This window comes from Pelodiscus sinensis, chromosome 13, assembly GCF_049634645.1.
Source record: "Pelodiscus sinensis isolate JC-2024 chromosome 13, ASM4963464v1, whole genome shotgun sequence".
Classification (NCBI taxonomy): Eukaryota; Metazoa; Chordata; order Testudines; family Trionychidae; genus Pelodiscus; species Pelodiscus sinensis.
The window spans coordinates 18488242-18751005 of record NC_134723.1 but is presented as its reverse complement, the minus strand read 5'-3'; the positions used below and the strand labels follow the sequence as shown (position 1 = coordinate 18751005).

Here is a 262764-nt window from a genome sequence, read left to right as displayed (position 1 = left end):
GACTCAGGTTTCTCCTAATTTTCTGGACACTTCCTACATTTAAATGAGAAATGATTCAGAACAAAGGGAGAAAAACTGCTTCCTGTGTCATTTCAATTAAAATTGCACTCTAAGGGTATGTCTACACTACAAAGTTAGTTTAACTAACGGACGTTAGTTCGAACTAACTTTCATAGGCGCTACACTAGCGCCCCGTTAGTTCGAATTTAATTCGAACTACGGGAGCGCTTAGTTCGAGCTAGGTAATCCTCATTCCACGAGGATTAAGCCTAGTTCGAACTAGCTAGTTCGAATTAAGGGGTGTGTAGCCCCTTAATTCGAACTAGTGGGAGGCTAGCCCTCCCCAGCTTTCCCTGGTGGCCACTCTGGCAAACACCAGGGAAACTCGTCTGCCCCCCTCCCGGCCCCAGACCCCTTAAAGGGGCACGGGCTGGCTACGGTGCCCGTGCCAGATGCAAGCCTGCCAGCACCCAGCCAGCAGACCCTGCACCTGGCACGGCTCGAGCCACCCACCCGATGCCCCCCAGCCCTCCCCCTCTTCCCGGGACCAGGCTGGCGGCTCCCGGGAGCTTGCCTGGGACCGCAAGAGATGGGCACCCGCCTTGGCTAGTGCGGACATCGTGGACCTCATCCACGATTTCCGCACTAGGCACAGGAAAGTGGCCGGCTACGGCAGGAGAGCTGCCAGCCTGGTCACCCAGGAGTAGGTGCGCAAGAGAATTAAGGGGGTCCACTGAGACCCCCAACCCTGAGCCCTGACCTTACAATGGCCATCCTGGGTCAGACCAAAGGTCCATCTAGCCCAGTAGCCTGTCTGCTGACAGCGGCCAACCCTAGAGACCCTGGAGAGGATGGACCGAAGACAGTGACCAAGCCATTTGTCTCATGCCATCCCTCTCCAGCCTTCCACAAACCTTGGGCAGGGACACCACTCCTACCCCCTGGCTAATAGCACTCCATGGACCCAACCTCCATGACTTGATCTCACTTCCCTTTAAACTCTGTTCTAGTTGTAGCCTTCACAGCCTCCTGCAGCAAGGAGTTCCACAGGTTGACTCTTTGCTTTGTGAAGAACAACTTTCTGTTACTAGTTTGAAGCCTGCTACCCATTCCTTTCCTTTGGTGTCCTCTAGTCCTTCTTTATGGGAACTAATGAAGAACTTTTATGTATGCACCTTCTCCACCCAACTCCTGCTTTTAGAGACCTCTATCCTGTCCCCCCTCAGTCTCCTCTTTTCTAAGCTGAAAAGTCCCAGTCTCGTTAGTCTCTCTTCATATGGGACCTGTTCCCAACCCCTGATCATTTTAGTTGCCCTCCCCTCTCCCACCCTCTCTCTTCCCCTCTCCCACCTCCTTTTCCCAGTCTCCCCCAGTTTTGTTCAATAAAGACAGATTCCATTTTGGAAGACACGTTATCTTGATTTTGTACATCAAGAAGAGGGGCTAGGGAAGGGTAAGTGGAAGGAGGTGAGGGAGGAATGGGGCACAAGCCCCCAATGGGGAGGACTGGGCTGGCTCTGCGGGCTTCTGGGGGTGGAAGCTCTCCTGCAGCCCCCCAATTGCCCCCTCTCCCCGGATGGCAGCCTGTGGCAAGTGCAGCTGGGCTGATAGCCGAGTGGTGTGATGTGCCCAGTGTGGGTAGTCTGGGCACTCCAAGCCAGGACTGCTTTGCAAGCGGGGCACCCCTGAGAACTGTCTGTCCGGGGTGGGGGTCGGGACCCTTTAAACGCAGCCCTCGGCTAGCCTGAGACAGCAGCTCCACACACTAAGTCCTCCTCTGATGCCCTGCCGGCACTGCTTCCGGCCATCCTTAACCGCGGTTCAGGGTCCACTTAATGTGGACATGCTAGTTTGAATTAGCAAAACGCTAATTCGAACTAGTTTTTAGTCTGGATGCGTTAGTTCGAATTAGCTTAGTTCGAATTAAGTAATTCGAACTAAGTTAGTTCGAATTAACGTTGTAGTGTAGACATACCCTAACTGCCTTAGTAACTTAAACACCTACCCAACAGGAAGAGAAGGGGACATTTTTTTTTTATGCCCCTACAACTCCACTCCTCAGAACTCTAAGCAGGACACATTAGTGAAGTGGTCTCCAACCTTTTTAACCACAAGATCACTTTTCCAATTTAAGTGCAATGTAAGATCTACCTCAAACCCAAATACCTTTGCCCTGCTTCCTTCCCGCCTTTTCTCTGAGGCCCTGCTCCTGCTCCAACCCTTCTCTGAGGCCCCACCCTGCTCACTCCATCCCCCTTCCTCACCCATCCTCACTCACTTGCACCAGCCTGGGGTGGTGGGTTGCAGGTACAGGCTCTGGTCTTGAGACAAGGGGTTCAGAGTGTGGGAGGAGCTCTGGGCTTAGCCCAGGGTGGGAGATTGGGGTCCAGGAGGGGTTTCAAGGTGCAAGCTCTGGGAAGGAGTTTCGGTGCAGCAGGATGGCTGTCTAGGGCAGGAGGTTCAGGGCTGGTTCAGAGATTCAGGAAATGGCTCTGGCTAGTGTCAGCCGACGGTCAGGGCAGTGAGTCCCTTATGACCGGCTGAAGTTCTTTTAAATTGTGCTTGGTTCTGTTACAGCAACTGAAGGAGTCAGGTTAAAGCTTAAACAGTTACTATGTATTGTTACAGGGTAAACTTAGTTGTTAAATGCTACTACTGTGTTACAGATAACACAGCCACTACAAAGGACAGGACAGAAATTACACTAATAAGTCACTTACAGGTACCATGAAACCCTTTGGTTCTCTGAACTCTTATTAAATGCATGCAAAATAGACACATAGCAGGTATATATTCTCACCCCTGCGTTCCAGACTTGGCGTGGCCAGCGTCTTTCTCTCAATCCCTCGGGAAGAAGTAGGGCGAGGTTGGGTGTCCCACAGACCTCGGGAGACAATCAATACCTGCCAGCAGGTATAGATGATTGGAGCTCAAATGGGGTGGGCTGCTGAACCTCTTTTATACCCCTTGGGTCATGAAGACTTCTTCCTGGTTTCAAGTGGCCAATTAGGAAAAAATGGCTTTGAACACCAAGTTTCCCACGAAGGGTGCAAAGCATAATTTACACCTGGGAAAATGCAGACAATGGGCACCTCTGGTATGTGATGGGCAAAGATTCCTCTCTGGGACAGTGCAGGCGTGTCAATTACTGGTACTAGCCATCAGGGCGATGGGAGGCCCCGGGTCGTCAGCTAGCCCATTTACTGTTTGGTTTCTGTTTATGGTAGAGTCAGGGACAGGCAGCACACCTGTGTTCCCAGGGCATCAAAGGCTGACTGCCTTTCTCTTGCTCTCTGGGGGGGGGGGAGGGGGAGAGGAAACAAGATGGGGTTTGTGGAAAAACAAGATGGGGTTTGTGTCTGGCTACATTCCACCCCCTTGACACGCCTCACTATGTCCCAGAACGCAAGATGGCGGTGATGCCAGCACCCTTTACCCTCCTTGGAGGAAGCTAAAATCGCCCTATTTGCAGGGTCTGATCAGATAATTTTGGATCAAGGGATTGATTAGGATCACTTCCCAATGCCATATACTGGATTTGTGCAGAGGAGGTATCAGTGTACACAAAACGCCTAACAATACATAGAAGCATGCAGTAAGCAATTACAACAAGAAAAATGGTCAATATAGTATTTACAATAGAGTGAAGGAAGGGAGTTAACGAAAGTCCTAGGTGTTGGGCTAGACAATCTAGCCATGAGGCTTTACATTTTTAGTTACAGCATGTCTTATCCCATACCGTTTGTTGCCACTTCCCTTGCCTCCCCCCTTGACCTCCCCCCAGAGTTATTTAGAGGATTGCGGTAGTCGCTGTCATCGAACCATACCGGTCCCCATCAGAAGATGTCACTTTGTTTCACCAGTCATTTGGGCTGAGGGGGAAAAACTTGATTCCCACTCCAGTAGAGGAGTCAAGTAAGGTGTTCTGGTACAGCAGTAGCAGTTGGGATGAGGAAGAAGACCATGGCGAGTTGGAGTACCATGTCTTATTTCAATAGTCTGTAACTAACAACAGTGGTTGCAAGCGCTACAACAGCAAGCAGTATATATATACAAAAAGTTCATGGTGGTGTCCCGGATCCACACCAGCATTGAGAGGGATTCATCCCACTAGAGCACTGTTTAGGGCTATTGCCTCAGTTTCCTGTAAGAAAACATAAGGTTTGCCGGTCTTGGATACAATCCAAGCCTCAGTAATGGTTATTGGTGTTAGCCCAGCATCTGCAGTTGTCCAGACTCCTTTTCCCTTATAGGAGTGCAGTACATGGGTTTGTGTCCCCAAACTGGGGTGTTGGGACAAGGGCTATTAAGCGGTTTAGTCTCATGATCGTAGACAACCCTGTTGTCCATCGGGTTAGGTAAGCAAATCCAATTCTTGAAACAATTTCTACTCCAGTTAAAACATACTTCCACCCTTCCTTACTGGTGGGCGGTGGACCAATATAATCTACTTGCCAGGTTGCCCATAGTATTTTTCCATCTCTTAGCCTGGCAAATCATTGCCTTTCTGTTATATGTTTCCTGAGTTCAGCACATAGGGTGCAAGCTTGTACCAGAGCTCTGGCTTGTTTGTGGGTGATAGGCCACCCCCTGGCATGTGCCTGCCGCACCAGCTCTCTGTGTGTCCCAAGGTTTTATGTAGCCAAATGTACAGGCGTTCCCAATCCACCTGGGCAGCAAAAAATTTGTACTGCTGCATTTGCTAGGTTATTTAGCTGTGCAGCTAGAGTATTATTCTTTTGGACACATGACTTATGCTTAAGGCATGTGGGGTTGCATGCTGGTATATCCATTTCCAATATTCCAATCTCCAAACAGGCTTTCCTATTTCCCAGTTATTTATCCACTGGGTGGCTCCAGCCCATATAGCACAGGAGTTAGTATAAGTCTGCTGAGACAGCAGCAGCCTTTTCTGTCCACTTTCCTTTGAAGCCAAAAGTGTTATCAAGTCAGCCTTGAAAAAAAAAAACAGTTAAGTTTCAAAGCTTGAATTTCTAAACTAATAATTTGGTTTCTAGAAAGTTAAATGTCCTTAAGAGTTGAAAGCCCAACACAAGCACTAACTAATTTGTGCCTTGTCTGTTTGCAATTTTAAGCAAGAGGACATTATCCAAAACAAAATAAACTAGTTAATTTGAAATCCACAAAATAGTTACAATATATAGAGCTCATTCCTTTATGCAGTTAACCAATTAAGTTTTAGTAGAATCCTTAATTTTCCTTTGCAGATTTAACAAAGGTGTCCATAGACAAAATGTTTACATTTGATTGTTTCTTTGCATAGATGGTTTGCACAGTGCTTAAGGAAGAGGCTGCAAAGAAACAAGGTGTCATTTTTAAAACAAGTTTTCCCTTCACATATTACTACCATTGCTTAATTTTTTCCACACTCCCACGGAGTCCACCTTTTATCTTCACATTCCCTCAAATCACTTGCTTTGTCCTTTCAAAGAAAATGTCTCATTCCTAGTAACTTTCCAATGTCTGCCTTATTCCTTCAACTATGCCTATAGGGCTCCAAACTTTTTGCCTTCCCCTTCTTATGGTCCATCCTAATAACTGCTAAATGACTTTTTACAATGACACATGTTTGTCTGCTATTAATTTGGTAAGGAGGGTGAGCTTGTTTACTAAGCCTCATACCTCCTGGTTCTTTTCTTAAACATATTCCTGAGGGAAGAAAAACAAAAAAAATAAATAAATCTGAGAGTTGCTTTAACTCTCAGCACCCATCCTTAAGGGAATCTAGCTCTGTCTGGGTACTGAGGGACATGCATTTCTACCTCTCCACTTTTGCAGCAGAGGCTTTTACATTTTTCCAGTTTCATGTTTGCATTCTTATTCAGTCAGTTTTGAAGAACACCTCATTACAGGTTTTCCATAGAAGACAAAAGCTGCAGCTGTTTCCCTCTCCTTTGAAGTTGAGGGTTTACATATCCACAAAGTTAGTCAATTTGTCTTCTAGGTCTGAAATTGTATGGACAGCAATTAACACTTGATCAGACCAAGGGCTATGCCCGAACCTTTGCAAGATTTTGTTCAAAAGGGGTAACATCTTTTACAAATGCCAATTGTTTCAGTCTTTTCTTTGCCTTCTTAAAAGACTGCTTACATTTAAACCTTTTCTAGTATACCCAACCTCCTATTGGGACTAAAACAGCAATACCAATACCTCCTTTTTCTTTCTTTCTGGAGGGTTACAATTTGAACTTTCTGATCTCAACTAGTTTGCTAATCAAACTTAGCTATTACCTGCAAAGCTTCTTTGTGCTGCCAGCTAGGGCATTTGCACCACAAAGGAAATCACAACCTGGTGTGGCTCCTGGAGCTTTCACAGCATTTTAGTCTGTTTGCAGTTTTTACTCATTCTATAGTTTACAGGAAAATGTGCAATCTTTGTTTACAACACTACTTAGCCACATTAAACTTTGCATATAGTGTAACTCTTATGCTCACAGTTATCCTGTACTTTCATTAAACAACTTGGACTAAAATGGTCTTACTGAAAGTAAACCAAACCAATCTGTTTTAAACCTACAAACAAACAAGATTACTGGACCTTAAAACTTTATTTATTTACTATATATATATATATATATATATATATACACAGATACACATACACTATTTCTACATAGCTGTACAACAATTACATTCCCATTTTATTCATTGGGGGTAGTTCAGTTCCAATAGAACCCCCTCCCTTTAGAGTTCTTTTAGCAGTCTCTCTAATCAAATGTACAGATTTGAGTCAAATTTGCCTGGATTATTTACAGACATTCCTTTGGAAAAAAGGGCCCATTTTTCCTTCAGAATGACTGTAAAGAAACTACCGTTTTCTGTCTACACCATTTTAGCATTTGCACAACTGCTCAATTCTCTCCATTCTCTGCAGAGTTTAAATTCTCTGTGTTTTTTTTCTTAAAACACTTTCTTATCTCTAAAATAAAACTGGCCTTGTTTTAGATATTACTCTTGTAAGTATGTTTAAGGGTTTAGATTTCCAGTACTTACTGCCTTTTTTCTCAGTTCTACCACAAGGCTTTCAATCTTATCTGTTACCTGCCTGCTTGTCTGGGCCTGATCCTGTTTTCCATTTCTGCCTGCTTGTCTGGGCCTGATCCTGTCTTCCTTGCTAAATGGAAAGTGGCTCCTTTCCACAGACTCAGGCTTTGTCCCATTCTTTAGCTTGCAGGCAGTTCTATACTTACAGAACTGTACCCACAACTCCTCAGGATTTCCCCAATCCTCTTCTAACATTCCTCTATCCAATTTTTTTTTGGGTTGCCCCAACCTTCCTGGGCAAACCCTTTCTCTATACCACTAAAATTAATGTCTATCATGACAGGCTTCATGTTGCTGTATGTGAACCAGTAGCACAATCCTGCCGACTACGCCAATTCTGTCAGCCGACGGTCAGGGCAGTGAGTCCCTTATGACCGGCTGAAGTTCTTTTAAATTGTGCTTGGTTCTGTTACAGCAACTGAAGGAGTCAGGTTAAAGCTTAAACAGTTACTATGTATTGTTACAGGGTAAACTTAGTTGTTAAATGCTACTACTGTGTTACAGATAACACAGCCACTACAAAGGACAGGACAGAAATTACACTAATAAGTCACTTACAGGTACCATGAAACCCTTTGGTTCTCTGAACTCTTATTAAATGCATGCAAAATAGACACATAGCAGGTATATATTCTCACCCCTGCGTTCCAGACTTGGCGTGGCCAGCGTCTTTCTCTCAATCCCTCGGGAAGAAGTAGGGCGAGGTTGGGTGTCCCACAGACCTCGGGAGACAATCAATACCTGCCAGCAGGTATAGATGATTGGAGCTCAAATGGGGTGGGCTGCTGAACCTCTTTTATACCCCTTGGGTCATGAAGACTTCTTCCTGGTTTCAAGTGGCCAATTAGGAAAAAATGGCTTTGAACACCAAGTTTCCCACGAAGGGTGCAAAGCATAATTTACACCTGGGAAAATGCAGACAATGGGCACCTCTGGTATGTGATGGGCGAAGATTCCTCTCTGGGACAGTGCAAGCATGTCAATTACTGGTACTAGCCATCAGGGCGACAGGAGGCCCCGGGTCGTCAGCTAGCCCATTTACTGTTTGGTTTCTGTTTATGGTAGAGTCAGGGACAGGCAGCACACCTGTGTTCCCAGGGCATCAAAGGCTGACTGCCTTTCTCTTGCTCTCTGGGGGGGGGGGAGGGAGGAAACAAGATGGGGTTTCTGGAAAAACAAGATGGGGTTTGTGTCTGGCTACAGCTAGGCTCCATTTAACTGAGACGGCTTCTGAGTAGTAGAGCAGTGGATTTAAGGCAGGCTTACTCCTGCTCTGGCCCTGCACCACTCCTGAAAGCAGCTATGGCTCCATGTGCTGCCCTTCATCTACAGGCACTGGGCCCACAGCTTCTACTCATCATGGTTCCCCGTTATTGATCAATGGGAGCTGCAGGAGTGGACAGCATGTGGAGAGCCGCTGCTCTGCCTTTCTCAGGGGCTGCAGGGCCAAGCCAGCCACCTTCAGGAGCAGCAATTATCACAGGGATAATGACTCCAGCCACGAGGTGTTGTAGAACTCACTACTCTAAGAACTAAATTTAAGCGTAAGGGAGAAATGAAAATCATGAAATGTACAGACCAGTCAAAAACCAAAAAATATCAGTTTGCGAGCAGTAAAAGAAGTAACAACAACACCCCTGCATGTATGTGTTGGGTTGGGAGATGAGAGAGAAGGACCATGTGTGTTTGTGAGAATGACAGAGCCCTCAAGCCCTCTGGGTGAAAAAAGCACAATACAGCATAGAGTCTGGGAGCACTTCAGGCTAAAAGGTAGAACTGAATAACACAAATAAGGAAACCCACACTAGGAGGAAGGCTGTATGGGAATGGGATCACCTTTACCGCAGTGGTATGGGGGAAATGTACAAGAATGCTGCTGTGTTTAGCCCAGTTATGTTCTGTGTTCCCATTATAGCCATCCTACTCATTTCTTTAGACCTCACCAGTATGAGAATCATGAATCTGGCTTACATTGCTCAAATGCAGCTGAAAAAGTCCAGTGATATGCCGCATGAGGAATCTGCACAGTCTGCCTCCACTGTCTGGCTGATAGAGTTGATTGCTATGTGAGAGAACCTGTTATTAACATGAATAAGGACCCTTTTGTGTGTGGGAAAGAAAAGGAGGGGGGAATCTGGCGTTCCCTATCTTCGTTTGCTATGAAAACATTCGAACTGCCTTCCTACTAGTCTCTCTAGTGAGCATATTGCAACTGCTGCTGCAGGAAACAAATCTGATACATACTGTATAAAGTTTCTCTAGACAATGCACAATTTTTTCACTTTTCTTATGCTCACTGGACTTTAGTGCTCATGAAGTGATTGTCCTGTAGATTGAGGGCTAGCACCTCAGCTGGTGTAAACTGATATAATTCCATTTAAGTCAAGGGATTCACACCAGTTTGTGCTAATTCAGGCTCTGACATAGTAAAAGTTAAAATAAAGCAAAGCATGAGAAACACAACTGAAACCTTTCCCCACAGAGCCTGTCCAGTGTGCCTCAACTCTGACCAGAGGGCTTCCCTAAAGGGCTGAGGAGGTACTTATTCTCCAGAGCCTCTGCTAAGACTGCCAAAAATGGTACCCGTTTGGAAGATGGTGCTGAGAAGTATGTTTCAAAGGTTTCATGGACCAACTTAGAACTAGGGAGACCCAGGGTCAATAATCTGCTCTGCCTTCAACACAGACTTTCAGTGTTGGGCTAGTCACTATGGCCATGTCTTCACTTGCTGCGCCAGAGATCAATCTTCTGGCGTTCAGTTTAGTGGATCTACTTAAGACCTGCCTGCTAAATCAAGTGCTGAGAGTGGCCCTGGTCGGTGCCAGTGCTCATGGAAGTTGCTAGGATTAAGGGAAGATGATGGGAGATGGCGCCAAGCTCATTTTAAAGTAAGCCAACTCAAGTTACATATTTAGCGTAGCTGGATTTGCGTACCTTAACTGGACTTTCCAGGTCTGGTGTAGACCTGGCCTTAGGCTCAAATTTTTTTAAAGGTACTTAGGTATTGCTGAGCTCAGTGTTGTACCAGATTAGTGCCTAAATCCCTTTTGAAATTTAGTTTTAGGATCCTAACTCAGAAGTTGCAACATTAAGCACTTTGCCTCTGTGCCTCACTTTCCATCTATAAAATTGATGCTCTTCCGTGCCTCACATAGGGTTGTGAGGACAACTGTATTCAAGGCTGAGATGCTCAGATGCCACAGGAATGGGATCCATATAAGTACCTGAGCTTAGGTGGTTAGATTTGTGCTATAGATGCTACTTACAATGCGATTGAGATGCTAGATATTGGCAGTCACCAAAGTGTGGGGGAATCATTTAGCCCTGCACCCACCATCCACAGTTAGCAGTGACACAGCCAGCAGATAGACCAAAGAGGTTTATTAGTTGACAGGGATATGGGGTAGAACAGACTTGTCAATACAAAAAAATGGAATATTCAGTAAAATCCATCTTTGGGAAAGGGGAGTCCAGAGCCAGGGCCTGGCTCTCCCCTTGGTGTCCAAGTCCTCTGAGATTGACCCCCTTCCAACTGCCTGGTCCCAGTCCCACAGCCAGATTCCTCCTCTGGTCTTTGTCTCACTTCCTGGGCAAAAGGTGTCACCTAGTTGCATCCCCGCGTGGGATCAGGTTACAAAGGGCAGCTTCCCTCAGTGGAAGTCACACCTGAAATTCCCATCACTCTCTAAGCATTGGTGCAGTGGTCAGGGAAACTGAGACACTCCCACAGGGTTACTATAGGACAGAAGACCTCACATGCAACTTAACAAGGTGAATAGCCCCCCGTCACATTGGCACGCTAGAACTTCAGCATTGGGCATAGCTTTAATGAAATACACCACATTCAATAGCTATCAGAAGGTGACAAATTTTGGTCAGGAACAATAAGGGCCAAATTTAAACTGACACCGTAGTGATTAGAAGCTTGATTGCATATCGTACTCCCAATCCCTGAACCTTCTATTCCCTGCATTGTTTAAAGTGCAGATGGACAAATCAATGATTCGTTTCATGAGCTGAGTAAGGAAGAGAAACAGAAAGCAGACAGGCAAGGTATGTCTACACTGCAATTAAAAACCTGCAGTTGGCCCATACTAGCTGCTTGGGTTCATTGGGTTTATTGCTGTATTAGTCAGGCTCTGGCTGTAGCCTGAGTCCCGAGACCCTCCCACCTTGCAAGGCACTAGAGCCCAAGCTCCCCTGAACCCCTGCAGTGCAATTAGCCCCTCAGCCTGAGTCCTGCAAACTCAAGTCTGTGAGCATTGGCCAGCCAAGGGTTTTTATTTACAGAGTAGACACACCCTCGATAGCACCACTCATGGGCTAACCTGAGCCTTAGCAATGTCTGAAGAGAGAAGAGAGATAACTCCCTTTCCCTGCTGCTGTCCTGTTTTCAAGGAGAGAAAGCTTAAGAGAATTAGGCTACATCTAGACTGCAAAAACTTCTTGTGCAAGAGTGTGTCCACACTGCAAAAGCGCATCAAAATAGAGATGCGCTTTTGCAAAAGATAGTGTCCAGACTGCATGGATGCTCTCCAAAGGAAACTCTGATTGCTATTTACAGAATGGCCAGCGAGGCACCTGTGCTTTTTTTCAATTGCCTCTTTTTGTGCAAAAAAACCCCTGCTCCCCATCCACACACACCATTTTGCACAAGAACTCTTGTGCAAAAAGGAGTTATTCCTCATAGAAAGAGAAATACCTACACCGGAAACCCCCCTCTGGTCATTCGTTTTACTTGTGCAAAAACATGCTTGTGGTGTGGCTACTCCGTGAGTTTTTGCAGAAAAACTCTGTAGTGTAGATCTAGCCTTACAGGGTTGCCCACTCATGATTTTGTTCTGGGCCTCTTTATAATTGTTTTTCTTAAAGCCCCAGCTCTTGGAGCTAAGTGGATATGTAAGAATAAATGCTGAAATGAAAGAAAAATGGCGACTGTGGAAAGAGCTTCAAAATGTGGACCTCCAGTGTACCCTAAATGCTCAAAGAACAGAAGGCAAAGAAAGAGAACACCAAGCCGATTATTATTGCATAATCTCATGGCTTTAAAGTCACACATTATTTTTTGGTGGAGCCTGGCTCATGAGTTTTAAACCACTGGGATTGGAAATACTGAATTAAACTGCTTCAGAGACAGAAGATGTTTGGTATATTTTGTGGGACCATTAGGATACCTGTCTTATGTGGCAACAAAATTTGAATAACAATTTTAATGGTGGACCTGATCCTGCAAATATTTACACACATCAATGGGTTCAATGCAGTTATTCATATGCATAAAGTTACTCATGTGATACAGTGAGTCCTGCAGGGGTGGGAACTTTTTTTGGGTTGGTGGCCATTGACCCACAGAAAAATCAGCCTTGGGCCACACACAAAAAACCCTCCCTGATGTGGTACCTGACTAAGAAGGAGAAAAACACTCCCCACATTCCACTTGCACATCAGAGCCTAGGGGGGCCCAGCCTAGTAGATTTTTGTGTGCTCCATCCCTAGGGTGGGGCATCAGGTGGGCTGGAGCATCAGCACAGGCTCCCCAATACAGGGGGGGTGGGACTCTGAGCCTTGGGGGCCACATCCAAGCAAGTCAGGGGCCGCATCTGGCCCCCAGGCCTGAGGTTGACTTTCACTCCAACAAAAGCCAGTGACAAAAGTGATCAGTGGAAGCAGGAACAGCCCCTTAATGTTTATTCCAGACACTCTGCAGAAGCAAAACAAAACTAAACAAACTCATGGAATGTATTTTGCAAAAGATATGCAGAATTTTGTTTAATTAAACTAACTTAAACTAATTAAACTACTCTGTTTGTTGTTACTTGGGTTACTCCACCAGAATTTGACTTGTCTTTGTGGCATCTCACTGCAGCATCATTCATCAGGCTAAGATGATATGTTATCTAGCAAAGAATTGGATCAGTGGGGAGGGGTAAAAATGTGAGAGTCTGGCCTTTTTTTACAATGTCATTCAACAGGAAATGTTAATCCCTGGCTTTATTGAAAGGTTACACTGGAGATATTTTTAAAGTCTCCTTCTGATAGAGAAAATGCCCGTAATTCCTAAGTAGGAGAATCCGTTGCGAAATGAACACTGACCTTTTGTGTATATGGAAAGGATGAAAAAGAAAACATAACTTGCCAACATTGTATCTGAACAATAGAAGCCAATGTAGCTGCCTTCGCCCTACTGTCCTTGGATAAATAGGTCTGTATTTATATATAAAATTTTGTAGCAAAACAGCTTAATGCCTTGATTATTTAAATATAGAATCCTTCTTTTAGAAGGCCTTTAAACTGTGTGTTTATATTAACTAGGATATTAAAGGCAACACTACACCACAGTATTTAAGAGGAAAAAACCCACAAAGGTGTAACATGCAAAACCAAATGCCAGTAGCATACCAAGTTTAAAACAACTCTGAGATACGGACTGAAAGTGCTTCAGGAACTACGCCTTGTAGGCACTAGTCTTGGTGGGTCCTAATAACCACTCATGGTATGTCTACACTGCAATAAAAACGCTCAGCTGAGTTAGGCATGCAGGGCACGGCTTGCAAGGGGGCTAAAAACTGGGCTAGGGCTGGAGGCCCAGAACTCCTGCAAGGGAAATGGGTCTTAAGAGTCCAAACCTGAATGCCTACAAGGTTCCACCCTGCAAACCCAAGTCATCTGACCCAGGATCTGAGATTCAGTGTCACACTTCTATTGCAGCGTAGACTTACTTTCAGACACGTGTCTAAGTGATCAGCCTCACCTCAGCCCCCAGAAAAATCATGGGAGGGATCCTTAAGGAATCCATTTTGAAGCACTTGGAAGAGAGGAAAGTGATCAGGAATAGTCAACATGGATTCACCAAGGGCAAGTCATTCCTGACCAACCTGTGTGCCTTCTACAATGAGGTAACTGGCTCTGTGGACATGGGGAAGTCAATGGATGTGATATACCTTGACTTTAGCAAAGATTTTGATACGGTATCCCTCATAGTTCTTGCCAGCAAGTTAAGGAAGTATGGATTGGTAAATGGACTGTAAGCTGGATAGCAAGGTGGCTAGATTGTTGGGCTCAACGGGTGGTGATCAACAGCTTGATGGTGGTTGGTTTCAAGTGGGGTGCCCCGAATATCAGTAATAGGGCCGGTTTTGTTCAAGATCTTTATTAATGACCTGAATGAGGGGATAGATTGCACCCTTGGCAAGTCTGCAGATGACACTAAGCTAGGGGAGAGGTAGATATGATGGAAGGTAGGGAAAGGGTACAGAGTGACCTAGAGAAATTGGAGGATTGGGTCAAAGAAATCTAATGAGGTTCAACAAGGACAAGTGTAGAATCCTGCACTTGGGACGGAAGAATCCCAAGCATTGTTACAGGCTGGGGACTGACTGACTAAGCAACAGTTCAGCAGAAAAGGACCTGGGGATTACAGTGGAAGAGAAGCTGGATATGAGTCAACAGTGTGCTCTTGTAGCCAAGAAGGCTAATGGCATATTAGGTTGCATTAGGATGAGCATTTCCAGCAGATCTAGGGAAGTGATTATTCTACTTTATTTGGCACTAGTTAGGCCACATCTAGAGTATTATGTCAAGTTCTGTGCCCCCAGACTACAGAAAGGATGTGGACGCATTGGAGAGGGATCCAGCGGAGGGCAATCAAAATGATTAGGGGGCTGTAACACATGACCTACAAGGAGAGGCTGAGGGATTTGGGCTTATTTAGTCTACAGAAGAGAAGAGTGAGAGGGGATATGATAGCAGCCTTCAACTACCTGAAGGAGGATGGAGAGAGGCTATTCACATTAGTGACAGATGGCAGAACAAGAAGCAATGGTCTCAAGTTGCAATGGGAGAAATCTAGGTTGGATATTAGGAAAAGCCATTTCAGTAGGAGGGTGGTGAAGCACTGGATTGGGTTATCTAGGGAGCTGGTGGAATCTCCACTTATAGAGGTTTCTAAATCCTGGCTGGACAAAGCTCTGGCTGAGATGATGTAGTTGGGGTTGGTTCTGCCTTGGGCAGGGGGCTGGACTTGAACTCTTGAGGTTTCTTCTAGCCCTATGATTCTAGGATTTTATGAAACGGTGTTTTACTAGTGCTACCAGAAAGGAAAAGGTTGTATATACGGTAGGCACAGAAGCTTAAATAGTTACAGTTCAAAGTGAGCAATGATGGAAAATATTGAGGTTTGGAGTATTTAGTGCCTGAGGTTCCCTCTCCAATCCAGCCTCTATTTGAGCCATGATGAGTCTGCAAGTGTCCTAGCCAGGCTCACTGCAGCTCTATGTACTTGTTTCCTGTCAGCCATTATTGCTCCCCTGTAAATTCTGCACAGACCTGCACTCAGCTGTGATGTCCAACTGTCATAGGCTGCTCCATTTATGGTTAGTAGAGCTTTTCTCCTGGTCCCTGTTTCCCCTATGGCTGCTGCTTCAGTTTTCCTGCAGCTTCTGGCTTGCCATGCAGCCACAGTCTCAAACAGAGCCCAGCTACTTCCTGGTTCAGGACTTTTTCCTGACCAAGGAAAGTGAAGTGCACTGGGAGGAGACTGATCAGAGCTGTAGCCCCCTTCTTGGTAGATCCACCATAAAATAATTGGAAAGGCTTAAAAAACCAGGAAATTTCCAAATGCTAGTGTGACAGGGTGTGGGTTTGTGTGTGTGCGTGGGTCACCATCCAGTGCAGGGTCAGTTCACCCCATCCCTCAAGCAATCATTTACTTGGAGGCAGTGAGAACTAAGGACTAAGGGGTCAGTGTATTCTGGTGTGCTAGTCAGCAGGGCTGAGTGGCCAGAGTCAGTGGAATTATCATGATTCAAGGGCAATGGGTCACCATGAGGGAGATAGGTGGCAGCCAGGGTTGGGGACCCAGGTCTTCCCTGCTACCTTGGGTCCCAGCCTGGGGCTTTGGCAGCAGCAAGTGAGGTTGCCACTGATTCAGCAGGTATTGAGCTGCATGCTGACTGCTTGGAACTATGGCTGCTTCCTAGCATGACTCCTGTGTCCATGGTCTGGACAGCTTCAGAGCTCCTCTGCCTGGGCTGTCTCCAGTAGCTCCAAAATCCCTGAGGCATCAACAGATATCAGGGTATCTGCCTGGATGTCAGCTCCTCTGGCTTCTCAGTCAGTAATGCCACAGCTCTGAGGCTGGAATCTTCAACAGACGTCCTTCTTCTTCAACAGTCAATCCCATCTGAGCTGCTCACTTTTATACTGTTACTGCACTTGGGGCATGCTCAGCAGGAACATGGGGGCAGGGCTTCCTCAGCACACAAGGACGAGTTAATCCTTTCGTATCCAGTGTGGCTTGAGTTCACCGTGTCACCATAAGATTCATATTGACACAGCATTTCTCGCTGTGGTCACTGTGGGTACATGCAGCTACCAGGGACTTTTCTTGTGGCCACAGCCTCCTGGGCAGTGATTGGGGTGGGGGCAAAGCAGCAGCCCTCTTCTTCACATCTGCAAACAGTGGTTGGGCCCTGCCCACTTCCAGAGACATAAAAACTGAAGGAACTTGTAGTCAGTGAGTTCCCTACCTTCCCATTGCTGGCAGGAAGGGTGCAGGGGGGCTGTCAGGCTTCAGCCCTTGAGTGAAGAGTGGCAGGTCCCAGCCATATAGTGGTACACTCTGACCCCAGGTTCACTCCTGGCCCTCACTGCATCCCTCAGTGTCTGTGGCCCATGCTGCCTCCCCATCCAGAACTTAATTTGTCCCCAGATTTGCTGTGGCTCTATAAGTCTGCTGTGAACAGAGATATTTGTATGTTTGTTAATACAGTAGAACCTCAGAGAGAGAAACCACACGGGAATGGAGATTGTTTGTAACTCTGAAATGTTCTTAACTGTGTGTGAACAAAACCATTATGGTTGTGCTTTCAGAAGTTTACAGTGGAACATTGACTAAATAAAGCGTTGAAACTTTGCAGAAGAAAAACAGAAAAATGCTGCTCTCTCTCTTTTTAAGTAGTTTACATTTAATACAGTATTTGTTCATCTTTTCTTTTTGTTTTGGTCTCTGCTGCTGTACTTCCATTCTAAATGAGGTTTGTGTTTGACTGGTCAGTTCATAATTCTGGTGTTTGTAACTCTAAGTTCTACTGTATCATTTTTCACAGCATACTTAGTAACTAGGAAGCCTTAAAAATAAAAAGCATAAGACAAAGAATGTGCAAATACTGTTTAGATCCAGTAAAAAAGAGATAATTGCACATTATTTTTATTATTCAGTCTGTGAAAAAATCCTACATAAATACATTATAATGAGTTGGACAGGTATATATGCATATTTATTTCTTTTTCCTAAAGTTAATTACATATTTTAAGAAAAATTATCAGCTCGACCACCAATGAGAGTTGGTGGCGACAATCTGAGGCCACCAAAAAATTGCTGTGGGAACCACCTCTAGATTAAGGAACAAATAATGTGTAAAGTTTTAAATGTAACAAGTAAACTAGTGATAGAAGAAAATATTATATATGTTACATACAATTGCATTACTTCTGTAATTGAAACCTTAATTCTAGGGTTTTCCTGATTTGTCTTGTTCTCATACTCAATTTTCCATTAACATTAGTTATATTTCCCTATATTTGGTAGTAAGGTAATATTTTAAGACATCAAGAGATAAATGAGCACAAATCAAGACATATTTTTTGTATATGGGACTTACAAAGCAAAGCTGGAATATTTGTTCCATTGTGGTCATCCTGATATAAAGTATTACAGAGCAGGGATTTCAATTTCTTCTACAAGCAGTTCCTCACACTTCTTTACATCTTCCATCGCAGAATCTCAAAGCACTTTACAAATATTAACTAATTAAGCCTTCATTTTAGGAAGGAAAGACATGAAAAAGGATTACTTTACTCATGAACTAAATGCAGCTTTCTCTGGAGAAGAATACCATCAATGTCTCCTTAGTAGTGTAGAATATAGCAGCTCTACACAACAATTTAAGATGAAGTGTTCAAGTGAAACAGTAATGGGAGAAGGTAATTCAGGTAGACAAAATAGCCACTACATGAATAGATCTACCAATGCAACTCCTGTAGGATCAGATCTATTAATCAGAATTTGCCCATGACACACCATTTGTCAACATCTCTATTTTCTACAAAAGTTTGATATGCTCTTGAATGACTCCAAGGACATTCCGAATCTCTCCCAAAAGCACAGCATGCCCTATCACTTTGGTGGGATGTGCTTCTCGATAGATTCAAGATAGAAATATGCCACCTACTGAATTATCAGTCCTACTTTCTGGAGCACTAAGGATTTTCTTAATCTTTCATCCAATCTGACCTGGCCCAGTCTTGCTTTCCCAGTGGGAAAACTGACAGTATAGAGTCTGCAGATTCATACCAAAAAGCCCAGTGACCATCTCTGGTATCAGGAACACCCTTATCTATCTGAACAGAAACAAGCAGAATGTAACATTTTCTTTTATTCTAATTGCAGTGCACTCCAGAATAGCTGTTTCTTTTATTATTTAAAGCTATGTCGAATTGTCATAAAAAGATTCTGTCCCAGGCATAAAATCTGTTTGTCCTTCTTTACCATAATCATTGGTAATAAAGAAAATTAATCATTTTTCATCTATCAGTCAAAATTACAACTCACAGTAGGTGAAATTTTGTGAGCTTGTTATTAATATTAAAAATCATACAATATAAATGGGGGCAAGAAACAGAATGAGAAACAGGCTCCCTGAATGACATAAGATAAAAGCATCCTAAACCCCAGGAAATGCAGAACTGTGTACACAGAAATGGTTTCAGTTCATATTGGTTTTGGCATCTGTCCATTTATTATTGGTTTCAATTTGCGTGTAGATTCACCCCCTCTGGCCCTGTTCTTCCACAGCAGGATATGAATAATGTCCTTTCAAATCAATGGGTTTTACTCACATCCTGAGGCAGGAGAATGACTTCCATTTAAGTCTCATATTCCTTCTGACTCAACATTGTGTAGATGAAACTTTGAGCAGAATATGTACATTTTGTTAAACTCGTGCATTGATTGTGGGCTTATTGGCTTCTCTGAAAGCAGAACTACAGGACAGCCACAATTTGGGGCTGCATTAGGTCAGATAGGCCTGACACACAATACTTGATTCTACTATCATGTACACCATATTTACTTTAACTCCACGGCTACGTCTACACTGGCCCCTTTTCCGGAAGGGGCATGTAAATTTCATGAGTCGTCGTAGGGAAATCCGCGGGGGATTTAAATATCCCCCGTGGCATTTAAATAAAAATGTCCGCCGCTTTTTTCCGGCTTTTAAAAAAGCCGGAAAAGAGCGTCTAGACTGGCCCCGATCCTCCGGAAAAAGCGCCCTTTTCCGGAGGCTCTTATTCCTACTTCGAAGTAGGAATAAGAGCCTCCGGAAAAGGGCGCTTTTTCCGGAGGATCGGGGCCAGTCTAGACGCTCTTTTCCGGCTTTTTTAAAAGCCGGAAAAAAGCGGCGGACATTTTTATTTAAATGCCGCGGGGGATATTTAAATCCCCCGCGGATTTCCCTACGACGACTCATGAAATTTACATGCCCCTTCCGGAAAAGGGGCCAGTGTAGACGTAGCCCACCAGTTTACCTGGGAGAAGAATGAGGCCCAGAGTTTTATACTCTGCATTTGTCTGGGTGTTCTGAGCTGGGGTGAGCAGGTTACTAATATTGAGCATCAATTTTCGGCTGTTACATACTGGCATTGCTTTCCTTCTCTTTGTTGAAAGGAATATACTGGAGATGCGAGGTGTGTTGGGTGTAGTGCTTGCCCCTATGGCTCCTTCTACAAAATAGGACAGATAAAAATCTCAGGAGTGATTCTGCATCAATGCTGGGAGCCAATACAACACTTGTAGTCAGTACAACAGGAAGGTCAGGCTGGTCTGGTGGGGATGAAATTTATACAGAGGCTGTGTGTAATCAGCTCCAGATCACATGTACTCCTGCTGATGAAGAGTAGTTTTATCTCCAGAGGAGAACAGACCACTTTTAAAGGATGCTACATCGCTGGTGTACCTGCTGGAGGAGACAAACGTCATAGATGTATATGGGAGAAGGCTCTGGCCAAGACTAGATGGAAGCTCGAGGCCAATAAAGTGGAGCTCGAGGTGCAATATTCTTTTGAAAAATGATCACAAAGGGATAAAGTGAGATTTTCCAACCTATGCTGTTGCTGAGTATCATACACTGTAACTCATAAGAACATAAGACTCCTGGCATGAGTGCTGCTAAACATGAATAAGGGTGGATAGTTTAGGCCTTCGGTCATTTAAGAAGCTTAGGCCACGTCTATACTATGGGCAATACAGAGATAAACCCACAGTGCTATATCAATACTGCAGTAATACCCAGTCCAGATGCATCCTACAGCTCCATTAGCTAGGTTGGCAGAAGCATTCTTCCATCAGCTTAGGTGCATCTATACTGGAGGTTTGGTCTGCATAGCTACAGCACTCAGAGGTGTGGATTATATACACCTCAATGCATTGTTGCTATGCCAATCTAAGTTTTACAAGTAGACCAGAGCTTAGTTGTTCAATAACTTAGTTGAAATAGGAAAGAAACAAGGTCAGAAGTCTCTGGAAAATAATAGATTCTACAGGCCTATTTGAGCTTGTGTAAAATAAAAAAGCTTAGGGGTGTGAATTAATTTAGGAAGAGTCAGGACCCAAGAAAGGAATTTAGGTGGAATCACTATAGAAAAATAATAGTTAATACATGCACTCGACCATCCAAGGCAGTAATAGAAACAATTGAGCAAATATGTTTTTGGTTTTCTGTTTAAATGATTCATACAGTACTGCATTTGGAAGGCAATATCTTGAGAGGTACAATGGCTACCTCAGCTGGGAAAACAGACTAACAGAGCCAAGATTTGCTATTTATTTGCTCTGTTTACATCTTGATAACTTTCTGTGGTTCCTGTCTGAGTTAACTGCCATTCTTTCCATATACAATGTACATTGACATTTGAAACCTCACTGTATCAGCTGGACTTTTGTTAGACATTTTGAATTTATTTTAAAAAATCCCCTCATATCTTTCTGATTTAGAAATTTTTCCAGGATATTTCTAAGTGCCAGATCCTAAGTGGGCATATGCAGGTACAGCCCTACTGAAGTCACCTGAGCTTTAATAGTTTACACTAGCTGAGAACTGGACTCCAAATTCTATCCTGTGTGACACTACATGCAATTTCTTTTATGTCAATGGATTTTCAGCACATAACTGGAAGCAAACTTTGTCTTTTATTATTTGTCTGTGTATTATTACTTGACAGTGTATCCAGCACTGAAGGGATATGTCTACACAGCAGGGCTAAAGTCGAATTAAGCTATGCAACTTCAGCTACTGCAATTGCGTAGCTGAAGTCAAAATAGCTTAATTTGGCTTTTGGCACTGCCTACACAGCAGGAAGTCAAAGGAAGAACACTCTTCCTTCAACTTCCCTTACTCCTTGTGAAATGAATCAGAGTAAGAAGTCCTCCAGCTTTACATTATTTTAAAATAAAAGGCTTGTAGTTATTCCCAAATAATGCTGCTGTGTAGATGTACCCAAGATTACACATGAGTAGGGGCCTGATTTTACTGTCTAGCACTTAGTGTGGAGAAAATATGAAACACCACCATTCTGACCAGCTAGAGTTTTACACTTTCTTTGCTCAGTGCCAGCAACTATAGCTGTGTCTACACAACAAAATTGTCAGCCTATGTTAGGTCAACATGCAAACACTGCAGTAACAAATTAATTTTTTCATGTCCACACTGCCCTCCTTCTGTTGTTGGTGCACATTTTCACTGGAGCCATTGCATCAACTTATGTGGAGCAGTGTGTGGGGCAGGCAGCCTGAGCACTCAGTCCTGTGAGTCTTGCTGCTGACAGTCTGAGCTAGGAGAGTTGCTGTCAGCTGTGAGCCCCATTGCCGGATTCTGACAGCCTGGGCTTCCTTACATCAACCTAAGTCTGTAGTGTGGTCTTAGCCTTTTCATAGGTACAAGGCAGTGGAGAATCAGGTATTACAAACATGTTTTTCAATGTATGTCCCTAAAAGATAAATCCTAGCATTAACAAATTATAATGCAAACAGCACAGGCTTAATATAATATTCTCATGTGATGACCAATGTATAATTTCCCTTTCTCGCTCCCATGGTATATACCAGGGATGGCCAACCAAAAGTGCGGCATGCAAAGTGTGCCCCCCCCCATGGCTCCCACCCCTTCCCTGCCCCTGGCTCCCTTGTGCTCACCGAGGTGACGATTCAAAATGGCACCCAAGATGGTGGCTGTTGACGGGAGACTGATATGGCCAAAAAGCCTACGCTTGTTTCTTAAAGGGGCAGCATCCTTTTTTTTTTTTTTTTGGACAATTCTGGCGTGGCTCTTTGCATTTTTTCTGCCACTATTTTGGCTCTCTTTGCTAAATGGGTTGGCCACCCCTGGTATATGCAGGTCAACAGTCTATAGATGCAACTGTAGGTCCCTAAGCCATAAGCGACAATATGCATATCATCCATTTCACCTATGAATCCATATCCATATGCTGGGCACCTTATTATGAAGTACTTGAGGATTTGGATGTTCTCACCATAGTTTCATGAAGGGGAATCTTTTTCCAGATGTGCATCAAGGAACTGCATCTTCCATAGATTTTTTGCACGCTGCTCATCATGGTTTAAAGTCTGCATGGCAAATACAAAAGTGGGAGATTATTAGTTTAGTGATAATGTGCTTATTTAGAACTGTTGATGCCTTCCAGACATTTTACCATTCCCTGGCCAGATCCAGAGACATGAGGCCAGCCAGGTGCATTTTTGCAATTTCAGGCATTGGTAGGGTACATCATCTAAACCTGCTGGATGGGAAGTTCTGGGTAGTCTTTGGCATGTTTAAGTTCTTGTGCTGTGGCTATATCTCAATAAGTAGCTGAAGGTTGAGGTTTACTAATACAGAAAGCCATGACAGAGGTGTTGATTTTAAAATTAACATCAGAACAGCTATACCCAGGTCAGATCAAAGGTCTGACTAGCCTAGTGATCAATGTTAGGTGCTTCAAGGGAAGGAACAGAACTGGTAATCATCAAGTGATCCATCCTCGTCACCCCTTCCCAGCTTCAGACAACTAGAGGCTAGGGTCACGTCCTTCTGCTCTGCTGGGCATGTTCCGGTTGGTACCAGGGTATAAAAGGCCTTAGAGGAGCTCAGTCTAGGCTGACTGCTGGAGGAGAAGGAGATGCACTGCGAGTTCCAGCAAGTGGACCACTACCACGCCAAGACTCGGGGGCCAGCTGACCAAAACCAAATATGCCCTTACTCATAGGGGACGTCACAGTGAATGTAGAAACTACTGAACTGTGGATTCCACAGACACCATAGGATTGAGGAGGAAGAGACCCAGGAGACCACAGAGGAAATGGCATCAGAACCGGCTAAAGGGTTCGGAGTGTTGTGGGTTGTCATGGTCATGAGGAATGGCCAGCAGCCTGGGGACTAAGGGGTTAACTGTACCTTGCCAGGTAGCAGTCAGACAATAGAAATGCAGGTAGGGATTTCAAACTGAGACAAAGTAATTTTGGGGTTTTCCCTCCTTTGTCTCTGAGCCAGTTTGCTCTAGATGCTCAGGGAGACAGAAAGCATGTCTCTCTCCAAGAAAAAGACTCTTCAGAATGTCTAAGTAGGGTAGAATTTAGATAAATCCATTAGGTTTTATTGTTTTCTGTTGTGGGACTTTGGATCTGATGTCTGTGCTGTTAGAAATGGATTTTCCTCTCTTTTGTAACTAAGTTTTGGCCCATAGGAGTCCCCATGAGTATATTAATTGGTGACTTTTTCCATCTAGTCATTATGCTTGCAACAGGAGTATCGCTTTGACAATAAAAGTTCTTTCTTTTTTATTAACCTGGTATTGGTTCAGTTCTGTGTCCTGGAAAATCTGTCTGTGGGGTCTGCATGCCTCTGACTAGGGGATAGCAGCCACAGACTGCAATTTGTATTTTCTCTTTTCTTTTTCAGCTCTTTGGGGGAAAGAGTTTGGGGTACCCTGGGGTTGGTTTCAAGTGTCCATCCCTGTTTGTGGGTTCAAAAGCACTTGATGGTGGCAGCAGATTTTTATCCCAAAAATCTAGGTTTTTAGGAGTTTGGAGGGAAGTTTTATACCAAAGCCTGAGAGATAAGGTTTTGGGGTACTTTTATGGGCCCCCACTTCTGCATTCATCGTGTCAGAGTGGGGAATCAGCCATGACATGGGTGGATCCCTGCAAAGCTGATGGCAAGGGAGTCTGCCCCTGACAGGGCCCTGGATTGAAACCTGGTGGAGAGCGAGGGCTTGGCTTCCCCTGCCCTGTCCACCACCCACAGGGGACTGTGGCTCAGCCTACCATACACTGACTCTGGTCATTAGACCATGCTACCCCAATTGCAGGGGATTATTTTACTGACTCGGGCCATTAGAATGTATTAACCATCCATGGAGGATTGCCCTATTGACTCTGGCCACTGGGCTGTACTATCCCAAATGAGGGGGATTGTTACGGGTATACTAATCCGCATCCTGAGATGCAGGACACCGATACATTTCCCTCTCCCCCCGACATGTGACAGGGTGTATCAGTCCTGTGACAATTCCCAACATTAGCTTTTTTGACCGACATGGCATATTGAATAGAAAAGTTTCCATGATAATTTAGCTACAAGTTGGGTATGGCAGTTGCCTGTCCTCACAGGTGCACAGTACTCTGCAACGGAGTGCCCCTGGGCCAAGGCTGATATTTGTTGCAGCGTGGTAGTTGATCCTCAGCTTGTTCCATGATCTGTGAATAATGCTGATGCAAATCTTTGTTTTAGAGGCTACTTTCCGGAGGTGGTCACGAAAGGTCAGTGGGTGGACAAGAATGACAAAAATGGCAGCTGAGACTAAGCCAAGACAAATCAGTGGTCTGTACTTTCCACCATGACAATAGAGTTGCACAAAACATTCTGTTCAGTTTTGTGGTGAAGCTGTATTATATGACCCAAAGCCAACAATATACAGCATGTTTACATTGAAACCAGTTCCTTGGCAAAAAAGGGTTTAGACAGCTTCTTATTTGCCTACATCTTGAGGCTGCAATGAACTGTGCATGGGCAGTCAAGAGCGCCTGCAGGGCTGGCCTTACCATGAGGTGAACTGAGGCGGCTGCCTCAGGTGCCAGACTGGGAGGGGGAGAGGGGAGAAGGAGAGGGGTGCCAGTAAGACCCAGAATAGAAAATTGTGTCTGCTGTTGGTGCCTATGTATTCTCTACGCAGTACCATGAGAGGAGTAGAACAGGAAGAAGGCAGAATTGAGACCTTTCAAAGTTTTGGCCCAAGTGAGGGGTGATGGGGGCATCATTTGAGCTCCCCGCCTCAGGTGCCAAAATGTTGTGGGCCGGCCCTGAGCTGCTGTGTGAAGCTACATTGAAGAAAAAGGGGCTTCTGGTCTCTCACAGCTCCTGGAAGGATCAGATTATTAATGCAGCTCGTCATATGCTGACAAACAGAAATTTCAAAATGAAGACTTGTGCTGAGTAGAGCTGCGTAAAGCTATTTTCACCACCAATGAAAAACGTTCAGTGAAAATGCAAGCAATAGTTTAAGCAGTTTTAGAAAAGATACAAGGTAATGCTTTTGGCAGCTGGGTTTCTATTCAGAACAGAAAGTTGCATTCATTGCAAAAAATGGTGTATTTGGCACAAATTCATTAAACAAACAAAAATCAGTTTGCTCAGAATACAGCTTCCTTCATTTCAGTGTAAGATGGTGTGTTTCTTAAAAGTGGGAAAATTTCACCTTCAGTAAAATTTGTAAATACTTAAAATATTATTTGTACATTAAGACACTGGCAAAGCTGAAAGCAATAGCTTTTACAGAGCTATTTTTCAGTTCCAAAACTTGCAAATGTGTGTGCCAAGAGATGGATTTATGACTTTGGAACTCCAAGCAGCAGCTGCCCATCTGCTATGTCTAGTTTCAACATCTAATACTATTTTTAAAGAAACATATTAAGAAAAACACCAACACAAATCTTTTCTAAACATGCTCAGAGCATCTTAGATTACTAACATGGAAGATCTGATTTACTTGTCATTATTTTGGTTGTTCATTCTTTTTTTACTTTTCATTCAGCTTGGATAATGAAGAAAGACAAACATATTGGCAGTTTCAAATCATTTATTGCCAATGACTGCAAGATAAGAGCATCTAGTGTTTTCTCTTCTGCTGTCTGGAGGCTCCTTGCAGAATTCAGGACACTGCCTCCAATGTTAGTGGGCATGTCAGAACTGTACCCCATTCGGGCACTCAGAAGGCAGAAGGTGAGGGCCTGCAAGAGAGCTTAAGAACCTTTGGGGAGGGGAGGCATAGATGCACACAGGGCAGTTCGAACCAAACCACAAAATACAGAAAAATACCCTGACTGCAACTAGATTCACTGTTCCTTTACTTCCAATCTTTTCTTTATTTAGTCCACTTCCATGCCCCAAATTCCTTGGAGGCATGGTAGTCCTGTCTGAGTTTAAATCATTCTGTGTTTTTCAACTCCTGGTTTTTCTCTCCCACACAAAGAAAGCAGGCAAAGAATCTATATCCAATTCAAATTTCAACCCTCTATCTCAATTGGTTCTCCTGACCCCCTGGCCAACACCTTTGCTAGCTACCTGAGTTTAACCCCTTAGTCACCAGATTCTGGTCAGCACTCCTTCTGTCCATTACAGGGCATGTTAATGGAGAGCAGGATTTGGAATGAAATTTTACTCTGAAGTGTTTGCAACTCATATTGGAATGTGCTAGCTCATGAAAACCAGAAAATTAAATCCACAAGGTTCAGAACAGAAGTTGAAGGGCTGGGCCATACAGTCTTCTTGAATAAGGGACAGGAGGTTCTTGATATATAAATATCAAGAGACTATATAAATTATTTTAAGAACCATATTGTTAATGAAACAGCCTAATATCCGGGAGACAGCTACAAGACTTCTACAGGAAAAAAGGCATTTGTGAATGAAATATTTAAACTTGTTTACATTTTATAACACAGTTAAATGCACCCACTCATTTTAATAGACTAGTGGCTTGCAGAATTTAATTTAAAATATGACCTAATGGGAAAACAAAACAAAGAAAAAAAGGTGTTTTATCAGCATCTGAATGCCAACTTTAATCTCAAAGAACATAGCTGTGAATTAAAAATGAGTGTTTGCTGTTCTGATGGGCCCTTAATGATAGCACCTCCAGCAGCTGTTGCTATGTTAAAGAGTTCCCAAGTAACACAATGTTTAGGCTTTGGGACTTCATTTCTGCATGATTCATATATAAGACACATCATCATACTATGTCCGCTCAAAGAATATTCACACAGGAATGGCTTGGCTAGATTTAGGTACAGGCTGCAGATTAGAATGAGAACAATACTAGTGGAAAGGGTAACAGAGCAGAAAAGTGCATCCAAAACTCTCTCCTGCTTCAGACTATAGTGGAAATTGGACTAATGCTAAATTAAGATTTAGTTAGATGGTGCATGAATGTAATTCTTGCTAATGCTAATGAACCTGATGCCACACCCTCTCTGAATGCACAACTGCTGAAATGAGGGCTGGATTTACATCTTATGCACACCTAGGCACAGCACCTTCAGCGCCCTTCCTGCTCACAGTTGACCTTTATGTTTTCCTTAAAAAATGAAACATTGGACTCACTTTTATCTTTTAGGTGCACCCAGCACACCAGCGTCCTCGTCACATGTCTTTTGTGTCTAATTGGAAATCTGGCCTTGACAGGGAGAACAAGGCTGGGCTACAAGACCATGAAAATTACATGTACACAGTGGGGTCAGTCCTGCATAGTGCTGATCCCTTCACTTTCACCTATTTTCATTGTAGGATATGCTGAGCACATTGACTCTGCACTGCTGGCAATCTGCTATTCACTTCTGTGAGTGCAGTATCAGGCCAATTAATCATCATACAATTGCTTGGGATATCTTGCTTGGTAGGCCAAATAAAAAGTTATTTACTTCTCAAGCCCTGCAGATATAATAAAAGGCTTTTACTATAGAGACATTAAATAAACATCCTGAAATAAGGGTGGTGAAATCCTGTGAGTCCCTTCTGGACTGAGGCATTTGGCTTAGTATCAGTAAGACTAGATGTATGAGAGGCTCACATTACACAGTGTGTCACAATATCACATATGTCAAAAAGGAAAGGTTTTCAGGAACTGAAGCAAGCCAACCAAGGGCTTGTAAACATGGACATATCAGACTGAAGTGCTAGAAGCTAGACTAGGCTTTAGATAATGCTATAATCTGATGTGTATGCTTGGGTTACACTTGCACACATAAGCACAAATACTAAAACTAATATTTTCAACAGCAGCTAGCAATTTTGGGTGCCTTGATTTTTGGATATGTAACCTGAGGCCAATTAAAGTGATGGGTGTTGAGTCCTTTCTGAAAATGAGCAAGTGTAAGGTGTTCCATGTTGGGTGCTCTACCTGAAAGACACATTAAAGTTAACTGATTTCCAGAAAAATCAGGGCATGTGGCTTTTGGCAATCACACAACCTTAACAGGTCTCAAGCTGAGCATCAAAAAACAGAGACATCTCAAAATCACCAGTCACTTTTTAAAATCTTGGCCTAAATAATTGCTCTGTCTTCTGACTTGTCTGAGGGACAAGTCTAAATCAAAGAGATGTTAAAAAATGTTCTATTTAAAATCTAGGACTGATAAATATGATGGGCTCAAATTGTTCTGTTTCCCCCATGCAAACCCACTAAGGTTGCCTGATTGTAACTGAAAGCAGAAATTGTCCTAATAATTTGATGCATTTCTAGGAGGAAACTCAAATGTTCAGCAGATGTTGAAGAGGAAGGCCAAGAAAACAGAGCGTGGTTTTATTTGAAACAGAGATTTGTGCTTCTCCTAGAAACAGAATGATTGTTTTATTTTTGTAACCAGAAATCTAGCTGTGGTCAGCCTGCTGGCCCAGAGGCCCCTGCACAAGCTCTGGCCTGTGACAGGTGTCTGTTTCAGATCATCTCTGAGAACAAGCACAAACATGACTGAGAAATCATGATAACTTAAACAGAGCCAATTCTCCACCTAAATAGAAGCAGATCCAGAAAACACTTACTCACATGAGTAATGCCATTCATATGTAAGGCCAGGTCCACACTACAGCCGAAGGTTGGCTTAACATAAGCAATTCCAGCTATGTAAAAAACATAGCTGGAGTTGATGAACCTTAAGTCGAGCTTTGGTGCCACCCTCACAGCAGGAGGTTGACCGGAGAAACACTCCCATCAACTTCCCTTACTCCTCATGAGGAGTAGGAGTTCCGGCATCGACAGGGACACTCTGAGTATTCAATTTAGCAGGTCTTTACTAGACTTGCTAAATCAAACACTGGAAGACTGATTACTGCAGCGTGGCCTCTGAGGATAAGACAAGAAGCAATGGGCTTAAATTACAGCAAGGGAGGTATAGGTTGGACATCAGGACAAACTTCCTGCCTGTCAGGGTGGTTAAACACTGAAATAAGTTGCCTACGGGGGTTGTGGAATTTCCATCACTGGGATATTTAAGATCAAGGTAGACAAACACCTGTCAGGGATAATCTAGGCAGTGCTTGGTCCTCCCATGAGGGCAGGGGACTGAACTCAATGACCTCTCGAGGTCCCTTCCAGTTCTAGTGCTCTATGATTTTATTCTATGATTCTGGGAAGTGAAGATGTGGCCCAAGACTTTAGGGGTCGGGGTCAGAGTGTCCCTGCTTTGTTAAAGTAAGAAATGTACCAATATTTCCATATTAGTAATTGACACATTACTTGCCATTTCAGTCACTTAGGGAGCAAGTGTAAACGTACCCTATCTTGAGATAGGGATGCAAATGTAGTGGACTGAAATTGCTAATGAAGTGGGGATTTAAATATCCCATGCTTCATTAGCATAATCTCGCCCGTGTGCTATTCCGATCGCCAGCTGATTCAAAACAAGAAGTGTGCTCTGGGCCGCGTTAGTTCGAATCAAACCCCTTGGTTCGAACTAACATTACTTCTCATTTTTTTGATATTTAAATCCTCATTTCAGTAGCAATTTCGGTCAGCTACATTTGCATCCCTATCTCGAGATAGGGAGCAAGCGTAGGCGTACCTTTAGCCCAAAAGAACTGCTTCACTGGTCACTATGTTTGCTTGAATATTTTTATCCATGCAATTTTTGTTCAGGTTGTAGACTTGCATTCTACTTTGTATAATGATGCAGAAAGAAACAAACCAACTCTGCAATTGTAAGCTGAGCAAGCAGGTAAGCATGCACGTATGTAACTTTCGTGAGGTGAACTGCTCACCCTTAATGCTGCATTAACAAGATGTTTTTGCTGGTCACCACTTTAGTGAAATGGCAACTCCTATTAACATCAATGGGAACAGAATCAATTCCTAAGATTACACACTGGAGGTTTTAATTTCTCTGAAATAAATTGTATTTCAGGAAGATAGCTCCCCAGAACAAGACCTATGTAGAGCAGAGTGGGGATAAAAGGGCCCCTCACTGCTCACCCCCACCTAGCTACAGGCTATATAGGACACTTGTGCACCCTCTATCACAGTTTTTGGGGTATTTTAATAGTTACTAGACTAGACAGTACCCAATGAAACTAGGATGCAAACATTTCTCTGGAATTAGCAGGGAGAGTTTGCCTTTTTTATTGCCCTATCATACACTCCTCCAATCCACAGATGCACGAAATTGTAACTGGACCCAGAGAAATAGCGATGCTATGTGGAAAGAGTAAGGCTCAGCGCTCAGTCTGGTTGAAAGCATCTTACCCATTGTGCATTGTTATAATGCAATATTGAGTTATTTGTTCTTACATTCTCTGAGCAGTCATGTAATTTACTAACAAAACAAACTGCACAGCCCCAAATAGACTGTCTCGGTCGACTGATTTATGTTGTCTCCAATAAGCCTGAGATGTGGAGCAAATGTATTTGCAAAGGCAGAATGACCTCCCTTAGCTCTTTCCATGCAAGGACCTGTTGCATGTTCACAACTTTTGCTGCTGGTCACTCCGGGAATTAGCTCAGTCCAGCCTCAGAGCACCCTCTCCTGGCACTAGTACCTTTTTGTCCATTCTCCACCAGTCACTGGACCCTGGTCCCTCCCAGTCCATGGTATCCTTCTCTCAGGGTACTGCCCTGTGGCAGTGTCCCCACACTCTGGAGTCCTTCTCTTTCAGGGAATCCCAACCTCTTATACCCACTGCCAGTTGTCATCTCGTCTGAAATGGCCACTCACCACTGGCAAAGGGGCGTGGATCTGCTGCATTCTCCCGACTGCTCCTCTGTAGCCCTAGGCGTCAGCTAGGCGTCAGCCTGGAGTTTATTGAGGCCTGAGTTCCCCCTGGCACTGACTGCTCTGTCCACAGTACCCCTGCTAGCAGGCAGATAGGTCCCTCTCCCTCTAGAGCTGAAGCAAGAGTGAGCTCATCGTGGACGGCCATCCTTTTTTATACAGCCTTGCTGGACTCTGATTGGCTGCCACAAGTCCTCTCCCAATTAGCTCTTAGCCCTTTATACTCCAGTCTGGGCAACTGCTCCATCACAGATCTCAAAGTACATTACAAGCATTGACTATAAAAACCCTACAATACCCCTGTGAGCAGAGAAGTAGCATTATCCTATCTAGTCAGCCAAGATATGAATGGTCTTTGAATAATCCCTTGAAGATCAAAGGCAATAACTACTTATGCTAAACTATCTATTCTACCTTGTATGTAGCTGTGACATTCAAGATTCCTGAACCGGAAGAAGAGTTTTGTTAAAGCTTGACTCTCTTGCCAACAGAAATTCGTCCATTGATAGATATTATTTCACATTCCTTGTCTCTCCAAGCCACTAAACTCTTCTTCAAATGCTTCCTCATGACCTACTTCACTCATTGGTATTTCTAGTCTGTTTATCTCTTAAAACAAACCAAAGTGATATTGTGTTGTAAAGATTACTGCCAGTGTCTAATTTTTTCATGTAACTTCTCTTTGTGTTAACTCACATAATAATCTTACTATTAATTATAACTATATTGGTCCCAGGACATTAGAGGAACAATGTGAGTGAGGTAATGTCTTTTATCTTCTGTTGGTGAGAAGAACTTTCCTGAAGAAGAGCTCGATAGTAAGTCTCTCACCAACAGAAATTGGTCCGATAAAAGATATTAGTTCACCAACTTTGGCTTTATCTACAGAGGTAATTGAATGACAGAACTTTTGTTCAGAAGCTTCAGGGGGTAGTCAAGTTAGCCAATACAGGATAAACTTAAAAAACCCCTAAATAGTCTGGTAGCACTATAAAGACTAACAAAATATGTAGATGGTATCATGAGCCTTTGTGGGCACAGCCCACTTCAGATGACAAACTGAAGAAGTGGGCGGTGCCCACGAAAGCTCATGATACCATCTACATGTTTTATTCGTTTTTAAAGTGCTACCAGACTATATGCTGTTTTAGAACTTTTGTTGTTCACCGGTTCTTAGCCCCTCAAATACCCCGTGACAAAAGCTCAAGTGTAAATATAAATGCCAGGTGCAAAAGTGCCAGCAGGCAGCATTTACATGCACCAACTTTTAGTAATAGGAACGTCTCCTTTTTCTTTGTAGGCCACATGTTTGCCCATTGAATTACTGAATGTTAAGGAAACTGTGTGAGAAGATCTTGTGGCTACCGTGTAAGTCTAGCTAGTAGCTACCTAGTTTCAATTTGCAGCCCAGTAACAGACATCTCGGATCTCTTAGGTTAATTTTCTTCACCTCAAGTTTGATGCTAAAGGGCCCAATTTTAAAGTTGAAGAATTACTGCCTCTGAAAATTAGAACACGGGATATTGGTTTCTAGGGATATGTCTACACTGCCCACATTACAGCACTGCCAGACAGCACTATGATTTGAGTGGTGTAGTTATTCTTTATCACTGGGGGAGAGCTCTCTCAGGGAATTTCTACACTACAGAGTTTTGTCGGAAAAATGGCCGTTTTTCTGACAAAACTTGTGGAACGTCAACACTGCAATCACGTTCTTCTGAAGGTAAATTGAAAGAACAGAGGGGTTTTTCTGACATTGGTACTCCTCTTTCTATGAGGAAGAAACCTTTTTCTGAAAGAGCTCTTTTGGAAATGTGTGTGTGGACAGGGACAACCGTTTTCTTTCGGAAGAAGAGGCCTCCGAGAAATAGCACAAGTGTTCTGGTGGCCACTCCATTCAGAGTAATCAGGACTCTATAGTTCCCGGCTCCTGGCTCCTCTGAAAGCTGCAGGCACCCTGGACAAGCTTTGTGGCAGGAAGCCAGCCTGAGAGCAGCACCTCACCACACGCAGCTCTCCCTGCCTCAGGCCTTGCCACTCATGGCCGAGTTTCAAGTCCCTCACAATCCCCCTGGTTCTCGTAGGAAGCACCCCAAGGGTTCCAGAACCCACCCAGAGGGACCAAGAGGTGTGCACCCTCCTGGTCTGGACTGGAGATCCTGTCTCTCCTCGAGCTGTGGGGCGAGGAAGAGACATTGCAGGATCTCCGGGCCAAGAGCCACAACGTGGACATCTTTGAGTGCATGGCCGAGTCTCTGACAGAATGTGGCTCCACCACAGACCTTGGAACAGGTCCGGAGTAAGGTCAAAGAGTTCCATCAGGGATACATCCAAGTCAAAGAGCTCCGTCTGGGATACATCCAGGTCAGAGAGCGCAGCTCACCCTCAGGGGCAAGACCCCACACCTGCCCCTATTGCCTTGAGCTCCACCAGTTCCTGGGGGTGGGGAAATATCTTTCCCACCCATCCTTGTGGACTCCAGCCTGGAGACCCCCGTCATCACCTGACCAGAGGTCTCAGCGCAGGAGGAACAGGAGGACCAGGGCCAGCTGGAGGCAGAGGAGGAGGAGATGGAGACTGTGACCCTATCCCTGGAGCTTGTGCCTCTGAGACAGGACATTTCCCAGGCCTCCTTGGATTCCTGGGAGGGATCTTCAGGTGAGTGGTCTCACTTTGTCACACACACAGGGCGGGGGAGGCAGGCGCACGGGGGTGGTGTGAGTGTCGCTCAGGCTGCTTGGGCTGGACATCGTGCTGTGGTCCATGCATGTGGAAGCACATGCCACATTAGTGTGCGGCACGTGGATGCAGCAGGCAGCCCCTGAACATGGGTGGTATCCTGCCACCAGGCTCAAGGGAGGCCATACACATCCTGCCATGGGGGGGGGGGGGAGGGCCGGGGGCCCTGCCATGGCTGGAAGCAGGCGCCACAAGGGTGCAGACATGACCCCACACAGACTGAGGAGTGCTGCACACAGCACACAGGCATGGCTGCACGTGTGAGGCAGCACCTGCTCCCGCAGACAGCGCTGCGAGCCACAGGTGTGTGTGCAGACCCCAAGGAGAGCCAGGCTGCTCCCAGCTCCACTGCTGCCCATGAGGGGATCCCACTGTGGCCAGACACTCCCCTTGTCTGCTTGTCCGTGGGCAGGAAGTGGGTAGGAAGTGGGCAGAGGTTCTCCTGGGCACATTGGCCTTGCTCTCAGGGCATCCCCCTCCTCTGCCCAGAGGAGGTCATGGCCTCAGGAACAGCGTCTGCAGGGATGACTGACCGCCTCTCCCTCTTGTGTGTTCTCCACAGCCAGACTACCTCCAGCTCCATGGCTCAAAGGAAAAAGCTGTAGAGTAAAAAAAAAAAAAAAACCCAAACCCCAGGGCAATCACAGCAGGCACTGTGAGAGCTTTGCTGTCCCTCGAAGAGGTAGTAAGCATGCAGCAGAAGCAGAGAAATGGTTTTCCAGTGGGGTCCCTTTAAGCGCATGTCTCTGCAAGGCTCCGGCACCAGCACACGGAAGCAACTGGTGACCTAAAGCCCTGCCTGAACTGTTTCCGGTGGCCTTTTTTGTGAAAGAGCATCCAGCCAGGACACTCTCTTTCAAAAAAAGCACATCGCTTTTTCCATGTGCTTTTGTGTGTGGAAACTCTCTTTTGGAAGAAGATTTTTCGGAAGATCTCTTCTGAAAAAAGTTTCTTCCGAAAGAAGCCTGCACTCTAGACATAGCCTAGGAAATTAGGCTCCCAAAATAACTATTTCAAAATAGCGTGTTCACACTACAGGAAAGCCTCGAAATTAATCCAAAGCAGGCGCCTTTAGAGCATGTCTACACTAGGGTGTTATTTTGAAATAGTAACTCCTGAAATAACAATTTCAAAGTAGCATTATTCCTCTTCCCAAGCAGGAATACATATACATATATATAGTAGCCCAATGTCTGTGACTCTGTAATGCTGAAATGCTGGCTGTTCCCTCTGGGCCTTGCTGTTGCCTCTCTGGCTGTTCCCTCTGGGCGGTGCTGTTGCCTGAGTCACGTCCTTCATTTCCCACCATGGCGCTCGGCTGACTTTTGCGCTGCTCAGCCAGGCTGCCACAGGGAAGCAAGTGGCACAAGCGGCCGTTTGGGCGCGACAGTCCCCATGCAGCATGGGGGTGCTTCATGGGGAGCGTGGGGCCCAAACAGCCGCTTGTGCTGCTTGCTCTTCCGCAGTGACCCGGCTGAGCGGTGCAGAAGTCAACTGAGCGCCATGATGGGAGGGAAAGGGGGGGCGGGGCAGTGACGTGCAGCGTGACATCAGCTCCAGGTCCTGCCCCCTGGCCATGAATGTCACCGCCCCGCCCCGCCCCCCTTTGCCTCCCGCCATGACGCTCGGCTGACTTCTGCGCTGATCAGCCGGGCTACCGCGGGGGAGCAAGTGGCGCAAGCGACCGTTTGGGCTCTGCACCCCCCATGCAGCACGGGGAGCGTGGAGCCCAAACGACCATTTGGACTCCGTGGTCCCCCAAGTGAGAGGCAGGAGGGGGAGGAGAAGAGAGAGAGAGAGGCAGGAGGTGGAGGAGAGCTGAGAGAGAGAGAGAGGAGGCAGGGGGAGGAGGGGGGAGAGAGAGAGAGACCAGAGGCTCAGGAGAGAAGACCGACGTGAAGGAGAGACCTGAAAATCCCGTCTTATGATGGGCTAATTGGCTAGTTTTGAAATAATGGGCTTGATTGCGTGGGCACTCACCTTGTTATTTCAAAACAAGGCAAGTTATTTCAAAACAACTCCTTAGTGTAGAAATGCCCTTAGCAATTTTTAAAAAGCCCACCCCAAGCCAGGGGAGGTAGCTTTATTGCTGGGGGTTCGCCTGCTGGTGATAAAGAGCTGTCTATACTGGCACTTTTTAGCATGAACACTTGTATTGCTTGGGCGTTTTTTTATACCCAACTAAAGTTTTAGAGCTGAAAGTGGCAGTGTAGACATGGCCTAAGTATAAACATTCAGGTCTAATTTGCACAGGTGCTGAGTTATAGATCTGTCAAGTAATGGGGAGCTCACTTACCTCATCTCAACTGCCATTCAGCTTCAATTACTCAGCTGGGGTATTTTTTCTTCCTTTTCCCAGCAGGCTAACCAGGATAGGTGGGCCTCACCATGGCCATGGAAAAGGTTACAGTGGCTTTTTGTGTTTGACATAGCCCAGAAGGCCTTGGATATGTAGGCTGCATCAAGCCCTGAGCATACACCTACGTCTGTTTGTAATTATGTTTATTTTACATGTGCATAGATCTTTTAATCCATCACACAGCTCCACTTTCCCTAGCAGATGCTATGATTTTGTTTTTTCCCCTGAAATTCATCCATCTCTAGGGAGATGTGGAAACTGTTTAAAAACAGCAACAGTTGACAATTGTTTAGTGAAAAATAGTGTATGATTCTGCAATGGCAGGGGCTTTTGGGTAGAATTAATGTAATTATCCACCCTACAATTTGTATAGGTGGCCAGGACCAGTGCCCCTCCATTTGTAAAATACGCAGTAGGACCATGAAATGCCACATGCAATTGGCACTTCAGTTTTATATCCCACTAATCCATTCAAGGGAACACTGCCACGTAGTAAATCACCATCAGCACTACTTGCCGCACAGTGCCACCTAGCTTCATGCAGGGGCAGTAGCGTACTGTTAATAAGAAAGAGACAAGTCACTTAAGCAGGTCTCCTACAACACATTGCACAATAGGAGCACTCTGGGATGTGGGTTCCAGACTCATCCAAAGAGAATAGTGACATTTGCTTGACTCCCTCGCCCACTTCCAATTTTCCCCTTTGAACCTAACTTAGAAGCTAGAGATTTCTTTCTCCATGTTACTCACATAGGGGTTTTCCTTCGTAGAGGAAATATTGCATAACGATGAGTCCAAATTTGTGTGTCCATGCTGGGATGGAGATAGCCATTAGTGGGAATGCTGAAGCAGCCTAATGCTGATGTGGCTTGTGCTACCATTTGCTTTCTCTTATCCTGGGAGAAGTTAGAACCTGTTGAATAGGCAGCTGACTTGAGGTAACTGACAATCCCACCCTATATCAAAGTTCTTACCCACCCAAAATTCCAAATGAGAGAGGGTGAGTGGATGAACAGGAAAGCAGGATAGAGAGGGGCTGAAGGAAAGTTACATCTGCAAGATATAAATAGGTGGGATAGGGCCCTGGGGAAGAAGAAATGAGGAGAGACTGAGAGAATAAGGAAGGGTAGCAAGCGACAGGAGATTGTAGAAGGGTTAGTGCAAGGGAAGATTGGAAAATCAGAGTGAGAAGAAACAGGGAGAAGGATGAAAAAAGGAAGGAGACAACATGGGCCAGCTTGTGAAGCTGGACCCAGTAAGATTTTTCTGGGTGCTCAAATTGAAGGATTTGCATTCCTAATCTTGGTTTTTGTGACCTGTTTTAGAAAAACACACAGTGTTAAATATTTTACAGTCTGCCAGTGTGACCACTCAGTTACTGCTCTACAGTGATTTTTGTTATGAATACATATGGTAATATTACAAAGGTCCATAGTATAGAATGAGAGGATACTGAACAAGATACAAAAAAGCACGTGACATTAAGACTCACTTATCCCCTGCCCCCTGTGCCAGACTATTTGGGTATGTCTACACTACATGGCTCCGTCGACGGAGCCATGTAAATTAGTTTACCTGACATAGTCAATGAAGTGGGGATTTAAATAAACCCTGCTTCATTAAAATAAAAATGGCCGCTGCGCCATGCAGACAATCAGCTGATCTGGCACAGCATGGCAGTCTAGACGTGGATCGGTCAACAAGGGAAGTCTTTGTCGACTGCTCCCTTATGCCTCGTGAAATGAGGTTTACAGGAGTGGTTGACAAAGGCTTCCCCTGTTGACCGATTCATATCTTGACTGCCGCGCTGTGCTGGATCACCTGATTGTCGGCACAAAGCGGTGGCCATTTTTATTTTAACGAAGCTGGGATTATTTAAATCCCTGCTTCATTGACTATGTTGGGTAAACTAGTTTACATGGCTCCGTCGACAGAGCCATGTAGTCTAGACATACCCAAATAGTCTGGCACAGGGGGCAGGGGATAAGTGAGTCTTAATGTCACATGTGCTTTTTTTATCTTTTTTATGCTATTAGTTTACGTTACTCCAAAAGAATCTATGTCTCTTTGTTTGCAGTGCTGTTGTTCTTAGCAGAAGATAATACAGCACTGACCAACTGAGAAATAAAGGATAGCTCTGGGTTTTTGTTACGCTACCACTAACATTTTGAACTTAATTTATAAATTAAGCGTAGAAACATAGGCTTCTTCCACAAGGAAAACTGTTGGATCATTAAAAGGGAAAGGATGAAATTTTGCACAATTCAATTACTCTACTTCTCAAGCACTAAGCACTAGGTGACACTATTGTACCATGAACTACAGCATATTCAGCAGAAAAATTAGGTTTTTTATACCTAGGCAGGCAGATATTGATTGTTCTGTTTCCTTTTATAGGCTGTTCCATCAAACTCATCATTATCATATCAGCATGACACTTCTCTCCCCCTAGTTTCTATTATTCTATTATTGACATGACAATCTGTGAGCGAGGCAGGTTTCACAATAGTTGGAGAGGCTGGGGCAACAGAGTGGTAGGTCTCTCTCTGCTCCAGCATTTCTTTTCAGTATAAGATTAAAAAATGTACAGGGGTCTGAAGTGAAAACCCACTCACAGTGGACATCAACAGGAAAGGGGCAAATGGAAGTTACAGTCTAGCTTGTTTTACCAGCATTTCAGAAATTTCTGAGAGTGAAATCTTGGTCTCATTGAATTCAGTGGAAAAACTCCCCTGAGCTTCAGTAGTATTAGGATTCCACTCTAAAAGACACAACATTATTGCTTTACACTAATCTATTTGTCCCAATAATCATATTTCTATATATTGCAAAATTCAACTTAAATCATCACGAATGAGTGCAATAGCTACTGGAACTTTTATAGTTTAACAATGAACAATTCCACAGCATTTTACTTGGAGATTATTAATTTTGCAGTGTTAAAATCAGAACAGAAAGCTTCTAGCTCAGAGCTCTGAGCAGATTCCTTTCACAGGAACCACTGTGTGGGACCCTGGGGCTCTGCAAATCATGATAGTGGTCTCTGGATCATCTTTGCTAACCAGTTTTAATTTTTTTCAGGTGTTACTTAAATAATTTCTGTTTGTTTTGTTGTCTTTATGTTCAGCAATTTGGCTGTTTCTACGGGTCACAGCTGTCTGCTTATCCAGATGTTTCTCTTCACTGGTACTGCAGATGTGGACAATACGTTTGCCTTTAATTCCCTTCAGCACTGAATGATACAAGCATAGCACAAGTGGTGTCCAGAGTCTGTAGACACAGGGAACCCAGTCTTGGGGTTTGACCAAGCTGCAATTAGTACTGGACCTAAGATGTGAGGCCAAAGGCAGCTTCATAGAATCATAGAATACGAGAACTGGAAGGGACCTTGAGAGGTCATCGAGTCTAGTCCCCTGCCCTCATGGCAGGACCCAGTCCCATCTAGACCAGAAATGTCAAACTCGAAGCTTATTGAGGGACACACAAACAAAACCTGATAGCTCACAGGGCCACAGGGCCGCCACAGGGCCACCTCGGGTTCCCAGAAGGTTTGACCAAAAAATTTGTCAAGCAAAAGAAAGGTACTTTGTCAGAAAGTCAGCTATTTATTATAGATTATGTTTTAGCTATTTTATAATCTTGCAATAATTTTATGTGTAAAATTGTTATTTGTTCATATTAAATAATTAATTTTACATAATTTCAAATGTAAATATAAATGTGAGGTACTTTTAAATTTTGCATATGATACATAACTTGTTTTGTTGAAATAAAAACAAGTATAGTCGGTGGTTAATCAAATAAATTAGGCTTCTGGGAAAATTTGAGATACTTTGTAAGTTTGAGATTTTGCATAAACATAATTATTCATGCGATTGCAAAAATTGATATATTTATTGATATAAATGAATATAATACATTTTGTGATTTTATTTGCAAATAAATATAAAATTACATTTTTTTTATTATTAAGCATTGGGAAGCAAATACAACCGTCGCATAAGAAAATATAATGGCATGAATAATTCAAAATAAAAACTTGTAGCATTTCAGTCCCGAGTATTCTTTCCAGAGAGCTGACACTGTTTTTGTGATACCAGATTTTCAATATTTGGTTTACTATTTTGAGCTGATACTACTCTAATTACTGCTGATAAATGTTCATCACTTAACCGTTCAGGTGTTTTGTTGGCTTTTAGAAACAAAAACAGCTGTTCACATAGGTATGTGCTACCAAGCATTGCCAATATTTTTGATGCAAATTTACTTAATTCAACAAATTGCCTGGGCACATATCTATAAAAATCAGGAATGACAACTTCATTATATTTGTTTTTTAAGAAAGCATCAAACTGAATTTCGATAAGTTCCATTTGCATATTTCCTTCAGTCTTTTGAAAATCATAAGAAAACGGTGCTATAAACAAGGAGAACTTATCGTCACATGATTTGAAATCCTGGAATCTCTCCTCGAATTACGTCGTAGCAGTACAATATTTGATGCATAATTTGCAAAATGCGAACTGTGATGTTTGCTTTCATGGTCTCAGCATATAATGAAATGAGTTAAATCTTCTTCTTCGTATTTCCCAAAGACAAAGTTTGGTCATAAAAGCTTTTATACTGGCATACATAATAGTCACTATCTGGCACTTCCCTTGAAGTTAAATTCAGGTCACTCAGATGTTTGGTAATGTCAACTAAAAATTATAAATCTTGTACCCAGTTACTGTTATTGATTAAGTCTGTGTCCTGTCCTTTCATTTCAAGTAAAATAATGATTTCTTCTCGTAGTTTCCAAAACCTCTCCAAAACTCTTGAACAAGAAAGCCAACGGACCTCAGTATAGTATGGCAACCCTTCACAGTCAATTCCAAACTCACTTGATGCTGAAAATTGACATTGGTTCAAACTATGTGCGTGGATAAAGTTTATAATTTTTTTCACAACTTTAAGCACATGCTCCATGTTTATAACCTTTGAGCACAGTACTTCCTGATCGATTATGCAGTGGATATGATTAAATTTGATGTTTCTTGATGCTAGGTATCCTTGTAATCTGGTCACAAAACCATTTCTTTTCCCAGTCATCGAAGGAGTGTCATTGGTTGTTATGGAAACCAAATTTGACATACTTAAATTATATTCCTCCAGAAGTGCAATCACACAATTGAAAATGTCTGTGCCAGTTGTAGTATCATACATAGATATGAGTTCAAGAAGCTCTTCAGTTAAATTGAAGTCACAGTCACAAGCATGCAAGAAGACAGCCAGCTGTGCAACACCACCAATATCTGTACTTTCGTCGAGAGGAATTGAAAACGCTTCAAAAGTTGATGATTTTTCTTTCAATTGCTCACTAAAACACTTGCCATTTCATTTATCCTCTCTGAAACTGTGTTCAGTGACAAAGATATCTCTTTGAATGCTTTCACATTTTGGCAGTTTTAACCATGCACTCTTTTATAAATTCACCTTCAGTGAATTGTTTTGAACTTCACGCTATTAATTCTGACAAAACATAACTAGCTTTAACTGCAGCTTCACAGACACTGTTAATTTTTGTAAACAGACTCTGCTGTCTATTCAATGCTGTCTTCAATTCAAGTAACTTATCTTGCAATAATTTCCCTTTTAATTTATCGTGCTTTTCTCGGTGGGTTTCATAATGCCGCTTGATGTTATATTCCTTTGGAACACTGATAATTTGATTGCTTATTAAGCAGATAATCTTGCCTTTCAGTTGACAACAAAAATAACACAGTTCCCATTTGTCCTGGAAAACATGGTGCTCATCTTCAATCTTCCTTTTTATAGATTTACTACTTTGCGGTTTTGATAGTGACATTGTGAAGGACTGTTTATAGCACAAAAAGCTAGCAATGAAAAAAAAAAAACTTTACAAATACCGGAACATTCACACACTAAAAAAACCCACCCCACTATGGGTGTGTCTAGACTCCATGCCTCCTTCGACGGAGGCATGTAGATTAGCCAGATCGGAAGAGGGAAATGAAGCCGCGATTAAAATAATCGCGGCTTCATTTAAATTTAAATGGCTGCCCCGATCTGCCGATCAGCTGTTTGTCGGCAGATCGGGGGAGTCTGGACGCGATGCCCCGACAAAGAAGCCTTTCTTCATCGACACAGGTAAGCCTCGTGAAACCAGGTTTACCTGTGTCGATGAAGAAAGGCTTCTTTGTCGGGGCATCGCGTCCAGACTCCCCCGATCTGCCGACAAACAGCTGATCGGCAGATCGGGGCAGCCATTTAAATTTAAATGAAGCCGCGATTATTTTAATCGCGGCTTCATTTCCCTCTTCCGAACTGGCTAATCTACATGCCTCCGTCGAAGGAGGCATGTAGTCTAGACACACCCTATGTATTTTTAAATTTAATACTACCGCCCTATTATGTCTTGTGAGTTTTTTAAACTTAAACTGAACTAAGAGAAGTAAATTAGCACAATTGTTTCACTCTACCTTATTGATCTCTGGTATGATTTCCTCATTTTTTTTACTTGAGAAGATTATGGCTTTTTTATAGTTCTAAAAATTCAGCTCTGTCCCAAACAGTCACAAACAATAAGGGAGAGACTCATATCTCAGAATAATTGCTTCATCCTGACAAACAATAGCCTTTGAATTTTCTTTAAAGAAACAGTGTAAACCAGGTACATGCTGATTCTTTTTTTCCCCTCTGGAATTTAAATATGACATCTGTGTTGGCTGCCTTATTCTGCATCCATATCCTCCCCCCAACCTCGCTCTACTTGACCCCAGGATTACCAAAACAAATCGAGAGGCTTGCAAAGCTGGCCTTTATGCTATCCTTAGGATTTCTTAACTGCATACTTTCAAAGGTACATGTAATATTCTTACACAGATAATCCATGCAAAACTGACATGTTAATTGCCCTTTGGCTGACTGATATTTATTAGCAATAAGTGCATATTTATTAGCAATATTGATATACCTTGGTTACCCTTGACTGGTTGGTACTTCTTAGACATAAAACTGGATAAATTCATTTTTCTTTTTTATCTTTAAAGCAGATGTTATTTGAGCCAAATGGGTATCCTTCAGAAATTGGAAACCCATCCCAAGTTAAGTCTATAGATCAGAAAATGAAATAAGGATAGGTAAAATGTAAGATAGGTATTAGGTTTGCAAAGTGGGAATTGATGAGTAAACAGCCAAAATATTACAAAAATATTTGTTTCTAAGAAACAGGAAGTCTATGAGAGACACTGTTGAGTCTTCTAGATTAGCAGAGAGTAAACAGAAAGTTAAAGGGAATAAAGACACTGCAAAGAAGCTAAGTAATTTCCTTTCCACAGAAACTGTTTCTCAACTTCTGTGGATGTATTTAAGATGAGGCAGCTAGAACAAAGTGATACATCTAAGAGCAACAGGTACAGATGAAATAATTCATGGGTTTGGAAGAAATTTCAGAATGAATGAGGTGAGCTACTAATGAAGTTAAGCAACCTCATAAAAATAAGTTCTTTCCTAGAGGACTGGAGAGTGGCAAATATTGTTTCTATCTTAAAAGCACTAGGAATGGATCCTGGAATTACAAAAAAAAGTATGGTCTTGAATACCAGAAATAATGGTTAAAACCGTATTAAAAAAAAACCAGAATAATTAACACTTTGAAAAATGTGAAAAGGCAGTAATTAGCACAGCTGATGCAAAGACAGACCCAATTTTCCTGTCCTTTTGACCAGCTTCACACAAAAAAGAGAACATTTGTTCAATGTGTAATTGTAGTGGGGCCTATTTAAAAATATGGGAAGGTGGGTGGGCAAAGCCCGCCCACATTCTAAAAGTCCCTCCCCCAGCCTTGCGGGAGGGACAACTGGACCCATGTCCAACTGGTTACGGGGGACAAATAATGACTAAAGGGTCAAGGGATGCAGGTCACAGGTGTAAAACAAGGGAACCAGATGGGGACACCGAGCAGAAAACCCCTGACAACGCCCACTGCTCCTTGAAGCTGTCGATGGAGCCAGTGGATGCCGTCCAGAGGAACTCTGCCCGGACACGTGACACAAGGGAGGAACAGAAATAGGCCCCACATTCGCAGGGAACCCCCTTATCCAACATCCTCCTCCTGGTATTGTATATGATGGTTTTAGCTAGGGCCAGGAGGAGGTTGACGAGGAGGTCCCGCGACTTTGTGGGGCAATGGATAGGGTGTAAATGAAGAGGTGGGGGGAAAAGTGCAGCCAGAACCTCAGTAAGAGGTTCTGGAGGAGCCAGAATAGGGGCTGCAACCTGGCGCATTCCAAATATGCGTGCGCCAGGTTCTCCCTCACGCCGCAAAAGGGGCAGGTATCCGGAATGGGGGTGAACTGCGCCAAGTACACACCCATGCTCATGGCTCTGTGAAAGAGCCACCAACTAATGTCCCCGATGGGCTGCAGAACTAGGGTGGAATACACACTGGCCCATCGGGGTTCCCCACCCTCTACGAGTCTTAGATAGTCCCGCCACTTAGTATCCGGACAGGACACAAGGGTGGGAAAATGAAGAATACGTAGCACGAGTTTGTACAGATGTTCTCTAGGAGCGGTTTGAAAGCAGACTGGCTGCAGATTTTGCAGCTGGCTGGGGGTCCAAGGATGGGGAGGCTGGGGGCGGCCCGGGGATCAGGGGCCCGATAACAAAGGACGGAGGGTTTGCAGGAAGGGAGGGGCATGGTGTACCCTCTCGCAGGGCTCCCTGCAGAAAATTGAGAGCGGGCCGTGGCAAAGTCACCTTTACCTCCTGGAGTAGGCGCAGGGAGGTTCAGAGGGTGGAGAGCCCCATACACTGAGCAAGCGCTCGGGGGTCCACCCAGTCCCCCCGTCGTAATCCAGGACCGTGGTGGTTTCTGCCAGGATCAGCCTCCGGCGCACCAAGGGATACTCAACCAGCTGCATGCACAAGGCTGGATTGTGGAGCAGAGGCTCCGCAAGGAGGTCTGCTCCCTCGGTGGCCAAAATGGACCTGGTCGCCGAAAACAGCTTCCAGGTCTGGAGGAGTTCCTGGTAGAATTCTGGCAGCTCTGAGAGGTCTCGTGGAAGGCCTCTTGGGTGGATAAAAAAGAGCTGCCGGTCTTATCATAGCCCTTGGAGGTGGCGGAGGAAGGCACACCCCAAAGTGCTCCATGCCGGACTATCTGCACTAAAGAGAAGTCTCTGCAGGGCCTGGAGGCGGAAGGTCGGGACCTGGCTGTGCATGCAGATCAGGCCCTAGCCTCCCTCCTCCAGGGGGAGAGACAGAACCCATGCAGACCCAGTGCAGTCCTGGCCAAAAGAAATACAAAGCTGTCCTCTGGAGCTTGGCCAGGACCTCCGGGGCCAGGTTCAGGGTGTTGAGCTGGTGCCAGAGCATGGACAGGACCAGCTGATTTAGCACCAGCGCTCTCCTGCAGAGGGAGAGACACTGGAGCAGTCCTATCCATCTCCGCAGCCACTCACCCACCTTGGCCTCCAACGCTTGCCAGTTCTCCGGTGGAGAAAGATGCATGGTGGATAAACACCCAGATAGAGCAGCAGTCCCGCGCTCCACCTGATGGCCTGAAGTGCAGGCAGGAGGGAACCGGCCCGCCACCCGTCCCCAACCACCAGGCCAGAGCTCTTGACCCAGTTGACCTGGGCGGAGGAGGCCGCTGAGTAGACAGCTTGGCAGGCCTCCACCCGTGCCAGGTAACCCGGGCAGGGCCGTCCTTAGGCATACACAGAGTACGCTGTTGCGTAGGGCACCACTCTGTCTGGGGCCCCACTCTGCCAGGATGGACGGGAAGCATAGGCGTGCACTCTGCAGCAGCGCTGGGGCTGTGGGACAGGTGGAGCTGGGGAAGAACTGGGGGCAGGGTCACGTGTGGCATGCCAGAGGGGGCGATGCTACATCGGCATGATGTTGTGGCGCCATTTTTAAAAACAGCCAGCCACGGATCTGGAAAGGAGGAGGAAGGAGATGTGCCGAGCGGAGCGTGGGGGAGCAGAGCCTGGCTAGAGGCGGGATGGTGGCTGGGCCGGGGCTGTGAACGCTGCCAGGCACAGCGAGCAGCTGGGCCTCTCTCTCCGTCTTCCTGAGGCCTGTCCCGCCTCTGCCTGGGGCGCAACCCCCCGGTGCCTCCCCTTCAGCACTGCGCTCCAGGCAGCAGGGCAGCATGCCCGTGCACTCTGGCCAGAGGCAGGGCCCTGGGCATGGCTCCCACTGCGCAGGCCAAGGAGGCGGACCCAGGCAGTGGCTGGCGCATGCTCCAGCCGTGGCTGCGCCGGGGGAGATGCTGAGGAAGAGGAGGAGGTGGAGGGACCCTTCAAGCTCCCACAATGCCCAGCCATGAGGAGGGGGAGCAGGCACCCCCCGCCCGCCTCCCGCTGTACCCGGACACCTTCTGGCTGAGCAGGATTGTGCTCCTGTGCTGTAAACAGAGCTGTAAACAGGGGAGTTTGAGTGGGAATTCTGTTGGAGAAGAAGTTGGCATTTGTATTTGTATTGTCTGTATGTGTAGAGGCTTGTAGGGGCAGTGTGCTGGGAGAGAAGCTGATCCCTGATTAGGGGGTGGGGCTTCACTGATTAGAGGTCCTATAAAGGTAGCCTTCTAGTCAGGCAACAGCATAGATAGCTGCAGCGGCACAGGAGCCAGCAAACAGAGCTGTAAACAAGGGAGTTTGAGTGGGAGTTTGTAAAGGGAGTTTGGATAGTGGGACTTGTTTAGGGTTTGTTTTTGCTGTGGAGGGGGTGTTTTGGTTTGTTTTTGTGTTCACTAGACTAATAGGATTTTGATGAGAAAGTAGATATAACACAGAGGCAGTAGTGGCCATGGTCCAAGTAGTAGAGAACACAAGGAGGATGATTGGATGTGGTAGCTGTGGTATATACATGATTCTGGAGGGGGTTCCTGAAAGGAGCTGTGTTTGCATGAAGTGCCGCCTGATAGAGCTGATGGAAGAAAAGATCCGAAGACTGGAGATGCAGGTGGAAACGCTGGTCAAGTTTCGAAGGGGGTTTGAGCAGATGATGGAGAAAAGGCACGACGTAGCTGAAGGGGAAAGTTTAGATATGCAGATGGAAGCAGGATCAAGGGCCTCAGAGGGGGGACTGATGGGCGAAGAAAATGGACAGTGGAAGCATGTGACTAAGAGAACCAGGCAGAGGAAAAGATGGGTCAGTGAAGGAAAAATAGAGCTCAAGAACAGGTATGTGGAGTTGGAGAATGAAGAAGGGGTACAGCAGGTAGATAATGAAGATGGAAGGGTAAGGAAGAAGAGAAGAGTGGCTAGTCCCATAGATAAAAGGGAAGAGTTAATGGAGACAACACCAATAATGAGCATTAGGAGGATACAGGATGGGCTAAAGAGGATTACAAGGGAAAACAGGAATGGCAAGGACTTGCAGCCAGCGAAGCAAGAGATAGACCAGAGAATCGCACTGTCACTAGGAAAAGGCAGGTCTACGTGATTAGGGACGCCTTGTTGAGAAGAATAGATAGGCCTGTAATCAGAGCTGATCCAGAGAATAGAAGGGTGTGCTGGCTGCCAGGTGCTAAGATACAGGATGTGGAACTGAGGTTGAAGAGGATTATTAAAGGAGCAGGAAGGAATCCATTGATCATCCTTCATGTAGGAACAAATGATATGGCTAGATTCTCGTTGGAACGAATTAAGGGAGACTATGCTAGGCTGGGGAGGACGCTCAAGGAAATTGAGGCTCAGGTGATCTTTAGTAAAAGCGACGAGGAGTTCTGTGGCACCTTATAGACTAACTGAAGTGTAGGAGCATAAGCTTTCGTGGGCAAAGACCCACTTCGTCAGATGCAGGTAGTGGAAATTTCCAGAGGCAGGAATAAATATGCAGGCCAGGATCAGGCTGGAGATGACGAGGTGGATCCAATCAAGGAGGATGAGACCCATTTCTAGCAGCTGATCTGGAGGTGTGAATTCCAAGAGAGCAGAAGCTGCTTTTGTAATTAGCAAGCCATTCACAGTCTTTGTTTAATCCAGAGTTGATTGTGTCAAACTTAAAGATGAACTGTAGCTCAGCAGTTTCTCTTTGAAGTCTGGTCCTGAAGTTTTTTTGCTGCAGGATGGCTACTTTTAGATCTGCAATTGTGTGTCCAGGAAGATTGAAGTGTTCCCCTACAGGTTTTTGTATGTTGCCATTCCTAATATCAGATTTGTGTCCCCCGACCAGGGTTGTTCTATCTATTACCCAAGATCCACAAGCCTGGAAATCCCGGACACCCCATCATCTCAGGCATTGGCACTCTCACTGAAGGACTGTCTGGCTATGTGGACTCTCTGCTCAGACCCTACGCCACCAGCACTCCCAGTTACCTTTGTGACACTACGGATGGACACAAATCTGATATTAGGAATGGATATGAGGGTATGTCTACACTACAAAGTTAATTCGAACTAAGGGTATGTCGTTAGTTTGAATTAACTTTGATAGGCGCAACACAGGCAAACCGCTAGTTCGAACTAGCGGAGCGCTTAATTCGAATTAGGTAAACCTCATTCTACGAGGACTAACACCTAGTTCGAATTAAGTAGTTCGAATTAAGGGCTGTGTAGCCACTTAATTCGAACTAGTGGGAGGCTTGCCCTCCCCAGCTTGCCCTGGTGGCCACTCTGGGCCAAGCCAGGGAAACTCATCTGCCCCCCTCCCAGCCCCGGAGCCCTTAAAGGGGCACAGTCTGGCTATGGTGCCCGTGCCAGGTGCAAGCCTGCCAGCACCCAGCCAGCAGACCCAGCACCTGGCACGGCACGAACCAGCCACCCACTGCCACCCAGCCCTCAACCTCTTCCCAGGACCAAGCTGGCGGCTCCCGGGAGCCTGCACAGGTCCGCAAGAGGTGGGTGCCCACCTGGTGCAGAGATTGTGGACCTCATCCACGACCACCGCACTAGGCACAGGAAAGTGGCCGTTTAGGGCAGGATAGCTACCAGCCTGGCCACCCAGGAGCAGGTTTGCATGGAAATCAGGGTGGTCCAGTGAGACCCCCGGCCCTGAGCCCTGAGCTTAGAATGGCCGTACTGGGTCAGACCAAAGGGCCATCTAGCCCAGTAGCCTGTCTGCCGACAGCGGCCAACACCAGGGACCCTTGAGGGGATGGACCGAAGACAATAACCAAGCCATTTGTCTCATGCCATCCATCTCCAGCCTTCCACAAACAGAGGCCAGGGACACCATTTCTACCCCCTGGCTAATAGCACTCCATGGACCCAACTTCCATGACTTTATCTAACTTCTCTTTAAACTCTGTTATAGTTCTAGCCTTCACAGCCTCCTGCAGCAAGGAGTTCCAAAGGTTGACTATTTGCTTTGTGAAGAAGAACTTTCTGTTATTAGTTTGAAGCCTGCTACCCATTCATTTCATTTGGTGTCCTCTAGTCCTTCTATTATGGGAACTAATGAAGAACTTTTCTTTATGCACCCTCTCCACACCACTCGTGATTTTATAGACCTCTATCATATCCCCCCTCAGTCTCCTTTTTTCTAAGGTGAAAAGTCCCAGTCTCTTTAGCCTCTCTTCATATAGGACCTGTTCCAAACCCCTGATCGTTTTAGTTGCCCTCCCCTCTCCCACCCTCTCTCTTCTCCTCTCCCACCTCCTTTTCCCAGTCTCCCCGAGTTTTGTTCAATAAAGAGAGTTTCTATTTTTGAACACACGTGTCCTTTATTTTGTACATCAGGAAGTGGGGCTAGGGAGGGGTAAGTGGAAGGAGGTGAGGGAGGAATGGGGTACGAGCCCCCTATGCGGAGGACTGAGGTGGCTCTGCAGGCTCCTCGGGGTGGAAGCTCTACTGCAGCCCACCGATTAAGCCCCCCCCCCCGGATGGCACCCTGCGGCATGTGCAGCCGGGCTGATGGCCAAGTGCTGTTATGCACCGAGTGTGGGCACTCAGGGCACTCCAAGCCAGGACTGCTTTGCAAGCGGGGAACCCCTGAGAACTGTCTGTCCGGGGTGGGGGTCGGGTCCCTTTAAGCACAGCCCTTGGCTAGCCTGAGACAGCAGCTCCACGCTCTAAGTCCTAATCTGATGCCCTGCCAGCACTGCTTCCGGCCATCCTTAACCTCGGTTCAGGGTCCACTCAGTGTGGACATGCTAGTTCGAATTAGCAAAATGCTAATTCGAACTAGTTTTTATGTCTAGATGCACTAGTTCGAATTAGCTTAGTTCGAATTAACTAATTCGAATTAAGTAAGTTCAAATTAGTGTAGACATACCCTGAGATATAGGCGAGAGGATTATTCTAGGAGGGTGTGGTTGAGATTCTGTGGCCTGCATTGTGCAGGGGTCAGACTAGATGATCATAATGGTCCCTTCTGACCTTAAAAGTCTATTAGTCTATGAGTCTATTGCACTGCTCTACTGTGAGTCTCTGCGCCCACCCCAAGTGCAGGCAGCGTGGAATGCTCCCCCACCCCCAAGCGTGCAGGGGGTGGGAGGGTGCCCCGCAGGCCTGCTGGCAATGCAGGGGCTGCCCCCCCTCAAGCACGTGGAGGGAACTTTGCTCACCTGCGCTTGGAGGTTTCTGCACCCTGCTCTGTAGGTGCCCACCCATGTCTAGCCAGAAGTGCGGGGAGTTCTGGGGCCGGATCCAGCCCTGCAAACTTGGAAGGTGGAGGGGAGGGGTGCGGGAAAAATATGGAGAAGGGGTGGGAGAGAAAGGGGCTTGTGCTGATGGGAGGGGGGCAGATCAGGAGACAAAAGGGGGAGGGGGCAAGTGGAGACAATGAGGAAAAGGGCAGGAGGGGAGGTGTCAGTGGGAGGGGGACAGGGTGATGCTGGGTGGGGAGAGGGTAAGGGCATTGGGGGCTGGAGGAGGAGGTGCTGGAAGAAGGCTTGAAAGAAGGGGTGGGCATGAGGAAGGTGGGGAGCAAGTCTTGTGTGAGATCTTGGGGAAGGAATGTGATTTTAATGTATTAGTAGGTTCTTTTTTTTTTTTTTTTTTTTTTTTTGCTTGACAAACCTAGACATAGGGGCACCAGTTTAATAATCCATGTAGGGCACCATAAATGCAAAGGACGGCCCTGCACCCGGGTCCTGGACCACAGGGTGCATGTCATCGATGTACGCCGACAGGATCAGCCGCAGCTCCGCCTCCCAGAGCACCAACCCCGTTAACCTCCTACAGAGGAGACAGAGGAAGGGCTCGATCTCCAGAGTATACAGCTGGCCCGACAGCAAACACCCCTGACGTATTCCCCGCCCGAAGTTGATCAGCTCGGTCAGGGTCAAGTTGAGCCTGACCAAACACTCCATTAGAGCGTACAGAACCCGGAGAAAACCCACAAAATGGGGCCCGAAGACGAAGGCCCGCAGAGTGCACAGGAGATACCCGTGGTCCATCCTGTCGAACGCCTTCTCCTGGTCCAGGGACAGGAAGACGAATGACAAACCGTCCCTCCACCCAAGTTCCAAGAGATCCCAGACCAAGTACAAATTATCAAAGATGCTAAGGCCCAGGATGGTGTAGGTCTGGTTGGGATGGATCACGTCCGCCAGCACAGACCGCAGTTGCAGTGAGATGGCTTTTGCTATGACCTTGTAGTCCGTGCTGAGGAGCGAGACGGGACGCCAGTTCCGAAGGTCGCCAAGGTCCCCTTTCTTTGGCAATAAGGCGAGCACAGCTCGCCAGCACAACAGAGGGAGGACCCCGCTCTCCACGGATTCGGCCCAGATGGTGACAAGGTCTGGGCCGAGGACATCCCAGAACACGCGGTAGAACTCCACGGTCAGCCCGTCCATGCCCGGGGTTTTATTGTTGGGCATGAGACAGAACTCGGCCAGAGTGAGAGGATTCTCCAGCCGGTCACGGTCGCCCACTGGCGTAGAAGGCCCTGGCCCTTCCACGCATCTCCACTGGTGCCGTCCTTCGCCAAGAGGCAGGTGATGTACTTTTTGGCCCCCCTCCTTTTCTCCAGGGCATAGAAGAAGCAGGAGCCACGATCCATCTCCCGAAGGAGGTGGATGTGAGATTGAACGAAGGCACCCTGGGCCCTGTGATCTTCCGGAGTTCCTCCCACTTCTCCCAGTATGCCTCACAGAGGGGTGGATTCTTGGGGTAGGATAACAGGCACCTCTCCAGCTTCAAGACCTCCCATTCCAACTGCTCTATTGCCACATCCCTCCACCAGCTGGCACCCCGGGAGTATTCGCGGCAGAAAAGTTGGGCATGCACCTTCCCCAAGTCACACCATTGCTGCGCCGAGGAAAAGGCGGGCCGCTGCCCCTGTCAAGCCAGCCAGAAGTCCTGGAAGGAACCATGAAGCCCACGTCCTCCAGCAAGCTATTATTAAAATGCCAATAGGCCGGCCCCAGCCTCTCCGAACTCAGAGAGGCTTTCACGGCCACCAAATGGTAGTTCGCGAATGGGGCCAGCTGGATACTAGAGAAATGGGCTCCTGCCAGATGGAAACGGGATAAATAGATGTGATCCAACCAGGAGTGGCTCAACCGATCATCCTCCACCCAGACGTAGGTGAAGGAGGTGTTGTCATTCGGGTGGTGGTTCCATGAGGCGGAATAGCTAGCTAGTCTGCACTATCTAGCCCATGCTGCGTGTAGCTGTGCTGCACGGGGTTCGAACGAGCCGGCATTTAAAAATGGCGCCGGCCGGCTTATGCAAATGAAGCCCGGGAAATTCAAATCCCGGGCTTCATTTGCAAGTGCGGTATGCCTACATTACCACCCTAGTTCGAACTAGGCTGGTAGTGTAGACATACCCTCTGGCTGTAGGGCAGGGGAGAACAGGGTGACCACCCTGGCCAAGCGAGCGCCGAGGTGGCTAAAATGCACCCCGTCTCCCCACTCCAGCCTCCAGCCAGCCTCGACGGCTGAAGTCGTGTGGGTCTCCTGCAGGAATATAACCGAGTACCCTCCTCCCCCCCAAAGGAAGGAGAGCACCCGGCTCCTGCGGAGACCCACCCTTCAGCCCCGGGCATTTAATGTTGCGATGGTGGTATAATAATGAGGCCTGGGGTGGATCCTCGTGGGCAGGGGGGTCGTCAGTCCCCTGCAGGCCCCGCAGCAGACTGCATTCCGCTCTGAAGGTCAGAAGCGCGTCTCGGAATCTGCGGGTCTGGCGGTAGGCCACGCCGTCCTGCCTATTGGTTCCTCTCCCCTCCTGCAAAAGGGCTCTTTTAACCTGGAGGATAGAATGAAAGTCCCCCCAGCGCTGGAGGGCGAGCTGGATCTTGCCCTTAGCCCTGCAGTTATCTACGAGGAACTGGCACAGCTCGACCCTCAGCACTGAGGGGGACCGGGGTTCTCCTCTGTCTGGGGCCCCAGGTGAAGCTCACAGGCCACAGAGACGGGTAAGCAAGGATCCGACCCCCGGTGCAGAGAGGGGGTTGTGGAGGAAACATGGCAGCCCCTAATGGATTAGTGACCGGGGACACGAAAACCACCTCCTGGGGGCCGCCCACAGTGAACGGGAAGGAGACGGCCCCCGCGGGGGTGGCAATAACAGTGGTTTGGGAGGATGGTGAAGGCAGGACAGGCTGCACGATAGAGGTGGTAAGGGGGGTGGGCTCACAGCTGGACGGTGGTTAAGGGGTGGGGAGAGGGGGAACAGTAACAGTAGAAGAGGGATCAGGGACGGGGGAGGACTCGAGGATGGAAACGGGTTCATAAAGGGTGGGATCAGGGCCAAGGGCACAAACGGGAGTGAAGGGAGAATCGGGACAGGGGAGGGGACCAGAAATTGGGGCGGGGTCTGAGGGAAGATCCCCTGGGTTTGTGCCACCAGGCTGTGGCTCTTCCTGAATGGGGAACAGGGGGGCAGGAGTGGGGAGGGGGCCATGCTGACACCGGGCTCAGGTGGTGGAGCAGCAACTATGACCCCAGTGTCAGCCTGGGAGATGTTCTCTTCTGGGCCCCCACCAGGAAGGGGAGATGACTGCCCCGCCCCATTTGCGGGAGGGGGGCGCCCCCAAGCTCTGTACCCAGCTGCTCAGCACCAGCTGTCGTCCCAGAGGGCCCAGTGGCTTCAGCTCCGGTGCCCGAGTCAGCTGGGCCAATGGGTAACATAAGAGGCGACCCGAAAGTGAGGACGGCCTTGGCCATCTGTGGCATTCGGGTGGGGAGAGAAGGGGGCGGTGCAACAGAGTCACCACTGAGGGGGAAATCTCGCTCCCCTGGGGTACAGAGCCCCCAGAAGGGTCCGAGGCCGGAGGTCAAATCAGTGAGGCAGGAGAGAAACCTAGAAGGAAAAACTTTATGATGCATGCATGCAGGCTGTCACTTCCAAGAGTGAAAGCAGCAGCCATGAGAGACAGATTCAGGTATCCTATATACAGAATGCTTAGACAGTTCAGTTGTTGATTGTTCTTCTTTAACATATCATAGTCTCAGCAGAAGTACTCTGAGACTTCTGTTCACCCCAGGAGTGCTAGAAGTAAGTTTTTACAGTACACAAAGCCACATGAGAACTTGAGTGGAAGAGTCTACAAGGCAAACTGTGACAAAGATAAGGGTTTACATGACAAATTGTGACAGACTAGGAGTATCCATGAACTTGAGATAGGAGGCATTGTAAGGGTCTTGATTAGAGTTAATTTGATTTCTCTCTGTTACAGGGAGAGAGGTCTGGAAAACTTTTTAACCCTTACAGTAGTTTTCTTTTAGAGAGTTTTGATTTCCTGCACAGTCCCCCCTTTAGACACAATTGGAGTTATTTGATTTTTCTCCCATACCACCCAGACTGAGACCTGCGGGCAAGGGGTTGTCCTCCCCCTGGGTGAGGGGGGTCAGACCCAGGGCCTCGATCTCCTCGAAGATGGAGCCGAGTTCCATCCCCTTGGCCCCAGAGCCTTTCCCACCTGCTGCAGAAGCAACAATTACCTTGGCGGTGACAGCAGGGAGTACAATTGATTCCGGGGCCGGGGGAGCTCCACCCAAGGCCTCCCTTGCTGCCACGGCTTCCTCGGCCGGCGCCTCCTGCTGACACTCGCCGGGGGCATTCTCGGCAGCGCTGGCCGCCCTCGGGATCTTTCGGAGGGGGGGTCTTCCAACCCTCCTCATTGGAGGGGGGAGATTGAGTCCGCGAACGGCGAGATCTACGCTTCCCACGGATGAGCGTCCAGCCCTCCGAGGTGGAGGTGGAGGACTGGTCAGGCGGGGGAAAGCCAGGGGTCGCAGTTGGTCTTGGGGGTGGGAGGGCATTGAGACACAGGAGGGAGAGAGAGGGGTAGGGAAACCTCTACCTGGGGGGAGCCCTCTCCCGGCAACGACTGCACCACTCTCTCCTCCTCGGGCTCTGCAGACGGATGGAATAGAAGCGGGGCCCACCTGCTCGCCTGGGCATGCCGGAGGGAGCACCTCCAGCCCCTGGGAAGAGCCGGAAGTCAAAGGAGGGACTGCCACGGAGGCCGGACTACCAGGGGGGCCGGTGATGTTGGGGCCGGCACCCTCCCGGGCCCCGGGGGGTCCGGATACCTCCCCTGACCAGGCCAAGGGACAGTCCCTCCGGACGTGCCCCATCACCCGGTAGAGGAAGCACCGGGCCTCTCCCGTTGAGTAGTGGATCCAGTAGAGGGCCCCCTGGTAGGTCACCATAAAGGACCCCTCTAGCGCCACCCCGCCATGTGCCACTGGCAACAGCTGCAACTGTACCTGTATGAATTGGGCTAGCAGGGAAGGGCAGAGAAGGACAGGGCAGGCAGTGGGGAAGGAAACAAGCTGCTGGGGTAGGGTAGGTGACCAGGGGTGAGGGAGGCCCCCCAGCAAAATGTAGCTGAGGGAGGGGGGCAAAGTCTGAGGGGGTGGGGAGGAAGCACGCCCACGAGTGCTGTGAGGGCTCAACCTTGCCCACTGCTGCAGCAAACAGTCCCAGGTGGAAGACGGGGCAGCAAACCCCGCCAACGGGAGAAGAGACGGTCCAGGTGGTAAGGGAAGGTGGAATGAGTGTTGGGGGTGGTGGCAGCAGGGAAGGCGAGGCAGCTGGACTTGGGTGGAGGGCTCTGGGCCCCTCCCTCAGCCCCCCTTTTAACACACTCAGTTCACCACCACCCTGAGAGCAGGTGAAAAGACTCAGTCTGATAAACAAACCCCCTCCACAGTTCTGGGTGACAATCTTTTCTTCTCCTCCTCGACGGGATGCAGCAGCAGCAGCAGCAGCAGCAGCAGGCGGCGAGTAGCAGCCAACGGGGGAGGCCTCTGGGTAGTGGGTGCTGGTTGGGTCCTCTTCCTCCGGAGTGGAGAGGGGGGTGGCAGCTGGCAGGCCCTCCCTCTCCCCTCAGGCAGAAGGAGCAGCTCTTGGCAGTAGGCAGCAGCTGCAGCGGTGTTGTCGTCTGATGGGAATAGCCCAGCAGCGTTGGGGTCTCAGCAGGCAGGTCGGTAGCAGCTGGGTGGGCAGGGAGAGGTCCGGCCGGTGCAGGGAGCAGGAGCAGCGGGGAGAGGAGGAAGAGCAGCAGCACCTGCACCCTGCTGCCTCTCCTCCTTCTCTGGAGTGTAGTGGGGCGGAGTGGCCACCCACTGACCCGGAAGAGGAGGAACCCCTCCGGGCAGGCAAGCCGACTACACTAATAGACACATTAAAAGGAGAAGAAGGCTGCAAAAAACTTCGATGGGCCACATGTGGCCCTCCAGATGCCAGTCTGACATGCTTGATCTAGATCCCTGATAGATACCTATCTAACTTGCCCTTAAATATCTCCAGAGATGAAGATTCCACAATCTCCCTAGGCAACTTATTCCAGTGTTTAACCACCCTGACAGTTAGGAACTTTTTCCTAACGTCCAACCTAAACCTCATTTACTGCAATTTAAGTCCATTGCTTCTTGTCCTATCCTCAGAGGCCAAGTAAAACAATTTTTCTCCCTCCTCCTTGTGACGCCTTTTTAGATACCTGAAAACCGCTATCATGTCTCCTCTCAGTCGTCTCCTTTCCATACTAAACAAGCCCAATTATTTCAGTCTTTCTTCATGGATCATGTTCTCTAGACCATGTTGCTCTTCTCTGGACCTTCTCCAATTTCTCCCCATCTTTTTTGAAATGTGGCCCAGAACTGGATACAATACTCCAATTGAGGCCTCATCAGAGCAGAGTAGAACAGAAGAATGACTTCTTGTGTCTTGCTCACAACACTCATATTAATGCATCCCAAAATCACATTTCTTTTTTTTGCAACAGTGTCACACTGTTGACTCATATTTAGCTTGTGGTCCACTATGACCCCTAGATACCTTTCTGCAGTATTCCTTCCTAGACAGTCGCTTCCCATTCTGTATGTGTGAAATTGATTGTTCCTTCCTAAATGGAGCACTTTGCATTTGTCCTTATTAAAATTCATCCTATTTACCTCAGACCGTTTCTCCAGTTTGTCCAGATCATTTTGAATTATGACCCTGTTCTCCAAAGCAGTTGCAACCCCTCCCAGCTTTATATGATCTGCAAACTTAATAAACATACTCTCTATGCCAATATCTAAATCATTGATGAAGATATTGAACAGAACTGGTCCCAAAACAGACCCCTGTGGAATCCCACTTGTTATACCTTTCCAACAGGATTGTGAACTGTTAATATCTACTCTCTGACAACAGTTATCCAGCCAGTTATGCATCCACATTATAGTAGCCCCATCTAAGTTGTATTTGCCTAATTTATTGATATGAGTATCATGTAAGACAGTATCAAATGCCTCATCCATAGTACGTCTTCTTGACTCTGTGCTAGTTCAGCCTTGGGGCTGCTCTAAACTGTGCCCAGCTACAGCAGCCTGCAAAGGCACAGTTCACCATATTATCTTTTAGTATCACATCTTAATTAAGAACAAGTCTCAAATTATAACTTGCAACATTTTCTTTTATGTCCTGCCTTGTGTTATAAGAACAAAACCTTCCTCTTATACAAAAAAGACCTATCTGCCCCTTCTTACTATTCTCATTGTGTTATCAAAAATAGAAACAAATAAGAAATCTTATACATAAATCTTTACTGTAGAATACATTGCATAGAACATTTTATCAGATATATTTATAATACGTAGTACGTGTTTTAAAATACACTCTTGAAATAAGTCTTATTCAATGACATCATTGAAAACACTATAAATAGCTTGAACCACAGTATTTTCACTTTCCATCACACTTAAAGAACATGTTCTGCAGAACAATTTAGCTCACTCTTGATTTACAATATTAAAGCAATTTCCTTTATACAGAATGATTCCAGACTACATTAAGACCATAAAACTAAACAGTTTTTGTATTAACTACTTGTTTTCCAGATAAGATGCTCACTCTTTGGGCATATCTGCACTTGCCATTTAAGTGCCAATAGTCCCTTTTTTTACACAAAAGCCACAAGGATATCTGCATTTGCCAATGACCTTTTAAGGTGAAACTTGGAAGTTTTACCACAAACAAAAAATAACTTCCACAAGAGAATACCCAGTGCTTACTGATTTTACTTATGCAGTGATGTGCATGTGAAGACATGGGGAAAGTGGGAGCCTGTGCAGGAAAGATGGACTCCACCTAAATCAAAATGGAACCAGATGGCTGGTACTCTACATTAAAAAAGGTCGTAGAGCAGATTTTAAACTAAGGGCCCTAAGTCCAGAGCCTGCAGCATTCCATGAAAAGGGAGACTGCTGTTGTGTTTCTCCCTGTTCAGAGCACTTCTTCCGTCTTGGTTAAAAAGCACAAACTGCTTTCTTACATTCAGGATAAATGACAAAAATCTAGCCCCAATATATCTTTTAAAGGCAACAGTTGGCCTAGCCTTCATTTGTACTGTTCCCTAAACATACAGATTGTAAACAAATTGAGTCTCTCTCTCGCCCTTTCAGAATACCTTGCATTCATGCAGAGCTCATGGTGGGATCAGGACCACAGGGCCTCATGCTACAGCAATTATTTACAGGACTAGTCCCATTGAAATAAAGCCAATAGAGAGAGGGTATGTCTACACTACCACCCTAGTTCGAACTAGGGTGGTAATGTAGGCAACCGGAGTTGCAAATGAAGCCCGGGATTTGAATTTCCCGGGCTTCATTTGCATAAAGCCAGGCGCCACCATTTTTAAATGTCCGCTAGTGCAGACTCCGTGCCGCGCAGCTACACGCGGCACGGACTAGGTAGTTCAGACTAGGCTTCCTAGTCCGAACTACCGTTACTCCTCGTGAAATGGCTTTATGTGAAACGAGGAGTAACGGTAGTATGGACTAGGAAGCCTAGTCTGAACTACCTAGTCCGTGCCGCGTGTAGCCGTGCGGCACGGAGTCCGCACTAGCGGACATTTAAAAATGGCGGCGCCCGGCTTTATGCAAATGACGCCCGGGAAATTCAAATCCCGGGCTTCATTTGCAACTCCGGTTGTCTACATTACCACCCTAGTTCGAACTAGGGTGGTAGTGTAGACATACCCTGAGTCACATTTCAAAGGTTTACATTATATGAGCATTATATGACTGGTAGCTTTACTTTAGCTTCTATTTGTGCTGGCACGATTTTAAATTATACCAGAAACATATTTAAAAATCATACCAGTACAAACAGAAAATTGTAAATGTACATTTCTATTTACAATAGCAGCACAAACAGAAGTTACCAACAGCTGAAACAAAAAAGTTTCCTTTGTGAATTACAAGCAAACAGATTTCTGCTTGAGGGAGGCGGGGATATCTGTGTGAGCATATCCCACCTATAAATCAGAATATTTGCTTGGTGTTCTTCAGATTGGTTTCTTTAGGACTTGGTTTTTCTGGTCCTGGAGTGCTCAGCATCTCTTTTTGACACAGCAAAAAAGGAAGTTGCTCAGAAAGGAGGACAGTGACAGGAGGTTCGTCATCTCTGAAGCAAAGCACAACTGGTGAGCAATAACTGCAGCTTCGCTCAGCCTGCTTATAAAAACTTGATTACTGGGAGCATAAAGAAGAACAGTATTAATAGTGGTCGTGTCTGGAGATGCAGTCTCTCTTCCAGAATCTTTTTATTCTGTCTAGTAGAGGAACTTCCTTGTAGAATGTTTTTCAAAGGATTTCAGTTGCTTAATTCTCATTCAGTTTGCTGAATCTGGGATCCATTTGTTAGCCTGGAATAAACATTCCAGCACAGAATGCTTCTAGCCTTGGGACTGCCTAATTTACCAACCTGCAGGCCTGCAATGTGCTGCCAACATTTTAATAAGCAGCCTTCTCGGGGGCTGTGGTAAATGATAAGTACTAGAACTGTGTGCTTGCAAGGAAGGGCAGGAAGGATTGCAGAATCTGTTCATTAGTTTTCCCTTTTAACCATTTTCTTATCACTCTGATCTAGGAACATAGCGGTATCGTTTGGTAAAACATTTTCTCTTCTTAATTACAGGTGAAATCCTATCTAATCACAGGGCATGTCTACACTACAGAGTTAATTCGAGTTATCTTAATTCAAAATAGTTAATTCGAATTAAGCTAATTTGAATTAAAGCGTCTACACACAAAATGCAGCTCAAATTAGCATTTTGCTAATTCGAAATACTTCATCCACACTGACTGGACACAGAATCGGATTTAAGGCCAGCCAGAAACAGGTCAGGCAGGGCATCAGTCAGGAGTGTCTGATGCCTGTGCTTAAAGGGACACCTCCCCCCATCCCCTGGGCAGTCGGTTCTCAGGTTTCCCTGCTTGCTTGCCTACCTCAATGAGGGACAGCAAAGCATTTGTGTCTCTGCGTGCTCTGGTTGCCCTCACACGGGACACCACAACACTCTGCAACACGGAGCCGGAGCTGCCCCTGGGCACTCTGGTGCCTCTTGTGGACGTGTTGCTGTGAGCCTGGCTGCACTTTCTGCAGGCTGCCATCCCAGAGGTCCATCAGTGGGCTGCAGGAGAGTTTCCACCCTGAGGACCACTAAGAGCTTCCATGGTGTGCCCCACTGGGGGCTTGTGTCTCATTCCTCCCTCACCTCCTTCCACTTACCCCTCCCTAATCCCCCTTCCTGATGTCAAATAAAAACACACTTCTTGCCAAAAACAAACTCTCTTTATTGACTGAAACTGGGGTGGGAATGAGGGTGGGAGAGGGGAGGGGGAAACCTGGGAGGAGGTAGCTGGAAGGAGGAGGAAGGGGGAAGAGAAGCTCAGGGTTGGGGGTCTTGCCAGACCAACTTGATTTTCATGTAAACCTGCTCCTGGGTTCGCATGTGGCCTTTGGTTGTCAGGCTGGCAGCTTTCCTGCCATAGACGGCTGCGTTCCTCTGTCTAGTGTGGAGATCATGGACGTTGGGGGCATCCCCCCAAACCTGAGTACGGTCCACCCTGATCTCCGCCCTAGACCAGGAAGGCGCCCGCCTTCTCCGGGGCCTGGCAGGCTCCTGGGAGCTGGCAGACTGCTCCTAGGGTACAGTGGAGGGCTGGCTGCCAGTAGCTTGCTGGCTCATGTTTTGGGGCCACTGGGTCGGGGCAGTGACTGCTGGCTCCGGGCCGGCAGGCTTGGAGCTGGCACAGGTACTGTGGCCAGAGTCTGCTCCTTTAAGGGCTCCAGTGCTGGGGCCCTGGTTTGGCCCACAGTGGCCACCAGGGGAAACTGGGAAGGCTGGAGGCCAGCTAATTTGGACTAAGCGTCTACACAGCGCTTATTCCGAATTAGCTAATTCGAGTTTGGCGTTACTCCTCATAGAATGAGGTTTACCAAACTCGAATTAAGCGCCCCGCTATTTCGAATTTAATTCGAAGTAGCCGTTTGCTTGTGTACATGCTATGGAAGTTAATTCAGAAGAATGGCTGTTAGTCTGAATTAACTTTGCAGCGTAGACATACCCACACACAGTAGCAAACCTCCCACTGACTGCAAATTAGGGGTGTAAGTGACTAATCAACTAATCGGCTATCTGATAAGCAAAAGCTTATGGACTAGTTGCCCCCCCCCCTTGTTGCCTCTATCAGAAAGGCAGTGGGGGAGGAGGGGAGAAGACAAGAGGATGCTGGGGGGAGCGGGCTTAAAAGCTGATTTCCTCCCAACTACAGCGCCGAGGGAGGGGCAGGGGCAGGGGCAGGGGCAGGCGCAGGGGCAGAGCAGTGGTTTTCCACCTTTGAAATGTACAAGAATCCCTGCTTGAGATGAAGCGGGGGAGGTGGGGGGAAGGCTGGAATAGTTCAGCACCTCCCTAAGAATGGTGTTGCCCTCAGTGGTGGGGCTTCCTTAATTCCAGACATCAGAATCAGTTCTCTGGGACTGCTAGTATCTCACCCAATTAGAACATTCCTCAGGCTACTCTAATTTATACCAGAGGATGGGTCTATCTTAACTGGGGGAGTGTAAACCTGTCTTAAAATAGGTAGTGACAAAATCCAGGCCACTGAATGTTAAAAGTCAGGGCAATAAATAACTGGGAGTAGGGAAGAATTCAGTGCATATTTTCCTCCTCTCTTCCATCTCCTCCTTTGAAGAAGATCCATCAACTCGTGGCAAATATTTACATTTCCCACTGGCTCAGTGACAGTGACTTGCTTCATGTCCTTATGTGGGTTTTGAAGAGCTTGTTTGCATGAATTTACCAGAAGGCCATGTTTTCCTGCTGCTCTGCTGTGACTTCTGTATTGTGCAGGGACCTTAGGAGGAGGCACGTGAAAATGTACCTTCTGAGCACGTTTTCAGAATATACAGTCACATTTCAGTCTTTTAATTTTGAGTCTCTTGGAATTTAAAATTACTCACTCTACAGCATGAACAATAAACCCATCAATGGCAGCCAGAAGAATATCTGATCAGAAAGGAAGGTGAAACAGGTGTATTTGGATTTTTGTCTCTATTTAACTTTGAGGAAGATGCATTTTGATTTTTTCATTTTTCCTGAAGGAGTTCTTTAATCACTGATGTTCCATTGTGAATTTATTGCTACTCCAGAGCCATACCAAAAGAACCTTAGAGAGGAAGCACAGCTACAATGCAAATTCAGCTTATTTATGGCTTTCTTGTAATGGCTCTTCATCTTTTTCCTTTAATGATAGCTTTTTCCTGGGTCCCTGTATCACGCTGGAGGAGGAAGCCTTTCTAAAAGTGGAAAGTCTCCTCCGAAAGTTGCCCCCTGAAAAGAAATACAAAAGTGGGTCAAAGCAACAGTTTGAAGCTGCCAAGGATAGAGTTATCACTACTGATTTCTGCATGAAAAGGATGGCTTCGCAGCTCGAGTCTGTCTTCTTCAGAAAGTAAAGGTGGATTGTGCGCTGAATATGGTAAGGGGTGAAGCTGACCAGGAAGGCAGAAGTTACAATGATTATCATCCAGATGGCCTTCTTACGAGTTGTCTGATTCTTCTTCAGTGAATTTTTCAGTAAGGTCCTTATGATCATGGCATAACAGATAGTTATGACACTAAAGGGAATAATAAAACCTACAAACAGCGCAATATAATGTAGGACCAGCAGATCGTTCATCTGATTGCTCTTTGGTGGTTCAAAACACTTTGTCTTGTTACCCTCTTGGTAAGATCCACTCAGTAAAAATGGAGAACTTGTCAGGGTGACAAAAATCCAGATGCCCAGACATGCGAGTTTGGCCTTTTTTTCGGTTACCAAATTGAGATTCTGGACAGGGAAAACTATGGCCATGCAGCGAGAGAAACTCATGGCCGTCATGAATAAAATGCTACAATACAGGTTGACGTAGAATGCATAGGAGCTAATTCTGCATAAGAAATCACCAAAGAACCAGTTGCCTCTGTGAACATAATACACAACTCGAAGAGGCAGTGTGCATACACAGAGGAGGTCTGACACTGCAAGATTCAGCATGTAGATCTGAAAGGCTGTCTTCTGCTGAAACGTTTTTATGAGGACACACAGTACAAAGCCATTTCCAACAAAGCCCAGAATTGTGATCATGCAGTACAACGTGGAATACACTTTATTTCGGAAGTCATCAATGGTCACATGGCACAGGGTGTTGTTGCCGCTCAATGATGTTGCATTTCCTGTATACTCCATGGGCTCTGCCTCAGAGGTGTCACCTTGAAACTGGAGTCTGAAGATGCAAAATAAAACTGAGTTTTATAAAGTTTTAAAATATAACAATTATTAAGTGGAAAAGACCAAAAGGTGGGGTTTTTGTTCATTTTTGGGGGTGAGCTTAGGAGGGCTCAGACAGAGGTCATATTTCAAATATAAGAACACTAGAAGATTTACTCAGAGATGCTCAGGTTCTTAACTGAATTTTTTTTCTTCATTTAACTCATTGTTCTGGGGGTGGGGGGAGAAGAGCTGGAGATGAGGGGTTCAGTATGCAGGCTGCCCCATGGACAGAGAACAACCCCAGCCCTCTCTCACTGCAGCAACTTGGGGCCAGGTGAGAAGCACGTATCCATGGCTGCTGTAGCTGCAACAGGCACAGCCAGGGAAGGGGTGCATGACCCTGACTGGGGGACAGACAGACATACACACAGACAGACAAACTCTCTGAAATATATAGTAGATAGCTATCCCTTTCTTTACTCCTCCCCCATGCTGGCCCAATATGGTTATAGCTATCCCAGTCCCCATTTCTGACCCCTTGCTGCCCTCAGTGGTCATTCTGCAGTATAACTACCCTCTTGCCTGACCTCTCCATTTCAACTGTATGAGAAACAATCAAATTCCAGGCACATTACATTGTCCTGGCATAACCAAACCCTTACTTTGCTTTAGGCTATGGTAAGAGGAAGCTGCATACCAAAGTTGGTGGTCCTAGCTCTTAGGGTGAGTCTAGACTGGCAAGATTGTGCGCAAAAGCAACAGCTTTTGCACAAAATCTTGCTGCCTGTCAACACTGGCCATGAGTATTTGCGCAAGAACACTGACTTTGTACTGTACAAAATCAGTGGTTCTTGCGCAAATACTTTGACGCTTCCGCTCAGGGATAAGCTCTCTTGTGCAAGTATTCTTGCGCAAGAGGGCCAGCGTAGACAGGCAAGTTAATTTCTTGCGCAAGAAAGCCCGATGGCTAAAATGGCCATCGGAGCTTTCTTGCGCAAGAGAGCGTCTACACTGGCACGGATGCTTTTGCGCAAAAGATGTCTTTTGCACAAAAGCATCCGTGCCAGTGTAGATGCTCTCCTGCACAAATACTTTTAACGGAAAAACTTTTCTGTTAAAAGTATTTGCGCGAAATCATGCCAGTCTAGATACAGCCTTATAGTTTAGAAGGAGTTCCTGAACAAATGGATTCACAGACAGACGGAGAGACAGACATACATTTCTAAAATAGATGGTAAAATAAGAACATAAGAAAGGCCATACTAGGACAGACCAAATGTCCATTCTTCTAGCCCAACATCCTGACTTCTGACAGTGGCTAATGCCAGGTGCCTTGGAGGGAATGGACAGAACAGGAAATCATCAAGTGATCCATCCCGTCACCCATTCCCAACTTCTGACACTCAGAGGTTAGAGACACCATTTCTACCCCTCCTGGCTAACTGCCACTGAAAGACCTAACCTCTATGAATTTATCTGGTTATTTTTTAACCCTGTCAAAGGCATGGTCTTCACAGCATTCTCTGGCAAAACGTTTCACAGGCTGACTGTATGTTGTGTGAAGAAATACTTCCTTTTGTTTGTTTTAAACCTGCCGCCTATTCATTTCATTTGGTGACCTCTAGTTCTTATATTGTGGGAATAAGTAAATAACTTTTCCTTATTTACTTTCTCCACGCCAGTCATGATTTTATAGACCTCATCATATTCCCCCTTGGTCTCTTTTCCAAGCTGAAAAGTCCCAGTCGTATTAGTCTCCCTTCAGATGGCAGCCGTTCCAAACCCCTAATAATTTTTATTGCCCTTTTCTGAATTTTTTTTATGCCAAAATATCTTTTTTTTTTAGATAAGGTGAACACCTCTGTACGCAGTATTCAAGATATGGGCATACCATGGTTTTATATAGAGGCAATAGGATATTCTCTGTCTTATTCTCTATTCATTTTTCATGATTCCTAACATTCTGTTTGCTTTTCTGACTGCAGCTGCATGTTGAGTGGGGCCGTGTCTACACTGGCATGAATTTCCGGAAATGCTTAAAACATAACAGTTTTCCGTTATAAGTATTTCCAGAAAAAGAGCGTCTACATTGGCAGGCTGCTTTTCCGGAAAAGCGTGTCTACATTGGCCACAGACGCTTTTCCGGAAAAAGGCCCCGATTGTCATTTTCACGATCGGGGCATTTTTCCGGAAAAGACTACTGGGCTGTCTACACTGGCCCTTTTCCAGTACATTTTTCCGGAAAAAGGACTTATGCCCGAGCGGGAGCAGCATAGTTTTTCCGGAAAAGCAGCTGATTTCTTACAGTAAATCGTCACTGCTTTTTTGGAAATTCAAGGGGCCAGTGTAGACAGCTCTCAGCTTATTCCGGAAAAGCGGCTGCTTTTCCGGAATAAGTGGCCCAGTGTAGACACAGCCTGGATGTTTTCAGAGGACTATCCAGAATGACTCCAAGATCTCTCTCTTGAATGATAATATCTAATTTAGTCCTAATCATTATTTTACGTATAGTTGGCATTCTGTTTTCCAATTTGCATTACTTTGCATTAATATTAATTTGCCATTTCGTTGCTGTGTCACCTAGTTTTGTGGGATTCCAGAACTATCCCCACAAAAGGAAGGATCAGTATTCTTATATCCAGATAATTTGTATTATAAATAAAGAGCAAGTTTTTAAAAATTCTTCAGCATGATCTGGACTCTTGTCTCATTGAAGTCAGCTGGAAGTTTGCGATTAACCCCCAGAGAGAAGAGTTAGCCTCTCCCAGGCTATGTCTATACAGCAGAGTTTTTCCGGGATACCGGCGGTATCCCCAAAAAAACCATGCCACATCCAGGGAAAGCGTCTGCTGTTCCGATTTTTTTTGGAAGAGCAGATGTGCTTTTTTGGCATCCCTGTAAACCTTGTTTTACGAGGAAGAAGGGATGTTCTGAAAAAGGAATTTTTTCCGACATTTGGCCCAGTGTAGATGGGCAAAACGTTGGAAAAGCCTCTTCCGAAAAAGGAAGCAGAAAAAGCTACGCAAGACTGAGGTAGCCACTGAGACCTTCTGAAAGTCCCATGCTAATTTTTCATCACACATTTATTCTGAAAGAAAAGAAAAGAAAAGAAAAGAAAAGAAAAGAAAAGAAAAGAAAAGAAAAGGAGACTGAAATAAAACAAAAATCCTCATTGATGCTACCACTGGTTCCAAACTGGCAGTAGCATTGATTGGAACTGTAATGGAGAAATGACTTTATTGGCTCCCAAATTCTAACTTTCATGTTAGTTAAATGGGGCAGAAGGGAATATTGGACAGCGGAATCATCACTAGTCAGCAAATATATAACTTTAAAACGTGTTCACAAGAGACACTTTTAGCAACTCATTCCTGTTTTTTATGTTCTCACTCTTTAAATGCCTGGCAAATTCTTGCTCCTTTCAGACAATTCCAGAGGACAGACCTCTGCAGGAGAAAGTCCATATGGCAATTTTTGAAGCTTTAACCAGTGTACAAAGAAACTTTTTCTAGTAAACAAAATATTAAAAAAAAACCTTTAAAAATAATCTTGAATATGACACTATGCCCCATATTCTTCATAGATATTGTTAGGATATGAATATGGTATAACTAAGATGTTTTAGGCAAGATGGGTCATGTGAAGTATCATTGAAAGTTTATGATTTACTGAATATGCTTATCCCATTTGTATGCATTTATATCTGTAAACTGGGAATACTGTCTATGAATCTATTACAACTGTTTATGCCTGGAGAATGCCCACAGGACTGAACGCAATCAGCCTAGATGGGCCATTAGGGAGAACTGCAGAACTCTTTATTTCCCACCTAGCTGAGAAATTTCCTGGGATGCTGCTAACAACCTTGACTCATGACTGCTTTGACACTGCAGGGTCATGTGGTACTGGACTTCAACTTGGTCTACTAGTATATTTCCACTAATGGGGGTGGAGATTAAACTGGGAAACAAAGGGATTCTTGCCATCTGTAAATCCTATTTAAGGCAGAGAAGTGAGTCAATGAGGTTTATTAGATCTTCATTGAATCCCTAACCAAGATGACTTCTAAAAACACCAAGGACTGATCTGAGGAAGAAAGGACTGAACCCAGGCTAAGAGGTGTCTGGCCTATGAATGGAATAAGCTGGAGTTTCAAGTTACAAGCAAGAGCAAGAAATTTTGCAATCTGCTTAAAACAACATTTAAGTGAGAAATTACTAATTGCAACCAGTTTCATTAGTATGTTAATCTTAGTTTGCATGTTTGTTTTATTTGCTCAGAAATCTGCTTTGATATTTTGTAGTTAATACATTTGTTTTCTCTAAACCCAATTTGTGGAATTCATAACTGGGTGTGTATGGGGGAGGGAAAACTGTGCACATCTCCCTCCAGATTGAGGGAGGAGGCAAATTTCACAAGACAATCCAATTTTAAGTTTGCATCCCAGAGAGAGTATGCATTTCAATGTTGGGCGTTCCTTAGCTGAAAGCTTTCCCAAGCAATACTGAATTCAGCATCTGCATCTTTCTGCAGCTGGGTATAGCTGCCAAAATCCTTCTGCACAGGCCTCACTACACTTAGGGGTAATAACAATCTTAACTTGCCTTATTAATATACAGTTATAATTAAAAAAATCGTACTACATTAAAAGAACATGAAGGAGCACTTTACGTCAAGATTATACAAACAACTTGGTCTCTGAGGACATCACAAATCACTCGATCTCATAAAAGGATTGTATTTATCAACATAGTCATGCAGCTAATGATACTTTTGGAGTAGCAGGATATTTTTCATTTGCATAAAGAGAATAGTAACAATTTAAACAATGATTAACAACATGGAGATCTTATTTTAAGTGCCATCATCTTTTCTTGCCTATGTGACTTGCTGTATGGGCAATACCAAGTCTCCAGTAGACAAAGGGTTAATTCTGGCTTCCATTGTCTCCCTGTGCACGTCCTAGGGAGAAATGGCTGCTGGGGAAGTGACTATCTCTGGGAAGGCAGGGTGACATGTTCAAGTTCTGAGGGTTGTTTTGAAGTTTTTTGTTCCGTTTGGTTTAACTTATACTTAATTTTTTATTTATGCTTATTGGGACAGATATTCCAAAACCCCTATAATCAAGACCAGATTTTCAGGATTATTCACTTTCCACTTCACACATATTACTGCTATGCTCAAAAACTTAGTTATGGTGGCAAATGCTTCAATTAACAAAAATACCCTATTAGAAGTATGGTGCTCAGGTTTTCCAAATTACCTTATGGGATCCATTTCTTTAAGATCAATCTTACTTATAATCTCCCTTTGGTAACTCAGCATTTCTGCTGTTGGAAGACAGTTGCCTTATTCACCAGGCGGGGGAAACACCCTATGCCCAAATCAGATTTTAGCCCTTCAGGCTCCATTCATTGCACAAACCTACAACAAATGCACAAAAGAAAAACAGAATTTCCATTTGGGGCTTTTCTACCCAGCCACAACTCCTAGGGCTTTCCTCCTGGAGTCTTCCTTTCCTAGAAACTACGGTAGGAGACTGCCCCTTCTGCAGCATCTCTCTACTGTCCTTCACATTTCCTGTACGGTCCTGCAGCTCTTTATAAGGAACAACTATCCCCTTCTCAGTGCATTTAATCAATGCAGAGGGTTGGCTGGTACCAGATCCCTGGCCTTTAAAGAGATGGACTACCTTGTTGCATATGTAAATAGTTCAGATCCTAAAAAGATTACTAGTTTCTGATGGGGACCATTGAAAGAAGCACCAAGAAGATAAAGATTTACTTCTCCAAACAAAGAAAAAATAAGTGTCCTGTGCAGTACTATTTAGGAAGTACACATTAATGTGGTGCAAGGGGGCATATAAGGTCATTTAAGGTCATTCTTCTGAAATCATTAAGGGAAGTACTGAGCTCAGGCATTTAATCACTTTTGGTTTCTTTAATACTCAACTTTTCTATCTATTAAGTATTTCTTGGGGGAAATAGCATTAGCAGTATTCAGCAGCAGCCGCTGAAAGATAGGATAGCTATCACAATGGGGGTGATTTGTAAAGAACCCACTTGTATGTCTGTAGCAGGGCCAATGAGATTTGGATATAGATAAGCAAATCTTATAATGATTTGTTCAGAGCCACTTCCCAACAGCGGGTAAGATCACACCCTCTCTTGCTCCAAGCAGAGTAGGCAAACGCACCATCTTTGCCTGAGTTTAGTTTCCGTACAGAGATCCTGTTCCCTTTTGTGGGTTTCGTTCAGTTCCATTCCTTTATGTAGAACATCAGACTGCCTGATTTGATCTCTCTTAAATCGGTTAACATTTTATAGTGTTTTTGTAGACAAATGAAAACAAAGAGATACGTCAATCACTTTAAAAAGTTTAGTGTCTTCACCCTCAAGCAAGATGTTTGAGAGGACATATGTGTGAGAGAATGAATACATGATGGTGTGGTAAGGGTTTATCTGCACGAACTCTTTGGGGGCAATTACTGTTTCTGTTCTGTGTTTGTGCAATACCTAGTTCAATGGGGCCCTAGGCACTACAGAAATACACATCTAATTATATATTTGAGAGAGTGTGTGCATCTGTATGTCCGTCCACCTGTCTGTCATTTTAGTCAAGAATTCCTTCTACACAGTAAGAGTTAGGACTACTAAATTTGGAATGCAGCTTCCTCTTATCATAACTTATAGTAAGGAAGGGTTTGGTTGTGCCAGGACAGTGTGCTGTGCCTGGAATATGAATAGTTCTCATAAAATAGAAAGGGAGAGGTGTGCTAGCAGGGGCAATTATAGCATATAATGACCACAGAAGGACAGCAGAGGCCTTCTGGTATCTACTATATATTTCAGAGAGTTTATCTGCTTGTGTGTTTGTCTGTCTGTCCTCCAGCTCGGAGACATGCACCCCTCCCACGGCTCTACCCACTGCAGCAGCCATGACAGATACTTGTCGCCTAGCCCAAAGCTGCAGCAGTGGCAGATGGCTGGGGTTTATGGCCAGTGGGTATAATAGGCGAGGAAAGGCAATGCCTTCCCAAATGGCCAGGCATGGCCCTTCCCACATTCTGCCCCTAGAATGCCTACTGCTTCTGTAGGGCTCCTGCCAGGAGCTGTGCTGAAGCAGTAGGCCTTCTGGGGGTGGAGTGCTGCTGCCCCCGCTGAGGCTGCACATGCTCGGGCCATGTGCCACCTGCCCTCCCTGTGGTGCTCTGGGGCTGGGGAGGTTCCTATGTGTGTGTATGCGGGGGGGGGGGGGGTGGAATTGAAGGCTTGCCCCTGTGGTGGTGGTGGGGTGGCTCCCATGGAGGGCAGGGCCTTGGGAAGAAGTTCCCAGCCCTATGTCATTCACCACCCATGCTGGGGTTGTCCAGCCTGCCTATGGAACCCCTCATCCTCAGTCCCACCCCAGAGCAATGACTTAAATGAAGAAAAACAAAATCTGAGTAAACCCTCTAGTACTAAATAATAATAGTAAGTTGGGATGGGTCAGGTTACTCAGGAGTAGGAAAGGCATCGGAGGTTATCTAAATATATAGCATCCTACCCTAATAAGCACTCTGTGGGTACAGTGGACTTATTTCGGGATACTGGAGGCCTTTTGACTAGATTTAGAAATAACAAGTGCGCTATTCTGGCATAGAATCATAGAATACTAGGACTGGAAGGGACCTCGAGAGGTCATCGAGTCCAGTCCTCTGCCCTCATGGCAGGACCAAATACTGTCTAGACCATCCCTGTAACCCTCGTACCATGAGAGTTAAGGAATGTCTCGAAATAGTGCGTTATTTTGAAATACATTTGAAATAAGCTGTGCAATTTGCATAGCACAAATTACATAGCTTATTCCGAGATAAGGGTACTGAGTAGACGCACCCTATATGCCAAATATTTTACAGTAAATCTATTTTTAAAAATATACTGGGGATGGGATGTTTAAAATGTCATTAGGACTGCTTTTTGTTTTCCTCCATTTCTGATACTAGATGCTCTAGCCACCATGGCTGTGTCTACACTGGGCCACTTATTCCGGAAAATCAGCCGCTTTTCCGGAATAAGCTGCGAGCTGTCTACACTGGCCCTTGAATTTCTGGAAAAGCAACGATGCTCTATTGTACAAAATCAGCCGCTATTCCGGAAAAACTATTCTGCTCCCGCTCGGGCATAAGTCCTTATTCCAGAACACTGTTCCGGAAAAGGGCCAGTGTAGACAGCCCAGTAGTCTTTTCCAGAAAAAAGCCCCGATCGCAAAAATGACACTCGGGGCTCTTTTCCGGAAAAGCGCGTCTAAATTGGCCATGGACGCTTTTCCAGAAAAAGGGCTTTTCTGGAAAAGCAGCCTGCCAATGTAGCCGCTCCTTTTCCGGAAATACTTATAACGAAAACTATTCTGTTTTAAGCATTTTCGGAAATTCATGCCAGTGTAGACACAGCCCAAGAGAAAACTCTGAAAGTGCCCTAAAATAGTTTTCCATACATAAAAGTATCATGAGTGTGAAGTCAGATAGCTCAGGATAATCCAGGGTCTCCTGTAGGCTAAAGGAGATGGTCTTTGGGGAAGAGGCTTCAGGGGGTAGCTGAGTTAGTCTGTATAGGATAAACTTAAAAAACAACAAATTGCCTGGAAGCACTTTAGAGACTAACAAAACATGTAGATGGTATCATGAGCTTTCATGGGCACAGCCCACTTCTTGGGGAAGCGGTGAGGCTGCAGCGGTGGGAGAGGCTGTGTTTGGAAGGAAGTTACAACATGCAAACTTAAATAAGCTAGGGGCATGAACCTTTCACAGACCCAAGAGGATGTTCACAGTTGCCTTTGGATGCCAAACTCATCCTGGTTTTGGTTGAGTTCAGGATCATACATGAACACTTTGCAAAGCCCTCACCTGGGACTAATTCAACTACCTCCTGTGGGAAGGATTTCCCTGAGGATCCAATCTCCCCCAGGTGTTGGCTATTATACATTAATTACTATTTCAGTTATTATGCTTAAGAACACAGTCAATTGATAAACAGCTGCTTCAGATCATGCTTTTCTTCAGGGCTGTGCCAGCCACATAGGGCACCATAAATTTGGGGCACTGCCCTATGCTGCGTATGCCTAGGGATACAATGTTAAGTAGTTGTGGGCAATGTCATTCCCCTACTGCCCCTGCCACCCAGCTCCAGCAATTCCCAGCCCCATCCCCCAGCTGTCCCTGCCCCCACTTGCTGCGGCCAGCCCCCACGCAGCGGTGGGCAGCGTAAATGTGGGTCAGGTGACTTAGGAGGAGCAGAGGGTAGCCACGTAGCCAGTGCCTGGAGAGAAGTGGTAGTTTCCTTTTCAAAGCACCACTTCTCTCTGGCTGGAAGTGCGGCTGTCTGCTGCTCCTCTTGAGTCTCCAGCCTGCACTGACGCCACTGCCTGCTGCCTTGAAGCTGCAGGGGTGCCTCCTTTCCCGCACTGCTCTAGGATTGCCAACTTTCCTGGACCGCACTCCATTTGTTGCAATGGTGTCTGGTCCAGGAAGCTGGCAGCCCTCTGTCCCCCTTACTCCCAGCCCCACCCATGGAGCAAAAGCAGCTGCTCCTTCTGCAGCATGGGTGGATGCCAGTGCTGGGTTGAGTAGGACACCAGCACTGGTAGAGACAGCCCTGCTCTTCCTTTAAAACAGCTGAGCACTGACATTTGTCAGGTTTCTAAATATGATTAATGATTTCCTTTTAAAATCACAAGTGATTTGTAAGCAGAACTAAAAGCCACTGACAAAAACATGCATTCAAACAAGTAGGCTGTTTATAACAACCAAAATATGTGACAATTCTTGTGTTTATCTGTTCAAAGAATGTATCTGATAGCTGATGATTTAGATTAGTTTTGCGTCATATGAAAATAGGTATATGGAAAATCTAATTTGCAAACATGATCAAATACCTCTATAGTTGTAGGCATAATCTACAGGCCTTTTTAACTAAATCAGTTTCTGTCTATGCTTGATGGATCCTGAATCAAAACCTTAGATCTGAACAAATCTCAGTTGTGGAAGTGTTCCAAATCTGAGTCCAGATCCAGACATATTTACAAATAGTCTCTCTTTTTTTTTTTTTTTTTTAAATAGTGGCCTAACCAAAACCCTCAATCCAAACATCCAATCCTGGATAGAAATTGGACTGAACATTGAGACTTGGACCTACTGCTTGTATAACAGAGATCCATAGGCGTGCACAGGGGATGTGCCCGGTGTGCCCAGGCACACCCTACTGTCTCAAAAAAAAAAAAGCGGCTTCGCGTTTTAATTTAATCGCATGATACGCTCTTTTAGTTTTAAAGTATGGCTTGTTGTATTATGCAATAAGCGCCAAATGTAGAAATGTATAGAAAGCCTGCATTCACTTGCAGCATGTTCTTTATGACTTAGTATTCAATAAATGTTTGCCAATAAAAAATAAAATTCCCTGGGTGCACACCCTAGTGAAATGTGCTGCGCACACCTATGCAAAGATCCCTTTGTTTTGATGTTCTTTGCATAACTGCAGGGCTTTGAGCCATTTATCTAAGTACAGTTGCCACTAACGTGGTAGAAATATAGGTAACCAGAAGGTGGCAGCCATGATTAATCAAAATCTAATATAACCCAAATTAAAATAACTACCAAGCAGTTCAGAGATTATTTAGAACCTAGGTGTCAACTATAGTATTCTTAATGATGTGAGCCTGATTCAGTTTTCTCTGAGGAAGGTACATGAACTACCTCCTGCATTTACTGAATTCAGACAACTATTTTGAAAGTATTTAAAAAATCCTTATGGTTATATTTTAAGTTCAAGGAGTGAGTGAGGAGTAGCCAGAACCTTCAGGACAAACAGACACTCCTGATGAGTTCTATTGCACAGGTTTGAGTCACATTGCAAAATCAGTGTGATGATTTGTATAGTTTTTCTTTCAGTCGGAGCACACATCATAACAATCGTATACAGACAGGCCCGCCAACGTGGCAATTCAAAAGAGCCTGCGACTCCCTGCCACCACTGCTGCAAGGCTCCGCTCCAGGTCCTTTAAATCCCCACTGGAGCCTCAGGCAGTGTTTCAGGCAGCACTGGGAGGTGGAGTGGGGGAGTGCTGAAGTTCAGGCAGCGCTGAGGGCTGGTTGCCCAGGCCCTACCCCTTCTGGAAATATGGAGCTGTCCCTCCCTCCCCACCTTGCCCAAGTGCCTGGTGAGACTGTCAGGGTTGTGGACAGCAGTGGACAGGGTTGTGAACCTGTGTGCAGTGGGCACCATTTTGCTCTACCGTGCTGCCTGGCGTTGCAGGAAGCAATGCAATCTGAAAATGGGGAGATGGAGGCAAAAAGTTTGTGCACCACCAGTCTAGAACCTGACAGCTGCCTCTCTGAGGTATAAGGGAGCTTTGCTATTGACAGGGTCCACTCTCATGGTCTTGTTTCAAGTCTCACCTTATTTGGTGTAATTCTTGAAGCCTCAGCTGGTGGAGATTGTGTGAGAAACTCACCTTGCATGAAAAAAGCTGGGAGTTTCTAGCTCTAACGAATTGCAGAGAAAAGGTTTAAGTGTGAAACTAGAGTACCCTAAAGTCTCAGAAATCAGAAGGCAAAAAATCCAAAGGTGGTTTTTTTTTTAAATCTCCTGATTTTTAAGGCAATCATGATTTTTGGGAGCCTCAGCTCATGATTTCTGAGGTTGGCAATAATGCACTGACTTCACTTTGCAAAGGATCAAGCCCCTAGTTCCTCTAGTCTTCAGCTCTGAACCTGCAACCACTTAAGCACATGCAAAACCTTTCTCAGGGGAGTTCAATGGGATTATTTGTGTGCAAGTGATTGCAGCGTGGCAGCAATAGAGAAGAATTTCCATTTTGGTTACATGGGAATTTTGGCTATTCAATTTTTAAATAGGTATCTTTCTTTTGCCCACAGGCTGGGTCAAAGCTGAAAGACTCAAATATAAGACTTTTTGGGTTTTGTGGATTGTGTGTTCTCCCTTTGTAATTTCCTCTCCTGATCATTTTGTTGCAGGGATGGCCAACCTGCAGCTCTTGAGCCTCAGGCAGCTCCTTTGCTTAAAGAAATGCGGCTCTTGTTAGGTCTGAGCCACGCACCTGGACTGTTCACGCCGGATGTTCTGCGTGCACGCACCCCAGCACCAACAGGGAGAAGCTCATGACAGCAGCAGCTCCAGGACCTAGGCATTGGGTTAGAGTGGGGGAGAGGGGCCTGGGAGTGCCTGGCTCTGGGGGAGTGGAGGGAGATAGGGTTAGAGCAGGGGAGGAAGGAAGGGGGCACAAAGCACCTTAAACTCAAAGTCTTCATGGATGCAGAATAAGGCAGCCAACACGGATGTCATATTTAAATTCCAGGGCAAAAAAAGAATCAGCATGTACCTAATTTACACTGTGTTTCTTTAAAGAAAATTCAAAGACTATTGTTTGCCAGGCTGAAGCAATTATTCTGAGATATGAGTCTCTCCCTTATTGTTTTTGAACCTCTCATATTTGCAGTCTGGGACAGACCTGAACTTTGAGAACTATAAAAAAAGCCATAATCTTCAAAAGTAAGAAAAATGAGAAAATCATATCAGAGATCAACCACCTGGAGTGAAATAGGCACTTCAAATTGTGCTAATTTACTTCTCAGTTCAGTTTAATTTTAAAAAACTCACAGGACATAATAGGGCAGTAGTGTTAAATTTAAAATACATGGTGGGATGCTTTTTTTTTAGTGTGAGAATATTACTGAATTTTTAAAGTTTTTTTTAAATTTGATGTTTGTTCCCTGTCAAGTTCTGTGAAGATCTATGGACTGGAGAGTCACCTTGATTCCAGCTCCTGGTGGAGCTACACCAGTGCAAGCCTCCAAAAGTAGACAGGGAAAGACTCTATAAGCCATAAATTGCACCTGTGTGTTTTGCAACCATTTCAGCTGGGGAAAGTTCTCCTAGTGCAAATAAACGTTTTGTGGTCTACACCAGAGGCTTGTACTGCTGCAGCTATATCGGGGCTGCCCATCAATGGCTGAAATTAGGGCAAATTCCCCTAGTGGACAAGGCATGTGCCCTCAAAACTTTCAAATGATGGTGGCAGCATTCTAAGGAGGAAACCTGTTTACCAAAAAACTGTTAAATGACGCCTCTTAGTCACAACTATTCTGGGTCTAAATTCAAGCCAAAGTAGACGTGAAATGCTTCATCATCTGTATTACCAATCCCATGGATCATCTAGTCTGCCTGCATCTGTTCTTTCCGTTAAAGTCCAAATTACATGTTATAGGATTTTCTTTATTGATTAGGAACATTATATCAGCTAAGAGTTATTTTTAAAAGGTAGGGAAAATTTTATGTTGAAGTATACTTCTGTTATGATTCTGTACTATTTTTAGGTAAATCTGTATGCTATGTTTTTTGTGGAGATGTTAACTTTTAAGGAAATATTTGAAAAGGTCACTGATGTTCTTTATCTTATGTGTTTTGTAATTTCTGTGCAAATAAAGTTATGTGAAACTGCAGAATCATAGAAGTGTAGGATTGAAAGGCACCTCAATAGCCAGGTTATCTAGACGTGTCTCCCGCATTCTAGGCAGGATTACATGATAACTAGACCATGATTGACAGGTGTTTTTCTAACCTGTTAATTGAAACCTCCATTGACAGACATTTCACCACCTCCTTAGGCAATTTATTCCAGTACTTCCCTACTCTGACAGGAAGATTTTCTTAATGGCCAACCTAAACCTTTCTTGCTGCAATTTAAACCCTTTGTTTTTTGTCCTATCCTCAGAAGTTATCAAGAACAATTTTTCATCCTCTTTCTTATAATAACTATTTATGCACTTATAGAGAATTGTTATCAGTTTCCCCCACCAATTTTCTCTTCTTCAGAGTAAGCAAATCCTATTTTTTAAATCTGTCCGCCTAGCTCTTGTTTTCTTTAAGTCATTTTTGTTGCTCTCTTTTGGACTTTCTCCAATTTAGCCACCTTTCCTGACATGTGGTGCAATATTCCAGCTGAAGTCTTATCAACATGTAATACATCCCCAAATGATATTTACTATTTTTGCAATAGCGTTACATTGTTGACTTAGGGTTCCTTTGAGCAACCTATTAGACAAAAAGTAATTTTCAGATTCTGAGAGAAATATTTGCTTCTCAAATAATATTAATTATTACTAAGAACAATAAAACTTCATTATCAGTCTGATCCTGATATATCAATATTGTACTAGTAGGTAATCAATTGCTTTTCTGTTTGATTAATACCAGCTTGCAATCTGATAGCATGGTATTTTTATTCAAGAGAACACTAAAGAAACTCAAAGAATTAACGAGATACCATTCAAGTTCTCTCAAAGGTCCTATCTACACTAGGGCTACGTCTACACTGGCCCCTTTTCCGGAAGGGGCATGTAAATTTCACCAGTCGTCGTAGGGAAATCCGCGGGGGATTTAAATATCCCCCGCGGCATTTAAATAAAAATGTCCGCCGCTTTTTTCTGGCTTTTAAAAAAGCCGGAAAAGAGCGTCTAGACTGGCCCCGATCCTCCGGAAAAAGTGCCCTTTTCCGGAGGGTCTTATTCCTACTCAAAGTGCACTTTTTCCGGAGGATCGGGGCCAGTCTAGACGCTCTTTTCCGGCTTTTTTAAAAGCCGGAAAAAAGCGGCGGACATTTTTATTTAAATACCGCGGGGGATATTTAAATCCCCCGCGGATTTCCCTACGACGACTGGTGAAATTTACATGCCCCTTCCGGAAAAGGGGCCAGTGTAGACGTAGCCTAGCTGTTTTCTTTTTCATTTCCTGCTCTTGTTACCCCCCAGTTCAGCATCTCTACTAATAACAAAGCTGAGAGCACTAGTTTAGACTACTAGTGCTTCAATTCCATGCTCTGAACTGGTGTACATGACTCAGTGGTTAAAACACAGATGGCTGGTGTTCACGCACTGTCTATATATTATACAAGAGTTTAAATGACATCAGACATAGGTTTTGGTTTCTTTAAAATTCGTTTTCAAATTATCCTTATTCAAGATTTTTGTTATGACTTGACCATCATGCAGCAGGTTGTTTGGGGTATTGCCGGTCATTGTGAAACATTTTCAGTCAACATATGGAAGTTCTTGCCAGATCAAAAGATACGAGCTATGTTAATCCACCCTAATAGTAATATTTCTATTTTTGAAGGCATTTTCTGGAATTACAATGAACATTAAACGAGAATAGGTAAGGCTTTGGCTGTGGATAAGTTTAATATTATGTATGTGGAGGGCTTAATGTCCTCACCTACTTCTGAGCATTTTGGAAAAACATTATGCAGTGTTTACTTCCAGGGTGGGGTAATGTGTAGCCTGTCTCTCAGGCCAGAGACTAACATTTCCTAATGTAAATTTCTCAAGTGATGTTCCTAAATCCATAGTTAGGCATCTGAATAAAAGTGACTTACTATTCAGACACAGCACCTAACTGGATTTAAGGAACCCCTCTTGCAGACACCAAGGCTTGAAAGTTTTCTTCCACATTTCCAAAATTCTACAAATCATCACAAAAGTCTGTCTTTACATCTGAGGAAATGGAAAAGAAACCCTTCAATTGCTGTAGAGGAGGAAATCAGCAATTGCTGCAGTTTGGAAATAATATCATGTTTTCTCCTAACTGAATCTGCAGAAATATCCTTCCCCCAGCTTAGGAACCCCCCCAAAAAAACTTCCCCTTCCACACTATTGAGGAATCCACAGAAATCTCTACAATGGTCCTTATTTAAGCCTTGCAAGAAGTGTGCTTCATGCATACTTCTCCCATTATGTCACTATAGTTGTATTTTACAGCAAAAACATGCAATTTTCTAAACTATTTATGAAAAAAGCCTAACTACAGCTTGCAAAATCAGGCAAAGGAAAGGAGATAAGATGCCGCTTCTGTAGCTCTCACAATGCCTAGCATTTTGCACTATTACAACAATGGAAAGAATCTTTGCAACCAGCATTTAAACAGCAGATTAACTTACCTTTCAAATCGCCAACTTGAGACACTGGCTCTTCTCACCGTTTACACCCTTAGAAGTAAGTGAAAGATTTTGAGAATGTCTGAGCTAAAGAGTTAAATATTTTCTTTCCAGATCTTTTGGGGTCAGCCTTGGTACCAAGCTGGTTACACCAGAGTGTATTCTATATGAGCATACAGGCTATTTGTATTTTCTTTGGTCGTTAAAAAAAAAAAAAAAAAAAGCCTCAGTAGAGATCCTCTCTTAAGGCAGCCTGCTCAAACTTAATCAAAACAGCTCCTGGCTGTAAAAGGAGGCAGCATGTGGCTAGGCTAATGCTCAGAGGGGAAGAAGAGAACAGCCCACAAATAACTAAATATCTGTTGTTAAGAGAAAGTCAGTTCATGACACTTTTCTGGTGCAGGAGGAGGAACCAAAAACAAAGAGAGAGAAGAAGCAAACAAGTGCATCTGGTTCTTGTAGGCTCCAGCCTCCCAGCTGCAGGGACTATGTGCAGTCCAGATTTCTCCTGCTTTAAAAGAACAGCTTGTGTCCCTCCCCAATTCCTGTGGCTAGGGAGTGGCTTAGCCCTACCACCAGTGTAAAAAAAAAAATAGATAACTTTCCCACAACTTATTAATTTGAAAACAAGATGGTTTAGACAAAATGATGCACTTATTTGGAATATGTGGCAATAAGCCCAAATCAGACCAAAGAGGATGCCTTTTCTGAGTCTGTCTTTCCCAGATACCAGTCTTCCCCCTTTCCACATCTTTTGTCTCAAGGCTTCCCATTTTTGTTAACTGCTTTAAAAAATTAAAAGCCCAAAGAACTATTGGGCAATCTTGTATGACTCCATCAAAGTTCCCTATCTGGAAAGTGGAGGTTCGGTATACTGCATACTCTGCACCAGTCCTGGGCTCCAGACAGTACTTAACTTACACCCGGTGGCTGGAATTGTCAAAGGAGTCTAAAGAGTCTGTTGGCCAAACCTCATATTTCTAAGGCCTCGTCTGCATGGGACACCACTGTGTGGCAAATCTAGTGTGAGTCTACAGTGCGCTAACTTGCCATGCAGTTGCATCCTGGGTGAATGCTGCTACAGGGCTCTACAAGTCCCAGAGCGTGCTTTGACTTACCATGCTTTCGCAGCAGCCAAAGAACACTTTGGAACTTTCAGGGCTCTGTAGCTGTTTCCAGTGCTCAATTTGTAATGAAATGGGTGCTGGGGCTATGCACTGCCAAGCAGGGCCATACCTAGAGAGGCATGGGGCCAGGAATACTTCCCCAGTACCCTGCACTCGGGGTTCAGGGCAAGCCTGCCAGCAGACCCCGCTCCACCTCTGCTACGCCTCACCCTGCCCCTACTCTGCTCCTTTACCCAAGCTCCACCTGTGCTATGCCCCTTCCTGTCCTTGTTCTCCCCCTTGTCCCCTCTCCCACATGACTCAAGCCAGGGGGATTACCAGGGCCTGAGTGCACAGTGGCAACAAGGGTCACCCCTTGCACTCACCATGGCAACAGTGAGTTGGAGCAGCCCTGGGGCTGGGGCTCTCTGCTTCCTGCTGCCAAGGAGAAGCCAAGCGCAGCAGGCTGAGAGGGCAGCGGGGCAGGATGGAGAAGGCTGCTGGGCTGGGCTGCCTTGCCTCCCTGTTGCCGCAGTGAGTGTGGCGTGACCGCTGCTGCCTAATGCCAGCCTGTGACAGGACGAGGCAGCCCCGCACAGAATCCACAGGGCCCTGCCAGGGTTACTTGGCTGCAGAGGCCCCTCCCCCACAGCCCTACCGAGCGTGCCCGGGCTGTAGCTGCACTATAAAAGCCTGGGGAAGATCTCAGTCTGGGCTGGCAGCTGGAGGAGAAGGATCTGTGAAAGTGGTGCCTGAACAGCAGCAACCATAGACTCCAGAAGAGGCTGATGGGGATATGGAGGTGAGTTGGTGCGCTGCAGGGGCTGTGTGCTGAGGAGATGCAACCCCAGAGGGTGCAGTAAATTGGATGGGGGTGTGGGAAGGAACCCCAGTGGACCAGGTAGGAAGTGGCCCAGGGCAGGAGCGGGAGCATCCTCTTCTGCTGCAAGAACCTCAGCATGTTTTGGCTGGATTTCCCTGCTGGGGGAGTGGTATGCTGTCTGGTCACTCATAGGGCCCTGGGCCAGGTCCTGGTGGAGTAGGGTGGGCCCTGGTCCTCCTACCTGGGGAATGTCCCTGCTACAGCCCTGAACTGTCAGTGCAGGCCCTGCCTTAAAGGGCCAGACTTAAACTGTGTTAATGGACTCAGGCTGGAGGGCCTAGCCTTAATGGGCCCTGTGGGGTTGTGTGTATTGACTTGGGCCTGGCCTCATGGGACTGTGTTGAACTGTGCATGTTGGGGCTGTGCTAGCCAGCACGGGGTCTCCTGCTGCCCTTGAGGGGCCAGGTGGCAGCTCCCATATGATTGTTGAGGCAGTTGCTGTGGCCTCTTGAAGCCCAGGGCCTGGGGTGGCTGCCCCAAACCATCCTATATATGAGATGGTTCTGCTCCTGAGCCTAGAGGGGCAGCGCTCAGCCTTGATTATTCCTGGCACAAATTAAGCACTGGCTCTGCCCACATAGGATGTTACAGCAAAGCAAGCTCCCACAATGCAGATTCACACAGTAATGGCAGACAAGCCTTAACACACTCTGGTGCCTCTAAAAATACACATAATAATATCCATGCCTCATGATTTGGACCCCTATGTATAATAGGTCTTGACACACAGGAGGAAATGCAAAATTAAGGCTCAGATGCTATCCTGCAAGTCAGAATAGCAGCATTTTGCTGCTTCATGCTAGACCAAGACCCAACAGGACGTGTGTGCATGTGTCACTTGAAACCTAGTTAGTGTTCCTCATTTTTGTGCATCCAGGGGCAGGTCAGGAGCTCTCTCAGCCTTTAATTGAACAGAGCTATAGAATCACTAGTAAAGAGACTTTTTTTTCACCTGTGCAAAGGGTGTTTGAGATACATAGGTGTTAACAAAAATACGCAGGGTTAAACTGTCTGAGGAAAAATGCATGCTCCCTCTCGATTGTAGTGTCTACTCCTTGATGCCTGTATGGCTCTAATCCTATCTGTTTTCCAACCATCCCTAGCACTTACCTGGAAAAACAGTAGATGAGACTGCAGTTTCTGATATCAAAATCTGTGTGTGTGTGTGTGTGTGTAATTTAAAGTCTGAGACTTTCATTATTTAGCTTGTGAAACAAAGCAGTCCCAACCCAAGCTCAGCTGGTTTCTTTGTGTGTGACTTTAACACTTGCTAGAAAGCAAGGAGAGCTGGAAGCACAATGGAGTTGTTCCCTTTCCTTTTCATTGCAACAGAGCAGCCATCCCCTTTGGACAAAGCAACTGTGGGAAGTCTGCCCATGCTAATCCTGGGTTAAGCAGTTGCAGGTTAGCCTATCACACTACAGTGTAATCACACTTCTTGTTGGCCTGCTGCTCTCACTCTCTGTATCTGCATTGGTGCTGTAGCTCAATGATAAGCAATACTGCTCTCTAAGCAGGTGTTACCCAAAATTGTGTCACAGCTCACTGCATCTCTCTGCCCTTGCACTCACAAGATGTTGTGCAGCAACTTGTCAGCCCACTAAGGGGATAGTGAAAGGAAATCATCAAGACCTGGGAACTTTAATTCCTGGCAGGCCTGTGCTGCTGTGGTGGTGGTCTGTGACATGCAAGAATATGAACCTTGCTCATGTTAAGAACTCGTGCGTCTATGGAGGCATGGTTTCTTTTTTGTTCATCTGCAGAAGCTGTTGCTGGGACGTGTTGGGAGGTGTTTCAAAGGCTGCTCTTGATCTGGAGAAGGTTAAGGTGGAGGCTTACAAGCAGAAGGGGACCAGGTGATGAGCTAAAGATGGAGGCGTGGAGCATGCTGATGCTGTTTTTCACAGCAGATTCCTCCTTCTGCAGATCATCATTGCTGGACCAAGATGGCAAGCATACACTGGTAGGACCTCACTGTAGTGAAAAGAGAGGATGACCCACAAAAACCCCAGAATTTTTCCACAAGTAAAGCCACATTCGCAGAGCTGTATAAGGAGTTTCTTAGATATGGAGTAGAAGAACATCCATATGAGGGAACAATGGTTCATCCTCTTGTACAAGTTGGCAGCTATTACAGATCTGCAGGCAATCTGCAAGTTTAGGTAGCAAAGTGGTCAAGGAGGATTTGCCAAGCAAGGTGAGAGGTCTGGGCAGGACATTCGGTGCCAGACAGGGTTGAGAGTGAGTGAGGATGCAGGGTCTTGGTGGATGTAGCATGTGGGAGCAGACTGGGAGGTGGAGGGTTTGGGCTGGAGGGAGGGTTCAGGAGAGGGGTGGGAGGGAGGGTGCAGGAGCAGGCTGGGAGGGGGGGTGTGTGATCTGGAAGGGAGTTCAGGAGTAGGGTGGGGGGCCTGAAAGGGAAATGCAAGAGCGGGAGGGGCATGAACATCTACCTCGTGCAACTGGGGAGAGGAGGGTGCATGTGGCTCTGCTCAAGTCTGTGCACTGCAGGGCACTGCCTCCGCTGCTGCCATTCAGCCAGTTGGAGCAATGGAGGCCAGTGCTAGCACAGAGTGCTTCTGTAATCAATTCCTCCCTGAGGCAGAGCCCATGGCCTGGATTTGGCTCTGGTTTTCCTGGATCGGGCCCATGAGGCTCGGGGAACCCCTCTTCCCTTGCAGGGGGGACAGCTTTGAGGTTCGCAGTGGGCTGTAGATTCCCTACCTGGCTGCCCCTGAAGTACGAGCTGAGCAAATGCAGGATCTGGTGGAATGTGCTGTAGGCTGACTGAAAGCAGGATTGAGCTGTTCAATGATTAACGCTAGTGGCAGGTTTCATCACAGCTTCTGCTGAAAGGCTGACCTTTGAAAGACTTGTTAAATTGATGCAGTTAGTCAGAGCATTCCTTTGAAATTTGGTGTGCCCTTGGGTTAACTACAAGCTTCTGGGGCGGGGGGGGGGGGGGGGGGAGGAGGAGGGTGGGAGGGGAGAATGTGAGGGTTTTGCAGTTTCATCCCATGCTGAGCTAGAGATCAAATGACTAATGTGATGGGTGTCAAAATGGTCTCTTACTATTGAATTTTACCCAGAAAAGTGTCTGGCACCTCTTAAATATTTGGACCTACATTGAGACTGGTATTTGTACAAAATTACAGCTTTTACAGTGCTCATAAGCAGGTGGGCATAGGGGGTAATTGTCCCAGCACCTTGCAATTCAAGAAGGCCTGAGGCTCCTGTCTGCCACTAATGCAGGAGCCACAGTGGCTGGAGCCCTGGGCTCTTTAAATCCCCACCAGTGTGTCAAGGGCACTCCGGGCAGTGCTAAGGGCTCTAACATCTGAACAGTTACCTGGATTGCTTTGAAATTTGGTACGCCCCATGGGGGTGTCAGATACAAGAAGACTTAAATTTGGGTTTTTGTCCTTGGGGGTTCCTGGGTCACAATCCTGCCCCCAATAAACAATTTCCATCTGCTGTCTAGAATCCTCAGTCCTGGGCAGGGGAGCCAATTTGTGGCTGCAGCCAATAGCCTCCTCTGGCCCCTGGGCAAGGTGTGTGTGTGTGTGGGGGAGGGGAGCTGTCTCTGTGCTCCTGGAAGGGGCAGAGCCTTGAATGGAAGTGGTGGGGTGGGGCAGCCAGCCCTTGGTGCTGCCCAGAGTGCAGTGTGTACCACTGCCTAGCCCTCAGAGCTGCATGGAGCGGTTTAAAGGGGCCCAGAGCTCTGTCTGCCACAGTACCAGCGGCAGCTGGGAGCCCCAGGCCCTTCTGAATTTCTGCAGCTGCCTGCTGTGCCCCCCTCCTCTGACCCATTCCCCTTCATCAACAGGCCTGGTCCTTGGGGAATTCTGCAATTTTACTATGGTTCCAAATGCAACAATTGCAGAATTTGCCAAGGACTAAACTGAGATCCTAACGACTGCATGAATCACAGACCTTGTTGAGATTGGTAGCTGTGAACTCATCTTTCAGTAAACATGACTAAGGATACTTTAATTCCAAGTCCCCACCTAAATCAGAAGTTTTGGACTAACTGGCTAGAGGATGCCAAAATGTGAGTCAAGGGTGGCAGTTTTATTTAGGGGGGGAACATAATCAAAGAATTTGGAGGAAAAAGTAGATAGGTTTCTGGGAAGGGCATGGGGGTGGAGCAGAGGAGTGAGGTAATAGGAGGAGAGGGTTTGTGGCTGCAGCAAGTGTTGTGCCTAAGGTAGAACATGGCACCCACTAACTCTTTTGGGGACCTTAACTGAACAGTATTTAAGAACACACTCACTTTTGCACTTGTCCTAATGCACAGTTAGAATGATTACAGCACACGTGCCGGCAGAGAGAAGGTTTCCATGCAGCGCGTGTGTGTGTGTGTGTGTGTGTGTGCAAACACTGATGCTTCTAGTCCAAACTTCTGTACGCCTGTTGCAATGAAGATTAATAGCTCATGTTGCCTGCTACAAGTTGTCTAGTGTGTGTGTGTGTGTGTGTGTGTGTGTGTGTGAGAGATTTTTGGGGAGGCTTCCTGTGAGCACAACAAAAGTCAGCAGCCAGCTTAACCACTATCTTTTTTTTTATATACAAATGGGGAGGAGCTAGAGCCAGAGAACTCTGTGGGAGGGCAGGGCAAGGAGAAGACTCTCAGCTATACAGAGAGCAGGACATGAAAGGGGTTGGGGCAGAGAGCAAGTGGTTATTTCCAGATCTCAGGGCTGCTGAATGGGGTGTTTCCAAAAACACACAATGTGGAGATTTGGAACGGACAGCTGTTAGTGGCATCTGGCCTGTCAGGTGGGAATGTTGACAGGCCTACCAGAAAATGTCATTACAAGCTCTGACACCTCACTATGGCTTGGAGATGAACTTCTATTGAAGAGAGGACTGAGGATCTTTACTGACATACAACTGTCAGTATTTGGAAATAGAGACCCTGTCTGTGGTTTTTGTCACTCGCCCTGCCAAAACTTTCCCCTCCAATCATTCTGAAACATGACCCGGAGTACCATTCCACTGTAAAATGCTTACCCGCACTCTAGGCACTGCATGGCGTTTGGGTTATGGAGAGCATGGGGCAGTTACATCAGGAGAAATGTTTCGATACTGGAAGTGAAGATTTCAGAGACATACGTTCCTTTCTTGTTGTGGGATGACTTGAGTGCATAGTGGAGGAGGGTGGTCAGGTTGGAAAGGTGAATGCTGGGAATAGGTCAAAGGCATGTGTGTTGAAGCAGGGTTTGTGAGGTCCAGATGGGGGGGGGGGTGGGCGGAAGCAGAGTGTGTGGAAATGTGCTGGTTGGCTTGATATGCAGGTTGGCTTGATATGCAAATAGCAGGACATGATAGTCTCAATGACTACTATCTCCTATCAACAACATACCTTATTCCTGCTAAAGAAATAGGGAATTCAGTGGTAAAAAAATTACACTAATGCAGCGTTAAAGCTGCTTTGTGGTTTATTGGCCCCACACCGGGCATTTAGCTGAGCACAACTCAAACTTATGAAAACCAGAAAGTGGACAGCTAAGGTTGCCCATGGTTAAGTAATTGCCATTGCTGTGTTTGACATTAAATTCTGAAGCCTTGATAGCACTTTTTTTTTTTTTTTTTAAGGGATCACAAACATGTTAAGCGAGGAATTACTGTATATCATCTATCCATTCTCTGTGGGGTCTGCCTCTCCTATTTGGACCATCCATTATGCCAAATACCAGGGTCTTAACTTTTTGCCTATCCTTCATTCTGTAGATATGCCCGAATAGCTGTAACTTCCATTGTATAACCTTCCGCAGTAGGTTCTCTTTTGGTTGTATCTTCCTATAATTCCTCGTTGGTTTAAAGACTAACAAGATGGTTTAATAGGTGATGAGCTTTCGTGGCCAGACCCACTTCCTCAGATCATATTCTGGACGAGAACTGGCATGACCATATATACCAAAGGAATACAATGATATATAGGGTCATGCCAATTCTTGTCCAGAACATGATCTGAGGAAGTGGGTCTGGCCCACGAAAGCTCATCACCTATTAAATCATGTTGTTAGTCTGATCTTGCTGAAACAAAAGGGGGGGGGGGGGGGAACTATGTAGCACTTTAAAGACTAACATGGCTACCTCTCTATTACTACTCAACACGTTTTCAAGGCGCTCAGCTTTGTTCCTAAGCTAATCACTTTACTTTTCCAGATCTTATCCATCGCCTTCAAACTCACTCTTGCTTTTGCTATTCTAGTCACTATTTCCTCCTTACAGTCTAGATCATACGTCATGTTGCTCCCCAAATACATGAACTTCTCTAGTTGGATCCCATCTACACTGATCTTCTTTCCTATTTCCTTATCTCCAAATACCATTGTCGTCTTTTTATCGATAATTCATAATCAGTTCATAATCTAGTACAAAGCATCTAGACTGGCGCAATCCTCCGGAATAAAGCCCTTTTCCGGAGGATCTCTTATTTCTACCTGAAAGTAGGAATAAGAGATCCTCCGGAAAAGGGCTTTATTCCGGAGGATTGTGCCAGTCTAGATGCTTTTTTCCGGCTTTTCCCCAAGCCGGGGAAAACGGCAGACATGTTTGTTTAAATCCCGCAGGGGATATTTAAATTCCCCGTGCATTTCCCTATTCCAAAGTTGGAAATTAGCATGGCTATTTTGTAATAGGGGCCAGTCTAGACATAGCTGTCCTGTTTGGGAAAGGAGAGCTGAAGATAAGAGTAGGGTTCAGGCCCTGGGAAATAGAGTAGAAATGGTGATTGGGATTAATATATTTTGGATTGCTGTAGCTTTGCAAGTCATGCAGCTTCATGTTCCACAATAGAACCACTTATTTCAGACCTTGGAAGGAGACCTTTTGTGTGTGCAAGGGAAATCTTTCTCCTTGTGGCAGATGAATTGATAAGTGACTGGAGAAGGATTTCAAGTTACAAGGCTGCCAAGCAATCTCAGAGGCCACCTGGAAATGAAAAATGGACCTACATAAGATCCACAATAACTCATCTACCGCCTAGGCCCTTAGGGAAGATATTTTGGAAATAAGCCTTTAAGGACTGAATTCCAGGAAGTCTCATTTTTCTGGGCTTTTGACTTTTTAAGTGCTGTTCCAGCAAGGGTGAGGTTGTGGAGAAGAGCACCATTTCAGGAGCTTGGGTGGAGGGGAGGCTGCAGCTGCACTTACTGGTCTCTGTTGCACTTCTCACTCCCAGGGTAGTCAGAGGAATGAGCGGAAATCTACAGCTTGCTACATTCCTCCCTTGGGCAATTGGGAAGGAGAGGAATGCAGCAAGCTGTGCACTTCCCTCTCCTTCCCAGACAGTCAGAGGAAGGAGAATAGCAACAAGGAACCAGTATGTACAGTGGCAGCCCCACTCCCTGCCCTCCCAAAATGGCACTCTTGTCCCCTACACACATCCAGGCCCCTGACCTGAGCCCCTGGTCATATCTCCCAATCCTGACTCTTGCACCCCTCACATATTCCCCCCTGCTCTGAGCCCCTGATACTCCCTGCCCTGACTTCTGTACCACTCCCTGCCCTGACTCAGGCACCTCCTCATATCCCCACCATCCTGCCCATAGCCCCTCATACCTCTTCCTCCCCCCCCTTGACTCCTACCCTCCCCATTCCCAGCCCCTGCTCTGAGCTCCCCAGACTTGAATTTCCTACAGGAATTGTTACATCACACCCCTTCCCCTGACTTCCCCCTTCTCATCTCCCCCCCCCCCCCCCCGGTGTGACGCAACAGTACCTGTAACAAGCTTAAGTTACTTTTACCTCTGGGTGCTCTTTCATCCTTCTCACAAGGTTTCTGGGGAGGCCTGTCCTATTCAGGCCTCTATGGTAAGACACCTTTCCACACCATGCCAGTAATAAGTGATTTGGTATCATTGCAGTGCTTTGTGCTGCAACAAAAGGTCCAGGTTTCTGGGCAAATCCAGTCAGCATCTGCTCTCTATCACTCTGCATGATTCAAGGGGCTGCTGCACACCTGGTGACTATAAGCCTTTGCTCTGCCCTTCTGCCATGTGTGGGCCTCCCCCTTTTCCTCAGGCTCTGCCACTCTTTGCATGTGCAGGTGCTTGTCTAGCTGCTATTTGTAGCCACCATATAGCACATAGTTTCAGAGCAGAAGCAAAAGAGTGAGCCCTTGTTCCTTACCAGGCCCAAACCAAGTCCAGCTGTTCCCTTATGATGTCTGCACTGTATCTGCTGCACAGTGGGTGCTTAAAAGCGTAACTTTGTCCTTGTATATAACACTTCCCTCTTGTGCTAGACATTCTTTTATGCTAAGAGATTAGCTTCTGTATTCTACAGTGTCTCCTCTGAGGCACCCAGAGCTGCTGACACACTTGGTAGAGTCACTGGAGAGGCAGTTGGAGCACAGAACCCCCCTCCAACCCATGCTGAACCACATTTCCTCACCAAGTCCCATAGCATCCTCTGCCAGGTGCCTGGGAAGGGGGAGTCAAGGGCAGCCCTCCACTCAACCCCCAGGAATGTTTCCCAGAACAGAAGGCTGCTGTGCCCACATCTGATTGCTGAACAGGCGTACTGTAACACTGCTTTTCCTTGCTTTCCCTCCTTGCCTGCCTTTTCTGCCTCTGCTTTCTTCTGTTCCCTAAATAAAAACACACAATTTCTCAACAGTATCTTGATTACTTTGACTTTACAAATTCAGCTGCTGAAAAATAACCTTAATAAATTCAACCTAATCTCTTGGTGTAGACAGGGCCTAAAACTGCAGAGCAATACCGTCCCAGAAGCCAGTGCACATGCTCCCCTACCAAAAGGGGATCAGCACACTGTGGCTATGTTTAGACTACATCCCTTTTTTTGTAAAAGGGATGTAAATTAGATGTATTGCAATTGCTAATGAAGCAGGGGGAATTAAATTCCCCCACTTCATTAGCATAAAAATGGCTGCTGCTTTTTTTGGCACGGAGCTTTGTCAGAAAAAAGCGCCAGTCTAGATGCTGATCTTGCAGAAAATAAAGCCTTTTCCGAAAGTTCAGCATCTAGACTGGTGCTTTTTTCCGGCAAAGCTCTGTGCCGGAAAAAAAAGCAGTAGCCATTTTTACGCTAATGAAGCGGGGGAGATTTAAATCCCTGCTTCATTAGCAATTGCGATATGTCTAATTTACATCCCTTTTATGGAAAAGGGATGTAGTCTAGACGTAGCCTTTGGTTTCTCAGAAGCATTAAACCTTCATCCCTCTATAGAGACAGCAACAAACTCTGGAAAGCCCAAACTAGATGCTAAGAGCAGTGACATCAGGCAGAATTTAATGTGCTTCAGAAAGTACCTACCGCAGGCTTTGTAACTACAGTACAGAAGTTACAGTGCATAACAGCTAATACTACTGTCTACTTAGTGATCATTTCCTTTCAATATAATTATCTACATTACTGAAGTACATGGAGGTCCCAATGGGACCCCTCTGGATGCTTGTACAAAGAGAAAAAGATGGTACCTTTTTGGAACAGCTTAATGTCTAATTAAACAAAATGCAAGAAAAGGTTTTAGCAAGCACTTGGAAGCATGAGAGGAGGAAAATGAGGAGAACAGGAATATGAACATGAGTTTACAGAGGCTGATATGCACACAACTAGATGGAGAGGCACAGATCCAGAAAGATGCACATAGGACAGGGGAGAAAGACATATTAAACGACTGGCTGAAAGAATGAGTAGAGTTAGGAGGAGAATCAGACAAGGACAGGATGGTGAAGTTCATACTTTCCTTGCACAATGATGTAGCCGAAAAGGGGGAAAGAGTACAGATTTAGCCATGAAGAGGCTGTTAGAAGCAATTGCAGAGTTATGGAGAGGATGGAAGCCCATTTTGAGAAGGTTAGGATGAAGTCTGATTTGGGGAAGTCAAACCAACAGTGATAGGCAGTGTATTCCATGTGTTTGGAGGTGAAAGCATTTGAGGTATTAAGCTGAGGGATGCTAGTGGGGGGGGAAAGGCTAGTTTTAATTAGAATAGGGCCTACCAGACAATGCTTCTATTGCGAAAGGAGGGAAACCAATGAGATGAGAGTTAAAATAGCGAAGTGAAGGAATGGACAGTGTGGGCAAGCAGAGAAATGAGTTGCAAAAGTCTGGGGTTAGGAAGTGAGAAACCATCAGTGTGAGCATAAAGAAAGGAGAAGAATGTGACAGAGGAAGGATAGTCATCTTAATTCTTGCAGTTCCTCCCTTTGAAACAGTCTAAAATTCTGCTCTGAGAGGGAGGAGCGTGTTGAGGTGGGGGAGGAATGAGCAGATCCACTGATGGGGTTGCAAAGAGGGCAACTGTCCTGGGGCCCAGCAATTCAAAAGGCCCAAGAGTTCCAACTGCTATTGCAGCAGGTGTGGTAGCTGGAACCTCAGGCCCTTTAAATTGCCGCTAGTCTTGGGAGGTGCACTCCAGGTGGTGCTCAAGGTTGGGGGGCAGTGCACAGGGCTGGCTATTCCCAGCTCTCTTCTTGCCACCAGAGGGCCTGCCCTTTCCAGGAGCATAGAGCCACCACTCCACCTTACTTAAGAGCGCCACAATTCTCTTGGTACCCTTGGGAAGGTGGGAGGTGCAAGAGGGAGCACCAGCTAGTTGCCGAGTTGGGTGGGAATTTAATGACGATGGAGAAGCAGTGCTGGTCACTTAGGAAGACTGAAGTCTTTTTGCCAAACATCTGAAAAGATGTAAACAGATTCTTTAGTTTTCATAAACTGGCAATAAGAATTTAGTGTAATGAAGTGAGTGCTTGAACATGAGAGACATCGGTGTTTCTCAATTAGTGGTACCAGTACCCTCAGGGGTACTCGAGAGAAGTCTGGGGGGCACGTCAACACAACTGAAATTTGGAGAAAACTGAATATTGTTTTAAAAGCGCTATAAACCTTATTTTTGTACTTTTTACACTCAAATTTCAATGCCTGCCCGGCTATGATTAAGTTGTTTAAACAAATGTGTTGCAGTCTTAGGGGGGGAAAATATATCTGAAAACTGTAGGTACTGGGGGTACTTATAATTTTTTAAAAAAAGGGTACTTTATAAAAAATAGTTGAGAAACATTGGGATACATAGTATCATCCATATCTTAGCAATACATCAGCAGCGCTGACAAGAACAAAGGGGAACCCAGCAATGTTTTGGAAATAAGTCAGCTGGATAAATGAAAAATGTCTTTTTCCAAAACACAAACCATCCAAAGCACTGTTGTTTTGGAACACAGAATGTGACTTGAGAGATGAAAGCGAGATCTTCAGGCTGTCTCAAACATGCTGAGGATAGGCAAAGCTCATACCACACCAAACAATGCAGACAGTGAGACAGGCTCCCTGATTCACACATGTGCGCCTCTGCATTATCGCTCTTCTTGAGGGTTTTGTTTGTGGTGCAGTCTAACATTATGATCAGAAATTATGTAACATTTTAAATAGATCCTATCACAACTGATATAACATGCATAGGAATCTGCTCCTCTAAGCTACATATGTAACGCTAATGGCTGCTGCAATTCTTTGTGAAGGGATGCATTCCATGTGTTTCAGTTTAACATCTTGATTGTCAGAAATTGTGCATACATTAATACCAATCATTTTAAAGATACTGTTGAAAAGAGAACTACACAGCTAATAAGAATCACAGTGCCACCCTCAAATACACTGGTATAATTCCTGTTAAACTCAGGGAGCGTTCTATACACATCTGAAGGACCCAAGAACTGAGAGTGTCAGTGTGACAAGCAGGCACGAGTGAACCATTCACATGTGGGTGTTGGTAATCTTGCCATAGGAGGACTTTTTGCCGTCAGAAAAGGAAATGCTTTCCAGCAAATGCTCAGCATCAGCTTGATGTTGCTGACTGCCCATTTTTGCTTTTTGTGATAGCAAATCTCTTTGCAAGAAGCATACTTTTGCCAGCTATGCATCTCCACGTCTGAGACGGTGGCTGGGCTGCAGTTCTCACTGTAGCTAGGAGGCTTTCCTCACACCCCGGCACAGATACCAGAGACATGCTTCAAGGTGCTTGGTGGGTGAAGCCAAGAGATCCCTCCCTACCCACTGGAAGTGGAGGGGTGGGACAAGAAGAGGAAACATAAAAGGCTACCCTTGTTGCTCAGTGGGAGACAGCAGCTGGAGGAAAGACACTTCTGCCCCATGGCTGGAAGTAAACAGTAGGGAGAGCCACTGTTGCCTCAGGGATCAACGTGAACCTCCAGTTATACTGGGGAGCTGCTGCTGCTACCCTTGCTACATCACACAGCGCTGTACCTGGGCTGGTAGACTGCAGTGACCATGGAGCCTAAATTGCTATGGAACTGGCTCTGTCTGACTGAGACCAGAGCCTCTGACTGCTAATTGCCCTGTTGTGGTTGGAGACCAGGGTGCCTAAATAGCTGTGGAACCTGTTTGGTCTGATTGAAACACCAGAACCCTGGGTACAAATCACCTCATCCTGCTTGGGGCTAGACCAGCTGACCATTGTCTTGTCTCTTGCCTTCAGCCGCTTCTCTCCATATGAACAGTGAGGACAGCTTCTTACAAATCATTGTTCTGTCCAATCCCTTTGCTTCCAGTGAACCGAGTGTGGCCCTTCTGGCTCCATCTGCCAGCCAGGGTGGGGAGTAATATTTCTTTGCTACACCGCAGCAGCCCAACACTATGGCATTTATTTTCAGAATGGGGAACTAGACAAAAATGAGGAAGTTAGTTAAACAGAAATTAAAAGGTATAGTGACAAATGTAAAATCTCTGAAAGCTGCATGGAAACTTTTTAAATACACCATAATTGAGGCCCAACTTAAATGTATGCCCCAAATTAAAAAACACAGTAAGAGAACCAAAAAAGTGCCACTGTGGCTTATCAACTAAGGATATGTCTAGATTGCAGGCTTCTTTCAAAAAAAGCTTTTTTGGAAGAGAGCATGCACACAGCACAAGCACAACAAAAAAGCGATCTAGTTTTCCAAAAGAGAGCTTCCACACTGATTGGATGCTCTTTCACATAAATGGCCACTCGGAACCACTTCAGCTGGGGCATTAGGTTAACCGGTTGCTTCTGGGTACTGTTGCCTAAGGCTATTTGAAACGCATGCTTAAAGGAACCTCCTGGACAGCCATTTCTCAGGTTCTAGTGCGTGCTTGCCTACCTCTATGGGGACAGCAAAGCTTTAGCAGTGCATCCTCTGGTTGCCCAGCTTTGTTGGATGCCACAGCATGCATAATATATATATTGCTATGGAGCCAGAGCTACCCCTGGGCATGTGATGATCCCACACAACTATGGCTGCAGGTTCTGCAGCAGTTTCAGCAGACCGTCTTGATGATCTTGCCCCACCCAGCTCGACTCCCAGCTTTTCTGAGAGTCCCTCTGCTTGGGTGTGGGAGCAATGTCCTTGCACCTGCACCCCACATTCGAGAGACGATTCTGGAGGCTGGACACGAGTTCTGACTGGTGGGACCGGCAGGTGATGGAGCTATGGGATGACCAGCAGTGGCTCAACAACTTCCGCATGCGGAAGGCCACCTTCTTGGAACCTTGTGCCTGGCTTGCCCCTGCCCTCTGGAGACGTGACACCCACCTGTCTCCCGTCATCCCCCTGGAGAAGAAGGTTGCTATAGCCATCTGGAAGCTTGCCATCCTCGACAGCTACCAGTTGGTGGGCCACCAGTTTGGCATGGGGAAGTCCACCATTGGGGTCCTCCTCATGAAGGTAAGGCACTCTCAGGCTGCAGTCCCTGTGTGGGAGGGGAAAGCCTGGAAAAGGGGGACCTAGCGAAAGGGATTTGGGGGGGCTGGAGTAGGGAGGGTTGTACTGTCCCACCCTCATGCAGCCCTGCTGCTGGGTGGGCTGCCTCATAGGGGGTGGCTCCTGCGGGGGTTTTTGGGGGAGGGAAAGGGGATGGGCACTTTCCAAGGGCTCAGGCACTCCCTCTCATTCTATGTTTTGTGTGTTTCTTTGTCTCCTTCTGCAGGTTGAGAGCCATCATCTCCGTCCTGCTGCGCAGGGTCATCTGCCTCTGAGACCTGCACCCCATTGTGGCTGGATTTGCTGCCCTGGTCTTCCTGAACTGTGGAGGAGCGATCGATGGAACCCGCATTCTGATCCACACACCACAGCATCAAGCCACCCAGTACATTAAGAGGAAGGGCTATTTCCCTATGGTACTGCAGGCCCTAGTTGACCACCATGGACGGTTTCTGGACATTTTTGTTGGGTAGTTGGTCCGGGCACACGATTCCCGCATATTCAGGAACTCTAGCCTCTACCACGAGCTGGAGGCTGGCGCATTCTTCCCCCAGCAGGACTTTCACGTGGGGGACATATAGATGCCACTGTGCATTGTTGGGGACATGGCCTACCCGCTAATGCTGTGGCTCATGAAGCCTTACACTGCCCACCTGGCCCAAACAGGCAACAATTAAATGTGCACCTCAACCAGGCCCGCATCCAGGTTAAATGTACCTTCAGGTACCTCAAGGGCAGGTTCAGGTGCTTCCTGAACCTGCATCGACGTGGGGGAGTGCAACATCCCCGTGGTGGTCATGGCATGTTGTGTTCTGGACAGCAAAGGGGAGGCATTCCTCTGGTGTCAGGGGAAAGAGGCTGGTCAGGAGGGAAGGGTCTTTGAACAGCCATGGACAACTGCCATCCGCCAGGCTTATCAGTTGATGGTGCGCATCCAGGAGGCCCTGAGGGAGAGTTTCTCTGAGACCCCCAGTATCTCTCCCTAAGGCTTCCCCAATGGGGGCCTGTGCCTTGCCCCCCTATATTTCTCCCACCACAGCCCCTCCCTGCTCAACTTTCTTGTACAATCAATAAAAACAACAAGTGTGAGTTGAACAACAACAACAAAGTAAATGGAGAGGAGGGGGGCTGAGAACTTGGATCAGGCAGTATGGAGGGAGGTTGAGAACCTGGATGGATGGAAGAGTGAAAAGGGGGGCTAAGGGAAGTGAGTGGGGCGTGGTGCAGCTGCAAGTGCTGCCTCAGGTCTGGGGACCTCAACAAACTTGGGATTGGGTGGGGCCTGGGACAACAGGTGGGGCCAGAGCGAGGTCAGGTCCAGCAGAGAGGGCAGGGGGAGCTGGAGTGGGGGGAGCAGGAAGGGAGAGGGCTAGTGGGGACAGGAGCGGGCTGGGCTATCACTTCCTGGATGGTGGCACACACTTTCATCCTGCCGAATTAGCTGGTCCACATGTGGTTGCACCACTCGGCATCATCGTGGACTTTTTGGGTCAGGGTTTGCTGCATGTCATGCAGGACTGCCACATGCTCCCTCATGAGGTCCTCGTGGACCCTCCAGAGCTTGTGGTTCCCCCAGGTTTGGGCGGCTGCCTGTGATGGCATGGCGACGGTTGGTCCGGCTGTGAGGACAAGAGGGAGAGTCGGTCAATCATTGTCCCTGAGGCTGTGCCCTCCTCTGTGAGCAGTGAGTAACTGTCCTTGGAGCAGAGGACAGTGATGTCCCAAGAGCTAGGCCATGTGTGGTCTGCATAGCAGCTCCTGCCTCACAGTGACTCCGAGGTGCCCAGGGGACAATGCTGCCCGCTTCCCTCCCTCCCATGGACAAGCATGCCAGGGAAGTGTCCAGCTACAGTGGGATCCCATGTGCGGAAGAGGGGCCTGGAGTGGCCTGGCCCTCCCTGAGACCCTTCCCCCTCCTCACGGCTGAACATGGCAGCACTGTCCATGGGAGCGAGTGCGGCACACCTAGGTCTGTTTGGGGTCATGCATGCGCCCATGTGCCCAGCCTGCTTCTGACAGTGGCTGGCGGGGGGGAGTTTGTCTCTCCCAGGGGTCAGACATGTGTGGGGCCTCTCCCCAACCTGTGAGCAGCTGCCCATGTGTGCTCCGGGGCTGGCTCCTGAGACCACGTGGTGCACACTGCCGTTGCACATGCTTGCACGTGCATGGACAGCATCACGCTGTCCAGGCCAAGCATGCTGAGCAATGATCGCACCCTAGCCTCTCTGGGTATGTCTACACTAGCCCCCTAGTTTGAACTAGAGAGGCTAATGTAGGCATTCGAAGTTGCAAATGAAGCCCGGGATTTAAATATCCCGGGCTTTATTTGCATCTTCCCGTCCGGGCACCATTTTAAAATCCCTTTAGTCCGAACTAACTGCCCACGGCTACACGCAGCAGTGAAACGGCAATTCGAACTAACTCCTTAGTTCGAATTAACTGTTACTCCTCCTGGAGTGAGGTAAAACAGTTAACTCGAATGAAGGACTTAGTTCGAATTTCCGTTTCACTGCTGCATGTAGCTGTGGGCAGTTAGTCCGGACTAGTGGCATTTAAAAATGGCGCCCGGATGGGAACATGCAAATAAAGCCTGAGATATTTAAATCCCGGGCTTCATTTGCAACTTCGAATGCCTACACTAGCTTCCTTAGTTGGAACTAGGGGGCTAGTGTAGACATGCCCTCTGAGCCTGCCTCCCACACTGTGTGTGTGAGACAAAATGAGAGCATTCACCTGATGATCCCTCCGCAGCATCAGATGATGCCTGGGAGATCTCTAGGGTCTGGGGTACCAGCTCCAGTCTGAGAGTGACAATGCTGCCAGTGTCCTTTTCTTCAGCTGTTGCTTGTAGTCATCCTCCTCCTCTTCCTCAAGGAGCTCTGGGGGTATGTCTACACTACCCCGCTAGTTTGAACTAGCGGGGTAATGTAGGCATACCGCACTTGCAAATGAACCCCGGATTTTGAATTTCCTGGGCTTCATTTGCATAAGCGGGACTCCGCCATTTTTAAATCCCTGCTCGTTCGAACCCTGTGCCGCGCGGCTACACGCGGCACGAACTAGGTAGTTCGAACTAGGCTTCCTAGTTCGAACTACTGTTACTCCTCATTCCACGAGGTGTACCGGTAGTTCGGAATAGGAAGCCTAGTTCGAACTACCTAGTTCATGCCGCGTGTAGCCGCGTGGCACAGGGTTCGAACGAGCGGGGATTTAAAAATGGCGGTGCCCCGCTTATGCAAATGAAGCCCAGGAAATTCAAATCCCGGGCTTCATTTGCAAGTGCGGTATGCCTACATTACCCTCCTAGTTTGAACTAGCGGGGTAGTGTAGACATACCCAGGGTGGGTGAGCACAGATATCTCCAGGCCTGAGTCCACCAATACAAGTAGGGAAAAGGCTCCCCCCCTCCCCCCCTGCTCCAGGATCTGGTGCAGCTCTTTGTAGTAGGGGCAAGAATGGGGTCCTGCTCCAGAGCGAGAGCTGCACTCCCTGGCCCAGGCATACCCTTGTCAAAGCTCCTTCACATTGCTGTGTACTTGGTCCAAGGTGTGGGGGTGGTGTCCCCTCTGGGACAGAGCTTGGCCGTGCGCCCATAAATGTCCGCATTACGCTTCCGGGAGTGGAGATCCTGCATTGTTTCCTCCTCGCCCCACAGCTCGAGGAGGCACAGGATCTCTGTCCTGGACAAGGAGGGTACCCGGCATTTGGTACACCTGGGTGGGTCCTCGGAGCCCTGGTGCTGCTCCCTGTGTGTGCTATGGAGGCTTTGGGGGGCTTATGGCTGTGCCACGGGTCAGCAGGCCTTCAGGAGTCAGAGCTCCATGGTCAGGGTGTTGCTGCAAGGCCAGCTTCTTGCCACAAGGCTAGTCCAAGGTGCCTGCAGCTTTAAGACAGGAACTATAGAGCTGTGATTAGTTTCTATGGACTGTCCATCAGGGCACCTGTGCTTTTTCCTGGAGGCCTCTTCTTTCAAAAAAACCTCCCTCTTCCACGTCCACACATGCTTTTTTCCAACAGAGCTCTTTCAGAAAGGCGTTCTTCTTCATAGAATGAGGTTTATCAATGTCGGAAAAGCCCTTGTGTTCTTTTGGTTTTATTTAGAAAGAATGCAATAACAGTGTGGATGTAAGTGAAATTTATAACCCACACACCTTCTGAGTGTGGTTCACTGTTCCATGTAGTGGCACTTAGACCATTACACAGAGAGAGAATGAGTTTCCTGTTCAGCCTTAGCTGAGAGCCAGCTGGTAGTTGCACTAAGCTCCAGAGGTCCCATGTTTGGTTCCAACTGTTAGAGTTACATATGCATGAGGTGTGCACTTTGGAAATCCCTTTGTGATGCGTGGAAATATCTGGAGAAGCCACCCTGCTGCTTTAATGTTACCACATCTGTCAATTAGCGCTAATTCCCTTCTATGGATATTATGGGAGGCATTGACTTTCAGGGCCTGATTCTTTCAGGTGTAAGTGCCTTTGGCTCCATTCATTCCTCAGGGTACGTCTAGACTACAGGGTTTTGTCGACTGAAGTTTTGTCGACAGATACCATTGACAAAACTTCTGTCGCCATAGAGCGTCTAGACATATTCAGTTCTGTCGACAAAGCAAGCTGCTTTGTCGAAAAAACCCTGTAGTCTAGACGCAACCCTACAGGCAATAACACCTTCTGTCGACAGAACTCTGTTGACAGAAGGTGTTATGCCTCGTAAAATGAGGTTTACCAGCGTCGACAAAACTGCTGAGTTCTGTCGACGTTATGTCGACAGAACTCAGCGGTAGTGTAGACGCAGGTATAGTTTTGTCGACAAAAGTCCACTTTTGTCGACAAAACTCAGTAGTCTAGACACACCCTCAGTCTTTTTCCCAGCACATCAATCCTTTGATCAAGCATCTGGTTAATCTAGTGTTCTAGATGCGTGTTGGTTTCCTGATGGAGTTTCAGGCAATAGTTATGGCTTGGGGCCTGATTGAGAAGACGGCCCTTCAGCACCGGAATTCCCTTCCCTCCCCTTTTGAGGCATTTCAAGGTGAATGGTCTGAGGAATGTAGAGTCTGAAATGATAATAATGAGTGGCTTTGGTCATCATTGGTGGGAAATTATTAGTTGTATTTTTATGGACAACCTATTATATATGATGATTTTTTTTAATGCGAGGTGTTTCCAACTACAGTGAAAGGTAATAGATAAGTAACAAAAGAAAAAAAAAGTAAATCAATATAGGGTTACCAATCCTCCAGGATTTTCCTGGAGTCTGCAGTGATTAAGGATTAATCTTTAATTAAAGATTGTCATATAATGCAACTTCCAGAAATATATCCAAACAAAATTGGCAACCCTAAATTAATACTTACTACTTGATTTGAGTCCAGATGATCTTCACCTCTGGGCAGTCAAAAGAGAATAATGGAGAGTGAAAGGGGATTAGAAAGGCCCAGAAACCAGCAGATGAGGCGAATGGAGCTCTGTGGTGTGTTCACCTTGAATCTTTGGAAGTCTGTTGTGAAGATCATGCACAACTGGGGAACTGCAGGTCTGCGTTGTGTTTGCCTGAGTGGGGAATTGCTGCTGTGTACAGGATGATGCCCAGGCAACTTGGTGAAAATAATACCACAAAACATCATAGGTTAATGAGTAAATGGTAACATTTCTAGCAAGGGGTGCAAAAACACCCAGGAATCCAATGGCCTTGGAAAAGGGTGGGAGCCCTGGGAAGCAGGGCAGAGTGGCTGGCATGCTGTGCAGCTGTCTTTAGTTAGAATCATAGAATACTAGGACTGGAAGTGACCTTGAGAGGTCATCGAGTCCAGCCCTCTGCCCCCATGGCAGGACTAAATACTGTCTAGACCATCTTACTCTTAAATATCTCCAGAGATGGGGATTCCACAACCTCCCTGGGCAATTTATTGCAGTGTTTGACTACCCTGACAGTTAGGAACGTCTTCCTAATGTCCAACCTAAACCTCCCTTGCTGCAGTTTAAGCCCATTGCTTCTTGTTCTATCCTCAGAGGCTGTGATGAACAGTTTTCTCCCTCCTCCTTATGATACCCTTTTAGATACCTGAAAACTACTATCATGTCCCCCCTCAATCTTATCTTTTCTAAACTAAATAAACCTAATTCTTTCAGCCTTCCTTCATAGGTCATGTTTTCTAGACCTTTAATCATTCTTGTTGCTCTTCTCTGGACCCTCTCCAATTTCTCCACATCTTTCATGAAATACGGTGCCCAGAACTGGACACAATACTCCAATTGAGGCCTAACCAGTGCAGAGTAGAGTGGAAGAATGACTTCTCATGTCTTGCTCACAATACACCTGTTAATGCATCCCAGAATCATGTTTGCTTTTTTGCAACAGCATCACACTGCTGACTCATATTCAGCTTGTGGTCCACTATAACCCCTAGATCCCTTTCTGCCGTACTCCTTCCTAGACAGTCGCTTCTCATTCTGTATGTGTGAAACTGATTGTTCCTTCCTAAGTGGAGCACTTTACATTTGTCTTTATTAAACTTCATCCTGTTTACCTCAGACCATTTCTCCAATATGTCCAGATCATTTTGAATTATGACCCTATCCTCCAGAGCAGTTGCAAACCCTTCCAGCTTAGAATCTTTGGAAGTCTGTTGTGAAGATCATGCACAACTGGGGAACTGTGGTTGCTTGTGGTTGCCTGAGATGCAGCTGCTGGCTTGGAGCTTGGTTTCCTCATTATTGATATGTTCCACTCCCCATGCCCCATTGTTTTCTTTCTATATGCAACAACATGAATCACAGAGGGTATGTCTACACTGCAGAGTTATTTCAAAATATCTTATTTCAAAATAGTTAATTTGAAATAAGTTATTTCAAAATAATGTGTCTACACACAAAATGCATTTTGAAATAACGCATCCACACTGAGTGGACGCTGAATCGCATTTAAGGCCGGCCGGAACCAGGCCCAACAGGGCATCAGGTCAGGAGTTACTTTGTGTGGCTGCTGTCTGAGGCTATCTGAGGCCTGTGCTTAAAGGGACCGCCCTGAACAGCTGATTCTCAGGTTTCCCTGTTTGCTTTTCTACCTCGATGAGGGACAGTAAAGCATTTTGACTCTGTGTGCTCTGGTTGCCCTCACTCAGGACACCACAGCACTCTGCGATATGGAGCTAGAGCTGCTCCTGGGCACTCTGGTACTTCTCGTGGACGTGTTGCTGCGAGCCTGGCTACACTTTCTGCAGGATGCCATCTGGGAGATCCATCAGGGGGCTGTCAGTATCCAGGAGGCCCTGCGGGAGAGCTTCCACTCTGAGGAGCACTAAGAACCACCCTGGTCTGCCCCACTGGGGGCTTGTGCCTCATTCCTCCCTCATGTCCTTCCACTTACCCCTCCCTAACCCCCCTTCCTGATGTCAAATAAAATACGTATTTTCATGAACACAAACTCTCTTTATTACGAGGTGTACCGGTAGTTCGGAATAGGAATCCTAGTCCGAACTACCTAGTTCGAGCCCCGTGTAGCCGCGCTGCACGGGGTTTGAACAAGCGGGGTTTTAAAAATGGCGGCTCCCCGCTTATGCAAATGAAGCCCGGGAAATTCAAATCCCGGGCTTCATTTGCAAGTGCGGTATGCCTACATTACCCTCCTAGTGCGAACTAGGAGGGTAGTGTAGACATACCCTAACTTAAGAACTCTTAATATTTCAGAGTACAGCTTTCTATCTGGCATTTCCATGCTGGGCAAAGAATTTTGAAGGGTTCTTTTCAGAACTTGGGTTGCTTCTGTTCTTATGGGAACAGCTAACCAGTTTAGCTGGATCAAATAGACAGAAATAGAGAGGCCCTCTCAGCTCAGGCAGGGTAAGCACTTTCCTTTAAAAAAAATCAGATTCAGTATGTTTTTTATCTGCTGATTGTTTAATCTGCCTATATTCAGACTACTGGGGTCTAATGTTATCCTTTCACTGAGTGGAATTATATTTGTGTTTTCTTTGGCCTGTGTAAAATAAGCTGATGAAAAAAGAAATAGCTGATGCATCTGTCTATAAGCAGGATCTTAAGGAATGCTTCCATTACAGCTAGATGGAATGGGAAAGAAACCCTAAGGGTAAATACAGTTTGCTCCTGTTTTGATAGATTTATTAGTGAGCAGATGGAATGGTATTTTGCTTATTGTAATCAACTTAATTTATGACCCAAAACCAGCTATGTTTGTATTAAATGCAGCGATAGCAAAAATACTGGTAATTTTGGGGAATACAGAAAAGTAGGATTGTGCTAAAATGTTCCAATGAAAGGGCTCACAGTTAACAGAAAGAATCCTGAAAATGCAGGGGCTGGACTTTCAGAGCTCTATGAAGGAGGGTAGGAGTGAGGAAAGGTTATTCTGTCATGAGGCCTTCCCTGCCTGGACTGGTTTGATGTGTCTCCCTCTCAAAGAACAGAGCTAAATAGGAAGCATTAGGTGCCTCTTTTCTTATGTTAATGGTGTTGGAGCTGTTTCTTCTACCCTGCTTGCTAAGAGTTGAAATCACTGAGAGCTGAAATCATCCGAGACTGATGGGTAGAAGTCACAGCCAAGAAATGGATAGTAGTGGATGGTGACTGAGAGCCAGCAGGGTGCTGGTGGAGAGATGTGATGAGTGGCTAGCAGAGCGGCAGCAACCCAACAATCGGCCAGCAGGGTGGTAGCAGACAGGTGAGATAAATGGCTAGCAGGACAGCAGGCAAGAGCAGTGAGCAGGCGGCTAGTGAGTGATCAGTGGAGTGAATAAGATGCTGCTTTACCTCGACCCACTCAGGATGGGAGGGGAACTCTGAGGCTACGTCTAGACTGCAGGCTTCTTTTGGAAGAAGCTTTTCCGGAAGAGATCTTCCGAAAAAACTTCTTCCGAAAGAGAGCGTCTACACAGCAAAAGTGCATCGAAAAAGCGATCTGCTTTTTTGAAAGATAGCATCCAGGATGCTGTCTCGCATGTAAGCTGTGATTACTACGGAGGGAGTAGCCACCAGGCACTTGTGCTTTTTCTTCTTTCCTCTTCTTTCGAAAGAACTCCCTCTTCGCCATCCATACATGCCTTTTTCTGAAAGAGCTCTTTCCGAAAAAGGCTTCTTCCTCATAGAAAGAGGTTTACCAATGTCAGAAAATCCCCTCTGTTCTTTCGATTTTTTTCTGAAAGAACGTGATTGCAGTATGGATGTAACTGGAGTTTTTTTTGGAAAAGGGGCCATTTTTCTGAAAAAACTCTTCAGTGTAGACATACCCTGAGGCTGTACCTTTGGACTCTGGGTCTGCTCTGACAAAGGGCAGGGACTGTGAGTGGGGTGCATGGAAGGATTGAGCTTGTGAAGGGGATATTCAGATTGCTGGTCTCAAAAGCCTGAGAGGAAAAAAACATTGCCCAACATACTTGGAGTGGGACTTTTACTCATGGCTTTTGTTCATGAATCCTCTTTGTGGTGTTTTCCCATATTAATGCCACATTACGTCCCTCCCTTTTATGAAAAGTCTCTTTTCTACACTTAGACTCCGTGCTTGTGAGCGAGGAACCATTGCCCCGGGATGGTGTGTGAATTTCCCAGGTTACTGGGTGGGGGCCTTAGTTCTGCGTTGGATGGTTGGAGAGGAACCCCTAGATATTTAACCCGGCCCTGGCTGCTGCTGGCTTCACTTGGCAGAAGGGTTAGACATCGCTTCTGTCCCTTATTCCTTTGACTGTAGCTAGGAAAAAATTCACTTTCCTGATTGCTTTCCTCTTCTTCACACATGGCTGTTTCTTTTGCTCTCCTAGCAAATTTTTATTTTTAGGGCTCCAAAATTCAGTATTTCCCTTCAGTTTATGACTAAGAGCAACAAATTGAAAGGCAGAGGAATGTTTATTGTAAATTATTTATAGCAATCCAAGGTCCTTGACACTGCAGACAGAAGCACAGAGGAAAATTCATGTGCTGGAAGAAACATTTAAATCATCACGAATCATTTTTCTATATAAATGGGCATTTGAAACTGCCAAACTAAAAATGCTATAAATTGGCTTTTAATGTGGTGTTTAAAATTGATTAAAAACCAATGCCCGCACAGAATCCAGATTAGCACAATATTTTACTCCATATTATGTAAAACAGTTGCTGTTGATGTAAGCCCCATAAAGATTTACACATTGCACTGACTTTATTGTAATCAAGGTGTGGAAAACTTGGAATGAAATACAGGAATCATCACAAACAAATTCACTCTCTGGCAAATATTTCTAATAGATTTTCAGACAGTGGTTTCCATTTCCATGAGCAACTAACTGGGGGTTGATATTCTGCCAACTCCCCCATCCCCAATTTAGGCACTGAAGTAATCTAAGTACTTGTGATGCCAGATTAGGGTTTATCTATACAGGGAACAAACTACTTGGCAATAGCTATCAGATCCTCCCCTGGGATAGTGCCTGGGGTGTGTTATAGACCACCAGGATCCAATTTGGATATGGATAGAGACCTCTTTAATGTTTTTAATGAAGTAAATACTCATGGAAACTGCGTAATTATGGGAGATTTCAACTTTCCAGATATAGACTGGAGAGCAAGTGCTAGTAATAATAATAGGGCTCAGATTTTCCTAGATGTGATAGCTGATGAATTCCTTCATCAAGTAGTTGCTGAACCAACAAGTGGGGGATGCTATTTTAGATTTGGTTTTGGTGAGTAGCGAGTACCTCATAGATGAAATGGTTAGAGAGGACAACCTTGGCTCAAGCGATCGTGAGCTAATTCAGTTCAAATTAAATGGAAGGATAAACAAAAATAAATCTGAGACTAGGGTTTTTGATTTCAAAAGGGCTAACTTTAATAAATTAAGGAACTTAGGGAAGATGATTGGACTAAAGAAATTATGGATCTTGAGGTGGAGGAGGCCTGGGATTATTTTAAGTTAAAGTTGCAGAAGCTGTCAGAAGCCTGTATCCCAAGAAAATGGAAAAAAATTATAGGCAGGTGTGTTAAACCAAGCTGGATGAGCAAGCATCTCAGAGAGGTGGTTAAGAAAAAGCAGAAAGCATATAAGGAGTGGAAGATGGGAGGGATCAGTAAAGAAAGCTACCTTATTGAGGTTAGAGCATGTAGGGACAAAGTGAGACAGGCTAAAAGTCAGGTAGAGTTGGACCTTGCAAAGGGAATTAAAACCAATAGTAAAAGGTTTTATAACCATATAAATAGGAAAAAAAAAAAGAAGTAGGACCTCTAATTACTAAGGATGGAGTGGAGGTTAAGGATAATCTAGGAATGGCCCAATATCTAAACAAATACTTTGCTTCAGTCTTTAATGAGGCTAATGAAGAACTTAGGGATAATGGTAACATAACAAATGGGACTATAGATATGGAGGTAGATATTACCATATCCGAGGTAAAAGCCAAACTTGAACAGCTTAATGGGAGTAAATCGGGGGGCCCAGATAATCTTCATCCAAGAATATTAAAGGAACTGGCACATGAAATTGCAAGTCCATTAGCAAATTTTTTTAATAAATCTCCAAACTCAGGGGTTGTACCATTTGACTGGAGAATTGCTAATATAGTTCCTATTTTTAAGAAAGAGAAAAAAAGCCACCCGGGTAACTATAGGCCTGTTAGTTTGACATCTGGGCTGTGTCTACACTGGGCCACTTATTCCAGAAAATCAGCCGCTTTTCCGGAATAAGCTGCGAGCTGTCTATACTGGCCCTTGAATTTCCGGAAAAGCAACGACGCTCTACTGTACAAAATCAGCTGCTATTCCGGAAAAACTATTCTGCTCCCGCTCGGGCATAAGTCCTTATTCTGGAACACTGTTCCGGAAAACGGCCAGTTTAGACAGCCCAGTAGTCTTTTCCGGAAAAAAGCCCCGATCGCGAAAATGGCGATCGGGGCTCTTTTCCGGAAAAGCGCATCTACATTGGCCACAGACGCTTTTCCGGAAAAAGGGCTTTTCCGGAAAAGCAGCCTGCCAATGTAGACGCTCCTTTTCCGGAAAAACTGAAAACAGAATAGTATTCCGTTTTAAGCAGTTCCAGAAATTCATGCCAGTGTAGACACAGCCCTGTAGTATGCAAGATCTTGGAACAAATTTTGAAGGAGAAAGTAGTTAGAGACATTGAGGCTAATGGCAATTGGGACAAATTACAAAACCGTTTTACAAAAGGTAGATTGTGCCAAACCAACCTGATCTCCTTTTTTGAGACAGTAACAGATATTTTAGATAAAGGAAATACAGTGGATCTAATCTACCTCGACTTTAGTAAGGCATTTGATAAAGTACCACACGGGGAATTATTGGTTAAATTGGAAAAGATAGGGATTAATATGAAAGTTGAGAGGTAGATAAGCAACTGGTTAAAGGGGAGACTACAGCGGGTCATATTGAAAGGTGAACTGTCAGGTTGGAGGAAGGTTACTAGTGGAGTTCCTTAGGGATCAGTTTAGGGGCCAATTTTATTTAATCTTTTTATTGCTGACCTTGGCACCAAAAGTGGAAGTGTCCTGATAAAATTTGCGGAAGACATAAAGTTGGGAGGTATTGCTAATTCAGAAAAGGATCGGGATATCATACAGGAAGATCTGGATGACCTTGTAAATTGGAGTGATAGCAATAGGATGAAATTTAATAGTGAGAAGTGTAAGGTTATGCATTTAGGGATTAATAACAAGAATTTTATTTATTAGCTGGGGACACATCAGTTGGAAGTCACGGAGGAGGAGAAGGACCTTGGAGTCCTGGTTGATTATAGGATGACTATGAGCCGCTATTGTGACATGGCTGTGAAAAAGGCTAATACGGTCTTGGGATGTATTAGGCGAGGTATTTCCAGTAGGGATAAGGAGGTGTTAGTGCCATTATACAAGGCATTGGTGAGACCCCATTTGGAATACTGTGTGCAGTTCTGGTCTCCCATGTTTAAGAAGGATGAATTCAAGCTGGAACAGGTACAAAGAAGGGCCACTAGGATGATCTGAGGAATGGAAAACCTGTCTTATGAAAGGAGACTCAAGGAGCTTGGCTTGTTTACCTTAACCAAAAGAAGGCTGAGGGGGGACATGATTGTACTCTTTAAATATATCAGAGTATGTCTACACTACAAAGTTAATTCGAACTAACAGATGTTAGTTCGAATTAACTTTGATAGGCGCTACACATGCAAACCGCTAGTTCGAACTTAATTCGAACTAGCGGAGTGCTTAATTCGAACTAGGTAAATCTCATTCTACGAGGACTAACGCCTAGTTCGAATTAAGTAGTTCGAATTAAGGGCTGTGTAGCCACTTAATTCGAACTAGTGGGAGGCTAGCCCTTCCCAGCTTTCCCTGGTGGCCACTCCGGGCACCACCAGGGAAACTCTTCTGCCCCCCTCCCTGCCCCGGAGCCCTTAAAGGGGCACAGGCTGGCTACGGTGCCCGTGCCAGGTGCAAGCCTGCCAGCACCCAGCCAGCAGACCCTGCACCTAGCACGGCACAAGCCAGCCACCAGCTGCCACCCAGCCCTCCGCTTCTTCCCGGGACTAGGCTGGCGGCTCCCGGGAGCCTGCCCAGATCTGCAAGAGGCGGGCGCCCGCCTGGTCTAGTGCGGAGACCGTGGACCTCATCCACGATCTCCGTACTAGGCACAGGAAAGTGGCTGTCTAGGGCAGGAGAGCTGCCAGCCTGACCACCCAGAAGCAGGTTTGCATGACAATCAGGTGGTCCAGTGAGACCCCCGACCTGAGCCCTGAGCTTAGAATGGCCGTACTGGGTCAGACCAAAGGTCCATCTAGCCCAGTAGCCTGTCTGCCGACAGCGGCCAACACTAGATACCCTGGAGGGTATGGACCGAGACAATTTGTCTCGTGCCATTTGTCTCGTGCCATCCATCTCCAGCCTTCCACAAACAGAGGCCAGGGACACCATTTCTACCCCCTGGCTAATAGCACTCCATGGACCCAACCTCCATCACTTTAACTTCTCTTTAAACCTTCTGGTGCACTTTCTGGACTTGCTGCTGCAAGCCAGCCAGCAATGGCTCGAGGCTGCCTGGCACCACCTGGTGAACGTCAGCCCCCTGCCTCTCCGCCTGGCCGCCCTGGGGGCCGTGGAGGAGCCGCGGCGGCGCCCCGGCACCGGCGTGCCCTGCCGCGTCTGGCGTCTGGACACCAGCACCGACTGGTGGGACCACATCGTCCTGGAGCGCTGGGAGGACTGACAGTGGACCGAGAACTTCAGGATGAGGAGGGACACCTTCCTGGAGCTCTGCGAGTGGCTCGCCCCTGCCCTGCAAAGAAGGGACACTCACATGAGACCCGCCATCCCCCTCCAGAAGCGGGTGGCCATCACCCTCTGGAAGCTCTCCATGCCGGACAGCTACCGATTCGTCGGGAACCAGTTCGGCATGGGGAGATCCACCGTCGGAGCGGTGCTCATGCAGGTACGGCACTCATCGGGAAAAAGGGGGGGGAGGGGGGAGGCGAAAGTGCCCTGCACCAGTCTCTCCTGGCCATACTACATGCCGCCCGGGGGGGTTGCTTCCGGGAGTGGGGCGCAGGGAACTGCCAGGGCACGAACACTCCCAGCCACCCGGGCGCCCCACTGATTGGCGCTTTGCTGTGTCTCTCTGCAGGTGGTCAGGGCCATCAACCGGGTGCTGCTCCGCAGGGTGGTCTGCGTCGCCGACCCGGATGCCATCATCCGGGGCTTTGGCGCCCTGGGCTTCCCCAACTGCGGGGGGGCCATCGACGGGACGCACATCCCCATCTGTGCCCCGGAACACCAGGCGTCCCGGTACGTCAACAGAAAGGGGTACTTCTCCGTGATCCTGCAGGCCGTGTGTGACCACCGGGGCCAGTTCACGGACATCAATGTGGGCTGGTCCGGCAAAGCACACGACACCCGGGTGTACCGCAACTCCTCCGTGTGCCAGCGGCTGCAGGACGGGACCTTCTTCCCCAACCGCCACATCAGGGTCGGGGACGTGGACATGCCCGTGTGCCTGGTGGGGGATGCCGCCTACCCACTGCAGCCCTGGCTCATGAAGCCCTACACGGGGCACCTCAAACCCTCCCGCCAGGCCTTCAATGCCAGGCTGACCAGGGCCCGCATTGTGGTCGAGGGGGCCTTCGGGCGACTGAAAGCCCGCTTTCGATGCCTCCTCACCCGTCTGGACCTGGCCGAGCACAACATCCCTCCCGTGGTGGCGGCATGTTGTGTGCTCCACAATTTGTGTGAGCGAAAGGGGGAGGCTTTCCTGCCAGCCTGGATGGCTGAGGCTGACCGCATGGCTGGACACTACGGTCAGCCCCGCACCGCCGCCATCCGGGAAGCCCAGCGGGGGGGGCCGTCCGGATCCGGGAAGCCCTGCAGGAGAGCTTCCTGGTGGAGGAGGAGGACTGACCTCTCCCTTGCATGCCCCACTGGGGCCTTCTTCCACCCTACCCCCCTTCCTTTTTCCCCTCCCTATCTACTGTAAAATAAAGACACCTGTTTTTGAAACAAAAACGTCTGTTTATTTAACATAACGGTGCGGGAAGGGAGGAATGATGGTGGGAGAGGGGAGGGGGAAACCTGGGATGAGGGAGCTGGAAGGGAAGGGGAGGGAAGGGAGGAAGGGAAAGGAAAGCTCAGGGGTGGGAGTCCGGCTGCCTCTCCCGTCTCGCCACACTGCGGGTCCGGGGGCGTCGGTGGGAAATGGTTGTTGGGGGGGGGGGAGGAGGGACAGGGGGTGTGGAGGAAGCAGGAGCGGAAGCAGGAGCGGGAGCAGGGGGAGGAGGAAATGGGAAGCGGTCCAGCAGACTCTGGAGGTGGCCTCGCAGGGCACGGCCCTGCTCCTCCAGGGCCTCCAGACTCCTCCGGCGCAGCCTCAGGTCCTCCTGGACCCAGTGGTCCTGGAGACGGAGCTGTCGATCCAGGAACCGGAGGTGCCGCCTCTGGTACTCCTCCTGGTTCCTGGCTGTCCTGCTTGCCCGGGCGCGGGCGGCTGCTGCAGGCGGGGTGGTGTGCCCTGCAGTCCCAGGTGCTGCGGCTGTGGTGCAAGAAGACCAGCGGTCAATTATCCCAGGGGCCCAGGTGTGTGAAACCCAGCTCCCCTGTGCAAGGCCAGGGCCCCTGCAGGATCCGCAGCTGCTGCTCCGTGGTGGGCAAGGCCCAGGCGCACGGTCCCGGGGCTCCCTCTCGCCCCAGCCCCTCGTACACATAAGGGGAACACGAGGGTACTCACAGGTGGACGCCTCCCCGGCCTCAGACGACGCAGGCGAGCGGCTCTGTGGCGTGCCTCGGGGGTCCCGGGTCCTGGGCAGGCTGGCGGCAGGCTCCTGGCTCTCAGAGCCCTCTTCCTCCTCCTCCGTCTCCAGGAGCGGTTCCTCTGCCCCGGGGTCAATCACGTCCCGGGGGGCAGGGACGGCATGAGCCCCCAGGAGGCGGTCCAGGGCGTGGAAGTGGGGGCAGGTCTCCGGGTCGGCCCCTGGCAGGCAGGCCCGGGAGTAGGACTGCTGCAAGTCCTTAATTTTGCAGCGGACCTGCTCCCGGCTGCGCTGGTGGCCCCTGGCGGCCAGGCTGGCAGCCATGCGGCCGTAGACGGCCGCGTTCCGGTGGCTAGTGTGGAGATCGTGGACATTGGAGGCTTCCCCCCAAACCTCGATGGTCAACGATTTCCGCACTGGACGATCTCCGCACTTGACCAGGCGGGCGCCCGCCTTTTGCGCCCCCGGGCAGGCTCCTGGGAGTCGCCAGGCTGGTCCTGGGGAGCAGTGGAGGGCTGGGAGCCCTCGGATGGCTGGCTCATCCTGTGGCAGGTGCAGGCTGTGCAGGCAGGGGTGCTGGCAGCCTTGCAACTGGCACAAACTGTGTAGCCAGCCCGTGGCCCTTTAAGGGGAAAAGCCGGAAAAAAGCGTCTAGATTGGCGCGATCCTCCGGAATAAAGCCCTTTTCCGGAGGATGTCTTATTCCTACTTTCAGCCCTATTCCAAAGTTTAAAATTAGCATGCCTCTTCCGAAGAAGGGGCCAGTGTAGACGTAGCCATGGAGTGATAAATACCAGGGAGGGAGAGGAATTATTTAAGCTTAATACCAATGTGGACACAAGAACAAATGGATATAAGATGGCTAGAAGGAAGTTTAGACTTGAGATTAGACAAAGGTTTCTAACCATTAGAGGAGCGAGGTTCTGGAACGGCCTTCCAAGGGAAGTAGTGGGGGCAAAAGATCTATCTGGCTTCAAGATTAAACTAGATGGGTTTATGAAGGGGATGGTTTGATGAGATAACAGGAGCTTGCTAACTAATTGACCATTCATTCTCAGTGGTAAATAGGTCAATGGAGGGATGATAGGAGTTACTATAGAGAACTTTCTGGGTGTCTGGCTGGTGAGTCTTGCCCACATGCTCAGGGTTCAGCTGATCACCATATTTGGGGTCGGGAAGGAATTTTCCTCCAGGGTAGATTGGCAGAGGCCCTGGAGGTTTTTCGCCTTCCTCTGTAGCATGGGGTACAGATCACAGCTGGAGGATTCCCTGCATCTTGGGGTCTTCAAACTATTTGAAGGCTTCAATATCTGAGATATAGGTGAGAGGATTATTCCAGGAGTGGGTGGGTGAGATTCTGTGGCCTGCATTGTTCAGGGGATCAGACTAGATGAACATAATGGTCCCTTCTGACCTTAAAGTCTATGAGTCTATGAGCTATTCTAGAAAAGCTCCCTGTGTGGACTCTCTGGCTATGTCTACACTGTGGCTTTTTTTCTGGCAGAAGATATGCAAATGAAGTGCTAATTTGCATATCACACACTCATTTGCATATCCTTTTCCGATCCTTTTTGCGGAAAAGGTTTTGCCGTTAAAAAGTCCCATGTAGACGGGGACATTTGTTAGGAAAAAAACCCTTTTGCGCAAGAGCCTGTAAACCTCATTTTTTGAGGAATAAGGCTCTTGTGCAAAAGGGTTTTTTTCACCAACAAATGGCCCCAACTACATGGGGCTTTTTGATTGTAAAACCTCTTCTGCAAAAAGGATCAGTAGAGGACATGCAAATGAGAGCATGAGATATGCAAATTAATACTTCATTTGCGTATCTTCCAAAAAAGCCACAGCATAGACATAACCTCTGTTTCAAAACAAAAGTGATTTTATTCCAGAATAATTATTTCACGTTGGAAGTGCACTAACTGGCTGAACAAAGTGAAAGCCTACCTTCAAACTTTTGTTTGTCTTTTTGAATTCATTACAATAACTTCTGAACGCCACATCTGATGAATTCCAAAATTAGCAGGAACTTTTTCAGCATCAATAGGAAGACCCCTACTGATTTTGGTGAAAATCAGAAAACTGGAAGGGTGCAGTGGGGAGCACATGATGGGGAGCCCCTGACATATGTACCAGACACAGCAACTTCAACCTCCTCTGTAAATGTCTATAGGTCAAAGGACCAGTTGATGGCAGAAACTAACACTTTTTTCAGCATTAGAGTACTTCTCATCTCAACTCTGCCTATTCTCCCAATAGAGCTTAACAGATTGATGCCCTGAATGACTTATTTTCCAACAGGAAAAAAGGGGGGTGGGAGGGAGTGAGGAAAGAAGAAATAGGTGGGTAGATTCCTTGGAATGGAGGGGACAAAAGGGAATCTAAGTATGCAGGGAGGGTGAGAATGGAGGATCCTGATATGGAGTTGAAAAGGGAAAAATGGGAGGTCACAGAGAGCTCCTGGCATGGGGTGAGGGTAAAATGGGGCACAAGGACATGTGGGGGACACAGAGCCTCTGATGTATGTCAGAAGGAGAAATGGGGGATGTCTCCCAGCTTCCCCTATGCCTTATGAAAATTGACACCTTCTCAGCAGGGCTGTATAGTGGCTGCTCATCTGCTCCAGAGTGGGGCCAAGTTGTGGGCTTCCCCTCCCCAGGAGCAGCTGGGCAGCTACCACACACAAGCTGGTATGCAGGGGGACTGCGAAGGGTGCAAACTTGGGATCCCCCAAGCAAGCATGCTCCAGGCAGCTGCAGGAAGGCAGGAATGGTGTGCTGCCCAAACCTCCCCCTCCTGTGCGCCAGCCAGCTGGGGGAAGGCAGTCTGACCCTCCCTTTCCTGTACTCTGGCTGGCTGGGGCAAGACTAGGGCTGATTTCCTCACCCACCCACAGGAGCCAGGCCCGGGGGATGACTGGGGGATGTGGGGCTCTCCCTGCAGCCTCTTGCCCCCGTGGTCATCGAGCCACCACCAGGCACCACTTAAACTCCATACATGCTCTGGGCTGGTGCTAAGGTGCCTCCAAGGCAAAAGCACCCTGAGTCCCATGCGCCTCCTCCCCACCGGCCGGGTCCCGGGGAGCAGAGCTGCAGTCAGTGGGGCTTTGAGGTGCGTCTGCTCTCCCTTGTGGTTACTGCTGCTGCTTGCCCACTTCTCAGCTATCACTTGGCCTCAGGACACAGGTACATGTCACTCTGGAGAGAGCCCAGAGCCATGCTGCGAGCTGCCCTTCCTCCCTGGCATGTCTTTGTCCCCCAGTGCCAAGGGCTCCACAGACCAGCTTCAGGTGGCTTGTAAAAGTCCTATGCTGTATGGTACGCCCCTCCTTCCCAGTTCTGCTTGGTGGGATTCCATGTTTTCCTCTGCCTTGCCCATGTCCAGCACTGCATATCCTGCAAAGCCACGTCCTGCTCTTAGCCCCCAGGGTTCCTGTTTTGCACTCCTCTGGAACATAAGAATGGCCATACTGGGTCAGATCAAAGGTCCATCTAGCCCAGTATCCTGTCTGCCGACAGTGGTCAATACCAGATGCCCCAGACGGAGGGATCACAACAGGTAATCCTCACGTGATCCATCCCCTGACACCCACCTCCAGAGAAACAGAGGCTAGGGACATCATTCCTACCCATCCTGGCCAATAGCCATTGATGGATCTCACCTCTATGAATCTATCGAGCTCTTTTTTGAACCCTGTTAAAGTTCTAGCCTCACCACATCCTCTGGCAAGGAGTTCCAAAGGTTGACTGTGCGCCAAGTGAAGAAAAACTTCCTTTTGTTTGTTTTAAACCTGCTGCCTATTAATTGCGTTTGGTGACCCCTAGTTTTTATATTGTGGGAATAAGTAAATAACTTTTCCTTATTCACTTTTTCCATACCAGACTAGACTCATTTACACTGCAAAACGGGTCCGTGTCAATTAAAAGGGTGTCATCTGAAGCAGAAATGGTGATAGAAATGGTTCTCATTTTTGAACATGCAATGAAATGGAAAAAAGCTAGTCTTGAACTCTAAAATACCGGAACCTGCAACAGCAAAAGGTCCAGATACTACAGTAACTGTTATAAGCTGCAATGTTTGAGTTTATTGCCTTAGGGTACATCAACTATTTCAGGATACCGGAGGTATTCCAAAATAGCTACCCCATGTCTACACAAGCTGCCCATTATTTTGAAATATTTTTCAAAATAACGGGTGGGCTATTTTGACATCCCAGTAACCCTCATTTCACGAGGGTTAAGGGATGTCTTGAAATAGCAAGTTATTTCAAAATTTGGCACTCTGTAGAGGCACCAAATTTCAAAATAAGCTATTTCAAAATAGATTTGAAATAAGATACACAATTTACGTAGCACAAACTGCGTATTTTATTTTGAGTTTAGGGTGCTGTGTAGATGCACCCTCAGTATAAGAGTTAGAACACATTGTTCAGGTGACAGATTTTTAAAGAAGGCTGCAAAGCTCCCTTGTTTTCAATTGGCTCCTAAATATTTGTATGCATGTACAAATTATCCATTTTTCAAAGGCATTTAATTATTTTTTGCAATTATACCTATGGACACGGTAAGTTCATACACATTTTTACAGAATAAATCTGTTGCCCTTTGGAAATGAAGCTTTAACGTAAATGAATGGTGATCACTTTGATCAATTTGATCACTGCATGCATGGGATACCTACAAATTAAACAACATATTGCATTCTATTAAACCATTTGCAAAGAAAACTATTGTTCATCTCTACAGGGACCTGTTTGTAAGGCAGAGAATGATGTCTGCTGGGTCTCTGCAGAGAGATGCCATTTGACACAAACAGAATTCTGTTTTCAACCTTCCCCAATATTGGAGGAAGAAAACTTTAAAGTGACAGTGCAGCTTGCAGCATTATTAACAGTAAATTTCAAAATCATGATATTGGCTTAAAAATGAACAAGAATTAAAGGGGGGCTGGCTTTTAATTTGCCATCTGGTGGTTAGTGCCTTTAGGGTCCAGGTTTTCAATTTTTTGCTTCAGCCATAGGGGCTAGAAACCAATCTTCTTTCTAACTGAAAGCTGAAAATCTCTTGTAATCACATGAATCCAAGAACTTTAAGAACATCAGATACCATGAGATTGACAATAAAACCACAAGAGATGGAAATACTGATTCAAAATCTAGGCACCGTCATAAAAGCAATGGGCTTTCTTTCTGACAATGATAACCGTTTCAGTGGGAGCCTTAATATATTTCACATTTCTTTAAAGAGGTTATAAAAATATCATCACACACTTTGACAGCCACAAACAATGGAAGTGGTCAAACTGAGCTCAGCAGGCAGTGTTTCCCGTCTACCACTTCCCAATATTAACTATTCTAGGTGGGCTTGAGTTCCAAAGTTGCCAGATTTTTTTTCAGATGAAATAGCTATGGAAAATGTGTATAAGAAAAGGTATCAACTGAAATTCCATCTAAACCACTGTGATACTGGAGAGAAGGCAACCTTTTAAACAGTGAGGACAGAGAGAAGCAAGGTGCGTGAAGTAATATCTTTTATTGGACCAAATTCTTTCTCTAGTATCATGGGACCACACAACTACAACAACTACACTGTTTGGGAATGAGAGAAGTTCTTCAAGGAGGTATGGGCAGGTATAATTAAGAGTAAGGGGACAACATTCAGAAAGAGAAGAGTTAAGAAAGAGTTAAGAGTTAAGAAAAAAATCTTCCTTCTAATGAACTAGTTCATCCTTCTAACATCCCTATATATTCAGTTATTTCTTTACATTTCTAAAGTGTAGGTACTCACCCAGTGCTCTTGATGGCTGAACCATATAATAACAACTTAAACCAATGCTTACTTGGAGGACCATCGGAAGAGGGGGTTCATTTGCACCCTTGCAGTCCACATTTGCAACAACCCCCGCCCTCCAGAAATTCCTGCATATGGGCCTGTAAGGGGAAGGTGAAGAGAGGAAGGGGCTTATGCTGAGGGGAAATGACAGGGCAAGGGCAGGAGACCTGGGGATGGAGCATGGGCAGGGCCACACAAGACTGTTTGGGACAGCTTATCTTCCCCAGTCTTTGATACCCTCTGCCCATGTACAAAACTACTGAATAGAAATAGACCCAGAACAGAACCCTGAGAGACCCCCTTCACTATGTCCTTAGAACTTGACTGTGAGCCATTGATAACTATTTTCTGAGTGTTATTTTCTAAAGAGCTGTGCATCCACCTTATGGGAGGATTTTCTCAGATATATTTCCCTAGTTAGCTAATAAGATGGTCACGAGAGGCAGGATCAAAAGCCTCAATGAAATCAAGATACATCACATCTGCTGTAGCATGTGATTCCCTTCCCCTAGTTATTCTGAATAAAATGTTTTATTCCAGAAAAGTGTCTATATGAGGAACTAGTCTGCAGTAGGTATTTTGGTTGATTTCCCCATAGAAACAAACCCTAAGACTATCTCAACTTTATCTGAGCTGATGCTGGTTGGCTAGGGGGGAAAACCACCATGAGAAACCCTGGAGATTAAATCAGCACCCTTAGCTGAGTAGATGTGCCCACAGCTTGTTACTTATGATTGCTACTTTGGTGTCTTGCAGAGCCTCCAGCTAACCAAAGTGGTGGCTGTGAATATACACCTTTTTAAATATTTTTTTCTCTGTTTCTTGCTACAGTAGTTCATAGTGCTCTCAGCTGCAGACTGGTCCGCTGTATTTGACATGTAGCCACAGATTGGTACCACTATGCTCCAGGATCAGCATTGTATTCCAGTTTGTTTCTGGATTCAATTCGAGAAGATGGTTTTAATACATGAAGCTCTCACAACACCCAACAAGATTAACCAAGGCTAACAATCTCCCTGCTTTGATTCAAAGGAGAGAGGAAGAGTCTCCAGGAATGAGAATTCTGGTCCCCATCAGTATGCTAGAGCCTAGAGTGGTTGATATTTTAGGCCTGGCTTTTCTCCTTAGTTCTTCTTAGGACAGAGAGCTGAGCTAGTGAAAGAATTTGGATTGAAAGGAGTTCATCTCCTGAGGACGGGTTCTACTTCTTAGTTTATTATATGCTATGCCACCCCAAGCTGCACATGGGAACACTTTAAGATACATGGAAACTAATAAATACCTTGCAGGTGTAGACTTTTAATTGAAAAAATGATTAAGGCTAATCTGAATATTTGGACCTTAATGTATTACATTTTATACCTCTCTAGTCTGGCACTCTTTGGTCTGGCAACACCCATGGTCTGGAATGGATCTAATTAGTCAGCTGACCACTTATCATAGTATGGTTAGGTTGCCTGTGGGTTTATAAAAAAGTTTGTTTATAATCACCAGTCTGGCTATCAGTGTTCTGTCCTGTTATTTAGCTCTAATTTACCTCTAAAATTCTTCTAAGAGTCCAGAAAGCAGTGGAAGTGTTGGTAATACTGCTAGACAATATTGACCTAGGGTTTGGCAAATTCTCTGGTTTAGCACCAGTCAGGTCCTGAGGGTGCCGGACTAGAGAGGTTCAGCCTGTACTAGGGATGTGAGGAAGAATTTCTATCCACCTCACAATTAGTCGATAAGGGAGGAAGCCTCAGTCCTGTCTTGTGCCAGGTCCAGGAGCTACTCCCCTGCTGCGGCTCTGCAGTGTAAATGTAGTAAGAGCAGGGTGGGCAAGCAGCCCAGCTCCTACTACATTTAAAGTGCAGAGCCACAGCAGCGGGAGAGGGGTAGCTCCTGGACCTGGTATGAGCTGTGACTGAGCAGGGCTTACTCAGTCCTGGCTTGTGCTGGGTCCAGCATCCCCGGTCCGTGCTTCGCGGCAGCTTTCCTTGTCACCAGCATGTCTGCCTCTGATACAGAGGGGTGTGTGTGTGTGTAAATGTGAGTAGTCAAGTAATTGACTCGACTTCCCATTAAGCCTAGGCTTGTCAGATAGTCTATTACTCACTTACATCCCTAGCCTGTACTTCATATCTATGTATCAATCAGAAAGATGAATATAGGTGACTAAGATGGAGGTAACTACAATAAGAAATGAAGATAGCAAAGTAACAGTGAGAATTTTTGGGTTTTTTGTTCTTTTTTTTACAGCTGCAAACAAAAATAGGGTTGACAAAGCGGGCTTGTGAGAGATGAGCACAATATGCAAATCAGCGGTGAGACTTTGGGCTGCACTGCTGATCAGCCCAGCACAGAATCCATGCAGCGGAGAGATTAGGTATTTTTGTAAGTGGGCCGGACATGCTTTTAGCACAACTTAACTCTGGGACAATAGGGGCTGCACTAGGGGTGCAGTGCTATGACATTGTCCCTGAAATGTCTCTCTAACTTGACCCAAACCTCACCTCAGCTCACTCCCTGAGCCCAGGCTTTGTGGGCAGATTTTGGGAAGACAGACAGCTTGTGCTGTGCTGGGGGAACCTCCCCCAGCTGGAACTGGGGATTTTAGGGCCCCTTTACTCTGCTCAACTCTAGACCTTTTGACTAGTGTAAAAAGGCAGGATCGGGGATAGGCTCTCAGCTCAAAACTCTGGTGTGTGACTCTAATGAAGAGAAAATGGCTGCATGAACCCTGGCAGAATTGAACCCCAGGGTTTACTTCCCTGTGTCTATTAGAGCATTGATCCTCAAGCACTCTCAAGTCCTGCTGTCTTTAGTAGCAGTTGAGGGTGCTTTCTGCTAGTTGCATGATAGAGCTCTAGGACACTTGTTTGATTCCCCAATTTATACAAAACCCCAGAATACCTATGTATTAAAAACAGATGCAGGTTTTCAGGCTATTTATCGGACATACTCAGCTTTGTTTGCTTCTCAAGAATCATAAATTTCCACCAGTAATGAATATAACACCTATATTTTAAAGAGATTTTATACTGATAGAGCCAATAGCCTCTTCCTGTTATGTGCAAGTGACAAGCCACTGTTCTGACAGAGAGTTATGACACAGCATTCTGTACACTTGTTTCCCTTTAAACTAGCTATTTCACAATTCATTCTGCACACATATAAGTCAAGAAAGGACAAAAGACCCTAGCCACTTTGATGACAATGTGTTTTCATTGTTGGGCAGACACACAGCAGAATCTTTCCTGGCTTCACTTGTTCAGACCTGAATTCCATCTGCATTGCTCTTTGCACAACTCACGTGAAATAACTTCTTAATTTCTAAATGTATAGGGCAGCATTTCCCAAACTATGGGCCGTGGCCCGGGACCGGTCCGCAGGAAAAAAGTACCGGGCCTCAGCATGGCTGCCAGGGTGTTCCAGGCTCCTGGATTCCCTGTGCGGCGCCGGGTCCCCCAAACCCTGAGCCGGGTTGGGTGGAGGATGCAGCCTGATGTCCTGGGCTCCCGGCAGAGACGTTGCGAGGGGGGAGCAGAGGGAGGGCAGTTGCCCCCAAGCACCACACTAGGGGGGTGCAGGGCTGGGCTGCGGGGAAGTGCGGGGCACTAGGCTCACCTGGGCTGCAGGAGGAGGGAGGTGCCAGCAACCCAGCTCTGGACTCAAGGGAAGGGAGGGAGGGGCAGGGCATCACCACTGGGCTCAGCATGTCTACGCAGTTTGGGGGGAGGTGCAGGGAAATGGAGCTCAGCTGGGCTGCGGGAGTAAGGAGGTGCAGGGTGCTGGGCTGAGCTGTGGGGGTGGGGGAGGAGGTGCAGAGCTCAGAGCTCAGTTTGCTTGCAGGAGGAGGGAGGTGCCAGGAACAGGGGCTAGACTCAAAGTGTCGGAGGGGCAGGAAATCAGAGTGGGGCTCAGCAGTTTTGCGGGGTTTGGGGGGAGGTGCAGGGAAATAGGGCTCAGTTGTGCTGTGGGGGAGCCATGCATGGAACCAGTGCAGGGCTCAACTGGGCTGAGGTGGATGGGGGAAGGCATAGGGAACAGAAGGGTAGCTCAGCTGGGCTGTGAGTGGCTGCAGGGAACTGGTGCTGCACTCCCTTGGATTGTGGGGGATGGTTTTGGGGGAGGTGCAGGGAACTAGCTGGAGTGGGCAGCTCAGTTGGGTTGCAGGGGAGGGAGGTGCAAAGAAGTCTAGTGGGGAGGGAGGGAACCAGGAGCCCTGAAATGGCCTCCCCTGGGCCAAAAAATCCCTTGTCTGGGTCCAGTCAGGTCCAGAGGGTGCCAGAGCAGGGAGGTCCAACTCCTACTCAAGTGCCCTCCTTGTACCCTCCCTCCTAGCCAGATACCCTACCCCCAATCTGCTCCTGCTCCCGCCTCCTGGAGTGCCTGTGTGGCACCGGGTACCCCAAGCCCTGGCCCAGGCTGGGTGGAGGATGCAGCCAGGTGAAACAGTGAAAAATTATTCATTTTTCATTTTTTTATATGCGTTTATATTTTGGGGCTGCAAAAAAACAGTACTGAAAAAAACTGGGTTCCAACTAAAGTAAAAAGTTTGGGAAACCCTGGTATAGCCAGCTTTCTATTTATCTTACAGTCCATTTATCCAATCCACATTCCCTTAACTTGCTGGCAAGACTATTGTGAGTGACCATATCAAAAGCTTTGCTAAAGCTGGTACTGGGGGCTTTGGGAGGACCAGAAACAATTTATTTGCATGGTCATCATTTGCTTAATGAATATGCAAATATGCAAATGAATGTTACCAGTCCTCCAAAAGCTCATGAATGGATTTACTGGTCCCCGTGTCAAAATGTTTGGGAACCCCTGGTATAGAGTGATCCAGCACAGTCTCTGAGGGCTGAGCAATTTTGAAAAAAGAACACACATAGGTTTATATTGGAACAATACCGTCAGTCCTGAACACAAGATAACATGTAATTGTGTTAGCCAACAGCAGCTCAGAGAGAAAACGCTGATTAGTTTATTCTGTGGTGGGGTGTCATAAAGGCAGGTCACAAACCCCTCCATAACATAATAGTCACATTATCTGCCCCACCCATTGCAACTTTCTTCAAGCAAAGCCTATGAGATGATATGGGCCTTACACCACGGTCTGAAAATCAACAGCCTCTAACACGAAGGTGCTCTGGAGCTGGGGAGCCTCAACTAAAAATGCCCTATCATTAGTTTCTGGGCATTTCAGTGTAGGGACTGGTAGCTCAAGAGACCTAGCTAATCTTGGTGCCTGTGGCAACACATCTAGCTAGAGGAATTTCTCAGATTGTCATGACTCAAACCAGGAAGGCCATAGGTGATATATAGAGAGATAAACAGATTTGCATAATGTGTAGAAAACCAATCTTACAAGCTCTCTGCTGTGCACGCTACCACACTAGCAGGCAGCAACTTCCAGCTCTGCTGTTATTTTCAAATGGTCTGCAAGATTAGCCTCTTGCTGAGTACATTACAGTAATCTTTCAGTTGCATAATCTTCATTTGGGTCTCTTCTTCTAGAGACATCTGCCTTTGGCTTGTCAAAGGTCCCCTCAAGTCATGGCAGCTAGCTAGGTTGAGTAGCTTTTACTATCAACATGCCAATGGTAGGGGACAACCCATATGACAGTAATTCAGGAGCACTGGGAAGAGTGTTTCAGTGTGAGACTCATATCTGCTGGCCCTGTGTGAGTACTGTGACCTGCAGAGCAAGAAGTTAGCTTAGATGCTTGGTGGTTTGGACCTCTCTCAGGTTTTTGATAAAAAAGTTCTACCAAATCAGTAGAGATTTTCATGACAGAGATTCCCAATAACTGGCACAACCCCTTTCTCAAAAAGCAGTGCTGCCAGCTCTCAAACTGCAAGACTTGGGATGTTGCTTAAAACCCCAGCTGCTGCAGTCTTGGGAATACACTAATCTCAACTCTGTCTTTCTTTTATTTTAGCAATGGAATTTTCTAGTCAATGTTTTGGAGAAGAGCCTGAAAATATAACCATAGTTTACCCTAAAAGTTTCAAACACCCAGAAGGTATATAAAAGAAACCCAACATTTATAGACATTTTAAAGCCAATCTTTAAAGCCAATCCAAGGATCTTTGGGGCATGACTAATGTCAGGGGTTGGCAATACTCTGAAAGAGTCAGTTTAGTTATAGAAACAGGGAGGGGGCCTTTGTTGCCTAGGCAAGTATAACATTTGGTGTGGGATTCTGCTAGCCAAGGCTTAGCAGTTGCTGAAACCCTGGTATGTGAAAGGAAAAAATAATTTTCTTACTGAAATGTTCTCTTCTTCTAACATGTGCCTGTTGCCCCAGATACTGTCCTTGTATGGATATATTGCTTTCATTCTCATGTTTCAGGTTGAGATTCCAATCTCTCCCCTTTTCTTTCAAATTCTGCCAGCAGGCACCCGTGGATGTGACATAGTTCAGACACCAAGCACAGCCAGATGTGGAGGTATATTTAAAAATGAAACTGGTTTAGGATCGTGGAAATAATCAGAGAAAAGCAAAGGTGTAAGGTAGGCAAGGTCCTATACAGCAAAATAGAAATTACTCCTTTTCCTCCAAGGAGTTAAACTCAATGGCTGTGTCTACATTGGCACCCTTTTCTGGAAAAGGGATGCTAATGAGACCAGTCAGAATTGCAAATGCCGTGGGGGATTTAAATATACCCCGCAGCATTTGCATGAACATGGCTGCCGCTTTTTTCCGACTCGGGGCTTTGCCAGAGAAAAGCGCCAGTCTAGACGGGATCTTTTGGAAAATAAAGCCTTTTCCGGAAGATCCCTTATTCCTCTCAAAATCAGGAAAGGAGATCTTCCGGAAAAGGCTTTATTTTCCGAAAGATCCCGTCTAGACTGGCGCTTTTCTCTGGCAAGCCCTGAGCCGGAAAAAAGCGGCAGCCATGTTCATGCAAATGCTGCGAGGGATATTTAAATCCCCCGTGGCATTTGCAATTCCGACTGGTCTCATTAGCATCCCTTTTCCAGAAAAGGGTGCCAATGTAGACACAGCCAATAAGAACACAAATGCCTTCTAATTGTACATTTTATGGTTCTGTGGCTGTTCATAAAATGCCTCTGTGCCATGCAGAAAAATAATGGCATTTGTTAGAATCCATGCTCGGTGCAAACAAACAGAAAAGAGCAATGTAAGTGAAGAACTTGTCTAGTTGCTTAATCTGACATACTGGGATGTCGTAATCTGGGATTTTAACTGGGTCTCTGAAGCTCAGGATGCACTTCCTCGTCTAGGGGAAGTGTGTAACCAACACACCTAGTGTGGTTACTAAGCAATGCAAGTGACACCTAGACCACAGCAACAGTTAAGACCAAGAGACCTCTACAGCATGGGTTTGGCGCCAACTGGCTTTTTAGCTCAGAGGGTAGAGGCTTCTATACTCCACTGCGGAGGTCCCAGATTCATATCTGCCTGGTGGTGGTTACAATTTGTCACCTGGCATAGGAGAACTAATAGATAAAGGCATATGAAAAGACAAACTGAATCTGTTTCTTGAATAAATAGTGGAACCTCAATTTCTGAGCTAGCTTATTTAAGTGGCTATTACAATTTACTGTACGTAATCTGCAAGGATCCAGTAAGTAATCTGTTACATATCCGACATGATTACATATATATATATATATATATATATATAGACTGTGTATATATCTGTTACAGATTCCTTCTAATCCTTTAAGTGTTCATGCTATATGAACCCCGCATCCCAAAGGATGTCCGTTGACTTGTGCAGTTTTCCCCTAAGAAACAATTCTCAAACGCCAAGGCTTTGTCTACACAGTTTTTGCATCAGAAAATATGCAGATGAAGGGCTCATTAGTATAGCTCGTGACTTCAGTAACATATTTTATGCTGAGTTTTTTTACACAAGGGTTTTTGCCACAAAAAGCAGCAGTGTGGACTTTTTTTTTGCGCAAAACCCCCATTTTGCGCAAGCTCCTTATGTCTCTCCGGGACAGGCATAAGGATCTTGTGCAAAATGGGGATTTTGCTGCAAAAAAACACCATCCACACTGCTTCTTTTTGTGCAAAACCCCTTTGTGCAAAAAGAAACAGCAGAAAATATGCTAATGATGTCACAATTTATGCTAATGAGTCCCTCATTAGCATATTTTCTGCCACAAAAACTGGCAGTATAGACAAAGCCCAAATGTGGTAGGTATGAGGCATTTGGGGAAATAAACCAAACACTTACCTGACCTGCCCAAAGGTTGAAAGGAAATTATAAATCATCTCTTCTCTCCTCCACACACACCTTAAAAATTTATACCAAATGTCTTATTTAAGCTTTGAGTTGTCAATACCAGGAAAGGGCCTCTGCTAGTGACCATGATCTCCTTGATGACAGTAAAGAATATTTGCTGTGTGATGGGAGACCAGAGATAGTGGCTAGAGGCATTGGTGGTTTGGGACTAACTTCTTGCTCTGCAGGTCACAGTACTCACACAGGGCCAGCAGATATGAGTTTCACATTGAAACAGTCTTCCCAGTGCTCCTGAATAACTGTCATATGGGTTGTCCCCTGCCATTGGCATGTTGATGGTAAGAGCTACTCGACCTAGCTAGCTGCCATGACTTGAGGAGACCTATTGACAAGCTTAGTGAAGGGGCACTTTTGGTTAGTCTGTTTTGCACAGTGTCATCTGGAGGTAGACGCATTCCAGGTTATTCTTGCTAACAGATCTAGCAATTTGAGTGACCTGCTGGCTCAAACAACCTGGAGATATGGGCTGGCTCCATCTGCTGTCTGGATGAGGAAAGCCACTTGGCAATGTGGTAGGAAGACAGGAAAGGCTAAACCACATTGGGGCTACATCTACATTACAGGCTTCTTGCACAAGAAGCTTTTTGCAGAAAAACCCCTCTGTTCTTTCATTTTACTTGTGTAAAAACGTGCTTGAGATATGGATGCTCCACGAGTTTTTGTGCAAAAACTCTGTAGTGTAGACCTAGCCTGATTGTGTAGTTTTGGAGAGACTGATACAATAATGGCTGCTTTACACTAGCAAGAGGTAAGGTGAAATGGCATCCTAAGTGCACTCACACTCGCATGAAAACATGGAGGGAAGTGGAAGGAGAACAGACTCAGCTCACGGGGTTATCAGGTTGCCCTGAAACAAACAATGATGGAGCCAAAACTTCAAAGGTTTGTCTGACTTTCTGAACTATTCCAGATCCATATTCTTCTATAAGAGTATGTCTACACTACCACCCTAGTTCGAACTAGGGTGGGTAATGTAGGCATTCGAAGTTGCAAATGAAGCCCGGGATTTAAATATCCCGGGCTTCATTTGCATCTTGCCGGGCGCCGCCATTTTTAAATCCCCGTTAGTGCGGACTCCGTGCCCGCAGCTACAGGTGGCATGGAGTAGGTAGTTCGAATTAGGCTTTCTAATTCGAACTACCGGTACACCTCGTTCCACGAGGAGTAATGGTAGTTCGAATTAGAAAGCCTAATTCGAACTACCGACTCCGTGCCGCATGTACCGCGGGCACGGAGTCCGCACTAACGGGGATTTAAAAATGGCGGCACCCGGCAAGATGCAAATGAAGCCTGGGAAGAACAGAGGTTTTTTTCCAGCATTAGTAATCCTCATTCTATGAGGAATAAGCCTTTTTGCGAAAGGGCTCTGTCACAAAAAGGTGTGTGTGGATGGGGAAGAGGGAGTTCTTTCAGAAGAAGAGGAAAGAGGAAAAAGTACAGGTACCCTGGTGGCCCATCTGTCCATAGCAATCACAGCTTACATGCGAAAGCAGGGGAGGCAGGATTGTATAATTTTTGGTGGTGCTCCATTAGCCACACCCCCTGTTAACCATGCCCTGACCCCCATTAGCCACACCCCCTGACTCCCGTTAACCACGTTCCTGACCCCCGTTAACCAGACCTCTGTAGGTAACACGCTCGGGGCAAGATGGACACGTGACCAGAAGTAAAAGGTGTCATGTCACCCCTCTCGAAGGACTTTTCCCACCATCCTCCTACCAACGGGGATTACTTTGGCCCCCACCAAACCCCCCTCATGCAACTATCCTGCAATTGCATTAACCCAATATGTGTGACATTAACTTGGGGGCAGAGAGACTGGGGGGAAGTGTTCCCTCTAAGGCTATGTCTACACTGGTGGCTTTTTGCGCAAGTATAGCCTTTCTTGTGCAAGAACCCACAGAGCATCCACACTGCCCGCCTACTCTTGTGCAAGGAAATTTACAGTACGGCGTGGTAAGAGAGGGCATCTTACACAAGAGCTACGCTCTTTTCTAACAGGTGTAAGCTCTCTTGCGCAAGAGGGCAGTGTGGATGCTCGGCCGGGATATCTTGCGCATGAAACCCCTATAACTAAAATGGCCATTGGAGCTTTCTTGTGCAAGAGAGCGTCCACGCTGCCATGGATGCTCTTGCGCAAAAGCACAGCTCGCACATGGCAGTGTGGACGTGTTCTTGCGCAAGACTTCTTGCACAAGTACCCTTGAGCAAGAAGCCACCAGTGTAGACGTAGCCTAAGAGTTTCCTCCCGTGAGCAGAATGAATTTTGTGTTCCCACCTGTACTGAGTTTATGTGGCTTGTTTGGATGTGCCATTGTGTTATTAATAAATATTTTATAAACCTTTATCTTTTCTCTGCTGCCATGTCTCCTCCTCTTGCTCCATCAGCTCCCCTGGTGTCTGCTGCCCCCCAACTCCTCACCCTCTTCTGCTGTCCTGACTCCTGCCCTTTTCACTGCCCTCAGCCCTCCTGCGACCTGTTCCCCTCCACCAGCCCTTCTCTCTCGCCTGTGCCCACTCCTCCAGTAGCCCCACTCTGATCATGTGAGCTACCCCTCCTCATCTCCTCTTCTAACACCTCCCTCTACACACCTGCCCTGCCACTCTCCTCTGGTGCTGGTCCCTCCCATGCAGGTGTCTGCCCTTCTGCTTCATCCCCAGAATCCCCTGACACCTGCACCTTCTCTTAGCCCTGCACCCCCCTGGTGCCTCCCCCTTCCCTTACTGCCCCTGCCCCCTTTGCCCTTTTTTTCCCTGATGCCCACCCCCTCACCACCCTCTGCCCCTATTTCCCTCATGCCCCTCTGTGCCCTCACACATGACTTGCTCCATCCCCACCTTTCTCATGCCCACCCCTCCTTTCAAGCCTTCTCCCAGCACCTCCCCCTCCCCCCTTTAGCCCCCAATGCCCTTACTCTCTCCTCTCCCAGCATCATCCTGTTCCCCCTCCCCCTGACACCTCCCCTCCTGCCCTTTTCCTCATTGTCTCCACTTGGCCCCCTGGCATTTGTTTCTTCTCCATGCTGTCCCTTGGTGCCTTCCCCTTTCTTCCTCCTCCCCCTCTGCACAAGCCCCTTCCTCTCCCACCCCTGCCCCCTAGTTTTCCCCCTTCCTTCTCCTACCTTCTGCCTTCCACTTTGCAGGGCCAGAGTCTGCGCTCCGGCCCCAGAAGTCCCCGAACTCCGAACCCGGAACTAGGCTGCATGGCACAACGTCACGCCCGGGCGTCTCCTGCTCACTTGTAAACGCCAGCAGCAGCCGGCAGCACGTGCCGGCAAGGGGGAGCCGACTGAACGCTGTGCATGGCAGGGACGGTCCGGGACTGGGGAGCCGTGCAAGGGGGGGGGGGTGTGGCAGGTGGGGGCTGGGGACCGCTCCAGGCAGGGCCTGGGGAGAGACCCAGCTCCAAATATTGCTGGAGCAGGGCCCCCGGCTCTGAATATTGCTGGAGCCCACGAGCCCATATAACTCACTGCCCATGTGCGAGAGAACATCCATTCAGTTTGGACACTCTTTCAAAAAAGCAGATCGTTTTTTCGATGCACTTTTGCAGTGTGGATGCTCTCTTTTGGAAGAAGTGTTTTCCGAAGACCTCTTCCGAAAGAAACCTGTAGTCTAGATATAAGCCTTAGATTATATTACAGGGAGATAGACACAGCAAGAGGAACCACTTTGGTGGGCTCTACAACCATTTTGTAAAGTCAGGGGCAGAGCAGCATTGGGTTCAGCCACAAGCCACTTAAATTCTGTGGGAAGCAGAACAACTGTATGGATAGCAAGAATGCAAAGGCTGTGACTGGGACTGAATGCAAGGGCTTTCCTAGGATGCTTAGGGAAATGGAAGTCCACACTGTTCATTTTTTATTCTTTGCTGACTGATGTACATTGATTTGGATTTGAAATATCAGTTGTGATGGGATGGGCATATCTTGTAGTAGGCTAGAAGGGATTAATACTCAGGTCTGGGTGGTCATTTGTAAACAGCCTCCTTTGTCCTTTAAATCTAAGCAGTGGTTGGTCCTTAGGAAACCATGTGACCACCCCAACTGGCAGCATCTGACCAGCTAGTTTTCCATAGAAACAGAACTTCTGCCCAAAAGACTATTTAACATGCAAAGTTTACAGGCTGGCTGTCTTTGGCTGGCAGGACATACTCAGGAGGATAACTAGAGACCGCAATGGGGAAAAAAGTGATTTCCTGGCTTGGAGGTTTAATTGAAATAAGAACAGTTTTATGGTAGGTTTGTAATAAGCTTTAGCCATGCTTCTTCTGTTTCATCACCTTTGAGACACTGTGCACCATCCATTCAATTCCTGAGGAACAGAAAGTGCTCACTCTGGGTGCATCTACACTGAACTGTTATTTTGAGATAATTAGCGTTATTTCAAAATAACAATGTGAGCCTCTACACAGCCATTCCATTATTTCGAAATAACAGACTGCTTTTTCTTAAATCTGTAAACCTTGTTCTATGAGGAATAACACCTATCCCGAAATAGCTATTTCGAAATAAGTCATGTGTAGATGCTCCACTGCTGCTATTTCGAAATAGCCCCTCCCCAGGGCCATTCCAAGTTATTCCTCCCCACTGCCTCCTGGCGCTCTAAATCGAAATAGCATGTCTATATTAGGGAAGCCTTCCTCAGACTAATTTTGAGGCTTCCCTGCAGTGTAGACTAGCTATATTGAATTTAGCTATTTTGGAATAACTATTCCAGAATAGCTTATTTCAAGTGCGCAGTGTAGATGTAACCTCTGGTTGCAAAATTGAAAGGGAGAGCCTTGGACAAATTCAATAAAATGTTTATTGCTGACGCTTCAGACCATGATACATTTAAAGATTTGGTTTTAAGACAGTTTCAGATTACACCTGAAAGTTACAGGGTAAAATTTAAAATCCTTAAGAGAGGGGCAGGACTAAGTAATGTGGCTTATGTTAACCAAATGAAAGATCGGCTAGACAAAAGTGTGAGAGGGACAGAGATCACAAGTTTTGAAAGCACACTTGATCTTATTGTTCAGGAACAGTTCCTGGACATGTTTGATGATGATGATATAAAGCAGTGTTGATGGGACAAATCAGTCAAAAACGTAGAGATCCTTGCTTGCTTTGCTGATTAATTTGAGCAGTCTCAAACACCTAGAAAGGGAAAATCTCAGAGGGGTTTTAATCGGGGGAAGCAGAGTCCCCGATTTACCCCTGAGAAGAGAGAGACTGGAAATACTTCGGAAGTCCACTCTCCTGCTACCGTCCCAAATCTCCTATACAGACAAAGGAGCCTATGAGATGTTATCACTGTAACTCCACTGATTACTCAAGCCCTTTGTTGGGGGAAAATACGCACCAAGTAACTACTTGTAGGGTAAATTGAGGTAGTCCATGGTATCTTGCCAAGTACTGACAAACTCTAACCTGAAAGTATCAGGCCAAGCTTGGGAAGTAAACAGTTCAACAATTACTGTGACCTTGATTCCCATGGCAACTACATTCCAAAGGGGCTCTCTCACTCTGATAAGGCCTGGCTGATACCCCAGGCTGTGTGGGTTTCACTGTCTCTTGTGCTTTCAGATTAATGAGCTTGAATGTCAAGGACTGTGCCAGGATGGGGATGGAGTTGTCCATCCTGCCTAGACATCACAAGTTCGGCTAACAAACTTTCAGCAATATATTCATTCTGGGGGCTGCCATCCTGTTTATGTTGGCACATTTAGCTTGTTAGGAATAATTACCTGTATTAGTGATAACATGTTTAATTGGCATGGGCGGAGATGCTGTATAACTGTCTTAGACCATTGACTTATGTGCATATCTCACTTCCGCTGCTAGACCTATCAAATCACTTCTCCTCTGTCCATCTGTGACATATATAATCTAATGTATGTTTTGGTTAAGTTAGTGAGTTCTGGGCTAAACTAGGGGGGATCGGAGACTTATACCCAAAGAGAGGTGAGTACGTTTATGTACCACCTCATTAGGCCAGGGGTTGATATCTCTCATTTCCTTCAGATACATCCTGGTCCCGTTCCCGTTTGAGGCACAAGACACCTGGACGTGTGTGAACCAAGCATAAGAGGCAGGCCTGAGGGGACAAGCACAAGAGGGCAGTATACTGTTTGAACTAAGGGGCTGTTACGGAGGGACTGGATAAAACCACCAGGGAGTTATTGAGCCATATGTTAAGCTCAGAATTGACTGGGTACACAAGGCGGCAGGCAGTAAGAACTGATGGTCCACTCCCTCATTGCATGTAACATTGCAAGACCTGCTGGAGGCTTCCCAACAGGCACGTGACGTATACACCCTCGAATAGTGCAGATCCCCAACCTAGCCAGCAGTGGGAGGGAGCCTGAGGGCACAAAGACTGTGCAGTATAAGCTATATGCAGAAAATCATAAGAGGGAAAGGCTGACTCAGCAGGGGAAAACACATCACAGGTGTGTGGGTGTCAGTGGCCGCCATAAAACCCCCAACGCTTGATCTGTAGGGTCTGTGCCCACGAATCAAGGTTGGGAAAAGATGAAGAAAAAGGAAAGCGAAGGGTTAAGCAAAAGGGAGATACAAACCCGTAATAAAGAAAGCGGAGAGATTGAGACCATGACATCACAGGGAGAAGAGAAAGCCAGCCCACAAGAGTATCTAAAATACAAACATGCACAGACTCGACAAGCTGCTGTCAAGAAGGCAGGTTATTCTGCAACTGCATCAGAGAAGGATTTAATCCAGTGGTGGACTGAACAAAAGAATGGCAAAATCGAGAAAGCAGTGATAGCCCTGCTAGATATCCTTACGTTAAAGGAAAAGGAAAACAAAGCCCTGAGGGATGAAATTGAAGCTCTAAAGAGCAAAAATCCACCCTGCAGTGAAAAATGCAACCCACAAGCTGCTGTACCTGCTAGTCAGCAAGAGGGAGAGACTAATCTCTCAGCTAGCGCGACCATACCAACTTCGCCACCTCTTCCATGTGCGGGGGAGAAGCCACTGCATGCTCCCCCCTACTCCCCTATGTATCCAGCCCTATATGGGGCAGTGGGGCACAACACCAAGGATGGGGAGAAGGCACTGATGTTAACTGAAGGGGACCAGATTGCCCATATGGCCCCGATCAAGATACAAACCAGGAGGATTCGAAATGTTGATAATGAGGGACAGGTTACACAAGGATTCCATTCTGAAACCATCTCCGTGTACCGTGCATTCTCCCCCTTAGAGAAACAGTCCTTGTTAGCAGACTCACCAGACCTAAAGAGAAATCATAGAAATACTGAATTTTGGGACAAGCTGGAGAGCCTAGAGGAAATGTATGGCTTACACAAGAAGGATATGCATATCTTGGTAAAGTGCAAATGCCCCAAAGATGTGTGGGAGAATCTGAATGAGCGATGGAGAATTGGGTGATGGGCCGAGGATACTGTCTCGGACCCTAAAAATGCAGGGGAACAGATAGAGAATGCCCAGGCAGGAACCATAACTGAATTCAAGACTGCCCTCTCCAAAGCTTTAGGAGCTCATACCACTAACTGGGGAGCTCTGGGTCTAGTCACCCAACAGACGGGAGAGTCCGTTGTATCATTGTAGCCAGACAGACCAACCCCCCATATCATCCATCTTATTTGCCTCTCTGAAGCATACAGGGCAGAGAAGGAGCAGTAAAATCAGCATAGTCTATGCTGGCTCATCTGATCCTGAGAAGCTGAAAAAACAGATAAGTGGCGAGAGAGCGATTAAGTCAATAAGCTGGCCTTGAGGCTGCGAGAACTGCCCCGGCTGGTACCCATGTTGATTCGAACACACACACAGTCCCTGGGAGAGGAATTTCCCACTGAGAAAAGAATCCCCAGTAATTCCAATTTAGTTATCTCTCTTACAAGTGTAAATTAAGTTCACAACTCCCTTGTAAGAACTGGTCTCACAAAAGACAGACCGGCATCATTTGGCATTACAGATAAGAAAGAGAAAATACGTGACCCAATGGGTATATAAGATAGGTCCAGCACACACTCTGAGTGTCATTCTACCCTCTACCTGCTGGTCGGGTTAGGTGTTTGACCTCCCGAGGTTCTATGGGGACGCCCACCTCATATTTTCGTCTTTGGGCGTTTGGATCTGTGTCACTCCCAGGTGACAGGGTCCACTGGGGCACTTCTCAGCCTTTCCTGGGCTGCCCGTTGCGAAGGCAACCCAAAATGGAATAGAGAAATGCTAGAAAAGGATTGGGGAAATCCTGAGGTACAGTTCTGTAAGTATAGAACTGCCTGCAAGCTAAAGAATGGGACAAAGCCTGAGTCTGTGGAAAGGAGCCATTTTCCATTTAGCAAGGAAAACAGGATCAGGCCCAGACAAGCAGGCAAAAATGGAAAACAGGGTCAGGCCCAGACAAGCAGGCAGGTAACAGATAAGATTGAAAGCCTTGTGGTAGAACTGAGAAAAAGGCAGTAAGTACTGGAAATCTAAACCCTTAATACATACTTACAAGAGTAATGTCTGAAACAAGGCCAGTTTTATTTTAGAGATAAGGAAGTGTTTTAAGAAAAAAACACAGAGAATTTAAACTCTGCAGAGAATGGAGAGAATTAAGCAGTTGTGCAAATGCTAAAATGGTGTAGATAGAAAACTGTGGTTTCTTTACAGTCATTCTGAAGGGAAAATGGGCCCTTTTTCCAAAGGAATGTCTGTAAATAATCCAGGCAAATTTGACTCAAATCTGAACATTTGATTATAGATACTGCTAAAAGAACTCTAAAGGGAGGGGGTTCTATTGGAACTGAACTACCCCATTGAATAAAAAGGGACTGTAATTGTTGTACAGCTATGTAGAAATAGTGTAAGAAAGGTTCAGAGAGAATGTATGTGTATCTGTGTGTATATATATATATATATATATATATATATATATATATATATAGTGTAAATAATATGAAGTTTTCAAGGTCCAGTAATCTTGTTTGTAGGTTTAAAACAAATTGGTTTGGTTTACTTTCAGTAAGACCATTTTAGTCCAAGTTGTTTAATGAAGGCACAGGAAAACTGTAAGCATAAAGAAAGAGTTACACTCTATGCAAAGTTTAATGTGGCTAAGTAGTGTTGTAAACAAAGATTGCACATTTTCCTGTAACATGCCATGTATACTATAGAATGAGTAAAAACTGCAAACAGATTAAATGCTGTGAAAGCTCCAAGAGCCACAACAGGTTGTGATTTCCTTTGTGATGTAAATACCTTAGCTGGCAGCACAAAGAAGCTTTGCAGGCAATAGCTAAGTTTGATCAGCAAACTACATGAGATCAGAAAGTTCAAATTGTAGTCCTCCAAAAAGAAAAAAAAGGAGGTATTGGTATTGCTATTTTAGTCCCAATAGGAGGTTGGGTATACTAGAAAAAGTTTAAATGTAAGCAGTCTTTTAAGAAGGCAGAGAGAAGACTGAGAAATTGGCATTTGTAAAAGATGTTACCCCTTTTGAACAAAATCTTGCAAAGGTTCGGGCATAGCCCTTGGTCTGATCAAGTGTTAACTGCTTGTCCATACAATTTCAGACCTAGAAGACAAATTGGCTAACTACCTGTGGATATGTAAACCCTTGGCTCCAATGGAGAGGGAAACAGCTGCAGCTTGTCTTCTATGGAAAACCTGTAATGAGGTGTTCTTCAAAACTGACTGAATAAGAATACAAATATGAAACTGCAAAAATGTAAAAGCCTCTGCTTCAGAAGTGGAGAGGTAGAAATGCATGTCCCTCAGTACCCAGACGAGCTAGATTCCCTTAAGGATGGGTGCTGAGAGTTAAAGAAACTCTCAGATTTATTTTTTTCTTCCCTCAGGAATATGCTTAAGAAAAGGACCAGGAGGTATGAGGCTTAGTGAACAAGCTCACCCTCCTTACCAAATTAATAGTAGACAAACATTTGTCATTGGAAAAATTCATTTAGCAGGAATTAGGATGGACCATAAGAAGGAAAAAGCATGTGAAAAACAAAAGGGGGAAGGCAAAAAGTTTGGAGCCCTATGGGCATAGTTGAAGGAATAAGGAAAGTAGAGCAGACATTGGAAAGTTACTAGGAATGAGACATTTTCTTTGAAAGGACAAAGCAAGTGATTTGAGGGAATGTGAAGATAAAAGGTGGACTCCGTGGGAGTGTGGAAAGAATTAAGCAATGGTAGTAATATGTGAAGGGAAATCTTGTTTTAAAAATGACACCTTGTTTCTTTGCAGCCTCTTCCTTAAGCACTGTGCAAACCATCTATGCAAAGAAACAATCAAATGTAAACATTTTGTCTATGGACACTTTTGTTAAATCTGCAAAGGAAAATTAGGGATTCTACTGAAACTTAATTGGTTAACTGCATAAAGAATGAGCTCTATATATTGTAACTCTATTTTGTGGGTTTCAAATGAACTAGTTTTATTTTGTTTTGGATAATGTCCTCTTGCTTAAAATTGCAAACAGACAAGGCACAAATTAGTTAGTGCTTCTGTTGGGCATTCAACTCTTAAGGACATTTAACTTTCTAGAAACCAAATTATTACTTTAGAAACTCAAGCTTTGAAACTTAACTGTCTCTTTCAAGGCTGAGTTGATAACATTTTTGGCTTGCTTTTAAATTCAACATTATATGTGAATATAGGCTGCCTGGCTAATTCAAAGGAAAGTGGACAGGGAAGGCTGTTGCTGTTTCAGCAGACACATCCACTGCACCCCTGACCACAAACATAGAAGGAACAGCTCAGCTTACAGAGCTGGCAGCAATCAAATTAGCTTGTGAGGCAGGGGCCAGTACCATCTACACTAACTCCTATGCTGTATGGGCTGGAGCCACCCAGTGGATAACTAATTGGAAGAATAATAACTGAGAAATAGGAAAGCCTGTTTGGAGATTGGAATATTGGAAATGGATATACCAGCATGCAACCCCACATGCCTTAAGCATAAGTCATGTGTCCAAAAGAATAATACTCTAGCTGCACAGCTAAATAACCTAGCAGATGCAGCAGTACAAATTTTTGCTGCCCAGGTGGATTGGGAACGCCTGTACATTTGACTACATGAAACCTTGGGACACACAGAAAGCGATGAGCTGGTGCGGCAGGCACACGCCAGGGGGTGGCCTATCACCCACAAACAAGCCAAAGATCTGGTACAAGCTTGCACCCTATGTGCTGAACTCAGGAAACATATAGCAGAAGGACAATGGTTTGCCAAACTAAAAGATGGAAAAGTACTATGGGCAACCTGGCAAGTAGATTATATTGGTACACTACCCACCAGTAAGCAAGGGTGGAAGTATGTTTTAACTGGAGTGGAAATTGTTTCAGGAATTGGTTTTGCTTACTCAACCCCAGTGGCAACAGGGTTGTTTACAGTCATGGGACTAAACCGCTTAATAGCCCTTGTCCCAACACCCCAGTTTGGGAACACAAACCCATTTACTGCACTCCTACAAGGGAAAAGGAGTCTGGACCACTGCAGACGCTGGGCTAACACCAATAACCATTACTGAGGCTTGGATTGTATCCAAGACCGGCAAACCTTATGTTTTATCACAGGAAACTGAGGCAATATCCCTGAACAGTGCTCCAGTGGGATGGATCCCTCCCAATGCTGGTATGGATCCGGGAAACCACCATGAACTTTTGTATATATATATATATATATATACCGCTTGCTGTTGTAGCGCTTGCAACTACTGTTGTTAGTTACAGACTATTGAAATTAGACATGGTACTCCAACTCGCCATGGTCTTCTTCCTCATCCCAACTGCTACTGCTGTACCAGAACACCTTACTTGACTCCTCCACTGGACTGGGAATCGAGTTTGTCCCTCTCAGCCCAAATGACTGGTGAAACAAGAGTGACATCTTCAGATGTGGACCGGTATGGTTCGATGACAGCGACTACTGCAGTCCTCAAAATAACTTTGGGGGGAGGCAAGGGAAATGGCAACAGATGGTATGGGATAAGACATGCTGTAACTAAGAATGTAAACAACTCATGGCTAAATTGGTTAGCCCAACAGCTAGAACTTTCCTTAACTCCTTTCCTACACTCTATTATGACCATTGTTTTGATTGTTGTACTCCTTTTCTGCATAACCCTATGTATTGTGCAATGCCTAGTTAATGTAGCTATCTCTTGTGTGCACATTCGATACACAGCACCAGGAAAGGTCCCAAGTCAATTCCTAGATCCTAAACCCTCTAATCAGGCCATTGGGTACTTTTAGATTCCTCCAAGGTGGGCAAGAGGTACTGGCAAGCCACCATCTTGCATTCCTGGGACGTGGTGTGTCGTATCAGGGGGCGGAATGTAGCCAGACAGACCAACCCCCCATATCATCCATCTTATTTGCCTCTCTGAAGCATACAGGCCAGTAAAATCAGCATAGTCTATGCTGGCTCATCTGATCCTGAGAAGCTGAAAAAACAGATATGTGGAGAGAGAGCGATTAAGTCAATAAGCTGGCCTCGAGGCTGTGAGAACTGCCCCGGCTGGCACCCATGTTGATTCGAACACACACACAGTCCCTGGGAGAGGAATTTCCCACTGAGAAAAGAATCCCCAGTAATTCCAATTTAGTTATCTCTCTTACAAGTGTAAATTAAGTTCACAACTCCCTTGTAAGAACTGGTCTCACAAAAGGCAGACCAGCACTATTTGGCATCACAGATAAGAAAGAGAAATACGTGACCCAAAATGGGTATAAAAGATGGGTCCAGCACATACTCACTTTGAGTGTCATTCTACCCTCTACCTGCTGGTCGGGTTAGGTGTTTGACCTCCCGAGGTTCTATGGGGACGCCCACCTCGTATTTTCGTCTTTCCTAGGAATTGAGGGACCGGCCCTGGCCTGACATGCTGGAGTCGAGAGGCACAGAAGGGGGTAAAAATTGTACCTGGATATGGTCCTCTGTCTTAAGTGTACACACAGAAAGAGTAAGCTGTTACTTGGTACCATTATTTCTATTTTTCTATCTTTATCTTCTTTGTAACCATTTTTAAGATCTATATTTTGCTAGCAGTTAAGAAATAGAGCAATAGCCATTGCAACCATATGATTTATAAGCTTCCTCAATAAACCTGTAACTGTTTAAGCTTTAACCTGACTCCTTCAGTTGCTGTAACAGAACCAAGCACAATTTAAAAGAACTTCAGCCGGTCTAAAGGGACAGTTATAGGAAGAGCTTGGGCGTTTGGATCTGTGTCACTCCCAGGTGACAGGGTCCACTGGGGCACTTCTCAGCCTTTCCTGGGCTGCCCGTTGCGAAGGAACTGCCCCTCCCCCCGTGTTCTAGCAGCTAAAATCTGAAGTGTAATAAGCTCTTCCTACACACTGGGGCGTCTGTTAGGCTGTTTGGCTACCCTCTGCGGTCCTAGCAGTAAAGTCACGGACGTTAAACTCTCGGAGCTCCTTTCAGCCTTCTGGGCTGCCCGCTGCGATGAGACTTCGTGTCTTAGCAGCTAAAGACTTAGGAGACACACCCATACACACTGCCCTGACTGTCGGCTGACAATCATATGCTGAAAGAAAATGGAACGCCTTCCGCTTGTACTCTGGTCCAGACAGTGTAACCCATAGAGACCACGAGGTGTTCCTACAAATTCTGAAGGAAGGGATGTCTGCTGACCATCAAGCCGTATTGGCCCTAGGCATTTCAGTTGGAAACACCTATGCAGACACAATGAAGTGGGCTACCGATTTAGAGAACAGAAAGAAAAAGAAGGCAGCCCCTGTCAGTGCGGTAGAAGAGGAAGCCACGATCTGTGCACTCAAAGCCACTCTTTGTTATACCTGTGGAAACCCAGGGCACATGATGCGGGAATGTCGCTGCAAGAAAAAGGCCAAACTCTGTGATAACTGTAAGAAGACTGGCCATATTAGAGAGGAGTGTTTTCACCCCGGCGGGGGAAAGGCAGGACAGTGGCCAAACAGAAGGGACCAATCTACCATTCGTAACGCCCAAGAGGCACAGGACAGTGTGCAGTAGAAATTGAATTCGAAGATGTATTTACCGTCAGCGAAATTTGGGTTTGCCCTGAGCACAAAGACACAATCTGCGGCATAGATCTCATTACGGAGCTCGGGGGAATCATTAACCCCAGAGCCAACAGCCCTGAATGGACATCGGGGGAAGCCCAACCAACAGAGCCACCTCAAGATATTGCCCTGATCTCTTGTAGTGAAATCACCATCCCTGAATGGGGGGAGAGCTTAATAGAAACCCTTTGCTCTCTACACCCTGGGGTTTGGGCCACTGATAAGCAGGACTGCGGGCTAGTAAAGATGGAGCTGGTAGTCATGGAAGGACCTGCACACGTGGCCCACAAACAATACCCGATTAAACCCGAAGCCTTAGAGGCTGTCAAGGGTATAGTGAAAGATCTGGAACACAGAGGAGTGGTTTGGAAAACCACCTCCCCTACAAACTCCCCAATATGGCCCGTCTGGAAACCTGATGGAACGTGGAGACTAACCATACATTATACCCACCTGAATAGGGTGACCCCTAAAGAGCACCCTATTGTGGCAAGCCCTGCCACTATTTTTAACTTGCTGAGCCCGATTCATTCAGTATTAACAGTCCTGGATGTAGCAAATGGATTTTGGAGCATTCCCCTTGATAAAGGGAGTCAGGACAAATTTGTATTTACCCTTGGGGATCAGCAGTATACTTGGACCCGTGTGCCCCAAGGATACCACGGGTCACCCTCAATCTTTCACAAAGTTATGGCAAAAACTTTGGAGCAGGTCTGGACAGAAGGAGACACAGTAATTCTGCAGTATGTGGATGACCTGCTAATAGCCAGCGCCAATGAGAAGGATAACTTAAAAACCATGAACCAGCTGTTAGTACAACTTCAGGAAGCAGAATTTAAATTAAGCACCAAAAAGACTCAGTTACAGCAATCTAAAGTCCTGTATCTAGGACATGAAATATCACAGGGACAGAAATCTCTTACCGTGGATAGAAAACAAACCATCCTAAATTTACCAAGACCACGGACTGTTAAGGAGGTCTGCACAATCCTAGGTCTCCTGAATTACTGCAGGGCATACATCCCCGAATACTCAAAAATAGTGGAACCAATCCAAACCCTCACCAGAGAAGGGAAGCCGGCCAGCGAGCGTGTGGTATGGGGAGAACTTCAGGAGAAAGCATTCAAGAAAATAAAGCAGGCTCTATAGCCTCTGCTCCCTGTCTCTGCTTGCCAGACATGAAAATGCCATTCACCTTTTCTGTAATCACAGCAAGACCCTGTAGTGCTGCTGCAGCACCATGGGGATCGACCACGTCCAGTAGCTTACATGTCTACCCCTAGGCCCCCTCTATCACAGAGGTTGCCAGAATGTGTGGCGGCTTTAGACTGTGCAACTTGGGCTGTAAAGGCCTGCGAGCCGTACACTCTCACGGGAGTTCTAATACTACATACGCCACACACCTTCATCCATCTTCATAATACTGGATGGCTCAAATCCGTGACAGATGCCCACAGAAGCCAATGGGAATCAGTATTATGCTTGCAAAACCCCAACTTCTCTATAGTAAGGTACTAAGGAATTAATGTAGCTGAATATTTAAATATAGAAGGAGAAGTACATAAGTGTTTAGTGGGTAAAGAAGAGGAGGTACTAGGAAAAGTTAAAGAATATCCTCTGGAGAATCTGGACTTAATTTTATATGTGGATGGGTCCAGAAAATATATCAATAGGGTACCCTCCACCGGCTGGGCAGTGGTACTTGGAGATGGGGGCCACTGTCGCAGCAGGACAGCTGGAAAGTTCAAAATCTGCCCAAGAAGCAGAACTGACTGCTCTCACAGAAGCTCTTCATGCTGGAACAGGGAAAAGAATTACTGTGTACACTGACAGCAGATATGCATTCGGAGTGGTGCATGTTTATATGGATGTGTGGTCACTGAGGGGCTTTGTCACTACCACTGGCAAGCCCATCAACACCTAGAAGCTGTCAAGAAATTAGTGGAGGCTGCCAAATTACCAGCAGAGGTGGCAGTACTTAAGATAAAGGCACACTGTAAACTCTCAAGTGAAGAACAAAGGGGAAATTACTGGGCAGATCCACGAGCAAAGGAAGCTGCTCAAATAACACCACTCAGCATTAGTGCAGCAGCAGAAACAGATGAGGAAGTAAACTTAAAAACCCTGTACGCCTCTCTGAGCCCAGAGGAAGAGCACAAATTAGAAACATTGGGCTGTGAGTATAAAAAAAACCTCTGGTATGCCCCTGATGGCAAACAGCTAGTGGCCCCGGAATGCATACGTGATTTATTGCTTCATGCCATTCACTCTCCTGCCCATTTAGGATGGAGACAAATGCAGGCTGCTTTGGAAGACTGGTGGTGGCCTTCTAAGGCAAAGAATGTGACACAGTTTCTCAGGCAGTGCGTAATCTGTGCCCACGTAAATGGGGGAAAGAGAAAGAAAATACCCCATAATTATCAATGACCAGAGGGACCGTGGCAGAATTTACAAGTTGTGGACCCCTGCCACCGAGCCGGGGATACAAATACATTCTGATGATTGTAGACACATTCACCCGCTGGGTGGAGGCATTCCCTACTAAAAATTGTACTGCTACAACGGTAGCTCGTATCCTAGCAGAAGAACTAATACTGAGATGGGGGCTGCCCCAGTCAATTGACTCTGACCAGGGAACGCATTTTACTGGACAGGTGATGAAGGAAGCCTGCAAGGCACTGGAAATAAAACAATGATTCCATATCCCTTACCACCCAGAAAGTTCAGGGATGGTTGAGAGGATGAATAGAACCATAAAAGCAGCTTTAACAAAGGCAGTTCTGGATATCGGAGAAGGGTGGGCACGCATGCTACCTGCTGTGCTCTACTGAATCCGAGGTAGCCCAAACAGATTAACTCAGCTAACACCTTTTGAGCTGATGACAGGAAGAGCAATGAGAATACCCAGTGACACTCTCCTGCCTGCCAGCGAGTCGGGACCCTTTGCCAACCGACTGCAAGCCTACATTGAGGCATTGGATACAGAACTCAAGGATTTATACCACCAAGTGAGAGAAAATCAGAAACAGCTAGATGATACTAGCAAACTTGAAAAACCTGCCTTCCTGGTTGGGGATTTAGTAATGTGCCGTATTTACCCTGAGGTAAAGGGAATTTTAAAACCGAGGTGGCAAGGTCCCATGCGGGTCCTGCTCACCACCAGCACCTGTGCTAAGGGTGGGGGGAAATTGGGGACTTTCTGGAGACACCAAAATCAGTTAAAGTTGTTTAAATCCTCAATTGAAGAGGCTCATGCTATCTCTCTAGTTTCCTCAGGTACATCTACAAGCAAAGATGAAACGGTTTCTGCTGGGACTGCTCCTGTTACAGCTGCACCCTCCAGAAGGAACGAAGAATATACCCCTGTGAACAAGAGGGCTGGAACTGGGTCATCAACCCTCCCTCACCGGGAGTGCTTCACTTTAATTGCTATATTTAACCTGGTGGGTTAAGGAACCCTAAAGTCAAGAGGAGGGAACTGTAGGGTAAATAGAGGTAGTCCATGGTATCTTGCCAAGTACTGACAAACTCTAACCTGAAAGTATCAGGCCAAGCTTGGGAAGTAAACAGTTCAACAGTTACTGTGACCTTGATTCTCATGGCAACTACATTCCAAAGGGGCTCTCTCACTCTGATAAGGCCTGGCTGATACCCCAGGCTGCGTGGGTTTCACTGTCTCTTGTGCTTTCAGATTAATGAGCTTGAATCTCAAGGACTGTGCCAGGATGGGGATGGAGTCGTTCGTCCCGCCTAGACATCACGGCTACGTCTACACTGGCATGATTTTCCAGAAATGCTTTAAAAAGCATTTTCGGAAAAGTACGTCTAGATTGGCAGGACGCTTTTCTGGAAAAGCACTTTTTCCGGAAAAGCGTCCACGGCCAATCTAGACATGCTTTTCCGCAAAAAAGCCCCGATCATCATTTTCGCGATCGGGGCTTTTTTGCGGAAAACACTACTGTGCTATCTACACTGGCCCTTTTCCGGAAAAAGACTTTTGCCCGAACGGGAGCAGCATAGTTTTTCTGGAAAAGCACTGATGATTTTACATTAGATCGTCAGTACTTTTCCGGAAATTCAAGCGGCCAGTGTAGACAGCTGGCAAGTTTTTCCGGAAAAGCGGCTGATTTTCCAGAATAACTTGCTAGTGTAGACACAGCCCACAAGTTCAGCTAACAAGCTTACAGCAATATATTCATTCTGGGAGCTGCCATCCTGTTTATGTTGGCACATTTAGCTTGTTAGGAATAATTACCTGTATTAGTGATAACATGTTTAATTGGCAATGGGCGGAGATGCTGTGTAAATGTCTTAGACCATTGGCTTATGTGCACATCTCACTTCCGTTGCTAGACCTATCACATCTCTTCTCCTCCGTCCATCTGCGACCTATATAATCTAATGTATGTTTTGATTAGGTTAGTGCATTCTGGGCTAAACACCTGGTCCGCACTCCACCAGCGCTGTGTGAACCAATAAATCTTCTGCTTGTTTTCACCAACACCCAGTGTGTCCGCAGATTATTCCCTACACTACTGGGGGTGCTGCTTCCCAAGCAGTGGCTGCTCTTCACACAGGGTTTGTGAAGATGGCTAATTCCAAGCCAAGCTGTAGGCACATGGAATCTGTCAGGTTGAATGGCCAGGACATTCCTGTCTGGAGAGACACAGGGGCAGAAATTTTTGTAGTCCAGAGGGATTTGTTTAAAGAGCAAGATATCCTCTGTGGGAGCATGACTGAATTAGAATTGGTGGTTGGTCGTAGGATCATTACAACTTTCGCCAGGGTACTGGTACAGGCAGGGCATAAACAAGCTCAGTTTACTGTTGCTGCTGTACCTGAGAATTGTGCCATTTATTTTGGTAAATGACTTTTTTTTTATGTGGATGAGTCCATCCCAGGGATTGTTAGTAATGAGAAGGAATCTTGTGCTGAAGTCCCAGGAGACCTGGAGGACCCTGAAGCCTCATGGATTGCCCCAGAGTGACCCAGGGAAGGTGAGTGAGTGATATCTCCCATCTGAGTGAGCCTGGCATGTTTTGGAGGGATTCCCTGCTGAGCTACTAGTGGACCACACCACCACTGACACAATCCTGGGATGGGGCCTGGTGAGTTGTGTGGGCCCAGGCCCCTAACCAGGGCTGCTGCCTACCCCCTTCTTTTGGAGACAACCCCTTGTTATTGGCCATTAGGCCATGCTGTCCTCCAACCTCGGGAGTACTTTATAGACTCCGGCCAGTAGGCCATGCAGGCCTGCATCCAAGCAGCTGCTGTAGAGACTCCAGCCATTAGGCTCTGCTGTCCTGCAAACAAGGGCTGCTCCATAGTGTCTAGTCATTAGGCTGTGCTGTCCTGTGGTAAAGGACTGGGTTGAGTTACCAACAGACGGGGAGCAGAAATAGCTCAAAACATCCTCATGATTAAAGTTATAGCTGAAAAAGGTCACCACTAAGCACCAAAAATGTATAAGGTATAACTCGGTTATATATTATGTGGATGAGGTTTGACAGAAACAGTGCATGCCTTTCAACAATTCCAGGACAAGAAAAAAAAATTGACTGTTGGGAACTGAAGGGCTACGTCTACATTGGCATGATTTTGCGCAAATACTTTTTAACGTAAGAGTTCTTGCATTAATGTATTTGCGCAAGAGAACGTCTACACTGGCATGTACCTTTGGGCAAGAGATGTGCTTTTGCGCAAGAGCATCCATGCCAGTGTAGATGCTCTCTTGCGCAAGAAAGCTCCAATGGCCATTTTAGCCATAGGGCTTTCTTACGCAAGAAATTCATGTTGCCTGTCTACACTGGCCTCTTGCGCAAGAACAGTTGCGCAAGAGCGCTTATTCTGATTTTACACATTAGAATGTCAGTGTTCTTGCACAAGAACTCCCCGCCAGTGTAGACAGACAGCATGTTTTTGCGCTAAAGCGGCCGCTTTGGTGCAAGATCACGCCAATGTAGACACAGCAAAAGTGAGTTATCTTCACCTAATAATTGAGCAAGTAATGTTCAATTACACTTTCAACTTTAATAAATTGACACAATAGATCTCTGCCCAGCCACAAGAGTCTCTGTGAGCAGATTGGCCAGTTCTACAAAGCTGTCAAAACACAAAACTAAAGAAAGAAATTAACATCACAATACAAATAACAGAAATAAAAATGAAAATGCTCACAACCTTAACTGACCCACAATCCAATTATAGTATAAATTTTATGCAACAGCTGCAGCAAGGATTATTAAAAATTATAAAAATAATCTATACAAGTGAAAATAATGTCAATACACTTTGCAGATTATAAAACCTCTCACGTTTACATGACACCACACACACTGCTTATACTGCAGTAAAAACTATCAACGAATGAGTGCTATCTTAATGTAATTGGATGTCAGGGTAATCTTTCTGAGAAAAAAAACACTAATAATTTCTCATTATATATTAGACAAATTTAAAAGGTTAATACTTTGAAAAACACTAGCTGTCACACAGGTCACTAATTTAGGTTTCAGAAGTTTTGCAGAATTTTGATTTCAGAATGGTTTAATTTCTACAGGAATGCATACTGGTGTGAGTGTCTATGTTGATGAACCTCTTAATAAGAGAGGGGTCTTTGGTTTTAGAGTGTGCATTGGTGGAGCTAGTGTTTACATTGTGTTTATGTCATCTTACTTCAGATAAGACTTTTTTGTTTAGATATTTCCTTGACTTTAAAAATATTTTAAAAATGTCAAAAAGATTCAGATACAGCATTTTCATTTATCACTTGATTAAAATTATTTATTAACATTTAACATTATAAATATGATTTTCTGAAAAATGATCAAACCTCAATATGAATTCTTTTTTACTGACTTCATAGAGCACACAATGGTATTTTATTCTTATAATGTTCATTTTTAGACTAACATTTTCTGATAATGTGATTGTACATAGTTTTTGTTTTTCTGAGGGATGGAAAACAAATTGGTTAATGTAAAAACTTGTGTATGTATGAGACTTTTAGTCTTATGACATTTTTGTTTGATAACATTCAAAAATTAAAAAGTCCCATAAGTAATTAATTTAAATTGGGTTTCAGAAAGAAAATAATAGACAACACAAAAATGAGAACCATCTTTTTGACAACAAAATGTTTTTGACATGTATATTTCTGGAACAATTTCGTAACCCTTGTAAGATGTGGTCACTGAATTGAAAAATAACTATACATGTCTTCTTCTGTCTTAAAACTGATATGCAGAAGTGACTTAATTCATACAGAATTCTGGTGTCTCGCTTAATTCTTATACTATATTTGGTGAGGGTCAAAGAACTATCTGCCACAAACTATGTGTCTAAGCTAAGCTGCCCAAAAAATAGAGGAATCTATTATAATAATTCTATTCATATTGTCGGAGGGATCAATTTATCTTTGCTCTGACTTTGATTTTACCTAACTTAAGTAGGAAATCATGTCACTGAGATACATAAAATATGTCTTTATGTCTAGCAGTTCTTCCTTACTAGCTGTAACAGAGTATTTGGAAATTAGCAGTATGTTTTCTTAGTGTATATTATCTAATGTATTAGTTTTTATTCAAGTGGCTTATTTTAGCATGCCATTTAAAATTTCACAGTCCATGTTCTCATAGTTTAAAAACTTGTATGGATGATAACTACAGTTAATATCTTGAACAGTACCTAGAAGCAAAAAGATAGTCAGTATGGGGCACAGAACATTGGTGTTGTGCACTTACAATAGCTTCTGTTACTCAAGAAATGTTGCATTCCTTGCTCACTAAAGCTTCTTGGTGTTTTTTAAAGATGTTCCAAAAGAGTGCATTGCAGTACTCCAGACTTGAAACTAGTACCATATAGTTATAATCATGTGCTAAGATTTACACCAGGCAGGAATAGTCCTTAGGCAAATCAATGCATACAAACCACAGCTGTTACCTTATAATTCAGGACCAGTAATAAATCAACCCAAGGCTACATACTCACTTGGCAAAGGTTAGATACACAATACCAATCCAGCGGAAAGGGCCCTTACAGCACTTCTCCTCTCATTCTAGTTGCTTTTCCTGCAAGTTAACATTACTTCCTCTTATTCGGGTTGAGCCTGCACTAATTTCCAACCACCGCTCTACCTTTGTCAGACACTGCAAAAGTAGACACAGAGGAATGCAGGTTTGTTTTAAAGAAAATGTGAAGAAGAATGATGGGGAATACTGGCATTTCAGAATATGGGGGGAACCCATGTGGGGCTGGAAAATATCCTGCCCCTGCACTGATGCTTAGAAAGAAAATGTGGTTTCTGTATGCACTGCAGCACATTCCCTAGGATCAACCAAGGTGAATGGTTGGGTGTGCAACAGTATCAGGCTGTCTCGTGGAAGACTCTTGGTCCAGGTGGGTGAGCAAGAGACAGTCATACTAGAGACAAGTGTGCCAGCAGCAAAAAGGAAAAGGTGTAAACATTCAGCATGACTGGCCAGAAAGAACATAGGGCAAGAAGCAGGCTGTTTAGACTGCACAGTGCTGGGAAGGAGAAAAGTCAAAAGTCTGTCTAGACTGAATGTGTAATGTGTGCAAGTCTATGATTTTGCATTCGTGGTGAGATCAACAGGGCTGTTTATATCAAAATACTGCAGGAGAAGCACTTGTGGCAACCAATGTTTTAATTCTTGGATACTCTGCACTTGCACTTGTTGCCTGATCTAAGATTATGTTTAAATTTCTAATTACCCACCTTTAGAGTTGACAGGTTCTTTGTCCTAGGATCAGGCCCAGTATTCAATCATTTTACGATTGGGAACCCTGATGTGCACAGCTGCAACACTCACACTATAGAAACTCTTGTATATTTACAAATATAGTTTATTAATACAATTAGCACAGTCACAAACACCCCAATTTCATAAGATAGGGAATGTACATCCGTATTTCCATACCATATACTTACATCATTCCTTCTAGAACAATCTTAGGTGTTAGCCCATCATCCTTCTCATTATCTTCACCTTCTCCATCACCAGAGGCCATCATTCTGGCTCTTCCAAGGACGACATCTTCTTCTCCCTCTCGCCCCTTGGCTGGGGTCCCACTTTTATACTGTGTGACACTGACGATAACATGTTTGATGCATATTCAGTAGGGGATGTTTCTAATGTCGAAGTGTCCTTTTCCTATAGGTCAATATTACATTGCTCTCAACTTATCATCATATACATCAATTTGTTACCATGGGCCTTTGTGGTCATTTATCACAGCCTGTGTCCCGATTACTGAACCAGTTATTTTGAGACTTTTATATAATGGAGGAGTCATTAAAAAGGGATAGAGAATAAAACAGAAGATATCTATTGCCTCTATATAAAACCATGGTACGCCCACATCCTGAATACGGAGTACAAATGTGGTCGCCTCATCTCAAAAAAGAAATATTGGCATTGGAAAAGGTTCAGAAAAGGGCAACAAAAATGATTAGGGGTTTGGAATATATTGCCAAAGTTGCATGGACTTTTCAGCTTAGAAAAGAAGAGACTAAGGGGGAATATGATAGAGGTCTATAAAATCATGACTTGCATGGAAAAAGTGAATAAGCAAAAGTTATTTACTTATTCTCACAATAGAAGAAGTAGGGATCACCAAATGAAATTAATAGGCAGCAGGTTTAAAACAAACAAATGGAAGTTTTTCTTCATTCAGCGCACAGTCAACCTGTGGAACTCCTTGCCAGAGGATGCAGTGAAGGTTAGAACTTTAACAGGGTTCAAAATAGAGCAAGATAGATTCATGGAGGTTAGGTCCATCAATGGCTATTAGCCAGGATGAGTAGGAATGGTGTCCCTAGCCTCTGTTTCTCTGGAAGTGGGAGACAGGGGAGGGATCATGTGAGGATTACCTGTTGTGATCCCTCCCTCTTGGGCATCTGGTATTGGCTACTGTTGGTAGACAGGATATTGGGCTAGATGGACCTTTGGTCTGACCCAGTATGGCTGTTCTTACGATCCATCTGCTGAATCTGAGGGTATTTTTCCTACCATCCTATGTGGGTGAAAGGTTCCAGACCTAAGTTCCCCTTTTCAGTCCTGGGAAACCATAAATAAGATGTGACCTGTATCTGGGTGAGACCATGACTCAACCACAGAAATCTGCTAATCTTAGCTTTTGCTCATCCTGCAAACAGCCTGTTACAGCCTGGACCAAAGATAAAATATCGCCCTATATTACTTGACCTGGACTGTGAGCGTATGTGTGCTTTTTCATTCAAGTGCAACCATGCCTTCTAATTGGCTGTAATGAAGACACGGCACTCATTGGAAAGTGCATTCAGAGGCTGAACCATTTTGTTATATTCCAGAGTAGGAGCCACTGCACTGCAGGGGAACCCAATTCACCAGACAGCCCTTGGGCTGGGCTGTACTGCACCCATGCTGCTCCTATGCCTAATGGCATCTGGACTGCCACCCAGCCCAGTCAGTGCATGGCACCAACAGGCTTGTGGTTGGCTGTGTGGGGGTGGCAGGGCTTTTTACCAGCCATGGGCACCATACCAAGCAGCATATGCACACAGACAGGTACAAGGAGCAGGACCACTAATTTGGGACTCTTGCCAGACTCTTATTTACAAGCATGCCCTGGCCCCAGCTAAGAAAGGGCACAGACCTGTACCCAAGCAGGTCAATGGCAAAGGCCCGCAAGGAGTTGAGTGCTGCTGTGCTAGTATTCAGTGGGCCTTCACAAACTGCAATGGGCAGACATAAGGCCTAGTGTATTACACCTGAACCCAGACATCAGTCAAGCTAACACAAAGGACCTGCAGGAGTACTGAGAGAAGTTTTGCAACACCTGCCTCCCACTCCCCTGAGTGTAGCCCTCTGGCCAGGCAGATATGCTACCCCCTCACTCCAGTTGCTCCAGTCTGAGGCACAAGGTAGGCAGGGCACATTGTGCTGCAGACCAGCCTTTAGCAGATTTCTTGCGTTACAGCTCTTAACTCTTACCTAATTAATCTAACTTAACACAACCATAATATTAGCATGATAGGCAAGTAACTTGATAGGCTACAGCACTAAACCCAATCCCAGTTGACTGCCAGGAAGCAATGGGAGTGGAACACTTTCCTTTGACAAGTTTGGGTGAATTTATACATCATGCTAATGGATCGCTCAAGTGCTGCTTTGTCTTATGGGGTTTCCATCTGAGAAGTGGCTTCTGCCTTTTTGGGATGGCCGAAGACTGTTCACTGAGTATGTGCCCCATAGAAGGGATTTCTTCAAGTCCACTTCAGTAGTTAGCTTTAATTCTTTTTCTTTAGATTAATTGCAACCTTTTTTGTACCCTTTTCTCATCCTGTGCAACCGTCTCTCTCCATATTAATAAGTTGTTCATCATAACTTCCACAACTTCTAAGATATCAAGTAACCGCATGTGGTGGTGCAAGCACTCCCTGTCACTAGCGTGATCCCATTCCAGGATGTGCACACCACTTCCTTGGCCACAAGGGAGTTGACTGTCTCTATAATCCGAGAAAACTTAGCCAGTCTCTAGGTAACCCCGAGTACATAAGTAGCCCTGCTCACCAGGCAGCATGGCCCAATGGCCAGAGTGAATATGTATATATATATCCCTTAATCCAGGGTGTATGGCTCACTAGCTTGAGTACATGAATATTGCTCACTTCGGGGCAGTATGGCCCACCAGCCAAAGTCAATAAATAAGAGCCCACAGTCCAGGGCAGTACGGCTTACTAGCCACAGTCCGTAAATAGCTGCTAGTCCAGGGCAGTATGGCCCATTAGCCAGAGTCAATAAATGGCAGCCCTCAGACCAAAGCAGGACAGCTTACTAGCCACAGTCAATAAATAGCTGCTAGTTCAGGGCAGTATGGCCCACTATTCAGAGTCAGTGCGGTTGGGGGTCTAACACCCTGGTAGGGGGACCCAGGCCTCTACCTGGTCCCAACTCAGGGCCCTGTAAGCAGCAGTACAGTCTGCCCCTGCCTCAGCGGGGAAATAGGCCGAAATGTGTTGAGGACACCGGGGTAGGAGATGCCACTCATGTACCATATGGTTTGGATCAATGTCCCACATGATAGTTGGGTCTTCTGGCTCTCCAGTAGCCATTTCTCTCTGAAATCCCATAGAGGTCACACTGTGGCTGTCTCCCAGGTCTCTGGTTCTCACCCCCAGAGTGGCTGGCTGCAGGCATTCAGGAGCTTCAGCGAGAGGTCCTTCTCTTGCGCTGGTCAGCCCAGACTGAGCTGCTCTGTTGCCTTTTAGTCTGCTCCAGCACTTGGAGCATGCCCAGTCTGGGTAAAGGGGAGGGACTTCCTCCACCTACAGAGTCTTAACCCCCCCACACTTCAGAGGGAGGTATGCTTTCCCCGTCACACTATACCATAATATTTTGATAGACTTGTAGTGCTAAAGCAATGCAAAATGACAGATTTTTAAACTCTTGCTTTCCAAAGGAATAGTATCTAATGTACAGAATTTTTGTGATCCCTTGTCAACTTGTAGATAAACTTGATTTGTATGTAGGGGTACGTCTACACTGCAAGGCTATTTCACCAGAAGTATCCCAAAATAGCTACCTCACATCTTTTGAATGTGTCCGCTATCGCGAAATATAGTGAACCTGCTATTTTGGCATTCCTGTAATCCTCGTTCCATGAGGGTTAAGGGATGTCTTGAAATAGTGCATTATTTCGAAATTTGGCGCTTGTAGATGTGCCAAATTTTGAAATAAGATACACAATTTGCGCTATGCTTATTTTGAGCTAAGGGTGCAGTGTAGATGCACCCTAAGAGTCAGACTTTTTAGTATAGAACTTTCTGGAAACATCATCCTCTAGAGTAGTTCTCATGGGTCTTAAAGATCAAAATAGAACAACCTAACATGAACACACCTCATGAGGAGCACTCCTGAGGATACTGTTTCTAGAATGACCTTTCTCCACTCCCACAATTTTTGACAAGTGCCACTGGATCTCAGAAGTCTGTAGGTGTTCATCTCTGCATAGGGACAATGAAGACTTCAGTTTGTCACTAATACTAAATAAAGTCTACACTGTTTGCCTATCCATAGTGGGAGAGAAAAATGGTATTAAAAGGAAGCCAATATAAAAGCTGCAAAAATAATTTGCAACTCATACATAGTGGGCTGAATTAGGTTCTGTGTTACTCCAATGTAAACACTGAATTACACTGGTGTAACAGCATAATTTGCCTCGTATTTAAACAGTTGTTAATCCAACTTTTCACAGTTTAACTTGTTTTCATTTCCCCAGACAGTACAAGAAGGAGCTACTCCAATGTCCTTTTAATACAGAATCCATATGGTGGTGGTCTCTCGCCTGACTCAAACTTTAGGGCTTATTGGTCATAAGCCTTCATCCATGCTGGAAATTCGCTGATCATCTGAAGTCTTCTGACAGTTGCTCAAATGAATTGAAATTTATGTTTGTTCAAAAATAAATGAATTGTCTGAAATCAGACAACAATGTGTGTTTGTAGTAAAAATAAGTGGTGGCATTTAGAAATAATAGAGAGCTGAATAATAAGCATTCAATCTCTTCCCAGAATTGAATAGGAAAGTAAGTTATGACAATGATATGCTTACAAATTTAAATGTGCAAAAGCCAGGACATTCAAAGTTATAGTTCTATGATAAAAACAAATTTATAAAATGGTTAGGTTATAACATTGTGGGAATGATAACTTTGACTTTTCTTGTGGTTTGTGCCTTTAAACTCTCAACCTAAGCTTAATACTCCATTAATTTAATTTATATTTTTTCTTTTAAAAGGTAAAAATGTGAAAAGAAAACATGGTGACCAGTAATACCTCTAAGTCGTCTGTTTAAATGTGAGATTCAAATATGCTGACTTCCAGTATCAGTTTTATACTGAAGGTGCTTTCCTATCTAAGGGTTTCCACCTTGTATCTCTGCTTCAAGCTCAGATCTTTGATTAACAGGAGAGGAAGGATGTCGCAGAGTGGTTTTACAAACAAGTGGAGAGCATGAACCCTTGAGCCCTAGCTAGTCTTACAGTCTTAATTCACTAGAATGTCAATAGGAGAAAAAGCCCTCAGTGATTAATCTATTGAACCACACATTAATATATGTGAAAGCCAATAAAACATACAGGTTGTAAACAAATGGAGATCTTTCTTTCTTTCTCAGCATATGATTATCTGCTTCAGAGCACATCATCATCTCCTATCATCTTTCCTAGTAGAGGGTTAGTACAATTTGATTTAGAAAATGAATCATAAGTGCAGTTCTCATGAAAGGGTCTAGGCAAAAGTCTAACAGGGCTTTTCTGTTGATTTCAGAGGGTTTTGGATCCAGCACAAAATGAATATACCCCTAGGATTTGGGTCAGGCCTTTCAATGGCAAAATATGCTGCTCTTAAGCCTGTAACTGCTTTTATTTGATGCCCTCAACAGTTTTGAAAAAGCTGCCAATACTTGGGATGTGATTACTGTTTTATCTATAATTGCTCAGATTCTTTATATTGTGCAGCTAGTTGCTCATGATATTTGTATGATTTGAAGAATTGGAAGTTAATTGTATCCTATGTTCTTCGTACAGCTTCAAAACAGGAAATTTTAAACTTTACAATACAATTGCTTCAAGTTGAAGGAATTTTCCTGAAATAGGCACCTGCATCAGGCCCAGCTGAGCACAAAATGGAGCACAATACTCTTTCATAATCCCAAACAAAGAACTACTGTTGCTGCTGCATGTCCCTAGCTGAAATGAATCAGAGTATGAAGAAATAGCATTTTTTTCTGGAATGGTCAATGCACTTGTGCATTGGAAAGGCGGTCTTTGTGGGTGCATGTATAACAGTTTAAAAGCCAGTCCCTTAGGTGTAGCTACAGGGAGGTGGTCTACTCAGTGTCCCTGGAAGAAATAAGGAGTTAAAACAGCCAGGAGACAGGATGTCTCAAATTTAGAGATGGGGTTGCCAGATGTTTTAACCAAAAATACCGAACTGCACTCCCCCTTCTCCCACCCCCCAACAAAAACTGGGGGAAAAATTCTGCTGAGGGAAAAAAAGGGGGGGGGGAGAACAAAGCTGTTGAGCGGGGGGGGGGGGGGAAGGAGACCCCCAACAGTTATTAAGCAAAATAAATAGCCGGGCTGGGCCTGGTTGCTGTGTGTATGTGGAGTTGCCAGGTGTCCAGTATTTTTGCCTCCTTGCAGGGGAAAAAAATCAGAAAATACTGGACATTTTAGGTGTCCCGTATTTTCTGACATTTTTTACCAGACAGGAGATGAAAATACTGCACTGTCTGGGTCAATACCAGACACCTGGCAACATCTAGACTGGCAAGATTTTGTGCAATTTTGCGCAAAAACTTGCCTCCTCTCTACACCGTCCATGAGTATTTGCACAAGAACACTGACGTTCTAATGTATGAAATCTGTGCTTCTTGCACAAATACTCTAATGCTCCCACTCAGGGATAAGCCCTCTTGCGCAAGAGGGCCAGTGTAGACAGGCAGCTAAGACATTTTGTGCAAAAGCAGGCTAAACGGAAAAAAGCCCTAGTGGCTGCTTGGATGCTCCGTACCTGCAAGCCAGCTCCTGACTTCCTGGTAACCCGAGACCCCTTAAAGGCAGACTCAGCCTGCAGAGGACACGAGGAAGAAGCCTTTCTGCGACCTCTGCGGAGAGCTGTGCCATGCGGCCTCTGCCGTCCCCAACAGCTACCCAGAGCACGATGGCAGCTGCGGTGGTGGTGGGGGGGGGGAACAGCCACCTGCACCCCCAGCGCAGGAGGCCCCAAGGGGCTGAAAACAGAGTGCCTCATCCTGGTCCCCGGGGGAGCTGGAGTCCCTCATGGACCTGTGGGAGGAAGAGGAGATGCTCCACAGCACCCATTCCTGTTGCCGCAATGCAGACATTTTCCACCGCATTGCCCAGGAGCTCGCCCAGTGTTGCCCCAAGCGTGCGGCACATGTTTGGCCCCGCCATCAAGCACATGGCCTGTGAGCGGCCCCACCCCCGTACACGCAGCGCGTGAGTGGCCCCACCCCCAGGTGCCCGGCAGCCCCAAAGCGTTGGGGACCACTGCCCTAGACCTTACAGTATAGTGTAGTTTCAGAAAATGCATGTGTAAAATTAAGTAAGCTCAGGCGGAGGTTTTTTTTTTTTTTGCAACATAGAGTTGCCAGGAGTCCGGTTTTGAACTGGACAGTCCAGTATTTGAGCTTTCTGTTTGGGAAACAAATTGAGAAAATCTAAATGTCCGGTATTTTCTAAATAAGATGTAATGTAGATTGTGATGTAATGTCAAGTGTTCCGGTATTTTTGTTGAAACCATCTGGACATCCCATTTTATGTGATGGTCTGAGGGAGGCCTTGTTCTTGAGCTAAGGCTTATGGTTAAATCGTTGGAGTATCCAGAAGCAGTCCCATCTTGGGACTTGGCATGTTCCAAATCAGTCACATTGAAATAAGGCAATTTGAGACTGTTAGAAAGGTGATCCAATGTATTGCCTCTAGATAAAGGGAAGAGCCTAGAAGATTTAAAGGTTGATAGCTTTCTGTCTGGCCAGGACTCACTTGTCAATAATTGGGGTTGTGAAATTCTCATTGTTTGTTGCTCCATTATCATATTCCCCATCTTTCTATTGTTTCTCATTATGATCTCTGTCTGGTTCTTCGCTTCTGTGGCTTGTATAATTAATTTTGCTGGGTATAAACTAATTAAGGTACTGGGATATAATTGGTTAGATATCTATGTTACAATAAGTTCAGATTGGTTAATTTAATTTCAGTAGAATACTTGGGGGAAGGCATACCTGAAAATATTACTATATATGCTAGGAACAAACAGGAAGGTGGTGGGGACAAAAAATTAAGGGAAAAACGAAACGAGATTCATACTTGCTGGAAGTTAACCTCAATAAACATCACATTGTTTGCATCTCTGGGCTTCAGATACTGCTGTTCTCTGTTCCCATGAGAAGGACCCGGGAAGTGGAAGGGTGACGAGATAAGCCCTCTAACAGTTAAACTGGAAGGGCCGAGGGTGCTTCCACACCCCCTGGCTTGAAGTGGTTTCCATCATTTATGGTTCAGTTCAATGGCTCTCAGAACCACCACTATACAAATTATTTCAGCACCCATGCCTCCAAGGCCATCCCTAGTAGTTCTCGTGCCCTATGACGCTGAAGCACCTGTGTCACCCCACCTCCAGTGGTGGGGGGAGGAAGGGACAACTCCTCTTCAGGGAGGGGTTCTAGTAGCCCCTCTGTGGGGAAGAGGCTGTGCTCAAGGGGTGTGGGATGCAGAAGCAGAGCAAGGAGGCAGCAGGGGGTTAGGCCTGCCCCCCAGCATTAGCCAGCAGCTGGGGAAGTAAAGTGACCCAGTCCCAGCCTGCTCCATTCCCCCATGTCGCTGGGAGAGGAGGCTTGGGTTTGGGGGAAGAGTTGGAAAGTGGATGGGGAGGGGTTGTCCTGGGACCTGCACCCCCTCAGGGATGGCCCTGCTGGGCGCAGCCCACAGGGAGGCTGGCCGGGGGACGGGGCTGGCCACTAGCGCTGGCAACGCTGGTGCATAAGCAACATGCAGCTGTGTATGGCATCATAACATGTGAGACAATTTTGTGCCCCAAATTTCATGGTGCCATAAATGGCTGTGTATTTTGCGTATTGGTAGGGATGGCCTTCTTTGTTCCCCTCCACCTCAGATTTCAGCTGCAGCCTAAACATCTGCAATATATAGCCCTGCTGCTAAAAGCCCCATGAGGCTGAGGCTGATGACATAATATATAATTCTCAGAGGAGATAAGTTAATAACTTGAGCAAGTTCATAACTTGATTGGTTAATAACATAGTAAAAGCATCCTGATGGACTAATAAATGAATTACACTCTATGCTGCAAAGTGCCACAGGAAACACACTAGTGAGCTGCAGTCTGAGCATCACTGTCCTAAAAGGTACCTTGCCCATGTTAACGTTGCTTGCAACAGTGCAACCTGGCAGAGTGATTTATAAATTGCACCCTCTCACACACTTCGCCATGCAGACAAGATCAGCTCAGTAGTGACTGAGAGTTGTTACTATATTGACAGCTGGACAGCAGCCCATGTAAAATGAACAGGTGATATCCATGCAAGTGAAAGTGGACAAGTGTCTATAATAGTAAACCCTCCTCACAAATGTCGCCCTTGTTGGTAGAGAAACCAGAAGGCAGTGGGCATAGAAAATGAGCTCCCCCTCCAGGTCAGGGTTGAAGCACACACTGTGGGAGGATAGTGGGGAAACTTGTACTGCCGCTGTCTGACGTTTCTCTTCTTTGGACAGAAGGCTTCAATTTTCAGAGGCAGCAGTACAGGGCTTTGTCACAGAAAAATAGTTGTATAAACTGGAACAAAATTGGAAGTGTTGCATTGCATAACATTTAAGTCACAGGACTTCCACTGACTGTAATAGGAGGCAGACTGTTGGCTACAATCTGTGATGTAATGACACGTGTTCTACTGCCCTTGGTTGGAAAGAATAGAAGATCTGCTCAAGTACATGTGATCATATCACTTTCTAGGAAGTGGCCTATTAGTTTAAGCTAATACAATGAACACATTTTAGCTAATCAATTTCTTTTAACTCAATTAGTAACTGTGGTTTTGGAGTTGAAAGTCGTGAATCCTATCTATCCCTGTTGACTGTAAGGGTATGTCTAGACTACATGGCTCCGTCGACAGAGCCATGTAAACTAGTTTACCCGACATAATCAATGAAGCAGGGATTTAAATAATCCCCGCTTCATTAAAATAAAAATGGCCGCCATGCTGTGCCAACAATCAGCTGATCCAGCACAGCGTGGCAATCTAGACGTGGATTGGTTGACAAGGGAAGCCTTTGTCGACCGTTCCCTTATGCCTCGTGAAACGATGTTTACAGGAGCGGTCGACAAAGGCTTCCCTTGTCGACTGATCCATGTTTAGACTACCACGCTGTGCCGGATCAGATGATTGTTGGCACAGCATGGTGGCCATTTTTATTTTAATGAAGTGGGAATTATTTAAATCCCCGCTTTATTGACTGTCAGGTAAACTAGTTTACATGGCTCCATCGATGGAGCCATGTATTCTAGACATACCCTCTGTAACCACAGAGTGCAGACCTTATAAACCCCATGCAACTTTGGCAATATATACCAATCATTACATTTTCATTAAGTATTTCTTTCACTAATTACTATATTTAAGCTAGATTGGGTCCATTGCTAAAAAAGGATATTCAAAGACTTCTGTATTTTTGTATGACTTACCATTTTTTTTATGCTGTGTTGTTGTAGCTGAGTTGGGCTGAGAGTAGAGATAAGATGCCAGCTTCTCTTGGTGAAAATAGAAAAACTTTTGAGCTTACACAGAGCTCTTTTTCTAATCTGTAAGCTTCAAAGCCTGTCTCTTTCACCAATAGAACTTGATTCAATACAAGATATGACCTCCCTCAACCTGTTTCTACAATTTATTGTGAGCCCAGAATTCATGTGATGTCTATCTTAGGAACGGATGTTTCTATCTCCTTTAATTATATTTTGCCACTTAACACTCCACTTTTGAAGTTTAACATGTGGTTGGACATTCTTTTTCCATGACAGCACATAACTTGTTTGCTAAGTGTTCTCTTTAATATTATTATAACTAAAAAAAAAAAAAATGCAAAGGGGTCTTTGGCAGATAACAAATATAGGACAAAGAGAGGATGAGAAACAGGTCATAATGTTTTTTAGCCAATTTTGTTTTGTGATTCTCCTTTGTGCATCACCCTGCAGGGTATAAGGACAAGCCAGGCAAAAGCAGGCTGATCAGGAGAATTTGCTGTAATGTAGGTCCACTTATTCTTTCATAGCGGACAAATATTAGAGTGGAGGTAGATTTGGCAGCACAATGGCTGACTCAGCACCTGCATAATTACTCCACGATTGCTCTAAGGCCGTGGGGGAAGCATTCCCCTATGTATATTCAGTGCCCAGCCTACTTCCTCAGGCTAGATGCAAACTGGGACCTAAATGAGCAATGTCAGCTTATTGGCAAACCAGGCAGGACAGGACTTGGGAGAATGCAAGACTTAATTTTTGCTTTGGTTTAGAAGGCTAAATACTTTGCGGATTGAAGCCTGTTTATACAACTTAACGATAAAAGGATTTATGGGGACAATTGCTCAGGTTCTGGAGATCAAAATGTTAAAATTGGAAGAATTAGCAAAATTGAGACTTGGGATGTTTCCTAAGGTTCCATGTGCTGCCCTCAAAACAGTTCCTGACCCTGTTAACCAAGAACATTCCATTTAGATACCTATACACAAGGTCCACTACCTACCTTGAGAAACTATTCCACACACAATCTGAAACATCTCGCTGTCGGCAAGCTCTTTGTAATGTTCAGCATCAGTTCTCCTTTTCTGAATGGCTGATCCCATTACCATTAGTTCTAATTTTACTCTCTGTTGCTGATGTTAACAGCCTCCAACTATTTGTTGTCTGTTATTTTCCCTTCCTTTTATGGCCATTTCTTAAATCAGGTTCCATTTCCATGATTGTTGTTGCCTGAATTACCAAAGCATTAAATACATGTTTAACATTAACCTAAGAGCTTTGCTGAATGGGCAAGTGACTTAAGCGCATAATTGTAACAAAGGACAGGCTTAAGTGTTTTGCTGAACTGGGACCATAAGCTCTTCCTTCTAAATACATCAGTACAGCCCTCTGATTCTGTTGTTACTGTTCACTTGAACTCCCTTCAATTTGTGAATATTTTTCAGGGGACCAGTCAGTAGGAGTAGGGAGGTGCTTTGTAGGGCATCTATGTGATATCAGAATATTGAATACTGTTGTATTAATATTATACATTATATAAAGGATGTTGAAAAGCTGGAGATGTGGCAGAAAAGAGCCTCAACAATGATTTGAGGGCTGGAAAAAATGTCTTATTGTGAGACCCTTCAAAGAGCTCAATCTGTTTAACTTATCCAAAAGGCAGTTAAGAGATGACTTGGTTACAGTGTACAAGTACTCTGGCAAGGAGAAAAATACAGGATACTAAAGGGATCTTTACTCTAGCAGACAAAGGCATAAAAAGAACAAGGCTGGAAGGCTGGAAGCCAGACAAATACAAATTGGAAATCAGGCATAAATTTCTAACAGTGCGGGAGATTAGTCATTGGCTCAAACTACCACAGGAAATGGCAGAATTCTCCATCTCTTGAGGTCATCAAATCATGACTTGCTGCCTTTCTGGAATATATGTGTTAGCCAAGTACAAGTTAATGCATTACCAGGAGAAATGTAAAGGCTTGAGATATCAAGTTATGACAGGTTCAGTTATAGATATTCCCTTGAGAATGTCACTGAAAATGCCACTGAGCCTGCTTACCTGCCCTTGGGGGGTGACCAACCACCCTGTCCTTCTAGTCTCCCCTAGTAATAGCACAGAGTTGGGATCACAGCCCATAGCAGAGCAACACAGACACTAAGATTTACTCAACTCTGAGAAGGCTTAAAGGAACTTGATACAGCACCTAGTTATGCAGCCTGAATGGGAGTAAGGGGGGGAAAGTTGTTCACCCCCTTTATCAATTAGAGATGTGCACAATGGTTGCCTCTCCATAACATTTACAGTGGTTTTATAAATAAAAGTGATTTAATTAACCATAAAAAGTAATTAAAGTAAGACAGATCAAATTAAGTTACTAAGCAAAATAAAAAAAAAACATGCCAACTAAGCATAACACACTAAGGCCATGTCTACACTGTGCAGAAGATAGATGTTGCTGCGGTCGATCTTCCAGCTTCTATTTAGGGGGTCTAGTGAAGACCCGGTAAATCAAACTCAGAGGGCACCACCATCGGTACCAGTACTCTTGCTCCTCTCAAGGGAAAGCCAATGGGAGTATTTGCTCCCATCAACCTTCTGCTGTGTAAAAGGAGATTTAAGATACATTGACTTCAGCTTCTTAATTAATGTAGCTAGAGTTGTGTATCTCAAGTCGACCTTCCACTAAAGTGTAGGCCAGGCCTAAGAGAAGTTGTTACAAATCATAATTTCTCACCCTCATTCTTATTGCAGGTAACGTCTTTCTCAGGCCAGAAATGTCTTTTCTGATGTGGGTCCAGCATTTCTCCTTCATCCCTGTCCGGTTGTTTCTGGGTGTTTTCACATATCCTCATGAGGTGGGGAGGCAGACTGTAATGCCAACTGAAGACCACTGTTGTTTACTTCCCTTGCCTTATATAGAGGTTCCCTAGGATGTGAAGCCTTTTTAATTTTTTAAAAAATTTCCTGTGGAAGAGTATAAAATTTAAGATGGATTCCAGGTGACATGGACACGTCTTTCCAGAATGGACATGTCTTTCCACTCAATTGTCTCTTGCTCCTAAGCTGTTAGCTCTCTGTCTGGCTTCTTCATTGTTGTTCCTGATAGATTGAAAATAGGCTTTTCCCAACATGAACACATGGATAATAAATCTACAGTCAATATTCCTAATTTCAGATACCGAAATGGAACATGCATACAAATAGAATAGATACATTCAGCGGATTACAACTTTTTAAATGATATATTATAGGAAGTATTTTGCATAAAGCGTATTCAAGTTATGTCACATTCACAGGCATATTTCCATAAAGACTATTGGGTGCAGTGTCCCATAAATGGTCAAATTAGGAGACCTAATGGTCCATTCTGGCCTTAAACTCTGTTGAACTATAGTAATGTTTGCCCAGAATTTAATACATTTTAAGGTGTATTTGCTCAAGAAATGTATAGAATGTGATTATACTTACCTCCCTATTTGCTGTCCAACCTGTTCTTAAAACCTCCAGTGAGGGGAATTCCCACAATCTTCCTTGGAAGCCTGTTCCAGATCTTGACTACCCCTATAGTTGGAAAGATTTTCCTAATTTTAACCTAAAACTCTCTTGCTGCAGATTAAGCCCATTACTTCTTGTGCTGCCTTCAGTGGATGGAGAAAAACTGATCACTGTCCATTTTATAAACAGCCTTTAGCATATTTGAAAACCTCATTTCCCTCCTCAGTCTTTCTTCCTCATAGATCAGGTTTCCTAATATTTTATCATTTCTATTGCTCTCTTCTGGACTCTTTCAAATTGTCCGTATTCTTTCTAAAGTGTGGTGGTCAAGACGGTATGCAGCACTCCTTACCAGCAAGAGTGCTGTCTTACCTACAATTTTCCTGTTAATACACCCCAGAATACTAGCATTTTTCATAACTGCATGATGTTGTAGGACTCATCATCACTGTAACCACGCCCCATCCTTTTCAGCAGTACTACCACTGGGCCAGTTATTTCCCATTTCGTACTTATGCATTTGATTTTTCCTTCCTAAGTGTAGTACTTTGCACTTGTCTTTATTGACTTTCATCTTGTTGATTTCAGATCGATTCTCCAGTTTGTCAAGGCCATTTTGAATTTTAATCCTGATCTCCAAGATGGTAGCACTCTGTCCCAGCATGGGATCATCTTCAAATTTCATTAGCTTATTCTCTGCTCTAGTATCCTAATCATTAATGAAGATGGGTACCAAGGCACCAAGAGGCTAAGTTATTGACTAAGGTCACATATGAAATCTGTGGGTCAGCAGGGAATAGGAACCATGTTCTTCACATTTCAGCCTACTACTTGAAACACTGGACCGTCTTTCCTCAGCATTTCTGCCTCCTATTAAGCCACATTCTTCAGACCTGCAAGCTCCATATTTATTGATTTTGATGTAAGTGGTCTACTACCTCCCCACAGAACATAAGTATGAGAAGTAAAGGTGTGGGAGGTGCTGCAGCACCCCCCGTTTTGAGGCATGCAGTAAGGATGTTAAATTGCAGTTAATTTACTAGTTGAGTAGTCGATGGAAATTCCATCGACTACTTGACTGGTCAATAGGCACTTCCGCATTCCTCCTTTAAAATGTACAAGAGGCCCAGCGGGCAGCCTGGGGCTAGCAGGAAGTCCCACTGACTCCAGGCTGCACATGGGCATGCCAGCTTTGAAATGTACAAGTGTCCCCAGCAGTTTTGAAATGTACAAGTGTCCTCTTGTGCATTTCAAAGCAGAAGCACCCACATGGAGCCCAGGGTCAGCGGGGGACTCAGAGTCCCCTGTTGACCCCAGGCTCCATGTTGCACTGCCGATTTAAAATGCCATTCAGAGCCCAGGGTCAGCTGATCCCGGGCTCTGTGCAGCATTTCCCCAGAACCCGAGATCAGCTGTGGACTCCCCAGCTGATCCTGGGTTCCACGGAAATGGGGCATGGAGCCTGGGATCAGCTGGGGAGTCCTCAGCTGAGCCCCGGCTCCAGGCAGTGCTGCCGCTTTGAAACGCCACCTCGGCATTTCAAAGTGGCAGCCCTTTGAAGTAGCCCTTCTTCCCTCCCCTTTGCTGCCTCTATCTGATTTGCTTATCAGATAGTCAATTAGTCTTTAATATCCTCAGTATCCAGGCCAGATGGCCCTGCTGCCTGTGGTCCTGGTCACTGGGATCCTGGTCAGCTGCTTAGGAAGTCCACTGCTAGCCCCAGGTCCCTCTCAGCTTCTGGCCCTACACCATGCCTCAGCTGACCATTGGCCTTGAGGTTCCACTTGGTTGCTGGCCCTGCATCCAGAGGCTGCTGGCTCCGGCATGTAGTGTTCTGGCTGCTGGCCTAGTAGAGGGCAAAGAGGAGGTATGGACAGGAATAAAGGGAGAAAGCAGCTCATAAGGGGAGGGATAGCTCAGTGGTTTGAGCATTGGCCTGCTAAACCCAGGGTTGTGAGTTCAATCCTTCAGGAGGCCATCTGGGGCAAAAATTTGTCAGGGATAGTACTTGGTCCTGCTGTGAAGGCAGGGGACTGGACTCAATGAATTTCAAGGTCCCTTCCAGTTCTAGGAGACAGGCAATCTCCATTAATTTATTAGAGGGGAGGGATAGCTCAGTGGTTTGCGCATTGGCCTGCTAAACCCAGGGCTGTGAGTTCAATCCTTGTGTAGGCCGTTAAGGGATTGGGGCAAAAATTTGTCAGGGATGGTACTTGGTCCTGCTGTGCAGGCAGGGGACTGGACTCAATGACCTTTCAAGGTCCCTTCCAGTTCTAGGAGATAGGCAATCTCCATTAATTTAATAACCCCCACTCCAAAAACTGTTCCAGCACCACTGCCAAAAAACACATGTAGGGAGGGACTAAGAATTATCCTTGCTTGTGCATAGCAGCCATTCCCAACAGGCTCAGCTATGAGAAATGTTAGCTATGAAGAAAAACACCCTCAGCAGCTGTAGCAAACCTGAATGAAGCAGAATGTCAGGGTGCAGAAGAGCTTGGGACTTGGAAGGAGCAATAGCTCTTTGCCAGATGGGAACTAGCACCAGATTGTCCATGAGAGACTTAAAACCTTCTCAAGAACACGGGAAGAGAGCTGAAGATGAGAGCTCTGGAGGGCAGCAAGGGCTTGTTGACTCAGTGTTATGTTTATGAAGTCCGTCTTTTGCTGAATTGATTTAAATCACCACGGCTTAGGCAAAGGCCTCTGACCCAGACCCCTCAAGGTAAGAATTTGCATAAGATGGTGGCCATCATCACAAATAGCTGCACAAACACTTATCTGATCTGTTTAGTCACCATCCCTAAGTCTTTCTCCTCTTCCCCTCCCCTTCCTTGGTGCCCCCTTTTCCTATTCTAGGAATTAAAAGCTTATTTTAATTATATGGGTTTAATTTATTATCTTGGTTAATTTATCCTAGAGGGCATAGGAATGTTAATCATTGGTACACATAGTCCCAGGGAGGAAGTATCAGTTACAAGAAACCTAGGGCCCATTGGTCCCAAAGGAAAGATGTGAGGGTATGTCTACACACAGCACTAATTCGAATTAACTTAATTCAAATTAGTTAATTCGAACTAAGCTAATTCGAACTAGTGCATCTAGACCTAAAAACTAGCATGTCCACATTGAGTGGACCCTGAACCGAGGTTAAGGATGGCCGGAAGCAGTGCTGGCAGGGCATCAGATTAGGACTTAGAGCGTGGAGCTGCTGTCTCAGGCTAGCCGAGGGCTGTGCTTAAAGAGACCTGACCCCCACCCCGGACAGACAGTTCTCAGGGGTTCCCCGCTCGCTTGTCTAACTCGATGAGGGACAGCAAAGCAGTCCTGGCCTGGAGTGCCCTGAATGCCCACACTCGGCACATCATAGCACTCGTCCATCAGCCCAGCTGCACTTGCCGCAGGCTGCCATCTGGGGGGGCGGCTTAATCAGGGGGCTGCAGGAGAGCTTAATCGAGGAGCCTGCAGAGCCACCCCAGTCCTCCCCATTGGGGGCTCGTACCCCATTCCTTCCTCACCTCCTTCCACTTACCCCTCCCTAGCCCCCCTTCCTGATGTACAAAATAAAGGACACGTGTGTTCAAAAATAGAAACTCTCTTTATTGAACAAAACTCGGGGAGACTGGGAAAAGGAGGTGGGAGAGGGGAAGAGAGAGGTTGGGAGAGGGGTGGAGGAAATCTGGGAGGAGGGAGCTTGAAGGGGGAAGCCAGGGGACGAAGGAGGAGGGGAAGTATCAAACTATGGTACGCCATATCTTCAGTACTGTGTACAGATGTGATCTCCTCACCCCAGAAAAGATATTTTGGCCTTGGAAAAGGTTCAGAAAAGGGAAACTAAAATGATCAGGGGTTTGGAACAGGTCCCATATGAAGAGAGGCTAAAGAGACTGGGACTTTTCAGCTTAGAAAAGACGAGACTCAGGGGGTAATGTTCGAACTAGGGTGGTAATGTAGTCAACTGGAGTTGCAAATGAATCCTGGGATTTGAATTTCCCGGGCTTCATTTGCATGTTGCCAGGCGCCGCCATTTTTAAATGTCCGCTAGTTCGGACTCCGTGCCGCGCGGCTACACATGGCACGAACTAGGTAGTTCGGACTAGGCTTCCTCCACAAGGAAGTAACGGTAGTTCGGAATAGGAAACCTAGTCCGAACTACCTAGTTCATGCCGCGTGTAGCCGCGCGGCACGGAGTCCGAACTAGCGGACATTTAAAAATGGCGGCGCCCGGCAACATGCAAATGAAGCCCGGGAAATTCAAATCCCGGGCTTCATTTGCAACTCCGGTTGACTACATTACCACCCTAGTTCGAACTAGGGTGGTAGTGTAGACATACCCTGTAAAAGCATGAGTGGTGTGGAGAGAGTGCATAAAGAAAAGTTCTTCATTAGTTCCCATAATAGAAGGACTAGAGGACACCAAATGAAATGAATGGGTAGCAGGCTTCAAACTAATAACAGAAAGTTCTTCTTCACAAAGCAAATAGTCAGCCTGTGGAACTCCTTGCTGCAGGAGGCTGTGAAGGCTAGAACTAGAACAGAGTTTAAAGAGAAGTTAGATCAAGTCATGGAGGTTGGGTCCATGGAGTGGTATTAGCCAGGGGGTAGAAATGGTGTCTCTGGCCTCTGTTTGTGGAAGGCTGGAGATGAATGGCACGAGACAAATGGCTTGGTCATTGTCTTTGGTCCATCCCCTCCAGGGTACCTAGTGTTGGCCGCTGTTGGCAGACAGGCTACTGGGCTAGATGGACCTTTGGTCTGACCCAGTACGGCCGTTCTTATGTTCTTATGTTCTAAGCTCAGGGCTCAGGGCCAAGGGTCTCACTGGACCACCCTGATTTTCATGCAAACCTGCTCCTGGGTGGCCAGGCTGGCAGCTCTCCTGCCCTAGACGGCCACTTTCCTGTGCCTAGTGCAGACGTAGTGGATGAGGTCCACGATCTCCACACTAGACCAGGTGGGCGCCTGCGTCTTGCGGCCCCGGGCAGGCTCCTGGGAGCCGCCAGCCTGGTCCCGGGAAGAGGCGGAGGACTGGGTGGCAGCGGGTGGCTGGCTCATGCCGTGCCAGGTGCAGGGTCTGCTGGCTGGGTGCTGGCAGGCTTGCACCTGACACGGGCACCGCAGCCAGCCCGTGCCCCTTTAAGGGCTCCAGGGCCGGGAGGGGGCCAGAAGAGTTTCCCTGGTGGTGCCCAGAGTGGTCACCAGGGAAAGCTGGGGAGGGCTAGCCTCCCACTAGTTCGAATTAAGTGGCCACACAGCCCTTAATTCGAACTACTTAATTCGTACTAGGCGTTAGTCCTTGTACAATGAAGTTTACCTAGTTCGAATTAAGCACTCCGCTAATTCGAATTAAGTTTGAACTAGCGGTTTGTATGTGTAGCACCTATTAAAGTTAATTCGACCTAATGGCTGTTAGTTCGAGTTAACTTTGTAGTGTAGACATACCCTCAGAGAGTACCCGAGGAAAAATGAATCAGAGAGTCCACTACACCTTTTGGGGACTACAATAACTTTAGCATTCATAAAACATTGAGTAATGGCTGTTTATGGTATATTAACACTAAGAAAAACTGGCCTTACTTTTCTTGAAAAGATCAGGCAATGCTGACTCCATGAGCCTGCTCCATTTATCAGGGTAAAGTGCTGTCAGCATAGACAAGTGTCATGATTTTAGGCTACACCAAAAGGCTACATCTACACTGCAGCCTACTCTACTGAAGATATCCCGAAATAGCTATTCCGTGTCTTTTGAGTGCACCTGTTATTTTGAAATATCACGGGCTCCTTATTCCGATGTCCCTGTAAACCTCATTCCACGAAGAGTAAGGGATGTTTCAGAATAGCGATTTATTTTTAAATAAGTGCCATGTAGACAGAGCCAAATTTCAAAATAAGGTATTTCAAAATTAACTCGAAATAAGCTACACAATCGCCGTGGCTCATTTCAAGCTAAGGGTGCATTGCAGTGTAGATGCACCCAAACTGTATTCATTTTAATTTTTATTCTGGAGCTCAAGATTCTAGCTAGTCAGCAGCATTACTATTCAATTCTTATATAGTATTGAAGTTGTAGGGGTACGATCTTTTCACTATATATTACCCGTTGTCACTATACATCTTCATAATAAAGCCCCACTTTATGCTGAGAGAGTAAACGTGAGTGTCTCCCTTGGGTTTTTTTGGAATGTGCCTTCAGCAGAACATTAGAACATCTCCCCCTCTAAAGGCATGTCTACATTATGGAGTTATTTTGAAATAACAGGCTTGTTATTTTGAAATAATAACCCCTGAATTTATGAGTAATAATGCCTATTTTGAAATTGCTAATTTGAAATAGGTTCCTGTGGATGCTCAGCTGCAGTTATTTCGAAATAACTACTCCCCAGAGTCAAAGTAATTAATCCCCAGTGCTTCCTGGGGTTCTAAGTTGACGTAGTGCATCCACATTAAGGGAGCCTGCCTCAGACTAATTTTGAGGCTTCCCTGTAGTGTGGATGCGCTATTTCAAAATAGTTATTTCAGGAGTTATTATTTCGAGATAACTTATTTTGAAATAACCTTGTAGTGTAGACATAGCCTCAGATATTAGTCTTATCTCTAGCACAAGTAAAGACTATGTACAGAGGAAGTCAGTAAGAATTAGAGGCAGGAAGGAAGGATTTAGCAATACTCTTGACCTTTGCTATGTTTCCCCTCTGCAAAGGAGCTTGGCTGGTGGATCTAAATAGAACTAGTTCCCAGTGCCACAAAACCTTCTGCAAACCAGGCTTCCATGTATCATAACTTTATCGTGCATCAAGAATGTGGATGCTGCTGTGAAGTAGACCCACACCAGTTCTGGTGTGAACAGGGCCCTTCTACAGATCTTACTTGGGCCAAAGTATATGGCCTGAGAGAAGGTAGATTAAAGTAAGGAGTGAGAGCCTTTGTACATAGATGAATAGATGATTGATATAACATTTTAATCCTTCTTAACCTAATGTACTGTAACTCAGCTAGGTCTTGCTTATGTACATCGGACCAAACCATCTGGTTGCACATTGGATGATGGTGTTAGAACAAGACCTCATAAAATATTTCATTTTTGTCACAAAACATCCCTTTCTTGTCCAGCTCTCATTATTACACACAGTTACTAACACAAAAGATTTAGCTGCGTAGAGGGCAGGCCTGCTGTCAGGGGAGGGAGGGAAGGAAGGGGGCAGATGTCCCAGGACCCAATGATTCAAAGGGGCAGTGGCAGTAGCAGCAGCCAGAGCCCTTGGCTCTTTAAATAGCTGCGGGAGCATAGCAACATGCACTTTGCACAGCTCTGAGGGCTGAGGGATGGGGCACTGAAGGCTGGCTGCCCCTGGCTCTGCTCTTTTTGCATGAGGCCCCACCTCTTTTGGGAGTGTGGAATTGCCCCCCTCCCCACCTTGCCCAGGGGCCCATGGAGGCTTTGGTTGCTGGTAGAGAGGGTATAGGTGACAATCAATTTTGTGGCCTAGAGTCTGGATGTGCCAGAGGAGGCAGTGTCTATGCATATATATTGTAAGAATCAAATGGAACAAACATGAATTAAAATGATTCATCGCTGGGTATCTCAAATTTTCTGTATATCTCAAATTCATTTGGACAGTTGTTAGATATATGATGAGTTAATAGGAAATGAATAATTTTAGGCTATGAGCTTTGAAATCTATATATGAAACCAGAAGAAAACTTATATATTCTATACAAACTAAAAAAGCCTTAATATGTGACACAATTTCTGGACCATCAGGACTGAATCTTTACCCTATATTTCAGCCTAAAAGGATTCTGAATTCCTGATTGTGTTGCCTAAACTTATGTTTTTATTGGCATGATCATTGCAAATCTAAGATGTTTTAGTGCTATAGTTAATTACAGGAAGTCTCCCAGCTAAGGCTGTGTGTCACACAATAAACTAGCAAATGCCAAGAAACCGAACAGAAAAGTAACATGACAATTGTCAACTCAGATCTGTGCAAAATCAACTTTGAAAATAAAACACTTCTTGGTCTATAGAAAATTGTTAATTGTTGGGATCACTTCTAGCACTTCGTTTATCTGGCACGTTGGGAAGGTTTGTTATGATCATATGGAGACATTTGGCATCTCTGAATTGTGGAGTACATGTCCTCTTTCTTTTTTGCAGGTCTTTCAGCACATGCATTGAGTACATTGGCCTGATTTCTGTCATTCCATCTCCTTTGAGAGACAGCTGACACATGAGTTATTTTTGCAATTCGTGGCCTCTATATCCTTCACTCTTCAGGAGGACATTTTGGATAATATGATGCAAGCTAAATGCTGCATCATCTTAAACCCTCCTTTTGGTTACTTTCTGTGCTACAGCTCCATCTTCTGCCTCCTCATTGTGTAAGCAGGGATGAATTTAGGGTCAGGCCACTAGGCAACTGCCTGCGGTGCCAGGCTTTGGGGGCAGCAGGTGCAAGATACTGTTATTGTAGTTAGTTATTGTGATGGGACACATATGCTCTGCACTGGTACTCTGCTCTCTAAGGGTATGTCTACAATGCAAAGTTAATTTGAAATAACAGCTGTTATTTTGAATGAACTTTAATAGCGTCTATCCATGCAAACCCCTCTTTTGAATTTAATTCGAAATAGTGGAGCCCTTCATTCAAATTTGGTAAACCTCATTCTCTGAGGAGTAACACCAAATTCGAAATAGCTATTTTGAATTAAGTGCTGTGTAGACACTTATTTTGAAATAGGGGGCCTCCAGCCCTTCCCAGAGAGCCCTGGTGGCCACTCTGGGCACAACCAGGAAAACTTACTCTCCTCTCCCCCAGCCCTAGAACCATTAAAGGGGTAGACCCTGGCCACAGTGCCTGTGCCAGCTCCAAGCCTGCCAGCCCAGAGCCAGCAGTGGCCACCGGAGCCCCTGACCCAGTGGCCCCAAAACATGAGCAGCAAGCCACTGGCAGCCAGCCCTCCACCGCTCCCCAGGAGCAGTCTGCCAGCTCCCAGGAGCCGGACTGGGGCCAGAGAAGGCGGGTGCCTTCCTGGTCCAGGGTGGAGATCACGGACCTTATTCAGGTTTGGGGGAGGGGATGCCCCCAACGTCCATTATCTCCGTACGAGATGGAGGAACGCAACCGTCTATGACAGGATAGCTGCCAGCCTGGCCACCAAAGGCCACATGCGAACCCAGGAGCAGGTTATCACAAAAGTCAGCCCTGAGCCCTGAGCTTCCCCTCCCCCTTCTTCCCCTTGCTTCCCCCTTCCAGCTCCTCCCAGGTTTCCCCTTCACCTCTCCCACCCTCTCTCTTCCCCTCTCCCATCTCCTTTTCCCAGTCTACCCAGAGGTTCCTCCTCCCCCACCCCCAGTTTTGTTCAATAAACCCAGTTTCTATTTTTGAACATATGTGTCTTTTATTTGACATCAGGAAGGGGGACTAGGGAGTGAAAGTGGAAGGACGTGAGGGAAGAATGGGGCATAAGCCCCCAATGGGGAGGACCGGGGAGACTCCGAGGGCTCCTCGGGGTGGATGTTCTCCCTCAGGGCCTCCTGGATCCTGACAGCCCCCTGATGGGCCCCCCTGGATGGCAGCTGGGCTGATGGCAACGACCCCACAAGACACACCGGCGTGCCCAGGGGCAGCTCTGGCTCCATGTGGCCGAGTGCTGTGGTGTCCTGAGTTCGGGCACTCAGGGCACTCCAAGACAGGACTGCTTTGCTGTCCCTCATCGAGGTAGACAAGCAAGTGGGGAACCCTGAGAACTGTCTGTCCGGGGTGGGGGTAGGATCCCTTTAAGCACGGAGCTCAGTTAGCCTCAGGCAGCAGCCCCACACACTAAGTCCTAACTTGATGTCCTGCCGGCACTGGTTCTGGCCAGCCTTAACTTCGGTTCAGGGTCCACTCAGTGTGGACATGCTATTTTGAAATAGCAAAAAGCTATTTCAAAATAGTTTTTGTGTATAGATGCGTTATTTCGAATTGACTTAATTCGAATTAACTATTTTGAATTAAGTTAATTTGAAATAGCACTGTAGTATAGACATACCCTAAGTGAGGAGGCCATGCCCACAATCCTGCTGGGTATGTTCTGGATGAAGATTAAGTATAAAAGGGAGCAGTTTAGTTCATTCAGGGCAGAGAGAGGACACACGCTGCGATGTTCTGCCCAGGAATCACAGAATCCCATGATGGTGGAATCCAGGGATGCTGAGAAGCCAGAGGACACCCAAGGAATGGCCAATCTGGCCAAGGAACCCAGAGTGCTGGAGACCATGGAGGCATCAAGACCACAGCATCAGGAATCAGGTAGGAAGCTGCTCAGGGAGACCAGCTGTGGTGCCGAGTAGAGTCAATGGGTTTTGGGTGGATTCCTCGCTGACCCACTGGCAGGCATATTTGCCTCTGAAAGGGCCCTGAGTTGTGATAATCTGAGTTGCCCTACCAGGCTGTACCACCTGCTCTCCTAACAGGTCACGAGGCCACATAGTCTCACAGAAATGGCAGTTATACTGACTCTGGCCATCAGGCCATGAAGTCCTGAGAGAGGGTGATCTTACTGACTCTGGCCTTTGGGCCACACAGCCCTTACAAGAGCCCTGAGAGAGGGTGGCCCTACTAACTTTTGCTACTAGACCATTCTGCTTCACTGCATCAGGCAGCCACACAACTGGTCACACAACCTTGAGAGACAGAATGTTCATATTGACTTTTACAGTTGGCCCACGCTATCCCAGGAGAAGGGGCAATTGTAAGGACACAACCACAGGGAAGTAATTATCCTGCCCCAGGAGGGAAGTGGGTGCACTTGCCCCTCAAAGTGACAAAAGGGAAAATGGAATGTTGCTGCCAAAGAAGTGGCAGAAAACAGGAGTTAAGCCTCTCTTCAAGGAAACTTATATTCATCAGAAGAGACAGTTTGGTTAGAAGGGCAAAGATGGAAAGCTTGGATTAAGATTCAAGAAGGAATTTTTTTGCTCACTGGTTGACATTGCTTGAGTGTCCATTCAGGAAAGGTTTGGACAAATGAAGCACTTCAAAAAGACCTGGAAATTTTTGTAGGACCTTAGTAAGCTGCTGCCAGACAGGAAAACACTCTTGAATAATCATATGGATCATCACTGGATGCTGACACATGGGGAACATCTGGATGCCAACGATAAAGATCTCTATGTAAAACTGGACAACATCTGTTACGTTTTGTCACACTGGAAGAACTCCCCACTCCAAGTTCTGCAAGTCATTCATGATACAATGCTGAAGGACATTTTTCCTAATGTGCGTGTAATTGTTGTGAGGTGAGCACACCTTTTTGAAGGCTCATGAAAACATATCTTTGATTGATGACAGCTGAGGAGAGACTGACATCACTTGCTATTTTATCACTTGAAAATGCCATTGCCAGTCTTTGGATCTCTGTGATGCTATGCTTCAGTTTATGAATGCAAAGGTGAGAAAAGCGACCTTTTGAACCAAAGGACTAGGGTTACCTAAGGCTGTCATTTACTATAGCACTATTTAATACCGGTCCACCATGTTGGTGCAAAATTCAATTTCTTGATGTTAGTACATTTCAATTATTCTTTAAATTAAAAGCTTAAGCTTAGAGGAAAAAAATATATTTACTGATGTATGGCATGAATATATACATATTTACAGACCAATGCATGTACATTGATTATCTTATATGACAGGGATAAATTATGCATACAAATTATGCATCAAAGTCACAACATGGTCAACAAATGCGATACAAATAAGGAATTCAAAAGTTGAACAAACTGGAAGAAGGGTGCTGTAGACTCTCCTTGCCTGGGATAGCTCTTCGTGTAAGTTATATCTGCCAAATCCCTTCAGTTTCCTCAATGTCTTGCTATCCTGTTAGAATCCCCTTTAAGCTGCAGAATTGATGCCATCTCACTCCTGCTCTCTGACCAAACCTCCCACAAATTTTAAAGATATTTCCCACTGTGTTTAGTTCTATGTTTTTTTAATTTGTTTAATTGCCTTTCAATTCTATTGGCTACATTCAGATAAGAACATAAGAACATAAGAACGGCCATACTGGGTCAGACCAAAGGTCCATCTAGCCCAGTAGCCTGTCTGCCAACAGTGGCCAGTACCAGGTGCCCTAGAAAGAGTGGACCGAAGACAATGATCAAGCGATTTGTCTCCTGCCATCCCTCTCCAGCCTCTGACAAACAGAGGCCAGGGACACCATTTCTATCCCCTGGCTAATAGCCTTTTATGGACCTAACCTCCATGAAATTATCTAGCTTCTCTTTAAACTCTGTTATAGTCCTAGCCTTCACAGTCTCCCCTGGCAAGGAGTTCCACAGGTTGACTACATGCTCTGTGAAGAAGAACTTTATGTTATTAGTTTTAAACCTGCTACCCATTAATTTCATCTGGTGTCCTCTAGTTCTTCTATTATGGGAACTAATAAATAACTTTTCTTTAGCTGCCCTCTCTACACCACTCATGATTTTATACACCTCTATCATATCCCCCCTCAGTCTCCTCTTTTCTAAACTGAAAAGTCCCAGTCGCTTTAACCTCTCTTCATATGGGACCTGTTCAAAACCCCTAATCATTTTAGTTGCCCTTTTCTGAACCCTTTCCAAGGTCAAAATATCTTGTTTGAGATGAGGAGACCACATCTCTACACAGTATTCAAGATGTGGGAGTACCATAGTTTTATACAAGGGCAGTAAGATACTCTGTGTCTTATTTTCTATCCCTTTCTTAATAATTCCTTGCATCCTATTTGCCTTTTTGACCACCACTGCACACTGTGTGGAAGTTTTCAGAGAACTATCCACGATAACTCCAAGATCTCTTTCCTGATTTGTCATAGCCAAATTAGCCCCCATCATACTGTACGTATAGTTGGGGTTATTTTTCCCGATGTGCATTACTTTACACTTATCCACATTAAATTTCATTTGCCATTTTGTTGCCCAATCACTCAGTTTGGTGAGATCTTGTTGGAGTCCCTCAGGGTATGTCTGCACTACCCCCCTAGTTCGAACTAGGGGGGTAATGTATGCATACCGAACTTGCTAATGAAGCCCGGGATTTGAATTTCCCGGGCTTCATTAGCATAAAGCTGGCGCCGCCATTTTTAAAAGCCGGCTAGTGCGAACCCCGTGCCGCGTGTAGCCGCGCGGCACGGGGTTCGCACTAGCCGGCTTTTAAAAATGGCGGCGCCGGCTTTATGCTAATGAAGCCCGGGAAATTCAAATCCCGGGCTTCATTAGCAAGTTCGGTATGCATACATTACCCCCCTAGTTCGAACTGGGGGGTAGTGTAGACATACCCTCACAGTCTGCTTCTGTCTTGACTATCCTAAACAGTTTGGTATCATCTGCAAACTTTACCACCTCACTGCTTACCCCTTTCTCCAGATATGAGGGAAGTAGGTGCAATTCTACTACAGGCCACCTACCCAGGTGGAAGAAGTGGATGAGGCTTTTTTTAAACAACTAACAAAACCATCCAAAGCCCAAGATTTGGTGGTGATGGGGGACTTCAACTATCCAGATATATGTTGGGAAAATAACACTGCGGGGCACAGACTATCCAATAAGTTCTTGGACTGCATTGGAGACAACTTTTTATTTCAGAAGGTTGAAAAAGCTACCAGGGAGAAAGCTGATCTAGATTTTATCCTAACAAATAGGGAGGAACTGGTTGAGAATTTGAAAGTGGAAGGCAGATTGGGTGAAAGTGATCATGAAATCATAGGGTACGTCTAGACTACATGCCTCTGGCGACAGAGGCATGTAGATTAGGCTACCCGACAGAGTAAAATGAAGCGGCGATTTAAATAATCGCCGCTTCATTTAAATTTACATGGCTGCCGCGTTGAGCCGACAAACAGCTGATCAGCTGTTTGTCGGCTCAGCGCGATAGTCTGGACGCTCCCCTGCCGACATCAAAGGGAGTTGTCGACAACCCAGGTATGCCTGGGATGAGGCATACCTGGGTTGTCGACAACTCCCTTTGATGTCGGCAGGGGAGCGTCCAGACTATCGCGCTGAGCCGACAAACAGCTGATCAGCTGTTTGTCGGCTCAACGCGGCAGCCATGTAAATTTAAATGAAGCGGCGATTATTTAAATCGCCGCTTCATTTTACTCTGTCGGGTAGCCTAATCTACATGCCTCTGTCGCCAGAGGCATGTAGTCTAGACGTACCCATAGAGTTCACAATTCTAAGGAAGGGTAGAAGGGAGAACAGCAAAATAGAGACAATGGATTTCGGGAAGGCGGATTTTGGTAAGCTCAGAGAGCTGATAGGTAAGGTCCCATGGGAATCGAGACTGAGAGGAAAAACAAATGAGGAGAGTTGGCAGTTTTTCAAAGGGACATTGTTAAGGGCCCAAAAGCAAGCTATTCTGATGTATCAGAAAGATAGAAAATATGGCAAAAGACCGCCTTGGCTTAACCACGAGATCCTGAATGATCTAAAAATAAAAAAGGAGTCCTATAAAAAATGGAAAGTAGGACAAATTACAAAGGATGAATATAGGCAAACAGCACAGGAATGCAGGGGCAAGATTAGAAAGGCAAAGGCACAGAATGAGCTCAAACTAGCTACAGGAATAAAGAGAAACAAGAAGACATTTTATAAATACATTAGAAGCAAGAGGAAGACCAAGGAGAGGGTAGGCCCACTGTTCAGTGAAGAGGGAGAAACAGTAACAGGAAATATGGAAATGGCAGAGATGCTCAATGACGTCTTTGTTTCGGTCTTTACCAAGAAGTCTGTTGGAACGCCTAATATAGTGAATGCTAGTGGAAAGGGGGTAATTTTAGAAGGTAAAATAAAAAAAGAACAAGTTAAAAATCACCTAGAAAAGTTAGATGCCTGCAAGTCACCAGGGCCTGATGAAATGCATCCTAGAATACTCAAGGAGCTGATAGAGGAGGTATCTGAGCCTCTAGCTATCATCTTTGGAAAATCATGGGAGACAGGAGAGATTCCAGAGGAATGGAAAAGGGCAAACATAGTGCCCATCTATAAAAAGGGAAATAAGAACAACCAGGAAACTACAGACCAGTTAGTTTAACTTCTGTGCCAGGGAAGATAATGGAGCAAGTAATTAAGGAAATCATCTGTAAACACTTGGAAAGTGGCAAGGTGATAGGGAACAGCCAGCATGGATTTGTAAAGAACAAATCATGTCAAACCATTCTGATAGCTTTCTTTAATAGGATAACGAGTCTTGTGGATAAGGGAGAAGTGGTGGATGTGGTATACCTAGACTTTACTAAGGCGTTTGATAAGGTCTCACATGATATTCTTATTAATAAACTAGGTAAATACAACTTAGATGGGGCTACAATAAGGTGGGTGCATAACTGGCTGGATAACTGTACTCAGAGATTAGTTATTAATGGTTCACAATCCTGCTGGAAAGGCATAACTAGTGGGGTTCCGCAGGGGTCTGTTTTGGGACCGGCTCTGTTCAATATCTTCATCAACGATTTAGATATTGGCACAGAAAGTTCGCTTATTAAGTTTTCAGATGATACCAAGCTGGGAGGGGTTGCAGCTGCTCTGGAGGATATGGTCATTCTTCAAAATGATCTGGACAAAGTTAGTTCGAATTAACGTTGTAGTGTAGACATACCCGGAGAAATACATTTTGTTTTTGGTTCATCCGCGCACTGAGACTGATGAAATGTTAGCATTCTCAGAAGTTCTTCTTTTTTTCCCCTCTATTGTGCAGCCAGTATATGTCAGTCTCACTGAAGCTAACTATAATAAATAGTATTGGCTTTTGCCTTCGTAAAGGGAAATGAGCCTAAATAGATCATTCTACTTATAGAGGCTAATGTACTACTTTGTGGAAAACAAGTTCTCTTATACACGCATAGTAGAATGTAACACATGGTAGCTATGATTCTCACCTGGGCTACTCATCAACCCATCTAACACCCACATCCTCTAACACCCACATCCTCTTTAAATCCCACTGCTTTCAATTGCTCTCCCCAAGTTAAACGACTAATAGCCAGGGCTTGACAATCTATATAATCTACTCGCCCATGGTGAGTAGATTACAGCCCGGAAGAGCCAGGTTCGGGCGATCTGCACATGCGCACAATGCTAGACAGCACAGCTCGCAAGTGGGACTTGCTGCGACTCGGCGAGCCCAGCTAATAGCCATTCTTTTTGTGCCTTTCTTCTACTCTTTGGGTACATTTATACTGCAGCATTTTCCCAGAATAACAGCCATTATTCCAGAAAACCAATACTTGCGTCCACACTGCAATAGCGTTATTTCAACAAAAAGTTGGAAGAATGGAGGGCTTTTTCTGATGGCAGTAAACCTTTGGAAAAAGGTGTGCTGCCAGATGTGGGGGGGTGTGCAGCATTGATGGAAACCCAGGCTACTCAAAGGCCTTCTACCAGGCATAGGATCCCATTGTGGCCAGACACTTCCCTTTTCTGCTTGTCAATGGGACGGTGGATGGGGGGTGGAAAGCATGGTTCCCTGGGCACCTTTGGGCCCCTGTGAGGCAGGACCTGCTGTCCAGGCCTTGCTCCCGAGATATCACAGTCGTTTGGCCCGAGGACTGTTGATCTCAGCTCTCTGAGGAGGGCAAAGCCTGAGGGATGGTGTGTCTAGGGATGACTGACCACCTCTCTTTATTCTCCTCAGCTGGACTGGCCATGACTGTGGGGTGATCACAAGCAGCAGAGCCAGCCGCCTGACCCCAGGGGAGCTGCAGGTGTCAAAGAGTCCAGGAGGACCTAATGAGGGAGCATGTGTCCGTCCTCTGGGACATGCAGCAAACGTTGGCCCAGAAGGTCTGCAACAACACACAATGGCAGGCCCAGATGTGGACCGAGCTGGTGAAGCAGGGCCGCAACATGTGTGCCACTGTCCGGGAGAAGATGGCCTCCCTGGCTTCTGTCCCTGCCCCACCTTCCATGTCTGCCCCTGTGCCCCCTGCCATGACTGTCCCCGTTCCAGCCCCCCTCCTGCCTATCCCTTGTTCTCCCTGGACCCTGCACCCCTGAGGTCACTGAGGTCCCCAAACCTGAGGTGGAACTTCCAGCCGCACCACGTGCCACTCTCAACCCCAGCTCTGAGCCTCTCCTTCCCACTCCAAGGTTGTCAGCCCCGCTCCTCCCTCCCCATGTCCAGGTTCTCAGACTCCCTCCCTCCCTAGTTACTTTTATTACAAAAATAATACAAAGACTTTTGTTTGAAATTCAAAACTCTTGTTTTTATTGAGACTAGGGGAGGGGGAAAGGGAGAGGTTGTTGTGGGGAAGGCAGAGAGGGGCAAGGCACAGGCCCCTCATGGAGAGGCCCTCGGGAGAGTTAATGGGGTCCTTCAGAGAAATTCTCCCTCAGGGCCCCCTGGATGTGTATTCCCACTTAATGGGCCTGGCAGACAGCAGCTGTGCATGGCTGCTTAAAGGCCCTTCTCTTCCAGCCGGCCTCTGCCCCCCACTCAGGAAGGAAGGCCTCCCCTTCCTCTTCATGATGTTGTGGAGTACAAAACATGCAGAGACTACCTGTGGGATGTTGTGCTCCCTCACATCAAGGCAGGTCTGGAGGCACCTGAACCGAGCCTTGAAGTGCCCAAATGTACATTTAGCCTGGATGCAGGTCCTGCCCAGGTGGACACTGAAACAGTCCCTGCTTGGGTTCAGATGGCCAGTGTACGGCTTCATCCCCCAAGATGCACAGTGGCATCTCTACATCCCCAATCCTGAAGTTGCACTCAGGGAAGAAAGTGCCACTCTCCAGCTTGCGGTAGAGGCTGGAGTTTCTGAACATGCGGGTGTCATGCGCCCTCCCTGAGCATCTGACAAAAATGTCACTGAGCTGTCTGCGGTGGTCAGTCAGGGCCTGCAGGACCACTGAAAAATAGCCCTTGTGGTTGATGTACTGAGCGGCTCGGTGTTCTGGGACCTGGATAGGGATATGGGTTCCATCAATGGCACTCCTGCAGTTGAGGAAGCCCACAGTGGCAAATCTGTCCACGATGGGGTCCAGGTCTCCCAGGCAGATGACCCTGTGCAGCAGGATGGAGTTCATGGCCCCCACCCGCAGAAGGAGAAAAAAATAAACAGAAAACGGAGAATCAAAGGGAGTTCCTGAGCCCTTGGTAGGTCCCCTACCTCCACCCTCTCCTCCACAAACACCCCAAGAGCAGCCCCCTTTGAAGCCACCCTTCCTGCAGGGCTATGTGAGGATGGGACTACAGAACCTCCTAAGGGATGGGGCTTCCCTCTGACCCCCAGCCTTGCAGCCCCAACCCTCTCTTTCCCTACGGTCCCACTTTCCAGTATTCCCCCACCCCCCTCCAGGGACTGCAGCCCGAGATTGCCTTACCTCCATGAGGAGGACCCCAACAGTGGACTTTCCCTTGCAGAACTGGTTGCCTACAGACCGGTAACTGTCTGGCATGGCGAGCTTCCAGAGGCGACTCACTTCTCCAGAGGGATGGCGTGTCTTGTCGACGGAGGGCAGGGGCAAGCCAGGCGCACAGCTCCATGAAGGTTTCCTTCCTTATTTGGAAGTTGTGGAGCCACTGTTGATTGTCCTACCACTCCATCACCAGCTTGTCCCACCAGTTGGAACTGGTGTCCAGCCTCCAGAACCTTCTCTCCATCGTGGGGTGCGGTTGCAAGGGCCTTGCTCCCACACAGAGGGAGAGGATCTCGATGATGAGCTCTGAGTCCAGCTCATGCAGGGCCATGAAGGCACTCTGCACAAAATGCTGCAGAAATTGCAACATGGCAGTGTGGGGCCATCGCATGCCCAGAGGCAGCTCTGGCTCCATGGTAGAGAATGCTGTGGTGTCCAAAAGCTGGGCATCCAGAGCATGCACTGCAAATGCTTTGCTGTCCCTCTGAGAGGTAGGCAAGCAAGCAGAAGATGTAGAGAAATGGCTGTCTCGAGGGGGCCTTTTAAGCACGTGACTCAGATAGCCTTAGGAAGCAACTGCTGACCTAATGCCCTGCCTGAACTGGTTCTGAGTGGTCTTAAATGCAAGAAAGTGTCCAATCAATGTGGACGCTATCTTTCAAAATAGCACATTGCTATTTTGTTGTGCTTTTTAGGTATGGACACTCCCTTTTGAAATAAGCTTTTCTGGAAGATCTTTTCCGGAAAAGCTTATTTCAAAATAAGCTTGCAGTCTAGACATGGCTTTCTTTTCCATCCTTATTCCCTGTGACTGGGAACCCCCAACCAAATTGTCATGTCTACCAACTTGCTGCACAAGACCTATTAACTGTACTCCTTCCCAAAAGTTAAGAAATAATTATAGAACTAATGAGACATATACTTAATATCACTAGCTAGTCACTTGCATTTGTTGCTTTCTCTCCTTTTTGCTAATTTACACATTTGTTTATAATGGAAATTCTTCAGAATAAGGGACTGCCTTAATTTCATTCTAGGAAGCACTCATCATGCTGTTGGCTCTGTATAAATATACTTTTCAAAATTTGAAAGCAAACACAACTAATTAAAATAATTCTGCAAAAGTCCTTACTTTTAAGAATGTTACAGTACCTGGCAGCAGCTTATAAGTACTGTGAATATATCACTATGTCAGCAACTATCTCAAAACAGTATTCACGAACTTCCTGTTTTCACTTCTTTTTTGTATTACTGGGGCACAGTAGGACAGGTGCTGTTTTTATTTATAATATTTGCATGATGCTGACTTCAGTGGAGTTATGATTGATTGAGACTTTGGTGAATCCAGAATCAGACCTCCCAGTCTTCTGAACAACCAACGTCAGTGAATTTACACTGGAGAAGAATTTGATCCATGCTCCCTAAACCTATATTTTTGACCTCTAGCAACTGAGAAAGAAGAAAGAAAAGGAATTGTGATTCAGTTGTGATTGTATTTTCAAGAAATGCTGGATTTCTAGTTTCTTATCTTTGAGCTATAGTGCACTTTTTGTTTAAGGAACGACTGGTCTATTGTGTGCTTAAAATATTTGCATTTTGTTATTAAAAAAGAAGGCAGATAAAAGTTGGGCGTGGGTGGAGAGGTGAAATGAGCAGGTAAACCATGTGACTGGCTATCTATACTTGGAACCCCCAAGCAGATTGGCATCCCCATATCGACAATGACATATAGACAATGACAGCTGTGTATAGTATATAGTAAACGTTATGCTTGACATACAGAGGGAGAAAATTCCACAATGAATCCACCTTATATTTTAAACAATAGTAAATCCTCACCAAATTCAGTCAGTCACATACCCCATTATTTTTTTCTGTTACCTTTAATTTACATACAGCTCTCTACCTTCTCCGTGTGTCACTGTAACAGTATGTTTGGAGTAAGGATGGTTTTGTAGTAAAGGGGTGTATTTGTGTGTTCGATGCAAGGAGCTCCTGGTCCTCAGAGACCACGTACAGACTTTGGAAGCCAGGGTGGCTGAACTGGAAGAGCTAAGGGAGAGAGACATAGATCAGACTTTCCAGGACACTGTAGAATGGGCCTACCTCCAGTCAGACAGCCAATGTGCTGTTGAGGAGGTTGAACGTCTCAGGAAAGGAGAACATCCAACTTGAGTGGAGAGAAACAATCCCATAACTGGGATCCTCCTTTCAGTTGAAGTCACAATACCCTCTCACACTGAGGATAACTGGAGTTCTGTTCTAGGTGAGGGAAATCCAGGTATTAGGAAGAGACAGGTATTAGTAATGGGGGATTCCATTATTAGAAACATAGACAGCTGGTTTTGTGATGACTGGGAGACCTGTATGGTGACTTGCCTGCCTGGTGCAAAGGTTGTGAATCTCTTGAGTCATCTACATAGACTTATATGTAGTGCTGGGGACAAGTCAGTGGTAAGTACCAATGACATAGGTGTCAGCCGACGATCAGGGCTCCCTATATCTGTCCCTTTATGACCGGCTGAAGTTCTTTTAAATTGTGCTTGGTTCCATTACAGCAACTGAAGGAGTCAGGTTAAAACTTAAACAGTTACAGGTTTATTTGAGGAAGCTTATAAATCATATGGTTGCAATGGCTATTGCTCTATTTCTTAACTACTAGCAAAATATAGATCTTAAAAATGGTTACAAAGAAGATAAAGATAGAAAAATAGAAATAATGGTACCAAGTAACAGCTTACTCTTTCTATGTGTACACTTAAGACAGAGGACCACATCCAGGTACAATTTTTACCCCCTTCTGTGCCTCTCGACTCCAGCATGTCAGGCCAGGGCCGGTCCCTCAATTCCTAGGAAAGACGAAAATACGAGGTGGGCGTCCCCATAGAACCTCGGGAGGTCAAACACCTAACCCGACCAGCAGGTAGAGGGTAGAATGACACTCAAAGTGAGTGTGTGCTGGACCTATCTTATATACCCATTGGGTCACGTATTTTCTCTTTCTTATCTGTAATGCCAAATGATGCTGGTCTGTCTTTTGTGAGACCAGCTCTTACAAGGGAGTTGTGAACTTAATTTACACTTGTAAGAGAGAATTGAGATGATTAAATTGGACGTACTGGGGATTCTTTTCTCAGTGGGAAATTCCTCTCCCAGGGACTGTGTGTGTGTTCGAATCAACATGGGTGCCAGCCGGGGCAGTTCTCGCAGCCTCGAGGCCAGCTTATTGACTTAATCGCTCTCTCTCTCCACATAGCCATTTTTTCAGCTTCTCAGGATCAGATGAGCCAGTATAGACTATGCTGATTTTACTGCTCCTTCTCTGCCCTGTATGCTTCAGAGAGGCAAATAAGATGGATAAGATGGGGGGGGGGGGGGGCTGTCTGGCTACAATAGGGAAGAATAGGGGAGAGGTCTTGGAGGGCAAATTTAGGCTGCTAGATAAAGAATAGGGGAGAGGTCTTGGAGGGCTAAATTTAGGCTGTTCCCCCTGTCGACATCAAAGCCCTTTGTCGGCAGCCCCGGTAAACCTCATTCCACGAGGAATAACGGGGCTGCCAACAAAGGGCTTTGATGTCGGCAGAGGAGCGTCCAGACTAGCGCGCGAGCCGACAAACAGCTGATCAGCTGTTTGTCGGCTCAGCGCGGCAGCCATGTAAATGTAAATGAAGCTGCGATAATTTAAATCGCGGCTTCATTTGCCTTTGCCCATGTGTCTAATCTACATGCCTCTGCCGACAGAGGCATGTAGTCTAGACACAGCCTAGAAGTCTAAACAGTAAGATGGGTGAACTGGAGTGTTTCAGGATATTGTCATAACAGGCATAGCAGAAACTTGGTGGAATGGTGATAATCCGAGGGACATACTAATATGAGGGTACAAAATATATTGGAAGGACAAAATATTTTGGAAGGTCCTGATGTTGGGGGAGAGGCACCATATGTGAAAGACAGCTAGAATCAAATGAAGCAAAAATCTTAAATGAACCAAACTGTCCCATAGAATCTCTATGGCTAGTAATTCCATGTTCTAATAATATGGCAATAGCAGGAAGGATTTATTACTGCCCACCTGTCTAGGATGGTGCTAGTGACTGTGAAATGCTAAATAAGAGCTCCGAGGCTATACAAATAAAAGAACCCTCAGTAATAATGAGGGTTTTCAACTATTCCCATATTGACTGGATATGTGTCACCTCAGGACGGAATGTAGGAATATAATTTCCTGACACCTTAAATGACTGCTTCTTGAAGCAGCTGAAACTCACAAGAGGAGAAGCAATTCTTGATTTAGTCCCACAGTCACCAACATTTTTAAGCACAAGATCACTTTTTGAACTTAGATCAGTCCAGGATCTACCTCAAACCCAAATACCTCTACCTTACCCCTTTGCCAAGGCCCCGTCCTCCTCACTCTGGGAAGATGGGGTAGAAGGGAGGGAAACAGAGTGACAACAGTGTCCTCAAGTCTCTGTCTCCCCGACCCTGCACAACAAGCAGGAGACTCCCAGGGGGTAGCTCTGAGATTCTGGGCAAAAGCAGCAGGACAGTGCGGAGAAGTGCCGCTGAAGTGCAGGCATTTGAAGCCTCCCATCCAAACCAGTCAGGATCACCTGTCAGAGGCTCCAAGATCTATTGGTAGATCCTGATCTACTGGTTGGTGGTTAGTCCTACGAGGAGCACAGGATCTGGTCCAAGAGATGAATTCAGCTGGACTGAATAATGACCATAATCTAATTAAATTTAACATTTATCTGGTGGGAAAAACATCACAGCAGCCCAATATTGTGACATTTAATTTCATAAATGGTAACTACACAAAAATAAGGCAGTTAAATAGAAATTAAAAGGCACAGTGCCAAAAGTGAAATCCCTGCAAGCTGCATGGAAACTTTTTAAAGACAACATAATAGAGACCCACCTTAACTGTATACCCCAAATTAAAAAGTAGAGAACAAAGAAAGTGCCATCATGACTTCACAACCAAGTAAAAGAAGCAGTGAGAGATATAAAGGGATTGTTTAAAAAGTGGAATTTAAATCCTAGTGAGGAAAATAGAAAGGAGCATAAACTCTGGCAAATGAAGTATAAAAATATAACTAGGAAAGGCAAAAAAAGAATGTGAAGAACAGATAGACAAAAATTCAAAAAGTAATAGCAACATTTTTTTAAAGTTGTCAAGGCTAAATCCCCACTCTGGCACAATGAATGCAGAAGTGGGGGGCCCACAAAAGTACCCCCAAACCTTATCTTTCCAGGCTTTGGTATAAGCCTTCCCCCAAAAATCTTAAAAACCTAGATTTTGGGGGATAAAAATCTGCTGCCACCACCCAAGTAATGGTAAGAAAACCAGGGAAGAGATCACTTGGGAAATCTCAGCCCTAAAGTAAAACCAGGACGCAAAAAAATTAACCAATACCAGGTTAATAAAAATAGAGAGAAAGAACTTTTATTATCACCACAATATTCCTGTTACAAGCATAATGACTAGATGGAAAAGTCACCAATTAATATACTCATGGGGGACCCCCATGAGCCAAAAGCTTAGTTACAAAGGAGAGGAAACCCCATTTTTAAATGCACAGATATCAGATTCCCATTCCCAAACCATAAAACAATAAAACTTAATGGATTTATCTAAACTTTACCCTACTTATAAATAGTGAAAAGTCTTTTCTTGGAGAGAGACATTTTGTTTGTTCCCCTCAGTATCTGGAGAGAAACTGCTCAGGGACAAAGCGGAGAAAAACCAAAAATTCCTTTGTCCCAGTTTGAAATTCCTACCTGTATTTCTATTGGCTGTCTGCTACCTGGTTAGGTACAGTTAACCCCTTAGTCCTCAGGCTGCTGGCTAACCCTCGTGATCATGACAGAAGTACATGAGGTCTTTTCCAGCTCTATGATTCTATGATAAATGGACACAAATCAGACATCAGAAATGGTAACACACATAAACCTGTAGGGGAACATTTTAACCTTCCTGGACATTCAATAGCGGATTAAAAAGTATCTATGCTTCTTCAAAGGAATTTTATCACCCAATTACAGAGGGAGACTGCTGAACTGTAATTCATTAATTAACGGTGAGTTTCCATTAGCAACGGGTTGTCCATGGAAAGGTTTGGAGAGGGTGGGTCCTCAAGAAAGTGGTAGGGTCTTGGGGAAGGGAGGGGGTAGATTCTGGCTTGCCCTGACATTTCAAAAGTGATCTTGGGTATAAAAAGGTTGGAGACCACTGCTCTAGAGTGATCCTGGCAATTACAGGCCTGTAAATCTAAATTCAGTACTGGGCAAATTGGTTGAAACTATAGCAAAGAACTGATTTGTCAGTCACATAGCTGAGCATAATTTGTTGGGGGAAGAGACAATATGGTTTTTGTAAAGGGAAATCATGTCTGACTCATCTACTAGAATTCTTTGAGGAGGTCAACAACCATGTGGACAAGGGGGATCCAGTAGATATAGTTCATTTGGATTTCCAGAAAGCCTTTTGACATGGTCCCTCACTATAGTCTATTTAGCAAAGTAAGCTGTCATGGGATAAGAGGGAAGGTTCTCTCATGGTTTAATAATTGGTTAAAAAATAGGAAACTAAGGCTGTGTCCAGACTCAGGGGTTTTTTCGGGAAAAGTAGCCTTTTTCCGAAAAAACTTCACCTGCGTCTAGACTGCAGCCGCGTTCTTTCAAAATTAAATTGAAAGAACGCGGCTTTTCTTTCGACGGCGGTAAACCTCATTTCACGAGGAAGAACGCCTTCTTTCGAAAGTGCTTCTTTCGAAAGAAGGCGTTCTTGAATATAAATAGGGCTTCTTCGAAAGAGAACATCCAGACTCACTGGGTGCTTTCTTTCGAAAAAGCGGCTTGCTCTTTCGAAAGTTCCGCGTGCAGTCTAGACGCTCTCTTTCGAAAGAGGCTCTTTCGAAAGTATCTTTCGAAAGAGCCTCTTTCGAAAGAGGCTTGCAGTCTAGACATAGCCTAAGGGTAGGAATAAATGGTCAGTTTTCTGAATGAAGAAAGGTAACTAATGGTGTGCCCTAGTGTTCCATACTAGGACCAATACTACTCAACATATTCATAAATGATCTGGAGAAAAGGGTAAACAGTGAGGTGACAAAATTCGCAGACGATACTAAACTGCTCAAGATAGTTAAGACCAAAGCAGACTGTGAAGAGATTCAAGAGGATCTCACAAAACTAGGTGATTGGGCAACAAAATGGCAAATCAATTTTAATGTTGATAAATGCACATTGGAAAAAAAATAATACATATACAACATGATGGGACTAATTTAGCTGTAGCCACTGGAGAGAAAGAGATAGAAATGTAGCCATGTTAGTCTGGCGTAACTGAAACAAAAAGCAAAAAACAGGACTACATAGTCCTGTTTTTTGAGAGAAAGAGAGAGAGAGAGATATCTTGGAGTCATTGTGGATAGTTCTCTGAAAACATCCATTCAATGTGCAGTGCCAGTCAAAAAAGAAATCAGAATGTTGGGAATCAAAAAGAGAGGAATAGAAAATAAGACAGAGAATATTTTAATGCCTCCATATACATTCATAGTACTCCCACATCTTGAATGCTACGTGCAGATGTAATTGCCTCATCTCAAAAAAGGATTACCTGGAATTTGGAAAAAGTTCAGAAAATGGACAATAAAAATAATTAGGGATATGGAATGGTTGTCATATGAGGAGAAATTAATAAGATTGGGACTTCTGAGCTTGCAAAAGAGATGAGGAAGGGAAACAAAACAGTAAGTAATTACCCTTGTTTGCTTCACACTGAAATACTTCAGCCCTTGGTTTACAAGGGACCTCACAATCAGGAATCTTACTGAGTCTCATAACAGCCTATTCTCATTGTATATATACTGCCAGCTACTGCTAGTCACCCAATGGCTCCTATTAATTTTTTTCTTGCACTCCTGCTTCCAAGCTTTATCCATGCTATGTGAATGACTTGAAAGTTTTCTCCATTCTGGTTAACCAAGCTGCCACCATCATTTTCTCTTTCAGTCTCCTCTTACAAGATTCACTGCTTCATGATGCCCACACATGATGAATTACAGTACTAATAAAACCTAAACAAATCCCACCCTTCAAACATCTACAGTGTACTCCCTTCTCAGGATTTCCCAAATGCAGCCTTTCTTGTCTTCTTTCAGGGCCTGATCCAGCTCTACTGAAATCTGTGAGCATAAAATCTTCAAGTTAGGAGTGTCTGAAGTTTTGCCTCTCCCATTGGGACTAAACATACTGCTTGCAATTAAACAATAATACAATTCTATTTACTCTCACCAGGACTCAGCTTGGCCAATTTTCTTTCAAGGGAACAATGTTGTTTTTTATGGCTCTCAGTAAAATAGACTGTCGTGAGGAGTCAGCCCCTTTACGCACAAACATCAAGGACATGTCCCAAACCACCTGGTGGGTGGAGCCAGAAGACCCCACCCCTCCTGAAGGAAGTGGAGGGGTGGGACAGGAAAAGGAGGCATAAAAGGCTGGCCTTGCTGCTTGACTGGGAGAGGTAGCAACAACAAGAGACACAGTTGCCACTCAGCTGGAGGCGAACAATAGGGAGAGCCATTATTGCCCCAGGGATCAACCCAACCCAAACCTCTGGAGAGCACAGATGCTGTAAAGCTGCTGCTATTGCCCTTGGTGATGACCCAGAGGAGCCAGAATTCCCCTGGGTCCAGGTGCGCTGGAAGGGGAATGGGAGAAGTGAGAAAGGGGAGCCAGGTGGCAGTCTGGTCGCTGGTGCGCATGAGTTTGGGTCAGCATGTTGTGGATGGATCCCTGCTGACTCAGTGATGGACTGCCCTGCCACTGATAGGGCCCTGGATTGGGATGAAGTGAAGTTGGGCTGGTCCGCTCCCTGCCATATCAATGCTAGGAAGGCATTACTCCCCCTGCTGGTGTTCCATCCAATGACCCCTTATGGACCAGTAGAATGCAGTGGCATTGCATCCTGTCCTGCTGAGATGTTGGGGAGCCCAAACTGCTATTGAACTGGCTTTGTTTGACTGAGAGCAGAATCCACAGATTGCTAATTGTCCCCTGAGAGGCCAGGGAGCTCAAATTACTGTTGAACTACCTTTGGCAGATTGAAAGACCAGAGCCCTGGGTTAGAGCAATTCTCTGTTGCCCTTCCTGGCCGAGAGGCCAGGGTACACAGTATTGATTGTCCAGCCCTGCGTAGAGCCAGGGAGACTGACTCTGGTGGAGCTGCCTGCTGAAGGTCTGAGCCTTGAGGGCAGGGCCACATTATGACTTTCGTGGGCCCTAGGCACTTTTGCCTTCGTGGGCCCCTCCCACCTTAATAATATCAATATTAAAAATTATTTTTGATATAACTTTAAATACTTCAACATTTTATTTTTTTCTGTTTTAGGCAAAATTTAATAGATTTTCGTGGGCCCTAAAGGTTTCATGATGCTTTTTTCTGATGTGAGAAAAAAATTAAAACATTTACTTCGACCCTAAAAGTTCATTTTTTCTTCTGATTTTAAAAGAAATTAAAACATTTTCGTGGGCCCCTAAAAGTATCGTGGGCCCTAGGCACTGTGCCTACTGGATAAGTCGGCTTTGCTTGGGGGACTGAGGCCCCTGCCCTGCAGGGAAGGGAATGGGCCAAATCTGACTCCTGGATATACTGCCAATTCCCCTATAGGACAACAGGTCCCATAACAATGCAATGAGGAGGTGTGGCCATTAGCTTTACACGGACAAAAAAAACCCATCACACAAAATACTAGGACAGATATGATCAACACTTAAGACTATTGTATGCATTTTAACTATATCAGAAAGCCAGATTTCATGTGCAGGTTGGTCAGGGAGGGCTACCAAACTCCATCCATGAACTAAAATTGGCTACCAAACTCCATCCATGAACATGTGTGTATGTAATTACTGCAGTGCATGGGCTAGGCAGACAACTCCAGAGAAGACTCCCTCTCCAGAGTGGATGACATATATAGGTTTAGATCACATTCAAGAGACTCAGAAAAAAAAAAGAAAGAGTTTGGTCATATAAAGGGTCATCCTGAACTAATTGGTGGGCTACTGCTTTTGATCAAGCAAACTGACATGAATCTTTAATCAAGTGGGAAAACACCTGCTCAACGATATGAAGGACTGGAACATGCAAGGATTTCTGTAAGGAATATGACAGAGCTCTGTTAAACTTAAGTATGCATTTAGACCATTTGTTGTTTTATTATATGTTTTCTCCATAATGTCCTAAAATAAATGCACTGTGTTCTTTGTAAGGCTCTGCTCTCTTGTAAACCATTCCTTTAGCCATTGAGACAGTGAAATTAAAGTTGCTGAGCTGAGGCCAGACCTGCTGGGGTAATCATAGTGAAATTCAGAAGGGCTACATGCTTAAAACTTTGAGAGGAAAGAGATGAGTCCCTGCCTCGAGAGAGGTGATGGCTACAGGACCAAGACCCGAGGAGGCATCTTTTGAGTTGGTCTACAATGGGGGTCAGACAAACATTTATGCCAAAACTAACAAATACCTTCCTGTAGGAAAGCCTGCACTACCCTGCCTTGGCAATAAATGGCGATATCTGCCTTGTCCAAAGTGTGGATTTCTGGGCCTGTCTCAAGTCTGGTGTGACAAAGCCTGCAGGCAAGACTTGGGTTAATAGGGAACCTGTGAGAGTCAGGAATTGTTTTGCATAACAATGCAGATTAAGCATGATACATAGTGAGACTACATCAAGAACAGGGGACAAGCAACCTTGTACTGGTGCTTGTTTCTGATAAGCAAAAAAGTACAGCTGCAGCCATGAAACTGTCAACTTCACACATAGCAGTAACATCCTGAGTAGCAGGATGTACCCCAAATGGGGCATTGGGCTTTTTAAGTGTATTACACAATACGTAATCAATTGGTAAATATTATTAGAATGACCTCTCTTTGCTATAAATTGGGTTTAGTAAGAACAATCAATGGGAGGGAATGGGCAGGATTAACCCACATGTGCTGCTCGATGTAACCAGAAGTAATTAGGTCCTTCACACCGGCGGCTCAGTGCGTGGCGTTCCATTGCGTTAGAAGGAAAGGAACCCACAACCTCCTGCCTGGCACTGCAGGTAGCATGCAGGGTGAAGTGTAAGTGAATTAAGCTTTATTATTGCATCTAGTAGATCTTTTAATAATTGCTTTTGCATTGTTTTGCGCTGTATTATTTGCTTTAGAATGTATAGTATTTAAGGTTTAAATTGTATAGTAATTGTTCTTAAGGCTTGTAACTGTATTAACTGCTTAAAGCTTGCAATAAACAAGAAAGTGGTTAAGTAGCCCTGAAGTGTACTGGTTTCCCTTGGATCTAAAATAAATCAAACCACACGTCATAGCCACAACAAACCCTAATTGCCCTCAAAACCACTGTCATGTTCCTCTGTTCCAGTTACAGCCTGGCTACAGAGATTGCTTAAACACACCAGATATGTTCATCATCAGATCCTTCAATATTATTCCCTGGTGTGGTTCAGGATAGCTTAAATGAGGTATTTTACACCCAGTGCCACCCAGTGGATGAATCCTATAATGTAGTTTAGAATTTCATTTCATCTGCCCCTAAGTTCTATATTCCTCCCATTTACAACATTTGCAACATCACATGGCCTCGGAAGTTCAGTATGTATCAGTCTGAATTGTACTGTTTTTTTGATTACACAACCTGAATACGTAACAACTTAGTCATCTGCCATTAGTTGCAAATGCTGCCTCTGCTCAACTAATGGAACTGCCCATTAGTTGCAATGGTGGCTCTGCTCAGTTTGGAATCTCTGGAACATCTTCTTTGTGTTCTGCATTCAGGGCTGGCCCGAGCCCTTTTGGCACCCTGGGCCCAGGCACGCGGCACCGTCCCTGGATGCACGGCGCATGCGTGGGCCTGCCCGTGGGGCGCGGGCCCACCCCCAGGGCGCACGGCGCCGGGCTGTGCAGGGCCCCACGGCAGTGGGGGGAAGGGTGCGGGGCTGGTGCTGCGGGAGCTGGGCGCGCGGCACCTGATGGCAGCTGTAAGAGACACTGGGCGCCCCTTACAGCTGCCATCAAGCGCCCCCCCATTGTTTGGCGCCGTGGGCAGCTGCCCATCTCACCCATGCCTCCGTCCGGACCTGTCTGCATTAGCCATCTGTACTTTGCTTTGTTGATTGTTTTGTCCGAGGAAAAAAGTTGAAGCCTTCACTGATGCTGAGTGCTGAATTCTTTTTCTTTAAGACAAATGGAGTTGTCAGTCCTTTTTCTCCCTCCAGTTTGAAACAAACATGATCACCAGTTTCTAGACCTGACAGCAATCTGACTGTTGCCTGTTGCAATAGCATTCATAGGCTCTTTTTGCCTTTTTATCCAATTTGGCTAATTTCTTCATACCTAGCTACTTAGGACAAAGATTCTTTTGCAAGATTCTTTTACTAAGGGGGATATTATAAAGGTCTATAAAGCCATGACTGGCATGGAAAAAAGTGAATATGGAAAAGTTATTTATTTGCTCCCATAACACAAGAACTATAGGTCACCAAATGAAATTAATAAGTAACAGGTTTAAAACAAACAAACACAGCACACAGTCAACCTGTGGAACTTCTTGCCAGAGGATGTTGTGAAGACCAGGACAGACATAGACAGAACCCTTTCAGTATAATCTTGGGGTACGTCTAGACTACATGGCTCCGTCGATGAAGCCATGTAGTCTAAACATACCCTTTGTGACTGTCTTTGGTAAAATCAAAGGATTTGAATATTTACTCTGGCTGCTCCTGATAACATAAAATTAAAGAAGATATCTGTATATCTCCAGTTTCTTTGCATTTTGAAATCTTGCAAAAATACTGCTGTCCATTGTGAAGGTTTGCCAAAGCAGTAGTTCTTTGGGGGCATTGAAGAATAGTGTATCAATAAGACCCTTAATCCTTCCTTGCTTTGTTCCTCCTGTTTGCTTTTTTCCTTCTGTTTCTGTTCTTAGTTTACTCTGACACTTCTGATTTTTTTAAAGGAAAAATCAGCAACCACCTTTGAACACCTGTGGGCTGCTTATAATAGTTTACACGTATAAAAGCATTCTTAGAGAAAAAGGATAACACATTACATTTAAGTAATTGAAAGCTGTGAATTTCCTTCACATTCTAATGGCTTTTTTGATTATAACAATGCTATTGTTTCTACAGCATCTAGATACATAGTGTCAGCCACAGCTGCAGCTTAACCAAGGTTGTGTTTATGAATTACATAAAGTGACAAGCAGCATGGCATCCAGATACTAAAGCCCTCAGAGGGCTTCCCCTGACAGACACTCAGCCTCACACAACTAATAACATTTTTCACATTGATCCCATGAGGTGACAAACCTGAAACCCACTCTTTCAGATGATGAAAGCCCTTCCAAATCCTACAGGAAACATAAGCCATGACTAGTATCAAAGATGACTCTTGCCTGTCATTGACAAGGATTCTGAACTCAAAAATTCTTCCTCTCTAATTACAAAACCTTCTGCGACTCTCTGATGCTATGTGCCTCAAGCATTTTCTCTAAAGTCCTGTGCATGTTTTGCTATCAGATGTCATAAACAGATCTTATGGGATTTGGTAATGAGCTCAGAGTTTACTTAGAAACCAGCTATAAAAATCAAGGAACTAAATTTGAACTACTACTTTGTATGGAGAAAATAAATAAAAAAAGGCTCAAGTGGCTGAAATGTTGCCTTAGTCCTTTCTTGCTACTTTGTAAAACAAAAAAACACATTCTTTTTCCTTTCTTAAGAATTCCACTTGATAGACTTACTGTTATTACGTTTTTCAGAAAAATGAAACTGCATGATTTATTAATGTTTCTTTCTTGGAATGGACAAGTGGTTAATTTTAATAGAAACTAATCTGGGCCTAAGAAGAACACTTTGTGGTTATTTCGCTAGTAATTACAAGGAATGGGAGAGCTTGGTTTTCAAAACACCAGCCTTAATTCCTAGATTGCTTGGAAGCAGATTGCTTGGGTATAACTAAGGGCACAATTCAAATGGCAAATGTATTTTTCTAATGGCAGATCCATCCCTGTCATAGCACTCATAGCACGTATCACAGACACATCCAGAGTGAAAATGGTACATTACGGATTCTTAAAGCCCACACTCTCTTCCTCTTTTGTGTTCAATAACTGATGCTTTTTGTGCAATGGCATTGCTAGCAACTTTCATACTGGTTACAGGAACTGTACAAGAGACAGCACATGTGGCATGATGAGTGTACTTTCAGAAATGGCTGCCCATCCCTCCTTCACACTTCTCATTAAAGAGTTTTTACAAAACTATCATTAATTTTAAAAAGCTACAGTAATACAAAAATTAGAGACAAACATACGTCAATGCCACAGGCAATATTATACTAGTTAATGAACAAACATATCAAACAATTTGTTTTACAAGAACTAATAAACATTTGACCTACTTTACCCATGACAGAAGATGGGAAAAGTAGTAGAGATGAGAGAATATGCAGTGAAAATGAAAAAGGGCTAAAATTTAAGGTAATCTAAAAATGAATTCCAAAAAACCTCTAAATTGTCCCAGTTGCCCCAAAGCCTATAAATGATCTTCATATGTACTCTATGCTTAGGATTGCCAAATTTCTACTTGCATAAAACCGAACACTCTTGCCCTGCTCCTGCCCCACCCTTCCTCAGAGGCCCCACCTCTTCTCTGAGCCCTCCCTCCCCATTGCTCCTTGTCCCCACCCTGACTCACGTGCTCATTTTCACTGGGCTGGCTCAGGGGGTTGGAGTTGAGGGCTCTGGCTGGGGGTGCATGCTCCAGGATGGGCCCAGAAGTGAAGAGTTCAGAGTGCAGGAGAGGCTCCAGGTTCAGGCAGTGGGCTGAGATGCTAACGGGGTTTTAGGCTCTAGCTGGGGGTGTGGACTCAGGGTTGGGGCAAGGGATGAGGGGTTTGAGCTGAAGTGTGAAACCAAGAGGGTCAGAGTACGGGAGGGGGCTCTAGGCTGAAGAAAGAGATTGGGCTGTGGGAGGAGGTACTAGCTCTGGGCTGGGAGGTGCAGGTTCTGCGTGCAGTCAGAAATGAGGGGTTCAGGGTGTAGGAGGGGGCTCTGGACTGGTGGTCCCTCTTCCCACCCAGGCAGCTAACATGGGCCGCCCCAGGGATGGACCTGGCTTCTGTAGTGGGAAGGTAGGGAGGTGGAGTGGGATCTCCAGTGAACTCAGGGACAGGGCATCAGCCTCTAGAACTCAGGCAGCGGCTGAACAGCCAACACAGGCTGCCCCAGAGATGGTGCTGGCTCCCATATTAGGAAGGCAGGATAAGGGAGTTGGGGTGTACATGGGGCTGGGGATGAGAATTTTTGGGTTCAGGAATGGGCTCTGGGCTGGGACTAAGGGGTTTGGAATGTGGGAAGGAGCTGGAGCTGGGGGTTGGGGCTTAGGGAATGTGAAGGCTCTGGCTGGGGTTGCAGACTCTGGTGTGGGGTTGGGGAGGAGAGATTAGTGGTGCACAAAGATGCTCCAGGCTGGTACTGAGGGGCTTGGAGGGCAGGAGGGCTGGAGCTAGGGCAGGGGGTTGAGACCTAGAAAGAGGGCAGGTGTGCAGGCTCCAGGGAGCACTCACCTCAAACAGCTCCCATAAGCAGCAGTGTGTCCCCCCCTTCAGCTCCCACTAGCGGAGGTGTAGCCAGATGTCTCTGCACTCTGCTGTCAGCAGGTGCAACCCCTGCAGCTCTCATTGGTCATAGTTCCCAGCATGTGGAAGCTGAGGGGGCAGTGCTTGGGGTAGGGGCAGAGTGTGGAGCCACCAAGCTGCCCCTCTGCTTAGGAGCCAGAGGGGGCTGCTTCCCAAGAGCCTAACTACGTGGAGGCTAGAAGGGACCTTGTCAGCCTCACAGTGTGGCACAAACAACTGGACAGTCAATGGCCAGTGGTGCTGATTGGAGCCTCCTGGATCCCTTTTCAATCGGATACCTGGTCACCCTGGTCATACAGTGCGCTGAGTGAGCTAGTCCAAAAATGATCAACTGTAAGGTAGTGAAAGGCCATATAAAAACAGAGCCCGTTTCCTCTCCCTTTCCCTTTGCCCACTCTAGAACCTTCTTAGCTCAACCCCACCTCTTCCTCATTCTAGCAAAATTTCAACTTGGGTATGAAAGATGGGAGCGCACATTTGTGTGCCAATGCCACTCTCTGAGCCTGAAGGCAGATCAAGTCAAATACAGTTTGTTTTTATTAAAAACCCACTTATCTGTGGAAGAGTTATTGTGCCAAACTTGAGGGGGGGAATTCAATTGCTCAAGTATAAAACAAGGGAATTTAAGTCCTGCTTTGAATGGAAACCATAACCCCATTTTAACAAGGGAGATGCTGCCTATGCTTCCATCAGAAACGCTATCTACAGAGTAATTGAACTTCGTCAGTTGTTATGCTTTCCCTCTGTATCTGCTATCCAGTGACTGCTCTCAGTTATTGCTGGCTGCATGCTGCATATTTATCCATGCCTATATTTAGTTATGTCTTTGTGTGGCATGTTCAATCATTATTTTAGATTAAAACAAAGAACAAATCCTTGCACCAGGACATAATTAATGCCTAGACAACCCCAAAAGAACAATTGGCACAAATGACCCCTCTGGCAGCACATCCTAAGCTATGCTCAATATATATTCTCTGACATTTGGAAGCCAACCTGCTAAGAATGCTTGAAATTCTGTAAGCAAGCAATTGGCTTGCATGCTCAGCTAACTAATTTCCCCACCTAAAAATATTCTTTTTATCTCAGACTAACTAGAAAACAACTCACGTTAATGTCAGCTAATGAACATGAAGAGACGAGAGGACTTGTGAGAGGGAATTTAGAGTAGGAGTGTGAGAGCCAGATATGCCTAATAAAATTAGGCCAATAACTGCCCCCTTTCTTTTCTAGTCCTGCCCCACCCAGTCTTGCAAGAGTAATGCAGAGTGTGGGTTATTCAATTTGTTTCACCGAATGGGATGCAATCATATATGCTACAGTGACATTGGGAAAGGCAGGAGAAAAGTCTTGGAGGCCACATTTAGCTTGTTAAGAAAGAAATTGAAGTCCAGGACCTCCATTCTACCATTTTCTGCTTCCAGTTCTGCATGCATAGCCAGTTCTGCAGAAAAAAGCAGGGCCTCAATAAAACAGTGGAATTCAGAGACTATCTGGAGGACAGCTAATGTGACACCAATTTTTAAAAAAAGCTCCACGGATAAACCTGGCAATTGCAGGTTGGTAAACCTAACTTCACAACCAGGCAAATTGGTTGAAACTATAGTAAAGAACAGAATTATCAGATATTAGAAGATTTACCTAACGTTGCCCGGGTCCTTCAGGGCAGGACCTTGGAGGGGGGGAGGGCGGAGGGGAAGGAGCTCAGGACAGGAGGCCGGGGCATGGAAGAGGGCAGGAATCAGGATGGTGGTGAGGAAGGACTCCGGGCAGAAGATAGGGTGGCCACTGGCTTCTTCCCCAGGGTAGCATAGGGCAGAGGGGACTACGCAGCTTGCTTTCCAACCTGTCCCTGGATGCTAGTCAGATAAATTCCCCTTTCCTGTTTACATGTCCTCTGAAGCATCTGGCACTGGCACATCATAAAGATACTGAGCTAGATGGACCACTGACCTGACTCACCATGGACATTCTGATGTTTGGTGATCTGTTCAAATAAGACAATGTTAAAATTATGAGTGCAGTTCTTTGGTAGGATTACACTGGATAGCATGGTATATCCTGTGACAAATAAAGGATTCCTTTTATTTTTCTTGGCAGCGATAACTGTCTGAACAGTTTCTAAGATCTTCTGTTGAAGAAGTAACAGATTATTCTTTCTTCTCACTAATTTATCTCAAATTCAGAAGAAGATAATAATGCTAAAAAAAAAAGTAAATGTTAACAATTGGAATAAGGGATTCCTGGACAGACGGGAAACTAGGCAACTTCTTTGTCTGTTTAATCCCTTAACTAGCATATTCCTCTTCAGGAACTCAACTAGCACTATGACAGAGATGGGCAAATTACAGCTCGTGGGCTGCATCCGACCCAGCAGACTGTCTCTCTGGTCCTCAAACTTCTCCCAGGAAGTGGGGTCAGGGACCTACGCCTCTCTGCCTAACCAGTGATCCCCAGCCCCTGACCTACAATTTCACCATCTTCCAAAAGGTGACTCAGATGGGAGCAAGAAGGACCATAAGCCCCCTCCACCGGTATCTGGGGAGGGCACATTCAGAAGAAAATCACAGTGGTAAAAGGAGCAACTCCACACTGGTATCTCTCTCATGTAGCTGTACTGCCCTTAGCCCTTGCCAGAGAACAGCCACGAGGGCAGAGTGGGAGGTGGTACTGGAACAGTTGTGTTGGAACAGCTACTGAACAGCTCCATGCTCTGCTTTCTCCACTGAAGTTCCCAGGAGAGCCCTGTGACTCAGTTCTGAACCCCAGCACTCATCCAGGACCCCAGCAGCAAAAGGAGCAGTATGTGGGGCCATCACTCCCAGGAGTGTGGCTGTATCAGTAGCACCTCTATCCTTGTCCTCCAGTGGGGTCATACAGACCCCAGGAGACATAGCTGCATGGAAGGGCTGCCGGTGGTACACCGTTGTTGGAGGACTTGCTGGCATGGGGCTGCTCAGTGGCCCCAAATACAGCTTCTTTCATGACTGAGATTTCAGACAACTCTGTGACTCAGAAGTCTTCTGTGCAGTTGGAAAAGGACAAAGTCCCACCCCAAGAAAACATGAGACGAGAAAGGAATGGAGAGAGTGCAGGGGATGGGACAGAGTCATGTGAAGGGTCAGGTGCTCTACTTTTTGTATCTCCCATTAATTGCCAGACCTTTCCCAATTTAAGAACATAAGAACGGCCATACTGGGTCAGACCAAAGGTCCATCCAGTCCAGTACCCTGTCTGCCGACAGTGGCCAATGCCCTGTGTCCCAGAGGGAGTGAATCGAACAGGTAATGATCAAGCAATCTCTCTCCTGCCATCCATCTCCACCCTCTGACAAACTAAAGCTCGGGACACCATTCGTTACCCATACTGGCTAATAGCTATTAATGGACTTAACCTCCATGAATTTATCTAGTTCTCTTTTAAACCCTGTTATAGTCCTAACCTTCACAACCTCCTCAGGCAAGGAGTTCCACAGACTGACTGTGCCTCCATGTGTTGCGGTATGGCTGCCATGGTGTCACTGCCAGCAGGTCCCCTAGGAGCACCTGGTACCACCCCTATACAGCCCTCCCTCCCACTATGACCCATAAGTCTCCTCTCCTCCCATCTCAGTAACATCCCTTATAGAGTCCCCCTCCCCCCCCATGCTTTACCCCATAAGTTCCCCCATTCCAGCTCAGCCCACTATACAATTTTCATATCCAGATCTGGCCCGGAGGCCAAAGAGATTGCCCCTCCTCCCCCGCTCTATGACATGGACTTGTGTGTGAAGTCTTCTGACCACCTGGGAAACAGGAGGCCAGGTTTAGAAATTATGGGAGGTGGAAGTGGGTAATCGGGATGGTTGGCTCGGCATGGTTGACAAAGCCTATATTTATTATTAGCAAATCTGAATACAGTATTCCTTATGATGAATAGGTTAGATTATGAAGAGGAGGCTGTCAGACAACTCACCAGCAACACATTCTACAAGCTTCTTTCCTCTGATCCCACTGAGGAATACCAAAAGAAACTACACCATCTGCTCAAGAAACTCTCTGCTACAGCTTCAGACCAAATCTATACAAGCACATCCCCTGAACCCAAATCAGGAGCATTCTATCTGCTACCCAAGATCCATAAATCTGGAAATCTTGGACGTCCCATCATTTTAGGCATTGGGCACATGTACAGCAGGATTATCTGGCTATGCTGACTCTCTCCTCAGACCCTATGCTACCTGCACTCCTAGCTATGTTCAAGACACCATTGACTTCCTGAGGATATTACACAGCATCAGTAATCTTCCTGAAAACACCATCCTGGCCACTGTCGATGTAGAAGCTCTTTACACCAACATTCCACATGAGGATGGATTACAAACTGTCAGGAATACTATCCCCAATGATGCCACAAACACATCTAGTGGCTGAGCTTTGTGACTTTGTCTTCACCCACAACTATTTCTGATTTGCAAACAATATATACCTTTACGTCACCAGCATTGCAATGGGTACCTGCATGTCCCCACAATATGCCAACATTTTTATGGCAGACCTAGAACAACATTTCCTCAGCTCCTGTCCTCTGGCACCCCTCCTCTACCTATGCTACATTGATGACATCTTCATCATATGGACCCATGGGAAGGAGATCTTTGAAGAATTCCACATGGATTTCAACAGCTTCTACCCTACTATCAACCTTAGCCTGGACCAGTCCACACAAGAGATCCACTTCCTTGACATTACAGTACAAATTAATGATGGTCATAAAAACATCACCCTATACTGGAAACCTATTGACTGCTATTCTTACCTACATGCCTTTAGCTTCCATCCAGGACACATCACACGATCCAGCCAAGCCCTCAGATGCAACTGGATTTGCTCCAATCCCACAGAGACAAACACCTACACTTTTATCAAGCATTCTTAAAACTTTAATGCCCACCTGGAGAAGTGAAGAAACAGATTGACAGAGCCAGACAAATACCCAGAAGTCACCTATTTCAAACCAGGCCAAACAAGGAAAATAACAGAACACCATGGTCATCACCTATAGCCCCCAGCTTGAATCTCTCCAGCACATCATTAACAATCTACAATCTATCCTGGAAAATGATTCCTCACTCTCACAGACGTTGGGAGACAGGCCAATCCTCACCTACAGGCAATCCCCTAACCTTAAGTAAATACTTACCATGAGCCACATACCACACCAGGGATGAACTCCCCCAGGACCCTGCCCCTAAAACAACCCCCATTGCCAACTCTATTCACATACCTATACAAGTGACACCAGCACAAGACCTAACCACATAAGCCACAATGTCAGGGGCTCATTCAATTGCACATCCTCTAATGTGACATATGCCATCAAGTGCCAGCAGTGCCCCTCTGCCATGTATATTGGCCAAATAGGACAGTCTTTGCTACAAAGGATAAATGGACACAAATCAGATATTATGAATGGTAACACACAAAAACCTGTAGGGGAACATTTTAACCTCCTCGGGCATTCAGTAATGGATTTAAAAGTATCCATTCTTCTACAAAGGAATTTTATCACCCAAATACAGAGGGAGAACAGCTGAATGGGAATTCATTGACAAGTCTGACTCTATTAACTTAGACTTTAATAAAGATTAACATACGACATAGGCAATTTCCCCGGCCTTTGATAGTTGCATTTATACATCAAAAGCTATAAATGGAACACATCCACCCTGACTCAATTAACTGAATTAAAACTGGTCGTACAGTTGACAGGTAATTATTTTTGCTGTTATACATACCCTAGATTCTGTAATTTCCATGCCAACTAATTTCATCTGATGAAGTAGGCTTTACCCATGAAAGCTCGTGATATAATATATATTTGTTAGTTTTTAAGGTGCCACAGGACTGCTCATTGTTCCTTATTATGTGCATTACCTGCTTCAGTCCTCCTAGTGTCCCCCTTTGTTTCCAAGTAAACCAAACCTTTAACACTTTCAAATCTTTCTTCAAGTCTGGTGACTCCATATTTACCTTCTCCCATTACAATGGACATGTCTTGCAGCTTTGTCACTTGCCTACCAGCTAACTCCATGAAGCACACTATGAAGGCATGCAGCACATCATTTATTATTTCTGTTTCTGTAACTTTGAGATGTCCCAAGCAGGATTAGGCCCCATTGTGCTTCATGTGGAACATACATACAGACTTGAGTAATATTTTCTAAAATGCCAGAGTGATTTAGGAGCCTGTCTCATTTTCAGAAGTTACTTAGGCACTAGATAGTCTAAATTTCATTGCAAGTCAATGGGACTTAAGTCACTTAGGTGCTGTCAGACATTTTACCCATAGTCTAGACTAGAGAAAGTGGCTGTGTTTAGGCTGGTTTTAGCTAATACGTGCTAGTTAGCCATGATCTATTTCCTCTAAACATGACCTATTTCTTTGTGCCGGATCTCTGTTTTAGCTGGTAATGTTCTAACCTAGGTTATTATTGGTCATCAGGAGCTGAGGCTACAATCTGACCAGTTAAAATCCAGCTACAAGGTGCTTCTCTACATCTACAATAAAAAATGTCAAATTGAGATTGAGATTAGCCAGTACATGGTATCTAAAACCTGTCTAAGGTCAACCACTTTTTCTACTTGAGACAAAGCCATGGTAAGTTTCAGTTCCTTCTCCGAAATGCCTAATTTTAAAGAAAAGCATCATAAATGGGTTTAATAAGCAATCAAAGGAGGAAATGAGAGGAAAGATAAGGGAACACCAAAAGATCAGGTAGTTACTTAGGATGGCTAGCACACATATAACTTGTACTCAGTGTAGCTATAACACTTTTGCACAGTCATTTACAATTTTTTCATTTGCCAACTTTACCTTCCCCATTTTTGTTCTCATCGCGTACACGGGCACAATATGGGGGTGGGGAAAGGAATTGCTACAGAGATTTACATTGTGCTTTTGCCACTGAAAAAGAGAATTGAGAATTAAGTTCACATTCCATTATATGGTTTAACCTTATTTCTTCTTCTTAGATTCTAGTTTATAATCTTCCATGTTGGCAGAGAGAGAGAGAGAGAGAGAGAGAGAGAGTAGATGGCATGCTCCAGTGCTGCCAGTCAGTAAACACATCAAAGATGGACACAAATAGTCAATAGGCAGCTAATGTGGCATACTTCAGAAACACTAAATAGCCACTAACCCATGCAAAACAAATGGCATTTACCACTTACATAAATATGCTGCATGTACATTAAGCAGGATATTTTTGAAATTGACCCTCAGCTCACACTGGTGTAAGAAATTTCTTTAGTACTTCAGAAGCAGGAAGCTTGCTAAACAACCAGTGGGGCCCCTGGATGATCGAGATACAAAAGGAGCACTTAAAGACGATAAAGTCATTGCGGAGAAACTAAATGAATTCTTTGCTTCAGTCTTCATGGCTTTGTAGGTGACAAATCTGAGGACTTATCACAGATTGAAGTGTCATTAGAGGAGGTTTTGGAATTAATTGATAAATTTTACAGTAACAAGTCACTGGGATAGGATGGCATTCACCCAAGAGTTTTGAAAGAACTCAAATATGAAATTGCGGAACTATTAACTGTGGTTTGTAACCTATCCTTTAAATCAGCTTCTGTACCCAATGACTGGAAGATAGCTAATGCAATGCCAATATTTTAAAAGGGCTCTAGAGGTGATCCTGGCAATTACAGACTGGTAATCTAACGTCAATACTGGGCAAATTAGTTGAAACAATAGTAAAGAATAAAATTGTCAGACACATATATGAACATAATTTGTTGGGCAAAAGTCAACATGGTTTCTGTAAAGGGAAATCATGTCTTACTAATCTATTAGAGTTCTTTGAAGGGGTCAACAAACATGTGGACAAGGGGGATCCAGTAGATATAGTATATTTAGATTTCCAGAAAGCCTTTGACAAGGTCCCTCACCAAAGGCTCTTACGTAAATTAAGTTGTCATGGGATAAGAGGGAAGATCTTTTCATGGACTGGGAACTGATTAAAAGACAGGAAACAAAGGGTAGGAATAAATGATAAATTTTCAGAATGGAGAGGGGTAATTAGTGGTATTCCTCAAGGGTCAGTACTAAGACCAATCCTATTCAATTTATTCATAAATGATCTGGAGAAAAGGGTAAGCAGTGAGGTGGGAAAGTTTGCAGATGATACTAAACTGCTCAAGGTAGTTAAGACCAAAGCAGACTGTGAAGAAGTTCAAAAAGATCTCACAAATAGATTGAGCAACAAAACGGCAAATGAAATTTCATGTGGATAAATATAAAGTAATGCACATTGGAAAAAATAACCCCAACTATACATATAATATGATGGGGGCTAATTTAGCTACAACTAATCAGGAAAGAGATTTTGGAGTCATCATGGATAGTTCTTTGAAGACGTCCACACAGTGTACAGCAGCAGTCAGAAAAGCAAACAGGATGTTAGGAATCATTAAAAAAGGGATAGAGAATAAGACGGCGGATATCTTATTGCCCTTATATAAATCCAGGGTATGCCCACATCTTGAATACTGTGTACAGATGTGGTCTCCTCATCTCATAAAAGATATACTGGCATTAGAAAAGGTTCAGAGAAGGGCAACTAAAATGACTAGGGGTTTGGAACGGTTCCCATATGAGGAGAGATTAAAGAGACTGGGACTTTTCAGCTTGGAAAAGAGGAGACTAAGGGGGGATATGATAGAGGTATATAAAATCATGAGTGGTATGAAGAAAATGAATAAGGAAAAGTTATTTACTTGTTCCCATAATATAAGAACCAGAGGCCACCAAATGAAACTAATGAGCAGCAGGTTTAAAACAAATAAAAGGAAGTTCTTCTTCACACAGCGTGTAGTTAATCTGTGGAACTCCTTGCCTGAGGAGGTTGTGAAGGTTAGGACTATAACAGGGTTTAAAAGAGAACTAGATACATTAATGGAGGTTAAGTCCATTAATGGCTATTAGCCAGTATGGGTAAGGAATGGTGTCCCTGGCCTTTGTTTGTCAGAGGGTGGAGATGGATGGCAGGAGAGAGATCACTTGATTGTTACCTGTTCGATTCACTCCCTCTGGGACACCTGGCATTGGCCACTGTCAGCAGACAGGGTACTGGGCTGGATGGACCTTTGGTCTGACCCAGTATGGCCGTTCTTATGTTCTTACTTCTAGTACTTCCCTAACCATCACAATGAGGATTTACCTGGACCCTTGTTATTCTTGAGCAATGCTTTTTGGAAGCCATAGGATGTCATCTGTCTCCACTTTGACCTAAACTACAAGATCTAACCTATCAGCACGCTGTTATGAGGCTCCATTTCAGAACCATCCTCATATGCATGCTGGTGTTCCACCTGCTGGTGTCACCTCAGGCCGGGGGCAAGGCTACTGGTCCTTTCCCTTGGTTGCCTCCTTCTGTTAAGGCACATTTGCACTATGTGCTCATTTTGAAATTACAGAACAATAAATCCTGAAATTATTTTGAAATAATGGGCTCGCTGTGTAGACACTTGTGTAGATGTGCCCTTAGTCTCCCGTGGCCTAGCCCGTTGGCCAAGTCTCTTAAAAATTCAGTCCCCTTGCAGGTTACTGAAAATCCCCCAGTGAACAATGTCTCCGCAACAGTCCCAAATTAACTCACAGAAACAGCTGTCCACTGCTCCTGGGGTCATTTTAGTTCCCTGCTCCTTTTGTGAAAAACTTCCTCCAGGACTGCTTCCTTGGAGCCTGGGAGCCTCACTTAATCCAGGAATTCCCATCTTGCTCCCTGGGGAAAGGAGGGGCGGGGCATACTTTAGCCACTTGCAGAGACTTAGCCAGCTTCCCCACATCTGTTTTCTTCTTCTTCCTATTAGTTCTCAGGATCAGAGGGTTTAGCAGCTACCTGCTAATGAAGGACTAGTTCAAGTTGATAATGTGCAAACAGAATGAAATCCAGCATTTGGTGCTTTAAAAGAGCCATTTTAACAAAGTTAAAAACAATTATGAGCTAAATCAACTGGGAGGAAGAATTTAATCAGACAAATATAATGACAATTGGGAATTGTTGAAGAACATTTTATTAGATGCTCCAAAAGGCACAATCAAGGAAGAAGGCTGAGTGAAGTGTTTAAAAATTGATTTGGTTTACAGGAAAGAGAACATAAAAATAAAGAAATGTAACAAATGAAAAAAGGGAACATAATAATCAATATAACTCAGAATCTGAGAGTTGTAAAACAAATGTTAAGGGAAGAAAAGGAACACAAAGGAGAAATTTATTGTCAGCAGAGCTAAGGAGGAAGGGTTTTTTGTTTTTCTTTTTAAATAATATTAGCCGCCACTGCTCCCTTGATATACACTGCACTGTCTAGAACAGCCTGGGCAATAATCAACCTGCAGGCCAGACATGGTTCACTAGGGTTAGCCACTGGTGGCCTCCTGGTACTTTATTTACCTTCACATGCTGCTTGAAGCTCCCATTTGCTGTAGATCACTATTCCTGACCAATGGAAGCTGTGGGAAGTGGTGTCCTGGTTCATGCCACTTCCCACAACTCCCATCAGCCAGGAACGGTGATCCATGACAAGTGGGTGCTTCAAGCGGGAGTACCTGTGGACACACAGGTAAATGAGCACAGGTGGCTTGCCTGGGGCTAACCCTGATGAACCATTTCTGGCTTACTGCCCCCCTGGTCTAGAAGATCTTCCTGTTGTGGCTTTTTTCCTGATGAGCAAACATTCTAAATTCATTAGCTCAGCTGTCTCTAATTATCCTTCGCCATTTATCATTCCCACTTGATCATCTCCCAAAATTCCTCTTGCTTTTTGATGGTTACGCCCTTTAAATACATGAACACTTCTATCTTACCTGTGTAGAGCCTGATCATGTGCTTCAGAGAAATTTTAGGACTGACTGCTTGAACCTTGGTAGGCTGAGGGAGATGCCCATTAGTACAGCATCTAGAGTAACCGGCATTCTATTAAGTGATCTGTTTTTCCAGCAGACAGGATGGTCTAAGTGCTATGTAAGTTGCAATCACCTGTTTCTCTCCTCCCCTTTACACCAGAGGATGTCTACAGTCTTTCTCTGGTCAAGATGTACACATATAGGCTACGTCTACACTGGCCCCTTTTCCGGAAGGGGCATGTTAATTTCAGCTATCGTAGTAGGGAAATCCGCAGGGGATTTAAATATCCCCCGCGGCATTTAAATAAAAATGTCCGCCGCTTTTTTCCGGCTTTTAGAAAAGCCGGAAAAGAGCGTCTACACTGGCCCCGATCCTCCGGAAAAAGCGCCCTTTTCCGGAGGATCGGGGCCAGTGTAGACGCTCTTTTCCGGCTTTTCTAAAAGCCGGAAAAAAGCGGCGGACATTTTTATTTAAATGCCGCGGGGGATATTTAAATCCCCCGCGGATTTCCCTACTACGATAGCTGAAATTAACATGCCCCTTCCGGAAAAGGGGCCAGTGTAGACGAGCCCATAATGTTTCTATTCTTCCATAAATCTCTTTCCCCTCAATCATTTTTGATACTTTCTTTTTGATTCCCTCCAAATTGTATTTTATTTCACTGAGATCCCATCAGGCCATCTCTGTTGTTGTTTTTTCCAAAGACTTTGGCAGTACTGGAAGAAAACAGTTCTAAATTTACTTTTCCTGTAACGATCCCTTGCTTATTTGGGAAAACTACCTAGTAGCTGGATTAATTTCAATAGACAATTTAACGTTGTCCAGTCATATAAAACTGGACAGTGGCTCATTGCTGGGAAATGAATAAGCAACGAGTGAAACACAGCACGTATGTTGCTTGAAAATAGCCATAGAGATCCTGGAAACAATGTGTTCTGTGCACAGTAGGTGCTTGGGAAATAGCAGAATGAATTTCAGCTGCATGTTTCTGAGAGATGGATGGTGCTCCTGTCAGTGTCTCAAGGAAATCGTGCACGTAGCTTTGGAAATGTGTCCTAGATTATATTTGTAAACATATTACTATTTAACAAGCAATAAATAGTCTTTCTTCCCGGTACTGCACTGTGACATGGTGGGAAGGATGGCCAGTTCTAATGAGCCCAAGATCTATGCTGCTGGCAGGAATTTAACAAGCTGGACAGGTCAAAGGATGGAGACCAACAAAAAATGGTCCATTGTGGGGGGAGAACAGATACCTTAGCCCCAGTAGGCATTTGATCTAGGAGAAGGCATACTACATATTCAAGGCATACACCTGCTCACTGGTCACCGTCCATTAAGCAACTGCTTTCTGCTTCAGTTTTCAATGGAGTTAGCATGCAAGCTTGAGCACTGTTGCACAGCCCAGGCAATAGGCTGCAATCACTTTGGGCATCAATGGGTTTGGCATGTGATTGTCAAGCCTGCTGGGGTTGGGGAGGGAGAGAGGCTCTGTCCTCTTTCCTGTACCTCCCCTATCTTGGCATCTTTGGCTGCTCTCCTTAGCAGCTGGGCAGAGAATGGGACAGAGCTGCTTCTGATGGAGACAAGGATGGAGCAAGCTCAGGTATGCAGGGTGTGTGTGAAGGATGTGAAAGCACCCGCTAGCGTCCCCCAAGTAAGCATGCTCCAGCCAGCCAGGGGGAGGTTGGAGCTGATTTTCCACTTACTTGGGGGACCATGGAGGTGCATTCACACCCTTGTGGTCCACATTTACAAAAAAAAAGCACCCCCCACGAAAAAATACTGCCTACGGGCCTGAAGCTGGAGACTCTTCACCTTCATAGCTGCAGTGGCACAGGAGCCAGCAAACAAAGCTGTAAACAGGGGAGTTTGAGTGGGAGTTTGGATATTGGAACTTGTTTAGGGTTTGTTTTTGCTGTGGAGGGAGGGTGTTTTGATTTGTTTTTGTGTTCACTGGAATAATAGGATTTTGGTGAGAAAGTAGATAAAACACAGAGGCAGTAGTGGCCATGCCCCCAGTAGTAGAGAACACAAGGAGGATGATTGGATGTGGTAGCTGCGGTATGTACATGATTCTGGAGCGGGTACCTGAAAGGAGTTTTGTTTGCATGAAGTGCCACCTGATAGAGCTGATGGAAGAAAAGATCCGAGGACTGCAGATGCAGGTGGAAACTCTGGTCGAATTTAGAAGGGGATTTGAGCAGATGATGGAGCAAAGGCACAACGTGGCTGAAGGGGAAAATTTAGATATGCAAATGGAAGCAGGATCAAGGGCCTCAGAGGGGGGACTGCTGGGCGAAGAAAATGGACAGTGGAAGCATGTGACTAAGAGAACCAGGCAGAGGAAAAGATGGGTCAGTGAAGGAAAAATAGAGCTCAAGAACAGGTATGTGGAGCTGGAGAATGAAGAAAGGGTACAGCAGGTAGATGTAGTGGGGTAGAGTGGTCCCCCACTGAGCCAGAGGTGGAGGAACCCCTCCGGGAGCCATTTTGGGCCCAGCCTAGCCCCGCCCCCTCACCTGACCGGAAGTCAAAGGGCAGGGCTAGGACTATAAGAAGGCTGCCAGGGAGCTCAGTCAGGGCCCAGCCTGTGAAGGAGACGGAGGCCTGTCCAGACCTCCTGCCTGGGGAGACTAGGACCGGGGCTAGGCCGCTCTCAGCGGCCTCCCCAGAGGCCAGCCAAGGCGTCCCTGCCAGGGCTATGGAGGCTGGGCCAAGCCAGCCAGCAGAACCTCCCAGGGACCCAGAGGACTGGCCTGAGCCGGGGGAACTGGCTGGAACCCCAATTGGTACTGGAACGCCGGGGCCGTACGAGCCCACGGGACGCTGCAGAGCTCCAACCCCTTGACCCCTGGATTGGGCCGCCCGGACCCTGATGGGACCACACCAGCCTCAACTCCCCGACAAACCTGCTGGAGCTACAGGTACCTGGGAAGGGTGGGACGAGAAGTGGCCCAGGGGGTAGTCCGGGCGGAGAGCCACCCACGGCCAGCAAGTTACGGGCCGGAGCCCTGCTGAGCCAGTCGCAGCTGCAGTGCTGCCATCAGGGCCCCTAGGCCAGGGCGCAGTGAGGTGGGTGGGCCTGCGCCCCCCCGCCACCCCGTAACTAGGTGGCAGTCTTCCCCTCACCACTGCTGCTGCCGGTGCCCTCCCGGGCCCGCTCCTGAAGGAGGAGCTTCTACAAACTGGTGTTTGGGTGTGGCCACGCCTGGCGTCAGGGCCTGGCCGCCATTTGCCGCCCGCCCGGACTTAGGGCGTGGGTTTGGCTGGCTGTATTTGTGGACCGCCCTGCTCGAGGGCTGAACCTAATAGACTGACAAGTGGTGGGCTTATTCCTCTGTGGCCCGGACCTGAAGGAAGGCCGGGAAGAGACTCGCTCGCCTGGACGAGTTTAAGGCGCGGTAACGCAGGGAGGCAGGCACGTCTCTCCCTGTGCTAGAGGTGGAGGAGCCGCATCCTGAAGGCCTTCTGGACTATCACAAACATCCCGCCCTGGAAGGGGGGAAAAGCTCAGGCTGTTGTGGACATTGCCGGAGGGCAGTGTCCTGAAAGGGATCTGGCCACCTGCCAGCAGTGCTAATTCCCCATCTCGACAGCAGGTGGCGCTGTGACGAGCGGGAAGCCGCTACAGTAGATAATGAAGATGGAAGGGTAAGGAAGAAAAGAAGAGTGGCTAGTCCCATAGATAAAGGGGAAGAGTTAATGGAGACAACACCAATAATGAGCATTAGGAGGATACAGGATGGGTTAAAGAGGATTACAAGGGAAAACAGGAATGGCAAGGACTTGCAGCCAGAGGAAGCAAGAGATAGACCAGAGAATCGCTCTGTCACTAGGAAAAGGCAGGTTTACATAATTGGGGACTCCTTATTGAGAAGAATAGATAGACCTGTAACCAGAGCTGATCGAGAATAGAATGGTGTGCTGTCTGCTAGGTGCTAAGATACGGGATGTGGAACTGAGGTTGAAGAGGATTATTAAGGGAGCAGGAAGGAATCCATTGATCATCCTTCATGTAGGAACAAATGATACGGCTAGATTCTCGCTGGAATGAATTAAGGGAGACTATGCTAGGCTGGGGAGGATGCTCAAGGAAATGGAGGCTCAGATGATCGTTAGTGGGATTCTGCCTGTTCCTAGAGAAGGGCAACTGAGATGTGACAGGATTATGATGATCAATAGATGGCTTAGGCAGTGGTGCTATACGGAGGGCTTTGGGATGGATGGTCACTGGGAGGCATTTATGGACAGAGGACTGGTCTCTCGGGATGGACTTCACTTAAGTAGGGAGGAAAATAGACTTCTAGGATGGAGGCTGGCTCAACTGATTAAGGGTATGTCTACACTAGAAAGTTAGTTCGAACTAACGGACGTTAGTTCGAACTAACTTTCCTATGCGCTACACTAGCGCTCCGCTAGTTCGAATTTGAATCGAACTAGCGGAGCGCTTAGTTCGAACTAGGAAAACCTCATTTTACGAGGACTAACGCCTAGTTCGAACTAGCTAGTTCGAACTAAGGGCTGTGTAGCCCTTTAGTTCGAACTAGTGGGAGGCTAGCCCTCCCCAGGTTTCCCTGGTGGCCACTCTGGCCAACACCAGGGAAACTCTATGCCCCCCTCCCGGCCCCGGACCCCTTAAAGGGGCACGGGCTGGCTACGGTGCCCGTGCCAGGTGCAAGCCTGCCAGCACCCAGCTAGCAGACCCTGCACCTGGCACGGCACAGAGCCACCCACCCGATGCCTCCCAGCCCACCCCCTCTTGCCGGGACCAGGCTGGCGGCTCCCGGGAGCTTGCCCTGGACCGCAAGAGGCGGGCACCTTCCTGGGCTAGTGCGGACATCGTGGACCTCGTCCACGATCTCCGCACTAGGCACAGGAAAGTGGCCGTCTAGGGCAGGAGAGCTGCCAGCCTGGCCACCCAGGAGCAGGTGTGCATGAAAATCAAGGGGGTCCACTGAGACCCCCGACCCTGAGCCCTGAGCTTACAATGGCCGTCCTGGGTCAGACCAAAGGTCCATCTAGCCCAGTAGCCTCTCTGCCAACAGCGGCCAACCCTAGGGACCCTGGAGGGGATGGACCGAAGACAATGACCAAGCCATTTGTCTCGTGCCATCCCTCTCCAGCCTTCCACAAACTTTGGGCAGGGACACCACTCCTACCCTCTGGCTAATAGGACTCCATGGACCCAACCTCCATCACTTGATCTCACTTCCCTTTAAACTCTGTTCTAGTTGTAGCCTTCACAGCCTCCTGCAGCAAGGAGTTCCACAGGTTAACTATTTGCTTTGGGAAGAAGAACAACTTTCTCTTACTAGTTTCAAGCCTGCTACCCATTCCTTTCCTTTGGTGTCCTCTAGTCCTTCTTTATGGGAACTAATGAAGAACTTTTCTGAATGCACCCTCTCCACCCAACCCCTGCTTTTAGAGACCTCTATCCTGTCCCCCCTCCGTCTCCTCTTTTCTAAGCTGAACAGTCCCAGTCTCTGTAGCCTCTCTTCATCTGGGACCTGTTCCCAACCCCTGATCATGTTAGTTGCCCTCCCCTCTCCCAGCCTTTCTCTTCCCCTCTCCCACCTCCTTTTCCCAGTCTCCCCCAGTTTTTTTCAATAAAGACAGAGTCAATGTTGGAAGAAACATTAGCTTTATTTTGTACATCAATAAGAAGGGGGGCTAGGGAAGGGCAAGTGGAAGAAGGTGAGGGAGGAATGGGGCACGAGCCCCCGATGGGGAGGACTGGGCTGGCTCTGCGGGCTTCTGGGGGTGGAAGCTCTCCTGCAGCCCCCCAATTACTCCCTCTCCCCAGATGGCAGCCTGCGGCAAGTGCAGCCGGGCTGATGGCCGAGTGGTGTGATGTGCCCAGTGTGGGCACTCAGGGCACTCCAAGCCAGAACTTCTTTGCAAGCGGGGCACCCCTTAGAATTGTGTGTCCGGGGTGGGGGTCGGGACCCTTTAAGCGCAGCCCTCGGCTAGCCTGAGACAGTATCTCCACGCTCTAAGTCCTCCTTTTATGCCCTGCCGGCACTGCTTCCGGCCATCATTAAGCCCTGTTCAGAGTCCACTCAATGTGGACTTACTAGTTCGAACTAGCAAAACGCTAGTTCGAACTAGTTTTTAGTTCTAGATGCGTTAGTTCGAACTAGCTTAGTTCGAATTAACTAATTCGAACTAAGTTAGTTCGAACTAGCGCTGTAGTGTAGACGTACCCTAAGAGAGCTTTAAACTAGGAATTTGGGGGAGATGGTTGGGAGATGTCCAGGTAATCTCTACGCCGGATTTTAACACTGAGAGGGAGGAAAACGAAGTAAGAAAGGATATAGCTGGGGGTAGGAGAATGTACATGAGGAAGAGTAGGGTGGATACTAGTCTAATAGGTCATATTGGAGGTACAACGTCCATGCCAAATTGGGTAAAGAATGTGAGTGAGGCCAAACAGCAAAAATTAAGATGTTTGTACACCAATGCGAGGAGCTTAGGTAACAAAATGGAGGAACTAGAGCTATTGGTCCAGGAAGTGAAACCAGATATTATAGGAATAACAGAAACATGGTGGAATACTAGGCATGACTGAAGTACAGGTATTGAAGGGTATGTGCTGTTTAGGAAAGACAGAAATAAGGGTAAAGGTGGTGGAGTCGCATTGTATACCAAAGATGAGGTAGATTGTAAAGAAATAAAAAGTGATGGAATGGAGAAGACAGAGTCTGTTTGGGCAAAAATCACATTGGGGAAGAAAACTATCAGATCCTCCCCTGGGATAGTGCTTGGGGTGTGTTATAGACCACCAGGATCCAATTTGGATATGGATAGAGATCTCTTTAATGTTTTTAATGAAGTAAATACTCATGGAAACTGCGTAATCATGGGAGATTTCAACTTTCCAGATATAGACTGGAGAACAAGTTCTAGTAATAATAATAGGGCTCAGATTTTGCTAGATGTGATAGCTGATGAATTCCTTCATCAAGTAGTTGCTGAACCAACAAGGGGGGATCTTATTTTAGATATGGTTTTGGTGAGTAGCGAGGACCTCATAGATGAAATGGTTATAGGGGACAACCTTAGCTCGAGTGATCATGAGCTAATTCAGTTCAAATTAAATGGAAGGATAAACAAAAATAAATCTGAGACTAGGGTTTTTTATTTCAAAAGGGCTAATTTTAATAAATTAAGGAAATTAGTTAGGGAAGATGATTGGACTAAAGAAATTATAGATCTTGAGGTGGAGGAGGCCTGGGTTTATTTTAAGTTAAAGTTGCAGAAGCTGTCAGAAGCCTGTATCTCAAGAAAAGGGAAAAAAAGTATAGGCAGGTGTGTTAGACCAAGCTGGATGAGCAAGCATCTCAGAGAGGTGATTAAGAAAAAGCAGAAAGCATATAAGGAGTGGAAGATGGGAGGGATCAGTAAAGAAAGCTACCTTATTGAGGTTAGAGCATGTAGGGACAAAATGAGAGAGGCTAAAAGTTAGGTAGAGTTGGACCTTGCAAAGGGAATTAAAACCAATAGTAAAAGGTTTTATAGCCATATAAATAGGAAAAAAACAAACAAAAAAGAAGGACCGCTAATTACTAAGGATGGAGTGGAGGTTAAGGATAATCTAGGAATGGCCCAATATCTAAATAAATATTTTGCTTCAGTCTTTAATGAGGCTAATGAAGAGCTTAGGGATAATGGTAAGTTAACAAATGGGACTAAGTATGTGGAGGTAGATATTACCATATCCGAGGTAAAAGCCAAACTTGAACAGCTTAATGGGAATAAATCGGGGGGGCCAGATAATCTTCATGGAAGAAAATGAAAGGAATTGGCACATGAAATTGAAAGTCCATTAGCAACATTTTTTAATAAATCTCTAAACTGAGGGGTTGTACCATTTGATTGGAGAATTGCTAATATAGTTCCTATTTTTAAGAAAGGGAAAAAAAGCGACCCGCGTAACTATAGGCCTGTTAGTTTGACATCTGTAGTATGCAAGATCTTGGAAAAAATTTTGAAGGAGAAAGTAGTTAAGAGACATTGAGGCTAATGGCAATTGGGACAAATTACAACATGGTTTTACAAAAGGTAGATCGTGCCAAACCAACCTTATCTCCTTTTTTGAGAAAGTAACAGATTTTTTAGATAAAGGAAATGCAGTGGATCTAATCTACCTCGACTTTAGTAAGGCATTTGATACAGTACCACATGGGGAATTATTGGTTAAATTGGAAAAGATAGGGATTAATATGAAAGTTGAGAGGTGGATAAGCAACTGGTTAAAGGGGAGACTACAGCGGGTCATAATGAAAGGTGAACTGTCAGGTTGGAGGAAGGTTACTAGCGGAGTTCCTCAGTTTTGGGGCCAATTTTATTTAATCTTTTTATTGCTGACCTTGGCACCAAAAGTGGAAGTGTCCTGATAAAATTTGCGGATGACACAAAGTTGGGAGGTATTGCCAATTCAGAAAAGGATCAGGATATCATACAGGAAGATCTGGATGACCTTGTAAATTGGAGTGATAGCAATAGAATGAAATTTAATAGTGAGAAGTATAAGGTTATGCATTTAGGGATTAATAACAAGAATTTTAGTTATAAGCTGGGGACACATCAGTTGGAAGTAACGGAGGAGGAGTCCTGGTTGATTATAGGATGACTATGAGCCGCCATTGTGACATGGCTGTGAAAAAGGCTAATACGGTCTTGGGATGTATTAGGCGAGGTATTTCCAGTAGGGATAAGGAGGTGTTAGTGCCATTATACAAGGCATTGGTGAGACCCCATTTGGAATACTGTGTGCAGTTCTGGTCTCCCATGTTTAAGAAGAATGAATTCAAACTGGAACAGGTACAAAGACGGGCCACTAGGATGATCCGAGGAATGGAAAACCTGTCTTATGAAAGGCGACTCAAGGAGCTTGGCTTGTTTACCTTAACCAAAAGAAGGCTGAGGGGGGACATGATTGTACTCTTTAAATATATTAGAGGGATAAATACCAGGGAGGGAGAGGAATTATTTAAGCTTAATACCAACGTGGACACAAAAACAAATGGATATAAACTGGTTAGTAGGAAGTTTAGACTTGAGATTAGATGAAGGTTTCTAACCATTAGAGGAGTGAGGTTCTGGAATGGCCTTCCAAGGGAAGTAGTGGGGGCAAAATATCTATCTGACTTCAAGATTAAACTAGATGGGTTTATGAAGGGGATGGTTTGATGAGATAACAGGAGCTTGGTAACTAATTGACCATTCATTATTAGTGGTAAATAAGTCAATGGAGGGATGATAGGAGTTACTGTAGAGAACTTTCTGGGTGTCTGGCTGGTGAGTCTTGCCCACATGCTCAGGGTTCAGCTGATTGCCATATTTGGAGTCGGAAAGGAATTTTTCTTCAGGGTAGATTGGCAGAGGCCCTGGAGGTTTTTCGCCTTCCTCTGTAGCATGGGGTACAGATCACAGCTGGAGGATTCTCTGAATCTTGGGGTCTTCAAACTATTTGAAGGCTTCAATATCTGAGATATAGGCAAGAGGATTATTCTAGGAGGGGGTGGGTGAGATTCTGTGGCGTGCATTGTGCAGGGGGTCAGACTAGATGATCATAATGGTCCCTTCTGACCTTAAAGTCTATGAGTCTATGAGTCTCACCTACCATGTTCACTCCTATCCCCAGCAGCAGTGCTCAGGCAGGGAGTAGCCACTGCTGCCTCCTAGTCCGGCTCTCTGGCTGCCTGGGAGGGCTGCAACTGTGGTGCAGCTGCCTGGCTTTCCAGCCGGCCAGGAAGGGTGGAGCCATGCCACTAGCTGGGACAGGGGAGACTAAGGGATCTGGGGACATTCAGAGTCTGGGGACTGTCAAGGCCATACCTAACCATATGCAAAACACACAGCACATAGGGCACCACAAAATGTGGGGCACCAAATTGCCCCTAATTTAATGGTGCCATAAGCAACCGCATGCTTAGTATGTACTGTCTGCCGCCAGCCCCATTCCCTGTTCACCCACACCCCATTCAACACCAGTCCAGATATCCCCGGCACCATCCCCCTCTAGCCCTTGCTCAGCGTCAGTCTGGTAGGACACCAGCCCTGATAGGAACAGCCCTGGGGGAAATGACCTGATTTGGGGACTGGGCTTGGTTCCACGGGGGGAGGAGTGGGAGGTTGTGGAAGAGGTAGGGCCTCTGATGGAATGGGAAGGGCTGGGATTTGCTTTCCCCAGCTGGGATTTCACCCAAAGCACATGCCTCCCAAGGAACATGGATGGGGACATCACTGGACAGAGGAGCCATATGAGGAAATCATGTGTCTTCCCCTTTAGATTCTCCTCCCCTGTATAGGAAGACACTAATCATCTATGTATCCTAGCACCTTTTTAACAACTCTGTGTGCAGGTATTCAATACACAGTGTCTGAAAAAAATTCCAAACCGGGTTTTTTTGGATGAACTTGTCGGGGACTCGAACCCAGACAGCTTCAGTTCGTTGTCTGACAGCAAAGAGACAGGCAACACCAGCAAAGTCCAATCACAAGCTCTTTATTGAAGAGCGCATATGACAATAGAGAGCAACCCGTATCTTCGAGAACCAGCCCCCAATTTTTATAACAAGTAGGTTAATATAGACAGTTCCATCGCGTCATAGGCTATTTACTTAAGCAACCCACCCCCCCTTTGCTAGTTAGAAACTTCTAGCATGCATGCATACCTTGCCAGCTATACAAGGTGGCCTTGATACATCAGCAACTTTCTTATTAAGACAGAAGGCAAGTAGCAGACAACGAGGAGACAGGGAGTTTTCTTATCAGTTCCTTAAGCAAGCTGTTCAGCTCAGCAAGTACAAAAATGCAGCTATTAGCTTATCTCATTTTTTTGTAGCTTAGGCAGGCATTTGAAGTACACCCTTGCTCAACTCATGTCTCAAAGGGACTACCCAGAACCCTTTGCTGGACTCTTCTCTGTCTGTCTTAGCATAACCGCCGTAGGCCCAATTTTCTGTGGCCTAACAAACTGACCATTGTGCATGGCCTGCAACCTAACAGTACCAGCCCGATGGGTCACTACTGCTGACTTCTTGTGGATAAATTCTGAAAAGATAGGCTGAACATTTTAAGAAGGTTCTGAACTGCCCTTCCACCATGTCAGCATCACTACTTGATGACCCTGAACAACTTTGAGACCAACTCTCAATCCTGCTGAGCATATCTGAAGTATGGAAAGCTGTTAAGCAAGTGTCAAATGGCAAGGCAGTGGGTTTAGATGGTATTCCTGTGGAGATTTTCAAATATGGAACATAGAATCATAGAATCATAGAACCATAGAGCTGGAAGAGACCTCAGAAGGTCCTCAAGTCCAGCCCCTGCTCTAGGCAGGACTAATCCCAACTAAATCAACCCAGCCAGGGCTTTGTCAAGCTGAGACTTAAACACTGCTAGGGATGGAGACTCCACTACTTCCCTAGGTATCCCATTCCAGTGCTTCACCAGTCTCCTAGTGAAATAGTTTTTCCTAATATCCAACCTGGACCTCTCCCACCGCAACTTGAGACCATTGCTCCTTGTTCTGCCATCTGTCACTACTGAGAACAGCCTCTCTCCATCCTCTTGGAACCTCCCTTCAGGAAGTTGAAGGCTGCTATCAAATCCCCCCTCACTCTTCTCTTCTGCAGACTAAACAGACCCAACTCCCTCAGCCTCAGGAAGCTCACAGGCCTCTACTTCAGCTTTGGGGAACAGGAAGCTGTGCCACAGGAACTGAAAGATGCCACCATTATTCTCTTACAAAATGAAAAGCATTCGTGCTTCTAATACTAACCATCATGGCATCTTGCTCTTTGCTGCTGCAGGAAAGATACTTATTCAAGTTATGCTCAATGGACTGATCAATCAAACTGCAGGAAAGATACTTCCTGAAAACCAAAATGGCTTCTGCCTGAGTGTAGTATTCAGACAAGATTTGTAAAGCCTAAGCAATGGGGCCACACAACCCTGCACATAGCAAGGATGTTATCCGGGGGAGCCTTGCAGTGCTACCTAGAATTATGTTTATTTCTGAGGATGAATCAGGATTGTGGCAGGGCCAGTTACAACACAGATCTATCTTCCTTCCCGCCCATGGAGTGAGAGGGCTGCTGAAAACCTAAGACTGCAATAGTAGCTAATAAGTGGCTCTGCTGCTGATCTACCCTCTGATTCCTGAAGGGCAACTTTTTCATCTCCCTAGACTCAGGCATATCTTGAGAAACACATTTTTCCTTAGTAGCAACACAATCTACTATATATTTGAGAGTCTGTCTGTCTGTTTGTCCAAAAACTCCTCCTAAATAGTGAGAGCTAGGACCACCAAATTCAGTATACAGCTTCTTCTTATCATAACTTAAAGCAAGATAAGGACTTGGTTGTGCAGGAAAATGGGATGTACCTGGAATGAGTTTGCTTTTCATTAAACCAAAAAGAAAAGAGACAGAATCACCAAAGCAAGTACAGTCCTCAAAACTGACATAACTGAGCGAATGTTTAAAAAGACTGAACCAAGAAGAGCCAGAAAAATAGGATGAACTTGGACTAGGACAGCTTCTCAATAAACCTTACTGAAAAGAGATAAAACAGAGAATTTTGGAATAGTTCTCTGTTGTGGCATAGTTAAATCAATGCTTAAGATTTGAAATCTAGAAGACAATGTTATTGCAAACCAAAGTGATTATTGCCCTTTTTTGTTAAAACACAGCACACGAGAAGAATTTATAAGGAGGTTACAAATATAATCTAACACATTTCCAAGGCCACATGCATAATTTCTATTGAACATGCAGAACCGGGTAAATACATCACTTGTTCCCTACGGACAGTTTCTAGAAAAACGAGGCTACGAATAATGGCAGGAAACTGAGCAAAGGAAAATGTAGAATGCTCATCGGGGGAAAAAAACAGGACAGTAAGTTCTAGCCAGTACAGTGTGCATCAAGGAAGCACACTAATTAACTGAGACATTAAAAGCTAATTTAGACAAAGAACTACATAAATTTGTGCAGAAAAGTCGTACATGGATTTGGGAGGGACCAGATAATCTAATAAATCACTTTTAGCTCTAATTTCTACTGTTTTGTGATTCAATTAGTTAAGTATGTAGATAACTATATTAAGCATTTGGAAAGATAATGCAAGAATATGGACTAGACAGCAGAGAATGTGGTTTCTATTATAGCATCTAAGGGAGCATGAAGACGCTATTCTATGGATGAGATGTTAAGACAACGTCCCTTTTTCCTGTCTTCTTTGTTAGTCATGAATGGAAATTAAAGATCATATTTCACTATTCAAAAAAGAAGGGGAAATGACCCAGATGTTACAATCAGCATTCATTTCCTGCTGTGTACACACGCCAAACACTCACTGACGTCAGCAAAGTTGTCAGGCTCCAAATAACTCATCAGTAATTGTGTGCCTGCTGGGTATGGCTAGGTGATGTGGTGGGAAGGAAATATGGCTTTCCTCCCTGTAAGCTAGAGTACAAGCATCAAGGGAATCTAGCAGTGCCACTAAAATATGCTACCAGCTGGGATTAAAGCTCACATTTGATGTTTATGTATTAGAATAAATATATACAAATATTTTCTGTCATGCATCATAGACAGAAGCCAGTTAGTGCCCAGTAAAAACAACTTCTAAAAGCAAGGTCATAACACTGTGGGCTTGAAACTCAATAGTTACAAAAAAGCTATGACCTTCCTTATGGAGCAGATAGGAGAAAGCAAGCATCCACTTTTCACTGAGAAAGTGTATGTGCAATATATTTTGGTGGTCATCTCAACCGTCTTTCAGCTAAAGGCGTCTAGCAAAGAAGCTGCAAAGTCACCAGAAGGAATCAGAAGCCTGCAAGTATAAAGAAATTTTTGGGTTGCTTCCCAGCTTCTCTACTTGTATGACTGGCATATCTTGAAATTCTGCTGGAATTGTTGCTTCAGCCCCAGAACCAGTGCTTAATTAATTGTGGAGGACTCCAAAACTATACTTGTACGACTTTAAACTTTTTGAGCCAAATTCAAGTCCCATTTTTATCTATTACCATGGCAGTGTACAACAGAGGAGAAATGATAAAACAATCTTCCCAACCCGGAGAATTTCCAAACAACTTATAACAATAAAAAGGTTATGTTGTTACATATGTTGAGACTTCAATGGCGTACAATGGAATGTGGTTTATCACATTCATATTTAATTTTGTTATCCCAAATAAATGTGACAAAAGGGATGTGATGATAGTTCCCCCAAAACATCCATATAATATGAAAGTATGATTTTGTATTCACTAATGTCTAGGAATGTTGAGACTACTACTTTCAAGAAGTGTTAAGTAGAGTTGTAAAGAATTGAGGCATAGGCAGTCTGGTCTAGCAGTCAAAGATGGGTCCACAGGTCAGAGATGTCAAGTATCAGAGAGGTAGCTGAGTTGGTCCGAATCTTCAAAAGCGGTGAGGAGTCCTGTGGCACCTTATAGACTAACAAGTGTTGGAGCATAAGCTTTCGTGGGCAAAGACCCACTTCATTAGATGCATGTAGTGGAAATATAAATATGCAGGCCAGAATCAGGCTAGAGATAACGAGGTGAGTCCAATCAGGGAGGATGAAGCCCACTTCTAGTAGCTGAACTGGAGGTGTGAATACCAAGAGAGGAGAAGCTGCTTTTGTAGTTAGCTAGCCATTCACAGTCTTTATTTAATCCTGGGTTGATGGTGTCAAACTTGAAGATGAACAGTAGCTCAGCAGTTTCTCTTTGAAGTCTGGTCTTGAAGTTGCACAGGCAGAAATTGTGGAAAAACAGCACTGCTTGCCTCGTAACCTCAGTCATGCAGAACGCAATGCCATCCACAGCCTCCGGAACAACTCTGACATTATAATCAAAGAGGCTGATAAAGGAGGTGCTGTTGTCATCATGAACAGGCCTGACTACCAAAAGGAGGAAGCCAGACAACTCTCCAATACCAAATTCTACAGGCTACTTTCCTCAGATCCCACTGAGGAATACACTAAGAAACTGCATCATCTGCTTAGGACACTCCCCACACCAGCACAGGAACAAATCAACACACCTTTAGAGCCCAGACCAGGGTTGTTCTATCTATTACCCAAGATCCAGAAATCTGGAAATCTTGGACGCCCCACCATCTCAGGCATTGGCACGCTCACTGAAGGACTGTCTGGATATGTGGACTCTCTACTCAGACCCTACGCCACCAGCACTCCCAGTTACCTCCATGACACTACTGATTTCCTGGGAAAACTACAATGCATTGGTGATCTTCCAGAAAACACCATCCTAGCCATCATAGATGTAGAGGCTTTCTACACAAACATTCCACACGTAGATGGAATACAAGCTGTTAGGAAGAGTATCTCTGATGATCATTGGCGTGCGCACAGGGTGTGTTGGGTGTGCCTGGGCACACCCTAATGCGGGGCGGACTGGCAGACTGGCCAGCTGGAGGCTGCTGGAGGGGAAAGGTGTGATTGGGAAAGCCCATCCCCCCGCCCCTGCAAGAAGACGCCAGCGGCCACGGTGTCAGAAGCTGCGCAGCCCGGCGCGCCTCGGTGCTGCTGCGCATGCTCCAGAAGCCCCGGGCACTTCAAAAGCTGGGGCCGCACACCATGAAGCCAGTGGAGGATGCGAGAGACCTTTGGGTGAGTGTGGCCCCTTCCCACCACCTGTGTGCCCCCTGCGGCCCGCCACCCCCTCCTGTGCACACACCCACAATTCTCCCTCCCCACCTGTGGGGGCCCCGCCTGCCTTTGTACCCCTACTGCCGGCCACCATCTCCGGTGCGGCTCTGGCAATGGCAGAGGAGCCGCTCATAGGGGGAGGGGGCGGCCGGGTTTCCTGCCTCGCCAGCGCCACTCACCCACCTGCGCCCCATCGGCCAATAGTGCGCTCCGAGCCCAAGAGCTGCCCCCTCAGTGCTGGGGCCCTGGAGTCTTGCCACTGGTTGGGCCGTGCCACGCCATGCCAGAAGGAGTGCCTTGCTGGGCAGGGCTGCAGCGGCTGCTCTTTGCGCCCTGGGCTTGGCCCCGAGCTGGGCTGCTGGCAGCCTGGCTCTGGAGCTGCTCACATGGTGGGGGCCCGCTGCTCAGAGCCCACCCAGGGAAAAAATACTGGCCGGGAGGGGGGAGGGGTGGGGCAGCGTGGCGGGACAGGGGAGATGGGGGGCGGGGCTGGCAGGTGGGGGCAGTATAGCTAGCCTGGGGAGATGGGGGGAGGAGCAGTGTGGCTGTCTGGAAGAGATGGGGGAGTGTTGAGGGCAGTGGGGCTGGCCAGGGGAGACTGGGAGGAGGAGAAATGGGTGGCAGGAAGCAGGAGTGGCTGGGAGGGTGTTGGGGGCAGTAGTGCGGGTTGGGAAGGGTCGGGAAAAGCACTGAGGGGGGGGGAGCAAATCGGCTGATGGTCTCATGTGTCTCTTGGAGACCTTCCACCTGACCCTGGGCCAGCAGCTGGAGCAGCTCCACAGACTCCAGCCCCACAAACTGGAAGGCAAAAGGTTGGGGAGGGGAAAGGGAAAAATAGGAAGGAAGGGGCTTGTGCTGAGGGGAGGAGGGCAGGGCAGGAGAAGAAACGGACAGGGGTGCAGGAGAGACAAATGCCAGGGGACCAAGAGCAGACAATGAGGAAAAGGGCAGGAGGGAAAGTGTCAGTGGGAGAAGGGGACAGGGTGATGCTGGGAGAGGAGAGGGTAAGGGCATTGGTGGATAGAGGGGGAAGGAGGAGGTGCTGGGGGAAGGCTTGAGAGAAGGGGTGGGTATGAGGAAGATGGGGATGGAGCAAGTCATGTGTGAGAGCACAGGGGCATGAGGGGAATGGGGGCAGAGGGTGGTGAGGGGATGGACATTAGGGAAAAAGAGGACAAAGGGGGCAGGGGCAGTGAGGGAAGGGGGAGGGACCAGGAAGATGCAGGGCTAAGGGAAGGTGCAGGTGCCAGGGGATTCTGGGGGTGAAGCAGAAGGGCAGACACCTGCAGGGGAGGGACCAGCACCAGAGGAGAGAGGCAGGCAGGGCAGGTGTGTAGAAGGAGGTGTTAGGAGAGGGGATGAGGAGGGGTAGTTTACATGATCAGAGTGGGGCTACTGGAGGAGTGGGCACTGCGGGGAGAGAAGGGCTGGTAGAGGGGTGCAGGTCTCAGGAAGGCTGAGGGCAGTGAGAAGGGCAGGAGTCAGAACAGAAGAGGATGATGATGGGGGCTAATTTGGCTACGACAAATCAGGAAAGAGATCTTGGAATTATTGTGGCTAGTTCTCTGAAAACATCCATACAGTGCTCAGCGGCAGTCAAAAAGACTAATAGGATGTTAAGAATCATTAAGAAAGGGATAGAAAATAAGACACAGACTATCTTACTGCCCCTGTATAAGATGTATGCCCACATCTTGAGTATTGTGTACAGATGTGGTCTCCTCACCTCAAAAAATATATTTTGGCCATGGAAAGGGTTCAGAGAAGGGCAACTAAAATGATTAGGGGTTTGGAACAGGTCCCATATGAGGAGAGGCTAAAGAGACTTTTTAGTTTAGAAAAGAGGAAACTGAGGGGGAATATGATAGAGGTCTATAAAATCATGAGTGGTGTGGAGAGGGTAAATAAAGAAAAGTTATTCATTAGTTCCCATAATATAAGAACTAGAGGACGCCAAATGAAATTAATGGGTAGCAGGCTTAAAACTAATAAGCGAAAGTTCTTCTTCACACAGCGCATAGTCAACCTGTGGAACTCCTTTCCAGAGGAGGCTGTGAAAGCTAGGACTATAACAGAGTTTAAAGAGAAGCTAGATAATTTCATGGAGGTTAGGTCCATAAAAGGCTATTAGCCAAGGGATAGAAATGGTGTCCCTGGCCTCTGTTTGTCCGAGGCTGGAGATGGATGGCAGAAGTCAAATCGCTTGATCATTGTCTTTGGTCTACCCCCTCTGGGGCATTTGGCACTGGCCACTGTCGGCAGACAGGCTACTGGGCTAGATGGACCTTTGATCTGACCCAGTATGGCCATTCTTAAGTTCTTATGTTGGGGGCAGCAGGCACCAGGGGAGCTGATGGAGCAAGGGGAGGAGACATGGCAGCAGAGGGAAAAGGGAGAGGTTTATAAGATATTTATTAATAACTTGGGTACCACAGTGGCACAGCCGAACAAATCACATGAACTCAGTACTGGTGCACAACACAAAATTCATTCTGCTCATGGGAGGAAACTCTTAGAGTGAACACTTCCCCCAGCCTCTCCGCCCCCAAGTTAATGTCATGTACATTGGGTTAATGCAACTGCAGGATAGTTGCATGAGGGAGGTTTGGTGGAGGACAAACTAATCCCTATTGGTAGGAGGATGGTGGGAAAAGTCCTTAGAGGGGGATCACATGACACCTTTTGCTTCTAGTCCTGTGTCCATCTTGTCCTGAGAGTGTTACCTCCAGAGGTGTGGTTAATGGGGCCAGGGGCTGTGGCTAACAGGGGTCAGGGAGTGTGGTTAACAGGGGTCAGGGGTGTGGCTATTGGGGGGTCAAAGAGTACATTTAAAAAAACTTCTTTGGGTGCATACCCTAATGAAATGTGCTGCGCACGCCTATGCTGATGATGCCACAGCACAACTGGTGGCTGAGCTCTGTGACTTTATCTTCACACACAACTATTTCAAATTTGATGACAATATATACCTCCAGACCAGTGGCACTGCTATGGGCGTCCGCATGGCCCCACAATACACCAACATTTTTATGGCTTCCCTGGAACAATGCTTCTTCAGCTGTCGTCCACTTACGCCCCTTCTCTACCTATGCTACATCGATGACATCTTCATCATCTGGACCCATGGGAAGGAGACTCTGAAAGAATTTCACCATGATTTCAACAGCTTCCATCCCACCATCAACCTCAGCATGGACCAGTCTACATGGAAGGTCCATTTCCTGGACACCACGGTGCAAATAAGTGATGGTCACATAAGCACCACCCTATACCGAAAGCCTATCGACTGCTATGCTTACCTGCATGCCTCCAGCTTCCATCCCGGACACACCACACGATCCATTGTTTACAGCCAAGCACTGAGGTACAACCGCATACGCTCCAACCCCTCAGACAGAGACCTACACCTACAAGATCTTCAGCAAGCATTCTGGAAACTACGATACCCACACGAGGAAGTGAGGAGACATTAACAGAGCCAGACGTATACCCAGAAGCCTCCTCCTATGGGACAAGCCCAGAAAGAAACCAACAGAACACCACTGGCCATCACCTACAGTCCTTAGCTAAAATCTTTCCAGCGCATCATCAGTGATCTACAACCCATCCTGGACAATGATCCCTCACTTTCACAGGACTTGGGAGGCAGGCCAGTCCTCTCCCACAGACAACCCGCCAACCTGAAGTATATTCTCACCAGCAACTATACACTGCACCATAATAACTCTAACTCAGGAACCAATCTATGCAACAAATCTCGGTGCCAACTCTGCCCACATATATACACCAGCAACACCATCACAGGACCTAACCAGATCAGCTACACAGTCACTGGTTCATTCTCCTGCACATCTACTAATGTAATATACGCCATCATGTACCAGCAATGCCCCTCTGCTATGTACGTCGGCCAAACTGAACAGTCCCTACGTAAAAGAATAAATGGACACAAATCAGATATTACGAATGGCAATATACAAAAAACTGTAGAACACTTCAATCTCCCTGAACACACAATTGTAGATCTAAAGGTAGCCATCCTGCAGCAAAAAACCTTCGAGACCAGACTTCAAAGAGAAACTGCTGAGCTACAGTTCATCTTCATGTTTGACACAATCAACTAAGGATTAAACAAAGACTGTGAATGGCTTGCTAACTACAAAAGCAGCTTCTCCTCTCTTGGTATTCACACCTCCAGATCAGCTACTAGAAGTGGGCCTCATCCTCCCTGATTGGATTCACTTCCTTATCTCTAGCCTGATTCTGGCCTGCATATTTATAGCTGCCTCTGGAAATTTCCACTACATGCATCTGACGAAGTGGGTCTTTGCCCACAAAAGCCTATGCTCCAACACTTCTCTTAGGGTATGTCTACACTACAATGTTAGTTCGAACTAACGGACGTTAGTTCGAACTAACATTCATAGGCGCTACACTAGCGCTCCACTAGTTCGAATTTAAATCGAACTAGCGGAGTGCTTAGTTCGAACTAGGAAAACCTCATTTTACAAGGATTAAGCCTAGTTCGAACGTACTAGTTCGAATTAAGGGGTGTGTAGCCCCTTAATTTGAACTAGTGGGAGGCTAGCCCTCCCCAGGTTTCCCTGGTGGCCACTCTGGCAAACACCAGGGAAACTCTATTGCCCCCCTCCCGGCCCCGGACCCCTTAAAGGGGCACGGGCTGGCTACGGTGCCCGTGCCAGGTGCAAGCCTGCCAGCACCCAGCCAGCAGACCCTGCACCTGGCACGGCACAGAGCCACCCACCTGATGCCCCCCAGCCCACCCCCTCTTCCTGGGATCAGGCTGGTGGCTCCCGGGAGCTTGCCCGGGACCGCAAGAGGCGGGCACCTTCCTGGGCTAGTGCAGACATCGTGGACCTCGTCCACGATCTCCGCACTAGGCACAGGAAAGTGGCCGTCTAGGGCAGGAGAGCTGCCAGCCTGGCCACCCAGGAGCAGGTGTGCATGAAAACCAAGGGGGTCCACTGAGACCCCTGACCCTGAGCCATGAACTTACAATGGCCGTACTGGGTCAGACCAAAGGTCCATCTAGCCCAGTAGCCTGTCTGCCGACAGCGGCCAACACTAGGGACCCTGGAGGGGATGGACCGAAGACAGTGACCAAGCCATTTGTCTCGTGCCATCCCTCTCCAGCCTTCCACAAACTTTGGGCAGGGACACCACTCCTACCCCCTGGCTAAGACTACTCCATGGACCCAACCTCCATGACTTGATCTCACTTCCCTTTAAACTCTGTTCTAGTTGTAGCCTTCACAGCCTCCTGCAGCAAGGAGTTCCACAGGTTAACTATTTGCTTTGTGAAGAAGAACAACTTTCTCTTACTAGTTTGAAGCCTGCTGCCCATTTCTTTTCTTTGGTGTCCTCTAGTCCTTCTTTATGGGAACTCATGAAGAACTTTTCTGAATGCACCCTCTCCACCCAGCCCCTGCTTTTAGAGACCTCTATCCTGTCCCTGCTCCATCTCCTCTTTTCTAAGCTGAACAGTCCCAGTCTCTGTAGCCTCTCTTCATATGGGACCTGTTCCCAACCCCTGATCATGTTAGTTGCCCTCCCCTCTCCCAGCCTTTCTCTTCCCCTCTCCCACCTCCTTTTCCCAGTCTCCCCCAGTTTTGTTCAATAAAGACAGAGTCAATGTTGGAAGAAACGTTTTCTTTATTTTTACATCAGGAAGGGGGGCTAGGGAGGGGTAAGTGGAAGGAGGTGAGAGAGGAATGGGGTACGAGCCCCCGATGGGGAGGACTGGGCTGGCTCTGCGGGCTTCTGGGGGTGGAAGCTCTCCTGCAGCCCCCCAATTGCCCCCTCTCCCCAGATGGCAGCCTGCGGCAAGTGCAGCCGGTCTGATGGCCGAGTGCTGTGATGTGCCCAGTGTGGGCACTCAGGGCACTCCAAGCCAGGACTGGTTTTCAAGCGGGGCACACCTGAGAACTGTCTGTCCGGGGTGGGGGTCGGGTCCCTTTAAGCGCAGCCCTCGGCTAGCCTGAGACAGCATCTCCACGCTCTAAGTCCTCCTCTGATGCCCTGCCGGCACTGCTTCCGGCCATCTTTAACCCCAGTTCAGGGTCCACTCAATGTGGACATGCTAGTTCGAATTAGCAAAACGCTAATTCGAACTAGTTTTTAGTTCTAGACGCGTTAGTTCGAATTAGCTTAGTTCGAATTAACTAATTCGAACTAAGTTAGTTCGAACTAACTCTGTAGTGTAGACATACCCTCCGTCTATAAGGTGCCACAGGACTCCTCGCCGCTTTTGCAGGTCAGAGATGGTAATCAATGAGTAAGGGTTAAAGGATTCACTAGAACAGATTTGAATATGCAAGGGTTAGGGTCAAAGTCAGACTGTGGTCAGAGACCAGAGATAAGAGGCAGCACCAAGCTGGAATCAGGAGGCAGAAATCAGGGTCAGAGTCAAGTTGGTATTGGAGACTGGAGATCAGAAATAGGAGCAGGCAAGAGTCAGGATCTGAATCAGAGGTCAGAGATCAGGAGACAAGGAGAAGTCTAGAGTCACAAAAGGCCCAAAATCAGGGTCGTTGCCCACAAAATGTCCTACACCACTCTGCAAAGTAAATCGGCTGACTGGCCAATCAGAGGTCCAAAGGGAACTGTTACTCTGGCTCTCTTGAGTGGTACTTCCTGCAGCACCTAATCTCCACAGTGCTCCCTGGAGGTAGCTCTGCAATGCCTCCTGCTTGGTCCATAGGAACACTGGCTGTCTTAGGAGCTGCAGACCTACATTTTAGTCCTGGAAACCTCACAACCATATAGTATATGTGAAGAAAGGAATAAAACCTGAATGTTACAGTGTCGTGGTCCTCTTTCTTTTATGCCTACACTCTAAACAGAGGCCATCACCTTGCTGTCTCTACAGGATTTCTTCAAGGTTTGCTCATTGATGCTTAAATCCTCCTCAGACATTAACTAACTCCAATATGTCGAAACATAGGAACAGATTTTACTTTTCTTCCAACATGAATCTGTTGCTTCAGTGAAGACCATCAAATTGTATAGACCACTTGCAATAATTTATTGATCCGACGACCAGGTGTTCATTAGCAATTTCCGTCTCACTAGATCTGCTTTCACTTAGCCTAATTCCTTACTTAAATAGATTTCAAAAAACTTCTTGAGTAAAAATGGAAAGCCACAAATGAACTGATATTTTTAAGTTAATTTGCTCATTAATATGAACTGCAACATTCTGAGTACATTTCCCACACCTGAAGAAGAGCTCTATGTAGCTTGAAAACTTGTCTCTTTTGCCAAGAGAAATTGGTCCTGAAGATATTACCTCATCCATTTAGTGTCTCTGAGTATGTCTACACTACAGAATTTTTTCGGAAAAATGGGCATTTTTCCAAAAAAACTTCAATTAAGTTCACACAGCAATTGCATTCTTTCAAATGAAAATCAAAAGAACAGAGGGTTTTTCCAGCATTGGTAATCCTCTTTCTATGAGGAAGAAGCCTTTTTCCAAAAGAGCTCTTTTGGAAAAAGGTGTGTGTGTGGACGGGGAAGAGGGAGTTCTTTCGGAAGAAGAGAAAAGAGGAAAAAGCACAAGTGCCCTGGTGGATACTCCGTCCATAGTAATCACAGTTTAAATGTGAGATAGCGTCCATTCAGTGTGGATGCTATCTTTCAAAAAAGCAGGTCGTTTTTTCAATGTGCTTTAGCAGTGTGGATGCGCTCTTTTGGAAGAAATTATTTCGGAAGACCTCTTCCAGAAAAGCTTCTTTCGAAAGAAGCCTGCAGTCTAGATGTAGCTTCTAAGTACCTGTAAAGAGGACATCTTTCAATAGAAGGACACTGAAGATCTGATTCTGAACATTTGATATACCATTGATAGCAATGAAACAGCTCTTATTTACGTTGGTATAATTACAGTCAGAATAAATCCCTATGTACCATGGCAACCCAGAGACAAACAACAATTCAGATAACCCTGATCCAAGGATTTAAGTTTTTTCCTTATTTCAGAAGACATTTTTAGGAAGCATAAAATATGCTCTGTGAATTACACTGGGTAAAGAGGCTTTAATATTTCTGTTGTGGATAATCTGTGTACTAAATTAATACAAAATTCAGATAAATTAGAGCTTTTTACCATCTGCTTTTTGAAAATGCCACACCCCTTTCATGGATTTGTGGGAATGGTTGGGATTATTATTTATTGCCAACCAACACATCAAATTTTCCGTCTGAAGAGAGTTAATAAATGCAATGTTCAAATAAGTCTTGTGAAACTTGATTTTGGGATGTTGCCTAGCAAAGCAGATCCTGTCTAACACAGTCAAGTAGCCTGACGTGCCACATATTGCATTAAGCTATATATATAAACCAGGAAGCAATCCACGGGAAAAAGCACGGTTTAGCCCTGCTACAGCCTAGACCCACAAGAACACAGATGGAGAAAACAAATGTTGGCTGCTTTTGCCAGCAAATGTAAGTATTTTTGTTTTGATTTCTCTATGAAACAATTGCCTAAATAAGTTAAGTTAGGATTCCTCAGGGCTGTGTGTTTGGGCTTTGTTAGCCTCCACTGCTGTTTATTTTTTGATACAACTTTGAGAAAGTATCTTTTGCTGGATCAACTTCTGTTGGTGAGAGAGACAAGAAGACCAACCTCTCCCTCAGCCACAGAAATTGGTACAAAAAAATATATTACTTCATCCACTTATCTCTCTCATGTCTTGGGACCAATATAGCTAAAACAACACTGCAAACAGCATTTCTAAGAAGAATTTTGTAATGAAATGTTCATTTTAGATTAAATACATTCAATGATATTGTAATCTGATCAGAATATAGAGATATCATAATACATGTTATGAAACTGCTATTGTTATAGGAGATTTGTAAGTGTTCTATTCTAGCCTGAATGAAAGGTGCTGTAGAAATTATAAATACTGTAGGTCTTAATTCAAGAAAACTCCTTTTGGCTTCTAATTAGGTTTTATCAGGGTAAGACTGACTTGAAAACAGAATTATACAATTAGGGTTGTGCCCTATAGAGAGTTCCCAGTTTGGAGATATTCTGTAACTAATAATATATGGAAATATACCTCTCATATACTCATAAACTCCTTGTTTATGCTGGAGTTTCACGAGGAGTAACGGTAGTTCGGACTAGGAAGCCTAGTCCGAACTACCTAGTCCGTGCCGCGTGTAGCCGCGCGGCACAGAGTCCGCACTAGCAGACATTTAAAAATGGCGGTGCCCGTCTTTATGCAAATGAAGCCCGGGAAATTCAAATCCCGGGCTTCATTTGCAACTCTGGATGCCTACATTACCACCTTAGTTCGAACTAGTGTGGTAGTGTAGACATACCGGCTGTGTCTACACTGGCATGAATTTCCGGAAATGCTTAAAACAGAATAGTTTTCGTTATAAGTATTTCCGGAAAAGGAGCATCTACATTGGCAGGATGCTTTTCCGGAAAAGCCCTTTTTCCGGAAAAGCGTCCGTGGCCAATGTAGACGCGCTTTTCCGGAAAAGAGCCCCGATCGTCATTTCCGCGATTGGGGCTTTTTTCTGGAAAAGACTACTGGGCTGTCTACACTGGCCCTTTTCCGGAACAGTGTTCCGGAATAAGGACTTATGCCCGAGCGGGAGCAGAATAGTTTTTCCGGAATAGCGGCTGATTTTGTACAGTACAGTGTTGTTGCTTTTCCGGAAATTCAAGGGCCAGTGTAGACAGCTCGCAGCTTATTCCGGAAAAGCGGCTGATTTTCCGGAATAAGTGGCCCAGTGTAGACACAGCCACCCAGAATGATTTAAACTCAGATAGGACTATCATGCCTCCAAGGAATTCGGGGCATGGAAGTGGACTAAATAAAGAAAAGATTGGAAGTAAAGGAAAAGTGAATCTAGTTGCAATCAGGGTATTTTTCTGTATTTTGTGGTTTGGTTCGAACTGCCCTGTGTGCATCTATGCCTCCCCTCCCCAAAAGTTCTTAAGCTCTCTTGCAGGCCCTCACCTTCTGCATTCTGAGTGCCCGAATGGGGTACAGTTCTGACATGCCCACTAACATTGGAGGCAGTGTCCTGAATTTTGCAAGGAGCATCCAGACAGCAGAAGGGAAAACACTAGATGCTCTTATCTTGCAGTCATTGGCAATAAATGATTTGAAACTGCCAATATGTTTGTCTCTCTTTATTATCCAAGCTGAATGAAAAGTAAAAAAAGAATGAACAACCAAAATAATGACAAGTAAATCAGATCTTCCATGTTAGTAATCTAGGATGCTCTGAGCATGTTCAGAAAAGATTTGTGTTGGTGTTTTTCTTAATATGTTTCTTTAAAAATAGTATTAGATGTTGAAACTAGACATAGCAGATGGGCAGCTGCTGCTTGGAGTTCCAAAGTCATAAATCCATCTCTTGGCACACACATTTGCAAGTTTTGGAACTGAAAAATAGCTCTGTAAAAGCTATTGCTTTCAGCTTTGCCAGTGTCTTAATGTACAAATAATATTTTAAGTATTTACAAATTTTACTGAAGGTGAAATTTTCCCACTTTTAAGAAACACACTGTCTTAGACTTGCAACACCAGTTGCCTACATTACCACCCTAGTTCGAACTAGGGTGGTAGTGTAGACATACCCGTAGAGCTGAAAGGGACCTTAAGAGATCATCAAGTCCAGTCCCCTGCTCTCATGGCAGGACCAAGTAACATCCCTGACAGATTTGCCCCAGGTCCCTAAATGGCTCCCTCAAGGATTGAACTCACAGTGCTGGGTTTAGCAGGCCAATGCTCAAACCACTGGGCTATCCCTGCCAAAGAAAACTGTAATAATGTAAATAAATAAACAGGGCCAGATTCTCGTCTTTGCCCTTATTAAAGAAGGGTGGGGGCTGCCCTGGAGCCAGTTATGCTCCCTATTCCCAGTCTAGCCTCAGTGCAGGTTAGACCAGTCCAGGCCTGGGACTGGCTGTTTTATTTAACAAGAGGCACTTGAGAGTAGCTGGAGTACAGTGCATTCCAACTGCCCCTCCCCCATTCTCCTCACCTGCACCTGCATCCGGGGCTATAGAAGTGGCAATATAGGATCCAGCTACATCGGCTCTCTATGCTCTGGAGCCCTTCCCATGCTGGAGGTTTCCCTGGCTAGCAGGATGCAGCCAATCTTTTATTTTCATCAATTCAATTCGTTTTCCATTTGTATTTGTTACCACACTCCCGAGAAGCATTGTAAAATTACATAATCCATTCATTGCATGGATTCTCTCAATTTCAAATATTAACAATTTCTGTCTGTATAGTATATTTCACTTGGAGGCTCCAGCCACAGATACTGCTCACTGTCTTTTAGCTGACATCCCCTTGCGAGCTTTATAGAGCTATTTTTATCAACTAAAAGATCACTCCAGTTGGAGTACACAGGAACTGGCTGTTTTCATAGTATATTGTGGGAAAGCTGCTTACAAACTCATGTCCCTCCTGTTACATATTACAGTTAAAGAGCATAGGTACAAGTCATGGTCAGAGGACACCCTCCGAGACCTCTGTTCCTTTTAGCTTCCGTCCCTATCGTTGCGATTCTCCAGCAACTGGAGATCAGTTGGGGGAGAGATGGCGGGGTAGGGGGACCCGGGCCCTCCCTCACACCCAGCTCCCACCCCTGGGCCCTAAGGCAGGGATATCTGTATCCCTTGCCTGGCTGATGGGGGAGTTTCCCCTAAATGCGCCAGCCCGCGCGCTCCATGACCCTGCCCTGGGCCACTTCCTACCCACCTTCTCTGCCTACTTCCTGGCTCCTCTGGTGCTCCATCCAGTTTTTCCTCCCTTCCAGAGCGGCAGGCTTCCTTTTTGAATATCCCACCCCCACGATACTACCGCAAGTGTGTGGTGACGTCCCCACCACACCGGCAGGTGACATCATCAACCAGCAGCCATTTCTCCTGCCGGCCCCGTGCTTACCACACTTGTGCCGTTAGTCCCCTCTTTGGACCCAGTTGGCCGTTCGCCTGGGTCCCGAGCCGCTTCTCTGGCCACTGTCCCGAGGCGATCCTCCTCGTCTCGCTCTGCTTCCCGCGGTTCACGGGGCCCCGTTCGAGTGTGGGGTTGCTCTACCCAGTCACACTGTAGTTCATGGAGCCCTGGTCTGGTGTGTGGTTGCTTCACCCCGTCACACTCCTCCCTCCTTATGCTGCCCCTCAACTCCTTCTCTCGTTCTGGGATCCTTGACAGAAAGTCAGCGTTTTGGTGCACTGCCCCCGGCCAGGGCACTACATCAAAACAGTATGGCTTCATAGATAAATACCAGCACATGATTCGCGTGTTCATGTCTCTCATTGTCTGGATCCACTTTAGCGGTGCATGGTCCATCAGTAATTTGAAGTGGTTCCCTAAAAGGGTATGTCTACACTACCCTCCTAGTTTGAACTAGGAGGGTAATGTAGGCATACCGCACTTGCAAATGAAGCCTGGGATTTGAATTTCCCGGGCTTCATTTGCATAAGCCGGGCGCCGCCATTTTTAAATGTCCGCTAGTGCGGACTCCGTGCCGCGCGGCTACATGCAGCACGGACTAGGTAGTTCGGACTAGGCTTCCTATTCCAAACTACCATTACTCCTCATTCCACGAGGAGTAACGGTAGTTCGGACTAGGAAGCCTAGTCCGAACTACCTAGTCCGTGCCGCGTGTAGCCGCGCGGCACGGAGTCCGCACTAGCGGACATTTAAAAATGGTGGCGCCCGGCTTATGCAAATGAAGCCCGGGAAATTCAAATCCTGGGCTTCATTTGCAAGTGCGGTATGCCTACATTACCACCCTAGTTCGAACTAGGGTGGTAGTGTAGACATTCCTAAAGATAATACCTTAGTGCATCTATGGCCCATTTAATTGCTAGGGCCTCCTTTTGTATGGCTGCATAATTTTTCTCCCGAGGGAGCAGCTTATGGCTGATATATAACACAGGGTGCTTCCCTCCCTCTATTTCTTGGGCCAGTACCGCCCCCAGCCCTACCTCGGACATGTCTGTCTGAAGAATAAAAGGTTTAGAAAAGTCATTCTGGATTAGTACCGGGGCCTTAACGAACCACTCTTTTAATGTCCAGAAGGCTTGGATACTGTGCTCTGTCCATCATACCTGTTGGGGCTGACCATTTGTCATCAAGTCTGTGAGCGGAGCTGCTAATGATGCAAATCCTGCCATGAACTGCCAATAATACCCAGCCAGTCCTAAAAATTGACATACCTGTCTTTTTGTTGTTGGAAGGGGGTAGTCTCGGACTGCCTCTATCTTATTCACGAGGAGTTTTTATTTGCCCTTTCCCCACCGTGTACCCGAGGTAGGACACTTTGCGGTTTCCGAAGCAACACTTTTTCAGGTTGGCTGTTAGCCCTGCTTGGGCTAGCGCTTCCAAAACCGCTCCTACCTGCGTGAAATGTTGTTCCCAGGATTGGCTAAATATTATAATATTGTTGATGTAAGCGGCCGTGTATTGTTGGTGTTTGCTCAAGATCTGGTTCATCAGCCTCTGAAAGGTGGCCACAGCCCCATGTAGTCCAAAAGGTACAGTCTGAACGGTTTGGCGAAGGCTGTCTTTTCTTTTAATTCCAGGGACAGAGGGACTTGACAATAACCTTTAGTAAGATCGATGGTGGACAAATATTGAGCCTGCCCCAGTCGCTCCAATAATTCATCTATACAGGGCATGGGATATGCGTCAAAATGGGAGATGACGTTTAGCTTCTGAAAATCAATACAAAAGCGGGTTTCCCCGTCCGCCTTTGGCACCAGCACAATGGGATTCTGCCAGTCACTGTGGGACTCCTCTACTACTCCCCACTGTAACATTTGCTGCAACTCCTCCTGCACAGTATTGCACAGTATCCTCGGTAGTGGCCGCACGGCATCGCACTTTCTTACCTGGTTCGGTGACTATGGAATGGCACGCTTTTGTAGTTCTCCAGGGGCGACTGGTCAATACGTGCGAGAATCTCCTGAGTAGCTCCAACAGCTCCTTGTCCACCTGGACTTCTTCTACCGTTACTTCCTTCTTGTTCCATGGCCAGAACTCCACTTCTGTTGGTTGAGGTTCAATGAGGAGGACCTCTCAGGGGTTTCACTTTTTTAACAAATCTGGGTGTTCCACCTTCTCCCTGTCCTCTGGATCTGATAGTCAACTTCACCGACCCGCCGCAACACCTCGAACAGCCCCTGCCATTGAGCCAATAGCTTGGACTCTCCTGCCGGTAAGAGAAGTAAGACCCGGTCCCCCAGCTTAAATTCTCTCAGTTTGGCATTCTGGTTATATTGGTGTACCTGGTCGTCCTGTAAGTCTTTCCTTGCCAATTCTCCCAGGGTCTTCAGTTTTTCCCTCAGTTGGAGCATGTATTGGACCGAGCCCATAACCAGGCAGGCTTGTTCTTCCCAGCTCTCCTTAATCAAGTCCAACACTCCCTGCGGTTGCCGTCCGTACAAGAGTTCAAAGGGGGAGTAACCCGAAGACACCTGTGGAACCTCCCAAATAGAAAACAAGAGGGCTGGCAATAACTTATCCCATTCATACGGGTCATTCTGAATAAATGTATGCATCATGGCCTTTAGGGTCCTATTAAATTTCTCTACCGGCCTGTCCGTTTGTGGGTGGTACATGGATGTCCTCAGTGTTTTAATCTTTATCAATCTGTATAGCTCTGCCATTAATCGGGAGGTTAGGTTTGAGCCCTGAATTGTCAATATTTCTCGGGGCAGCCCCACTCTAGCAAAGACCTTTATGAATTCATTGGCTATTGCTGGAGCCGTGGTCTTGCATAATGGTACGGCCTCGGGGTATCAGGTAGCATAGTCTAGTACTACTAATAAATATTGATGACCCCATCCTGACCACTCCAGCGGGCCTACCAAGTCCATCACAATGCATTCAAAGGGGATACCAACTATCGGCAGAGGAACTAGCGGAGCCCTAGATACTCAGGCCATGAAGGCCTGTGGGCACTGGTGGCAGGATGCACAAAAGTCTTTTATTTCCCTATATACTCCAGGCCAAAAAAACTGCTGTAATACCCTTTGCTGGGTCTTTTCCTGTCCCAGGTGCCCAGCCCATGGATTGTCATGGGTCACTTGCATAACTCTCCACTGATACAGCTGGGGCACAAACAATTGGTACTGTCTACCCCAGCCATCTCCCTCGTTCACAACCCGATACAAGTGCTCCCCTCGTACCTCAAAGTGTGGTCCTTGGTGTCGGTGGGCGTCATCCCCAGGATCCTCCGCCGTTTCTCGCAATTGTTCCCAAGCTCTCTGTAGGGTCGGGTCCTCCTTTTGGTGCACGAGGAAGTCGCCTTTGTCCACCTCTAGAGTGACAGCCAGTGGTTGTCGAACCCCCTCCTGTTGCAACGCGGGTGTTAGGACAGGGTGCCCTTCTCCTTGCGCCACCACAGGTACGCTTTCTTTGGCATCCTGGGTCTGGGGACTCATTGCTTCCCCCCATTGGCACAATAATGGTTCAAACCCAGGCCAGTCTCAGCCCAACAAGATGGGGTAGGTCAGGTGTGGGGTTACGGCCACTGGGAATGACTCTGTCCTCTGCCCATCCTGAATCTGGACCTGGACCAAGGGGTATGGGCGCGTATCCCCGTGGATGTACTGTATCCAAACGTCCCGGACCCTGGGCTGGCTAGCCCCCACCACATCGGCCCTCACCATAGTTTGGCTGCACCCTGAGTCTATTATAGCTTCGACTGGTTTCCTATTTACTTTAATCATCGTCTCTACGCGGCCTTTGGTTGCTCCTCCCACCAGCGCCTCAGTGGTTACTATTTGTCCAAAAGTGCAGTCCATGAGGGGGCACTCGCGCCGGAAATGGCCTTCCTGTCCACACTGGTAACAGGCCCCTTTTGGGGCTGTTTCTGCCTTTTGATTCCCCTTTCTCTTCCCGGTGGGGCCTGGATGTTTCGCCCCACCCTCTGGGATAGGTGTTTGCCAGACTGGCGCCAAACTTCTGCCCTTCCCTTGGCTGAGGGCCGCCCTCGGTCTGGGTTCCACCTTACTATGTGGTCCCCGTCCCTTCGGGGGAGCCACGGGCCTGTGGCCTCGGGCAGCCATCGGGGTCTTACCCTTCCCTTTGGCCTCTTCTGCTGAGGCGTAGTGTTCCATGAGTGTGACGGCTTCATTCAATGTGATGGGGAGGTGTTGTCTCACCCATCTCTGTCCTTCTGGTGGCAAAATCTGTATGTACTGTTCTAAAATAATAGTTCAGACACCTGCATGCCCGATTTATGGCTAGAACTGGTTCTTCGATACCTCCATCACTACTTCCTCTAGGACAGAAGCACTCTTAGCAAAGAAACACAAACCCAGAAACAGAAAAATCACCCCTTTTTTCCCTCTTTTTGGGGTCCACCGATCTCTACTAGCCCTCCATGCAGGGCCGGATTGCTGCTCACATTTTTCACCACGTGTTACATATTACAGTTAAAGAGCATTGGTACAACTCACGGTCAGAGGACACCATCCAAGACCTGAGTTCCTTTTAGCTTCCACCCCTGTCATTGTGACTCGCCAGCAACTGGAGATCAGCTGGGGGAAGGGAAGTGGAGGAGGGGGACCTGGGCCCTCCCTCACTCCCGGGTCCTAGCCCAGAGCCTTAAGGCAGGGATATCCGTATCCCTTGCCTGACTGACGGGGGAGTTGCCCCTAAACGCGCCAGCTCGCGGGCTCCATTGACCCTACCCTGGGCCATTTCCTACCCTCCTTCTCTGCCTATCTTCCAGCTCCTCTGGTGCTCTGCCCAGTTTTTCCCCCCTTCCAGAGCGGCAGGCATCCTTTTTGAATATCCCACCCCTGCAATACTACTACGAGTGGGCGGTGACGTCCCTGCCGCACCTGTGGGTGACGTCATCAACCGGCGCCAGTTTCTCCCTCCTGCACTATTGGTCCCCCCTTCAGCCCCGGTCGGCAGTTTGCCTGGGTCCTGAGCTGCTTCTCTGGCCGCCGTCCTGAGGCGATCCTCCTCGTCTCGCTTTGCTCACCCCAGTTCACGGGGCCCCATCTGAGTGCGGGGTTGCTCCAGCCTGTCACACCTCCTGCTCTAGATGTTTACTCTGGATGTGAAGTCTTCCCATAATCTTCAACTATTTAGTTTCTTATAAGTTACAACAACCACAGAATTCTTTCCTCCCTCCCACTTGTAACTTCCTATAACCCTAAAAGCCTTTCCTCTCCTTCCAGATCAATCCAGACAGATATAATTCCATTCAGATGGAGCCAGCAGATGGCCAATTTAACAAACAAACCAAAGATATGCAACCATCCTTGGTGGAGAAAAGTACATAATTTTAGCTTTGTTAAATACACTGCACAAAATACCATTACTTGTCAACTAGACAAAACAGTTGGTCAGTAATTTATTGCTTGTCATCTTTTGAAAAGATAATATCATTAAGCAAAAATCATATATTTGTTATAAAAAAACCCTTAAAAATGTGTGTCAGCCAGATCAGTGGTTTTCAATCTGTGGCCTGTGAACCCCTGAAAGTACACAGAATATGTCTAAGATTTCCAAAGGGGTCTGCACCTCCATTCAATATTTGTTAGGGTTTGCAAATGAAAAAAAGTTGAAAACAACTAATGTAGATTGTTGCCATGATAACTATAAAAATAATATCAACCTATTTGACAAACATTTTAGAAAGTGAAATTGCTGAGGACAGATGTCTATGTGGCCAGGATTCATTTAGTGTTTAAAGCAGCCTTGAGAAAACCATGTCATCATTACTCAATCTAAACATGAAGATGGAATATTGTGACAGCTGCACAAAGGGTGGAAGAGACTATGATGAATGAACCTAACTGTAGGACAGAGACAGCGCCTTTTATGAGGGTCACTGAATAATACCATGGGCTCTGGGATTAAACAGTGTAGCATGTTCTGTGAAAAATGAGTGCCTTGTTAGCTGGGCACTGCTGTAGCACCATTTCTTCACCTATAAGACTAAGGGCATGTCTAAACTATGTTTTTTTTCCGAAAGAGAATATGCAAATTCGGTGGGAATTTGCATATCTTCTTTGGATCTCACTTCTGAAAGAGGATCTTTCAAAAGTGAAAGTCATCTGGATGCGAGTTTTTTTGGGAAAAAAACCCTTTTTCGAAAAAAACCTGCGTAAACCTCCTTTTTAAAGGAAGAGTGTGGTTTTTTTCGAAAAAGGGTTTTTTCCCCCCATTTGTTAGAATGTGGAAATGTACTTCTGGGAATCTTGATAAACATCAATTAACCATATAGTTAAAGCTGTCGTGGCTATTGACAACATTCATAATGTTGATTTCAATAATTCACTGGCATATATTTCTGATAATTCCTGGAAAGTTTTTCCCCTGTTTTATTAATTTATTTGTTCTGTGAAAGGAATAACAATTACATGGATTCACTAATATACTCCTGAACGATTATTTTCAGGACAAGTACAAAAATGAACACTTACGCAATTAACTGAAACAAAATATGGATATCAGGGCAGATTCTGATCTCATGTATACCAGTATCAATCCACAGTCACTCCAATTCAGTCAAGAGTGACTCCAGATTGATACTGGTATTGATTACAATAAAAGTTCAGTCCCTTGGATTTGTCCTCAGTTGCTTTCATAACAGTTGCAATGTTCAATATCTTCTTACAATTATTAGTTATGAAGCTGGATAGTAAAGCAATTATTATACTATCGTAAGCAAGTTAGTAAGTGTCTATAACAAATGGAGAGATATTTAAACTTTCTGAAATCTATCCTATTACAGGACTTCTTCCCGAGACAGTGGTTTTCTGAAGAGAGACCACATGAGAGATCTCAGAAGATACCTTGTACTCAAATATATTCAGTACCTAGTCCTGCCGTCTTCAAATACTCTCATCACTCTTTTGGGACTTTTGGGAAGTCTGTATACAATACTCATTCTGAAGTCTCCAAGCATATCGTGCAAGTCCACTGCTGTTTTTATTTCATATATAGCGAAAGCCGATATTCTGGTTTTTGTTAGCATTGCTTCCGAGATGATCATGGAGCTATTTGATGTTAAACTCGAATCTGCAGACTTTATAAAATCCCTGTTGCAGAATTTCTTCACTGCAAACATACATATTAGCTGCCTGCTGCTAAGCTGTGTTACTTGTGAGGCTCTTTTGATAACAATATTTCCAGTAGAGTCGCGCCATATAAGGACTGTGAAATATGCCAGACAGATATCTAATATGATCTGCATTGTAGTAATTGCAGAATGCATCATGTTCCAGATGGAGGACTTCCAGGAACCTTCTGGAAACAACAGTCAATTTTTTTTGTTGCTTCAGTTCTGTAACAGAGCAGCATCTCTTCTCGGGTCTCTTAGTTACTCCATAGGCTTGTTTTTAAGGATAATTAATGTCTATGTTTACTACAAAATATTTTTTAATGTAGCTAACAGGTCTAGACTAAAGACAAACTAATGTACCCCTGTAGCTCAATACAGAGTATATGAAAAAAGCTATTTGAAAGCGGTAGTTTGAAATATATACACTATACAGCAGCCAGTAAATCCAGGCTCAAAGCTGATGTTATATGATGAGGTATTTAAGTTTGTTTGTCATGCTGAGCTGGTAAATGGTGATATATGCTTCAGAGATTAGGCAAAGCTAAATTAACCAGAGGGTGCTATCAACAGCCTCAAAACTAGGTTTACTTGCTTGGAAAAGTAAGGTGTCACCCATAAATTTATTTGTTTATAGACATAACAAATTTATTACCAATTATAAAATGGTTTTAAGAAATTAAGCAATCTGAATATTATTATTCATATTAAAACAAGGCTCAGAAACAGAATCAGAAATCCTGGCTGTATCGTGCCAATTGCTATCAAGAGCCAGTATATGCTGCAGAGTTTATAATTCACGTTTGTTACAACACTTAACAGATGGATGAAATAAACATGTAGATGAGTTGTAAGCATGCGGTAGCTTGTTACCTGCCTTGTTATTATCAACATGCAGAATTCTGCAAGCAGCCCACACCTCACTCTGATGTCATGCCATAGCTCACTACATGCAGTTACTTTAATATAGTTACTTAAGCACATTAGTAAACAGCTCGTGGAACATCCCCCAGCTGAAATAAAGAAATTGAAGGCATAGATTAAGGCTGTCCTAAAGGGGTACTTTCTAGTCACCCTTTCTCCCACAGAATTTGCACAAGAGACAGCCATAATTTGGACAGCTGTATTCCCAGCATACAGTCAGGGGAAGATGGGCTAGTGCTATCAACAGACTGCCAAATCCCATATGATTTTATGCAGAAAAGGAGGACTGGGCCATGGATCTGTGTGTGAATGCTCTGAGGAAAAGAGAAGAGTGTAATGTACACTTATGAGAGGGGTAGCCGTGTTAGTCGGCATCTGCAAAAACAACGAGAAGTCCTGTGGCACCTTATAGACTAACAGATTTATTGGAGCACAAGCTTTCGTGGCAAAGACCCACTTTGTCAGATGCATCTGTCGAAGTGGGTCTTTGCCCACGAAAGCTTATGCTCCAATAAATCTGTTAGTCTATAAGGTGCCACAGGACTTCTCATTGTTTTTTTAGTGTACACTCGTTACACACTTCATCTTGAAGCTTCACGCAGTTCATAGACATAGTAATACTGCCAGCTGCTGCATTCCAGTGCTTCACTGACTTCCTGCCAGATAGCTCAGGCTGTTTACAGGCCTTAGTCTTTCTAGCTATGGATATTACATTTCTCTGACACAAATTTTCGATTTGAATGAGAAAGCCCCTGTTGCTTAGAAGAGGAAATGTGGTTTTAAGGTGAAATTTTCAGAATGAATGCCAGGAGCCCTGCTTCTATTCTTGTTTCTCTCACTTCCTGCTTAGTGTAACCTTCAGTAAATAATCTACGGCCAATTTTTCCAGCACAGCAACTAATTTGGTTGCCTAAGTGTCTGTGTTCCCAGCATTGGACATGTGTGATCTAGTTTTCACATGGGCTAACCACCTAACAACTCAACTTTAAATCAACCAGAGCTGCAGATGCTCTGCCAATCTGAAAATTATAGCTTATATATGGGGGGAAAGGAAGTTCCCAAAATTGATGCACCAAACGTTTAAAAAATTGGCCTTTGACATCTATGCTTCTGTTTCCTCCATCTGTAAAGGGGGACAGTAATGATTACATTACCTACCTCCCAAGTGGGTTGTGAAACTTAATTTTTGTTAAATGATTTGGAATCCATAATGGTGGAAGCTGGTATGAAAATGAAAAGCAAATCAGCATATATTACCAGTATCAGTTGCCCAGCTTCTATGTACAGTCTTCATTTACTGTTTGCCAAACTTTCCAGATACACACTTGCCTAGAATTCACCTGCTGTGCCAGTCTCGCTATAACAGTTTTCTGTTTTGAAAAGAAATATGCAGAGATATGGCCAAAATCAGCTCACATTTTCAGCTCTAAATTTCTTTTCTTTAATTTACATTAAAGACTAGCAGACAAGGTTGCACTAGATCTAGAGTAACTATTTATGGTAGCAAACAGTCTCTGAATTTATAATGTAAGTGAAAAGAAGGATTTTGTTCCTTGAGACAATTTAAGTGGCCACAATCCAGCTTCTGAAATTCCAGATGCTTAAAGAGACACTGTCTGCCTGCAATATCTTTGAGTGAGAGATATTATTGAATTAAGTTTAAGTATCTTTTGTGATATTGTATTAAATGTGAAAGTTATGTGTTTTCATGGGCTGGGATGATCAAAGGACAACACCGAACATTAGGTCAAGCAAGAATGAACTTGTGGGACAATGCATGTGAAGTGAATTTCCTCAGAATTCTCTCAGGAAAGGTGCATACTAATTTTCCTTGTTTCTAAAGCCCAGCCTTTTAAAGCCACACCAGATGAGAGGAAGACTGTGTACTGACTACCCAAACTGTGTCAAGTGTGATACTGTCATCTTGATCTTAATAGCAGTTTCACTCACTACATATGCTGGTCAGTCCAGTGCCAATGTCTAATTTTTTGCATTTTACTACTTTATATTGTCAAATGTTCTCATTCTGAAAGTCCCTTCTAAATGTTACTTTAAACAGGAACTTTTGAAACAGGACTGTGATAGGGCCTCCTGCCCCAGACCTCCTTCGAGGGGGTCACACCCCATGAACCGGCCCCTCATCAGTAGTCCCCGGCGGCTTAGTCTGCCACCCGGTCCCAGCCTCTGGGCAGTCTGGCCCAGTGGTCTAGTCCATCAAGGTCAGGCCCAAAGGCCTAGTCCATACAATAGATAGTGATCCTTCTACTTGGGGTTCACAGGGGTGGAGGTGAAGGGCCCATGTCCACCCTCTCCACCAGGCCCCAACCCTGTTGGTGATGGGTGCATTCCCAACCACCAGCTCAGCGGGGAATTCCTCCAAAACTCACCGGGTGCCTTCTGACCCCCTGTCCTTGGGTTACTTCCTACCCCTGTCCACCTGAGTAGGGTGTGGTTTGGTGTTGGGTTGCTGCTTCTCAGGCTGCTGCTCCCTCTGGCTTGGGATGCTCCTCTGGCTGCAGCTATCGCTGGCTGCAGCTTCCTCTGGTTGCGGCTCCCACTGGCCCAGGCTGCCCCTCAGCCTGCTGCTCTGTGGGCTGCTGCTCCTGGGTTAGGGCAAGAGCTCCTTCCCCCCTGTTGCCAGCCCCAACTGACCAGCTTCTCTGGCCTTTATACTAGGGCTGCAGTGCAAGCATGCCTGGCATGGCTGTGGGGGAGGGACCTGCTCCCCCCAATAAGCTTGTCCTCCACACCCCTGGCCAATGCAGGGTTGGTACACCCCGTCACAAGGACTTTATTCATAGGAATTTATTTAAATGTAAAGTATTGTAACTAATGTTGAGGTGACTGTTTCTGCTGTATTGCAAAGGTCCCCAGCCCTTGAACCAGCTACCTGACATGTACAATGGGAAGAATACACAGAGGGGGAGATCCTCCAGCCAAATAGATTAAAATAACATCAAATATCTTTTAAATTTGTCCAAGTGGGGCGGGGGGAGGGAGGAAGAGCAAACACCTACCTTTCATAGTGCCTATAACACTACAAAGTTCATTGCATACATAACCATTTAACAATTCCAATTCACCTTTCACAGACATTTACCTTCCCCCCCCCCCCCCCCCCCCGGATCTCCCTTCTGTTCTGCAATGTGATTTGTCCTTTTCATATGTGTTCATTTTTTTAATTGTATCCTTTGGTATATATGGTTGTGACAATTTTCTTCCACTATTTGATCTGAGGAAGTGGGTCTGGCCCACGAAAGCTCATCATCTAATAAACCATCTTGTTAGTCTTTAAAGTGCTACGTAGTCATGTATTTTGTTTCAGCTACACCAGACTAACACGGCTACATTTCTATCACTATTTCACGCCAGCAGTTACTGGTTAAGGCTTTTATTGTGTCACTGATGTAAGTTAATTTCATTTCTCTACATCCTGTATGGTTCAGGCCTTTTAGAAACTGCCTCATTCCTTATACGATAGTACACTAATTAGATCACTTTAGGCATTGAAGCTAATCTCTCTGGTTTAAACACAAAGGCCTTGACTCCAGCTATTTCTCTGCCTTGATCTGACAGACCTAGTGACCCTCATGGAATGCAACAGTACTTTCCCAAGCTTTTCTAGAGGCGGCTGGAATAACACAAGAAGATAAAAGGTTATTTGTAGGGATTGGGATTCCCTTTCCCCAATTTGTTGGGCTATTTTGAGAGTAGTAAATCATTCTTGTTCTTAGTGTAGGCACTCTGATTATTTTTTCCCTGTAATCATTCAGGATATTGTTTCCTTTTTAAGTCCTCAGGTCAAGTCCATTATTCTTCTCAAAGCTGTTTACTTGGCCTCTTCTAAAACTGTTTTGTAAACATGTTTGAAAGTTTTAATTAAAAAGCCTCTACATTAAAAAAAAAAGAGCATTTTCCTCATCCACAGTATCAGTGGAACAATCTCCTATTTAGATAATAAATTATTATTTTATTCCAGTAATTTACAAAATCTTGAAAATACCCTAAGGCACTCTCATAAAATAAGAAGCATAGCTGAAATGATTATTTATTTACTGAGTTGATAACAGAAACTAGATCAACTGCTTCTTGGATAGGTATGGGCAATAATTTTAATGGGGGGCACTTTAAGAATTTGCTAAATGGTTAAGGAAAGCACTTTTCTATTATATTAATGGAGAGGCTTCTGGGATGGAAGGAGGGAGTTCTGAGTACAGGATTGTGGTGCAGGAGAGAGTGGAGGTCTGGGTGCAAGAGAGCATTCTGACCTGGAGGAAGTGTTCAGGATAGGGTGCAGAAGGTTTGGGTTGTGACCAGTGTTCCCTGTAAGTGGTACACTTGTGCAGCCACTAAGAAGAGGTTCAAATGCTGCCCAGATGATTAGCTGAGAGCCCACATCTAGGTTTTCTTTCTACTCATGGTGCACATTCACATTTGCTTCAGTGCAGATAAAACAATTTATTCTGCACACGCATGGAAAAAAATTAGAGGGAATATTGGTTATGACCAGAGGCAGGAGTTAGGGGTACAGAAGGAGTGGGGTGCCAGGTGCAGGTTCTGGCCAGGAGATGCTTATTTGGGGAGACTCAGATGCCAAATATTTAGTCAAGTTAAATATTAGAGCCCATTGAGCAGGCTCCCTGCCTGGTGCACTCTCACGCACTGCTCAAAGCGGCTGGCTGTTGGGGCCAATAAGTGCGTTTGAGTGCAGTGCATGCCATCAGGGGAGGAGGGCAATGGGTCTCCACATGTTGAACGTACCCATAAGCATAGCCCAGGGAGCTCTTATTGGCCAGTTTCCAGCCAATAAGAGCTGCAAGAATTGTGTTGGGAGAAGGAGGATTACCCCCCCCCCCCACACACACACACACAAGGTATGCACAGCATGGAAGAAAACACATGCTGGCCCCAGCAACTGGTTGCTTTGAGCAGCACATGGGGCCACAGCAGGCAAGGGGCCTGCTCAATGGACTCTAATATTTAACTTGACTAAATATTTGGCATCTGAGTCTAATCTAATTTATACTACCAGTTTTATGACTTCTAAAGGGATACTTCTTATTTACACCCTTGCTCACTCAGAATTCGGCTCTGCCTTTCTTAAATATACATACGTTTGTTATTATTTATGGTAAGCCCACCATAATTATGATAAAACAGATGCTCTGTTACACACCTAATTTTAGACCTTTAAAATAATTTAAAATGTCATATCAGCCCCAAAACTGGTGGGTTAGGTTAGATTTGGGGCCAACATAGAATTTTGCTTCAAACTGGAAGTGAAGTGGACAAGGAATTATTGAACTGACCCTATTTATCTCCATTCAGACAGACAACTTTGTTTCTGTAGCAAAATCACAAGAAGAGGAGAAAAATAAAACAGTTCATTGGTCTGAGAGGAAATGCATAGCACCAGCTGTTCTTGACAGAAGTCTACTTTCCAAAACTATTAGCCTTTGAATTGGGGATGTCTTCTGCTTCAAAGAATTCAACATTTCAATGAGAATAAAATTTAAAAGAGTTGTTTGAACATCAGGATTTCCATTAACAGGAAATTCTGACATTTCAAAATTTGCTTTCATTCAGAATCAGAACAAAAAGTCAAAATATTGACGTTTTTAAAATAAAATTTGTGAAAATTGTTTTGACGTTGAAATGTTTCACACATATAAGATAAAATATTTAATTTCAACAATGTCAAAATTTCATAATAAAATATTAACTGGAAATATATTTAAAATATGAGTCAACATGAAATTAATTGAAACAAACCCCAAATAGAATTTTTGATATTATCAAAATGAAACAAGAAGCTACTTACTTCCATTGAAAATTTCACTGAGAGTGACACGTGTCCATGTAGCATTTAGGTTTTGACTAAACTGCATTTACTGATTCAAGTGTTTTATTGAAATTTTTTCAATGTACTGTAATTTCTAATATCAGGAGGCAAATTTAAAAAAAAAATCTCATGTTCCTGAATGCTATTAGGCAATAACAAACACTGCTATGCTCGTGCAAAGTGTTTTATGTAGGAATTTTATTTATCCTACTAGCATCTGAAAACACTGGTACATCTCAGTTAAAGCTTTAAATTAACCACAGCATGTCTGGCATGCATTTTGATCTTGTAACTATGGAACAACCATTCTGTTGATACCCAGACATACCTCAACCACTTATTCTGTAAAATATAAAAAAGTAGCACAAACAAATCACAAAACTATGCCAAAACATATAGCTAAGCACCTCAAATACTATGCAAAAAAAGATTATCTAGTTATCTATTCCTTTCTTCCCTAGGATATTATGGATGCTAACTCATTCCATTCTGAATGGAAACCAATCTCAACTGCAGGAATCCAAGAACAATGCATTGTGCGTCATCTTCAGAACTTTTAGTTTCTGCATATCAGGACCAGTAAGGATTATTCAGCCATCAGTCTAACAGGCTAAAAAGCCTTCACATGTCTGTTCTATTTACTTTCTTATACTGTGACACTGCCATGATATCCTTACTAGAATCTCAAGATACACTGCTGTGCCATTCAGTCCTCTCCAGACTAAAGAGACGTACAGACTAGGCAACTAAATTAAATGACATATTTAAATGTTTCTAGACACTTCCAACTAGTAGGAGCACAGCAAATACATGAGATTTAGTGTATGAACTATTGTGGCTATTTATAGTATGCCAGTAGGCCCCATGGCCTTCATGTCAGGTCCTGGGCATGCAATGAGAACTAACTAATCTTTAAATTGTTGGATTAAAACACTGCAAAGTACACATGTAAAACAAGCCGCAAAAGCAATATCATGGCTAAGTGATTTCCTCCAATGGTCCCCTCAACACACATTTTAATCATAAGGCCTATAAACCCAGTTTTCATCACCTTATCACCCAAAATTACCACATGATCCTGCCATAAGCCTTATTCTTCCTTTTCCTCCCCCTCACTCTCCATATTGATTGCCATCTTCCCTTTCCTCATATATCATAGAGCAAAATCCTGAGAAGTGCTGATCACCCATTACAAACTGACAATAGCCACTCCACAGTTAGGATTGATTCACATTATAAGCCTAACTTTGGTCCCGGTTTTAATTTCCACAGGAGAAGCTGCATTAGCTACAAAATGGGTAGATTAGATCTGGGTTTGAAGGGCAAATCTTGCTTCAATGAGAAGCAAAGAGAACCAGATGAGAGAGACTTTATTTCTTACCTGGATTTCCTGTATAGAGCAGGAAGGATGTGAAGGCTTTGTTGTCTTGTTCTCCCCATTCCTCGTGTCTCCTAAATATGGAGGAAGTAACCCCACAAAAAGGAACAAGAATGGAGAAAGCAGCAGGTCTGTGAGGAGGAAATATGGGGAACTTCCATGGACTCTTATGTTCACTGGGACTCCCCATGACTCCATCATGCCTTTGAGAAGCTCACTTGGAACCAGCCTTCATCTCTCCATGGAACTTAGGAGGCTTCTTTTGCACTAAGACTCATTGGAGGCCAAGGAGCTTATTATGGCTTGGTTGCAATTAAGAAGTCTATTTGGTATTTCAGCAAATAAAAAGAAGTGGCCACCTCCACTCCACCCCAGAAATCCCCCCCACACTCCAGTCCCTTTCCCTAGGGTCCCCCTTTTCCAGGATTCCCCCTCACCCTGCAGGGATTGCAGCCCGAGAGTGCCTTACCTCCATGAGGAGGACCCTGACAGTGGACTTCCCCACACTGAACTGGTGGCCCATTGACTGGTAACTGTCGGGCGTGGTGAGCTTCCAGACAGCAGTAGTGACCTGCTTCTCCAGGGGCATGGCGGGCTGCAAGCGGGTGTCACATCTCCCAAGGGCAGGGGCAAGCCAGGCACGCTGTTCAAAGAAGGTGGCATTCTGCATGCAGAAGTTGTTGAGCCACTGCTGGTCATCCCATAGCTCCATCACCAGTGGTGTCCAGCCTCCAGAATCATCTCTCAACCGTGGGGTGTGGATGCAAGAGTATTGCTCCTGCACCCAGGCAGAGGGACTCACAGATGACTTCTGAGTTGAGCTGAGGCAGGATCATCAAGATGGTCTGCTGAAAAAAAAAAATGCCGTGGCATCCATCAAAGTTAGGCAACCAGAGCATGCACGGCTAAAGCTTTGTTATCCCTCGTAGAGGTAGGCAAGCATGCAGCAGAACCTGAGTAACGGCTGTCCAGGGGGGTCCCTTTAAGCATGCGTCTCAGATAGCCTTATGCAACAACACCCAGAAGCATCTGTTGACTTAATGCCCCGGCTGAAGTGGTTCCGGGTGGCCTGTTACGTGAGAGAGCATCCAATCATGGTGGATGCTCTCTTTCAAAAAAGCAGATAATTTTTTCAATGTGCTTGTGCTGTGTGCATGCTCTCTTTTGAAAGAAGTTTTTTTTTTCAGAATATCTCTTCCGAAAAAGTTTGTTTTGAAAGAAGCCTGCAGTTTAGATGTACCCATAGAATTTTCAGTTAGCTAAGTACAAAGCTATTCAGTTTTCTGATAAGACAGTTTGGAAACACATACTTTCTACAAGTGACAGTACAAAATTTGTCAAAGTAATAGGGGAATAGTTGATCAAGTGTAATATCTGTTCTTAAGGGGAATAGTTATGATACTTCATGTGTGGGAGGTCTCTAGGGCCATGGGAATAAACAGAAGTTTGTTTATTAAATTAGAGTGTGGAGATAGGCACATTATATTAAGATGATAGCTTTTTTTCCACCTTAAAAATGTTCTTTAATTTACTCAGGAAATTAGCTTTGGCGCTGTCATTTTTCATGCCCATCCTCAATATTTTTCCAAAGAAAATTTAATAAAATCTGACAGAAATTTCTGAAGGATGTATGTAAGCAGGAGAGTTTATTTTTCACCATTTAAGGCCCTTTGTAGATATCTATTTCTTCGGTTTGGATAAACCAAAGCAAGGGCTTTAGATTTAGACCTCCCACCAAAAAAAAAAAAAAAAAAAAAAAAAAAAAAGACCTAGCTGAACAGAGGGCCATGCTTCTCATTGTTCATTATAACATTATAGAGCATACCATCTCAGGTGGGGAATAAGGAATAACATTAGGACTTAGGGTATGTCTACACTACCCCGCTAGTTCGAACTAGCGGGGTAATGTAGGCATACCGCACTTGCAAATGAAGCCCGGGATTTGAATTTCACGAGGAGTAACGGTAGTTCGAACTAGGAAGCCTAGTTCAAACTACCTAGTTCGTGCCCCGTGTAGCCGCGCTGCATGGGGTTCGAACCAGCGGGGTTTTAAAAATGGCGGCTCCCCGCTTATGCAAATGAAGCACTTCATTTGCAAGTGCGGTATGCCTACATTACCCTCCTAGTTCGAACTGGGAGGGTAGTGTAGACATACCCTTAGAAATCCTGAAAAAGTTATAGACATCTACTGGCATTTTAAATTGGTCCTAATTTAACTCATTTTACAAATACCTTGAATATTTTAAAACTGTATTTAACGTGACAAACTAGGATGTTTTTAATGTTAATTTATCAGTGAAACAGTCTGCTTATCCACAGAGTAACTGGGAGGCAATACACTTAACCAAAAGCAAAGTATACAGACATTTATAAGTATGACTTGGGCTTGCAGAATGACTCACCTCACCCATGGCCTTGTCATAAGGAAATGCTGAGCACCTCTTGCAAGTTTCTGAGTGCTCTTATCCCTCCTTTACTTCAAGAAAAAGGGATGTTCAGCACACACATGATTTATATTTAAATGTATGCAATGTTGCTATAAGTATTTCAGTCCCACGATATTAGACACACAAGGGGTATGTCTACACTACAGGACAAAGTCAAATTAAGATATGCAACTTCAGCTACGTTAACTGGGTAGCCGAAGTTGAAGTATCTTAATTCGGCTTTTGGCATTGGCTAAACTTCAGGAAGCACACACTTCCTTCGACTTCCCTTACTCCTCTTGAAAGCAAGGTTACTGGAATTGACCAGCTTCAATCTTCCTTTGTAATGTAGAAGTACTCAAGGTGGGCAAAGTAATATTTTTAGTGGACCTATTTCTGTTGGTGACATGGACACATTTTTTAACGTAAGATACTAGTTCCAATTACAGCAGTAGTAAAAAATGAAAACAGAATGTTAGGAATAATTAAAAAGGGGATTGAGAATAAGACAGAGAATATCTTATTGGCTCTATATGAATCCATGGTATGCCCCCATTTTGAATACCACACAAAGGGTATGTCTAGACTGCATCCTTCTATCGTCAGAGGGATGCAGATTAGGCAGGTCGACATTGCAAATGAGGCAAGGATTTAAATATCCCGTGCATAATTTGCAGGAGGCATAAGGGAACTGTCGAAAAAGGCTTTCTTTCTCGACAGATCCCCTTCTAGACTGCCACTTTTTGCTGACAAAGTGCTGAGTTGGCAAAACGCAGTGACCATTTTTATGCAGATTAGGCAAGGGATATTTAAATCCCTGCCTCATTTGCAATGTCAACCTGCATAATCTGCATCCCTCTGCCGACAGAGGGATACAGTCTAGACACACCCAAAGATATGATCACCTCATCTCAAAAAAGTTATCTTGGCACTGGAAAAAGTTCAGAAAAGAGCAACTAAAATGGCTTAGGGGTTTGGAACAGCTACCATATTATCTTAAAATGACTGGGACTTTTCACCTTAGAAAAGAGGAGACTAAGGGGGGATATGATAGAGATCTATAAAATCATGACTGGTTTGGAAAAGTAGATATAGAGAATGATTTACTACTTGCCCATAACACAAGAACTAGAGATTAACAAATGAAACTAATAGGTAGCAGGTTTAAAACAAACAAAATAAGTTTTTTTCATGTAGCACACAGTCAACCTGTGGAACTCCTTGTGAGAGGATGTTGTGAAGACCAGGACTTTAACGGGGTTCAAAAAAGAACTAGATACATTCATAGAGGATAGGTCCATCAATGGCTATTAGCCAGGATGGGAAGGGATGGTTTCCCTAGCCTCTGTTTGCCAGGGATGGATATGGTCGACAGAGTAATCTCTCGATGATACCATTTTCTGCTCATTCTCTCTGGGACACCTGGCATTGGCCACTGTCAGAGGACAGGATACTGAGCTAGATGGACCTTTGATCTGACTCAGTATGACCGTTCTTATGATCTTATTTGACAAGTAGTTTGTGAAATCTGAGTTTGTAATTTGCATGCAGTGCCCTCTACAGGAAATTTAGAACCCACTCTATCAGCTTCATTTAGCATGTATACTCTAATTGACAATTTCCCCTCCCCATTTTCCCCCTTCTTTTTCACTCCCCATCCCTTCTCTTTCTCCACTATTTATTTTGCAACCTGGACCCCTTAACTACATCTGAAGAAGTGGTTTGTGCCCACAAAAGCTCATGATACCAGCTACATCTTTTGCTAATCTCTAAGGTGCTGCAGGACTATTTGTTGTTTTCTAAGTTTTCTATCCTGGAAAATTTATGTTTTGTTCTTGATGTCATCTGAAGAGGAAATACATTCTCCTACCTTAGCAACCACAAGGAGAAACATTAGTCTGATCTTTACTCACTTAGGGTACGTCTACACAGCAATGTTATTTCAGAATAACTGATATTATTACAAAATAACATAGTTCGTGTCTACACTACAAGCAGTTATTTCGACATAATGTCTAAATAATATTGAGCTGGAGGACTTCTTACTCCAACTCCTGTAACCTTCACTGTGCGAGGAGTAAGGGTAACCAGAGGAAGAGTGCCTTTCTCAGACTTCCTGCTGTGTAGATGTGCCCTTACAGTAAGGATTAACATTGCTGAGGTCAATGGAATCACACCATTGCAAATGAATGAAAAATCAAGGCCTAATTCAGTATGTGATAAACATGGACACTGATAGAAATGCGAACACAATTTTTAATTTTACCTTAGAGTATTTTGTGTAAAAGTTTGCAGCCAGCATCTTACTTAGAGTATGTTCATGAGCTGCTTCTTGTATTTGTTATCTCTTCTAGCATTTGTTTAACTGCAGTTGTGAGTGAAGAATGAAAAAGAGCAAAAAGTGATATAAATATTGTCTTTTTGTGTTGCTCTATGAAATCATACCAGCCGTAGCTCTTTCTAGAATGTGTTTGTATTCCTTATTAAGATGACAGTGGTTCCGTGTTACCCCTTTGAATAAGGCACTTCAAATTGTTAGATGTCTGGAAGTGAATAAATATATTTAAAGAGAACTTTGAGTGTGTTAAGGATTATTGGACAGAAAATGCAAAGTGCTATTCAAGTGTCAGTTAATCATGGCAACACCCTTCTGAGACATGGTCAGCAGAGCGTTATATTTTCTTCTTTACAAATAGGGAAACTCAGCAGAGAGAGAGTAAGACCAACATTTCAAAAGTAGTCCCTGATTAGAATCATCCAACTTAAAAGAACTTTATAGGCAATGTACCTGATTCTCTGCCCAATATGCAACTATATGAGAAAGCAGTGAGACAGGGTCTCTCAAATGCAACAAGCAAACATGTAGACAGTGTAGGGAAAATACTGTATTTCTTTAGTTCTAATAATCTTAGATGCTAATTGTAACAATAGTAAATGATAAAGAGTTCCTAGTAGTGAGAATTTTTTAGCTAACTGGATCCTTCAAAGTACAGCAAAAATCAAATAAGAAAAACACAGCAAAACCACAAACAAAATGATTCATTGTGCCTGGTTAAAACAAAACAGCACATTCACCATGAGAACTGCAAGAAAAGGGGAAGGAAAGGAGATTACAAAAGCATTTAGAGAAGGGGAAAAAAACTCTGAGAAACCTTTAGATCTTTTCAAAAGATAATCTATGGTGCTTACAGTAGAAGAGGAGCATTGCATAGGAACTTTTGTTATCTAGAAGGTGATTAAAACTGAAGAGGTGACACCATAGTTAGGCTGTGTCTGGACTACAAAAAATAGTCAGAAAAGAGATATGCAAATTACAAAGCCTAATTTTCTTCCGAAAGAGGTTTCTCCAACATATGGCCTGTCTACATTGGGCCAAATGTCAGGAAAAAAGCCTCTTTCCGAACATCCCTTCTTCCTTGTAGAACAAGGTTTACAGAGATGCCAAAAAAACACATCTGCTTTTCCAAAACTCTGCAGTCTAGATGTACCCTTAGAGAAAGAGTCGAAGAGGGGTTCAAAATGAGGCAGACACTCCTCTTTTTCTCTATATGCAGGTAGCCAGTCAGTGTGGCCCAATTACACACATTAGTTTTTTCATAGAATCATAGAATCATAGAATCATAGAATACTAGGACTGGAAGGGACCTCGAGAGGTCATCGAGTCCAGTCCCCTGCCCTCATGGCAGGACCAAATACTGTCTAGACCATCTCTCATAGGGTATGTCTACACTACAAAGTTAGTTCGAACTAACTGTAGACGGAGCTTGATCCTGCCTTGAGGGCGGGGGGCTGGACTCGATGACCTCTCGAGGTCCCTTCCAGTCCTATTATTCTATGATACACTAGCGCTCCGTTAGTTCGAATTTAATTCGAACTAGCGGAGCGCTTAGTTCGAACTAGGTAATCCTCATTCCACGAGGATTAAGCCTAGTTCGAACTTACTAGACTTAATTAAGGGCTGTGTTTCCACTCTGGCCAACACCAGGGAAACTCTACTGCCCTCCTCCCGGCCCCGGAGCCCTTAAAGGGCCACGGGCTGGCTACACAGTTTGTGCCAGTTGCAAGGCTGCCAGCACCCGTGCCAGCACACCCAGCAGCTGACACCCATGAGCCAGCCACCCGATGACACCCAGCCTTCCCCCTCTTCCTGGGACCAGCCTGGCGGCTCCCAGGATCCTGCATGGGGCTGCAAGAGGCGGGCGCCCGCGTGGTCTAGTGCAGAGATTGTGGACCTCATCGAGGTTTGGGGGGAAGCCTCCAATGTCCACGATCTCCGCACTAACCACAGGAACGCGGCCGTCTACTGCTGCATGGCTGCCAGCCTGGCTGCCAGAGGCCACCAGTGCAGCCGGGAGCAGGTGCGCTGCAAGATCAAGGACCTGCGGCAGTCCAACTCCCGGGCCTGCCTGCCAGGGGCCGACCCGGAGGCATGCCCCCACTTTCTGGCTCTGGACCGCCTCCTGGGGGCTCATGCCGTCCCTGCCCCACGGGACGTGATAGACCCCGGGGCAGAGGGACCGCTCCCAGACACGGAGGAGGAGGGCTCCGAGAGCCAGGAGCCTGCCGGCAGCCTGCCCAGGACTCGGGACCCCCGAGGCACCCCACAGAGCCGCTCACCTGTGTCATCCGAGGCCGGGGAGGCGTCCACATGTGAGTACCATCGTGCTCCCCTTATATGTACGGGGGGTTGGGGCGAGAGGGAGCCCAGGGACTGTGCGCCTGGGCCTTGCCCACCATGGAGCAGCAGCTGGGGATCCTGCAGGGGCCCTGGCCTTGCAGAGGGGAGCTGGGTTTCACACACCTGGGCCCCTGGGGTAATTGACTGCAGCACCTGGGACTGCAGGGCGCACCACCCCGCCTGCAGCAGCCGTCCGCGCCCGGGCCAGCAGAAGAGCCAGGAACTAGGAGGAGTACCAGAGGCGGCACCTCTGGTTCATGGAGCAACAGCTCCATATCCAGGAGCATTGGGTCCAGGAGGACCTGAGGCTGCGCCAGAGGAGCTTGGAGGCACTGGAGGAGCAGGGCCATGCCCTGCGAGGCCACCTCCAGAGCCTGCTCGACCGCTTCCCAATTCCTCCTGCTCCGGCTCCCCCTCCAGCTCCCCCTGCTCCCCCTCCTGCTCCCGCTCCTGCTTCCTCCACACCCCCTGTCCCTCCTGCCCCACCCTCCACAACCATTCCCCACCGACGCCCCCGGACCCGCAGTGTTGCGAGACAGGAGAGGCAGCCGGACCCCCACCCCTGAGCTTTCCTTTCCCTTCCTCCCTTCCCTTCTCTTCCAGCTCCCTCCTCCCAGGTTTCCCCCTCCCCTCTTACACCCTTCCTCCTCCCTCCCCCCACCCCAGTTATGTGAAATAAAAAGACTTTTTGTTTGAAAAACAGGTGTCTTTATTTGACAGTAGGTAGGGAGGGGAAAGGGGAAGGGGGGGGTAGGGTGGAAGAAGGCCCCAGTGGGGCATGCAGGGAGAGGTCAGTCCTCCTCCTCCACATGGAAGCTCTCCCGCAGGGCTTCCCGGATCCGGACGGCCCCCTGCTGGGCTTCCCGGATGGCGGCGGTGCGGGGCTGACCGTAGTGGCCAGCCATGCGGTCAGCCTCAGCCATCCAGGCTGGCAGGAAAGCCTCTCCCTTTCGCTCACATAAATTGTGGAGCACACAACATGCTGCCACCACGGGAGGGATGTTGTGCTCGGCCAGGTCCAGACGGGTGAGGAGGCATCGAAAGCGGGCTTTCAGTCGCCCGAAGGCCCCCTCCTCCACGATGCAGGCCCTGGTCAGCCTGGCATTGAAGGCCTGGCGGGAGGGATTGAGGTGCCCCGTGTAGGGCTTCATCAGCCACGGCTGTAGTGGGTAGGCGGCATCCCCTACCATGCACACGGGCATGTCCACGTCCCCGACCCTGATGTGGCAGTCTGGGAAGAAGGTCCCGTCCTGCAGCCGCTGGCACACGGAGGAGTTGCGGTACACCCGGGTGTCGTGTGCTTTGCCGGACCAGCCCACATTAATGTCCGTGAACTGTCCCCGGTGGTCACACACGGCCTGCAGGAGGATGGAGAAGTACCCCTTGCGGTTCACGTAACGGGATGCCTGGTGTTCCGGGGCACGGATGGGGATGTGCGTCCCGTCGATGGCCCCCCCGCAGTTGGGGAAGCCGAGGGCGCCGAATCCCCGGATGACGGCGTCCGGGTCGGCGAGGCGGACCACCCTGCGGAGCAGCACCCGGTTGATGGCCTTGACCACCTGCGGAGAGAGACACAGCAAAGCGCCAATCAGTGGGGCGCCCGGGTGGCTGGTAGCATTCGTGCCCTGGCAGTGCTCCGTGCCCCACTCCCGGAAGCAACCCCCCTGGCAGTGTGTAGTACGGCCGGGACAAACCGACCCCTCTGGTGCGGGGCGCTTTCACCTCCTCCTGCCCCCCCTTTGTCCCTGGGGTGGCCCATCCCCTCCTTGCAGCCCCCCTCCTCCCCCGGCGCAGTGGCCGGCGAGTGCCGTACCTGCATGAGCACTGCTCTGACTGTGGATCTCCCCACGCCGAATTCGTTCCCGACAGCTCGGTAGCTGTCCGGCGTGGAGAGCTTCCAGAGGGCGATGGCCACCCGCTTCTGGAGGGGGATGGCGGGCCTCATGCGAGTGTCCCTTCTGCGCAGAGCAGGGGCGAGCCACTCGCAGAGCTCCAGGAAGGTGTCCCTCCTCATTCTGAAGTTCTGGGTCCACTGTCGGTCTTCCCAGCGCTCCAGGATGATGCGGTCCCACCAGTCGCTGCTGGTGTCCAGATGCCAGATGCGGCGGGGCACGCCGGTGCCGGGGCGCCACCGCTGCTCCTCCACAGCCCCCAGGGTGGCCAGGTGGAAAGGCAGGGGGCTGACGTGCACCAGGTGGTGCCAGGCAGCCTTGATCCATTGCTGGCAGGCTTGCAGCAGCAAGTCCACAAAGTGCACCAGAAGGTGCAGGGCGAGCTCTGGCTCCATGTTGCCACCTGCGGTGGCGTCCCCGAAGGGAAGCACTGACACAGACGGGCACAGAGACCAACGCTTTGCTGTCCCTCGGCGAGGTTGGCAAGCAAGCAGGAAAAGCTGAAAACCGGCTGTCCAGGGGGGTCCCTTTAAGTACGAGCCTCAGACAGCAGCCACACAATGCAACTACTGACCTGATGCCCTGCCAGAACCAGTTTCAGCCGTCCTTAAATGCGCCCCTGCGTCCAATCAGTGTGGATGTGCTAGTTTGAATTAGCAAAACGCTAATTTGAACTAGTTTTTAGTTCTAGATGCGTTAGTTCGAATTAGCTTAGTTCAAATTAACTAATTCGAACTAAGTTAGTTCGAATTAGTGCTGTAGTGTAGACGTACCCATAGACATTTATCTAACCTACTCTTAAATATCTCCAGAGGTGGGGATTCCACAACCTCCCTGGGCAATTTATTCCAGTGTTTGACTATCCTGACAGTTAGGAACTTTTTCCTAATGTCCAACCTAAATCTCCTTTGCTGCAGTTTAAGCCCATTGCTTTTTATTCTATCCTCAGAGGCCAAGATGAACAAGTTTTCTCCCTCCTCCTTATGACACCCTTTTAGATACCTGAAAATGGCTATCATGTCCCCCCTCAATCTTCTCTTTTCTAAACTAAACAAACCCAATTCTTTCAGCTTTCCTTCATAGGTCATGTTCTCTAAACCTTTAATCATTTTTGTTGCTCTTCTCTGGACCCTCTCCAATTTCTCCACATCTTTCTTGAAATGCGGTGCCCAGAGCTGGACACAATACTCCAGCTGAGGCCTAACCAGCACAGAGTAGAGCGGAAGAAGGACTTCTCGTATCTTGCTCACAACATACCTGTTAATGCATCCCAGAATACTGTTTGCTTTTTTTTGCAACAGCATCACACTGCTGACTCATATTCAGCTTGTGGTCCACTATAACTCCTAGATCCCTTTCTGCAGTACTCCTTCCTAGACAGTCGCTTCCCATTCTGTATGTGTGAAACTGATTGTACCTTCCTAAGTGGAGCACTTTACATTTGTCTTTATTAAACTTCATCCTGTTTACCTCAGACCATTTCTCCAATTTGTCCAGATCATTTTGAAGTATGACCATATCCTCCAGAGCAGTTGCAACCCCTCCCAGCTAGGTATCATCTGAAAACTTAATAAGCGAACTTTCTGTGCCAATATCTAAATCGTTGATGAAGATATTGAACAGAGCCGGTCCCAAAACAGATCCCTGCGGAACCCCACTAATTATACCTTTCCAGCAGGATTGTGAACCATTAATAACTACTCTCTGAGTACGGTTATCCAGCCAGTAATGCATCCACCTTATAGTAGCCCCATCTAAGTTGTATTTGCCTGGTTTATTGATAAGAATATCATGTGAGACCATATCAAACACCTTACTAAAGTCTAGGTATACCACATCCACCGCTTCTCCCTTATCCACAAGACTCATTATCCTATCCTTTGTTTTATGTCCTTTTTATTTTTTATATAATTTCCACAGTTCTGCCTCCTGCCATTCAAACCCCACCCAAAAGTAGTCGTTAATAAATCTAGGAAATTAATACACAAAACTTTATCATGAAGCAATTAGGATTGCTATAATATAGAATCATAAAAGCATAGGAATGGAAACAACCTTGAGAAGTCATCTTGTATAATCCCCTGTATTCAAGGCAGGACTGAGCAATAACTCACAATTAATAACATACATAATATGGCTGATACAAACCTACCACTGTAAGGAATAAAAAGTTAAGCCACCTATCAGTACACACGTTGCACTCTTTCACCCACTGGCATACACTCTACCACTATCACAAATTCTGTATACACTGCAACTAGGATTGGTCAAAATGTTTCCATTGAAACATTTTCCCAAAGGTTTTCAAATAAATAAATATTTTCAGGAAAAAGTGTCTGCTGTCCTTGAATATTTTCAAATTTTCAGACGAAAACAAAGGGGAAAAGTTTTCAGTCCAAAAGAAAATATTTTGAGAGTTTCTGCTAGTTTTTTTTGTCATGTTTTAGTTGCCAATAACCCCAATATTTTTCACATTTATGATGGGAAATATTTTTGGAAGTTTGTCTCATACCAACAAAGCAAACATTTGGTACAGAAATTCCTATCAAGC

General features: G+C 45.7%; 2 protein-coding genes and 1 long non-coding RNA gene across 6 annotated transcripts; 2 read left to right on the top strand and 1 right to left on the bottom strand.

The window, feature by feature from the left end:
* Positions 1–19480: 19480 nt before the first annotated feature.
* CYSLTR1 (cysteinyl leukotriene receptor 1) lies at positions 19481–85244 on the bottom strand. 3 transcript variants are annotated; one of them, XR_012906871.1, is made up of 3 exons: positions 80461–80912; positions 22651–22744; positions 19481–22107 (listed from the first exon to the last, which is right to left on the bottom strand). XR_012906871.1 is itself a non-coding variant. In XM_075940786.1 (2 exons), exon 2 carries the CDS (start codon positions 64447–64449, stop codon positions 63424–63426), a length of 1026 nt encoding a protein of 341 aa, XP_075796901.1. In that variant the 5' UTR covers positions 64450–64486; positions 85171–85244; the 3' UTR covers positions 62384–63423. The 3 variants fall into 3 exon arrangements, 2 of the variants coding, with proteins under 2 accessions (XP_075796901.1, XP_006113730.2); XM_075940786.1 differs by lacking the exons at positions 19481–22107; positions 22651–22744; positions 80461–80912 and adding exons at positions 62384–64486; positions 85171–85244; XM_006113668.4 differs by lacking the exons at positions 19481–22107; positions 22651–22744 and adding an exon at positions 62585–64486 and having other exon boundaries at positions 80461–80933.
* LOC142831213 (uncharacterized) lies at positions 81026–139684 on the top strand. Of its 2 annotated transcripts, XM_075940787.1 has the most exons (3): positions 81177–82365; positions 132470–133795; positions 139283–139684. In XM_075940787.1, exons 2-3 carry the CDS (start codon positions 132980–132982, stop codon positions 139454–139456), a joined length of 990 nt encoding a protein of 329 aa, XP_075796902.1. In that variant the 5' UTR covers positions 81177–82365; positions 132470–132979; the 3' UTR covers positions 139457–139684. The 2 variants fall into 2 exon arrangements, 1 of the variants encoding a protein (XP_075796902.1); XR_012906872.1 differs by lacking the exons at positions 132470–133795; positions 139283–139684 and adding an exon at positions 84210–84776 and having other exon boundaries at positions 81026–82365.
* Positions 139685–232209: 92525 nt separating this feature from the next.
* LOC102446170 (uncharacterized) lies at positions 232210–247296 on the top strand. Its single transcript, XR_012906870.1, has 2 exons — positions 232210–232444; positions 242747–247296. It is a non-coding gene; the product is annotated as an uncharacterized LOC102446170 (long non-coding RNA).
* The last annotated feature ends 15468 nt before the right edge of the window (positions 247297–262764 follow it).

Bases quoted from the DNA above. Each gene is read 5' to 3' on its own strand.
- CYSLTR1 (XM_075940786.1), bottom strand. From the start codon at position 64,449: ATGGAGTATACAGGAAATGCAACATCATTGAGCGGCAACAACACCCTG.
- LOC142831213 (XM_075940787.1), top strand. From the start codon at position 132,980: ATGAAGAAAAAGGAAAGCGAAGGGTTAAGCAAAAGGGAGATACAAACC. The intron at 133,796-139,282 runs GTAAAGTGCAAA...CGTCTTTCCTAG, and splicing joins AGAAGGATATGCATATCTTG to GAATTGAGGGACCGGCCCTG.